The 270,080-nt window shown below is 53.9% G+C and overlaps 73 protein-coding genes and 4 non-coding genes across 77 annotated transcripts; 38 read left to right on the top strand and 39 right to left on the bottom strand.

Moving 5' to 3' along the window:
• Window positions 1–2,453: 2,453 nt before the first annotated feature.
• Window positions 2,454–3,188, top strand: LRP88_10104 (uncharacterized protein; the record flags this gene model as incomplete). Its single annotated transcript, XM_083246572.1, has 3 exons — window positions 2,454–2,807; window positions 2,855–3,089; window positions 3,139–3,188. 3 exons carry the CDS (start codon window positions 2,454–2,456, stop codon window positions 3,186–3,188), a joined length of 639 nt encoding a protein of 212 aa, XP_083097685.1.
• A 1,476-nt stretch (window positions 3,189–4,664) lies between these two features.
• On the bottom strand, window positions 4,665–8,017 carry LRP88_10103 (mismatch repair protein MSH3; the record flags this gene model as incomplete). The annotated part of the gene is made up of 2 exons (XM_083246571.1): window positions 4,665–7,213; window positions 7,264–8,017. 2 exons carry the CDS (start codon window positions 8,015–8,017, stop codon window positions 4,665–4,667), a joined length of 3,303 nt encoding a protein of 1,100 aa, XP_083097684.1.
• Window positions 8,018–10,142: 2,125 nt separating this feature from the next.
• Window positions 10,143–13,957, top strand: LRP88_10102 (uncharacterized protein; the record flags this gene model as incomplete). Its single annotated transcript, XM_083246570.1, has 3 exons — window positions 10,143–12,679; window positions 12,727–13,415; window positions 13,470–13,957. The coding sequence occupies 3 exons, from the start codon at window positions 10,143–10,145 to the stop codon at window positions 13,955–13,957; spliced, it is 3,714 nt and encodes a 1,237-aa protein (XP_083097683.1).
• A 303-nt stretch (window positions 13,958–14,260) lies between these two features.
• Window positions 14,261–15,185, bottom strand: LRP88_10101 (phosphomannomutase SEC53; the record flags this gene model as incomplete). The annotated part of the gene is made up of 3 exons (XM_083246569.1): window positions 14,261–14,513; window positions 14,572–15,029; window positions 15,084–15,185. 3 exons carry the CDS (start codon window positions 15,183–15,185, stop codon window positions 14,261–14,263), a joined length of 813 nt encoding a protein of 270 aa, XP_083097682.1.
• Window positions 15,186–16,644: 1,459 nt separating this feature from the next.
• On the bottom strand, window positions 16,645–19,770 carry LRP88_10100 (Sodium/calcium exchanger protein-domain-containing protein; the record flags this gene model as incomplete). The annotated part of the gene is made up of 2 exons (XM_083246568.1): window positions 16,645–16,972; window positions 17,024–19,770. 2 exons carry the CDS (start codon window positions 19,768–19,770, stop codon window positions 16,645–16,647), a joined length of 3,075 nt encoding a protein of 1,024 aa, XP_083097681.1.
• A 1,216-nt stretch (window positions 19,771–20,986) lies between these two features.
• On the top strand, window positions 20,987–23,444 carry LRP88_10099 (condensin subunit BRN1; the record flags this gene model as incomplete). The annotated part of the gene is made up of 4 exons (XM_083246567.1): window positions 20,987–21,081; window positions 21,135–21,726; window positions 21,777–23,355; window positions 23,407–23,444. 4 exons carry the CDS (start codon window positions 20,987–20,989, stop codon window positions 23,442–23,444), a joined length of 2,304 nt encoding a protein of 767 aa, XP_083097680.1.
• A 1,806-nt stretch (window positions 23,445–25,250) lies between these two features.
• Window positions 25,251–26,963, bottom strand: LRP88_10098 (uncharacterized protein; the record flags this gene model as incomplete). Its single annotated transcript, XM_083246566.1, has 4 exons — window positions 25,251–26,035; window positions 26,114–26,313; window positions 26,414–26,449; window positions 26,845–26,963. The coding sequence occupies 4 exons, from the start codon at window positions 26,961–26,963 to the stop codon at window positions 25,251–25,253; spliced, it is 1,140 nt and encodes a 379-aa protein (XP_083097679.1).
• Window positions 26,964–35,795: 8,832 nt separating this feature from the next.
• LRP88_10097 (uncharacterized protein) lies at window positions 35,796–36,187 on the top strand (the record flags this gene model as incomplete). Its single annotated transcript, XM_083246565.1, has 2 exons — window positions 35,796–35,819; window positions 35,969–36,187. The coding sequence occupies 2 exons, from the start codon at window positions 35,796–35,798 to the stop codon at window positions 36,185–36,187; spliced, it is 243 nt and encodes an 80-aa protein (XP_083097678.1).
• Window positions 36,188–37,335: 1,148 nt separating this feature from the next.
• LRP88_10096 (uncharacterized protein) lies at window positions 37,336–41,508 on the bottom strand (the record flags this gene model as incomplete). The annotated part of the gene is made up of 5 exons (XM_083246564.1): window positions 37,336–37,776; window positions 37,844–39,333; window positions 39,384–39,657; window positions 39,711–40,537; window positions 40,677–41,508. The coding sequence occupies 5 exons, from the start codon at window positions 41,506–41,508 to the stop codon at window positions 37,336–37,338; spliced, it is 3,864 nt and encodes a 1,287-aa protein (XP_083097677.1).
• A 5,706-nt stretch (window positions 41,509–47,214) lies between these two features.
• Window positions 47,215–51,421, bottom strand: LRP88_10095 (C2 domain-containing protein; the record flags this gene model as incomplete). Its single annotated transcript, XM_083246563.1, has 3 exons — window positions 47,215–48,153; window positions 48,205–48,786; window positions 48,845–51,421. 3 exons carry the CDS (start codon window positions 51,419–51,421, stop codon window positions 47,215–47,217), a joined length of 4,098 nt encoding a protein of 1,365 aa, XP_083097676.1.
• A 3,928-nt stretch (window positions 51,422–55,349) lies between these two features.
• LRP88_10094 (ADP-ribosylation factor GTPase-activating family protein) lies at window positions 55,350–58,956 on the top strand (the record flags this gene model as incomplete). The annotated part of the gene is made up of 4 exons (XM_083246562.1): window positions 55,350–55,413; window positions 55,515–56,098; window positions 56,152–57,608; window positions 57,657–58,956. 4 exons carry the CDS (start codon window positions 55,350–55,352, stop codon window positions 58,954–58,956), a joined length of 3,405 nt encoding a protein of 1,134 aa, XP_083097675.1.
• A 1,650-nt stretch (window positions 58,957–60,606) lies between these two features.
• Window positions 60,607–62,937, top strand: LRP88_10093 (kinase-like domain-containing protein; the record flags this gene model as incomplete). The annotated part of the gene is made up of 5 exons (XM_083246561.1): window positions 60,607–60,657; window positions 60,812–61,376; window positions 61,430–62,022; window positions 62,073–62,442; window positions 62,495–62,937. The coding sequence occupies 5 exons, from the start codon at window positions 60,607–60,609 to the stop codon at window positions 62,935–62,937; spliced, it is 2,022 nt and encodes a 673-aa protein (XP_083097674.1).
• A 671-nt stretch (window positions 62,938–63,608) lies between these two features.
• LRP88_10092 (uncharacterized protein) lies at window positions 63,609–65,072 on the top strand (the record flags this gene model as incomplete). Its single annotated transcript, XM_083246560.1, has 2 exons — window positions 63,609–64,174; window positions 64,280–65,072. 2 exons carry the CDS (start codon window positions 63,609–63,611, stop codon window positions 65,070–65,072), a joined length of 1,359 nt encoding a protein of 452 aa, XP_083097673.1.
• Window positions 65,073–65,747: 675 nt separating this feature from the next.
• Window positions 65,748–66,431, bottom strand: LRP88_10091 (bifunctional uridylate/adenylate kinase; the record flags this gene model as incomplete). The annotated part of the gene is made up of 1 exon (XM_083246559.1): window positions 65,748–66,431. The coding sequence occupies one exon, from the start codon at window positions 66,429–66,431 to the stop codon at window positions 65,748–65,750; it is 684 nt and encodes a 227-aa protein (XP_083097672.1).
• A 1,568-nt stretch (window positions 66,432–67,999) lies between these two features.
• LRP88_10090 (uncharacterized protein) lies at window positions 68,000–69,189 on the top strand (the record flags this gene model as incomplete). Its single annotated transcript, XM_083246558.1, has 2 exons — window positions 68,000–68,114; window positions 68,165–69,189. 2 exons carry the CDS (start codon window positions 68,000–68,002, stop codon window positions 69,187–69,189), a joined length of 1,140 nt encoding a protein of 379 aa, XP_083097671.1.
• A 711-nt stretch (window positions 69,190–69,900) lies between these two features.
• LRP88_10089 (uncharacterized protein) lies at window positions 69,901–71,777 on the top strand (the record flags this gene model as incomplete). Its single annotated transcript, XM_083246557.1, has 2 exons — window positions 69,901–71,239; window positions 71,293–71,777. The coding sequence occupies 2 exons, from the start codon at window positions 69,901–69,903 to the stop codon at window positions 71,775–71,777; spliced, it is 1,824 nt and encodes a 607-aa protein (XP_083097670.1).
• A 1,380-nt stretch (window positions 71,778–73,157) lies between these two features.
• Window positions 73,158–76,079, top strand: LRP88_10088 (uncharacterized protein; the record flags this gene model as incomplete). Its single annotated transcript, XM_083246556.1, has 3 exons — window positions 73,158–73,878; window positions 73,936–74,667; window positions 74,749–76,079. 3 exons carry the CDS (start codon window positions 73,158–73,160, stop codon window positions 76,077–76,079), a joined length of 2,784 nt encoding a protein of 927 aa, XP_083097669.1.
• Window positions 76,080–76,492: 413 nt separating this feature from the next.
• LRP88_10087 (uncharacterized protein) lies at window positions 76,493–77,539 on the bottom strand (the record flags this gene model as incomplete). The annotated part of the gene is made up of 2 exons (XM_083246555.1): window positions 76,493–77,109; window positions 77,203–77,539. 2 exons carry the CDS (start codon window positions 77,537–77,539, stop codon window positions 76,493–76,495), a joined length of 954 nt encoding a protein of 317 aa, XP_083097668.1.
• Window positions 77,540–77,805: 266 nt separating this feature from the next.
• On the bottom strand, window positions 77,806–77,887 carry LRP88_10086. Its single transcript has one exon. It is a non-coding gene; the product is annotated as a tRNA-Gly (tRNA).
• A 181-nt stretch (window positions 77,888–78,068) lies between these two features.
• On the top strand, window positions 78,069–80,850 carry LRP88_10085 (nucleolar 14 family protein; the record flags this gene model as incomplete). The annotated part of the gene is made up of 2 exons (XM_083246554.1): window positions 78,069–78,365; window positions 78,421–80,850. The coding sequence occupies 2 exons, from the start codon at window positions 78,069–78,071 to the stop codon at window positions 80,848–80,850; spliced, it is 2,727 nt and encodes a 908-aa protein (XP_083097667.1).
• A 670-nt stretch (window positions 80,851–81,520) lies between these two features.
• On the top strand, window positions 81,521–82,528 carry LRP88_10084 (uncharacterized protein; the record flags this gene model as incomplete). The annotated part of the gene is made up of 1 exon (XM_083246553.1): window positions 81,521–82,528. One exon carries the CDS (start codon window positions 81,521–81,523, stop codon window positions 82,526–82,528), a length of 1,008 nt encoding a protein of 335 aa, XP_083097666.1.
• An 882-nt stretch (window positions 82,529–83,410) lies between these two features.
• Window positions 83,411–84,134, bottom strand: LRP88_10083 (uncharacterized protein; the record flags this gene model as incomplete). The annotated part of the gene is made up of 3 exons (XM_083246552.1): window positions 83,411–83,630; window positions 83,686–83,927; window positions 83,976–84,134. 3 exons carry the CDS (start codon window positions 84,132–84,134, stop codon window positions 83,411–83,413), a joined length of 621 nt encoding a protein of 206 aa, XP_083097665.1.
• A 1,490-nt stretch (window positions 84,135–85,624) lies between these two features.
• On the top strand, window positions 85,625–87,273 carry LRP88_10082 (major facilitator superfamily domain-containing protein; the record flags this gene model as incomplete). The annotated part of the gene is made up of 4 exons (XM_083246551.1): window positions 85,625–85,891; window positions 85,939–86,151; window positions 86,204–87,062; window positions 87,113–87,273. 4 exons carry the CDS (start codon window positions 85,625–85,627, stop codon window positions 87,271–87,273), a joined length of 1,500 nt encoding a protein of 499 aa, XP_083097664.1.
• Window positions 87,274–87,556: 283 nt separating this feature from the next.
• Window positions 87,557–88,886, bottom strand: LRP88_10081 (J domain-containing protein; the record flags this gene model as incomplete). Its single annotated transcript, XM_083246550.1, has 3 exons — window positions 87,557–87,844; window positions 87,892–88,763; window positions 88,814–88,886. 3 exons carry the CDS (start codon window positions 88,884–88,886, stop codon window positions 87,557–87,559), a joined length of 1,233 nt encoding a protein of 410 aa, XP_083097663.1.
• Window positions 88,887–89,878: 992 nt separating this feature from the next.
• On the bottom strand, window positions 89,879–92,326 carry LRP88_10080 (uncharacterized protein; the record flags this gene model as incomplete). The annotated part of the gene is made up of 1 exon (XM_083246549.1): window positions 89,879–92,326. One exon carries the CDS (start codon window positions 92,324–92,326, stop codon window positions 89,879–89,881), a length of 2,448 nt encoding a protein of 815 aa, XP_083097662.1.
• A 4,728-nt stretch (window positions 92,327–97,054) lies between these two features.
• LRP88_10079 (ABC-2 type transporter-domain-containing protein) lies at window positions 97,055–101,726 on the top strand (the record flags this gene model as incomplete). The annotated part of the gene is made up of 2 exons (XM_083246548.1): window positions 97,055–101,510; window positions 101,560–101,726. 2 exons carry the CDS (start codon window positions 97,055–97,057, stop codon window positions 101,724–101,726), a joined length of 4,623 nt encoding a protein of 1,540 aa, XP_083097661.1.
• Window positions 101,727–103,708: 1,982 nt separating this feature from the next.
• LRP88_10077 (uncharacterized protein) lies at window positions 103,709–104,429 on the top strand (the record flags this gene model as incomplete). Its single annotated transcript, XM_083246547.1, has 2 exons — window positions 103,709–103,961; window positions 104,026–104,429. 2 exons carry the CDS (start codon window positions 103,709–103,711, stop codon window positions 104,427–104,429), a joined length of 657 nt encoding a protein of 218 aa, XP_083097660.1.
• An 887-nt stretch (window positions 104,430–105,316) lies between these two features.
• LRP88_10076 (uncharacterized protein) lies at window positions 105,317–108,130 on the bottom strand (the record flags this gene model as incomplete). Its single annotated transcript, XM_083246546.1, has 2 exons — window positions 105,317–105,574; window positions 105,662–108,130. 2 exons carry the CDS (start codon window positions 108,128–108,130, stop codon window positions 105,317–105,319), a joined length of 2,727 nt encoding a protein of 908 aa, XP_083097659.1.
• Window positions 108,131–113,747: 5,617 nt separating this feature from the next.
• LRP88_10075 (CGR1 family protein) lies at window positions 113,748–114,219 on the top strand (the record flags this gene model as incomplete). Its single annotated transcript, XM_083246545.1, has 3 exons — window positions 113,748–113,820; window positions 113,876–114,021; window positions 114,079–114,219. 3 exons carry the CDS (start codon window positions 113,748–113,750, stop codon window positions 114,217–114,219), a joined length of 360 nt encoding a protein of 119 aa, XP_083097658.1.
• Window positions 114,220–115,194: 975 nt separating this feature from the next.
• LRP88_10074 (uncharacterized protein) lies at window positions 115,195–116,818 on the top strand (the record flags this gene model as incomplete). The annotated part of the gene is made up of 4 exons (XM_083246544.1): window positions 115,195–115,634; window positions 115,692–116,169; window positions 116,445–116,671; window positions 116,785–116,818. The coding sequence occupies 4 exons, from the start codon at window positions 115,195–115,197 to the stop codon at window positions 116,816–116,818; spliced, it is 1,179 nt and encodes a 392-aa protein (XP_083097657.1).
• Window positions 116,819–118,603: 1,785 nt separating this feature from the next.
• On the top strand, window positions 118,604–121,762 carry LRP88_10073 (PX domain-containing protein; the record flags this gene model as incomplete). Its single annotated transcript, XM_083246543.1, has 7 exons — window positions 118,604–118,754; window positions 118,804–119,033; window positions 119,089–119,677; window positions 119,726–119,865; window positions 119,915–120,159; window positions 120,218–121,061; window positions 121,115–121,762. The coding sequence occupies 7 exons, from the start codon at window positions 118,604–118,606 to the stop codon at window positions 121,760–121,762; spliced, it is 2,847 nt and encodes a 948-aa protein (XP_083097656.1).
• An 867-nt stretch (window positions 121,763–122,629) lies between these two features.
• On the top strand, window positions 122,630–124,935 carry LRP88_10072 (FAD binding domain-containing protein; the record flags this gene model as incomplete). The annotated part of the gene is made up of 6 exons (XM_083246542.1): window positions 122,630–122,662; window positions 122,799–122,853; window positions 122,915–122,988; window positions 123,060–123,388; window positions 123,439–124,662; window positions 124,716–124,935. 6 exons carry the CDS (start codon window positions 122,630–122,632, stop codon window positions 124,933–124,935), a joined length of 1,935 nt encoding a protein of 644 aa, XP_083097655.1.
• Window positions 124,936–126,593: 1,658 nt separating this feature from the next.
• LRP88_10071 lies at window positions 126,594–126,665 on the top strand. Its single transcript has one exon. It is a non-coding gene; the product is annotated as a tRNA-Met (tRNA).
• Window positions 126,666–127,898: 1,233 nt separating this feature from the next.
• Window positions 127,899–127,970, bottom strand: LRP88_10070. Its single transcript has one exon. It is a non-coding gene; the product is annotated as a tRNA-Met (tRNA).
• Window positions 127,971–128,595: 625 nt separating this feature from the next.
• On the top strand, window positions 128,596–130,856 carry LRP88_10069 (Hsp70 family protein; the record flags this gene model as incomplete). Its single annotated transcript, XM_083246541.1, has 8 exons — window positions 128,596–128,654; window positions 128,705–129,278; window positions 129,329–129,373; window positions 129,424–129,490; window positions 129,542–129,666; window positions 129,839–129,910; window positions 129,960–130,292; window positions 130,365–130,856. 8 exons carry the CDS (start codon window positions 128,596–128,598, stop codon window positions 130,854–130,856), a joined length of 1,767 nt encoding a protein of 588 aa, XP_083097654.1.
• Window positions 130,857–135,738: 4,882 nt separating this feature from the next.
• On the top strand, window positions 135,739–136,803 carry LRP88_10068 (uncharacterized protein; the record flags this gene model as incomplete). Its single annotated transcript, XM_083246540.1, has 3 exons — window positions 135,739–135,985; window positions 136,083–136,244; window positions 136,457–136,803. The coding sequence occupies 3 exons, from the start codon at window positions 135,739–135,741 to the stop codon at window positions 136,801–136,803; spliced, it is 756 nt and encodes a 251-aa protein (XP_083097653.1).
• Window positions 136,804–143,022: 6,219 nt separating this feature from the next.
• On the bottom strand, window positions 143,023–145,289 carry LRP88_10067 (uncharacterized protein; the record flags this gene model as incomplete). The annotated part of the gene is made up of 3 exons (XM_083246539.1): window positions 143,023–143,650; window positions 144,424–144,693; window positions 144,745–145,289. The coding sequence occupies 3 exons, from the start codon at window positions 145,287–145,289 to the stop codon at window positions 143,023–143,025; spliced, it is 1,443 nt and encodes a 480-aa protein (XP_083097652.1).
• A 562-nt stretch (window positions 145,290–145,851) lies between these two features.
• Window positions 145,852–146,589, bottom strand: LRP88_10066 (uncharacterized protein; the record flags this gene model as incomplete). Its single annotated transcript, XM_083246538.1, has 1 exon — window positions 145,852–146,589. One exon carries the CDS (start codon window positions 146,587–146,589, stop codon window positions 145,852–145,854), a length of 738 nt encoding a protein of 245 aa, XP_083097651.1.
• Window positions 146,590–149,728: 3,139 nt separating this feature from the next.
• LRP88_10065 (uncharacterized protein) lies at window positions 149,729–152,206 on the top strand (the record flags this gene model as incomplete). The annotated part of the gene is made up of 2 exons (XM_083246537.1): window positions 149,729–150,195; window positions 150,250–152,206. 2 exons carry the CDS (start codon window positions 149,729–149,731, stop codon window positions 152,204–152,206), a joined length of 2,424 nt encoding a protein of 807 aa, XP_083097650.1.
• Window positions 152,207–152,709: 503 nt separating this feature from the next.
• On the bottom strand, window positions 152,710–154,203 carry LRP88_10064 (bZIP transcription factor; the record flags this gene model as incomplete). The annotated part of the gene is made up of 3 exons (XM_083246536.1): window positions 152,710–153,060; window positions 153,112–154,052; window positions 154,104–154,203. 3 exons carry the CDS (start codon window positions 154,201–154,203, stop codon window positions 152,710–152,712), a joined length of 1,392 nt encoding a protein of 463 aa, XP_083097649.1.
• Window positions 154,204–158,701: 4,498 nt separating this feature from the next.
• LRP88_10063 lies at window positions 158,702–158,773 on the bottom strand. Its single transcript has one exon. It is a non-coding gene; the product is annotated as a tRNA-Met (tRNA).
• Window positions 158,774–161,709: 2,936 nt separating this feature from the next.
• Window positions 161,710–163,124, top strand: LRP88_10062 (type I HSP40 co-chaperone YDJ1; the record flags this gene model as incomplete). The annotated part of the gene is made up of 4 exons (XM_083246535.1): window positions 161,710–161,745; window positions 161,802–161,871; window positions 161,923–162,750; window positions 162,802–163,124. The coding sequence occupies 4 exons, from the start codon at window positions 161,710–161,712 to the stop codon at window positions 163,122–163,124; spliced, it is 1,257 nt and encodes a 418-aa protein (XP_083097648.1).
• A 506-nt stretch (window positions 163,125–163,630) lies between these two features.
• LRP88_10061 (uncharacterized protein) lies at window positions 163,631–165,353 on the bottom strand (the record flags this gene model as incomplete). The annotated part of the gene is made up of 3 exons (XM_083246534.1): window positions 163,631–164,027; window positions 164,131–164,775; window positions 164,827–165,353. The coding sequence occupies 3 exons, from the start codon at window positions 165,351–165,353 to the stop codon at window positions 163,631–163,633; spliced, it is 1,569 nt and encodes a 522-aa protein (XP_083097647.1).
• Window positions 165,354–165,672: 319 nt separating this feature from the next.
• On the top strand, window positions 165,673–166,720 carry LRP88_10060 (60S ribosomal protein uL10; the record flags this gene model as incomplete). The annotated part of the gene is made up of 3 exons (XM_083246533.1): window positions 165,673–165,843; window positions 165,906–166,660; window positions 166,714–166,720. The coding sequence occupies 3 exons, from the start codon at window positions 165,673–165,675 to the stop codon at window positions 166,718–166,720; spliced, it is 933 nt and encodes a 310-aa protein (XP_083097646.1).
• A 491-nt stretch (window positions 166,721–167,211) lies between these two features.
• LRP88_10059 (mismatch repair ATPase MSH1) lies at window positions 167,212–170,494 on the bottom strand (the record flags this gene model as incomplete). The annotated part of the gene is made up of 3 exons (XM_083246532.1): window positions 167,212–169,821; window positions 169,901–170,114; window positions 170,166–170,494. 3 exons carry the CDS (start codon window positions 170,492–170,494, stop codon window positions 167,212–167,214), a joined length of 3,153 nt encoding a protein of 1,050 aa, XP_083097645.1.
• A 3,221-nt stretch (window positions 170,495–173,715) lies between these two features.
• Window positions 173,716–174,729, top strand: LRP88_10058 (uncharacterized protein; the record flags this gene model as incomplete). Its single annotated transcript, XM_083246531.1, has 1 exon — window positions 173,716–174,729. The coding sequence occupies one exon, from the start codon at window positions 173,716–173,718 to the stop codon at window positions 174,727–174,729; it is 1,014 nt and encodes a 337-aa protein (XP_083097644.1).
• A 2,299-nt stretch (window positions 174,730–177,028) lies between these two features.
• On the top strand, window positions 177,029–180,376 carry LRP88_10057 (alpha-mannosidase; the record flags this gene model as incomplete). The annotated part of the gene is made up of 3 exons (XM_083246530.1): window positions 177,029–177,177; window positions 177,236–178,983; window positions 179,034–180,376. The coding sequence occupies 3 exons, from the start codon at window positions 177,029–177,031 to the stop codon at window positions 180,374–180,376; spliced, it is 3,240 nt and encodes a 1,079-aa protein (XP_083097643.1).
• A 463-nt stretch (window positions 180,377–180,839) lies between these two features.
• On the bottom strand, window positions 180,840–182,156 carry LRP88_10056 (kinase-like domain-containing protein; the record flags this gene model as incomplete). Its single annotated transcript, XM_083246529.1, has 3 exons — window positions 180,840–181,375; window positions 181,428–181,980; window positions 182,037–182,156. The coding sequence occupies 3 exons, from the start codon at window positions 182,154–182,156 to the stop codon at window positions 180,840–180,842; spliced, it is 1,209 nt and encodes a 402-aa protein (XP_083097642.1).
• A 1,347-nt stretch (window positions 182,157–183,503) lies between these two features.
• On the bottom strand, window positions 183,504–188,430 carry LRP88_10055 (DNA-binding E3 ubiquitin-protein ligase SNT2 domain-containing protein; the record flags this gene model as incomplete). The annotated part of the gene is made up of 6 exons (XM_083246528.1): window positions 183,504–183,627; window positions 183,743–184,904; window positions 184,960–185,359; window positions 185,409–187,236; window positions 187,300–187,783; window positions 187,854–188,430. The coding sequence occupies 6 exons, from the start codon at window positions 188,428–188,430 to the stop codon at window positions 183,504–183,506; spliced, it is 4,575 nt and encodes a 1,524-aa protein (XP_083097641.1).
• Window positions 188,431–193,365: 4,935 nt separating this feature from the next.
• Window positions 193,366–196,214, top strand: LRP88_10054 (P-loop containing nucleoside triphosphate hydrolase protein; the record flags this gene model as incomplete). Its single annotated transcript, XM_083246527.1, has 9 exons — window positions 193,366–193,629; window positions 193,688–193,870; window positions 193,922–194,402; window positions 195,025–195,373; window positions 195,429–195,656; window positions 195,705–195,809; window positions 195,858–195,942; window positions 196,016–196,121; window positions 196,180–196,214. The coding sequence occupies 9 exons, from the start codon at window positions 193,366–193,368 to the stop codon at window positions 196,212–196,214; spliced, it is 1,836 nt and encodes a 611-aa protein (XP_083097640.1).
• A 999-nt stretch (window positions 196,215–197,213) lies between these two features.
• LRP88_10053 (BTB/POZ domain-containing protein) lies at window positions 197,214–198,606 on the top strand (the record flags this gene model as incomplete). Its single annotated transcript, XM_083246526.1, has 3 exons — window positions 197,214–197,453; window positions 197,511–197,691; window positions 197,750–198,606. The coding sequence occupies 3 exons, from the start codon at window positions 197,214–197,216 to the stop codon at window positions 198,604–198,606; spliced, it is 1,278 nt and encodes a 425-aa protein (XP_083097639.1).
• Window positions 198,607–198,838: 232 nt separating this feature from the next.
• LRP88_10052 (Alpha/Beta hydrolase protein) lies at window positions 198,839–200,269 on the bottom strand (the record flags this gene model as incomplete). Its single annotated transcript, XM_083246525.1, has 1 exon — window positions 198,839–200,269. The coding sequence occupies one exon, from the start codon at window positions 200,267–200,269 to the stop codon at window positions 198,839–198,841; it is 1,431 nt and encodes a 476-aa protein (XP_083097638.1).
• Window positions 200,270–201,553: 1,284 nt separating this feature from the next.
• LRP88_10051 (uncharacterized protein) lies at window positions 201,554–203,416 on the top strand (the record flags this gene model as incomplete). The annotated part of the gene is made up of 2 exons (XM_083246524.1): window positions 201,554–201,676; window positions 202,091–203,416. The coding sequence occupies 2 exons, from the start codon at window positions 201,554–201,556 to the stop codon at window positions 203,414–203,416; spliced, it is 1,449 nt and encodes a 482-aa protein (XP_083097637.1).
• A 476-nt stretch (window positions 203,417–203,892) lies between these two features.
• LRP88_10050 (TVP38/TMEM64 family protein) lies at window positions 203,893–205,090 on the bottom strand (the record flags this gene model as incomplete). Its single annotated transcript, XM_083246523.1, has 2 exons — window positions 203,893–204,279; window positions 204,332–205,090. 2 exons carry the CDS (start codon window positions 205,088–205,090, stop codon window positions 203,893–203,895), a joined length of 1,146 nt encoding a protein of 381 aa, XP_083097636.1.
• Window positions 205,091–205,598: 508 nt separating this feature from the next.
• LRP88_10049 (uncharacterized protein) lies at window positions 205,599–207,908 on the bottom strand (the record flags this gene model as incomplete). The annotated part of the gene is made up of 3 exons (XM_083246522.1): window positions 205,599–206,151; window positions 206,211–206,912; window positions 206,965–207,908. 3 exons carry the CDS (start codon window positions 207,906–207,908, stop codon window positions 205,599–205,601), a joined length of 2,199 nt encoding a protein of 732 aa, XP_083097635.1.
• A 1,993-nt stretch (window positions 207,909–209,901) lies between these two features.
• On the bottom strand, window positions 209,902–211,505 carry LRP88_10048 ([Histone H3]-lysine-36 demethylase; the record flags this gene model as incomplete). The annotated part of the gene is made up of 2 exons (XM_083246521.1): window positions 209,902–211,084; window positions 211,195–211,505. 2 exons carry the CDS (start codon window positions 211,503–211,505, stop codon window positions 209,902–209,904), a joined length of 1,494 nt encoding a protein of 497 aa, XP_083097634.1.
• A 1,129-nt stretch (window positions 211,506–212,634) lies between these two features.
• Window positions 212,635–214,199, top strand: LRP88_10047 (P-loop containing nucleoside triphosphate hydrolase protein; the record flags this gene model as incomplete). The annotated part of the gene is made up of 4 exons (XM_083246520.1): window positions 212,635–212,671; window positions 212,926–213,003; window positions 213,066–213,490; window positions 213,546–214,199. The coding sequence occupies 4 exons, from the start codon at window positions 212,635–212,637 to the stop codon at window positions 214,197–214,199; spliced, it is 1,194 nt and encodes a 397-aa protein (XP_083097633.1).
• Window positions 214,200–215,341: 1,142 nt separating this feature from the next.
• Window positions 215,342–217,010, bottom strand: LRP88_10046 (MARVEL domain-containing protein; the record flags this gene model as incomplete). Its single annotated transcript, XM_083246519.1, has 3 exons — window positions 215,342–216,118; window positions 216,172–216,477; window positions 216,531–217,010. The coding sequence occupies 3 exons, from the start codon at window positions 217,008–217,010 to the stop codon at window positions 215,342–215,344; spliced, it is 1,563 nt and encodes a 520-aa protein (XP_083097632.1).
• A 2,619-nt stretch (window positions 217,011–219,629) lies between these two features.
• On the top strand, window positions 219,630–221,256 carry LRP88_10045 (translation initiation factor eIF2 subunit gamma; the record flags this gene model as incomplete). The annotated part of the gene is made up of 4 exons (XM_083246518.1): window positions 219,630–220,018; window positions 220,077–220,136; window positions 220,188–221,174; window positions 221,226–221,256. The coding sequence occupies 4 exons, from the start codon at window positions 219,630–219,632 to the stop codon at window positions 221,254–221,256; spliced, it is 1,467 nt and encodes a 488-aa protein (XP_083097631.1).
• Window positions 221,257–221,625: 369 nt separating this feature from the next.
• LRP88_10044 (DUF5102 domain-containing protein) lies at window positions 221,626–223,261 on the bottom strand (the record flags this gene model as incomplete). Its single annotated transcript, XM_083246517.1, has 4 exons — window positions 221,626–222,321; window positions 222,372–222,626; window positions 222,783–223,141; window positions 223,192–223,261. The coding sequence occupies 4 exons, from the start codon at window positions 223,259–223,261 to the stop codon at window positions 221,626–221,628; spliced, it is 1,380 nt and encodes a 459-aa protein (XP_083097630.1).
• Window positions 223,262–224,353: 1,092 nt separating this feature from the next.
• On the top strand, window positions 224,354–226,579 carry LRP88_10043 (Nsp1-like C-terminal region-domain-containing protein; the record flags this gene model as incomplete). The annotated part of the gene is made up of 2 exons (XM_083246516.1): window positions 224,354–226,333; window positions 226,391–226,579. The coding sequence occupies 2 exons, from the start codon at window positions 224,354–224,356 to the stop codon at window positions 226,577–226,579; spliced, it is 2,169 nt and encodes a 722-aa protein (XP_083097629.1).
• A 429-nt stretch (window positions 226,580–227,008) lies between these two features.
• Window positions 227,009–227,454, bottom strand: LRP88_10042 (mitochondrial ATPase inhibitor, IATP-domain-containing protein; the record flags this gene model as incomplete). The annotated part of the gene is made up of 3 exons (XM_083246515.1): window positions 227,009–227,048; window positions 227,115–227,246; window positions 227,336–227,454. 3 exons carry the CDS (start codon window positions 227,452–227,454, stop codon window positions 227,009–227,011), a joined length of 291 nt encoding a protein of 96 aa, XP_083097628.1.
• Window positions 227,455–230,850: 3,396 nt separating this feature from the next.
• On the top strand, window positions 230,851–231,937 carry LRP88_10041 (14-3-3 domain-containing protein; the record flags this gene model as incomplete). Its single annotated transcript, XM_083246514.1, has 5 exons — window positions 230,851–230,911; window positions 231,000–231,306; window positions 231,378–231,619; window positions 231,674–231,744; window positions 231,806–231,937. The coding sequence occupies 5 exons, from the start codon at window positions 230,851–230,853 to the stop codon at window positions 231,935–231,937; spliced, it is 813 nt and encodes a 270-aa protein (XP_083097627.1).
• A 188-nt stretch (window positions 231,938–232,125) lies between these two features.
• On the bottom strand, window positions 232,126–233,947 carry LRP88_10040 (mitochondrial 54S ribosomal protein mL59; the record flags this gene model as incomplete). The annotated part of the gene is made up of 4 exons (XM_083246513.1): window positions 232,126–232,299; window positions 232,497–232,944; window positions 233,401–233,514; window positions 233,568–233,947. The coding sequence occupies 4 exons, from the start codon at window positions 233,945–233,947 to the stop codon at window positions 232,126–232,128; spliced, it is 1,116 nt and encodes a 371-aa protein (XP_083097626.1).
• Window positions 233,948–234,279: 332 nt separating this feature from the next.
• LRP88_10039 (mRNA splicing protein PRP28) lies at window positions 234,280–236,424 on the top strand (the record flags this gene model as incomplete). Its single annotated transcript, XM_083246512.1, has 1 exon — window positions 234,280–236,424. The coding sequence occupies one exon, from the start codon at window positions 234,280–234,282 to the stop codon at window positions 236,422–236,424; it is 2,145 nt and encodes a 714-aa protein (XP_083097625.1).
• A 180-nt stretch (window positions 236,425–236,604) lies between these two features.
• Window positions 236,605–240,145, bottom strand: LRP88_10038 (valine--tRNA ligase; the record flags this gene model as incomplete). The annotated part of the gene is made up of 6 exons (XM_083246511.1): window positions 236,605–237,011; window positions 237,063–238,088; window positions 238,141–239,157; window positions 239,206–239,838; window positions 239,897–240,052; window positions 240,115–240,145. The coding sequence occupies 6 exons, from the start codon at window positions 240,143–240,145 to the stop codon at window positions 236,605–236,607; spliced, it is 3,270 nt and encodes a 1,089-aa protein (XP_083097624.1).
• Window positions 240,146–240,381: 236 nt separating this feature from the next.
• LRP88_10037 (uncharacterized protein) lies at window positions 240,382–242,172 on the top strand (the record flags this gene model as incomplete). The annotated part of the gene is made up of 3 exons (XM_083246510.1): window positions 240,382–240,408; window positions 240,818–241,706; window positions 241,757–242,172. 3 exons carry the CDS (start codon window positions 240,382–240,384, stop codon window positions 242,170–242,172), a joined length of 1,332 nt encoding a protein of 443 aa, XP_083097623.1.
• Window positions 242,173–242,303: 131 nt separating this feature from the next.
• LRP88_10036 (6-phosphogluconate dehydrogenase) lies at window positions 242,304–243,354 on the bottom strand (the record flags this gene model as incomplete). The annotated part of the gene is made up of 2 exons (XM_083246509.1): window positions 242,304–243,177; window positions 243,230–243,354. The coding sequence occupies 2 exons, from the start codon at window positions 243,352–243,354 to the stop codon at window positions 242,304–242,306; spliced, it is 999 nt and encodes a 332-aa protein (XP_083097622.1).
• A 1,642-nt stretch (window positions 243,355–244,996) lies between these two features.
• On the bottom strand, window positions 244,997–246,531 carry LRP88_10035 (RNA-binding protein; the record flags this gene model as incomplete). Its single annotated transcript, XM_083246508.1, has 6 exons — window positions 244,997–245,499; window positions 245,556–245,703; window positions 245,759–245,825; window positions 245,875–245,942; window positions 246,158–246,247; window positions 246,310–246,531. 6 exons carry the CDS (start codon window positions 246,529–246,531, stop codon window positions 244,997–244,999), a joined length of 1,098 nt encoding a protein of 365 aa, XP_083097621.1.
• Window positions 246,532–247,415: 884 nt separating this feature from the next.
• LRP88_10034 (mannosyltransferase complex subunit MNN9) lies at window positions 247,416–248,593 on the top strand (the record flags this gene model as incomplete). The annotated part of the gene is made up of 2 exons (XM_083246507.1): window positions 247,416–248,522; window positions 248,573–248,593. 2 exons carry the CDS (start codon window positions 247,416–247,418, stop codon window positions 248,591–248,593), a joined length of 1,128 nt encoding a protein of 375 aa, XP_083097620.1.
• Window positions 248,594–249,344: 751 nt separating this feature from the next.
• Window positions 249,345–249,908, bottom strand: LRP88_10033 (ubiquitin-conjugating enzyme/RWD-like protein; the record flags this gene model as incomplete). Its single annotated transcript, XM_083246506.1, has 2 exons — window positions 249,345–249,670; window positions 249,722–249,908. The coding sequence occupies 2 exons, from the start codon at window positions 249,906–249,908 to the stop codon at window positions 249,345–249,347; spliced, it is 513 nt and encodes a 170-aa protein (XP_083097619.1).
• Window positions 249,909–250,483: 575 nt separating this feature from the next.
• LRP88_10032 (uncharacterized protein) lies at window positions 250,484–251,533 on the bottom strand (the record flags this gene model as incomplete). Its single annotated transcript, XM_083246505.1, has 1 exon — window positions 250,484–251,533. One exon carries the CDS (start codon window positions 251,531–251,533, stop codon window positions 250,484–250,486), a length of 1,050 nt encoding a protein of 349 aa, XP_083097618.1.
• Window positions 251,534–251,763: 230 nt separating this feature from the next.
• On the bottom strand, window positions 251,764–252,294 carry LRP88_10031 (PRA1 family protein-domain-containing protein; the record flags this gene model as incomplete). Its single annotated transcript, XM_083246504.1, has 1 exon — window positions 251,764–252,294. The coding sequence occupies one exon, from the start codon at window positions 252,292–252,294 to the stop codon at window positions 251,764–251,766; it is 531 nt and encodes a 176-aa protein (XP_083097617.1).
• A 2,416-nt stretch (window positions 252,295–254,710) lies between these two features.
• On the bottom strand, window positions 254,711–256,864 carry LRP88_10030 (ELMO/CED-12 family-domain-containing protein; the record flags this gene model as incomplete). The annotated part of the gene is made up of 1 exon (XM_083246503.1): window positions 254,711–256,864. One exon carries the CDS (start codon window positions 256,862–256,864, stop codon window positions 254,711–254,713), a length of 2,154 nt encoding a protein of 717 aa, XP_083097616.1.
• Window positions 256,865–257,506: 642 nt separating this feature from the next.
• LRP88_10029 (zinc finger CCCH domain-containing RNA-binding protein) lies at window positions 257,507–258,258 on the top strand (the record flags this gene model as incomplete). Its single annotated transcript, XM_083246502.1, has 3 exons — window positions 257,507–257,572; window positions 257,636–257,870; window positions 257,930–258,258. 3 exons carry the CDS (start codon window positions 257,507–257,509, stop codon window positions 258,256–258,258), a joined length of 630 nt encoding a protein of 209 aa, XP_083097615.1.
• A 381-nt stretch (window positions 258,259–258,639) lies between these two features.
• Window positions 258,640–260,596, bottom strand: LRP88_10028 (OSBP family protein; the record flags this gene model as incomplete). The annotated part of the gene is made up of 8 exons (XM_083246501.1): window positions 258,640–259,006; window positions 259,058–259,090; window positions 259,143–259,363; window positions 259,415–259,664; window positions 259,775–260,053; window positions 260,107–260,217; window positions 260,273–260,393; window positions 260,485–260,596. 8 exons carry the CDS (start codon window positions 260,594–260,596, stop codon window positions 258,640–258,642), a joined length of 1,494 nt encoding a protein of 497 aa, XP_083097614.1.
• Window positions 260,597–263,215: 2,619 nt separating this feature from the next.
• On the bottom strand, window positions 263,216–266,717 carry LRP88_10027 (uncharacterized protein; the record flags this gene model as incomplete). Its single annotated transcript, XM_083246500.1, has 2 exons — window positions 263,216–263,289; window positions 263,342–266,717. 2 exons carry the CDS (start codon window positions 266,715–266,717, stop codon window positions 263,216–263,218), a joined length of 3,450 nt encoding a protein of 1,149 aa, XP_083097613.1.
• Window positions 266,718–270,080: the final 3,363 nt, after the last annotated feature.

Genomic DNA, 270,080 nt, shown 5'->3' with positions numbered 1-270,080 from the left:
TCTCTTGAAAGAGCAGGTTGCATTATCGAACCAAGATAGTTCCTAATTACAGCAATCAAACCTATTATGTCTAATTGTCACTTGTGTGATCTCTTCCCGCCCTTCTTGCGCAGTCCTTGACTCTCCCAGGCCTCGACACGATGCATCCTTTGAACCCCGTCGTCTTCCACGCCAATCCGTCGCTCAGTTCATTGCCACATACTCGAGCTTGTTCTACTTCCTTTCTTCTGTATCCAATCGCTAAGGGGGGCTAAAACAACTGTTCTCAAAGCCCCGACGTTCACAGAACACGAAAAGTGTTGAGGCTGGGTGTCACCGCCATCAATATCTCCAGGTCGAACGAGCGATCAAACTCATCATATCGTCACCCTCATCAAGGTCGACAACAATCAACTGTAAGACACGAGCAAGATTCAACTACACTGCACATTTTCTTTCATCGCACCTCTATTTTCTCCAAAGCCAGCCCGTCTTCTCTTGCATCGCTCGGAACCACGAGATGAGTGGTAGAGGCTTCCATCCTAAGGCTTAGGGTGCCGTCGGGCACTTGCCGGAACACACTCGCTCATGGACGCGCTCCTTCCTCCTCGACCCAAATCTGGTGACCCCTCCTTCTTCTCTCCCACATTCGCTCCATTTCTTCCAGACTTCTGGTCCTTCTCCTTCCATCTTTTCCCATCGCGGACTGTTCACCTGCCATCGACAGTATTGTCATCGGCAGGGCGGCACAGCCCTGTTCCCAAGCGCCTTCCTCGCTCTGTCCACCCCGTGGGGAAGCTGTCGTCCTTCGATATAGCCTCAACTGGCCGACATCGCCGCTGTCGCTGGCACGCTTTCCGACAACGAGGAGTCTACGATCTCGGCCACCCATCAAGCCCATGTCCCCGGTAGCCAGTTCCCACCAAGAGTGAGTGTTTCCTTGATAATGCCTTTCAGCAGTACGCCTTGTGACGCGTGCACGAGATGCTGTCGAGGTCGCTCCCCTAACACCTTGTTCACACGGTGCAAGGGAGTTGGACTGGACACTTCATCCTAACACCCAACCACCATCGTCGAAGCAAACTGATCAAGTTCACAGCGTGGATTCGTTCTCAGTCTAGGTTCGCAATACGTATTTTCGATTGCCAGATTTCCTGGAACCCTGGTCTTGAAGACTTGCTGGCGTGGTGAGTGCCCAAACATTGACGGCTTCGAATGCTCGTGACAGTCGACGAGCCTAGTCAAAACAAGGTACAGACAAGACCAACAAGCAACTGGACGTTTAATCGAAGCTTGCAACCGTTTTCAAGGCCGACAATCCCCTTATATGGTCACTCCTGGTCATGAGCACGGAGCCACTTTGTTTGTCCTGATCAAGCCTGGCTCTCGAGAATCTTGACAAACACCGAAACTCCCGGGTTCTCATGTAAGCCAACGCAACTGCCAAGCTTCGACTGTACTTGGATGCCCGCAACAGCCGAAGATATTCGGAAAGAACAGTAACCTTGCGGTAGCATCGTGACTTCCTTCGTACCTGGTCTCCAAGGAGCTGCCTTCTTCCCTCGACAAGTCCTCCCTGATACTTGCTCGGCATCTCTCCCTCTTTGTCTCCTCCCATGAGCATCGCCAAGCAGTTGGTCTTGCATCCTAACACCGGCTACCAACATAGCGAGGTCTCCCACAAACGGACGCAATCATGGCTCGAGGAAGGAAGCCCACGAAGAAGGCTACCGCGGTAAGTACATCCTCCAAAGGCTCCCATTGACCTCCCATCTGGATCAACTCTGGTCCCTTCTCAAGTTTCATCCCAATTCTTCATCTCCACTTGCACAAGACTTGCTCTTTTTGCTATTCTACGTCTCGGCCTCTACCCAGCACACTCGTTCCCCCAGGTACCAGCCCTTTCCTGTTTTCTCTTTGGGCGAAGCAGAAGGACGCCTCGCATCCGAATTTTGTACGATCTTGACACCTCACTTGACCTCTGTCACATCCAGACAATCGTGCCTTCGATCGACGGGAAAGGCCATTACTGATCATGCGTTATTCCAGGACATGACTCCCGCGATGCCGACAGGCCATAGTGCAACCAACTCTGCCAATCGTCAAATCCCACTCCTCTGCAGCGTCTGCCCGGATGTTCCTCGATTCTCTGACGTGTCCCACTTGCTCACACACATCGCGTCCAAAGGCCATCTCCACCATGAGACACAAACGAAGCTCAAAGCTCATCAAGACATTGCTGCCTCTGTTGCCCTTCGACGTTACGAGGAGTAGTACTCCCAGAATGGTATCGAGGCACTTCTGGTTCAGAGAATGAAGGCAAAGCAAGCGAAGGAGGACGCACGCAACAAACGGAACCGAGCAAATGTACCCGTACCTACACCTACGGCAAAGGTGGCTACCCGTTCTTCGCCGTGGCACTTGATACTGATACCAGCTAGCAAACTAAGCGAAAGCTGAAGCAAGAGACCACAATGGACCCCGAGGTCAAAATCGAGCAAGAAGCCCTGACGGCCGATTTCCCGCTATTCCCCGGTTTCTTCGACCACGACCAGGACGCTGAAGGCCAAGAAGAGTTTGCTACCGTGGCTGATTCCCTATCCTTGAAGGGTCAGGTGTGGCCAGGAATGGGCAAGATGGATCTTGCCAATGACGAGATGAGACGCACTCGCAATCAGCGTAAGCCCAAATCTGTCATTGACAAGATGAAAAGGGCTTCTGAGGGCATCGTGCCAAATCAAGTCATCATGACGCCTGACTTCAAGGTAGAGAGAGTGAAGGATGTTTACGACGATAGCTCATCCCCTATCCCGGGTCAAGAGGAATCGGTACGCCCGTGCCCTCCAGATTTTTGTATTCGTACTGACCTTCTCAGACTCCGCCACGCAAAGTTCCAAAGCCAAGGCGCAAGAAGGCCACGCCTCTTACTGAGGTTTCGGCCAACGTCCCTAAACAGCGGCGAAACACTGCCCGCGGTCTGAAGTCTAACACGGGAAAGAGGGCTGAAGTCAAGCCAACGATTGAAGGCCAGGACGATTCTGGCACAGCAACTTCGCCATTCCACTTTCGACATGGTCACGATGTTTTTCGTGATGACGATGGGCACCTAGGTACGTCCTGAACACAGCAATTCTTGCGAGATTCTGACTGTCGAGACAGGGCCGCTTGGTGGCCAGCCCCTTTCCTCTACTCTCAATGATAGAAGGTAAGTCTGCATTTTATCTTCCAAAAATGCATTTTAATATTTCAGTAGGTTTGATCTACGTGATCGACATGGAATGCGCTCAATGAGCACGACTCCCTCCAACCTTGTCTCTCCGACTCCTCTCGCGAGAGACCTCCCACGGCACTTTACCTCCAGGGATGGAACCACTTCGCTTCGGCCAGAGTCGTTCCCACCGGGTATGCTTTTACTTGGCCAGCTTCCATTCTTGTTTTGGAAGTCGCCGTTCTTGAATCCAAACTAACCTTTCTCAGGCTCCTTCGGCCACATTGAAGCTACGTATGCGATGAAAGATGCAACCATCTACAATGCCTCGCCAAGACTTCCTTTCACCGTTCCTGCTCACAACCAGTTCCACGGAATTAACCAGGACCATTTTCGTTTCTCGTCAAACAACATGTTCCATATGAAACAAGAGGATTACGCTGGATCTATGGCCGGAGACTCAACTCAGGGGACTAACGACAGTCCCTTTACCAGCATTTCTGGCGCCAACCCCCTTTTTTCTCAAGATCGTTTGTTCTTGAACTCATACAATCAGGGATTTCCAAGTACATCGTTCTCCACGCTATCGTTCTCCCCAATCAACCGGCCTAGAGAGCGCTCACAGTCTGCTCGCGACGTCAAACCAGCCACACATCTTTGCGAAGTAATGGACGGAAATGACCTATGCGACGTGAAGACCCCAGGTCTCGATGGAGGCTGGCATTTGCACCCTTCCAATCATGAGCTGGATTTTCCAGATGGTTTGGCTTCAGAGGAGCCGCAAATCTAGTCTTTCAGGCCTTGATCAGACCAAGTCAGACATGATCGACCAGGGAGAGCCATGGAAGCACTAGCATATAACCGACTAACCGGCAAGGTACGGAGCAGAGGTTTCTTCGAAGCATAGCCTCCCCGTGTGGTGCAACTTGGCACCGGACAACTTGAATGCCTTACTTGTCATTGAGGAGGTGAGTTATCTGCTCTTTTCCCAACGGCTTAGTGGCTAATCTTGGTACGCAACTAGAACTCTTACACTGCGATGTGCATGCATTTGACGGCCCCAATGCACCCAATTTTTACACAATTACGATCTTGACAGGCATACCTCTCGCGTTTGCCAGCCTGGAAGATACTATACGCGGACAAAGAACAATGGGACTTTCGTTTGACTTCGGGACGAGGCAAAAAGGCGTTACACTCACAAGGTTTTGGGGCGCCATGAGATATCTTAGCAGGACATGGGTTAAACAGCAGTATGATGGGCAAGGCAAACAACTATGGGTACTTTGGAGTTTGGGAGTACTGGAGGATTATTTTACATTGGAGCTATGGGGAGGAAACGAGGCGCAAGCATGTGGAATATCATGGGAGGGAGCAACTACCTAAGTTAGTTAGACATATTGGGGTGCATTTCAATATCGAATGAAGAATGATTCCAAGGCTCCAAGAGTAGTATTGATTGATTACTTTGATTACATTACAATTGTTCAATGTTCGATATAAGATGATCGAGCTGGTCTGGTCCATTATCCATCACATCGGACAGGGTGCGGCAGATACCCTTTAGGCGTCGCATTCTCATTTCTTGTTCCATTTGACTCGACTTGAGGGAGGCAACCTCAATAACCTTTTTCGGGATGCGAGCAAGTCTTGCGACGTTCAAGCCATAGGAGCGGTGGGCGACACCCTCACCAACCTCATACAAGAAGGTGACCTCCTCCTCACCATCGGCTCCCTTCTCCGCTTTGAACTTCATGTGAACGTTTTTGACGCCGTCGAGGCCCTCTGCGACCCGTGCTAGATTCTGATAGTGGGTAATAAATAGTGTCAGGCAGCGTGTTTCTGTGACGACATGTTGGAGAACAGCTTGGGCGATGGCAGCGCCGTCGTGTGTGCTAGTACCGCGACCCAGCTCGTCGAGGATGACCAAACTTCGGGGACCGGCGGAGCGGAGAATACGGGCCGTCTCGGAGACCTCGACCATGAAGGTGGACTCGCCGGCGAAGAGATTATCGCGGGCACCTGTACGGGTGTGGATGGCATCACAGAGGGTGAGGGAGAGGGCGTCGGCAGGCACAAATGAGCCAACCTGTGCGAGAAGGACAATGAGGGCAAGGGCTCGGACAAAGGAGGACTTGCCGCCCATGTTGGGTCCGGTGATGAGATGGGCAAGAGGTGATGGGTGTGCGAGTTTGGTGGAAAAGGGGATGTAGCCACCCTCAAGTGTGTGCTCGGCGATGGCGTGGCGGCCGTTGGTGATGGAGATGGTAGGGTCAGAGGAGGAGGGGAGGAATGATGGGCGAGAGTAGCCGGGCTGAGCGGCCACCTTGGAGAGGGAGAGAAGACAGTCGAGGGTTGCCAGTGCGGAGACGGCATCACGGAGAGGCTGGTAGTCTGCGGAAATGGCAGCGAGGAGATCCTTGAAGGCCTTGTCGCAGGCAGCGGCTAGGGCTTCGCGATGCTGGTCACGCTCGGTGATGAGGCGAAGGACCTCAGGGGTATGGAAACGTGATAGCTTCTTGGTACCCGAGATCTTGCTCCATGACGCCGGTACATTTCTAATGTCTGTGTTGGGGACCTCAATGAGATACTCGATGCCGGAGACGGTAACGTATTCGACCGTCTTCTTCTTGATCTTCTCAGCAGCGACAGCACGGTGGCCGTCAAGCTCGTGCTCGACGTGGGCGATTCCTAGTTGGTGGTCTTGCATGTCCTCGGTCTGATACTCATCGCGAAAGAAGCCATACTTGTCATCTTTTCGAGCAGCGCCGAGATTGATCTGCTCTAGGTAGGAAATGACGGTGTCGAGGATCTGGGGGAGAGCGCAAATAGCATCGTTGAGGAGGGGAGACGTAAAGGGGGCGTCGGAAGGAGACTTGACGGTCGAGTAGTGACTTGCGACCTTTTGGAGGGCCTGGAGGACAGAGACGAGTTCAGGACGGGTACATTTGCCGTAGTAGATACGGATGAGACTTCGCTCGAGATCCGTTTTGGCATTGGCCAAGAGAGCTTCTAGTTGGGCAACGGGTGCAGTAGACTGCTTCTCAAGAAGCTCCTCCACGGCGGCGAGACGCCCTTCGAGAAGTTGCTGATCAAGCAAGGGCCGGCCTACCCACTTTCGAAGAAGTCGGTGACCAGGGCGAGTGATGGTCTTGTCCAATGCCCAGAATAGACTGCCCTTTTCAGAGTGGTCTGTTGAGTTTCGATACACCTCGAGGCTTTCGAGCGTGGTGCCATTGATGAGCATGTGAGAACGTGTGCTGAAGCTCTGAAAGTACTTGGTGAGGTCAAAGATGTGCTCCAGGCCATACTCCTGAAGATGATTGATCATGGCCGAGAGGCAGATAGTAACGGGCTCGGGTAATTTCAGGACCTTGTCGAGAAGGGCGGCGGCAGTCTCATCTTGGGTGTTTTCCTTCAGCTTATCGGCGTAGAACTGGGTGACATGCGAGTATGCTTCAGCGGCCATGGTCTTACCCCTGGGAACGCGCTCGACCCGGCTTCGGTCACCAAAGACGTTGGTGCTACTGCCCGACAAGTGCTGGACGAGTTTATCCGTGCCCTTGGTCAAGTCACCCACAATGAGAAACTCGCAAGGGGAGATGTGCAAGAGTCGAGTCTCAATCTCGCTCCGCATGAAACCATCTTCAAAGTTGTCGTAGATGATGTCTCCTGTGGCTGGCTGCACAGCAAGAATGCCGACATCAACCTTCTCGTCAGTGCCCCATCCCTTGGCCTTGTTCTCGGTGATGCAGAGTAGGTAGCCGCCCGAAGGAGCACCAGAGCCACTGCCTTGATCGAGCTCGCCATTCTCATCGATGTATGTGCCCTTGGTGTAGAGGTTGGTGAGCTTCCGGATGAAAGGCGTATTACGGTTGTCTCCAGCCTTCTTCAGTGCGGCAGTCTCGATCTGACGGACCACTCCAACCTTGTGGCCTGCAGCGACTAGGCGCTTTGCGTGGACGGGAAGACGATGCACTGGGATGCTGGCTGAAGCAAAGCGATCCAGATGTGCCTCTGACGGGTCTGTAATTGTTAGTATGCATGAATACAAGGGGTCGTTTAGGATAGCTTACGCTCATCATATCGCATCTTTCCAGGTATGCAGACTATGCTCAGCTCCTTGGCCGCGATGCGAGCGTCTTCGCCAAAGAACCGGAACTTGTAGCCAACCTCGACAATGAGGATTGTGTCCAGATGCTTCCTCTTGATGTCGAGGAACTGAATCTCCATGGGAGTCAGCTTCCCAGTCTTTGAGCCCTTCTTCTTGGTTTTTGTTTTTGGCGCCGCAGCCTCGTCCTCGTCTCCTTCGCCATCTGCATCTTCATCATCGCCGGCTGGCGCGTCATCCTGGACACGGCGTCGCCAGGCCATGGCATCCGGGTGCCCGAGTTTCTTGACGAACTTTTTGTGTAGCTCATGTTGCCGTCGCTTCTCTTGCACGTCCTCGTCTTCCTCGGCGTTCTCTTGGGCCTCCTGAGTATTCCGTGCACTCGAATCGTCGTATCGATATCGTTCCGTGCGTGCCCTGGAGGGTGATGATTGGTTGGCCTTTGTTTTGGACAAGAATGTACTTGATTCTGCATCCTCTGCATCATCTGCTCGAGACTTCTTGAGGGCCTTCTCGGGTTGTTCGTTCTCCTTTCCTGTGTCTTCTAGCGGTCGTTTTCGTGATGGCGAGCCGGCATCTTTGCTCGAAGGTGATTGAGCCTTGGCTCGTGCCTCGCTCTCCTTCTGGAAGACGGCAGCTAGGCCATTGACGGTCTTGGGGGTGAAGAAGGAAGTGAGAGACTGTTGCTTCTTTGCAGCTGGCTTTGTGGTGGGAGCCATGTTGAAGACCAATTTTCGTGGTCGTTGTGAGTGTCTTTGATATGGGGAAGCTGTTCACAGGAGTTGTCCCTGAAGCAGCGGATGGTGACGTTGGAGAAGCGCGTTCAGGCTGCTCGAGACGCGTTGAGTGGTTACGCGACCCACTTTTCTCGAGTCTGCTAGAATTTGAATCCATGGTTGTTTGCTTTTGTGAGACCAAGAGAACAAGGGCATTGTTTTTACGAGGAAATGAAAGGGATGGATTGGATCCTAGTTAGTTGAGATCTGAACGAGTCTGCATTTCAAAGTAAAATTTCCAGATTTTCCTACGTATTGTTGCAAGTCAGACTCTACACGTTGGTGCTATCATGTAAGCTTCCGTCATTAACAGAGCTCCCATAACCTACTAAATATTTCGAGGAGGGACGGATGAAAGCTGAAATGATCTACGAAATAGCAAATCAAAGCTTTTTGGGTCTTCTCCTCTTTATCAGTTGCATGCTCCAAGCTTTCTACAAGGGTTGGGCAAGGGAAACGTCCACACCCCGGACAATCTTGTAACTGAACGTCAGGGCCGGGCCATTATGCGGCCATAACTAATTATCCGAATGCCCTCTTGACATGTGCGGAACCAACAGTCTTCAAGAGCCGTTGGTTGTTTTTGCTTGTTTCACTCTTGTTATCTGGTGGGAGCTTCGCACCTGTGCTCATCAGGCTGGTTTAAGTCGTGATTGGACGCATGTGAAGCCATTGCGCCCATGACAAAATCCGTACGGATACACATGTACACATCGACTCATTCCCGTCTCAAAGAAACCGTGACTCCTCTCTGCGCTCGCAAGCCAGCTGTCTTGAGCTGCCAGGTGGGCAAATGCGAGCGCTGGTACTGGATCCCTCCTGTTCTTGGCTCGAGGAGCTCAGCGCTTGCATCGAGGCTATGCTGGTGCCCATGATGGGTCAGAAGCCTCTCATGATGCACGGGTCTACCCCAAGTGATCCACACTCACCGTCGTCTGGCCCCCAAACCCTGGCACTTCCCGAGACCCCGTTCTCTGGCCTGCTCTAGATCAAGCTCCCGGGCGCTTACAGGATTGGCAAATGTCTTGACGGGGCCAATCAGCGGCAGTTGTTCCTCATGGTGCCCGCTGAAACAGAAGTCGGGTCCCATTTCGGGATGGATTCTTTTGCCGTGGTGACGAAGTATTGCTGTGCATGATCAAAGCTGGTTTCCTCTGTGCCCCTGGATGAGAACTTTTTTGTTGATAAGTTTTGCGCAAGTTCGCGTGGTCTTGGCTAGCATATCCGGCGGCTAAACGCTTGGTATCGTGTCATGCAGTTGAACAGGTTGGACTGTAAAGTAGCGAGAGTATCATTCAACTGTCCTAATTCCATCGAGAAAGTTGTTAGCGAGATATTGGCCTTGATCCTTGTCCTCACGTACTCACTCGCTCTTTATCAACTTTCAAGTATTGGGCCTCCATCTTTGCCACACCACTACGCTACAGACAAGCTCCCTCCCAGCTACTAACGTCACCCGCGCCCAAGCATCCCCGCCTCTCCCGCCGTACCTACCGGGGCCGTCTATCATATTTGTATGGCCAAAGCAGGGCACGGCGCTTGACCAGACAGACCCTCTCTTCCTCTCTCGTGTCCCCCTTCTCCTCGTCCACGTAATTTTTGTCTCCTTTATTGCTCCTTCTGTCTGCTTGCTTCATCCATCTGTCGGACTCATCGCGCTTCTGAAACCAATACATAAAGCTCTTGTTCCTGGCGCGACCGTTTCTGCGACCCGCTGGAGCTTGCCGGGGACCGCCCACGTCACTTGGCACCTGTCGCACCTACCTACTACGTACCTTCAGGCCTCACGCAACGCAACCCCGCCCAACCACCAAGACTCATCGCGACTCTGCGATTTGAAGGATTCGCCCTCACTCGAGCGAGTTTCGTCCAACGGAGATCCCTAGCGCTTCGTCATCTTTTATTCTTGGATACTCGACCTTGCGAAACGCTCGCCTCATACAGCCCTAGTGCGGCGTCTCGTGGTCCCCTCCCCTTACCGAACAACCCCGCGATACCTACCTGGGCACATACCCAGAAACCGCCTCACATTATCCTGCCGCCCGCCCCGGCGCTCCTCTAGGTCAAGATGGAGCGAAGTCGCGGTGTCCCGGACGAGGAGATGTTCCTCAACAAACCTGCTCCCGACGACTGCGACAGCCCGACCATCGAGCCACTGCGTATCTTCAAACCCCAGAGCCCCCAGCCCGCCAAGGACAGCAGGTCCTCCTCCTCCACCTTCAGATACCCAGCGCCTCCGTCGTCCACGTCTCCCATCTCCAAGCACTCTTTCCCTCTTCCTCCAGGTGCCTCGAGCTCTGCTGCCCCCCTGCCCTTCCCGGACGACGACGACATCCGTAAACCAACTCCGGCAAAGCCCTTTGGTTCCGCCTATAATGATACCAGCCCTCGTCTAGAGACAAGTCCCCAGGGAAAGAAGCCTGGTCTTGCCGAGCGAAGAGGTGCCGCCCCGAAGCCCATTTCTTCTCCAACAAGCCCCGATGCCGACCAGGATCTCTTTCAGCGTCCCATAGCAGATCATCACCGTCCGGGTTCCTCCAACGCCAACTATCCGAGCTACCAAAAGACATACTACCCACCACCCGGCGCCGCTGAGGCCCCCCAGCCCCCGGCGAAGACTGCCGTTGAGCAAATAAAGATGGATGGCTCCGGAGTCAATCGGTTTGCTTCAACCGCCTCGACCTCAACCACCCGGGCTAGCCGGGGTTCCCCTCCTCCCCCCGAAACCCCGGTCGAGGAGCCCGGTCACGTACCGGCCGATGCTATCGAGGCCCGGTATGCCGCCGCCGGTATTTCCGGCACGGCGACACTCAACAGCCTCGGCGCCCCCAGCGCTGCCGCCACCCAGCGACTTGCCCAATATGGAAACCAACCTCCGCCTCAACGGCCGTGGACGCCGACAGAGTCGCCGGATCAGGCGCCATCCGGACCTCCGACTGTTTACCAGGGCATGAATGCCATTTCAAGTCCTCCCCCGACTAAAGTGTCGTTCAGTCCTCCTCCCCAGCCGCAACAGCAGCAGCAATACATGCCTCCACCGCAACCCCAGCAGCAGCCTCAGCAACCCCAGCAACCCCAGCAACCCCAGCAACCCCAGCAACCCCATGGTCAGGAACAAGTTAGTGTATTGGAGCAGGACTTCGAACGCATGAGCACAAATTCGCCGCCTCCTGCATACTCGAGCTTGAACACTGGCTCTGGCTCTTCCTATCCAAGTGAGAAACAGCGCCCTCAACAACAGCAACAGCCGCAGGCACAACAGCCACAGCCACAGCCACAGCAGCAGCAGCAGCAGCAGCAGCAACACCCTGCACTCGCATCAGGCTCAACTCCTGCCCAGCAGCCGACTCCCAGCGCATCGACACCACCCAAGAAGGCAGCGGCCGTGGCAGCAGCCGCAGCGACAGCGGCGACCGCAACTGCTGCTGCTGGCCTTGCCTCGCCCGCTCTCCAACATCCTGGCCACCCAGCATTTGCCAATGACCCTCACCCCGAGCAGAATGGACAAGGCTCGCAGCAAGCAACCGCTGCTGCTCAGCCCTTTGAGGCTCAAAATCCGGCTTCGCCTCCTCCCTTGCCTGAGGGATGGATAGCACATCTCGACCAGAACTCCGGCCAGTACTATTACATCCATCTCGCAACCCAAGCGACCCAGTGGGAATTCCCCAAGGGACCAAACCCCATGACACATGAGCAGGCCCCTCTGTCTCCCACGGCCTCCACGTATGGAAACCCGCTGGGATCACCTGGCATGTTTGGCAAGCAGAATATGGCCTCGCCCATGTTCCCACCCCACACTCCAGGCTATGCCGAGAGTATCATGAGCGTGGCCGCTTCAGCTACTCCCACAGCTGCTGGATTCACAGGACCCCCACCCAGCGCTGGCGTTGACATGTATAGAATTCAGCCTACCAATGGCGTCTACTTTGGCCCGTACCTTCGATATGTCAACATGGATATTGAAAAGGGCCTGTGGCTTGGAAGCATTCTTGTCGTGACGGATGCTCCTCAGCCCCCGACAATCCACCTCCACTTGAGTATGGATCTATCACCCAATCCCAGACAGCTTCAGCCTCGTCCCATTTTCACGCACCAGAGGTGGAAGTTTTATAAGTATGATATTGAGCTCCCCATGTCTGAAACTGGTACCGAACGATGGACATACGCTGTCACGTCCCATCTGGGCTGCACCCGCTACGAGTTTGTTGTCGCTGGACGTCAAGAAACGAGCTGGCGTTTCATCGCACACTCTGGTAATGATTTCGCCTCCGGAACATCACAGAACGAGCGTGCCAAGCTTGGCGGAGTCGGATTCATGTGGAAGGATGTCCTCCAGAAGAATGTCGAATGCGGTGGCTTCCACGTCCAGCTGGGCCTGGGAGACCAGATTTACGGTGATCGACTTTGGAAAGAAGTGCCTCTTCTCAAGCAATGGCTTGCCATGAGCGGCCGCGAGAACAAGAAGAATGTCCAATGGACAGCCCGCCACGAGGAAGACGTTTCTCATGCCTACTTCCACTACTATACCAGCCACTTTGATCAGCCATATCTGCGGGAAGCGTTTGCGCAGATCCCTCACATCCTACAGATTGACGATCATGACATGTAAGTTTATTGCTTGTTTCTTTAGAGACTGTTACTGACTAGTATAGTTTCGACGGATATGGTTCCTACCCTGATTATATGCAGTCGTCGCCCATGTTCAAGAACATTGGCCGAATTGCAACGGAAATGTATCTACTCTTCCAGCACCACACTACGGTCGAAATGCTGCGAAACGTTAGCACAGATCATGACATCTTCACGGTTACCGGAACGGGTTGGCACTTTGTCAAGTTCCTTGGACCGGCCGTGGTGGTTGTTGGCCCTGATTGTCGATCAGAGCGTACTCAGGCCCAGGTAATGGCTGGCCCGACTTATCAAGGCATCTTCCCCAAGGTCGCCACGCTACCTCCTAGTGTACAGCACTGTATCTGGATGGTTTCTGTGCCACTTGTGTATCCTCGCCTGGATACGGTGGAGAGTCTTGCCAACACTATGGCTGTGGGTAAGAAGGCGGTCAACACAACGTACAACATTCTGGGCAAGGTGACAAGCTCAGTGGCTGGCGTGGTCGGTGGCAAAGAGGTTGTTGCCCAGGGCTTCTCGCAGGTCAAGAAGGCCGTTGGCAAGACGGGTCTCATGGGCAACGTTCTGAACCAGTTTGGCGAGCTTGATATCCAAGAGGTGCTCAAGGATATGTGGACGCATGACACCAAGGATCTCGAGAGGACCTACTTTATCCGAACACTCCAGGGCATCGCACAGCAGAAGGGAATCCGGATGACCTTCCTTTCTGGAGGTATGTTGACAATCCTTTGATACACACTGAACATCCAAGCTAACATGATTATAGATGTCAACGCCTCAGGAGCGGGACTGGTCCATGATCCCACTCACCCTGGTGACCACAAGACCATGTACCAGATCATCTCGTCGCCAATCGTGGCGGCGCCACAGAGCAACTATGTCCTCAAGATGCTGCACAACCAGAAGACGCTGTACGTGCCACAGAATGGCAAGAAGTCGACGCACGAGGTGTCGGACACCAAGGAGGACATGATGGAGATCTTCCACACTGATGCCAGCGGTGCCGCGCGGGAGCTCAAGAAGCTCATGGGCCGCCGAAACTACGTCGCTGTCGTGTCCTATGACCAAGACGCCCTGGCGGCGCAGAGCCAGGCAGCCTTTAGCCCCAACCCAAGCCTCAACGGCTCACAACACGGTCAGGGCCTGTCCAAGGTCAGCCTGGCTGTCGATTTCGTGGTGCAGGGTGACGGGGCCTTTACAGCGCCGACCAAGTATGGTCCCGTCATCATCCCTCATTTGGAGTATGGACGATGAGGGAGCTAGAAGAGTTGGATGCTGATCTCGAGGAGGATGGAGTTGGTGACAGGTTTCGGCCATTTGATGTTGCACATGTAGCGGCTTATATGACTTGACGAAGACTTGTTTATACATTTGGATATACCTTGATGTTGAATACCTACTTATGGACATGACAATATCTTTTATCACATGGCAATTGATAAATATTAACAGTCAGTTGTTGAATATGTGCGCAAATTTTGTATTTTCTTGGTCTCATGTCTATTGTACGTGTATGTGTGCTTTTGCTGCTTCTTCTTCCAACGCCAGCATATGTATCTAGAGATCAAAGAGCTCCTTGAGGATGCGGATGGTATCCTCAGGGCCGGTGACGGAGTGTCCGACGGTGCGGGAGTCGGTGTAGATCTCGTAGTCGTTGCCGCCCTCGAAGGTCTTGTCGCCGAAGAAGTGGATGGTGTTGTAGGTGATGCCATCGGGCTTCTTGGCCTCGTTCTCGAGGTGCCTGAGGCAGTAGGTCTTGTCCCAGCCAGTGGGGAAGACGTCGAAGGAGATCTGGCCTCCAATGGAGAAGCTGTGCGGTATGGGTTAGCCATTGGGGGTCTTGTCATGATGGGTTGAGTTTAGCATACGTGAGACCGAGATGACCGAAGCGCTCCTTCAGAGCCTCGACAAACTTCTGGCGGACCTTGGCGTCCTTGTCAAACTTCTCAAAGTCGTTGCGCTCCTGGGTGCTGGCGTTACGGCCGATGGGGCTGATGTTGATCATGCCGTTACGGAACTCGATAAAGGTACCGCGCTTGACGGGGAGGTCGAGGTCGGCGATGTAGTGGAGACAGAAGTTGGCGAGCTCCTTGTACTGGTCCTCGCCGATCCACTTGATGAAGGTGTTGGACTCGAGGGGCTCGCCGAGCTTGTAGGCAGTGAGGCCGTTCTCGGAGAAGCAAAAGTCGAAGAGGGCGGTGACGGGCTGGCCAGCGGGCTTGCCCAGCTGCTCCTGCTGCTTGGCAAAGTCGGAGCCGCCGACGTAGCCGATGGAGCACTTGGCGCGGAGGTCCTCGAGGATCTGGAGGACCTCGGGGGAGGCGTCCTTTTGCGACTGTTAGCGACGAAGGAGGGCGGTGGAGGGACAAGCAGGATGTACCAGGCGGGCGGGGGTGAGGGTGCCGTCGACGTCGAAGAGGCAGATGGTGTCCTTGAGAGGACGCTCCGCGAGGGGAGTGTAGGAAGGAGGAGGGTTGGCCATTGTGAGATTTGTGAGGGCGATTGATGAAGGAACAAGGAAGAAGAAAAAAAATGGCACAGAATACCCAAAGTAGCTGGGTCAATGGTGTTGAGGAGGGGGAAGGGGTCTGAGGGGCAGCTGCGATGCAAGTGTGCGGGGCAACGATGGAAGCTACTGTAATGTACCTTCTCTGAACGGGCAAGAGCTTGACCACGTCCAGACGTCTTATACTTGACTCTGTGCAGCCTCTAACTTGGACCAAACATCAACATCAACAAGCGTAATCTGGCATCTTGAAGCCCATGACGAATTCATCTTGTTTCAACACTGGTCACGCGGGGCATCGATCACCTCGAAACGATGGATTACGCGACAGATCCCTCTCACAAGACCACGTTGGCCCATTTACAGATATTAATCGCCCAAGCCACTCCAGGGGTTGCTTGACCGGACGACGGTAGAGAGTCATGTCGTGGAGGCGCAGTTGTTGAAGCGAGATGAGATTGACAAGATCTTGACTAGGAACGCGCCATTCGAAGCCATGAGGACAGCATGTCATGAAGAGGATGGTTCTTTGCTGCCGTTCAGCTCGTCCCCTCCCTGACAGTCTTGTCTTGTTCAAGCTCAGCGGTTGAGTGCATAGGTGCCTGGCCAACCTTGCCTCTATCTCTACTCTCCGAAACAAACCTCCACTCAAGGCTAATGCGCTATCAACAAGAAGCTTGAAGCCATCATGAGCCGCTGCAATTCGACCATCTTAATTTGTCTGCCCCCACTGCGATCTCCCGCAAGCGAAATCTCGGCCGCCTTTTTTAAAGTGGGGTCCCCACCGACACTATCGGTGGACCGCTCCTCCGACCTCCGAACCGTTCGCAGACGACAAGTGGGTCCCTCACCGCCGAAGCCCCTCGGTCAGCTCTCGGTGAGCGGCGCATCAGAAAATAAGCTCGCCAGCTGCCCGCCAGCTGCAGCACCCGCACCACGGGGGGAAGTATTATCATTGAATTCAATTCCCAATCTTCCCAACGAGAGCAATGACGGAACTGGCAAGCGTCACGTCCCCGAGTTCTCGCAGAACTTAGTAGCGAGTGCTCTGGTTCGACCCCCGCCCTGACTAACATTCTACGAAGCATGCTACTTGACTAACTTTACAGCGTAGTTTGCTGTATAAAATCTGCCATTTATCCTCTGCCACTTATCTTCTACCATTTATCATCTGTCATATATCTTCTGCCATCTCTATAATTTTGCTAGTCAGACCTTCTTGATCTTTGCAACCCTCGTGTCTCGCCCCCTTATTCTTTTCAGACCCTGCCTCACCAACCAAGCTGGATCATAATATGGTACCGGGTGCACTTTTCCTCGAAATTTCCAACGTCAATTGAAGCAAATGTATTCGTCGATTGCTCGAAAAGGCTCAACTACAGAATGTCGTCTATCATGATGCTCTCAAGGCCATGTTGCTAGGGCCTATGCACAGTTACATCTCTCCCCACACACCAGTCAATTCAACAACCACATTCACAATTGTGCTCACTGCCCAGAGCGCGATCAGTCCCCATCCAATCTTTCGACTTAGAATCCACTTGTTCATCGGCACCACAATCAGCAGGCCCACAAGCATCACCAGGAGTGTGATGGCCGAGATCATAAGAGTCCCGCCGACCTGGATGCGATAAGGCTTGTATTTGATGGGATGACTGGGGTCGAGGCGGTGCTTCTTGTTTGCCTTTTGAATCATCATCATGGCGCCGCCGATGCCGATACCCAGCAGAATGTTCAGCATGGGGCCTCCAAAACAGGCAGACCTACGAAGTCATTGTCAGTTGTGCACGTCAAGAGACCGGAACAATACTTACAAAGCCATGACGGGGTATCCAAGCCTCGCTACCGTGATGTCGGCGACTAGATCTCCAACACTGTTTCCAGCAGCAAAAATTGTAAGTCCCAACAGAGCTTCCGAGATGTTGAGGATGACCCCAACTGTTTTCAGGACTCCCACAACTTCGCCGGCAATGGTCGATATCCAGGCTATACTGATGATAAATCCCATGAAGCATAGCATATAATGATACTTCGGGCGTCTCTCCTCTGTCGTAAAGAGGACAAGAATACCCAGGAGGACAAGCGAGGCGAGGAGCGAGTACATCACCATTCGGACCAAAACCTTGTGAGGGTTGTCCCAGTCCTCCAGCATGTTAGCCCAGAGGACGAAGACAGCGAATTGGGGTCCAGTGAAGAGCTGGAGCGCCACAAGCCATCGGTTCCAACCCGTGCAATCATTCTTGACACTGCTGGAGGACGGGAAATCGGATGCTGGCTTTGTGACAATGGCCGGAGGACCCAGTGAGAAATGCGGATCGCCTACAGCTTCTCCCTCTTCGGCGTGGGTGAACGGAGTGGTAGCGGAAGAGGCGATGTAGCTGTTCCCACGGCTGTGGAGGGTATGCCTACGGTAACGCTCCCACTCCGACTCTGGCTCTATCGCCGCGTGCTCGATGGACACGGGCGGAGCCATATGCCCAATGCTTGGGTTATGGTCATGGTGGTGAACGCTGTGGTCAAGGAGCGTGTCCAGGATGGACAAGTCGTCATCTGTCGTCTCAGAGTCGACCACAGGCAGAGTCGTGACCAGAAGGAAGATGCTGGGCACAGAAATGGCGCTGACGAACTTGTCCCAAGCCGTCTTCTCACTCCATCCCTGCAACGTGGGAAATAAAGTTGCCAAGAGGATATGCGGAGGTGGCAGCACAGCATATGGCCACCATCTCACAGGACGACTCGGCGATACCGCCGTCCGCTGCAGATCTGCAAACGGTGTTTCACGGCTTACCGCAGCTGAAGGCGTAGTGCCGGGTGAGATACCTCCTGGTGAGACGGCTCCTGGTGACAAGAACTCGCTGGGCTCAGCTTGATAGTTGGGTGTGAGCAAAGCGGGTGAGTCCGTATACATGGGGAAAGGGCTGTTTGGTGAAGACCTATCACTGTAGCTGCTGCGACGACTGGGAATCTGCAACTCGAGCTGAGGAGCGAGCAATTTGTTCTGGTGATCCTCAGCTGGAGCATCATCAGTAGTCCCGCTGGGGCCGACAGGGGGAGGAGCCAAGTTGCCTCCGACGGTGTAAGACGGACTCGGGCTTGGTGATCGCGTTCCGCTGGTGTTCGACGGAGGGACAGATAGGTTGCCGTCGCCTGAATCTCGGCTACCAGGCATTAGCAAATCATGATGGATTGAAGGCCCAACTGGCTGGTCTCCTGAGGAGAGGGCTCTGTTTCTCCTCAGTTCATGGTCGGCGCGCGCGGTAGCGAGCAGACCATCAGAGCGGGAGTCCGGCATGGTCGTCGTAGTCACCCTCCGTCTGTGGTGGACATGATGATCAGAGGAGCTTCTCTCTGGGATGGGCGCCATCTGCAGGTTGCCCTCGCGCTGCAGCTGGGCGAGGGCCGACCGGAACTCGAGCGCACCAACCAGACTCGGCCTGATAGGAGTCAAAGTATGTCTCCTGCCAGGTCTAGTCCGAAGGACTCGCATGCTGCTGGCGACCTCGGCGGCGACCATTCGGTCATGGTCCTCACTCGACGTGTCACTCGACGACTCTGGCTCCTGGCCCTCGATCTCAATCCTGGGTCCAGTCTCAAGAACTGAAATATCAAGCGGAGTAGAATTCGAGGTGCCTGGGCCGGACCCAACCTCATCAGGATCGTCCCGGTACGGCTCGCCAGCCAATTCATCTCCAGAGTGGCCAATGGGCCCGTAGACGTGGCTGCGCGCCTCCCCCTCTCTGCGCTGCCTCCGCTTCCGCCTGGTTGAGTACCAATGCCAAGTAACAACAGTGATCACGTAGATGGTATAGTAGCCGATCATGAGCCAGCACTCCCACAAGTGCAGATGGCCGTCGGCCAGAAAGATGGTGGTAAAGACAACCGCAAGAATAAAGAAGCAAATGTCGCGAGCGTACGTCTTACGGTCGACACGAAACTCCCTGACAAGAGCCATAGAGCCTGCGACAACACCAGTGATGAAGCTGGCGGCGCCAATAAGCTCGCCAACGGCCATGCTGGCGCTGTTGGAGCCCATGGCAGCAAATGTGCTAAAGACATCTGGGGAGCCATTTCCAAAAGCGAGGAAAGTGACACCAGCCAGACTCTCGCTCAGGCCAAGAATTGTTGCAATTGTGCTTAGATTGACGCTGAAGAAGTCGCTCGCAGCTATGCCGATGGTGGTGAAGAGGAGGCCCAGCCATATCACGAGCAAGCTGAATGCGATAGGTTGGATATCGGCGAAGGCGCAGTAGTAGAGGTCGAGGTAATGGATGAGGCCGGCATCGTCGTCGGCGCAATACTGCCTGACAAAGGCGCACTTATCCTGAGCTTCGTGGACGTCATTGCATTCGGGGGCTTCGAGCGAGGAGGAGCTGCGCTTGAAGAGCAGAGTTTCGGCGGGGGTCGTGTCGCTGCGGGAGGCGTAACGCGCGGTGGTCGTGTGCGATAGGAAGGAGTATGCCGTGAGTAGCGATAGGATCAGGATCGTAACGTAAAAAGGGCGAGACTGCAGGCGGCTGCCTCTGAGGAATCGGTTCGAGCTCGGGTTGCGGCCCTTGGCCATTCCGCTGGGGCGGATGGGCCCACGAGGGGTTGTCATTGTCATGCTGTAACTGCTGTCGACATGTTATACCGCGATAGCTGCCGAGGCCATCCTCACTCGTTGACCGAGGAAGGGGAAAGGGAGAAAGAAGCTCGGGAGTTCAAAGAGAAGTGCGTGTTAGTGAGGGAGATGGATGGAGGCGGGTCATATGGGGACGGGAGACTAGGAAGGGAAGATGCTGTAGATTAGGTAGGTAGCGAAACCAAAGTATCATGGCATATTACGTCCTGTCCACGTCGTGCCTGCCTCGGGCTCGGATCGGATTCGAGGAGTGTCCCATAGAGTTAGTTACAGCACAGTCTCTTCCCCCCGGCGATATCCCACGCCCAAAAGCGGGCAGAATCCAAGCTCGCAGAGACTTGGCGTCCCCGTGTGACGGGTCCATTTCGCCTTATTCCGTGACGACAACCTTAGGTACCCCGAGGGAGGCCGCCGGCAGCGTCCAATAGAAGGCCGCGCGGCGGAGATTAGCCGGCTCTCGCCACAGTGTGGCCCAGCCCTCCAAGAGTCTTGGAGAGGAACCGCTGGCTTTGGCACGGCCTGGTCTCGCCCACTTTAGAGTTGGCAGTGACAGACTGGCACAGTGGCACTCGCTCACAAGATCAGCAGCCACTCTTGATCAATAGAGATCCGGCTACAAATCATGCGCGACGCCGATGCGACCTGGCTCAAACACAATATCCAACGTGCTTGGCTTTGGCGCTGCCACGTGCTGATTGGGGGCACTTTGTTTTTATGCAGACATGGGGCAGGGGTACAGCACGTAGTACTCAACGCGCCTTCCTGCCTTGGCAGCTCTCCGTTATTCTCCGTTTCGGACGGAAGGTGCGTGATGATGTGAGGGGAATTCAATTCCTCCACCGCTTGTTCACCGAAAAGGCACCGAAGGGTTGTACCTACCACCCCGCTCGAGGTACCTGGCCGTGTACTTGCCGTGGCTGTGGCTGTGGCAGTTGAAGAATCTCAGCCACACTTTGTGCCTGGTTTCCAAGGCCTACATCCCGTCCCTCCACCACCTAGTTGGCCCAAACCTTACCCCACGAACCCATACAGTAGACGCCGCATTTATTTTGTTTACTTTGGCAAGGGGGGTCCCGCAACACCACGACGACGACGCGCCAGGCCTCGTTGAATCCAGCCTTCTTGCCCTCACAATCCGCGCAAAAGACTCCAAAAAATGCCTCGCGTTGCTCAGGTTCCCCGGACGGGGAGTGCCAGATCCAATACTGGCTCCAGCGTTGCCTCACCTTTCAAGACGGCGTCGCCCATCAAGTAAGCCCTCACCGAACATCCCATAGCAACCGTGATACTGACGCATCTCGCAGGATCCCTCTCAACGACGATGTCCACGAAAAGGGCCAACGCATGAGCTCCAGGCGAGCACTTCAAGAAAGACAGTTCAACGAGATCAAAAAGGCTGCAACCCCTCGCAAGGTCAGCCTCCGCCGCGACGACATGGAGAACTCGCCAGGAGCCGATCCCCGCACTCCCCACGGCAGCCGGAGCATCAACATTGACGATGATGAGGGCTTTGTAGTAGGCGGAACTGCGGTCACGCCTATGAAGCGTGTCCCGATTCTCGCCAACTTTGAGGAGTGGATGAAGATGGCGACCGACAACAAGATCAATGCTACAAACTCGTGGAACTTTGCCCTCATCGACTACTTTCACGACATGTCGCTCTTGAAAGAGGGCGACGGCGTCAACTTTCAAAAGGCCAGTTGCACCCTCGATGGGTGTGTCAAGATCTACACAAACCGAGTTGACAGTGTCGCAACCGAGACGGGCAAGCTGCTGAGCGGTCTTGCCGATAGCAACAATGCCAAGAAGAAGGACCGGGATGGCGAGGAGGGTGAGGAGAGCGACGAGGAAGAGCTGGACGAGAATGGCAACGTGAAGAAGAAGCCCAAGAAGAAGGTAATGGGGAGATCCTTGCGCTCTCTCTGGCTTATACTGACGTTTCATAGACACAACGATCATCCGAAGCTACCTTGGCCCCCTCTTTCAACTCATTACAGCTCAAGAAATTTGAGCTAGAATTTGCTGTTGACCCCCTATTCAAGAAGGCGTCTGCCGATTTTGACGAGGGTGGTGCCAAGGGACTTCTGCTAAACCATCTCATGATTGACTCACAAGGACGTATCGTTTTCGACAGCAGCGACGACTCTGGAGACGCCAACACCCTGGGGAAGAAGACGAAGTCTGAGGAATTCGGCGACGAGGAAGATGAGGAGGCCGAGCAACAAGAGGAGGAACCTATCGAGGAAGAAGAGGAGGAAGCTGATGTCGAGATCGATGTGGGGGCTCTGGGAGCCAAGTTTATTCCCGACTTGCAACGGCTCGACGAGCTCGACGTGTGCCCTTCTCTCAAGACTTTTGATCTCGGGGATCCCTCCGGATCTATGGATATCCCCTTCCTGAAGGCACCCGAAGACTGGAGGCAAGATCAAGACAAGGAGAAGACGCCAGGCGCTCTTGGTGATATCTCCGGACTGGTCATCGACGGAGATGCCCCTGCAGGCTTTGATGACGACGACCTCGGACTAGGCTCCTTCGATGTGGTGGGCGAGGTCGCTTTCGGTGAGGGTGGTGAAGCTTGGGCCCGAGAAGCCGCCTTGGAACCGCAGATGCGAGTGTACGACGCTGGTCTCGGCGAAGAAGGCGGTGACGGGGAAGGGTTCGACAACAATGGAGAGTATGTGGTCTCAATGACCAGTGCGCAGAAGGCGGATAAGATGCACGAAGACATCCTTGGATTCTTTGACCAGGCATTGCAGAAGAACTGGTCGAGTGCCGAGCACTGGAGAATCCGGAAAATTAAGGATGTCAACAAGCCTACGGGCGAGACCAAGAAGCGCAAGGAAAAGGAGCCCTTCGAGATTGACTTTGCGGCACCTATCGACACTCATGCGTGGGATGTCCTATACACACAGGCTGCCAGCAACTCGACTATCAGCATGCCCAAGAAGGACTGGAAGTCCAAGTCACGCAACCTCCTTCCTGACGACAAGCACTTCAACTCCAAGTCCCTCCTGAACTTGTTCTTGAAGCCCAAGGCTCGAATGGGCAGACGACGGACTGGATTTGGCGCTCGGGCCGGTGGCTTCGGCAACACTGCCCAGGACAACCAGCCCGAAGGAGAGATGGACGAGGCGTTCTGGGCTAAGCAAAAGGCGCCTATGCAGAACTCGGACGACACAGCGCTTCCGCAGGGTGATTATGACGCCAATTTCTTCCAAGATGACGGCATGCCATTCCCCGGTGGTGACCTGGACGACGACGATGATCTCGAGTTTTCAGATGCACGGGAGCATTTCTCACCAGGGGTTGATGGTCAGCCTGGCCTGACAGAGGGCGGTGGTCTCACAGCTCTCCTCAGCGGCGATACGGTGACGAATACTGGAGCATTCGGAACAACGCTGGTCACTCAAACAAGGAGGGTGCGGCCAGAGTACGTCCAATACGCAAGAGTGGCCAAGAAGGTGGACGTCCGAAGGCTCAAGGAGGAGATCTGGAAGGGCATGGATATGGAAGCTCTCGAGGTAAGTTTGCGGGTGCAACTAATAACTTGGACACCAGACTAATGCTTGACTGTAGAAACCTGTCGAGACCCCTGCCGAGGCAAATCAGGATGAGCCACTCAAGTTTACTTCTGTCATGAACAACCTGCAGTCGGTGTATCCCAAGCCGGTGATGGACGACATCTCGACATCATACTGCTTCATCTGCCTGCTGCACTTGGCCAACGAGAAGGGTCTGGTGATTGAGAAGACGGCCGACCTATCAGAGTTGGAGATCCGCAAGGACTGGACGGCAGAGATTGTGGAAGAGTAATTAAACAGAGGAAGGAGGGGGTAATTGTACTTGCGGTTGCGCAGCGTCTTTGTTTGTTGTACATGAAGTCATGGCAGGCAGCGTGCGAGTGGTGTTGGGCATTGGAAGTCGTGTGATGATTGATATCCAGGCGTTGGGGAGAAGGTCGACGGATGGAATGGTGCAACAACATCCGATGAGAGGATACGATGCAACGACACGGGCATGAATGAGATGGGAATGGATGAAATTAGATGGTTTATGTTTTGCACTTTGACAGCCTGAGTATTTGACTCTTGTGAAGTTGAGTTCTGTATCGTCAGCCTGTCAGACTCACAAACTTGGAATCCCCTCATGTTGGTTCTCGTCTTGGATGGCACGACAATACGACGGCATAATCAGATGGTATGGTACAGTGGCACCCCCAAGCAAGCCATTCGCCCCCCATCCAAGCTTCAATGACTTGACGTCGTATGGATGGATGGAGAGAGGAGAGAGCAGGACCCTCTTTCTCTCTCTCTATCTCCCCCCACGATGAACGTGAATGGATGGGAAGGACCCTTGCCCCTCCCTCCTTTCCCCAAAAAGGCGCCAAAATAAAAAAAAAACGTGGCTGCGCCATGACGTCCTGACGGATTGACAACTGGACCCTTATGACGAAGTGGGAAGGAAGGAACGAAAGCCTCACTCCCCTCTTGTTTCATGTCACTGCAAAAGGTCCCTCGCCTCAATGTGCTGCCCGGTGGTCTGATGCTTTCTCACAACCTTGGCCGACCACACAGACACAAGCGCAGATCTCTCGCCTTCTGTCAGATTCGTTTCGTTTATTGTTGCCTCTTCATTTCTTGTTTGTGTCCTTCTTCTAGTCCCTTCTTTTACCACTACAAAAAAAAAACAGGATTTCTCTCTCACACACACATTCACAAATACGCAGACATGACAGTATATATAATGTCGTCGTTACCCAAACCCAGCCAACCTTGCTCAAAATATGCCACCTTCCATCCATACTGCACTGTACTGTACGACTGACAGTCCAGATATCCTTTTTGATCCCTTTGCTTTGGGATCCATACCAGAGCCCGAAACGCCGAAGCCCACGCACGACTGCACGTACAATCGAGTCCGCAAATACCCATCCATACCAACCAGCCACCCATTACATACATATGCGTACCGTACCGTACCGCACCACCACCCGCCAATGCCATCTCATTCAGTAGGTTACATGATAATCCGTGGGTATCCAAGAAGAAAAAACACACAAAGCTATCTCTCTCTCTGGGGGTGAGAAACCTATTCCCACGCGGGAACCTGCCTGCCATTGTGGACTGGACCGTCGATCCATCCGTCACGTCGCAAGCACTCGTCCTCAAGTCTTATCTTCGGTCGTCTCGTTCATGTCGTTCAACCAGCTCGCCCGCTCTCAGGAGAACGCTCATCCCATCAAGTCGAGGTCTGATGGAGTGTTCCTGGATGGGGGCCGCCAGGTCGGGAGCTGGTGTCATCAACACGTCGGCATCCCCTATTGGTTCTGCCCTGCCAAGCAGCCCAGTGGGTGGCAGAGGACGGAAGCCTTGTGAGCCGAATTAGCTTGACCTCCTGACGAAGTCTACACATCGCGAGGATCAAGTACCATATCCCCTAGGCACGGCCCCATGCCCGAAAGGCGGCCGTGTTAGGTCTGTCGGGCTTGGACTGACTGCGCCAGTGCCAGAACCAGGCGAGCCCCGTTCAAAGACTGCGGCTGTAGTCACGGCCGGAGTCGGCATCGTTTGGTGGTGCGAAAGGAGAGCGTGTATCGGTAGCGGTCCCTCGCCGGGCGTCCGCGCAAAGCTGTTTGCTGGACTGATCGATCCAACGCTGCTGTTGGAGGACGGTTCGTGTCGGAGCAACGGTGCTCTCACCGGCGCTGAAGGAAGCACATTCGGAACCTCCGGTACCGATCTAGGGTGGTTGGCGGCGACGAAGCCCGACGAGTACGGGTTACCCTCCGATCCAGTGGCAGCCGGCATGGCTTTCCTACCATCATCGAGCATGTTGGACAATGATGGTAGGTGTTGATGGGATGGGCCACCTTCTCGCCACGAGGACTGACGCTGAGGAGGCTGACGGTGCGAATCTCGTGGGCTACCGCTGTCGTAGTGAAGGATTCGCGGTGATGACATGGTGTCGTCGTTCGAATTTGCTTGCGACGGTAATGTCGGTGTCGTTGACGAGTGTTGCGATTCGGCCACTGATGCGATCGAATTCAACCTCTCCCTTCGGGATGGAGGCGGCTCGCTCCCCTGAAGCCTCTCGCTGCCACTTCCACTTGCACTCGACGTGTTGCCTCCGGGCGTCATTGTGCTACTGCTGCTTCCATGCCGTAACCGGACAGAGTCCAGCTTGGGACGTTTTGACGCATCGTTGACTATACCCGGGACAACAAGTCAGCTTCATGAACTATATCTCAACAGTATCTGCATCTAGTGCTGCTCTGGCTACAAACCTTGAGTTCGCTTGGCTTGCTTCTCTTTGAACTCTTGGAGGTATTGCATGTACTTCCTGTAGTCGGCTGTCTTCTTGTACTCCATCAAGTCTCGATGGTACTTTTCTTTGTCGGCATTGGCCTGGCTCTCGTACGATTCCTTCTCAACCGCTTCAAGGTTCTGCCAGTTCTCTCCCACAAGCTTAGCGATTTCTGTGAAGCTGAGGTTTTGGCTCCTCAGGTCTTCTCTCATTTCTATACACAACCCTCTTGTCAGCACTCTGCCATTACAGACAAGTGTCTGGCTCAGTGGTAACTTACTATTGGAGAACAGCACATATGCAGAGGGGGGCCTCTCTGGGGCATTTTCATCAGGCTGATTACTCGTTAGCAGAGAACTCGACGAATGAATCCTTGTACCAGTTTACCTTCGGATGTCGTCGATACTTTCGCTTCGCAACCCCCTGCCCCTCCTGGTGGCTTTCCGGCCGAGGAGGTTCTGGTGGGACGCCTTCAGGCTTGACTTCTTCGCTTGTTGGTCTTACTGGTGTTACCAATGATGCCGTCGGGGAGATGCCTCGAGCGTTGGCAATCCTTCGCTGGAGTTTCTATCGCACAGCCCGTATTAGCAACCCGGCCCAAGTGGGCAGCAACGGCAAACATACCCTTCGATGGCCGAGTTTGACACCCAAGGCATCGCTAAATCAACCCTATCAGCGCGAGTCCCGAGTTCGAGTCCGGGTTGAACTCACAGGTCTGACTCCTGGATGTCAAGGATAATGTCCCACTCATCAAACCCCTGCTCGACAAATGTGTCAAGATACTGGGTCAAGCCCAACTCGCCAAAGATCTTTTCAAGATCGGAAGACATGCAGCTAAGCTGGAAAGTTCCGGGGAACCTCCCTCCAAAGACAACCGGTTTTCTTGCTTTGATTGGTGCCAGGATGACGACTTAACATCTATCCGGATGTGGATGAATGGGATAAAGAGGTGGCCTGCAAGCCAGGACGAGTTTTGCTGACAGCTGAACTGACGCTCCGGTGGTGGGACGTTCACGTTCGCTCAACAGCTGCGGCACGGCACCTGTGAGTGGCTGAGATGGCAGGAGATGTCGGATAAGTAAGTGGAGAGTTTGTGTCTCAGTTGTGTCGGTGGATGGGCTAGCTGAATCTTGGTGAGTGTCCTTTCAGGGCTGCTGACAAGGCGATGTCAGTGTTGGGTTGAAATGGGTCGTGCAGTTGCAAGTCGACAAGGTGGATCCTGAGACGCGGGGTCAAGCCAGAGTTATGGTGGACTGATGGTGTCGTTCCTGGTTGAGCGAGTCGGAAAGAAGTTGTTGTCGGAGACAGAGATTGCTATATGGCTCTGGGATATGTAAGAATGATATGCCTTGTTGGACAGAGAGATCTGGGGAAGGGTATGTGTGTTTGGCGCCTCTGGGGGCAATGATCAACGTTGTGAAAGGTAGGTTGGGGATGTGGTACAGGAGACCTTGGAGAAGTGCGAGAGAAGGCTGTCATGAGCTCAGGGATCTAGAAGCATATGACATGCTAATTGGTCTGCAAGAGAGGTAGTGGGAAGGGGAAGAGGAGAGAGATGGAGGGGAATGACGAGGAGAACAGGAGTCACCTACAGCACAAGCGAGAGAAATGGAGTGACGCAGAAGGTGAGAAGAGGTAAGTGAGGAACTACTACAGGCGTAGTATGACGATCCCTGGAGCCGGGGAGAGTTGGGACAGATGACGGGCGTGTGTTAATGGCAGAGCAATTGACATGCCACCACAACCAGCTAACTGAGTTGAAAGAGGCCAGGCAAGCGTCGACGGGAGAGCGGGAGGCGGAGGACAACCGAGCAGAGGTAGGGATGATTTGAGCTTGCGAGTGAGGGAGTGAGTGGATGGATGGATGGATGGATGGCGGACAGATACTGGCACCCCCAGAGTTTGCAGAGGCAGGATCGGATATCTCGATTGCCCCAAACCAAGGTTGGGCCGTCCGTGGTGGGTTAGCAGAAGAGGGCTGCGTCCAACGGCGATGAGAGGATGAAGATGGCCAACGGTCTGTCAGTCTGCTACAGGCGCAAGCAGGCAATCCCTTCCAAGGGTGAGTGATTGTTCGAGGGTCCCGGAGGGCAGGGTTGGCAGGTGATCTCGGGACTGGATCTTATGAAGCGACTGATGAGGTGACGGGTCAAGGAGTCAAGCCCGGTGCCGGGTACTGCTGCAAGTCGCAAGTCGGGTTAAGTAAGTATCGATGTTCTGGACCTTTGGATGACTCCCGTTGGCGTGTGCGTTGCGCGCACGAAACCAGCCTGGCAAGGCAGGGAAGGATATAAGAATGGGATCACAAGAGAAGGGAAGGGGGTTGCCGTGAGGAAGAACAAGGCAGGGGGCGTGAGAGTTAGTTACTCAACACAGACAAATCCGCTGTGGAGAGGAGTTTATCAGAACGAGCGATGAGAGGGCGACTCAGGGCATCGTGGGATCCCAATGCTGTAGATGGGGTGCAAAGACAGGGTCCAGGGGGGGGATACGGGGCAGTCTCTGAGGTGCCGCAGCCACCGGCAAAACAAAAGAGATAGTTCAATGGGAAAGAGAAAGAAAGACAGGGTTTTGGAAGCGAGGATAGAATCGCAAGAGCGGAAGTGAAGTGAGCATGAGAAGAGGCGTGCGTGTGGAGGAGAAAGTGGTCACAAAACATCAGATTCCTACATTCATCGCACTCCGTTCGGGGGGTGCACCGGCGCGGTGCGTCTGTCTGTCTTCTCACCAGAGGCCCAGAGGCTCGCCAGGAACTAGAGAGGGCGTGGTCTAGCCCAGCCAGCCAGCCAGCTCGCAAGGGGGGGCGTGAGACTATACCGCCGTGGTAGAGGTACAAACAACCATCCGCTGCCAGGACACACAGCCTTGGCGTCCGCCTCTGGTCTCACTGGCTTGGCTTCATTCGCTGCCTCTTGTTTTAAAGCTCCATGATGTCGAGCCTCGATGTTCGAGAAGGATGATTGATGCAAGGGCCGGCATTTGTTGGAGCAGCCAGCTTGATCCTCAAACAAGGTCGCCGCCATTGCATTGGCACGGACCGGACATTGCTGGGCTGAGCAACCGCACGCAGCATGCACCGCGCTCCATACAGTACAGTAGTTGAAGTTCAAATGGGTCGAAAAACAAGAAGCGTGGACCCGGGCCCTGTCGTCGGCTACGTATACGATAGGGCGGCACCTGGACGACATCGAGATGCCCCGTCTTGGTCCAATGCATGCATCCGTGGACCATATCTGGGGCCATGGGCGAATATTGAGGTCGCTTCAACGCAACGCAACGCTACCGTACCGGCGCCCGTGACCAGAAACTCCAACAGAAGCTATGGGTGCCTGGGATCAGCGAGTCAGGCGAGCGAGATTGCAAAGAAGCATCGCGGGAATCTCGAGAATCCACCATCGCGCGATTGCTGTTGCTGTTGATGGTGGTGGTGTTTGGCCCGCGTCGCACAGAGCTTGTAGCCCGTCATGATGCTCTGCTGGCCAAGGCCAGGGCCAAACTGTCATGAGCTATGGCGCATCGTGCATCCTCCATGAGGAGAAACGGGCAACTGAGTATGGCGATCAACCGTCAATTGATTGATTTGCCCCAACGCGGCAAGATCCCAAGGACCGGTTGGATGCGTCACCGTCACCCTTCCACACCCATCCAGTCCACAGACGCGCGAGCCTCATCGACTTGGTTGCTCCCTTGGTGGTTGGCCCAGAGGACGAAGGAGCATGTCCGCAGCGCAGTAGCTCCCCGACTGCAACGGGAAAGATCTCGATCCCAATCCGTGAAACCGTTGGAGTATGGATTCTGGATGGGGTGAGAGAGTCACGCTGCTGGACCAAGTCTCGCCATCATGTCGCTGCCCTCGCGGCATTACGGCCAGAGGTTCGAAACTCGCCGAGACGGTGCGTAGCGATGCCCGGAGAAGCGTGACGGCCGTCAGGGCCAAAGGCGAGCTTGTTCTTGATAGGGGATCGCTCGTCGGCAAGCAGATGGTCGTGGGTTAACTAAACTGGAGCTCGACTTGAGTTTGAAAGGCCGGAGCAAATACAGTGCCCGGGGGGGTGTGGAGCAGTGTTATGAGTGACGCACGCCCTGTCCGCTGTGGGTTGTTCCTGATCGTCATCGGGCCATGGCCGTTGTCGAAATCGAAGTTTGGCTCATGGATCGCACCACGCCAGAACTTTCCCGACAGCATCATCGGGTGCGACTTTTCAAATCGTCCATGCCACGGCGCCAACACACACGATCTGCTTTGTCTAAATTCCCCAATTCCCCCTTTCATGGGCCACATGGCACGACCACCGACGTCTTTGCAAATCCCATCCTCACTGCAACGGGCCGCTCTCTTTCGTCATGTCGCGCCGACAGGCGACGCTGCCACAATGCGAGGGTGTACTGTAGTGTAAGCCTCCCCCAGTCGAATGACGCATCCCGAAGGCAAAATCCAAGGCATCATGTGCTGGTTCCCGTTCACTCATGATGGGGCGGCTGTCGATGGTCAAGATGGCAAGAATGCACGACCCGATATCCCGTAGTCCCTTTTCATCCTGTCTCTCCGGTCTCTAGCTCCTCCGAGGGAGGGCCCTTCGTTTCTTTGTCAAAGTCGGTGATTGCAAAAGGCCCTGGTGAGGGTGAGCTTGCATGGCCCAGAGCCATGAGCAGTGGGTGGGCGAGACATGCTGGATGCCAGCTGTTGGTCAGTAGAGCGCGGGTATGAATCGCAATGGCGCCGGTATTCATGAATGCGATGCTGGGCAAAGCCAGATGAAATCGCCCATGAGCATGATGGGAATTTGATCATAGGCCTAGAATCTCGATCCCTCCCAGCCCTATGATTGGCGGGCGAGGACGGCTGGAGGGGCCGGCTCCCCGTATAGGTGCGGCGCCTCCCCTTTTGCATCGTCTGGTCCCGGGGCCTTGTTTTGTGTCTTGGGTTTTTCTGCCTCTTGCTCGTGCTTGTGCGCGCCATGGCATGGTTGCGCAGCGGGAGACGCCAGCGGCGCCCACGGCGGCCCACGATCCAATAGCCTGCTTAGCTGACCCGTTCCATGACTTGAACTCGGACAGACGAGCCTCGCGTCTGGCAAATCGGCGCAGCAAGGTAATCGGCCTTGAGGCTGGTGCTGAGCTTGAGGCTGAGTTAGCCCAGCGCTGTATGTAGATGCCCACAATGGTCGCCGCCTCCTGGATGGGCGTCGGAGGGCTTCCAAGTAGTCAGGCCCGAAGCGTTTCGGCCATCTCAGGCTGACCGCCAGTATTAGGATGGTGGTTAGAGAGTCATGGCTATTTCCTCCGCGTCCGTCTCCCCGAAGTTGAAGGAGCCATGGGCGCCGTCGCGGTCGCCGTCGAGTGATTGATTCAATGGGCGGATGATGATCGAGGTTGTCGAGTCTAGAACTCAGAAGGCGCCGAGGCTTCACGGCAAAGAAGTGGACTGGTGGGAACTGGGGGAAGGAGTGGAGGGCGTGTGGTTAGGTTCTCAAAAGGCAGGACCTGGAGGCACATGTACCAGTACCCTGCATATGGAAGGGGCCTGGCGGACGCCGCTTTCCCAAGCTACGGTATTCCCGGGGTTTACCGTCTTTACTGGCTGGTCGAGCATTTGCTTTTTTGGGCATGGTGGAAGCTGCCACCAGAGGAAAAGGCTTTGCTGATTGGGTAGGCATTTTGAAGATTGATGAACAAAGTTGAGAGAAACATCCAAGAAGCATAGTTAGGTATTTACTTTGAATTGTAGAATCTGGGGTTGATCGTGTTGTGATGGTAATTCCATGTGACTATTTTTCTGCAATTATTGCTTCTGCCGCTAACATTCCAGAACACCTCTGGCCTGTCAAGATGAGTTAATTTACCTTCAGCACAAACCCTTGGTTGTAATCGGCACAAAATTTACCAGGAGCAGTTTAACCCGAGTTCATGTGCACATAAAAAGAAATCTCCGTAGCCCTGCTTTCCTATCCCCACGACAAACAGCCGTCCGATGCAGGGCGGCCGTAGGGGTACTGTACCACGGAGCTGAGCTCGCTATGAGAAAGGCGCTTGGTGCCACAAAATTCACCTGTGTGCGTTTCTCGCTTTACGATGCGGAACTCGACCCGTTTCCGAATAGTCTAGGTCATTTAGACAAATCTGCGCGTCTGTGTTCCAGACCCTGAGTTGGTGCAGATTGACAGACCCCTGGGACTGACAGATACGACATTGACTAAGGCACTGGACCCTCCACCGGTCTGGCGGAACAGACAGATACACGGCTGGGCGTACAGTACTGTAGGTCCTTTGAAGAATGGGAATTTGATCCTTGAGTGATCGAGATTCAATGCTACTTGCTACGAAGTACATGCCTTTTCCGGTGAGCAGGTGGCAAACTCGGCTGCAGGTTTGAATCGTTGCCGTGAGCTCCTAAAAGGAGATTGGCTGATATCTGGGGGAGACACAGGTTTTACCAACAAACAGCGTGATCTCCCATGTTCAGCTCAATGCTATTTCAGGTTAGGGCCCGGCAGAGTGGGCGCGCTTTGATCAGATGCTTTTTCATTCAGTTCACGTTCAGCTGGATAGGATAGGTAATCGTTAATATGGCATTTCGTCCCTATATTCCGAATTTGCCCACTTTGTGTTGTGACATATCATGGATGGTAGTTCGAGGTAAGAGTGGCCTCACCGCCAACCCTGGCACTTTCCCAGCCGGTACTTGCTTGCCTGGCGCAACAATGGGTTGAACTTAATGACCTGTCACGCTTTCCCAGCAATTGAAGAAAGCCAACTTGATCATCTCACCTTTTCACATTCGACAAACCCCTCCCTTGCCAAAGAGCGCAAACACCCCGATCGATGCCTGTCTGCTCCTGCGCATTCTGTCAGGGTCTTTGTCGTTGTCGCCGTGCCCCGCATCGTTCGAGATCTGATAGTCCAGGCCATGTGGCGCGCCTAGACCGATCGATGTGATACCCTCGCTCGACCCAGGCCCAGAATCTGAGATGCACCGAGGAGTCGGAGCCTTAGACGCCCCCAAAACCTGAGACCAAGGAGCAAGCCACGCGGCTTGGTGTCGACTTTGCTTTCGGACACTTTTCATGTTGTCGTCGGTGACATCTCTTGTTGTTGTCGACGAGTCAAACAGGGTCTTGTTGTCGGAGCTTCAGACAAGCCACCCAACTCAGTTCAAGAATACAGTACCTACTGCACACCCACAGTCGACATTACAGAGTTTCAAGGGGGTCTTCCTCATCGAGTGGCACGTGTGAAAGACGGCGGCAACAAACGCAATAGCGGATGAAACGCTCAACGGCAACTCAACTCAAGAGGGAGCAACGGCTGCCCTTGACATATTGGCATTGGCCCCCCCGATGTCTTTCGGACGGATATAGGCGACTAGCGGATGGATAGAGGGTTACACCCACGTGGACTCTCAAGCCAGGCCTTTCTCTCTCTGGCAACACCCTCGCATCAAGACTCAAAACAGCTTTGTTCAGGCTCGCATTGGATGTCTAACAGAATAGGCACAGTACTGTAGACAGACACCCACCCCCTCCCGGCCCGCCTCAGTGCCATCAACTCGGGATCTAGACCCAATCTACCATGTCCCCCACCATCGGTTTTCATCCACTTTCCCATCTGTGCATCCACCACCCTTCACATCACATCGCATCGCATCGACACTAGGGGTTACGGCGTCTGCCACCACAGCAGCATGCGCCTTCAGTAGCAAGACAAGTCGACGGCTAGGACACATCCCACGCAGCCACAGCCACGTTCCAGGTACCTGGGCACCAAGCCCGCGCGCTTCAGTCGACCCAAGGGAAGGGAAAGGAGGCCCGCTCCCACGGCAGCTAGGTAGGCACGCTGGTTAACCTCCGAGGACCCCAGGCCCCCAGTACCAGGCCCAGTGCCCACCTAGTCACCTTGGCTGCTGCTGCACCGAACCGCGGGCAGGCAGTGGCCTCTCCCCGTGAGCCTGCGTGAGGTGAGCTGAACCTGGAGCAGGACCTGGAGCCGGTGCCCCCCGCTCGACGCCGCAACGCAACAAAATCTCTCTCCGTTCTCTTACAAACCCCCCGTACGAACCGCAGCACGCACGCACGCACGCACGGCGCAGGACCCAGGGTCATATCGTATCGCACCGTGCCGTACCGTACCGTATCGCATCGCATCTCCTCTCTCCCATAAACCTCGCTCCGGTATACGTGCGGCATATCTCTCATCAGCCCCTGCCTGCCTGCCAGCCTGACCCTGACCCTGACGAGCCCTGCATCTTTGAGACTGTTGAACAAACATGGCCCCATCAGATCAGTCAGCCGCCAACAACCAAGCCTCCAAGGCATCGGGGGATGCCGACCTTGCCCAGGTCAGTCCGTACTGAGTCACCTCAGATTTCCTTCGTTTGGGTCGATCGATCATCGGCTTGCTCTTGTGATATTATGCGTTTTATCATTATCCTTGCCCTGCAACCAACGCATCCGTCCATCCATCCATTACGCATTCCATTCCAGTGTATCACCCGTCGCATCTCGCCATTCCCTCATGGGCTGTTTATCGGTATCTGGTGAACACGGCACCAAGATACAGGCAGACAATGGCGGCATTGGAATAGGCTTTCATCCATGATTTGACTTGACTCGAGTTGACTTGGGCTACTCTCGATATTCTCTCTATTCTCATCCTCATTCTCATTGCCATTCCCCATTCCCCTTCTATTCCCTCCCCTCCCTCCCCTTCCCCATCTTGATAGTCCAGACCCAGTCCAGCCCGGCCCAGCCGTGCGTCCATGATGGATGGCGCTCAACCAAGCCATCGGTCGAGACCTGGCTTGGCTGCCACGAGCGACTCCTCCTGATTTGCATCCTGCAGAATGCAGTCTTTCTGCATCTCGCCCTCCTGCCCCTGGACCCTGATTGATTATCTGGCTTTGCAACGCCTCGCCCACACCCCATCCCCGTCCCCATCCATACGGTACACCATTACCCCAGCTAGCCCTACCAAAGCGCCTCGTTCCCGCTCAACTGACAGCCTCGTTGTTCTAGGCCTACCGGGATCTCGCTAGGTAACTACACTCGCTCCTTGTCTTGATGCTTGCATCTCGACCTCACCTCGCCCTCACCCTCACCCTCAGCACTCCACGCCCCTCCACCGCCTTGTTCTTCCCTCAATCAGTCTCATCGAGTCCCTTTTGGTCGGTCTGTACTATACCGTATTCACATCACCATCCATAACAATTCACCCACCTCCATGAAGGGACTTTTTCCTCCACCCTGGCTCTTCTCAGACCGGACAGTTTCCCCACACCCACTTTAGTCCCTTGACCAGATGCCATTGCTTGTCCTCCTCGGTTATGTCTTGAAGACATCAACACGTCGGCAACGCCGACACTGGGTTTCGCCAAGGCGTGCGGCATGTTTCGGCGCATTGAAGCATCTGCATCTTCAGGAACCTCGCTCATTGCATTGACTCAACAAGACTTAGCGGGAGATCGACCTTGCCGTCAGTCCTCGGAGCCAACTCAGTCTCTGTCTTGCATCCCCAGTTGCTCAAGTGAGCCTACTGCCACCGCCAGGACCTCAATTCTGCATCTCATGCTTTACCCAAGACGCTCCGACTGTCTCACTACCCACCCTCGGAGATATACTGATGCCTCGCTGAAATCAATGACATTGCCTTTGCCCTTGCTTTTCCCAATGGCTCCGAGTCCGCGGCTGCCCGTGCCTCTTTGCCCCCTCATTCCTTGTCTGCCCTCGTCGATTCCCCCTCTCTTTCACCTTGGTTGTATCTCTTCTGCATTAGTTCAGGGACGGCCCCGGAGATTTGTCGCTAACATGGTTTTCTCTTCCCCCATCTCAGGGGTGAACAGACTGCCACCGCCCTTGAGGCGAACCTTTCCAATCTCGAGAGCAAGCTTGATGCCATCCTCGCCGCCCTCGAGGCCAGAGCCGACCCACAGGCGCCCACCTCCGCCACAGCTGCTGAGGCCGAAGGCCCTGTCGAGACTTCTGACCAAGCAGACCGCCATGCGGAGGCAAAAGAGGGTGCTGACAAGGACAAGCACAAGGGCAAGGAGGATACGGCGTGAGGGGGAGGGGGCTGGTGCTCCTACAGTAGCTCCGAGTACATGTGAATAACTCTTAACAATGGCCGCCTCTTCGCTGTCTCAACCCTAACGTCAACGTAACATCGTGCGAGTTCGTCCTCCCTACCGTCAAAAGGGCGGAATGGGGAGCGTGAACCATGGCTGGGGCTGGAGCATCATGGCACGATTGGTCATGGTTGTTGGTCACAAGACAAACACAGCATTTCAACATGGAGGTTTAGCAGAGATAGGCAAGTCCCCTTGATTCTCAAGGAACTGTCTTTATCCACACCTTGAGAATAACTACTCTCTTCAGACAAGTCAAGTCGTCCTCGTGCACTCTAAACAGGCCCTTTCCCTTGCTTCCACATCGTGATCCCATATATTCCTCATACAGCAGAAAACCCCGCGACTGTTGAACCCATCAAGAAGAACAAAAAAAGCAAAGAGCAGCCCAAAAGGAGAAACCTCGTCTCCCACCGCCACCTTTCCCAGAACGTCATTTCTAACTGCGTTGTCAACTTGGGATCGGTTCTCAAGCCGTAGTCACCGCCCAATCCAAGTTTGATATGTGCGCCGTTGGAGCAATCAATCGTTCCGCTTCATCATTGGATAGTCGACCGGGTTTGTTGTTGCAAAAATGCATAATAAACGCAGTTGTCCCATGAACCGAAAACGCCGAATCGAAGAATAGAATACAATCAAGAATGAACCTCACCCTGCCATGGCCTAAAAGCCCCGTGGTATAAAAAAAGGCACGCGAGAGACACAACTTATCGAAGCATCCAGGGGTGTCGGATTGGTCCAGGACGGCGTTGGAAAGCCGCCTGCCGACTCCAATGTGCTGATGTGGCATGGCATCATGATCGAGAATCGGGCCGATCGCAGCGAGCCAAATCGCTTCGTATAAGGAAACCTCGATGAGCTTCATCGGACGGCGGCCATGTCCGCGATAGGATCCAAAAATAGGTCCAGTCATATCGTCCAAGAAGCATCAGCAGTGGTGAGCGTTTCGAAACGCTCGACGTGCGCAGAGAGAGAGAGACGCGGGCGGGCGTCTTCATCATTGCTGTTGTTATCGTCGTCGTGCTGCATCGCCTAGTTGCTGAGCGATCTCATGTAGATCTGAGAAGCGCGAGCACAAGCCCCGGTTAGTTGGACAGGCTCCTCATGTCAGAGAAATCGAGACGTGCTCTTGCCATAGGATCTTCGTCCGGTGACAGCAGGGCCGGGCTCTCCTTGCCGTTTCCCGACAGAGGCTCTCGACTCGTAAAGGAGCGGCCCTCCAAAGCCGGGCGCAGGAGGCCTTGTCCTCCCTCCTTGTGTTTGGACGACTTGGCCTCAGCGTGGAGGGCCAGCTCGCGCTCGCGGTTCTTCTCGAGGAGCGGACCACCGAGGGTGGCACACTTGAGGATCGTCTGGATGAGGTGGTTCTGCTGTAGGGGCTTGGACAGATACTCGTCCATCTGCGCCTGGATGCACTTTTCTCGGTCACCCATCATAGCGTGGGCCGTCAGAGCGATGATGGGTGTACGGTGTGTTCCTATGCCGCGCTCGTACTCTCGAATCTTTCCTGTGGCCTCGAAGCCTCCCTGTTCCCCATGTGTTAGCTGAACCGTGATTCTTGGTGAAAGTCATCAACAAGCATATTCTTCTTACCATGATGGGCATTTGCACGTCCATAAGGATAACGTCAAACTTCTTCCTCTTGACAGCCTCCACGGCCTCCCAACCGTTGCCCACAACCGTCACCACGTGGTGGTACTTTTCGAGGATCTTGACAGCTAACCTTTGGTTGACCGTGTTGTCCTCAGCGAGCAGGATCTCGAACGACTTGGTATTATCAGCCAGCGAGGGGGTCGCTCGGTTCTCAAGGGCAGGGATCATGCCGTTTCCTAGATCAATGAGTTTGCAAGGGGTCGTCATATACGACGTAATTCCCAGATCCAAGCACGACTTGAGGCTGACGTGAACAATGGGTGCGAGGAGGACAATAGGGAGGTACTTGAAGTCATCCACCGCTCTCAACCTCCGGGCAGTGTCGATCGAATCGACGAGAATGGCGTCGTAGGGGAGTGAGCCGCTAGCTTGAAGGCGTGTCAGGGCGGGGCTCTTCTCGGACTCGACGACGACGGGGTGAAGGCCAATCTTCTCCAGCATGCCCTTGATAGAGGCACCGTCCTTCGACTGAGCCTTGTCGACAAAGAGAACCTGATGTCCTCGGTAAGGGCGAATCTGCTGCTCGATCATAGCAGCGTCGTCGTGGGCGAGCTTGACCAGACATGTAAAGTGGAACTCGCTGCCCTTGCCCTGCTCGCTGATAACCCAAAGATCACCGCCCATGAGATTCACGAGCCGCTTCGAGATGGATAGACCCAGACCAGTTCCTCCAAACTTGCGCGTCATGGACCCATCGGCCTGCTGGAAGGTGTCGAAGATCAGGTCCAGCTTGTCCTTTGCTATTCCAATACCCGTGTCCTCAACGATAAACTCAACCGCATACTCACCAGGTCGTACATTCCTCTGCTCTACGCGTTCCTTGATCGTCAGGCTGACCTCGCCATGCTCAGTGAACTTGATGGCGTTGCCAACAAGGTTCAGAATAATTTGCCTGAGACGGAAAGAATCGCCAATAACGTAGTCCGGCACGGAGCTGTCGACCTTGTAGGTGAGGTCCAAGAACTTCTCGTTTGCCTTGACGGCGAGAGTCTTGAGGGCGTTGAAGACGGTTCCCCGCAGAGTGTAGGGGATCTCTTCAATCACCATTCTCCGAGCCTCAATCTTGGAAAGATCCAAGATGTCGTCAATGATCGTCAGGAGGCTATTGGCAAGATTATTGACAATATTAAGCATCTCCCTCTGATATTGAGTCAGGTCGGTGTCTAATGTCAGTTGAGTCATTCCAATGATGCCGTTCATGGGTGTTCGGATCTCGTGGGACATGTTGGCCAGGAACTCGGACTTGGTCTTGTTGGCAAGTTCGGCAGCCTCTCTGGCCTGGGTGTTTCTCTGGATAGAGTCTCGCAGATTTGAAATCATCTGATTGATCTTTCGCTTGAGCTCGTCCATCTCGCCCGAGGCTTCGACGTCGACGAGCTTGGTAAAGTCCCCATCGGTGGCCAGGTTAGTAATATCCGAGAAGGCACGCACTTGCGTTGTCTGCATCTGTCAGCTGCTGTCATCGCTTGTAGGTTGAGACCGCTTACCAGATTGCTAGCCATGGTGTTGACGTCTGTTGTAATCTCCTTCCATCGGCCGTCCAGTCCGGCCACATCGGCTTGAGCACCCATCTTGCCATCAACACCCACATCCTTGGCGACTCGTTGCACTTCGTAGCAGAAGCTAGACAGACGGTCAACCATGTTGTTGATGGTCTCTTTCAGCACTTGTATCTCTCCATTTGCTTCGACCTTGATCTTCTGGCTCATGTCGCCATTTGCAATGGCTTGCGTGACTGTTGAGATGCTTCTGACCTGGGGGGTTGTTAGTAACATGGCCATCGTTAGTTGCGAATGCGGGACCTTACCTGGACTGTGAGATTCGAGGCCATCGTGTTGACGTTTTCTGTGAGATCCTTCCACTTGCCCTCGACATTGGCTACCTGAGCCTGTCCGCCCAGCGTTCCATCTGTGCCGACTTCTCGGGCGACCTTGCTCACTTCGACGGCAAATGTACCCAAGCGGTCCACCATCTGGTTGATGGTGTTCTTGAGCTCCGCAATCTCGCCCTTGACCTCGACCCCAATCTTCTTTGTCAGATCACCCTTGGCGACGGCAGTGGTAACCTTGGCAATTTCTCGCACTTGAGTCGTCAGGTTCATGGCCATGCCGTTGACGTTCTCTGTGAGATCCCTCCAGGTGCCTTCGACGTCGTGCACAGTAGCCTGACCTCCCAAACGACCCTCAGTACCGACTTCTCTGGCGATCTTTGTAACCTCGCGGGCAAACTGCTGGAGCTGATCGACCATAGAGTTGATTGTAGACTTGAGATCAAAGATTTCTCCCCTGCAGTCGGCCTGGACCTTTTGGGTCAAGTCTCCCTTGGCGACAGCGGTCGTGACCTTGATAATGTCGCGGACTTGGGTCGTCAAGTTGTTGGCCATGGCGTTGACATTGACGGTGAGATCGTTCCACATGCCCTGCACTCCCCCTACGTCGGCTTGTCCACCCAGCATACCTTCGGTTCCGACATCTCTTGCTACGCGCGTGACTTCAGATGCAAAGGTCCGTAGTTGGTCGACCATGGTGTTGATGGTCTGTTGAAGCTGCAATATCTCTCCCCGTGCAGGTCTCTCGATCTTCTTTGTCAGGTCACCGTGGGCTACAGCTGTTGTAACAGAGGCAATCTCTCGCACTAGAAACATGCTGTCAGTCTCATACCCTGCTCAGAACAGAGGGAATACCCACCTTGATCGGTCAAGTTCTGGGCCATTACGTTCACTAGGAGTCGCTGTTAGCAGTTACAAGACGAGGCGAGACCGTTGGGATTATACCATTGTCCGTCAATTCCTTCCATGTTCCATCAACGCCACCGATGCGGGCTTGTCCACCCAGCAGACCCTCAGTACCGACCTCACGAGCGACCCGTGAGACTTCGCTGGCAAATGTTTGCAGTTGGTCCATCATGGCGTTAATAGTGCGCTTGAATGTCGTGATTTCAGGGTCCATCTCAACCGTGTTCATGCGGACCTTCATGGTCAGGTCGCCGCGGGCGACGGCGGTGACGATCTCGCCGATTTCCCTCAAGGCCTTTTGGAAGGCCTCGTTGGCCTTTTGATGCTTCCAGAGCTCCCGCTCCAGAGTGGCAATGCGCTCCTGCTCGAGGACCTCGAGGGCTCGCTCTTGTAGCTGCTTCTGCTCCAAGAGCTGGGCGTTGACGCCAGCCAGCTCCTCTCGCTGGCTATCGAGCAACTTGGACTGGTCGTCGACATGTTCTCGAAGTCCTTCGAGGGCTTCTTTGGTCAGCTGGTAATATGGCAGATGCGGAGAGTGCAAGCTACCTTGGGCGTGAATGACTTTGGACTTGGGGCGGGTCGTCAGCGCAACGTTGCTGTTGCTGGTGTCTTCGCCGCCAAAGAGAGTGTCAATGGCCTCGTTGGGCGTCTCGGGGAACGTGGACGTGGCCGAGGCCTGGCTCTCGAGCTTGCCCACGCGCAGGGCGAGGTTCTGGAGTTCTATCTCAAGCTTTCGCTTGGCGGGTGTGTCGCGGCCTGGTAGCTGGACCTGGGACGCTACGCCCACGGGTATCGAATTGGGCAGTCGGGAATCTGGGGCAATCGATGCCACGATCTCGGCGGCGGCGGCGAGGGCCGCATCGTCAATCATGTTGGCGGGGGCAGAGACTGCTGAACCGCAGTCAGGCGATCAGGCAGGTTTTCGCGCTTTCGGGCTCCAACAGGTCGAGAGATGGGGTGTGGGATAATCGGGTCGAAATGGTTGAAATGACGACAAACTCTATGTGCAGAGTCGATGAAAAAAAAAGAGAGTCGAGCGGTCGATTGAAGGAAAGTTGGAGGCGGGTGCCAGAAGAGGCGATACGACGACCAGATCAACGACACAGTAATAGCCGACCGCACAGCATCCTCGAGTGTAGAGCGAAGAGGTTTGGGTTCACGGCGCGATACACTGGGCAACGGCGAGGCGAGCGATACCGGGATAAATCAGAGCAACTGTATAGAATCGTCTTTGTGGTGGTGTGTGGCCTCAACTAGACGTAGCGAGGGAGAGAGGGAGGTTTCTCTGGGGAATAAATCAGGCGTGCCCTGCGGTCGTCGAGAAGCCGGATGGCGATGCTGCGACGGGCAGTGTGAGTGAGGGTAGAACCTTTGAGTTGACTGAAGCGGGTGTAGGATGGGTGAGAATGATTGATTGATGGGGACAAGGGCAAAGGGTGGTCCCAGCACCAGCAAGCAAGCACAGAGAGCCCGGTCTACCTACCCAAGGGGGAGGGGCTTGTCCCTAGGATACCTATTACAAAGTAGCGCGTCCGCGGGGGTAGCATGTACCTCCGGGACGGATCCTGGGTCCCTCGGCCGCTACAATGAAAAGGAGGGCGACAAAAGAGATAAAGGCGGAGCAGGGCAATCGTGCTAGCATCCAACCCGGCCTAGCCTGGTTACTTGTTCTGGGTGGTGACCTTCTGTCTGTCTTTTTTTCCCTCTGGTAGCTGGTCCACGGGCGTGTCGTATTCCGTGCTCACCATGTGGGAGGATAGCTGGGGCAGAGGGTCTCTTCCAGGGTGGTATCGTCCGGGTTGTAAGTATAATTCGAGCACCGGCATGATGGGACGAGATAGGGCATTAGAAGCACAGCCGGTAGCGAAAAGAGTGAGGCATCACAGCAGCCTGTGAGGGGAGGGAGGGTCTTGGGACTACACTACGGAGCCTTTGGTCTTGGCTGCTCCTATCAATTAAAGATGCTTGCTCTCTCACAGGGAACATGACGGTATTCATTGGATCTCGGCCCTCCCTGCCCGTAGTCAGATGCTCTGCATAGGTAGGGTTGGTCGGGTTATATACTGCGTATATGCGAGTATGAACGATTCGACTCGTTTGCATATTCGACGCTGATTCCTCTTGCCTCCCCCTCTTCCTTGTTCACTTGAACAATGAGGGTGTAAACCCTCTATTTCCGATCCAAGTCTCTCCCTACCACCCCCCAAAGTACAATTGCTCGTCTCTCAGCCAAGCAAATGGTACTCTGCAAATCAGGGCTGCGTCGCAACCTGGGATCAGCATCACTCCTTCAGCCGGGGGTCCCCTTCTGGGGAAGAAGAGAGGGCATGGACAGCCAGTCACAGCGTCCCCCCGCCCTCTCAACTGGGGTCTAGCGCCTGTGCGAACGGATCGATCGACATTGTCATTGACCGTTAACGTCGAATTTTGGGTACGGGCATTTTGCTGCTGCGTGCTCTGAGCGTGTCAGGTGTCTTGGGGAAGAAGGAAAGGAAAAAAGTTCCATTGGGCATGATCCACTGCCTGAGCGCCTCACCCTCTGGAATGTTTCCTTCATCATCGTCTAGGCATTTCAGTAGCCGCTGAACGGGGCAGGGAGAGGGGGCGTTCTGTGCCGCAACCGTTTTCTTTGCTTTTTCCCTCGGCCTCCACTCTCTTTTTATTGTCGCTCCTCGCAAAGTCGGTCAATGAATGGCTGCAGCTGGTGACTGGTTGGTTGCAATCCGGAGGTTGGCGCATTTTCTCTGGTGGCGTCCATCCACCTTTTCTCAACCGCGACACTTGCCTTCCATGGGCTTGGCAACAAGAACGAGGGCCCTGTTCCTGTTCTGTCCGGGGTTTGTTTCAATGAATGGATGCGGGTTTCATTGAATTTTGGTCTATTGAAGTTTCTCGCCCTATCGCGCCTAGAAGTGAGAGTTTCGAAACAGGCGCCCTTGTTTCTTTCTCTTTTTTCCCCTCATCTCTTCTCAGTCGTCTCTTCTTGTCAGCTTGTGCAGGACAGAGTCTAACGCTCTTGAGAACCAAGACGGTTGATGTGGGGAAGTTCCATGCCGCTCGCACGGTGGCGATACTTAAGCGAGGGAGAGAGAGCTCCTCAACTCTTGCTTGTGTCTTTGAGGGCATGAAGTTCTTGACTTTTCAGCTTCCCTCTGCTTGCTGCTTCATTTATTGCTCGAGTCGCGAGTCGTACGTGGTCCCAGGCCTAAGGCCGGAGGTGGATCCATCGGCCCTCGTGTTGAAATTGTAGCATGACAGAATTCCTGTCCTAGCACCAACGATCCGGGTGCCACCCTTTGTCGTTGGTGTTTGAACGGCTCTCGAGCTGTCAAGACGCGGCCTCGTCTCGGCTCGGATGGAGCACCCTAGTCGTAAAGCCAGTCAAAGGCGGCGGGCTATTTCCGTATTGCATCCCATCCCATCCCCCATCGTCTGCCTGCCTGTCGGAATCCTCGATCCCCATCAACTTGCTCGATGAGCTCGGCCCCAGGAGCGCGTATCAGCACGGTGCGCTTGTCTACCCGCGCCACTTTCGACGTTGACCATCCATTGACGGGCCCCCGCAGTACGGGCAACTCTGAGTCTGGCCTGGGCCACGAGGGACAGTGGCATCCGTCGTGGGATGGTGTTTGTGCGAGGGGGGGAGGGGCGCACACGGGAAGTTGCGGCGGGCGGTAGCGCGGGTGGTGCAGCATTGTGATGGACGTGTCTGGCGTTTCAGGGCTGTCGTTCGCTCGTCAATGCCCTCCCCTCCATCGAGGGAGAGGCGGCCTCGCCTGGGCTGGGAGATTTGAAGAGGAGACGTCCCAAATCTCGGCGCTTTGGGGCTTGAGCTGTTCGACGGGCGGGCTTATGCTGGTCGCCCGTCCACTAGAACCCACCCACACCCATCACAGCCCATGAAATGCATCCCTGAGTCCCTACTCGCTCGCGTTGAGAAAAAGATCAGACGGGCATGACATCGTGGGCAGCGGTGACGCGGGTTCGGGTTCAGGGGTCACGGAGAGTGGGTCCAATTCGAATACGCCACCTACGTCATTCGGGGCACCACAGCCGATCGGCCTCTGATTCGCCGACATGTCAGGTTCCCGAACTCGAGCGAATCAGCCTCAACCTTGGCGGACCTCGACGCTCGTTGCCGCTCCAGCCAAAAAGCTCCTTTAGATCGCGTTGAATCTTGGCACCTTCGCACGGTGTACCGGCAGATCTTTTGCTGGCAGTTTTCTCGTGTAGACGCTGGAAAACACTGTGCCAAAGCCGTCGTTGTATGTGTGGGGGGGAAGGGGACGGGACTCACACGGCACCAAGGGATGGATGGCTGCTCGCCCACGTGAGAACTGTTGGAAGCACATGTGCAACTCGGCTCTAGCTTGTTCTTGTTATCTGACAGGCCGTGTTACAACGGGCAGCAGAGAGAAAAGAACAAGGCGGAGAGGGGGAAAAAAAAGACATGCATCCTCTGTCACATGTACAGAGCACAACGGACCTATGGCAACGCTCAGAACCCAGATGCCAAGTCTCGCCTCGAGGCCTCACATCACATCTCACACCTCCGTCGACATCGGACGAAGAACCGCCTCCTCCTTTTCCGTTGCAGAGCCGAAGACCGTTGTTAACGCCATCCGTTTCAGGCGCCCGGATGGGGGTTGTCCGGACAAGCAAGGCCTCTTTCAAAAGCTCCGGGGGGGTTAAGATGGCAGGATGAAAATCACACCCCGAATGTAGTTGATGATGAACGGACCCTGAGGAAGATCTCACGCTTTTTTTCGTTCCTCCCCCTGTGTTTCCCGCCATCATGATGTTGCGGCATATCCCATGGCCGCCTCCTTTTGACGGCACTGGCATTCCTCGCGACCTTCTTCGCGATATTGCCATGATGATAATCAGGGTCGAAGCGGTGGCAAAATAGACTTGGGCACGATACTATCTTTGGGAGTTCTCCGGTCTCAGGCTGCCCGATTCAGGCGCGGGCGGCTGATCACAGACCACATCTCTTCGAAAACACCACGGACTTCAATCGTCTGGTATTACGTCGATGTCCCCATCAACGACCAACAGGCTTGCACCAAGTTCCAGATCATCACCCACAAATCCACATGTGTTAATCTCATCATCCTCCTGATCATCGACTGCTGCCTTGCTCGACAGCCGATCCCTCACAAAAAAAAAATGAGGGATTGACCCCCCAACTTGACCGAATCTCTGTCTCTGTCTCTGTCTGCCCCTCATGAAATCTTCTGGGCGGCTCCGCCTTGAAGCGGGCCCTGTTGGACCCTGATTTTTCGAATAGCGTCCCTCCTATCAAGGCCTTAAGCCTGTTTCGGACTCGACGGGACCATGCTCCACTCCACTCGACCCTCAGGAAGGCAATTCTCGTGTTCTGCCAGATGTAACCCGTTCGTCGGTCAGAGCGAGAACAATGGGCCAGCGGCAGAGCCAGCGTCTCGGTAAATAGGAGAAGGAAGAGCATGGCCTCAAAGTTTATCATGGTCGTTGGCGTTGATCTTGTCCAGTTCAAGGGGCTGCTCCCCTGTCTCACCATGAATGCATTGAAGCATTGACAATCGCGCCGCTTGCGTATCTTGTGCGAGCGTGTAAAGTAGTCTCCCTCCCTACAGTTCGGTTGCCTGCCGAGAGCCACTCCTTGCTCGGCCGAGTCGCACACACACAGATGTACATCCATATGCAGAGGAGACCTGGGAGAGCCTCCTCTCCTGCTGATGCCGTGCTTCAGGGAGAGAGCCAGAGGCACTCGATTTCGGCCGTGACCCGGTAATTTGCCTAGTCGCACGATATCTTCCGTGCAATGGCAATCACTTGCATGGCCTGGGATCAACGGCAGGCATGATTGCTAGGTCCTGTTGCAGCAAATATTAGCCTGAATTCATATCAGTCCGCGATATTGAGTCCTCGTATAGGTACAGGGTAGGCAACCTGAATGGAAATAACATCAACACCAACAACCTTCTTGATGATCTTATAGAGCCAGGCACCCTATATCATTCGGTATAGTACGACACTTATACGTATGACGACAGCGGCGATCTGCCTTAAGCGTCGTTTCAATATCATGGCTGGGGCTGGATCCTTGTTTAATTCAATTGTGTAGCATCAGCCCCTAAGATGAAGACAGGCCAGCCAGTCTTGCTAACCTAGGTCCAAGGACAAGTCAAGCATGTTCGTCTGGGATGTCAATACAATTACGAACGTGGTGATAAGTATGAAGTATCGCGAGGGACCAGTAAACAACATCCATCACACGGAAACATCCACTAAGCATCAGAACTTCATGACCATTCTGTTCATTAACTATCTGACCCCCTACCCTATCCGCCTCCCAAAACATCCCGGTTGTTCGTGTGTCCAAGTAATACGCTACAATCGCACTCGCTGCCTTCACTTCACGAATGAGGGTATCAGGTGCCTTTCCATCCAGCCAGGTATCAAGAAAACACTGCCCAAAAAACCCAACAAATCTTGCCCACTTGCTCCCTTCTGACTGCACCAAACAGCCAATACCGTCCGTCATATTGCCAACCGTCTAGATATCCTCCTCTTCCACACAACACCTAGCCCTTCATCGCCGTGGTAGGTTGTTCCGCCCAAAGTTGCCCGAGAACGCGGGTCCTCCACCAGCATTCCATCCCTGTGTCACGCTATTCTTGACGATAAGAGCTGCTGCTGCCGTAGCCGCCTGTCGCTCCTTCTGGCGATGCCGTTCCTTGAGATAGTGCGCCGCCTCAGGTCTCATGCGGAGGATGCGCAGGATCATATCGTCGCTTGGGTCTGCCTGTGCCTCTCGACGCTTCGCCTCCTTAGCCTTGCGCATGGTGCCCAGGTTACGGCTCATCATGATACTCTTTCCACGTCGGATCGTTCCCATGCTGGCAAAGGCACTGGCACTGCCCAGCGACGCTCCGAGCGCCGCTGGGGCAGAAAGCCGGTTCTGTTGCTGGTTCTGCTGCTGGAGGGCCTGCTGTGCCCGCTGCGCCGTTGCGGCCGCCATCCGCTCCGACTCTCGGATCAAACTGTTAGTGTCCTCGAAGTAGAAGAAGTTCAGCGACGCCAACTCGTGCCACTTAGGCGACTTGAGCGTCTCCGCTGGGACACCCAGCTGCTCTCCTGAATCGTCCTTGGCATTGAAAAAGGCAAAGAGTAGATCTAGCCACCGGTACACAATGTCCAGCTCCTTTCGTGTAAGGGGCCGTTGTTGCGAAGGCTTTTCTGATAGGGGTGGCACCAAAAGATGCTCAATCACCATCAGAACCTCCTTCCAGAGTCGTGCCATGACGGCATCCATCGTGGCCTTAGTCAATGTCTGCTTCATGATGGCAAAGTTCTCATCGAAGTAGGCAAACAGAGGATTCAGCACTGCATCAATCTGGGCTGGGGTCGCCGTGGGCGCGGCTGATGCCCGCTTCTTCCAGAGGCTCGTTACCGATGCACCAATGCCACCGGTTCCCAGCAGATGTCTTAGAGTCTCGAGAGACAATGTGCTGTTGATCTGAGAGGTGAGCTGTAAATTGTTAGCACTCTGTCCTCTGTAATGATTCGGGCGATACCATACCTTATCCGTAACCTTTCGGACCATGTCTCTCTCAGTGCGCTTGAGATGTCTAAAGGCCTTTCCAAAGTGGAACTGAATGTCATCACGCTCACCCTCCATACTGACTCTGATCAGCAATCGACCCTGGAGGTCCAGAGGTAGCCAAAACTCCCGAGGCAAGTAGTCGCCAAAGTGGAGGGGATCCAATTTGAGTGACGTTCGTCCCACGTAGTCATGATCGCCAAATGTATCGTAATCCCAGATCGTTGCAATCATATTGACCGAGCCCTGAACTGTGATGTCAAAGGTTTCATCCCAGCGTGGGTTCAGGTTCTTCTGAATGATCCTTGTCTTGTGCAGTCGCTTTTGATACTCGTCACCAAACACCACGTAAGGATCACTGAACCCGTTGGGATCACAGGCCTTGAGGTCCTCGGCCTCAACCACCTTGATCGTAAAAGTGTACTTGTTGGGCCTGCGTGTCTTCTTCTTGGGCCCGTCGATGCTCTCTAGCAGAGCGGCGCAAGCGTCGGGGTCCATAGCCCTCTCCAGCTTATCCAACTCTTGCATAGCATACTCGATGTTGTTGAGCTTGACAAAGGACTAGGCAAGGGTTAATATCCGTATGGTTAGGACTATGGTTCGTGAGTGTGGTGCTTACCTCCGAGTAAAACTGGAAGGGCTCAACCCTTTCCTTGTTGTTCCAAGCATCCTTTGCATACTTCATCCACTTCTCCTGAGTGGTCTGAGTCTGCGCGGCCAACTCCTCGGCTGATGGGCGATCCATCTCCTTTGCAAATCGCTGGTCCACAATCTCACAGTACTTTCCAATACCAATCGAGAATGCCCTCGAGAGAGCCGTCATGAATCTGGCATGGTGTTCCCGGTTGTCCCAGTTGAGCTGGAAGATGGTCTCAAGTGTCTGATTGAAAAACATGAACATATCAATGATGGACACACTGTGCCGTTCCGAGTCTCGGGGGATGTCATCTGGGTTCTCAGTGCGGACCTGGAACTGATCCTGCTTGATGGCCTGTTCGACGTATTCTTCCATCCTGCCTTCGGCAGCGTTGATCCAGCGCCACACAAAGTCAACCAAGAGGTTCTCGATGTTGAATGCAAAGGGTCGGCTAGGGAGATTTTCAGAGTGAATCTGGCGGATCGCAACAAGCTCCCTGTATAGGTCGAATCCGTCTTGGATATCGTGCTCGGTGCCAGTCTCTTCGCCCATTCCCAGAATGGACTCAAGGATCGCCTTCGCGTCCTCCTCAAAGCGCGGGAATATCTCCTCAACCAGGATGGTGAAGGGATTTACACCCATGATTTCGGGATTCTTCTTGTATCGCTTCTTGATTCTTTCGCAATGCTTGATGACTGTCTTGCCAAGTTTCACCACGTTGCCAAACACCCAGTCATTTCTGTCCGCTGAGATCTCCTTTTCCATATTCTGACGGTACAGTTCCTTGGCTTGTTCGTGGAGGCTTTGAGTCAGATGTGCCGCAAATTCAGACGCAGCTTCAGCTCTTGGAGAGAAGCAGGGGTCGTTGAAGATGTGGTTGCTTAGAATATACTGGATGACTCCAATATCGGGGGCCTTGGTTGCGTAACACTGATCCATCTGATCATACAGCTCACGCAATAACGTCTCGTGAAGGTTATGGAGAGTGTGCTGGTAGACGGCAAAGTCATGGACTGTCCAACGACTCGGATCGATTTCAGTGAGGGGAGTACTGTAGTGTGACATATGGGGAGGCTTCTTGGGTTCTGGGAGTGGTGTCTTGACAAAGTCTAGAACAGCGTCCAACTCGTCGGGGAGAAGTTCCCGATCCATAAAGTTGCGTGACGCAACCTCGAGCAATGTGATGAGTCTGGAGAATTGGGGCACTCTCCATCTCACACAGAGCTCGGTTAGGAGGTCCATGGACTGCTTTGACAGGGGTTGATATTCAAGATCAGGGTCGTTGTTGATCTGGTCAAAGGTCATGGCATGCTGAAGGATATACTTGAAGAAGGCTCTAGGATCCGGCGGAGTGAATGTGTAGATGTTGCCCTCCACTGCTCGGATGCCGGAATCACCAAGGTTTAGGGAAGCAAGGTTAAGAGACGGATCAAAGGCCATGGAACCGTCGTTTGATTGAGAAAGGGCACGGCTGAGGTCTGCATAGGCTCGATCGTCATAAGTAGACTGAGGCCTACTGGACAAGCCTTGGTCCAAGGCACCAGCCGACGTCTTTGCCAGCTCTGGCTTGGCAGTCAGGATATCGAGCATCATCTGCGAGAGATGGGTGGCTTCGGACTTTTGCCACTCCAAGAAAGCGTCTTCCACATCAAAGTCCTGGCTCCTCAGAGCACCAGGCATGTTCGCGCTGAGCCTAGCCTGGTAGGACTTTAGGTCTTTGAGGGCAGCCTCCTCTGTCCATGACTGCTTGTTTTCATTGATCTCGGCTTGCGCTTCAGAGAGACTCATCCCAAAGATCCTGGCCACTTGCTGAACAAGGGGCATGTCCTTGACGTCGTAACTCAGGGGCACGATAACTTCGATGGTTGTGCCAGCGCCATCGGATCCACTACCGACCAGGTTCTGGTCATTTGTGAGCAGCTTCTTCTCGAGTGAATTGAGCTTGGACAAGAGTTCGGGCTTATCGCTGCCGTGATCATGAAGAATAGCGCTAAGAAGACGAACAAAGAGGGCGAGGTGTCGATCAGGCAGGAGTTTCCATGAGTCGTCGTCTGGAGCAGCACCCTTCTGCGCCGCCTTCGTGGCAGCAGAGTAGAACATGAGAATGAGGGGCTCCACCTTCCTCTCCTTGTCAATGGTTCTCTTGAAGTTGTCCTCGGAAAAGGTGATGTAAGCTTCAGCAAACGTCCGTTTGATAGCAGCGTCATTGAAACCGGGGACACGCTCCTGGCCCTTGACTACGTTGGTCACCCGGCTGAGCACCTTGTACGAAAAGTTGTGCGGCAGCTTCATGCTGGACGAAGAGCCTGATGTGAATTCCTGCACCAGCATACCGACACTGGTATGGGTTCTGACAGGTTGCTTCGGGGCGGGGACATATTGTTTTCGCTTGGTCTTGGGTTGCAAGAGGTAATGTAGGTAGGCAGAGCGCAAGGCGAAGCTGCGAGCATCGTCATGTTCAACGACGATGGGCTGGACTCTGGATGTCGCGCGGGCTCTGCCGATATCCCTACTGCTGCCCATGCGGCGGCTGGGATTGTACGAGTGTCGAGATGACATGGCGGCGGCGGCGGCGGTCGAGGGCTGACGGCGACGTGGACGGTGAGGATTTGAAAGAACGACGGGGTTGCTCAGGACGCGAGATGATGCCCAGGGTGGTCTATATCTACGCGCCCCAGCTCATGGCAAGCGGCGGCGGTTCGAGAGTAAGATGGCGCCAGCAAACGTCGATGCTGATGGAGGAGAAAGTGGGAGGGGGACGGAGCCTGGTCTGAGCGAGCCAAGGGAGACAAGTAGCGAGGGGTCTTGGATGCTGATGTAGAGAGAGTAACAGATATGCGGTGAGTTTGCGAATGGAATGACAAGGTGCGATTGTGATACAAAGACCTTTGAGCCGGTCGCGAGATGAATTTTTTTTTTTTGACTCTGGAACTTTGGTTAGAAGTCCGCTGATGGGAGATTGACGGTGTGAAGTGATGGAGGAAGTAGGAGTCGCCCCGTCGCCTCCTTCAGTCAATCTGATTGATCCGTGCGATAAGCAGTAGCAAGGTAGGTACCAATACGAAGGGGGGGAAGAAAGCGGTAAAGACAGCCAAGCCAGCTCAGCAAGTTGAAAGGAGTGATTAGCTGAAGAGATGTGATAGCGGCGCACTGCAATTTTGGTGTGACGGGCAGACAATGACGATCGCTCTCGAGATGGAAGCAGCTGAAGGCCTGCTCAAGTCGTGAAAGATACTACGGCGCATACAGCATTAACACCAGGTTGTCCTGCGAATGTGGGCAGCCGCTGGATGCTACAGCGCCCAAACAAAGCCCAAACCCCAAAGCTCAGCCCAAATGATGGAACGCAACGTCATCCATCCAAGTTGGATCCATGGGCTGAGAGCCTGACACGCGCCAGGGATATCCAATGGCTCCGTCCCCTGGGCAGGACCCTGAGGAGCGCTAACTTTGCGCTACTGCCCGCCCGAGCTCGGGCGCTTGCTTTCTGTCTTTTGCTCGGGCTCCTGAAGGTCGGGTCGGAGGCTGCGCCACTCAAACGCCGTATCCGCCACACCAATCTCATGATGGATTCATGGTGGCTGAGACGTCTTGACAATGGGAGACATGGGTTCGGTGAATAGCGAAGGCAACAGAGGATGAGATATTAATAACAAGGGAACTAGGAAACGTCATCTCTCTTTCAGGTACCGTACTATTGGTATCATACTGGCTGCAACCATTCTCATTGTCATTTGTAGATCTGGACCTGATAAGACTCCTTTCATTCCACTATGCATTCACTTGTCATACAAGGCATTCTAATCAAGTCAAAGAATGAATCTGTATTCGTCATTAGAACAATCAAGATATGTGTGCGTGTAGAAGAAAAGTGCAATAATTAGTTGAACCCCTAGGATGAAAGACGACATACCACTGTCGTTCTGTTAGTCTCATGGCCGTTATTGGTGTCTCGACCGGCCGAGATCTAGACCAGCCTCGACCCTCATCGGAAATATGCCAGAATCTCGTATAAGCTGCATAACTACGTACCCAGTGTACAGATATAGCATTGTGCGACTGCAAGAATATGCAGGACGACTGAGCCACAGCTTGTCAGTAAGATGGCAGACGCGTACGAGCCACCTTCTTTTGCAAACAAAGACATTCATGGCAGGGCATCATGTGTTTCTGTCCTCGTGTTCTCAGCACTCAGGACCGGATTGACAGCTCACGAGGACGCTGAAGTCGCTGCACTCCACATTTGGAAGCCACCTGTTCGCATGCATCTTGGTTGTAATTCGCCACAAACCATGTGCTCTATCACCTCGAGGCTGCTGAAGCAAACAACTTGGTTGTGCCTTGATTGACATGACTGGCTATCACCACCTGACTTGGGATGGATGACGAGCAGCCTCTCGACGATTGGGTAACAATCTGGAGCTGGAGGTTAAAGGACTCTAACCCCGCCCAAAGAGGAGCCACGGCCATGGATCCTGGACGTCGAATGCCTGAAAGGATCAGCAGCAGCAGTTCCTTGTCTGGAGAATCAAGGATCGGGCCAGGGTTCTGGAGTCGGGTGCCCTTGAAATGACTGTGTGACAGTGTGACCGGGGAGCGAGGTCACTGGGGTTGAGCGGGAAAAGGGTCATGTCAAGCGCAAGCGTGGTTAGCACTCGCACTCTTGGCACTGTACGACTGTCAGAGCGCCAAGCCACCTACCGAGTTTGGGCTGAGACCGCCGTTGGCGCATTTAGCTACAGGCGCCGCTGCCCCAGCCGAAGCGCCCACCAGGAGCACCGTTACGTTTCAAACCTGCTGGCACAAATGATTGATTGCGCGGGAGGATAGGACTGGACGGGACAGGCTGGGCAGCTCGATATCTCCAATTTTAGAAGCTCCACGGGTACCTGCACTTGCTACTGGCGCTGGCTTGTGTTCAATGTCACTGACGCTGTGCCTTTGTCGGACCGCTGATCCAACAACAGACAAGGAACCTAGCCGACTTGATCCAAACAATGGATGGCCCCTCCGAGGATCAACTTCTGTTTGAGAGACCCGGGCTTGTTCTGTTTCGCAAGGGTCTCGGGCCGGATAAAGGCCAGTACCCTGTTTTCCTCGGTGCTAGACTCCGTACTCAGCATCCGTAAACTGAACCTGAACCTGAAAGTAGAAGCCGGGGTTAGGTAGTCTCTTCATAGAGGGTGGTTCATAATAGAGGGTGGGTGGATTGTCACAAAGAAATGCCCATGACACCACCAACAGACGAGATCAGACCTCTATATGTGTGATACATATTGATGACCGAGATCATGAAGTGTACCAAAAGTGGAAAAAGGGTAGACAAGAACGCCAAGTTTGTTGATCGCTGCGAACTGGCTTTCCAATTCTGCAGCCATTCTCCATAGAAGCACCTTGTGTGGATTGGATGAATGTCTCATGTACGACCGGCGCCGCATCCCCGACAAGCAGCAAGCAACCAACTTACATACATACGTACATGCAAAGACCCTGCCGAGCCAAAGTAAAACACCGACGACTAATTTGCCTGTTGGGGCCAGAGGACGAACATCCCCGGTCTTTGCTTTATCAGTCTGGCCGAGGGCTGCTGCTAAATACAAACTTCCATTCTGTAGGATTCGACGCCTGCATTCTCTTCTTCTTTCTTCCTCCCCCGACTGAAGTGATTCTACGCCTTAGTTATCCACTGCAAGACAGGGCGAAAGAACCATCCTCTCTCTTGCTTCACTCTTGTTCCCCTCCTCCTCTTTTCATCCGCCTCCCCCCGCCAACCAACCATCGGCCGCTCGCCCGCAGCTTCTCCGTCGTCTCTCTGCCCGCCTTAACCTTGACATCCGTCTTTCGTCGCCGCCTGAAGAACATCCCCCAGTCGCTTTCTTCATCTATCCCAGTAATCGCCGGCATTACGACACCCACAGGCAGCAGTACTATTATCAGAGCGCCATTTTATGACTGCCTGTCCCGCCGCGCACTCGACGCCTCGATACTTACGTCGCCCCTCGAGCTTCGCGCATCCGCTAAATACAAAGACGACACGCCCATTCCCGAGGCGGTCGCGAACGTCCAGCCCGTCTGCGCCCGCGCCCGCGCCCTGAGCCACAACCAGCCAGCGAGTCTGCATCCTGCGACTCCGACATCATTTCTACAGCTAGTCGAGGTGCGAGTGGGCCACTCCGGTTGGCTCAGCGCCAGATGACGGTCCCCCTTGTCCCGCCCTGAGCCCCGCGCTACCACGATTCGTACTGGCACTATCCTGTCCTTGCTGGCTGCTGGCCTGCTGCTACTGCTGCGACTGCTGCTGCTCGCTCGCTGTCACGGTGTCACGGTGTCGCCTGTCGCCTGTTTCGCCGTTGTGCGCCCCCCCGGTGTGCGTGCGTTCGTCGCTCCATCTTAAAAAGATCCCGACAGCTCCAGTTGTTGGGTCCGGCCGCGACTGTTTCCGTCCCCCGTCTCTCGCCGCTCGCCGCCCTCTCATCGCGACTCAACAATGGGTATCGTCAGCAGCAAGCCCGACGACGGGGCTGCTCTCTACCTGAGAGATCAGAACCGATGTACGTTGATTTGTCCTTCCCCGCGTTTTCTCGCTGCGATCCCGCTTCCGCTCCGAGTCCTTGTGGCTTGTTCCTCCAAACTGACCGACTTCGTCTCCTAGTGAACATATCTTCCTTGGTCGTTACAAGCCCACGGAAGCGAACCTCTGTTAACATTGTCCCCAATGCATATCCAACTACCAAGATAACCGCCCAGAGAACGCTCGGCGACACATCTCCCATAGAATTTGTTCAGGTTGGTTTGCGCCGCTTCCCCCCAGCTTCCCCTCCTCCCATCAGTCTTCGACCTTTGTTAGCAGCTCCTGACCCGCCCCAGGATCCCGACCCCTCAAACCCGAGCGGTGCACCGAGTTTTCTAATTAAGCTGAGCAACGATGACGAGCTCATATTCTCCTTCACATTTGTCATGCGCCAGTCGCAGGGCCAACCTGACGCAAATCCCGGCCCCATCGATACCAGCATTTCCGGCCTCACCTATGTCAACGCCTCCAACCCCAGAGAAGTCGAGAACCTAGTGACTCGAGAGTTCCATGCCGACCCGAATCTACATAAGAATGCCAACGTGGCCTTGGTTGGTGACTATTCAACCGGTGGAAGCCCGTCAGTGACATTCGAGTGGACATGGAAGTGGAAGCCACCGAAGCCCACAGAGGACCGAGGTGGCGGATGGAGGAACTCGTGCAGCGTACTGTTTTCCTTTCTGTTACTTGACGAGTGCATACTGACTTGAAGATGTAGTTTGTTGAGTACGATTCTCGGGCCCATCGGCTGCACACATTGGCGAGCTTCTCCTATTTTGTTGCAGGTATTAACTTCCTGACCCAACAGTTATGCCTCTCGCCCGCTCACACTATTCCAGGCACAGGCGCATCCTTGAGCCATCCGAACTCGCCCTCCCCTCCTTTCCTGCTAGCATCCCCGCCCAAGATTCGAGTTGCCTCGTCCCAATCAGTAGACTCCCGCATGACCGTTCCAGATATCCTCGACGAACCCGTCTCGCCCTTGATGCCTACCGCCGAGGTACCACCTACACCCTCGTTCAGGGAAGCAAAGGAGCCTGTCAAGGTGGACGTACCTTGTCCCAAGCCTGGAGACGAAGTCATGGTCAGCGACGACGGACCAGTCTTTCGGGCTACCCTCAAGGCTCTGGAGCAAAAGACGGGCAACATGAGGACCCAGATGAAGAAGGTTCTGAAGAAGGCCGAACACGCACACGCATGTCAAATCGAAGCCAACGACGCCTTCCTCGCCTTCGTTGACTCGCTCCGAGATGCTGCGTCAACCAACGCCAACGCCGTCCAACCCGCTCTGGAGCACTACTTTGACAAGATTGCGCGAGAAATTCTCAGCTTTGAGCGCCAAAACACCTATAACCTCCAAAAGATCATCATCGACCCTGTAGCGAAGCTATACCAGGTCGACATCAAGCAGGCCGAGTCGAAGAAACGAGACTTTGAAGAGGAGAGCAAAGATTACTATGCATACGTATCCCGCTACTTGGGGCAACGTCAGGACTCGGTCAAGGCTAAGAAGCTTGCGGAGGCCGATTCCAAGTACCAGAATAAGCGACGCAACTTTGAGCTCAAGCGGTTCGACTATTCCAGCTTCATGCAGGACCTCCACGGAGGTCGAAAGGAACAGGAAGTTTTGTCTCACCTTACGAAATTCGCCGACTCCCAAACAAGGGGATTCCTCGCGACAGCCAAGAAAATCGAAACCCTCCTGCCACAACTTGAGGCGCTATCGAACGAGGTTCAGGAAGCTGACAAGGAATATCAATATCAGCGACGTGAGCGCGAAGAGAAGAGGCGCCTGCTTGAGAAGACTAATACCCCCTATAAAGAGCCTGAGCAGAGCAGCACCATTAGCAGCATCCCTATCGCCACTGCCACTAACGGAAGTGCTGGTAACACCTCGGATTCCGACCTGGGCCGCGCAGATAGCACTGGATCACAGCTTAATTCTGGAGCCGCGAGCGCTCCTTCAGCCGTGGAACTATCTAGGTCCCCAGGTAGCGCACAGCCGATGGTAGGAAGCCCCGTCGCGCCGTCCAAGTTCAAGGGGATCCGCGATCTTGAGGAGCGGGATAGCTCACAATCGGCTGTCACCCACCGCAAGGAAGGACTCTTATGGGCGCTCAACAGGCCTGGAGGACATGTTGACCCTCGAAACTTGAATAAACAGGGCTGGCACAAGTGAGTTTCCCAATCATGACGCAGTAGATATTTGCTGACCCTTTACAGGTTCTGGATCGTTCTGGATCAGGGAAAGCTGTCTGAATATAGCAACTGGAAACAGAGGCTGGATCTCCACATGGATCCCATCGATCTTCGAATGGCCTCAGTTCGAGAAGCTCGGAATGCTGAGCGACGGTTCTGTTTCGAGGTGATCACCCCGAACTTCAAGCGAGTGTACCAGGCTACGTCGGAAGAAGACATGAACAGTTGGATCTTGGCTATCAACAACGCTCTTCAGAGTGCCATGGAGGGCCGAAGCTACCAGGGCAAGCCAACTTCATCGAACGGCGACTCCATCAAGAGAGACATTGGCTCTGTCCTCACAGGCAAGACACAGTCGCTGAGCCACGGCAACCATCACAGCTCCTCCAGCAGCGGCATACCCAGTCGTAGGATCACAGTGGGTGCACGGCCCAGCGCAGTCAGAACCCCAAGCTCCGGCTACGACGAGTATCCCGATAGGCTTCTGCAGATGGTTCGGGACAATGATCAAGGCAACATGTGGTGCGCCGACTGTGGTTCCGGATCCAAGGTGGAGTGGGTGTCGATCAACCTGGGTATCATCCTGTGCATCGAGTGCAGTGGCATTCACCGTTCTCTCGGTACCCACGTCAGCAAGGTACGATCTCTGACGTTGGACGTCAAGTCTTTTACGGTCGATATTGTCGAGCTCCTCTTGCTCATCGGGAACCGTGTGTCGAACATGATTTGGGAGGCCAAGCTTGATCAATCACAGAAGCCAACAGCACAGGCGAGCCGTGAGCAGCGTCTTCGGTTCATCACATCCAAATATGTGGATCGGGCGTTTGTAGAGCCCATCTCACCGACGCTATCACGATATGCGACCGCGGATGAGACTCTGCTGGCCGCTATTAAGAAAAACGAGATCCAGCAGGTGCTGTACGCCTTGGCACTTAAGGCGAACCCAAACACTGTCGACAAGATGAGGGGCACTCACGCTGTATGGCTTGCTCTGGCTGCGGCAGACCCGGCAGCTCCATCTCCTACCCCTGTGTCGGCAGCCGATGACGGCAAGTCTGTGCCGTTCCCAGTAGCGGAGCTGCTGGTCCAGAACGGGGCCGAAATCCCTTCGGCGATGCCGGCGTTCCCTCTGGGGCGCTTTGCGCAGCTCTACGTAGAGCAGAAGCGTGGGCGTGGGGTAACTGGGAGCTCTGGCGATGCAGTCCCCTCACTCCCTGGAACAATGAGTCCAGCCGAGAAACTTCAGCGTGAGAGAGAAGCTCGACTTCAAAAGCGCGTGAGCACAGGAGGCAGGCTGGCCAGATCTCCCATCCCCGAGAAATAGGAACCCGGCTGCTAGGAACGATTGGCAGGCTTGGGTTTCTGCTACTATCTGTATGACCTCTCACGGCCACGGAGCCGGGAGAGTAAATGATTCTGCATTTTTCATTCTTCGTTTTTTTCTTGGAGGCGATTGGGTTGACGACGACTTCGCTTTGATAATGACGGACGGCAGGCACTTTTGATAAGAGAAAGATGGGTGTCATGGAGTTTACAGGCGTTGACGATCGCTTTCTCTGGACCATGACGGTTGGGAAATGCGACATGAACACAACAGGCGAACTGCAGAGAACAAGGGAGAAGAGGAGATGGATATGGGCACGTTTTGGAGGGGAGGAGGTGTAGAATGGATGGTGGTGGGAGTAGAGCTTTCTTGTTAGAGTGCCAAGTTGTTGGATAGGCACGTCTTGTTGATTATTATACGCCGAGAAGCACACCTAGGCATGGATATTGAATAATGGTAATGCCGAGTTGAGGATGTGGCATATTTGTTTCTGTCCTGTGGTGAATCCTTTGGTGAACTTTAGGCGTTTCGAGGGTTGAAGTTGGAGATAATCCGGATTCCAGTCCCTTGACTGGTTGGTACTCGAGTCATGACGCGCGTGACAAGAGGACATGGGAGTGGGTTAGAAAACGGGCGTCAGGGGAGCATGCGGAACGTCTCATTCAGGCCGACAGCGTGACTCGCCGAGGCTGGCGGATGACGACATGGGGAAAGGCCCATGGGATAAGAACAGGGCTCTAGTGTATGATCATCTGGTGTTTAAGCATGGCCTGGCATCTCGATGGTTGATTGTAAGGTCATCTATGAAGTTGAAGAAGCTGTCCAATGCGATGAGTACAGGAGGATCCACATGTAGGGCACTCGCAGCCCCCTTGTCATGAGTGACAGGAGAGACAGCATCATGTCGGCCTCCTGAACTGGCCTTGTCTGGCTCACAACTCTTGAGCAGCTCTAGTTACAGGCAGCTGGAGCGAATGGTTCCACTGAAACGAGGCGAGATCCATACCACAGCCCACGGATGGATGCTGGGCGGGGGCTTATGAACACATCCGCCATCCCTTACAGACCTGGTGCTGTGCAGGCTGGGTCAGGTACTTGATCGAGCTCCCCGATGCTGTCATGGACGGGCATTGCTACCTGTGACCACTTCGGCTGCGCAGACCTGGTGCTCAAATATATGATGCTCGAATCCCTCTCTACAACTCGCAAGAACCGGTAGTCATTCTTTTAATTATTACAAGCCCCCCTTCTTCGAGGCTGTGACTCGCTCGGTAGGTCAACGTGCAAGGGCTAAGTACATGGGGGCCGTACCCAGGTACTTCTAAAGTGGCTTGGAACCAACAAGTACCATCGCCAGGCAGTTGTCGCACCCCAGGTACTTTGGACTCTAGCTCTAGGCTGCCTCCTCCACCATCCGTCAGAAGAACAACCACAAGTCTCTAGGGCCCGTTCGTTCACGGCACATCCCCTTCCCTTCTTTCGCTTCATACATTTGCTTCTTTTCTTTCCCCTTCTTCCTCCCAGGCATCACTTTCTTCCCCTTCCCCACCAGATCAGCGTCCCTGTTCCTGGCCGTCATCTCAGCTCACCCCCATCGTGATCAATTTCACCTGGCTCGTCTCCAGCTTCATCCACAGCTCCCTTTCAGCCATGGCTGACATGGCTCCGCGAAACGAAAAGAGCCAATTGAAGCGCCCGCGCGTCAGTTTTTCCTCTCCTCTACTCCTCTTGCCCTCGTTTTCCTGCGTTTGCGCTGCCGCTCGCCAGGCATCGTCCGTCTCCGAAGACTCCGTTGCGCGCGCAACGGCTGTCGCGCTCTCCTTATCTTGCCACTCGTGCTGACATCGCTATTCAGGGCTCGCTACCAGAGGACGAAACCGAGACCAAGAAGCCTCGCAGAGCCGAACATCTGACCCCCGGCGCGCCAGACAAGACTCCCGTCGCCAATAAGCAGCATCTCCCTTCACCCGTCACACACGTCACCGAAGACTCTGGCGACCTCGTCAAGGAGGCCACCATCACTCCTCCGGGGCAGCGCCAGCAGGAAATCACCCCAAAGAAGACCGAAGACGCCTTCTCCCAAGCCCAGGCGCTGTCCTCGCCGCCCCAGGACACCCAGCCGCTCAGCCAGTTTGTCGACCGTCACCCTGCCATCTCTGACGACATTGAGGATGAGGTTCGCGAAGGTGTCTGGGGATACTTGGTTCCCCTCGACCCTAAATATGGCGACAAGCCCATTGTCTTAAAGAAGCGAAGTGCGTGTCCCTTGCCAGAGACAGTTGCCGATGGTGTCAAGAAAGAGGATGTGCCCAAGACCAACGGTAAAGCAGTCGCGTTGAAGGAGGAAGAAACCTACGAGAAGAAGAAGACCAAGGGCGTTCCTTCCGGTGGCTATTTGATAGGCCGCCATCCCGAGTGTGGTCAGTAACCTATCCGTCTTGTGTCACCCGGGCACCGCAGTTAACCTGAGCAGACATTGTCGTCAATGACGGAATCGTTTCGAACCGACACTGCCTGATCTTCACCGAGAACAAGGGCAACGACACCGTTGCGATCGTCGAAGACCTCTCGAGCAATGGAACCTACGTCAATGAAGCCATTGTCGGCCGAAATCAGCGTCGCGAGCTGGAGGAGCAAGATGAGATTGCCGTCCACGGCAAGGCGCGTTTCGTGTTCCGCTACCCCCAGGCCCGCCAGACAAGCGACTTCTTGCAGCAGTATACGCTTCTGGAGAAGCTTGGCAAGGGTCACTTTGCCGAAGTCTATCTTTGTGTTGAAAAGTCGACCGGTCAGCGATATGCTGTCAAGATCTTCACCAAGCACCCTGGCATGGAGGATCGCTCAAAGACCGAGGGTCTGCAGCAGGAAATTGGCGTGCTGATGGGTGTCAGCCATCCCAACGTCCTCTGCCTCAAGGACACGTTCAACGAGCGCGACCGTGTCTACCTGGTGCTTGAGCTTGCGCCAGAGGGAGAGCTTTTCAACTACATCGTTATGAAGCAGAAACTCAGCGAAGACGAATCAAGGAAACTATTCTTGCAGCTGTTCCAGGGCATCAAGTATTTGGTAAGTATCCTGCCGATGTCTAGATCGAGTTGAGAACTCACCATGTTTAGCACGAGCGCAACATTGTGCATCGGGATATCAAGCCCGAAAACATTCTCCTAGTTGACAAGAACCTCCATGTCAAGCTCGCCGACTTTGGATTGGCCAAGATTATTGGAGAAGAGTCATTTACTACTACGCTCTGCGGAACTCCTAGTTACGTTGCTCCTGAGATTCTGGCCGACTCGAAGCAACGCAAGTACACAAAGGCCGTCGACATTTGGTCCCTGGGAGTCGTGCTCTATATCTGTCTTTGTGGTTTCCCGCCTTTCTCAGACGAGCTCTACTCGCGCGATTTCCCCTTTACTCTGTCCCAGCAGATCAAGAGTGGACGATTCGACTATCCTTCGCCCTACTGGGATTCTGTTGGCGACCCAGCCCGTAAGAATTTCTGCCTTCTGGACACAACTGTTTACTGACAATGGATGCCTAGTTGACCTAATTGACTCAATGCTGATTGTTGACCCCGAGAAGAGGTTTACAATTGATCAATGTCTCTCACACCCCTGGCTCACCCAGAACGCCCCCAGTGTCAATGACAGCACCGGCGGCCTAGTGGGCGGCCTTGCAGGCCTTGAGGTCAACCGACGAGTGCCGGCTAGAGAGCGAACCCTCCTATCATCGATCAACTCGGTGCAGGTTACGGCCCAGCTCGAGGTGGGCAAGAACAAGAATCCTGTCAAGGTGTTTTCCAAGAACAAGGGCCGTGTTACCAATGTTCACAAGGAGGCGGGGCCCGCTTCTCAACGAGCACCCCAAGAGTTCATGGAGCTGGGAGGTAAGGGCGATCAAGAACTCTTCGGAGATGAAGATTCGAGCATTTACCCAATAGGTGATAATGCCAGCAAGGTCAAGGCGGGCAAGGCCAAGCGATAAGGCGGCAATAGTTTGTACAACCTGGATTTTAGGGTATGGGCGAGTCTGTAACTGGTGTTGGGTTTCTGTGCGATTGGATGTATTGGATGGTTTTCGATATTGATTTTGTTTGTGGTTCTATAGAAGACGGGGCTGGCCACACATTGGGGGTTTGCACGGGGTTTCATATTTGGATTTTCATTTACGGCTGGGAGTCATCTGATTGAGGGCTTATCACTCAGTATGATGGCAGAAGGATTCAGCTTGGATACATGGATGGGCGACCAACTATCGGTCGAGCCCATGATAACTTACACTACCTAACAAAAGTCTGGAGTTTGCTTTGCGTGGGTGTGGTTGAAAGTCCTTGTCGGCCCGTCCATTTGTCCGGGCCAGCGCCCTCGCTTAGCGCCCACACATGGCAGAAAAAATGGCGGGGTCCAGTGGGTGAAGTCAAGCCCCACCAGAGAGGGCTACAATCCATCGCCGCTGGGACAAGAATCCTCACATTATTCCGCTCGTCGACCTTGCAACGCCTGCCCGCCCGACGCTCGAGATCGCCCTCCGACCGCGCAGCCTTGCCTTGACGTTGCCCTCGTTCGCATCTTTCGAAGCCGAAGCTGGACGAGTCGATCCCACGTCAGAAACCTATACTCAAGTCACCCCGCGAGGCAGTCAACACCCGAGCCAATATGGCCGCCCCCAAGACTGCCGGCCAGCCCACTCTGGTCTTTGTCGATGGAGCCTTCGAGGACCTCGCCGCCGAGATGGCTGACTACCTCAAGGCTGAGGATGCCAAGCAGCTCCTGAGCAACGAGAAGGCCCCCTCCACCGAGGATGTCGTCGCCAAGCTCGTCTCGGCCTCTGCCGCCCTCAACACTGTCCCTGAGAAGGAGTACACTGCCGCCTCCAACCTCATGATCCACCTGGTGCTGCAGTCCGCCGAACCCAAGAAGCACTTGCCCACCCTCTGCACTACCTTCGCCAAGTCCCTCATCAACTCTCCCGTCCACGGCGTCGGCCTGTCGCTCAACGCCCTGACCACCGTCTTCAACCTGCTCGACCCCAACGACCCCGTCCGCGCCCGCGTCTTTATGGAGATCCTCAAGTTCCTGCGATCGCACGGCATGTACGAGGGCCTGCGGACGTACCTCGACAAACTGCCCGAGTGGCTCGCCGCCTGGGGCACCGATGTCGACTTTCAGCGCAAGATCTATGAGGAGGTTGCCGAGGTGGCCCTGGAGGCCGGTGAGGAGACGTGAGTTGTCCCTGAAATGCGCGGCCAATCTTTGTCTCGGGATATGGAAACCCGGCGTGGCAGGTTGAGTCGTGTTGTTGAAGCGGCTTTCTAACAATTGTGCAGGCAAGGATACGAGTACATCCTCAAGGCTCTGCGGACATTCGAAGGCGACGAAAAGGACGGCGTCTCCTCCGAGGATGCCCAGCGATTATCCCTCCGCGCCGTCAAGATGGCCCTCCTCTCCAGCACCCACTTCCTCTTCCAAGACCTGCGGGGCATCCCCAGCGTGCAGGCTCTCAGCGACTCCCACCCCGTTTACTCGCAACTCCTCGACATCTTTGCTGAGCAGGACCTTGAGGACTACAACGACTTCAACGACGAGCATGAGGGTTGGGTTGAGAAGGAGAAGCTGGATCACGAGAAGCTCCACCGCAAGATGCGCCTCCTGACCTTTGCCAGCCTGGCGGCCGCCACCCCCAGCCGCGAGATCGAGTACTCCAAGATCACAAGGGCCCTTCAGATCCCCTCAGAGGAGATTGAGATGTGGGCTATCGACGTGATCCGCGCCGGCCTCGTCGAGGGCAAGCTCTCTCAGCAGCGCCAGCACTTCCTCGTCCACAAGGTGACGTACCGCGTCTTTGGCCAGAAGCAGTACCAGGAGCTGGCCACCCGCGTTGACCACTGGCGGTCGACGCTGCAGAACGTCCTCAGCGTCCTGCGCCAGGAGCAGGCCAACGCCAAGGCCCAGAAGGAGCGCGAGATCCAGGACCTCGAGCGCAAGGTCGCCAACGCTGGCCTGGGCGGTAACCAGGAGGGTGGCAACCGCCGCCGTCAGGGTCAGCAGAGGGAGCAGCGGGAGCCCCGGGAGCCCCGCGAGCAGCAGCAGCCTCGCGAGCGAACGGAAAATGACGACTAGAGATAGGAAATGATGAATGGAACACGAAACAAAATCGGGACAAACAGAGTGGAAGGGAGGAAGGGGGGGTTTCAAAAAGGGGAAGGGGTTTTCCTAGGGAATGGGGGTATTTTTGACATACCTGCTTTGCGTTAATATCGTTGGGCAACATGAGAAATCCAGCGAACGAAGGGTTGCGAATGGCGTAGCCGGTTTCATGAGCATATTGGTCTTTCTATTCCCAGCATTGAGCGGGAGAATGATGTCTCGGTACTCTTCCAATATAGAATCAAAAGTGAACGCCAGTCGACCAGACGATGTGCCTTGACGTGACGAATGGCATCTTGATTTCACTCGTCTTTGATACATCTTGTAGCATAGGTATTTCATTTCAGTTTCTTCTCATGAGCCCACTTCACCCCCTATTTCCCGGCGGCGTGGTCATTCGAGCGTTGATTATACAAAAAGGTAATAGGGATACAAATAGGGCCAGCGGGTTAAGACAACCAAGATAAGAGAAGAGCCAACAGCTGGCGACGACGCGATCCTAAATGTCCCACCTCCCTTTCCAGGTCTATAGGTCAAGTAATTTTAAAAAACCCCTCTACGGTCCAAAACACCCCAGACGTTGCTCCCCCCATGCGAGACGGCGCTCTCCTCGTGCATGTGAAAGTGCGGTTTATGCAAGTTTATTTCTCAAAAGCTGGGACCCAACCGCTGGGTGAGGACCTTTTGAGTGGTGGCAAAGACCTCGTTGGGTGTGGGAGTGGCGTCCAGCTTGACCACCTTGCCCTCCTTCTCAAAGTGGTCGACGACGGGCATGCTGGTCTCGATAAAGGTGCGGAATCGCTTGCGGATGCTCTCGGCGTTGTCGTCTGATCGGCCGCTGGTCTTACCGCGCTCAAGCAGGCGCTTCTCCATGACATCCTCGGGGCAGTCAAAGAAGAGAACAAGCTTGGCGGGGCAGACAGTCTCCTCGAACTTGACAGCCTGGTCCATCTTGCGGGGGAAGCCATCGATCAGGAAACGGCCCTTCTTGTCGCCCGACTTTTGGATGACCTCGGTCATGGCGTTCTCGAGAAGCGCAATAGTGACCTCCATAGGGACGATAAGGCCGTTCTTGATGTAGTCCTTGATCAGCTCTCCGAACTGGGAGCCGGGGCGCTGCTGCTCGGCGCGGAGGAGATCGCCGGCGGAAAGATGAGTGAAGCCGTGCTCCTCGACAAGCTTCGAGCACTGAGTTCCCTTGCCGGCGCCAGGACCGCCGAGGACAAAGATGACAGTTACATCCTCAGGCTTGAAAGTGGGAGTAGACTTTGCGGGCTCGGCAAGCTGTCCAGCGGGGGCCGCGGGGGCTTCGAGTTGAGGTTGCGTAGGCATGTCTGCAGAAGGATGGCAGTTAGTTTGTGAAGATTAGGAGGAGAGTTCGGGAGGAAGTTCTAAGGGTCGAAGAAGGCGGTGGGCATGAATCTGGTCGCAAAGCAACAGTGAAACGTAATGCAGGCCGAGAAGCTCGTCCTCGGGCTGCATGGACCGATGTCTCGGACGGGGCGACGACCCCTCGTACCAGGAGCAGACCCATACCCAGTCCTTGTTGATAACTGAATAGATGAAGGAGAAGCACGGGTGCGTGCTGGTTGCAAGTAGCTCACCTTTACGGCGGTTGACAAGACCCACGTAGCCGAGAGAGCCTACAGCGATGACGACAAGAAAAGGCCAGAACTTGACAGCGTCGTTGCGCTTCGGTGGCTGAGATGAGTATTGACGGCCGCGTTGAGCTGTACGAAAACCGCGCGGGATAGCCAGGGACGGGCGAGTCGGCAGGGACAGGGAGGATGAAGCTCGAGGGGACAGGCGAGAAGCGACGAATCGCCCCGAGAGGAGGGGCATGCGTGCAGCCATTGGGTGACGTCGATGCGCTTGGGCGCCTTTTTTTTCTCTGTGCGGAAAAGGTGAGAGAAGCAAAGAACAGGGAGTCGAGCTGAGCTGAGCTGGCGACTACCGGAGGGCGGTGACGGGCGCAAACGGAGGAGCAATTAGGGCAATTGAAGCCGACCAAAGAGATGAAAAGGAGACGGGGACGAGAAACGAACAAGAAGAGAAGAAAAAAGGAGTGAAGAGGGTCAAGATTGGATTTGAGAAGGAGGAAGAAGAAGAGGAGGAAAAGTTGACAGCAGGGAGGTTAATGGAGATTAATTATTTTTGGCTAGAATTCGCTACCCAGGTAGGGGAAGGTGCCACCGAGGAGCCACGTTCCCGTTGTTTCTACGGGACGGTACAGCTTCAGCTTCATCAATCAATGGAAGGATCGGGTCGGATATTAGACGGTCACGAGTCCGATAGGTTCTGGCAGGAGACGCGTAGTCATGTGACTTGACGTTTGTGATTGAAGTGTTATAGTATCCAAACAGAACGCAACATTGGTAAATAATACGAATCCAAGAGATTGCCTTCTTCAACGTCCCCAAGGCATAAAAGAACCATCCAGTGGCTACCCGGTTTTGTGCCACGAGGGACCCTGCAAGATCAGATCCATGACGAGATTAACAGCTCGGGTCAATGCCCGTGTGCTACGCCATTTGCGGTCGAGTTCAACCGATTAACGAACAGATCAGGGCAGAGAGTTTGCTGTTGATACAGTACCTGCCCGGGTTGGGGTACACGTCCAGGTACACCTTGGCAGGTACCAGGTCCTCACCGAAACAGTTGTGGCTGGGTTCCCGCTTGACAGCCACATTCGTTTCATCCCAGCCTCCCCTTTCGAGGCTTGACCTCCCTAGCAACGGAGCGTCAACGCCAACGCCAACCCCGCAGCCCCTCTGTATCTACCGGCGCGGCGGCAGCTCCCGCTCATCGTCTTTTGACATCAGCATTAATCGACTTGACCATTTTACTCAGATCTGAATCCATTGCGAGCCTCTCTGTGATTTCGCCGACACTCGAAAACTATGGCCTCGACGCCTCGGGGCAAGAATCGTTTCCAGTCAACTCAACAGCCGGAGACGCCCAAATCTGTCAAGAAACGCCTCCACAAAGGCCGTTTCAGTGACGGACATTGGTGGTGTAAGTTGAATTGCCACTCCTCAAAAACATTTGGTTAACGTTTCCAACAGGCAACTGCGAGCCTCGAAACAAGGCCAGTCTTCGTGAGACGAAAAAGTCTGGTCCAAACGAGGGGCGCTTCTACTGGAAATGTGACGACTGCGGCTTCTTTCTCTGGTGGGATGAGGCCAAGACTCGCGAGACCGGTCTCAAGTCTTCTGAGAAGAGTGAATCTTCACGAACCAAGGCACCGACACTGACACAGCAGTCACTTGTATCATATGGCTATCAAGTCACTCCTAGTCGACATGCGAGTAACATGGATTTCGATGACAGCACAGAGTCCGGCGAGGAATCTGAGCAAGACCCCCCAATGCCCAAGTCAGCCAAAACCGCGGAGGCGGGTCCATCAAGAGCAGCTACCCTTCCAGAAACGCCTAGTCGGGGACCTACTAAGAGAAAGCGAGATATATTTGAAGAGGATGAAGACGAGGACGAATTCAGTGACCTCGGCTCGGATGAGGAGAGACAGATGGTCGCCATTGCGGACAAGAGCGCCGAGAAGGCTGCTGCCCAGAGACGATACGAAACTCCGACCAACATGCGCTCTGCCGATGCCATTTCTGGCCTGCCCACTCCAGTGTCCCGTACACTCTTCCCGGGCACCGATTCCAAACGTCAGAAGCAGGTCTCTTTCGAAGATACACCCTCTCGACCCTCGGTGGCCCTCTCATCCGCCACCATTTCAGCTGGCACAACCCCGTCGAGGACCCTGGCTGGGCTGCAGGCAGGCCCTTCCAGCAGTCCTCCCGACAACAGCTACGACGTGACAGACGAGATCATGGGTCTCCTGCAGGGCCAGAAGGTTGACCCTGGGGTCTTGCGGACTATAAAACACACCTTGACTACGGCAGCCCGCCGTACAAAGGGCACCATTCTTGGTCGTGATTCTGCACGGGCGACCCTCAAGATCCGGGATGAAAAGATTGCCAGTCTGCAAGAGCGCATCACGGTACTGGAGAACCGAGAGCGCATGCACCGCAACCAGATGACGAACATCAAGGCAAACTTGATGAAGATGTATGATGACAACTGATTTGGGAATGATCCGGTTATGATTTGGTCTTGTTTTGGTACTAGCGATGGAGGTTTACGGAATGGAACTTTGGACGAAGGAATGAATTCGAGGATAGGAGTGAATCCCCTAGATATAGTAGTTATAGTATAGATACCAGTTAGTTATACCCTCTTGAGCAAGTAAATGCAATGCAGATATAGTTCTACTGTCTGTTATGTTAATAGCTGTCTATTAGTGTGAAGAGGTATGATGTCCTTTCATCTTTGACAATCAGGATACCCGTCTACGATTCTAAAGCGAGATGACTCAATAGTCATTTATATTGTATGGAAGTACGCTTTGAATTGCAATCGATAGACTGCTTCTTCCCTTGGAGAATGAATCGCTGCACCATTGTCACCCCCTGAAAGGTCTCCTCAGTGACCAACACCGATATCGCATCGTTTGCCTGTTTGCATCCGACATTGTATAGCGTCATTGTGAATAGCAGTCAATTTCCATCAATATCAGTGCGTTGCTGTAAAATAACTTGCATCACCTGCAGGTGTCTGCCAGTGCCGGCTTGTGCTGTGCCGGCTTGTGCTAGGCCGGCAACCCTCTTCACCCTGCTCAACCCGTCTCACTTGTTCTCTCTTCCTTTCTCTCTCAACTACTTCTCCCCTCAATCTCCCATTCTTCTGCTCTCATCATACATCTATTTCAAGCGGTCGCTCGCAACGCTCTATCGACATGGCGTCTCCCCCTCGGCGCCCACGAAAGCAACGCGCCGCTGCGCCGACCAAGTTTACCAACCCATGCTCCGACGATGATTTCTATCCGGAGCCTTCCAAGAGAGTCTCAGCCCCCAAGGTCTCCTCCGCCTCCAAGGCTAAAGCAACCTCAGCCAACTTGACCCGTTCCAGCTCCAGCGATGATGTCCCTCTCATGGCTCGCAAGAAAGCCAGAGCCGCCAAGTGTGCTGCAGCGCGCCGAGCCGCAAAGAGAGACAAAGACGCAGGATACGAGAGCTCCGGCTCAAACTCATCCATTCCTGCAGTCGTTTCCGAGAAAGCCGCCAAGTCGTCAGAGCAAGTTTCTCCAGTCAGCAAGCGAGGTGCGCCCAGGGAGCACACCGATTCTCCTGCAAAGAAACCCCGAATCGTTTTCAAGAATAAGAACAGATCTTCCGATGGAGCGTCGTCCTCGTCCCCAACTTCTCCTACCGAGCCAGCGGCTCCATCCAACTTGGCGACTCAGTCAGTGGAAACGACTCCTGCAACCTCGCTAGCTCCCTCGCAGCCACCGATCAACGGAGAGACAGAAGCCACTTCGTTGACGACAATCCCCCATGAAGCAACAACTCTTCGCCCAGCGGGTCACCACATAGCAGCTCTCTACCCAGCAGCTCTCCATCCAGCCAGAACTGCCAGTCTCCAGCAATTTAGCGAGTTTCTCGTTCACATACGCGATGATGCCGATGCGGCCCAGAGGAGTATGCAGGGCGTCTTGGATGCTCAGGCTATGCAAGAAAAGATCACCGCCCTCGAGGCCCAGTTGGCAGCACTCAGCGCTCAAGGTACTCGGGGCGCTGAAGGTACTCAAGGTGCTGGTGGTGACCTTGCCGAGTGCCAGAAGGCCCTCGATGCCAGCCGAGCCAGAGAAAAGGAGCTCTCTGCTTCTTTCGAAACCCTCAAGGCTGAGAACCAGGAACAGAAGGATTTTATCCACGACCTGAGGCTCGACGTTAGCGCACTGGACGCTGAACTGAAGAAGGGCTCCGACTTCCCTTATGAAAAGATCTCAGACGATAAGATTGAGGATGAGTGGCTTCAACTTGCCCATGAGATTCAGAACTTCACCCTCCAAGTCCTCACCAGGGATCCAACCCGTGCCACAGCTCCTCCAGGAGCTAACACAGCCCAAGTCAACGCGCTCAGAGCCAAGCGCAAGCAAGACCCGGAACTGGTCAATTTTCACTTCCAGAAGCACATTTGGGACCGTATCAACAGCGAGGTGTTCCAGGCGGGATCCAACATTTGGGGTGGTCGCGGCGGGCAATCTTTCAATCGCCTCTGCATCGATGTCGCAGGTAAGATCGTCCACCAACCCCCTTTCTCTTCGTTCTGCTGTTTACAACTCTAGGGGGCGATGCCGAGGAGATGAAGAACTTCAGCCCGTTGAAGGCGCAGACAGCCAGTGTTCTAAGCTCTACTCGCGATGGCGTAAACAATGCTCAGGCAGCTAAGCTTGTGAACGGCCTCAAGGCCGACCTACACGTCTTCACGGACCTCGAGATGACCAAGCACGCCGAGAAGGCCAAGGGTGTGGAGCGCCGCTTGAAGAAAATCATTGATCGAGCTATGCATCTCAACATGTTGTTCATGGCGTCGAGAGCCTTCTTCCTTCCGATGGGTGTGCAGGACCAATACGAGGATGATAATGTCGACATCCGATACACCAGAGGAAACATGGAGAACACTCAGCTTGAGCTCCAGGTCTCGCCCCAGATCGTCAAGTATGGGGAAGCAGATGGGTACAACTTTGAGAGTTGCATCATCGTCTGCAAGGCCATCGTCACCATGTGCGAGGTGAAGCCGCGAGGTGGTGGGAAGCGCAGCCGGGAGTAAAGGAGCAGCAAGGATCTTGTTCTCTAAAGAGAGTCAGTAGGACATGATAAGAATAAACAAAAGTACTCTGGATTGTTAGATTATTTTATGATGTTCTCCAAATCTATTCATTATGCTTGAGAGGAGTTAGGTAGCACTCTTGATGTTTTGGCGTTTTGTTCCTTTCTTGTCGGCGTAGCTATGAACAGGCATGCTCTCTGTTGAGGTCGCCGAATGCCATGCGGAGAATTCCCTGCAGGATCTCAGGTCCTGTTGGAGCTGGTTCTCCAACTCCAAGATCGATCAAGGAGACAAGCTGCGTTTGACAGCCTACCTTGCCTCTCTTGCACATAACCCAGCCTCTGCAACCCAGCAGCGATATTGGGGCTCCCTCACAGGCTAGCACAGCATTGAGCAAGACTCGAAACGAACGAGGAGGTGCAACTCCCCAATGTCAAATCAACCCCTGAACTGTGTGACAATCAGCAAAGCCCTCCAACATTCGTTTTTAGTGCTGGATGAGATATTCAGGTTAAGTCTATAAATAGAAAAGGGCAATGCCCTTGCAACATGTTTCTGAACAAAGAATGGAACATCGTGTTCATGTTATTACCATGGCCTTAATACGGTGGGTGAACCCATTCCACCCGCCATCCCACACTACCTTCTTGGCTGGAATATATTGGAATAATTGGTACTTACACATCAATATTGATCTAGTAGTTAGTTGTCGAGGGTTTCCTTTCCGAACTTTTCATCCGGCCAATAGTTCCTGTCGAGGGTCAGCATAGGGTAGCTTGTGATGATAGACACCAACGGGGATTCGCACAACCGGACTCAATCCCAGAATATACCTGCAGAAGGGTGCCATATTTCATTCAACAGGAATTTAGGATTTAGTTGGTATAAATGGTAAAAGACAGCTCTGCATTGTGTGAATCGTCGCCCACCGCGAACTTGACATATCACCGTAGGTACCAATAGGAACGAGCACATACCAGTGTATCTGAGTCTACTCCATGCGATTTGACACTGCAGTGATGTTCTGGGTCCAAACATAGGCCAACATGGTGTGTTAGACAAAGAAAGTTGCCATTGACAATTAAACCCACACAGGCCGTGTTCAGCAGCGTGTGTTCATGGTTGTTCCGTATGTGAAGCACCGCTTCCCCCAATAAACTGCAGTCATGTCGTCGAACAAAACCTCGTCATGCTTCGTCTAGCGGCAGTTCCTTGATTCACCTATTGCCATCAAGGGTCGCTACCATGTTCCTTTATTCCCGTGGCAAACATATATACTTCGACACCGCTACGCCGAATGAGTGACTGATTTCAGATGAACATAGCAACTAGCTCGTCACTGGCACCTGGAGTACAGCTTCGACACCGATATCACTCATCATGTCGTCAGAGCTGCTAACCCGCATCGAGCTACCCTTCCTCCTGGCGCTCCGTTACAAGGAGGATCCCGGCCAGCACGACTCAGGCTACGTGCGGCCTCAAGGAAGTCCTGTTCCCTACCCCGCCAACAACTATCAGAGAAGCGCTGCTGGTTTCACGGATCCTCAAGTGAGAGAAGATTGTGGCTTGTGGGCCGCTCTATTTCTTGAGAAGCTTCTGGCTCATTATTGGGAGTTTCCTAGAGCTGAGATGTGGACGTTTAGCTATGAAAAGAATCTCCAGGAGACTCAGTGCGATGAGTATCGCTGGATCGGGATGAAGGTCACGTCTCCTTACCTTGAGCCTACTTGCGACCAATACAGACAACTTGAGGCGGTCCTCAAGCTCCTCAACGAGAAGTTAATCACCTTTACTAGCGCTGAAACAAGACTAAAACTCACATTCACGCCTCGACAAGGAGCCTTTAACCTCGAACGACTGAAGGAAATCGCATCCATGTTATGGGTGACAGACCCTCTCCTGAGTACGCTTCACCCCCCTCACTGCGGACCAAGCTCACTGCCCTCTCTGGGCTTTCAGTTCACAAACCTTGTCAGGGAGCATCATCCCATTGACCTCAAGACGGAATTGGGTTTGGGTGTTCTTATCGATGATCCTTGGACTGATCGCCTCTCCTGGCACCGCCGACAGCTCAGGGTCATGGCCCATCCTGGAGAGTTGTGTGAAGGGAGGTATAGACCAGGACTCGACAAGATTCACAAAGCTAAATCTATCCCAGACCTACTCCATCTCTTGAAGTTGGCTGTTAAAAAGAGAGGCAATAAGCACAAGTTCCAGGCGGCATACAACTTTCAGAACGCCTCCGATCCGACGCACCCACGTATTGAGCTGAATCAACATTGCGGAACTCTCCACGGTCCAGCCATCGTGGATTGGGTCGCCATTTGCAAGTTTATTCTCGAACCTCCTCGACCAGTGCACGACTCATCTCTCATCGCAGCGTCAAGAATCTTGAGACAGCGTGTCGAACAAGGCTTCACCGTTTTCGATTGTCTGCGCTCAGATGGTATAGGAAAGATGAGGTATTACACGCCAAGGAAAGAATTTCAAGTCCCAGACTTGATCTACTGGCCGGTTCGTACAAGACCCGTCCTCAAATATGATCCGGAGCCTGGGCTGGGGAGATCTTACAGGTCGCTGGACGATGCTGAGATGGAGGCTCAGAACTGGGCCAAGTTCACCAAAGGCGTCAAGGGCACCAGTAACAGCACCTACTCCTTTGGCGTGGAGCTGGAAATGTTGCTCCCTACGTCGGAACATCCAACCAAGGACCTAAAACCATCTCTTTACACTTATCAGTATATCGACGACCCCCCTGACCAGCTATTCTTTGACATCGGAGAAAAGCTTCGTTTAGCACAAGAAGAAGGCTCGGTCAAAGGGGCATCCCGTCGGGACTCGCAACCATGGACCCCGACGTTTCCAGAAACTGAGCCAACCTCGACCACAAGTAAGGATGATTTGAATTTAGACATGGCCATAAGGAATTTCGATTCCTGGCTGCTTGATCAATTGCTGACTGATCCAGAAGTGAGTTCATTAGATACTTCAATGATGGACGTCGGCTCAGTTCCTGCATCGAGCCTTCTTGATTCTGACCCGATGGACGTTGACGCATCCTCCGAAGAAGACACTACCCCTGAGAACGACCCCCATCCTCAAGACCCCAGGGAGATTGCCCACGGGCGCTGCTTTTCTCGCCGAGCCCATCAGATAGCGGGTATCATCTCTTCGTTCGGCCATCCGGCGTACTTCATCTGCAACCACAGCAACGGCACCGGCCGCCCCTGGAAGCGCGAGCTCGGAAAACACGGTCTCTTCCACGTGGGCGACCTAAAACTCAACTACCACGCGTGGTCCCTCGAGCAAGACGGCTCACTCAGTGAGTCCTTGGCCTGGGACGGATACTGGAAGCTGACCGGCCTTGAACTCATCAGCCCAGTCTGCCAGGACGTGCCCGAGGACTGGGAGAGGATCCTTGATGTCGTGGGCGGCGTTGCAACAAAAGTCAGGGTGATTGAAGCTGTCACCTGCGGACTACATGTCCATGTTGGCAAGGGTCAGCAGATCTTCCCTATACATCTCCTTCGAAAGATGTTCTGCCTCATGTGCTGTGTGGAGAATATTGTCTTCAGCCTCTGCCACCCCTTTAGGAGGCACCTGACATACTCAGCTGCCTTGATGATGAATGCAGAAGAGATAAGACGGGATTCCCAGAACAGAGCTCCACACCCGGACCTCAAGAAGTATTTCCCCGACGAGATTGAGGAGGATCCTCTCCTCTGGGTCGTCTTGAAAGAGATGTGGATAGTACGTGACCTGGACCAGCTCAAGCGGTACTGCCGCAAGGTCTCGCTGTCCATATCAACTTGTCAGGCCCTCAACGCGAAGGGCCAGCCCCAAGAGCAGCACGAAGAGGAAGTTTACGCCAAGGGCACCGTCGAGTTCCGTCACCTAGAAGGAACCATGAACCCTGACTTGGTGTTGCGATGGGGTCAGCTCGCTGTCGCCCTCTTCCAGTTTGCCGACCTCGCAAAGCCGGATGACTGGCAAAAGCTGATCCGCACCGCGTTCAAGTGCAAGGACTCGAGGGACTTTAACCTTGACCTTCTTGACGACTTTCTCCAGCAGCTTGGCCTGGGGGAGGACTTTCCCTTCTGGGAGCACAGAATTCGTTGGTTCAGTGACATAAAGATACCGGGGGGGAGTAATCTGGTCCTAGCCTTTTACGGTCAGCCTCCCCTTAACGCCAAGTTTGAACGTGCAGTCTCCAACGAAGGCATGGAGGCTCTACGAAAGAATATTTGCCAAAGAGACAGGACACCGCCGTATCTGGCCCAAGAGCAAGGGGATATTAGCTGATACTTACTTCAAGGAGTTGGAGAAGGGGAAGTAGACAGGCAGGGATGGACTACATATAGCACCATTAAGAATAATGAATTATGGGTAGCGCTGAACGCGAATGACTTCTTAGCAATAGACCTAACTTTAGTCATGTCTGGACCCCGATACTGTTCCGTGAAGCCTGTCTCGAGGCTGCAAAATGTTGGTATAGCACCGATCAGAACGTATCTGCTATGTTGCCGTAGGTATGATTGACCTGGGCGTGAGTAGGAGTAGCAGTGGTGACCTCTTCTGCCCGCTGTCTGAAAGGCTGTGCTTCTATGCGCTGCCTTCATAACGACAACCTCGGCGCTGCGCTGGGCCTTTGGCTGACAATTTTTGATGCCACAACCGACCTGGTAGATGTTCTTCTTGCCGATTCCTCGCTCTTACTAGGTCGGAGAACCGTGATCCCGCTCGATTATGTCCTCTCTGCCCAGTGGTCGAGTTCCGTCGTTGAGCACCATCGCCTCTCGATGTTGTCGTCGAAGTCGCTGCTCCTCGGCCGAATGCTCCCGGGTGCGAGGAATCTGCTGCTCGGCGAGAGCGCCGTCCGCAGCCTCCTCCTGGATATCCATGGTGGCCTCTGGGGTCTTACGAAAGATGGTCCGCATGCTCTCCTTCCAGTCCACCAACCCTGCCTTTTCCAACGCCTTACGTCCACGCCTCTCATCCTTGATTCTATCCACGATCTCGACGATCCGATTGCTCTTGAGGTCCATGTAGTTCTTGAAGTTCCGGCGTCTCTCCTCAGGGTCAGTCCCCCATTCCTGCTTTGCTAGCCATTTCTCGACGAACCGCGCCTTAATCAGATCGCGAGAACCATACTTGTTGGTCAGCTCAAGGATGAACATGAGACAAAACCTCTCGGCCATATCGCGAAGGTAGTACTCGTCCCAGTGGCTATCAGTGAGATCTGGTCGCTCGACATCGTCCAAGCTAAGCTCGAGAGACCTCACAAGGGCAGAATAGCCTTTGGGATTGTTCAACTTGGATAGCCCATCCAGACCTAAGGTGGTTAGTTGTCTCCCCGAAAAGTGTCAAGTCTTCATACCAAGTGTTTGCCCTGTAAGTAGGGCCAGCGCCCGAAGACACTTCATACGCTCATCGTAGTCTGGCCGCGTGATGCCAAAAAGCAAGGAATGTGTTGTTTCGCGGTCGTTGATAGCCCGATCGCAAAGAATCTTGATGGCTATATCCCTGATTGAATAGTTTGGATGGTCTAGAAGCTTCTCAAGGGTCTCGAGTTCTAGAGAATCCTCTGTGTCCTGCGTGATGTATTGGGTCTTTGGCTGTGCTGGAGGGATCTCGTTTTCGTCGCGGATGTATGTAAGTGTGGTGAATATGGTACTAACGAGACCAAAAGTGGCAAGACCCAGGCTCACAAGAACTACCCGCTCATCGCGGGCGAAGGCGAGTAGGCTGCTTGCCCAGCCCATGTTGATTAGATCTGCTTGTTGAGTTCATGTTCATTAAAGTTGGCGATAGCGATAGGCGAGAGCTCCTGACGTCAGGGCATTCTGCCATAGGATACCGCTTTTAGCTCCTGCATAAGGTACCTGGGGACTGTGGACGGCTCCACTTTTGGCACGTCCCCCAGATGATGGGTGAGAGTTTGACGAGAACACAACGAAATTGTCTTGACGAGCAAAAAGAAAACGGCAATCGCATTCAAGAGAGACACGAGGAAAAAGGCAAAAAGAGATGCGTAATCTGGGAATCGAACCCAGGGCTCCCCGACGTTACTCGAATGGCAACGGAGAATTTTACCACTAAACCAATTACGCCTTGATGTCACGTGAAAGAACACACCTGAAATTTTGATCAGATCCTTTCCAGAGGTGGCAGGGTCTCATGCTTATAGAAGCCGCCCCACAATAATTTGCTGATAACGATAACGCTTTTTCCATTGGAAAAAATCTTGGAGACTCGGTCGTAGCGCAAGTTGCAATTAGCATCGCATTCGCCATGGCCGGCTCCCAGCTCAAGCGCCTCAAGGCGTCGCTCCGAGAGCAAGGAATTGTCGGCCCTCAGCAGTCGAAGAAGCAGAAGCGCCGTGTTGCTCAAGATGAGCGGTCCCGTAACGAAAAGCGACTGCAGAGAGGGGTTGTGTTGGAAGGCATTCGCGAGCAATTCAACCCTTTCGACCTGAAGCATGCGAAAGGACCCAAGTTTGAGGTCACCACCAACCGGCCGAAGGCGCCTGGTATTGCAGGCAGTATCAAAGGCCGTCCTGGTCAGGCCAAGGCGGCCAGCGAGGAGAGAGTGAGTTGCCAGACACTGTCGCATTGGGTGACAATCCAACTAACGGAACCCAAAGCGCCGAGAAACGCTCCTAGTCGAGATGCAACGACGCAACAAGGTTGGAGGTATCCTCGATCGTCGATTCGGTGAAAACGACCCGACCATGGCACCCGAAGAGAAGATGTTGGAACGATTCGCCCGAGAGAAACAGAGAAGCCACAAGAAGAGCTCCATGTTTGACCTGGAGGATGACGAGCCCGAAGAGGGTCTAACACATATGGGAAAATCTCTTTCTTTTGAGGATATGCGGCCTGTGGACGACTTCCAAGAAGACGATCTCGACGAGGATTATGACAGCGACGGCTCAGTACGAGAGAGACAGCGACTGAAGCGCCTTCGCGACATGGCAGCGACTGGCAGCGACGGAGAGGACGGCGAAAACGATGAGCCCGAGCGGAAAAAGACTAAGAAGGAGGTTATGGAAGAGGTCATTGCAAAGTCCAAGCTGCACAAGTATGAGCGACAAGCGGCCAAGGATCAAGACGACGATCTGCGAGCAGAACTCGACAAGGAGCTACCGAACCTCCATGCGCTCTTGTCTCAAGGTCGACAGGGAACCAAGGCTCAGGCTGCAGTCTCGACAATCGCTGGCGTTGATCGCGATGCTTTCGAAAAGAACTTTGATCTCCAAGTGAAGAAACTCGCCCAGGATAAGAGGGCCCAGCCTGCGGATCGAACCAAGACAGACGAGGAAAAGGCTGAGGAGGAGTCCAAGAGGCTTAAGGAGCTTGAAGATAAGCGCCAGAGACGCATGAGAGGAGAAGAGGTCTCGGATAGTGAAGATGATGAGGCAGATGACAAGCGCAAGAAGAATCAGCAAGATGAGATGGACTTGGACGAGGATGACGAGGATTTCGGCCTTGGAGGCGGTATCAGGGCCCGACCAACTGCGACGGAACTGGGATTCGATGATGAGGATGACTTTATCATCGATGATGATCTTGTCGCCAGCGGATCGGACCTGGAACTTGTCGACAGTGATGAGGACTCGGATATGGAGGGCTCTGACGAAGAGGCTGACGAGGAGGAAGATGACGAGTTCACCAAGGGCCTGCTTAACGAAGAAGAGCGCCGAAACCCCGTTTTTGAGGCCGACTCGACGACAAAAGCCTCGGCAATCCAAAAGGGCGACGAACAAGGTCTACCGTACACCTTTGAGTGTCCCCAGTCTTGCGATGAGTTCCGAGTGATTATCGCTCCCTACCCAGCAAAGACATTCCCTACCATTGTTCAAAGAATCCGCGCCCTCTACCACCCGAAGCTCAGCAGCAAGAACAAGGAGAAGCTGGCCAACTTCTCCACAGCTCTGGTCGACTATGTCGCTCTGCCTTGGGATCCTGCGACCTCTCCTCCCTTCGCCGTGCTTGAGAGCATTGTGCGACATATTCACTCTCTTGCCAAGATGTTCCCCGTCGAGATCAGCCAGCAGTTCCGACAAAACATTGAGGAGATGGGTCAGTCACGGCCTCTGGCCTTGGGCCCCGGAGATCTGATCCTGCTTACTGCTGTTGGCTCCATCTTCCCCACGTCCGATCACTTCCATCAGGTTGTCACACCTGCCATGTTGACGATTGGGCGGTATCTTGGTCAACGAGTCCCTCAAAATCTGTCTCATTATGCTATCGGCACATATCTCTCTATTCTTGCCGTCAGCTACCAGAAGCTATCGAAGCGATATGTGCCCGAGGTGATTAACTTCTCTCTGAACACACTCTCTGCCCTGGCTCCCGTTGCTGCTTCAAAGCAGCTTGGAAACTTCCCTCTTCACACTGTCCCCGCTGGTATCCGCACTGAAGGTGCTGGCAAAACGGTCGTGAGGACGCTCAACTTTTCGGACTGCGTTGATGAGGAGACTGGTGGTAAGGAGGCGGCGGCTCGCAAGGTCGCTATCCTTGACACCACCGCCCAGCTCTTGGAAGCGGCTGCGGATACGTGGACTGGAAAGAGCGCGTTCCTTGAGACCTTTGGTCAGGTTGCTGCTGTGCTGAAGCATCTGAACAGCAAGGGTTGCCGTTCTCGACTCCCCCTCGCCCTCGCTGAGAGAGTTGAGAAGCTCCAGGCCAAGTTTGAGAGGATGCTCAAGGTTGCCCAGCTATCACGCCGCAACCTGGAACTCCACCACCACCGACCTCTAGCCATCAAGACGTACGTGCCCAAGTTCGAGGAGACATTCGACCCGGACAAGCACTACGACCCCGACCGAGAGAGGGCGGAGCTAGCCAAGCTCAAGGCGGAGCACAAGAAGGAGCGCAAGGGAGCGATGCGGGAGCTGCGCAAGGACGCCAACTTCATGGCTCGGGAGAAGCTGCGGATCAAGAAGGCCAAGGACGAGGCGTACGAGAAGAAGTACAAGAGGCTCGTGGCCGAGATCCAGAGCGAGGAGGGACGAGAGGCGAACGCGTACGAGAGGGAGAAGTCGGCTCGAAAGAGGGCCAAGAACAGGTAGAGGAGCACTTTGGCATAGGATACCAATATTACATATTTTCGTCTGTCATACTGGTTTGGCTTTGGGAACTTATTATAGGGCAAAAAGTTATGTGCAAGGTTGCTGGATAGAATTGAGCATGAAGTTTAGTCTAGACTTCCCTAATTTATGATATGCTTTAGACTAAAGAACGTCATAAATTAGGAAAGAGTTCAATGATCTTTTGAGCATACTATGAGTGTAATTTGTTCATGTCTTACAGTGCCTTCACCCTTGACCAACCTTCCGTCGTCCCTGACATTCGTCCAATGACTTCACCTGTGATAGCCACACTATGCGCCGCTTGACCGAAGTGCCAATATGGAGTATCTTAACTTAGATGTAGCAAGAAAACGAAGTCCAAAACTCGGGTAAAGTATTTGATTAAATTAGCCCTCATCAAAGCACAGAAACAGCTCACGCTGTGTCCCTCGTTGAGGCCGTCCTCCTAGTAGTTGAGTAGAGACTCTTATTGGCACTGTATCTCAGCGCTCCGACCACTGAGTTTTAGTGGAGACCACGCTGTGAGAAAGAACAATCCATCAACACCATCAAACTCACCAGCCATCTCGTTTTTTACCATTACACGCTCAATCGACAGTCTATCAATCAAGTCAGTTCTTACCAGACACAATTCGCTTATCATTTCAGCATGAGCTCCCATCAAAACGGTGCAAATGCACCAGACGAGGAAGAGGATGATTACATGAACATGACATTCGAGGATCCCGCGCCAATCAAAGAAACATCTCTGCAACGTACACAACGTCTCAAGCGTGAATCACGCGCTCGAGGGCTTGTCAAATCAAAAGCCCAGATCGCAGAGGAGGAGGAAGCCGCACGAGAAAAGGCCTTGTCAACGTCGATGCTCGATGACGCAAAGGCCAAAAAGAGCAAGGGTCTTGCCATGATGGCCAAGATGGGTTTCACGGGCGGCGGTCTGGGAAAGAAGGCAGATGATGGCAACGCACCGGGCCGGACAGAACCGATCAAGGTCAGCGTCAAGGAGGACAGGGGAGGTATTGGACTGGAAAATGAAAAGAAGAGGAGACTTCGAGAGGCTGCGGAGGAGAGGGATATCAAGATGGCCAAGATGGACCCCGATGAGTATCGAGAGCGGGTTAGGAAGGAGCGCGAGGATGCGAGACTCGAAAAGCAGTTCTTTGCGGCGCAACGCACAGCAGAACGGATGGACGATGAGAAGGCAGATCCTCAAGGCCAACATGCAGTCGACGCATCAACAGATGAGACCGATGATTCTCAAAAGAAGCCAGCGCCGATATCATCTCGACCTCTCAAATCAGTCCCCGTGCTATACCGCGGTCTAGTTCGACACCGAGAAGAAGCAGAGCGTGATCGACGGATGCGGTACGACCTTGAGCAGTCGCTATCACGGCTGCCAACATACGAGGATGACCAAGAAGACGAAGACGACAAGAAGGCACTGGGGAAGGGACACACGGTTTACGCTACGGCTGAGGATCTTGACGAGGAGGATGAAGAGCTGGATAACTTTAATGCATTGGAGATTGGTGAGCGACTTACGAAGTTGCTGGAATATTTAAGGGAGAAACATCAGTATTGCTTTTGGTGCAAGATGGCATATCCAGATTCGGAGATGGAAGGTTGTCCGGGCTTGACAGAGGAAGACCATGACTAGACTGGGACAGCAATGAACGATCAGAGTGCGGGTGCTGTACCAGAGAATTCTTTGTTTCGCACCTAGATGTACATTTAATTTCTATTATGCTTCCTTCATGGATAACAAAGGCCATGACAGCACCATGCTGCTGTTATATCAAAAATATTGAACAGGGAGACTTTGCAGATGATGTTTTGTAACACTGAGCGATCATTCTAACCCATAAGCATTATATCGGAGCAAGATATGTAGTCTCGCCTGCGGAGGATGCATTCTCCATCTACACCCGGTTGTAAGAAGGGGCTTAGAAAGCACACGATAGCTGTTGTATCACTGTGCCTTGCTCATCGATCCTATCAGCACCATGTGTATCCATGTCGTTCCAGTTGCCCACTGCTTAAAGTGCAATACGAAACTGGAGCCCTGGGGCAAGATTCGTCCTTGCTCCAGGGCAATAGAAGAAGACCAACGCCGGTACCATATTTCCTGTGAATTTACGGAGCCTCAAGTGAATGGGCCAAGGAACCTCATGTGCCATGCCTGTCTGGAAGGCTGTGGCGGAGTGAACGATTTTAACAAGAACCAGAGGCAAGGTGGAAGAACTGAACAGGACAGGTGGTAAATAAATCGCGACCCAGAGCAGCCAGGGGACGCCTTCAATAGAAACAAGGGCTCCTCTTGTGGCATTAGTAGATGGGTATCAGGAAAAAGGTATGATCTTTTCAAGACCATTTAGTTGTCTGCGTTGAGTATGTGGCTTTGACAATACATAGTGATTTCGGTATGCGTTTGTCGAACTATTCACCACCTTCCAGCATATTTGATCGAGAGTGCACGGTAGGAAATGGAAAAGAAAGAAAGTCTATTGTCATAAGTCATAAAATGGTCGCTAATCGGATGCTACCCGCTCGATGGTCGTGGTGCGTCGGCCAAAAGGCCCTCTTCCTCGTCTCTCAGGACCACGATTTCTCTCCGACCAGGTCCAGACTTTGGTGGTGGTACTGTCCAAGTTGAAGCCGGAAGAGGATCATCGACAGAGGGAGTGCTGCTGATCTGGAACTCGTTGGTCGAGGTCTTCCACTCTTGATGGGCGATGACGAACAGTAGCGAATGAACGAACCTATAGCGGCACTTGTTAGTAGCCATTTCCTAGAACATCAAGCCTCAAAACTCACACTTCAGCAATGCCAAAGCAGAACAAAGCCCGCGTTGCAAGGTGAGGCTCGTCTGTGGTCTGGTCCAGGGTCGGTACAGCATGATCGGTGGTGCCAAGATATCCAATCAATGACGACGCAATCACAAACGCCAAGCACAAGACTAGGTCAAACTTCATGCGGGTAATGGGCTCGTGACCAAGGCGGCTGCGCGTGCAGAGGTAGATTGCGTCCACGAAACTCCACGCAAACGCCATACATGTCTAAAACGGTCAACTTGAGTCGGTGAAAGTAGAAGCGGAAACACGTACAAGGGGTCCGAAGAGGATGATGGTTGTCGCATCGGAAGAGGAGCCGGCGATGAGTGTGAGAACCGCGATTAGGAGGACGGCGTCGAAGGAGATGGAGAGGAGACGGAGGTTGAGTTTTGCTGCCCACAAGGGGCCTGAAGAGAATCGTTCGGAAGTCATGGGAGAATTTGTTTGATGGAAATTTGTTTGTTCGAAATCGGGCTGTGAGTGTGGTTGCACAAGATGATGGTTATCTTGGGGCCGGCGGTGAGTACTTGGCAAAAGATGCCCAGACATGGCCCAGCTAGTGTAGTCTAACCAGTAACTAAATAGTCAAGAGAGTAAAAGAAGAGACGCACAAAATACGTACAGAAGAAGAAGAGGTCACCCGCACATACTTATGTGGTCGTGACGGCATCGGGCTTACACGGTTCCCCCCCAAAAAACCGGTATCGAGGGGATATTCCCCGTAGGATCAACCAGCAAAATCCTCAGGCGGATGGATCCCTGCATGGCGCAGCATCACACCTCGCACTTTCGCACCCAAGCCCCAGCGAGATTAGAGGTGTACAGATGGAGCATCAGCCTCCGTGGGAGCTTGGACTGCCCTATTCGGTTCATATCCTGCGCCCCCAGATGCCGTGTCAGGTTTCAAGGGGCACGCCCACTTGCCGGCTGTCGTTACGCGCATAGGATGAGGTGGTTTATTTTTGCCGACAAGGCTGATGGAAGGAATCTGTTGGTCGGGTACTTGCGTCAAAGAGAAGATGACGGCTTACAGCCCTTGTCCTGTCCGATTGTCATTGACCTCTATTCCCGCGTGATTCCTCGTTTCATGTTTGCCACTCAGCTGGTTTCAGTGCTCTCTGTTGTATTGCTTCTCATAGAGTGTTTTCGATAACTCTTTTCGGAGCGGAGCGGGCCTCCGTGAGAAACGGATGTCCGGGCCGGACTATCACGTTGGGGAAATTAAAAGATGCCAACTCCGTACGGGAGTGCAGGACTGAAATTAGGTAAACTATTGATAGGTCTCCGGCCGAGGTTCTTTAAGCTTTTATTTCACATGGTCATAGGCTTTGTCTTGGCTCTGATAGGCTTCATAGCCGCTTCCTCGCCATAGCTGCCTACCTAGGCAGGTAGATGCAGTGAAGAGAAGAAATCACATTTATGTCTTGAAGGATACAAACGCAATCAAGACAAATCAAGATCCCAGGGTTATGGGCAACGGGTCTGTGCCAATGACAGGCAACCTGGCGAGTCTCATACAGAATGGTTTCACTTGTCATGCCATTCGTCCTTAGTCCCAGTCTTAGCTATTAACCCACAGAAACTATCCTCCTCCATCACCAATAATAAACACAAGTCAATTCTTTTCTATATCCCACCGGAGATCGGACTTGGCAAAGATCGATGTCGCAATCCTTAGCCATTAAGCTTGTTTGCTTGCTAATCAAAACGAAGGCTGCTAATCCCGAAAGGCGAACGGGAATACCCACTTATGAGGCTCTTGATCGATGACCCTGACTCTGTTGGTCCATTCACCGATTTTTTTTCTCTCTCTTGCAAAACATTTGGATATCCATGTCGCTTCTTTTGATTGATGCCTTTTATGCCAACCCAAAGTTTATATATATCTTGTTGCTCGCGCTGGACGCGAATAGTTGCCGCCAATGACGTCTTCCACCCGTTCGGCCGAGAAGCCAACCACTTCGGACCTCGAAATCGCCCAAGGGAATGACTTTGATGCTGTGGCATCCCCTGAAACCAAGGCTGGAGCTACTGAAAGCGCTGTGGAGTCAAGTGACGAGGCAGACACGATAGTCCAGTCAAAGTACGACTCGAGCTGGATTCGTAGAGTGACGACACCAAAGAATTGCCGATGGGATGATAAATCTCCGCCTGCGCTGACCATGGCGCTTTGCTTGCTATATGCCATGGTGCGTCCATTTGTTAAAACTTATTTCAATAGCTCTAACTTGCCAAGTCTGCTGCTTTTACCGTGGCCAATCTCTACTACAACCAGCCTATTCTCAACAAGATAGCTACCGAGTTTAAAGTCACTTATGAGGAATCGTCTCAAGTTGCAACTCTGCTGCAGTCGGGTTATGCTGCGGGACTTGTATTTGTCTTACCGCTGGGTGACATCCTCGAGAGACGTCCTTTCATTATCTCACTCATCATTGTTACCGCGACTCTTGTAAGTTGCCCTCACAACCCATATAACTTTAGTCCCTCACTTACAGACTTAGTGGATAGGTCTCTGCGTGACCAACGACTTTACAGTCTTTCGCGCCCTGTCTTTCATATGCGGTGTTACCACAGTCACACCTCAATTGATGATCCCCCTCGTGGGAGACTTTGCTCCTCCGCGTCGGAAGGCATCTCTCCTGGCCATTGTCGTTTCTGGACTCATGCTTGGTCTCTTAATGGCCAGGTTCCTGTCTGGAGTTGTCTCCAACTACACGAGTTGGCGCAACATTTACTGGTTCTCTTGCGGTGCCCAGTATCTCCTCGCCTCAGTGCTCTTCTTGTTCATGCCTGATTATCCTTCTACTAACCCAGACGGTCTCAACTATTTCCGCGCCCTCTGGTCGATTCCTTATATGATGGCTACAGAACCGGTTCTTATCCAGTCCTGCCTCATCGCCTTTACCCTCTCGACCATCTTTACTTCGTTCTGGACAACACTTACCTTCTTGCTGGCGTCTCCCCCTTACGACTACTCATCGCTGCAGATTGGTCTCTTTTCTCTGACTGCGATCGCAACCATCATTTCAATCCCGCTGATTGGAAGGCTCATTGATCGTTTTGTGCCCCTGCTGTCAACAATCGCCGGTCAGATCCTCGCGCTGATTGGCACTCTTGTTGGCACATTCATCAGCAAGTCCACAGTGGCAGGCCCCATCATCCAGGCCATCGGCATCGATATTGGTATGCAGACAGCTCAGGTAGCAAACCGCGCCGCCATCTTCAACATCAACCCCAGAGCGCGCAACCGAGTAAACACTGCGTACATGGCTTTGGCGTTTGTCGGTCAGTTGACGGGTACGGCTGTTGGAAACAAGCTGTATGCCGATGGAGGTTGGAAACGAAGTGGCGCCTGTAGCAGTAAGTCGAGACCCATGAACTCTTTAACGGCATTTGCTCATTCAGTTCAGTTGCCTTTGTAGGAGCTTCAATTATCATTTCCCTAGCGAGGGGCCCTAGAGAGACGGGTTGGGTTGGATGGACAGGAGGATGGCATCCACGAAGAGATGATATACCACCTCCCGCTCCACGAGATGAGGAGACTAGTCAACCAGGACCTACAAAGGAATAGGTCAGTAACGACCTATTTGACATAGAATTACATCAATACTAGCGTGCTTCTATACTCATCAGTCATTTAGCACAAGACTCTACACGATCAGTGCCTCTTGGACCATAATTCGTTGATACATAGCAACACATGACGCACAATCTTGGCACACAATACTTGAGCATCCAATCATAGATTTTTCATGATTTGATCCGACTTTGCCTTCTTTTTAAATACTACGTGCCGCCTGGTCCTTCTCCCCTTACTCCGTCGTATCATTGTCTAGGCAGCTCTCGGCCATCCTTTACCTCTTCTTGCCCTTTCGCTTGTTGGCCTTGCCCTGCTGAACACCGGAAGCCTTGCCCTTGCTAAGCGAATCGGTGCTCTTGTCGAGGAGCTCAAAGTCCTCGCCGGCAGAGTCGGTGCTGGGTGTTCGCTGGGGAACATCAGAGTCGTCCTCGTCGGCGGGGATCTCGATCTCGAGCTCGGGGGTCTTTTTGGACAGGAAGCGGCCGGCGGTGATGTTGAAGAACCAGATGGGAACACGGACGACGGCGGTGTCGCTGAAGGTGGGCTTGGCGAGCTCGTTGGGCTATGCGGTGTTAGCTTGGTTACATCCAATGGCCAAAGACAACTTACATCAAGGAGGAACTCGTTAACCTGGCCTTCCTCGTCTTCCTCCTCGAGGTACACATCTCCAAGAGAGTCAACCACGAGGATCTTGCCATTCTCAGCCACAACCCTTCGGCGAGCACCAGTAGGACCAGCAGCATCAGGGGTAGCAGTTCCAGAGGCAGGCTGGGGAGCCCGACGGGTCTTCTTCACAGCGGCGCGACCTCCCTCGCGCTTGGCAGCCTTCTCCTGCATACGGCGCTCTCGTCGGTTCTGAGGAATAGGAGGAGGGGTATCCTCATCGTCGGAGGGAACGGGGGCGGGAGCGGGAGCAGGAGCAGCGTCGACGCCGGGGATGTTGAGGCCGCCACCCCAGGCCGTGTCACGGGCAAACTTGATGTAGCGCTCAACAAACTCCTTCTGGCGCTTCCAGCTCATGTACAGGGTCAGGTAGTGAATACCACCTCCAACAACAAGGAACAGGCCAATCATGACGGTACCCAGGCCGGGTCTGTAGCGGTTGTAGTAGTAGTCGGTACCCTTCCACAGAGGAAAGCCATTGGCGAGGAAATGATCATATCGGTCGCGCTCGGGTCCGCGCAGGATGTTGGCGATCAGAGACAGACGGGCCTGAGCCTCACCAGCCTTCTTAACGGCGGTCTTGATCTCAGCAGGAGTGGGCGGCTTAACGGTAGCACCAGTCTTCTTGTCCTTGCCGGCCTTGGCGCGCATCTGCTGCTTGACCTTGTCGGGGTGCAGAGAGCGCGTCTTCTTGCGGTAGGCCTTTGTGATGTCGTCGAGCGAGGCCGAAGAGGAGATGCCGAGGATGTCGTAAAAGGTCGCGGCGGGATCGGGCTCGAAGCGAGAGATTTCATCGCGAATGCGAAAGATTTCGCGATCTGCCGGATATTAGAGTCGCTAATGCAAAGGGTCTAGGTGTTTAACATACCCTCCTTGCTCCAAGCAGCAGCCAAGGGGCTGAACAGGGCGAGAAGCCCAACAGACAAGTACGAGATCTTCATCTTTGCCCGACAATGTAGGAGGGAAACCTAAGAGGAGAGACCAGAGAAAAAAAAAAAGGGTTCCAAAGTTAGAACAAGGCCAGCTGTCCAGAAGTACAAGGCGTCAAGCCTCAACTTATGTCTAGCTGGGGGGGTAAAAGAAGCCCAATGCACCAAGAAAAGCAAGGCGCCGCAAACGCAAAAGTTTGCACGGGCGGAAATGATTGAAGCGCAAGAGTTTGGGTACTCAAAAAAGGCTGACTGAGGTTTTCGTTGAATGTCGTGGCCTTTAAAGGGTCGACAATAGAGACAGAGAATGGCCGAGACCCCTTGCGTTTTGCAGGGAATATTTTAGCCTGACAGGGGGAGGGGGACGGGACTAATTGAGATGCATGTGTTTGTTGGTGGAGGAAAAAAGTAGACGTCAGAATCATAAAAGTCACGGGTTTATTGACTTCGATGTCTAAACAAAGTCTAATATGATTCAAAATATCGCTATCAGAAAATCCAAGGTCTTGTGTAATTTTTCCCATTTGTAATTAGCATAATATTCAAAACCTTTGAGCATCTATAGACAGGTACCTGTATTCATACTGTCTGCTTCTTTCTGTCCACCCCTCGACGGGCAGAGTCCAGCCACAAGAGATCGTCTCAAGCCACGTTTCCAAATATCGCGATAGATTCGGGCTAGGAGTCGATAGTCTATTCTAACCCGTCGTGAGTCCAGCCGGGCTTCTCCTTTTCGAAGCCTTCGTCAGGTATCGTTGGCAACATGCTCTCGAACTCGGCTCAAGAAATGCTCATGAGAGATGTGTTTTTGACGAGGTTTAACCTGGGTTTACTCTATTTGTTGACTTTATTAACTTGTTGAATCATGACCTCGTTCTGCTATAGCTAGAGTTCATTCTGCCCCTATTCCTCCGCCTCAATCCCCATTGCACTATATCACAACCCAGCCCAGAACCGCTTTCAACTTCTCAATTGAACATATCTCACAAAAATCAATACTCAACTCAATCAGTCGAAACCGCATCATCCAAATCTACACACACATTCTCACCCTTCTGCAAGTATCGCCTAAAAAACTTGCGCTGCCGAGCAAGTCCATACGAGCTCCCCCCACATCCATGTTCACCCCCAGGAATCAACACCAACTCGTAATTCTTTCCAGCCTTGTTCAATGCCTTGACAAGCTGAAACGTCGAGGACGGATCCACGTTGTCATCGAGTTCTCCGACAATCAACATCAGCGCCCCCCGTAACTTGGCCGCGTGCGTCACGTTGGACGACTCTGCGTACGCCTCGCCGACGGGGTAGCCCATCCACATCTCGTTCCACCACAACTTGTCCATGCGGTTGTCGTGACATCCAGAGTCAGCTGCCGCGGCTTTGTAGAAGTCGCTGTGGTGCAGGAGAGCTGCGGCCGCGCTCTGCCCGCCGGCTGATCCTCCCATGATACCCACGCGGGAGAGGTCCAGCCACGGGCGAGTTTCTGCCGCGGCTTTGAGCCATGCAATGTGGTCTGGGAGGCCTGAGTCGTGAACATTCTTGTAGCAGACGTCGTGGAAGGCTTTGTTGCGGTGACTTGTCCCCATGCCGTCAACTTGCACCACGACGTAACCCTGGTCTGCCCATTTCCGCTGTCTGGCGAGAGTTGAAAAGGCCTTTGGGACATGGAAGTCGTGTGGTCCAGCGTATATGTCATCAAGAACGGGGTATTTCTTGTTGCTTTCAAAATCGGCAGGGCGAATAATGATTCCGTATATCATGGTTTCGCCATCTCGACCAGGGGCTACAAATCTCTCAGGCGGAACCCAACCGTCCTTCTCCAATTCTTCCATGGACGCCTTGCTGAGTTCCAGTAGCATCTCGCCAGAAGCTCCGTCACGTAGGACTGTCGTCGGCACCAAGTCAACCCTCGACCAAGTGTCTATCAAGAAGCGCTTGTCCTGAGACCAAGTCCAGGAATGGGTCCCGTCTCCTTCTGTTAGGATCTTGAAGTCAAGCCCGTCAAAGTTGACGCAGCAGAGATGTTTGTGATACGGGTCCTGTTCAGGTTGGAGTCCATAGCCCTGGAACCATACACGACGCTCACCTTCCTTGATAAATTGGACATCGCCAACTGTCCAAGCTCCCTTTGTGATCTGGTTGCTGACGGCACCTTGGGCGAGATCAACCAGATAGAGGTGGTTGCATCCATCGCGCTCACTCGACCACACAAGCTCGTCTGATTCCTTGAGGAGTTTGACACACAGCTTTGTGTAGTCGATGAAGGTGCTGCTCTGTTCTTCAACAAGATTCCTTACTTGCCCATCGATCCCAATACCGATCACCCTGAGATGTTGATGACCACGCTCATTGAAGAGGAAGCGGTACTCGTGGCCACTCTTGCTCCATCCCAGATCCCGTATTTTATAGGGGTTCCTGAACAGCGCGTTGTCTGTTGGGATCTCACGATGACTCTCCAGGTCAAAGAGGCGAGGTCTGTCGATTCTCACCCTGTCCCCTGGCTTCAGATATTGAACAGTTTGTAGCTTCGGCTCGATCTGGTCGTCTGGAGATGATTCCACGAGGTGCATCTTGTGGTCTTGCTCGGGGGTGTATTGCCACGCAACCGCATACCGGTTGTTGGGTGACAGGTGTAACTGGTCCTCGTCGTAAGGATGTTCCTCACTACCATATTTAGACAACTGTTTGTCCTGACCGTCCTTCTTTCTAAACCAAACGTTGGAATTCTTGACGTAAAGTTGAGGTTCAGTCGTCGAAGCAGTTGATTCTCCCTCCTCCTCGGAATCGTCGTCGTGGCTTAGCGAAGAAGCTTCCTCGTTCAAATCGACAAGATTTTTGACAACGACGACATCGTTACGCTGATCCGGTGCTGCGTAGATGGCCCGAAACCTCTCATCCAACGCATCTACGAATCGCCAGACATGGCCGACGTAGGTTTCTTGACGCACTGTCTCACCGTTATGGATGGTGTGGTACCATATCGGTTCGCCATGCCAGTCGATCCAGAATGCTTTGATGGTTGTTCCGGTGCGGTTGACAAAGTCGACAGTTATATCAGCGTCGCCGTTGGAAGAGGGGATCTCTTTCTGTAGGAACTGATTCGACTCATCTGAGGAGAGCTCGCCCTCCCATTGTCTCAGGTCGTTTCCAGGCCTATACTCCCATTTCTTATCGGCAAAGCGGAACCTGACAGATGAAGTTTCGGGGATGTACTCGATCCAGGTGAATGGAAGAGCATCCTCATCCAGCTTCTCGCCCGTCTTTTCTTCCAGAGCCTCGGCCAGCTGTTTGTGGTCAAAGGCCATGTCACGACGCCTCGCGACGGCGTCAACCAGGACAAAGTGAAACTTGCCAGGCTCGGAGAAGTGTCGATACCAGAATTTGGTTCCGCCTGGGAGCCATTCAGGCTTCACCGTGGTGGCCTCGATCCACCTCTGCGCTATTTTGTCCATGGCTCCAAGTGTTTGGCGATTTTGAGAGGAAAGAGATGTTTAACCAAGTTGAAAGGTAGTGAGACATGGACTTAAATTCGTGAGGGGATTGCAATGCTGTCTGCCTAGCATGTAAGCGGCCACTCTGGCGTTTGGGATGCATGAGTGCCTGATCTTCGTGCCACATAAGCGGTGATTGAGAGCCATTGGCTTGAGTAAATAATAGGATGTTTCCTTCCAATAAAGGGGATGGGAAATTTTGGTTCACATAACAACGGGGGAGAAATCATCGAAGATGAGGGTTGGCGGCGATGATAGCGACACACGGAAAGGACAGGACAATAATACAATTCCAAGTAACATAGACATTTCAAGAATAATAAATCATACTCTTTATCTGTCTTTCTAGTCGAAGGGTTTATTAGGGAAATATCATCGCGAAATGTAAAAAGGACAGTTCAGGGTAGTCACCTTCTGGAGTGTTACAAACAAGCAAAATAAAGAGAATAACTCAAAGACATATATGGCTAGGCAGAATCTTTTACAGAGAAAATCGCCTTGGAGAAATAGTCTCATTGATTGACTCGTCACAGAGTAATGCTCTACTTATGCGAGCCTGTTTGTTTCTATTTGTTCTGTATCTCGTGAAACGACAAAAGCTTGATTACCCTGGTTTCAGAGGTCAACTCTAGGATATCTCAATTAATGGTAATTTAGCACTATTTAATCATTTGGGCAGTTAAATAGGATGATTAAAACCTTCCCGTGCAATTTTGCGCTTCATATCTCATCTCTAGAGCCAAATCCGAACCAAAGACGAGGCGGATATTTTGTCATTTTGTACCCCGACTCCGACACGCGCCAGATCTCTTTGAGTGCGCGAAGGCTCCCAACGCGTACCGGACCCACTTTTTCTCACGTAATGACGAGGGTACGGGCGGGGTACGGGAAGGTCTCTCAGAAAGGAATTACAGCCAAAACACCATAGAAATCATTTTGAAGAGACCTATGACTTCTCAATCAATTCCCGGCGAGGCACTTAACGCCTCTGATTCAAGTAGCTATATCACAGAGGAAAATAGCCGCCGCGAGCAGCCCAACGATATCACGTGCCGGCCGGTCTTCAGCCCGGCCACAACCTGCGGGGCTTACTTCCTTCCAATGGAGATGCCTTCACGCGACTTTGAGGTCAAGCCACTGCCCCATACGCCCCTACAGCTCTTCCAGCTCTTCCTACCTTATTCCTTAGTTAAAAGATGGGTCCAATATACCAATAGCTGGGTTGCAAGCCTGCTCCGAGACCGTCAGTTACGCCCGGCAGCCCGGCTTAGAGGCTGGCATGACACCTCCGTCGCCGAGGTATACGTATGGCTTGCTATCCTGATTTACATAGGAATTCACAAGGAACCAAGGCTCCGCGCCCATTGGGAGACTTCTCATCGGGGGCATCAAGGCCCTGGCCACTCGATTATTCGATATATGACGTTCGACAGGTTCCAGCTTCTTCAACGGCACCTACGAGTCTTCAACCCGTTCAACCTCGCCGATACAGGCCTTCCGAAGGTCTTCAAGGCCGTGGATGACTGGTCTGAGCACCTACAAGCGGCGTCTCTCGAGCTATGGAGCCCGGGCACGAATATCGCTGTGGATGAGTGTATGACCCGCTTCACAGGGAGGTCATACGAGACAACGAAGGTCCCAAATAAACCCACGCCCCTCGGCTTTAAGACCTGGGTTGTGGCCCAGAAGGGCTTCTTCCTACGGTGGATTTGGCACCAGCCGAAGAAGAGATACGGACCTGTTGGTCTCCCCAAGAAGCCGCGCCGGCAGCCAAGGAAGAAGAGTCAGTTTTCTCGTCAACTACGCATTCAGAGACGAAAGGACCTATATACGCCTCTCAATCCGACTCAAAGCGTGGTCGTTGCCCTAGTCAATAAGCTGCCAAAAGCCAGATATCACGTCTTCATCGATAACCTCTTCTCATCGGCGAATCTCTTCACACATCTTCGACGGCTAGGTCACGGGGCCACAGGCACAGCCCGCCGCAACTGTGGTATCTTCAAGCCCTTCGTACAGCTCAAAGTCGATGACACTGCCGGCCGTAACCTTCTTCGGTTTGGCGAGCTTCGAATGGCCCCAGCAGTTGATCACAAGGCAAGGAATTCAGACAGATTTAGCTGTATTTCCCTTACTAATTTGTCCCTTGGCTTGGCAGGTCAACCAAATCGCGTGGAAGGATAACGCCCTCGTGCTCTTCCTGACTTCTGTATTCAAGGGCGATGAACGCGTCAACCGGAAGAGGAAGAGGCCAAATACAATGGAAGCCCGGGCACGGCCGATACAGCGTTTTTTTGGTAAGGAAGCTGTGAAGCAATTCGAGATTCCTTCTATTGCTGCTACTTACAACGACGAAATGAATCATGTGGACCGAGGAGACCAACTGAGGGCATCGCTAGGCTATGATCACCGCGTTCGTCGGGGCCCTTGGCAGGCTCTAGCCTGGACCTTCTTATTTGACATTGCCCTCATCAACAGCTATCTTCTTCAACTTCACGGCAGCCCAAGTTGGAAGAGATACAAGTCGCAAGAGGCGTGGCGAGGCTGCCTTGTAGATGCCCTCATCGCGACCTTCAGTCCCGATTTTCATGGAAGGAAGAGATACAGGGCCGGCAACGAAGACCTCAATCACCCGGGCCATAAGCTCAGCTATCGAGGCCGCACCAAGCGCTCTGCCTGTCACGCCTGTCAGGGCCATCGCTGTGGTGTTGTGAGGTCACAAGCAAAAGAGAAGGCGTTGGGGGAGATTGACGGGAACAGGGGGAAAAGGAAGGTGCCCAAATCAAGGTACGGCTGTGAGCTTTGCAATGTTGCACTATGTAACTCATCGTACTGCTTTGACTTATATCACCATAGAATTTAGGTGGGAAAAGAAGTACCTCTCGTAAGCTCCATTTTGATTGGATCAAACCCCTGTCCGGTACGCGTTGGGAGCCTTCGCGCACTCAAAGAGATAGAACTGTAAGCTTACCCGGAGATACCGACAGGACTTCTCTACCAATGAGGCAAAGGGATCGGCACGGAGGCCGAGAAGACCGCAAAAGCGGAAACGGCGGGCGTTATGTAGAATCTCATCTTGTTAGAAATCTTACATGGTGTTCAAACATGCACGCAAGCGAGTTGATTGCGTCAAACCCCAAAGTTCCTGACCGAGCTCCCCGGCGGCGATCGTATCAACGGCGTACACCCTGCCACATGGGATTGCTGTATAATCTCCGACAAGGGATACGAGGGAAGTACGGATACGCGGCGGCGCCTTGTTGACATTTGACAGTCAGCGCCGCCACGCACAGCGCTTGATTAGCTGCCGTCTTGCGCCTTTGGCGGCTTCGCTAGATTCGAACCCTTGACGGTTTCAGCTGCAGGGCATCGGGCTTGGTTTGTTTAGGCTGCAACTTGAGGGCATCAAGGGAGACAAGCTATTGAACTGTTGGTTGTTATGACTACTATTCTGCCAGTTATGCTTGGAGAACATTCATTAAATGGAATGCTCAGTTCTTCATTCACGACCACCTCCCCATTCATCGTCGTAAGCTTTAATTATCACCGAGTACCAGACTCCGTCGGACGAGCCAAGTCTTGACCGATGAATCACACGGCAAGTTAATAATCACACCTCAACAAAGGGTCCGAGGCCATCAACGTTATGCAAGATAAGCTCTCGACCCAACATGGGCTAGCTCTTGGCATTATCACGAGCAGTAGCATTTCGTCATGCCTGTTGCCCTCCATCTGTCTGGGCCTTTGTAGCTTGGTCCGTCTCATCGGCCGAACGTATTGGTCGACGAATCCCAAGATGAAGAAGAATTCCATGCCCCAGGACAAAAGAGGATACAGGTCTCTGCACGGCGGCAGGCCGCTGATAAACCATCCCACCGTGAATCAGCTTTCACCGTTGAGAGCTTCCCCTGCTTACAGACCCGGCTTCACGCAGATCTCTTTACTGCTTTGGGTTGGACTGGCACTAGTAGTTGTGCCGTGCTTACCAATACGACGTCGTCCCAACAGTACAGGAGCAACACACAAATCTTTTGTCTCTGTGAAAGATTCACGCTCACCGTCGCGGCTCTGCGGCTCTGGACCCTCAAGGTGAGACCCAGACGCCCTACGCTTACCCTGCCCTGTCCTAAGTCCGCAGATTATGTCCGGAGCGAAAAGATCTTCATCTTCGGCCTGATTCCGTTGGATGTGCTCCAAGTGGGCCAGACTCAGATATCCCGAGTCAGGATCTCCATCTTGCTCTCAACGCCACGTTTATGACTGGTCCGGAGCCTTCTCGGAAACAAGAACCTAACTCCAGGGCAAGCGTGTTAGTCCCTTTCTGGCTCAAGACTCATCATGATGCATAGTGGGTGTTGATTTTGACAGCAACACTACGAGACGTGCCCCTAGTGCGCCATCTCGCCTGCAAGCCCCCAGGCAATCTTGCATCATTGATTAAAAATGTGCACATTAGTGATACGCCCAGAGGCCAATACGCAACGGGATGGCTATAAATCCACTGCAGCCGGGTCAATGGACTCGATTCAGAGACAAGGTTCACGGCCTTACTGGCTTATCTCCAGAGGTCTTTGCATCCTGGACTCGAGCAGCATATCTATAACAGTCGAGGCGGCGCCTCAATAATACACCTGCATTCACGTCTCGTGTAAAGAGCACAACCCATACAAGCCAACCTCTATAGCCGTCAACATGTTGGGCAACACTGTGGACGGCGATGCTCTTCGCCGGACAGAATCGTCCATGCAACAACAACACCCTCCCCAAGATGAGCATCGAGCAGGCAGTGATGCCTCCTCATCAGACGTCGCCCCCGAAGGAAAATGGGGTGAACGCAACCAGGACGACGTCCACGAGCAGGAAGCCATGCACGAGTTTGAGTCTCTTCGACACAACCTCATGAGCCTGCACAAGACGAGAACTGGCGAATCACACGTCAGCAAGGCACACACGACAAAGAGCAGAACAAGCCATGCCGCTTCTCGCATTCAGTCAAGACGACAGCAGCAGGCTGAGGACGACGACTCAGTAACCGACGTTGAAGCTGGTCCCAATGACGATGGTGGGTTCGAGCTTGGAGAGTTTATGCGCGAGGGACACTTTGAGAAGCGCAGCGAAGAGGGCTCCCTCAAGCGTGTCGGAGTCGTCTACGAGAACCTCACCGTCAAGGGCATCGGGAGCACCACCTCGTTTGTTCGCACCGTCCCCGATGCCATTCTCGGCACCTTTGGTCCCGATCTCTACCGTCTGGTTTCCCAGTTCATTCCTGCCTTTCGATTTGGCCAGCCTCCCACTCGGACATTGATCAACGACTTTACCGGCTGTGTTCGAGATGGCGAGATGATGCTCGTTCTGGGCCGCCCCGGTGCTGGATGCAGTACCTTTTTGAAAGCCATCAGCAACAACCGCGAGTCATTTGCGGCTGTTGAAGGAGACGTCTCCTACAGTGGTATCCCTGCGGATGAGCAGAAGAAGCTGTATCGAGGAGAGGTCAACTACAATGGCGAGGACGACATCCACTTTGCTACTCTCAGCGTGTGGAAGACTCTGGCCTTTGCCCTCATGAACAAGACCAAGAGGAAGGAAAAGGCAGACATCCCCGTCATTGTCGACGCCCTCATGAAGATGTTTGGAATCAGCCACACCAAGAACACTGTTGTTGGCGATGATTTCACCCGTGGTGTCTCTGGTGGTGAGCGGAAGCGAGTCTCTATCGCAGAGACTCTGGCCTCCAAGTCGACGGTCATGGCTTGGGATAACTCGACTCGAGGTCTCGACGCTTCGACTGCCCTCGATTACGCTCGATCCCTTCGAATCATGACCGACATTAGCAACCGAACGACTCTGGTTACTCTCTATCAAGCCGGTGAAGGCATCTACGAGCTCATGGACAAGGTCTTGGTCATCGACCAGGGACGGCAGATCTTCTCGGGTCCTGCCAAAAAGGCCAAGCAGTACTTTATCGATCTCGGCTTCGAGTGCCCCGAGCGCCAGACCACGGCCGATTTCTTGACCGCCGTCACGGACCCCACCGAGCGCCGCTTCCGGCCCGGCTTCGAGCACCGAGCCCCCCGGACCCCTGAGGAGCTCGAGTCAGCTTTCCGAAACTCGCCCAACTACCAGGAGCTCCTGGCCGACGTCGCTGCGTACAAGGAGTCCCTTCATCAGTCTGACTATCAGGATGCCAAGAGGTTCCAGGGTGCTGTGCAGGAGGCCAAGTCCAAGCACGTTTCGGACAAGTCGCCTTACACCATCTCTTTCATCCGACAGGTTATTGCTTGCACTCAGCGAGAGGCTTGGCTTCTCTTCGGCGATACGACTACTCTCTGGACCAAGCTTTTCATTATCATCTCCAACGGTCTGATCGTGGGTTCTCTGTTTTACGGACAGCCCACCACCACTGCAGGTGCCTTCAGTCGCGGCGGTACTCTCTTCTTCTCGATCCTCTTCCTCGGTTGGCTCCAGTTGTCTGAACTCATGAAGGCCGTATCCGGACGCTCGGTAGTTGCCCGTCACCATGACTACGCCTTCTACCGTCCATCCGCCGTCTCTCTCGCCCGAGTTGTCCTTGACTTCCCTGTCATCTTTGTCCAGGTCTGCATCTTTGGCATCATCATGTACTTCATGACGGGCCTCGACGTGGACGCTTCCAAGTTCTGGATTTATCTGCTCTTTGTGTACACCACCACCATCATGGTCACGGCCCTGTATCGCATGTTTGCGAGCTTGTCGCCCGAGATCAACACTGCTGTGCGGTTCTCTGGTATCTCGCTCAACCTGCTCATCATCTACACCGGATACGTCATCCCTAAGACTCAGCTACTGAAGGATTACATCTGGTTTGGCTGGATATACTGGATCAACCCTCTCAGCTACAGTTTCGAGGCTGTCATGGCCAACGAGCTGTCGGACCGTCTCATGGACTGTGCCCCTGAGCAGCTTGTCCCCCAGGGACCTGGAGTTCAGTCAAGGTACCAAGGATGTGCCATCAGCGGAGCTGGAGTCAATGAGCGACAGGTGACTGGCAGTGACTATTTGGAGATCACGTACAACTACACTCGCGGGCACCTGTGGCGCAACTTTGGTGTTGTCATTGCCTTTGCCGTCCTCTACATCCTCATCACCGTCATCGCCACTGAGATGGTTAGCTTTGCTGCTGGAGGTGGTGGTGCCCTGATCTTCAAGAAGAGTCGCAAGGCGAAGGACCAGGCCGTCAAGGCCGCTGCCCCTGCTGATGCTGAGAAGGCTATGGAGGCTGGTGGTTCGTCTTCTACCGTCTTGGCTGATTCCAATGCCGCCGATGCCTCGGATGAGCCCCTGGAGCAAATCACTGACAGCGAGTCCATATTTACCTGGCGCGACATTGAATACAGTGTCCCCTACATGGGAGGAGAGAGGAAGCTGCTTAACAAGGTCAGCGGATACGCCAAGCCAGGTGTCATGGTTGCTCTCATGGGTGCTTCAGGCGCCGGAAAGACGACTCTTCTCAACACTCTCTCGCAGCGTCAGACGGTCGGTGTCGTCACTGGAGAGATGTTTGTCGATGGCCGACCTCTGACCGCAGATTTCCAGAGGAATACCGGTTTCTGCCTTCAGGGTGATATTCACGACACTACTCAAACTGTCCGAGAGGCCATTGAGTTCTCCGCCATCCTGCGCCAGAGCGCCTCCGTCCCCCGTGCTGAGAAGATTGCCTATGTGGATAAGATCATCGATCTCCTCGAGCTCAATGACCTTGAGGATGCCATCATCATGTCTCTTGGTGTTGAGCAGCGAAAGCGATTGACCATTGGTGTCGAGCTTGCAGCCAAGCCATCCCTCCTTCTGTTCCTCGACGAGCCTACCTCTGGTCTTGACTCGCAGTCTGCCTACTCCATCGTCCGCTTCCTCAAGAAGCTCAGCCGCGCTGGCCAGGCCATCATCTGCACCATTCACCAGCCTAGCTCCGTCCTCATCCAGCAGTTTGACATGGTCCTCGCCCTGAACCCCGGTGGCAATACCTTCTACTTTGGTCCCATGGGAGAGAACGGCCAGGACATCATCAACTACTTCGCTGAGCGTGGAGCTGTCTGCCCTCCAAACAAGAACATTGCCGAGTTCATCCTCGAGACTGCTGCCCGGCCTCACAAGCGACCTGATGGCACCAAGGTCGATTGGAACCAGGAATGGGCCCAGAGCGTTGAAGCTGAGCGGGTTCTTGAAGAAATTGATGGTTTGAAGCGGGTTAGAAGCTCTGCTACTGAAGGAAGACAGTCCAGCGACGGAGAGCACGCCGAGTTTGCTGCTTCAACTTGGCTTCAGTCAGTCGAGTTGACCAAGCGCATGTTCAAGCAGCACTGGCGTGACCCCTCCTACATCTATGGCAAGTTCTTTGTCGCCGTCATTGTCGGTATTTTCAACGGTTTCACTTTCTGGAAGCTCGGCTACACGCTGCAGGACATGCAGAACCGCATGTTTACCTGCTTCCTAATCGTCACCGTGCCCCCAACCATCGTCAACGGCGTGGTGCCCAAGTTCTTCACCAACATGGCTCTGTGGCAGGCCCGAGAGTATCCCTCTCGAATCTACGGATGGGTCGCTTTCTGCACTGCCAACATTGTTGCTGATATCCCTGCTGCCGTCATCTCGGCTGTGCTATACTGGGTGCTTTGGTACTGGCCCACTGGACTTCCCACTGAGAGCTCCGTCTCTGGATACACCTTCCTGATGACGCTCCTCATGTTCTTCTTTATGACCAGCTGGGGTCAATGGATCTGTGCATTCGCCCCCAGCTTCACTGTCATCTCCAACGTCTTGCCCTTCTTCTTCGTCATGTTCAGTTTGTTCAACGGAGTCGTCCGCCCCTACTCGATGCTTCCCGTGTTCTGGAGGTACTGGATGTACTACGTAAACCCTTCGACTTACTGGATCGGCGGCATGCTTGCAGCCACTCTCGATGGTGCTCCCGTTAGGTGTGCCCCTGAGGAGACAGCCAAGTTTGATGCTCCCCCGAACCAGACATGTCAAGACTACGCAGGGGCTTTTGCCAAGTCTGCTGGAGGTTATCTCCTTAACCCCGATGATACTAGCGGCTGCCAGTACTGTCCCTACAGCTCTGGCAACCAGTATCTTGAGTCGCTCAACATTGATGCGAGCGACAAGTGGAGAGGTATGTTACTTGACCCAATCTAATTCGATAGTACTAATTTCATAACTAGACTTTGGCATCTTCCTTGCGTTCTGCATCTCCAACTGGATGCTGGTGTACTTCTTCATCTACACCGTTCGCGTCCGCGGCTGGGGCTTTGGCCTCGGCTATGTGTTTGGTGGACTGGGCAAGCTGGTGGATCTGATCAAGAAGCCATTCCAGAAGAAGAAGGAGTAGAGATTTGAAAGAATGATAATAGCGGATAAGTATTGGGATAAAAGTTAATAGAGATTAGAATGGGTATAGATGGAGTTGATATCAGACTTGGCATCATAAATGGATAATAAGATTGGCCATGACAAGGCAATACTTGATATATACAAGGAGTATTCCAACTGAATGATACCATGTGCGTATTGGACAATTAAGAGGACTGAGTAGCGACATTGTCCAACTGTGAGTAAGGCCGGAGACAGATGCCGTTATTACGGGGCCGACACGCCGGGCCGGCTGTCCTCGGCACCGGATTGCCCCACACCACTCCGGCTTCCGGCTTGTCTGAACAACAGTCGGCGTGACGGCCAAGTAATACGGCATGATGGGCTCAAGAATTTAGATAGACACTCAGCTTGTTACAACTTGGTATCAAATCAAAGAACCGTGGAGCAAGTCAATGAATCCCCAATGGGCAGTAGCAGCTAAGGGCGCGAAACCCTCACCAAGCTATCCACCACAGTGGGTATCTCATATCAACCACGCACGAGAGTGGATTTCGAGGCTGGCAGAGCTCGTTTCCCTTTCCTTCATTAGAGGCATTTCCAAAGCGAGAATCCACCCAAGAAAGCAGCTTGGCGCAGTGGAAGCGCGGTATGTACACACAGATTCACTCATTTCTGATCATCCACTAACTTACAAACAGCCGGGCTCATAACCCGGAGGTGTAAGCAACTTCGAATCCTCGAACATGTTATTTAGAGACTGACATTCAGAAAGCGCTGGATCGACACCAGCAGCTGCTAAATATATTTTTTGCATGTATTATTGCATTTTAGGTACTCTCTTTTTGTTCCATTAAGCGAGTTGTGGTGCTTGTACTTCAAGGACCTCGACTGACAGACATCTGGCTGGGACGTCTCCCTGTGTGCATAGCCTTGTATAATATTGATGATGAACTGCCGCTCGCCATGCTACCAAGCGGTTGTCGGAAGCTAGGTGTGGTATATGGATGCTATTGGAAGTATTGAGGCTGGTCTACGACAAGCATTATGCACATTTGAAGCATGTACTCAAGCTGTTCTGTGAGCGGGAATAGCTATGCCACCAAAGAAGTCTTTCGTGGGACACTGAGTGAAATTAGTGGGATTCAAGGTTGGGGCATTTGGTGAAAATAAGCTTCGAGATGGAATAGTATTTAGCTTTAAGATAGAAATATTAACAAGACTATAAAAATGTAACCCTCTTGGTCCCAGATCTCATTGTTTGATGCTCCGATCAGGCTTGTCGAACTGGCTCGATTGCAGGCAATCCATGTCCGAATACCTAATGTGAAGTGCTACAGGCAAGGGTTGCGTTCGAGCTGGATGAGCCCTCGCTTGTTGCCCACAACGTCGTATTAAAGTCGACATCGGGCGAGAAACTCTTGCTGGCGAGTTTCCACCTGGATATTTTACTCTACAATACCATCGACAATCGCATATCAAGAGAAACTCCAAGACCAAGACTCTGAAGATCAGCTAACCTCCCTAAATACGTTAGCCCCAGGGTCCCCGCACGTTAGCCCCTACAAAGTGCGTGCGTCTCGTTTCAGGGACTCCGACGGAAGGACCTCACCTAATCTGCTCAGCCCAGCCAAGGCCCAGCCAAGGCCCAGCCACTCGAATTTACGGTGAGCCCAGCCCACTTTCTCACCCGCTCCCGTCTCCTCCATCTCAGCTCTGACTTGCATCTGCAAAGTGTGGTTTGCATATCCGCCGCGCCCATCCTTCCTTCAACCTCCAACTTTTGCCTCCAGCTGGATCGCCGACGCAAGGGAAATACTCGACTCCCTTGCGCGACATCAATTGACGCATTTGGTTCCTTGTCTCACTTTTGCCCGCTTCCCCGCGCGCGCACTCGCCAGACAGAAACCCTCCCCGGGTCCCCTCGAGATACCCTCGCCTCTCTGAAATCTCACCACTTTTTCCTCTACCGCGCAAACAGCGAAAGCAAACTCGGGCGCAATGGGCTTCCTCGATTGGAATGACGGCGCCTCCGTCCTCTCTACTCGCTCCTCTCACCGTCGCCATCGCTCCTCTCGGTCCCACAAGAAGCGCCGCTCCCGCTCGCGATCCCGATCTAGCTCCCCCGACCGTGGCCGCTCCTTTGCGGGCTCCATCTTTGGGGGCGACCGCTATGGCAAGCACAATTCTTCACGCGCCTCCTTCTTTGGCCTCGGCGGTGGCAACCACAGCCGCTCCAGCTTCTTTGGAAACAGTAAGTCTCAGCCCCCTCAGCAGACCACTTCGCCCCCAGATGTTGACCCTTGTGCTCCCTCCAGGTCGTTCGTCCTACTACAAGCGCTCTCCTCGCCAGGGCTTCATCCAAAAGACTTACAAGCAGCTGAAGCGCCTCCTCCGCGACCTCGTCCACTGGGCCAAGCGCCACCCCTGGAAGGTCTTCTTCCTCGTCATCATGCCCCTCATCACCGGGGGCGCACTGACAGCCCTCCTCGCTCGCTTCGGCCTGCGCATCCCCCCGGCTATCGAGCGCATGCTCGGCGTCGCCTCCAAGGCTGCCACCGGGGACTCGTCTGGCCTTGTTGGCGAGGCTGTCCGCATGGCTAGTGGCTTTGGTGGAAACACCTCTGTCCGTATGGAGCGCGATACCCGATCCTTCAGCGGCGGACGAGGCGACGACAGCTGGGGTAGTGGCCTGGCCGATATGGCCAAGAAGTGGATGTAGCGTGCGTGATTAGGGCTGGACATGGATCAAGACAGGACATGTGAGATATTATGGGCGTTTAAGGCTGGGCTTGTTTTGTTGTTGCTTTCTTGATCCCTTTTAAACTCTTGATCAAACAGATGCATTGGAGCAGTATACATATATACATACACACATACTTGGATAAAATTCATGATTTATGACCGTCACTAAGACAATTGTTCGGGCAACATCGTGAGATGTATGATATCTCAAGCCAAGCTAACTCGGTAAACCTTCATACGGGGCTCATACGGGACTCTTGATGGCTTCACGAGACAAAGCCGAACACTCACTCACAAATTTGTACCAACATGCATGATTGCAGCACTATATTCATTACTAGTTCTGTGCGTCACCAACCCTGTCTCGTCCTCCTTCGCCAAATACCTAGATCATCCCATTCTCCAACTGGCATAACCAGTCGCTCGGAGATGCCATCCAAATCCTTCCTTCGTAGTCTCTTGTGTCTAGCGACCTTCAGTGTCAGCTGCCTGTCAAACCCGACTCAACCAGCGGCCCGTTGGCCCGGGAGCCAGGTATGCTTATGCAGGTACCAATGCTAATCATGCAATCATTAACCGCCTGCGCCCCTTTCCGTCCTTTTAAACTAAAAGTCTTAAATGATGTGCCGATCCGAGTCCTTGAGTATAAGTCTGTTGTTGGAATCCTCGTTCGATCGGACTTGACGCTTCAGCTCGCTTGTCCCCAGGCCTTGACTTGGCTTGAGTCGAGCTAATTGACCTAGCTAGGGAGCAAGTTTGTGAAGCGCGAATGTCAAACATATTGTACACATGCCCATATAAGAAGTATGGACATAGTAATAAAGTGCCAGTAATGCCGGCCAGAATCCATTATCAAGCCTGCCATTACTGCTTGGATGAGCCCTCTTTGGCCGTGGGTTTCCAGAATTGCATCATTCGGCTGAGTCGCTTCGTTCGGCTGCTCTTGGATTTCTTGTGCGTCGACTCATTGTCAAGTGTCACTTCCATCGAGAGTTTGCTGCGTTCACCATGAGAGCTGCTAATCAGACGGCTCAGACTGGCGAGGCTGGATCGACGGCGGCCAAAGGCGGCAGATGACACCGAGACAGGGCGTGGCTCACGAAGAATCGGCTGAGACATACGCTGACTAGGGAGGAACATGCTCTCCCGTGTCATCGTTGAGTTGCTCGAGGTAAGTGATGGAATGTCGTAGTCCACAGAAATTCGCACCTCGGGGCCAGGCTCGCCCATGAGCAACAAGGATTGGAAATTGTTCTCATCTGCAACTGATGAAGGAGCAGTCGAGATGCGTTGCACTTCAACCGACATGGGCGACCTGGGGGACGGGAATGAGGACGAATGGCTCATGGCATATGGGCTGTTGGGGACATTGGTCGGTGTAGGGAGGTGGATGGGGCCAATATCGACAGGAGCAAGATCGTTGTTACCCGAGGCCCTTCTAAGCGAAGCGGGAGCTGAGTCCGCATTATCATTCCGCTCGGGAAACGCGAAGGGTGACCGGAAGATGACACTTGGCAGCTCCTCCTCAACAATGACGCTGTCGTGTAGAGATGACTTGGAGCGCTCGGCACGGACTGAGCCAGCCGTGATCTGATCCTTGTCGCTCAAGCTAGAGCTAGTCCGCCTCATGCTCTGTGCTGAACTGTGAGTTGAAAGCTTATCTTGAACATCGAGCAATGGGTCCTTAGTGACGCCAGCCGGGGGAGTTGCGTCACTGTCTGACTCAAACTCCTCTTCAGAGGATTCATCTGGTGTCTTCGACTCGTCGTTTCCAGTTTCATCTTCTTCGTCTTCCTCAAAGACATCGGCCATCGTCGAGCTGCTGTTGTAGCGGTGCATACCAGCCCTACCAGGGTCAAAAGGAGGCAGATCGGGAGCAGATTCCGCACGTCGGTGGTAGTGCATGCCTGGACCAGTGAATCCCTTCATACCCTGAGCACTATGAAGTCTTCGCTTGTTGGTGGTGTTGCCAGCGGCTCGCTGCGCCGCCTCCCATTCTGGGTTCAACGGCAGTGGTGTATTAAATGGTCCAAGAGCTGCGTCAAGATCAATCATGGGATACGTTGTTTCGTCTGAGGGCCTGGGCAGATCATTTTCCGCTGGAAGGTTGGGAGACTCGGTGACAGTGAAGGATGGAATAGATGGCGTAAGCAATTCGGGCTCCCCATACATCTCACCATCGTCATCGTCTCGTGAAACACTCGAGGCTGGTGGTGTAGGAGGGCGAACTTCATCCGACTTGGAACGCTTGGTGTGGCTCTTGGGCTTGCGGGGTAGAATTGCACCAGCCCAGCCCTTGACCTTCTTCTTCTTTTTCTTGCCCTTCTTGCTCTTCTTCTGTTTGGCAGGTGCCGTGTCAAGACTTTCGCCAGCAGCATCGGAGCCGTGTTCGGATCCAGAAGCTGCCTTTGGCAAGGAATCCGATGAGCTGGAACTGTGTGGCCGTGTCTTGGTGGGAGAAGAGCCTGTGGTTGAGGCGAAAAACGACCACCGCTTGGCAACCTTGGTCGGGCTGGGTTCAGGTTCTCCAGCCCTGGACGCTTCGGCGAGGTGAAGCAGTGTCGGGATCGAGTTCCGGCGCTTTGGTGAAGATGTGGTGTTAGAAATATCCTGGGTGCGTTCGAGAATAGCGCCGGCGGTGCTCGGTCTCGAATCTGTAAGCTCACGTGTTGATGTTCGAGAGAGTGGCACCGGGCTATCTCTACCACTCGGGGACGCGGCAGAGACGATTGAAGAAATGCTCCCCGAAACTGAATGTCCAGGTCGCGCTGTTACCGTGCTGGACGTTTCATTAGAGACCAGGGATAGCGGCCTTGGGATAAACTCCAGTGTATCCGAGAATCCAACTCGCGCTTTCGGTACTGCCTTGCTCTGCTTCGGACTTCCTTCGGGGGAACAGTTTACCGAGGCAGGTTGTTTGGCGTCATCCGGTTGCTCCGTTGGGGTAGCCTGGGGTTCGAGCTGGATCGGTTCATCGAGCTGGGCGGAAACACTGTTCTCGGGCTGATTGTAGCCAGTTGGGCTAGTTGGTGCACTGCTTCCTCGACCAGAGGCATCGAACACGGGTGGTTGTAGAATGGGCAAATCGTTAGTCGAGATAGCACCCGAGATACCCCTTCGGTGTCCTCTTCTCGGGGGTTGGAAAGTAGGCGTCATAAACCCACTCTCTGACTTGGTTGGGCTTGTGCTCATGACAGCGATGGAGTTGCCCTCACGAAGGCGGCCACCAACAAACTCACTGCCGCCTCTTCGATGACCATGGCCACCAGGTCGTTGTGGTGATGCAATATTCCGAGGAGACAAGGGAGGAGTCAAAAGGCAGGGTGTCTGGGGATCTGGAGGGAGAAGAGCACCTGGGTTGAAGCTGAAGTCTGGTAACGCAGATCGATTCTGCCTCTCCGCATTTTCAGCGGAGAACCCAAAGCTGAAGTTAGGTGTCTCGATAGCAGACATGGGCCGGCGACCTGTGGCTCGCGAGAAGGAGGATGGTGCCGAGGCGGGAGGCTGAGCCGGGAAGACGAATGGTGGATTTGGTGGAGGATCAGCACGAGACTGGTGGTCAAGTGACGGAGACGCAGCCAGAGGATCCATCGGGAGAGCAAATCGATCCGCGGGGTTGTCGAAAGCTGGGCCGGCGGATGGCCGGGTTAACCGTTCGGGGCCGAAGGTGGTTGCCATCTTCTCCTCAGCCGCGCAGCGGCAATCGAAGTGATGGGCAACTGGGTGTGAATTAAGGGTTCATAGGACAAGCAAGGCGACCGTTCCGGAACCGTGAGGCTCGCTTGATTCTCTCGCTCGAACAGTCGTGACCGGGCGTGGGGATGGATTGACTCGTCGAAGAACAGTCGCGGTCTGAGACGTCACAACAATCAGTTGACCAGTCTTGGGAATTGCAAGTCGACGGCACGGGAAACGCTAAAGGGCATCGACTTGGGGGCAATGCTGTGATCGAGACTGGAAACAAGCGAACAGGCTGGGGTGACGGACCAGGCGGAAATGGCAAAAAAGGCTTCGGTGTCGTCGAGCTGGATGGCTGAAATTCGAAAAGACGAAGGCAACTCGACAGACAAGGTTGTTTAAACTAATGAAAAGGAGTGGACGGACAAGACCAGCGCAACTCTGAAGACAAGAGAGCGACTGGAATCGCACCAGAAGATGTCGGGAGGAGGAAGGGGGAGGAGGTTTGGCGCTCGCAAAGCGGCGTTGTTGATGAGATGCAGCCGAAGGAAGGGTTGAAGAAGAGAAGACGGGGAGGGCAAGGCGGTTTCGAGATGGAGAGATGGAGGGAAAAGGCAAATGGAAGGCCTGCTGGGGTTGGAGGGTGTTCAGCCACACAGCGCCCACTGCGAGCAAGGGGTCCACTCGTGATTTAGGTACACGGGAGCATGTACCGCTGCAACCAACACGAGAGCGGACGAAGCGCCGGAAATGGCCAAGGGGGACCTGGTCCTCTGGTACCGCTGCCCATCCAAGTCCATTCCCCCCAAAAGGACCCCCATGGACCCCCCCGGCTCGCTATAGTCCAGGTACCTGGCCAGGTACCCTCTTAGCGGCTTGCCCGCCCTGGACAGCACAGGTACCAAGGGGCGCCACCTCGGGGAACTCCAGCATCCGCCCAGGCCGTAAACGCGATGGACGATGGATGGATGCCATGGATGCCATGCCATAGCTGCTTGATAGAGGATGGGCGAATTGACGGGAGGGACAAGGGGCGCCTGATGGAGGAAACAAGGGAGCCCAAAGAGGCACAACAAGAGGTTCCAGGGAGGAGAGAATCACACAAGGCCGCGTCCTCCAGGGCCAAAACCTCGACATTCTCACCCCCTTCGCTCCTTCCCATCATCCAGGGGCCTCCACCTTTTCCTTGGTCTCTCCTTCTTGACTCCGCTCCACTTGACGGCCTGTCCATCCCATCCATTCAAGGCCCGCACTGTGCAACTCTTCAGCAAATTGCCAGCAGGTGTTCGTTCATGTTATTGAATCGTGCTCCAATAACGAGATGCCATCTCATCCCATCCGTCCAAAACCTTCGATTGATTGATTAAATTCCTGGCAAACCTGCTGGGTACCTGGATCCAAAAGCATATCAAGCAATTAACTGACCCGACAAACAGCGCACACGACGCCAAGCAGGTCCCTCTGGATGCTCCTCGCTCTATCTTACTGAAACAGGGCAGCACCACGGCCATGGATTGATTGATCTTCATCACCAGGCCAGGTCACACAGTTTGATATTCACTCACCCCCGTTCATGACGGCCACCATCTCATGGCAGCCAGCACAGATATACCCCCATAGGTACCACCGTAACCGTCAAGATTGCCCTTATTACACACGCATAGCCATTGGCACATGATACTGGGTTCCCACTCTGCACTGTGACGGCTTCCATGGCCACCAAACCCTGGTCATCCCTGGTCGTCTACTCGTCTCGGCGCGACGAACGCTCTTGAGGTGCTGCTTTGTTGGGCACTTGAGGGCGCTGCGATTCGCCCGCTGTTTCCTTCAGGGCCACTCGACCCCCCGGCCCATGTCACGCTCAGCGCGCCGTGTACCTGCACCTGAGGAGCGCTTGTGCATGCATGCAGCAGCGCAACGCAAAGCACGGCAGACGGACGAACGTGCAAGCGAGCAGTCAGTCACGGCTGATTTATATCCTAATAATACCTGCATCGTGCAAGCGCTGCGTCTGGCCGCTGGGGCAACCGCCCTGTTTGCTGTCCTGTCTCGTTTGAGGGCATTCGTCCCAACTGAATGACACTTGACGCGCTCGTGACAGCACTCAGCCGGTCCTGTTACCGGGATAAGATGGCCTGCCTTGTACGGGCAAGAGAGCGGGGGAGGCGAAGAGCAGAGTGGAGGCCTGGAGAGCAACGGTTGCAGCCGGCGGCACGATGTCTTGCTTGACGGCCGCTACGACTCAACGGCCTCGGGCGGTCAACGACAGATTCATGAGGTTCAGTTGATGCCTTTTACCGACTCTTGTCTGAGCTGACCAAACGATTCCTCGCGTCGTCGATCCCTCCAAACTCTCTTGCACAAGCGCACACCCGTCTCCGTACCTTAATCCCGAAAGTCGGAAACCAATCAGACCAAGATAGAGACCTTTAACTGCTGTAGCTGCCGCCACCAACGGACGGGTTGTTCATCGTGATGAAGGGACGGGAAGGAAAAGGCCTCACCACGAACGGTATCAGACTGTCACCGACACCACCAACTAGCTCGATAGTTTCCGCGAATTATCGTGTACTAGTCATCATGACTGCCACATCAACTGGCCAACAAAGCTCTTGGATCGGTTCAGATCGAGGGTCGTGTCCTCACCTCCCTCCCTCTCAGCAATTCAGCTCCTCCGCGAGACATGGCTTGCATGATGACTCGGGGCTAGAACCACACGAAGACGGCGATGCGCCACAGGAGTCAGAAGACAACACGCATTTGTGCATAGTGCCGTTTTTGCTTTTGCGGGTTTTCTCCGTCTTCTTTTCCCGTTGCTTTTCCCTCTTGGCCCCGATCCACCCAGATCTTGTCCAGGATGGGCTGGCCTCGTCTTGGGTGTCCCACCTGGCCTGTCAACTCGAGATTACGAGGCCGAGAACACGACCAAGCACCGCCCGTTAGCAAAAAGTGATCACCAAAACAGAGCCAGGCGATCCGACCAAGCCCTCCCGTATTACGTACCCGTCCGGGCTAGCTTGAGCAGTCGCAATGACCGGCCTTTTCCTCGCTGCAATAACAACATGGTGATTTTACCTATCGACGAATGAGCCGGCTTCGCTGCCATGCTTACGGAGGTTACATGCTGATGGCGCATCGTGGGAGTTATTCTTGACCATGTACCGTTTGCCTCTACAATGGTTCCTCTCGATCAAGATCCCTGGCCCGTTATGCTCCGTTCTAACGACCCGTTGCTCTTACTGTGTCAGGAACAGACAGCCTCCATTCCCTGTTTGGCACACCCCAGTACCTGGAACTCCATTCAGGCCTTGGAAGATGCTGATGCTGCAGATGACGGATGCAATTGAGGCTTGGTTTTCCTTAATCTGGGCATGCAAGGCAACATTTGAAAAAACAGATTGCCCTGTTCGGCGAGGGCGGGTAGCTCACCAAGGCAACGACCATCGACGTCCTAATCATGTCGTGTTGACTGTTGTACAGATTGCTTTTGACAGGCAGGACAGATCCATTGTTGGACGCTTGACATGCCGCTCAGATGACGATGAGATACAGTGCCTCACCCACGACGCCAGAAATACATGGCACACGCGGGTCTCACCCAGCCCTTCTTCTCGTTTATCATCGTTAGCGCTACGACTTCTCACAAAAACGAATGCGACTGACACGTATCGATCGCCCGCCCTCGGATGTGCCCTGGTCTGTCCCAGTGACCCGAGAAAGAAAGAGGGCCAGATGAGCAGATCTAACGCCCGACGACACCCGCAAAATGGTGCACAGACGGGCTGAGAGTCCCTTGGCGCATCGGTTACTTGACCTAATCCAGTTGATGATGCTTCGTGTACCAGTCTCTCTCCAGAGAGGCATTTGGCATTTCCAACAACCGAGGCAGAACACAAGCGCAGGCCACTGTTCAAGAACCGCCTGAGTTTGGTTGTCGTGGCGATAACCCGCTGGGAAACCATCCTCTGCCCTGAGCGCAACGCAAGATGTGCCTGAACTCTCCGAACTGCATGCATTTCGTACCTGCAACACCAGGATGGGTGAGACCCAGCCCTTGTCGGTCCTCTTCTTCATCCCTCATGTCTCATCCCTCGCAGTCAGGCTCTGGGGCGTTTGCCAAGGACCATAGTCTCCTGCGTGGTCCGCTCCACCGGCCAAGCCTCTTCAGGGATCCATTTTCTCCCTCATTCAAGTTCCCGGTTCGTTGTCTCGCCCAGCTCCACCGCTGAGCGAGCGGCCAATTTCAGCCAGAGGCCGTGAAAGAGGCTTACGAAATCTCACCTTTTTTCAGCCTGCGATCGCTCAGCTCGTCCGTGAATAACCTCCCACCGGCGCCTCGACATTTCAGCAATGGGTGCTCCCTCCTTGCATGCACGAGCATGCCTTGGTAATTTCGCCAAGTTGTGGCAGGTGAGGACTCGTACTGCTGACGACTGCTCTTGGACACGATTTCCCTATTCTTATTATCGGTAATAAGCCAATTTGCCCAGCTAATTACGATTTCCCTCCATTCCGCTGCAAGATCCATCTTCCTGCATTCCCGTGAAGGAGGCCTCGGTCCTTTAGACTTTGCGCCCAGAAATCCCGTCCTCCGTGGTCAGCGGCGAGTTGGCCTTATCGTCATTATTGTGGGCAGTTGACTTAAGCGTGATCCGGTCAAGCTTGGTTGTTCATCCCCTGTCCAGAGGGCGAACCCTTCAGGGGCCCTCCTCGCTCGATACGATGTCGTGCCGAACGAGTTGTCTGGTCAATTGGCTGCCCATTGATCTGACGTATGCAGTGCCATCCTTCCATCTGCAACCAGACTATTAGGATGCGCAAGTTCTCGGGCAGGGATGGGGGCTCGTTTTAAACTCCTGGCTTGGCCGCATCTGGCTCCCTTCATGAGAGCATGATTCGGACATCACTGGTATACCCCTATTCCATAAAATAACAACACATGCACTGTGAATGTACGGTTGGGCTATTTCTGTACCAAATAATGGCCTAGTCAGCGTTTCAGTCCTCGGCTTCCATCCCACCAAATGTAGATGTCTGCAAGCCCAGGAGTCTTGGAGGCCCCGTGAGGCTTACAGTTCGCAGCTAAAGCTGTGAGACTCGGGGCCAATAGGGTGTAGTTCTCCAAGGATGTCACCTCTCCCTGAGCTGGCAACCATTACCCAGTGGCAGGGACGGGAGCGTGTGTTATTGGAAGAGAGGTCAGCTACAGAAATGCGGACCGAGTTGCCGCACCGTACTCCGTGCCGTAGGGCAATACGGGCACCACGAACTATTGAATGGGGCTGAAGATGATGAGATTTTTTGGGCTCTCTGTCCTCGGGAATTAGCTCTGCCTGGAAGGGGACGATGGCCTCCAGATCGTGAAACATAGGCGTGACGCGACTCAATAAAGATCGCCCCTTATCCACCCCTTAACTCAAAGTGTGGGGAGTTCGAGGACCCTGGATTTCAAGCCACACCTGATGTGGGGAAGCGGAGTCCCAGCCACATGTTTTCTCACCGCCTTCAGCTGGGCCCCGCCACAACTTTTTTTTGACCGGCAGAAAATTTGGTGAAGTTGGCGACGATTGTAGATCTCTAGAACGACATCTCTGTATCACTTTTGTCAACTGCCATTATGTCCGATACAGCCAGCCCAGTGCCAGAGCCTGCGCCTCAGGCTGAGAAGCCTCTAGGAATGCGCAAGAATGGTATGGGTATTTCCGAACCTGTCTCGTCATCACCAAGCTGACATTCCGATCGCAGGCAAGCAATGGCATGCTCCAAAGAAGGCCTTCCGGCCCACAGCCGGCCTCAAGTCTTATGAGAAACGGTCGCAAGAGCGCGCTCTGTTGGCGCAGATAAAGGCGAAGGAAAAGGAGATGAAGGATGAGAAGGAGCAGTTACGACAGGTAAGCAAGAGTCGCTTCTTTACGAAGCTGTGACAATGGTCTAATGCCGGACATTAGGAAAGGATCCAAGCTATCAAGGCCAAGCGAGAAAAGAAGGAGGAAAAGGAGCGATACGAGAAGATGGCCGAGAAGATGCACCGAAAACGAGTCGAGCGATTGAAGCGCAAGGAGAAGCGAAACAAGCTGATCAACTCGTGATTAGGTGGCTCACGGTGGCATGGACAGGCAAAATCTCTTTGACAAACGTTATGATTCACGATGCGACATACCTCACTTGGAGCGGTTTTAGAGAATCGGATGCGGCGCAATATACGGATGGTTGAAGACGTGGCCATTGTTGAGTGGAAGCTCAGCCTTGGGTGTTACGCAATATCGGGGACTCGGGACTGAGGGCTGTGTATGTCGCTGATAGTTCCACTTAAAGGCATATAATCGATATTTCAATGCGATTGAAGCACATCTGGGTGTGAGGTGTCGGACGTCAACCTGGCTTGAGAACAGCTCACAATCGTCGGCAGGGCTTCGGCTATCCCCTGCGTGCATGGATAGGAGTTGCGTAACGAAGAATGGCAGATGGCAGGAGGCTGCCTGTTCCTGGAACTATCCTCAGCCATCAAATCATGTTTGTCTCGTAATATTATCCTATGTCTTCAATACCCTACTTGAGTGGGCTGTGGAGGAAACGATATCAGGCTGGGGCAACAAAGCGATACCGATCTTGTTAAGCTCATTCATTATCTGGACAGGGTTCGGCAAATTAGTTTATCTTCTATGAAATACCGTAGATATGATACTATAACCCTTGATTTAGCCTCTGTGAATTAGCCGGAGTCCCTGGGCTATCTTGGTCAATGAAAAGGCCTGTCGTCTGCCCTCCGGTGACATGTGAAACTTACTGCCTACGGATGGGAGCATGGGCCCACTCAGCCACAGACAGGGCACGTCACGTCCTTAAGTTACTGTGCCCAGTCCACTCGGCGCTGGCCTGATGCATCCCGCAACAAACCTAGAAAGCTGCTGACCATCGGAGCTTGAGCCAGCCAGTCAGCGGGAATCTCTGCTGCCCTCTTTGGGCATCCCACCCCTTGCGTCGCAGGGTCCAGGCGGATAGAGTTTTCGACGAGAAGGGACAGACGCAGACAGGGAGTGCGAAACCGGGAAACCGCTCACGCCATGGCCACCGCCGGTGCCTTCACGGGTCCCCGGGACTCGACAAACTCAGTCTCGAGCATCCGCTCAGGCAGCCGTCACCAGCTCAAGCGATCCATCACCGAGCTCACTTCGCCCGTCAAGCTGAGCCGGCGCAAGGAGAAGGAACGCGAGCGCGACCGAGACCGCTATCATGACGACCGCGCCCCGCAGTCGCACTACATATCCATATCCCATCCCGTGTCGGTGAGCCCGTATTACCAAGGTCGGGCATCGGTTGAGATCATGCCTCGGTCGGAGGGCGTCACGCCCATGATGAGCCCTGACCAGAGTCGGCGGCCAAGCGTCATGCTGGCCAGGGAGGAGGAGAATAGGAATGGCAACGCGGCTGTTCCCGTGGAACCCAAATTGAATAAGGAGGAGAAGCTCAAGGAGGATCAGGCAAAGTCATCCTCGCAGGTCGAGTAAGTTGCTCCAGTATCATGGTCTATCACAGCACGATGCTAATACAGACTGCTCAGGGGCCTGAAGCAATCACTCGTCGAACTCGGTACGTTCTCGACATCGACGGCCCGACGACTCGACGAGACCTACTACGCCGTTCTCGAAAAGATGACTACGCTCCAATCCACCGTGTCAGTCCTTAAGGAGCTGGCAGAGGAGTCCCAGAGTATCCATAACAACTTTGAGAAGGACGCGCGCGAGATCGAAAACGACATCACGGCACAGATTGCGTCGATGGGGCAATTTAAAGAACATCAGGACAATATCGAATCCCTCCAGGCTCGAATCCAAGATGGCCGTGCCAGAATCCGGGCCTTGAGTGATCGGGTTGATATTGTCCGTGAACGAGTTGAGCTCTGGGAGCGTCTCGATAAGGAGTCCCAGGACAAGACGCGACTGAGGCTGAGGGCCATCATGATCTGCATGTCTGTCATCATGCTGACAATGCTTGTTCTATTCTTTGGCGCCCAATACTTGTCGCCAAGCGGGGACATTGTGAGCAATGAGAGCTCAGAAACGCCCCATATTGCTGAATCCATCGTCGAGTCCCGGAAGGAGGCAGGTCATACAGTACTACCGCCCACCACGCATGAGGGAGACGAAGCATATCTGCGGAGGAGGCATGAGGATGGAGGAGAAATACTGCATGCATTCGATGAACTGTGATGCCATTTGTTCTTGGCATATTTTGAGGCGCTCTTGACAAGCTTGCTTTACTGCTGTACGATTCATGATACCCATATTGGCGCGCAATACTACGTAGCATACAGATTGAGGACTTGGCGCGTATCTCTTGGCTGGAAGATGTCACAGTATTGGTATCAGCCAAGGCCGTTGTTACAACCATGCAGCCGGATCAGAAGCCCTATTTACCGTACAATCCATCAACTAGACGAGCTGAGCCATCCAGTGCCGTCACATCTCGGAGCTGCCGTCTGACCAAGTCCCTTTCCCCACCGCCGAGCCGGTATCCCGGCGGCCTTCTCCGCGCTGTCTTGTCTTGTCTTGTCTTGGGATTGGAACCTTTGCCGCAGCCGCCGCCAAGCATCCAAACTCATTTTGGTAAAATCCTCGCGTGCATGGCCTTGGAGTACGTAACAGTGGGACAAGCCACTTTGGAAACAAGGCCGAGCGGCTACTCTGACAGGAATCAAGCATGTTGCTTGTTTTGTCAGAGGCATTGCTAGGTTGGGGGATGCAGGGTTACCCTACCCTGCATCTATTTGTTTTCGGCAGAGAGCCGAAACGGAGGGAGACTTGTGGAAATTGATCAATAACTGTATGGGGACTAATAGGGAGTTTGGCACGTCTGCTTGCATTGGACTGCATCACCTGCTATTAACTAATGTCTGATGTTTACTTGTTCGTCTCATTTTCTCTACCAGCATCTAGCTTGCCGACGGAATGTAAGGGTCAACGAGTCTTAGCACAACAAACACACAATAATGGGGAATCATCCCATAAATAGATATCCACAAGCACCAGAAACTACCGGATGTGCTGCGCCAGACTGGTGTCGTGCCGTTTATCCCGAACGTTGGTACGCGGATGGTCACCGTTGACCCAACCCAGGGGATTGGGAATCGCCACCTGCTCCGTCATGTAGATACCCTCGTCGCGAGAAGCAAGTGTTTGTTTGCTGGGAAGTTGGTTCATGTCTCATGTCTCAGCAATCTTGACGGGTGTCACCAAACTGATGAACCCTGTTGTGGGATCTGAGACGTCCAGTGTAATTCCGCGGATATTGTGCCTGAGGGGTTCAAGACAGATCGTTGAATTCCAATTGAAGTGATAGGGTCTTCCTTTTGAACATGCAAATTGTGAATTAGACCTCATCTACTTTGTTCTCCCCGTTCACAGTCAGCCTTGCTGTGAGTTAGGCCGAGATGAGCAGAGTTTGGGCGCCATTTTGAAGCCACGATTGGCCTGCTCGTAATACCGTATTGTCGAGGAGCAAACAGTAAGAGTAACTCTCCAAGACGGTTGTGAATGGGGCAGAGGTCACCCAGTAATCTCTGTTAGCGCGACCCTTGTCAGGAACAGCCACGATGCACAACTCCAAGAGTGGATGCCATCGTGGCTAACATTGGCCAAGGTCACCTCACAATCTAGCAGACATTTTGATCTTCGGCCCGTTAAATCCGAATCAGCAACGGGCAGATATGACAAGTCGTCGCTTGCCCAACAAGCCGTCATTACATGCCTCTCAGAACGGAGAATCAGCACGTAGAAAAGATAGCAGAAGCTCAACCGGAGAAAATCTGGAGGAAACACGGACTTTGCCATGCTTGTGGTACGGCAAAAAGATTCCGATAAAACAGGGCTGTGAGAGTCTGGGCGAGTGGCTTGGGACTTGGCGGCACACGTCATGCCCCTCACTTTGGCGCTTTGCACGCGCAAGTGCCCAGGACGAGCTGGTGACCTTGTAAAAGACGCCCAGTGCAAGAATATATAAGAAAAAAACAGGGCGTCAACACTTGGAAGAGACTCATATTCCTCTTCTTCTTGATAGTGAGCGACATACGTGACCAATAGGGGTGACGCGGCTTTGAAAAGGTTGCAGTGCATCAGCAGCAGGAAAGACTGACGTAGTTGCTGCCCAGAAGCACAGAGCTCCTCCTTCTGCTCGAGTCAACCAACGCCCAGTACCAGACTTGACCACGACGAGCCTGGAGCTGACAGCAGCCAGCCCCGCCAAACCCAAGTATCGTCCTGGGCTTTCCGCGTACCGACGGATAATCAACTTGACCTACCAGGGCCCATCTTGGCAATATCTCTCTTCTGAAACCCGCCCAGAATCCGACTTGACCAAGTCATTGGCATCTTCCCCTCCTCCACCGACTCCTCCCCGACGGCGTCATCTCCCCTCCTCATCCTCACGAACCGAGTCCCCTAAAGCTTCAGTCGAATACCTGCCTTGTTACGAGCCATGGCTGCTGAGGCCGGAGACAAGCCCGCGGCCGTCGATGGCGCTGCCCCCGAGGCGACACCAAATTCCACCGTCGAACTGCCCGCCCGAACGACGAAACGAGATGCTACGCCGCCGCCAGGCCAGTCGCTCACCGGAAAGCAGGAGCACTGTGAGTCGCGACGCGTTCGACATACTTGACAGGCGCTGATACATGACAGACCTCAAGCGAGAGCTCATCTCTGAGCAGGTAAAATGGGAGATTAACGAGCTCAACTCCACGACGGCCCTCCAGCGCTTCGGCGCGCCCTTCCGCTCCGACCACGGCGAGGTCTCCCCCCAAGAATCTGAGCTGCCTATTCTGCGATACATCTTTGTCCATCATGTCCGCGACTTTCCCTTCCTAGACAAGGCGCGCGAGAAGGAATTCTGGCAAGACAAGCTCCAGGTGGTGAGTAACGAGTATTCGGCAGCATTGAAATTAGCGCTTACAACCCTGTGTACAGTTCCTCGAGTCCTTTGCAGGCAAGTCAATCTCATCCTCTGAGGATCGCCTGGAGGAGACGAAACGCCGAAAGCTCGCCATTAAAGCTAGAAAACTTGTTGAGTTGATGATGGTCTCCGGAATCGGAACATCATCTGGTTTTGAAGAGCGCATTCGATTTTCGGAGATTGAGATCGTGGATAGCAATGCTATCGAGACTGGGGTGATGCACACCCTGCCTGAGGGGAACTACATCAACGGCTGGGATGTCAACGTTGCCGGTGTGCGCGTCACTCAAGTTAAGCATACGATTCGAAAGCATAAGCACGCCGAGTTCATCCTGAGGGTAAAAAAGAAGGGAGAGTTGGAATACTACGTTGGCCGGAGGTACAGCGACTTTGCAAAGCTTCATAGGCGACTGCGCAATGAGCTTCCTGGTCGAGTACTGCCGGATATGCCTAAGAAGAATAAGTCCGACACGACAACGACCGCCTTGACATCTGTATTCAGCAATGGAAACGACTCAGATGCTTCCTCCATCTCTTCAGTATCAACCCGGGTAACTGGTCTTGCCCTCGCTCCCGACGGCTCATCATCAATGCTGTCACCCGGTAAGGCGATCATTCATCTCTGTGATATTCATACTGACACACGTCAAGGTCATCGCAGGGCCGGTTCAGCGGCTTCTTTCCGATCAAGCCGCTCAAGGGGACTTAATTCGCCCAAAATTCCTTCACCGCGAGCATCTACTGAGGGAGGAAGACTAAGTCCAGGTGTTGTTCCAAGCCCCGACAAAGAGGTACGCTTCATCCTGGGATCACTTGATATCATCAACTAACTTGGTACAGACTGCTGTCGTTCTCTGGCGCGAGAACCAGCGTATCTCACTCCGGGCCTTAATTCGATCTCTCCTACACAACCCCCAGGTCGCCAATACAAACGCCATGCAGGAGTTCTTGACTGGTGAACCCATCACCCCGACAGATGAAGACGTAGAGGACATTATCCGGAGAAAGGCTGTCGACGAGAAGCGCATGGAAGAACAGAAGCAATTCTACGAGATTGCCCGGAAACGAGCTGCTGAGCTTGATGAGTACATGGAACAGTGAGTATCTCTGGTTGTAGAATGATGCATCGACTAACACGTTTAGGTTCCGCCGAGACATTGTCGAACGCAATGGACTCACAATGCTCTTCAAGGAGATCAAGGAAAAGGAAACAATCCCTGACCTCAGCATTCAGTATCGAAAGTTTGCCGAGTGGCTTCGTATTGAGATTGCCGCCGTCATCTATCACCTTTTCCTTGCCGAGGACAACTCTCCTGAGCTTTTCGCACAAGCGAAGCGTATTCACTCTCTCATCCCGTACTCACTCATGAAGAACGTGATTCGAATCGCCAACCCAGCTGCCGTCATGTCGGGCGTTCTCGACATCTTCCTGGCTCAGCCCTTTGGCACACGGTCGTTGATGCAGAGAATCTTCTCTCTGACTCTGAACGATGGTATCAGGAGCTTCCAGAAATCGATCGATATTCTGAGTACTAAGATCGGTGACCCAGTCTTCTCAGACAAGCTGTACAAGTACACGCATTCAGAAGAGCACATCAAGTTGGCTATTCGCGAGGAGGCCGAGGCGGATGATGTGGACCTGATTGTGGCAATCTTGAGGTCAGACCTCATCGAGCCAGGGCTGACAGGAGAGCAAATCCAGAGGCTCTACAATGCCTACGTCGCATTCAACAATGCTGTCGAAAACATTGATGAAGAGTTGCGCCAGGGAGCCGAGCTGTTTTCATACCTGAAGCAGTACCTGAAGCTCTGCACTCGACAGCGGGACAAGGAGATGATGCTTCAGTTGATTGAAGAGCCTGTGACATTGCAGCTTTTCCGGGATCTCTTTACGATCTTCTACGAACCTCTTGTGCGAGTCTACAAGTCGGCAAACGTCTACAACAGTGTCACAGACTTTGCTGTATTTATCGATGACATGATTCAGGTAAGATACAGAATGAGGCGTGAGCCGGAAAACCGTGGCTAACTTGTTTCCAGGTTGTCGACAAGTGCAGAGAGCAAGACGCTTCTGCCGATCCCAACCAAACTGTTCAAGCATTCATCGATCTTTGTCAAAGGCATGAGCATAACTTTTACAAGTTTGTTCATGAAGTTCACACACATGACAATGGCCTCTTTACCCAGCTCATGGGCTGGATCGAGGGCATCCTTGAGTTCCTGCGAAAGGGTCCAAAGAACGGAACTCTCAACGTCAACGCATTATTCGAGGGCGGTGTTAGTACGGGACTGCTAGACAAGACCAAGGCAATCGAGGAGATCAATGCACTCATCGCATGGCAAGAAGCACGAAAGAAGTGGCACAATGACAAGACGCGGCAGAAGATGGCGGCAGAAGGACATGTGGGAAGTGACATGATGCCCACTGGAATGGCCTTTAACTCATCAGACTTTGGGCTTGATAGCGACGACCTTGAAGACATGGCATACGACGATGGGTCTGATTCGGAGCTAGAAGCGGAGCAAGAGGATGAGATGGACCCCATCGAAGCTGAGAGACGACGCAGAGCCAAGCGACAGGATCGCTTACGGCGAAGTGCAGGAGAGCCAGTGAAACCTCCAGTTGGCGAGGTTCACAAGCTGACGGAGAATTTCCTGGTCATGCTGCGGGACGTTTTGGCGGATTAGCTTTCAAGATATCCATTTTGCTTGTTTTCACGGTTGATCGAGTTTCGATCAGGGTAAGGAGTTGCGTTGATTATTACAACAAGAAAGTTGGTTGAAGACGGAGGAATAGAGTATACTGAACAAGATTATGAGCATCATACAATTGGCCTCCATGAATGAGACTCTGATCGGACGTGAGGATGACCTGGGAGAGCCGGACTTTGAAGACCGGCGGGTTCTCCTAGCTTCTCGGCTTTGTATCCGGGCCGGTCGTGATAGTGGATCCGACAGCACATGCCGAGCTATAGGAGCGCCGGGAACGGCGGGGGGGAGGAGCCGAAGGGAAAATGCTTCCGGTTCGGCACGTGATGAGCTGTAAGTTCTCGTCGTCATGGATTCTCGACAGCGAATTCTCCCGAACCCTGGGGCGAGGAAGCGAGGTTGGAGGCAGAGAATGGTAGAGGAGAGCCCGATTTATAGAAATAACAATGACTGACAGCCAATTGGCAGTGTGACCTGCACCTCGGCCCAGGATTCGACTTTCACTTGCAGCAGCGTCAAGATGTCCGGGGAATTTGTCGCTGTAACTGCAGCGACTACAGTGGCTGACTGACCTGTGACCTGTGGGCGAGTGGCCTGTGTGCTGATAATAAGCTAACGCTGATTGGCCGGATCAACCGAGGAGCCGAGAGAATCCGTCCCGGTAGAGCCTCGCGGCGTGCGCCCAAAAAACGTCAAGGGAAATGTCGATTGGCTAAACATCATCCCTCCCAAAAGTTCAAACCTGCCTTTGCTCGCTCGTCCGCCACCCGAGCCCTTCGATAACCCTTCGATTCTCTCGCGGATGCAGCTTGGTGATACCGACTTGGATTGATCATGGCTTCTTCTATGGCAATGAGGAGATTGGCCGCTGGCCCTGCTGTGAGTAGCTGCCCGCGAACCCCCCCGGTCCGTCCTGCGCCTGTCGTGATGGCATCATCATGGTAGCGGTTTGTCCGTTACTTGTCGCGAGGAGCTCTCCGGGGCCTCATTGTGCTTTGCTAACCATTGAGAACAGTTCTCGCGGGCCGCGAGGTTCCCTTCCAGAGCTTTCTCTACTACCCGACCAGTTGGTATGACATCTTGACCGAATCTCCCTGATTGCCGCCACATGCTGACCTGGATCTTCTACAGCTCGAGTCATCGCCAATGGTCCTCTCCGTGCTAAGGAGGCCTCTCCTTTTGTGAGCACCAAGTACGCCGTCATCGTATGTCTCCCTCCCGCCTGCCCGCGCGGCCAGGAATCGTTAGAATCTCGCCAATTGACACTTTTCCCCAGGACCACGAGTACGATGCCCTCGTCGTTGGTGCCGGTGGTGCCGGTCTGCGAGCCGCCTTCGGTCTTGCTGAGGCCGGTTTCAACACTGCCTGTATCTCCAAGCTGTTCCCGACCCGAAGCCACACTGTCGCTGCTCAGGGTGGTATTAACGCCGCCCTCGGTAACATGCACGAGGACGACTGGCGATGGCACATGTACGATACCGTCAAGGGTTCCGACTGGCTGGGTGACCAGGACGCTATTCACTACATGACGCGCGAGGCTCCCGCTTCCATTATCGAGCTTGAGAACTACGGCTGCCCCTTCTCGCGAACCGAGGAAGGCAAGATGTGAGAATTGCCTCCAAAACTACACATTTTCAGCTGCTAACGCCTCACAGCTACCAGCGAGCTTTCGGTGGTCAGTCCAAGGAGTACGGCAAGGGTGGCCAGGCCTACCGATGCTGTGCTGCCGCTGACCGAACCGGCCACGCCCTCCTCCACACCCTCTACGGCCAGTCCCTCCGCCACAAGACCAACTACTTCATCGAGTACTTCGCCCTCGACCTGATCATGCAGGACGGTGAGTGCCGCGGTGTCCTCGCCTACAACCAGGAGGACGGCACTCTGCACCGATTCCTCGCCAACCACACTGTCCTCGCCACCGGTGGTTACGGCCGAGCCTACTTCAGCTGCACTTCCGCCCACACTTGCACTGGTGACGGTATGGCCATGGTCGCCCGTGCCGGTCTCCCCAACCAGGATCTCGAGTTCGTCCAGTTCCACCCTACCGGTATCTACGGCGCCGGCTGCCTGATCACTGAGGGTGCTCGTGGTGAGGGTGGTTTCCTCCTCAACTCCGAGGGTGAGCGATTCATGGAGCGATATGCCCCCACTGCCCGCGATCTTGCTTCTCGTGACGTCGTCTCCCGATCCATGACCATGGAGATCCGTGACGGCCGTGGTGTCGGTGCTGAGAAGGACCACATCTTCCTCCAGCTGAGCCATCTGCCCGCCGAGATTCTTGCTGAGCGTCTGCCCGGTATCTCTGAGACTGCCGGTATTTTCGCCGGTGTCGATGTCCGCAAGCAGCCCATTCCCGTTCTTCCCACCGTCCACTACAACATGGGTGGTATCCCTACCCGATACACCGGTGAGGTCCTCACCGTCGATGAGCAGGGCGAGGACAAGGTTGTCCCTGGCCTGTACGCTTGCGGTGAGGCTGCTTGCGTGTCTGTCCACGGTGCTAACCGTCTGGGTGCCAACTCCCTGCTGGATCTTGTCGTCTTTGGCCGTGCCGTTTCCCACACCATCCGTGACAAGTTCAACCCCGGCGATGCCCTGAAGCCCACTGCTGCTGATGCCGGTGCCGAGCACATCGAGGTCCTCGACAAGGTCCGAACCGCCGACGGCTCCAAGAGCACCGCTGAGATCCGTCTTGCTATGCAGAAGGCCATGCAGACTGAGGTCAGCGTGTTCCGAACCCAGGAGAGCTTGGACGAGGGTGTCCGCAAGATGAAGGAGATTGATGCCCTGTACGCCGATGTTGGCATGAAGGACCGCAGCATGATCTGGAACTCTGATCTCGTCGAGACTCTTGAGCTCCGAAACCTCCTGACTTGCGCGTAGGTTAACATGATACCCCTTCCAGTAGTGACTTGCTAACACAGTGTCATAGTATGCAAACCGCCACCTCCGCCGCCAACCGAAAGGAGTCTCGTGGTGCCCACGCCCGCGAGGATTACCCCGACCGAGACGACAAGAACTGGATGAAGCACACCCTCTCCTTCCAGAAGGAGCCCCACGGCGAGGTCGAGCTCAAATACCGCAAGGTCATCTCCACCACCCTGGACGAGGCCGAGTGCAAGCCCGTGCCGCCCTTCAAGCGTGTATACTAAGTGGGTGCGGTCTGGAACGTCGAGGAGTTATTTAGATTGTTGGGAAACTTGACATGATTCTACGCAAGGCAGCGTCTCCTTTGTGGCAAGATGTGCAATATATATCCGTTAGGGGAGTGGCATCAAGAAGGGAAGAGAAAGCGAGAGGTTGGTCCCCGGGGGTCACGACGGAGGCCCTTGAAGAGGAGGGGGCGTGTATTTGTCGGTTTTTTGTAGCCCAGGTTAAAAGAATTGAAAAAAGAGCAGTTTTTTTGTCCTATCTTTGGTTTCTGTGTCAACTGGTGTTGGTGAAGAGGGCAGTTGGATCTGCTCGGCTGTCTGCGGCTGAGCCTCCTTGGTGACGATGACCATGTCGTTCTTGTTGTCGACACAATCTTGTCACTTGCTGGGGAAGAGTGAGGAGTAGTAATGGCATCGGCGTCAGATGGGATTCTGGAAAAAGACATGGGTGTTTATGGACCAGTCTAAGGAATAGTTGACGCGCCCCTTATGATAGCCAGGCACCTCTCCTTGGCCAATTTTCAATAAGGATGGTAAAAAAGATATGATATGGTTTTAGATTGGTTTAAAAAAGGATTCGCTAAGGCTTAATGAATTATCTGGTATCGTTGTGTTAAGATCCAAAGTGCAACCGTGAAGTGTGAGTTCAGAATATGACAGCACTACCAACGGCGCAGCTGCCACAACGGCCTCCATGCATGGCAATTTCAAACCCGATACTTGTTTCAATATCAGAAGAAGGTGCTCGAATGCAAAGCTTATCTAATAGTTTGGATTTCTCTCTCCCATATGAAGTTTGATTCTGTGCCTGAACATTAACAATCAGTAATTGCCCATCTCTCACAAGTTACCCTATACTTTTAATGATCTCACAGTAAACATTTTTCAACGACAGGTACTCACGTTGATAAAAATAGAGCGCCTGCTTCCCGCCATGTCAAAAATGTATTTATAAACCACCGAGCCAACGGAAGGTACTGATGAGTCTTAGGTAGGTCGACGTTACAGCACATGCCTCGCAAGGCGCGTATCGTGGTTGTGGCTAAAGTCAATCTGGACCCACCCTGGTTATCGGGTGGGGCCCCGCATCTTGCCCGATCTCCCACTCTCTTGAGACAATGGTGATTCTGGGTGCAGGGCATGATACAATCAAAGACTTCGCAGAGCTCGAAGCAAGGGTTTATAGGGGTAAATAAAAATGGAATTCCGGCTGCTCCGGATCATGTAGAATGCGGAAGGGTGCTAGCCCCCACCGCATCGGGGGGGGATGGCACACCAGGCCGTCGGAGCTTAATCCTGCCATTTTGATCTGGTAATTTCTCAATCAAAAGATGACTCTAATGAGATTGAAAGATATGATGATATAGAAGAGAGATCTGGCTATCTATTGATATTATTCTTGTATTTTATTTCTATGTATTAATGATCTGTGTCGTTGCTGTAAAGTGAGCACTGCTCTACGATGAGGTGCCCCCAAGCGGGGGACATAAAACATGAGACTCAGGGAGGTGAGGGCACAGCCAATTCAGTCTCGTGTATTTTGTCCCCCGCTAGCCCCCGAGAAGCTGCCCAGGAAGGTCTGCAATCAGAAACTAACGCACAGGCCTGGGGCCTTTGCCCTATGAGTTTACTTTTCGGAGGCGGATATCACCGAAGAAAGCAGTTTGGCGCAGCGGAAGCGCGCCGGGCTCATAACCCGGAGGTCTCAGGATCGAAACCTGAAACTGCTACGGTTCTTTTTTTGCCATTTGTGACATCTTTTTGGTGTTTTAATCATGTCCTTTCGTTGTTTTTCCATGTACTATGGCCTGGGTACCTTTTTTCGTATTTGGGGCTGAGTTACTACCTCTGATATGGCTCCCTTGCCCAAAAGACTGTAAGAAAAGGTCATATATTGTTTCTCGTGCCGTTGGCAAAAAAGAAACTGCCATTTCTAACCAACCCTACGGCTGGAGGCTCTGGAACAATACTCTCCCTTTCGCACCCTCAGCTCTGGGCTTGGGGTTGATATTCATAGCTGAAAGCAGCTTCTTACCCGGATTAGCTGCCTGGGGTTGGGTGTTGCCAGATGCAAGTTGCATTGCTCTGTAAGTGTCGACTCCCTTTCTTTGGAGCAAACACACCTGTGTCTCTACAGCTCTTTTGCTTTCAGCCACGATGAGGTGACCACACCTGTGGCCAGTACCGTCAACTATTGATAGCACATGTGTCAGTTCAATCCTTACTCCAAGTGGTAAAAGCCATATCACAATCTAACGACCATGATGCCTGTCCAATGTGAGGTCTGCCCAAGTCCCCAAAGCAGCACCTGAAAGCGCACGTGACGAGTCAAAAATAGCGATTGGGCAGGGCTTGGGGCGAGCCGTTGGAGATTTGTGGGGCCATCCACGAGCCGCCAGTGCCACGTGACATCCACAATCGTCAATTCCAAGGGGCTGACGTCGAGTCTTATGCAGTTATCCTCCTCCCCCTATGTCGAGTCTCTTTGGCTCCTTATTAGATACAATCGATTGTGATGTATTGAATATGTGTGCGATTTAAATTCTTCACCCGCGCATACTTGCAAGGGCTCTATACAATGGGCCCCTGAAAATCTTTGAACTAGTACTACTGGTTCTAGAGTATCGTTCAAAGCCTTATCCAAGTCCGTTGCTAGAGTTCTCTTTAGAGGGTCTCTCGGAATCTTCTTCGGAGAATTTGATGGGTGGTGTTGTGGGCGCTCTCAGCGGCGTCCCCAACAGCGTCTTCTGCAACGGCTCACACAGCACCTTTAACTCGGAACCAGGCATGAATTGACTGGCTGAACTCTATCTTCTGATTGGCCAGTACCTAAAAATATGGTCCACATAAGGGTAGGAGGAAAACTGCGCCGGAACTTGATCCAGGATTATCAACACTCTGGAATCGCCTCAAATGACAAAAAGAAAAGCCCCGAGATGCTCAGAAATGGCAAAAAAAGACCGTAGCAGTTTCAGGTTTCGATCCTGAGACCTCCGGGTTATGAGCCCGGCGCGCTTCCGCTGCGCCAAACTGCTTTCTTCGGTTGAGAGGCGCTTTGTTTTTCTCGTACTTGAATGTGGGCTCTGTTCAGGGGTCGCTTGGGACAAATCCGGTCCCATAAACCTCATGTCATAATGCTCCGGCTCAAGTTCATCCCACCAGCTGTTACGCAGTGATAGAGCTCCTTTGAAACTGTACAGTGGGTAAATATTATTATATGCATATTGGGACTACAATGAAATGCTGAAAAGGGTATACTGAGACACTGAAATCTACAGAAGATGGGTAGACCCATTTTGTAGTCTCCCCCTGACGAACAGGTGATGGACGAAATATTGTACCAATATTGAAACGACCTTTAGGGCTTTATTTTTCTTTGAGGTCTTCAAGTGAAGGCCCAGACGTATGAGTATTGTGAATAAGCAATCGGGGGTTAAATGCAATGCAAACATTTCTCTGCCCTAACAAACACCCACCATAGGCCAACAGGGTCACCAGCGCGTTTTCGCCCTCACGGCCCCTCTCGATTCTTGGGTGCGCAAATGGGAGAACCTCCTCTTTTTCGTCGCCCTAAATCTTGGTCTTTCCTCCCTCCACATCACTCCCTCCCGTCACAGCATTCCTCCAAGCCAACGCACGGCGGCACTGCCACACGACAAGATGGTCTCGGCGGGTGACGAAGCCCCGATCTTGATCATCGGGATCGATTTCGGCACAACGTAAGCATCTTCACCTGAGACTGCGCTTCGAGATTGCTCACCTGCCTTAGCTACTCGGGAGTCGCCTACTCGCGCCGCAAGAACACCCCCAAGCTCATCACCAACTGGAAGAACCTGCGCAACTTCAACCAGGACAAGGAAAAGGTCCCGTCCACAGTCTTCTACAACCAAATGACTGCGGGTGAATTTTCCTGGGGGCATGCCGTTCCCATCGGAGAAGACGTGCTGCGATGGCTCAAGCTCTTGCTCGTCGACGAGAATGACCTGCCTCCCAAGATCCGCGATTCCCCTCACGTCGCAACCGCCCGGGCCCTGATCAGGCAACTCAAAAAGACTCCGGTTGAAGTCATCGGAGACCATCTGGGCGAGCTGTGGAAACACAGCCGCGAGAACATCATGAGAGCCGTGGGCCAGCGCGTGTTCAAGATAGCTCGCCTCCACTTCGTCGTGACCCTGTCCGCCATTTGGCCCCATTATGCTCGAACTCGCATGGAAGAAGCACTAGTACGAGCTGGAATTCGAGAGCCGAGGCCTGCGGGGGAGACCATAGTCGACTTCATCTCTGAGCCTGAGGCGGCCGCTCTGGCGTGCCTCGAGGGTAGCTCTGATGAGATCGACCTAAAGGTATGACTCCTCCTCCTATTTCATTTTCGCTCAAAGCTTACTGTTGGTAGCCAGGTCAACATCTGATTGTCTGTGATGCCGGCGGAGGCACTGCCGTGAGTTCAGACCCTTTTCAAACAACGCATATCTGACGCAGCTCACCCAGGACATCATCACTTATACGATCCTCAAGATGGACCCATTGACAGTCCGAGAGAGCGTCAGGGGCGATGGTAACATCCCTAAACACTGGAGTGTGGAGATAGACTGACATTCATTGTTAGGTGACCTCTGCGGCGCCATGTTCCTCGACGAGAGCCTCATCCCACCCGATATCAAGGTCAAGATGGGGGATAGCGAGCTCCGGAAGATCATGAATGATGAGTGGGAGCACGGCATCAAGTCTGCCGTCTGTAAGACTAGTACGAGCTAGGATATCGCTCTGCCTTACACGGGGACTGTCGACAACAACTATCACCCTCCCAAGATCACTATCAAGGCGTGAGTTTTACCCCATTTGATATGACTATTAGCTGACATAACCAAGCTCCACGGTTCGTGACAAGGTGTATCGGCCATAGATTGCCCAGATCGAGAAGCTCGTCGAGGAACAGATCAAGCAAGTCAAAGAAAAGTATCGCCGCAAGCCCAAGGTACTTATAATATGTCTTACTTTTATTATCTCTCTGACTGTTACTTTAGTATCTTATCCTTGTGGGTGGCTTTGGAAAGTCCAAGTTCCTGTACGAATGTCTCCAAGAGAAACTCGGGAAGAAGATCGAGATTCTGCAGGACAGTAACGGTGATCCTTGGACCGCAGTCGTTCGCGGTGCCGTTTACCATGGGCTTGTCCGCAGCAAGATGTCCGATAACCTCTCCGTCGCCATCGAGTCACGCATCTCCCGCTACAGCTACGGAACTTTGGTCAATGCGATGCCCTTTGATGCAACCATGCATGAGCAAGAAGATCGGTTCTACTGCTCTGGAAACCAAGCCTGGCTGGCCGGTAACCAGACCATGTGGTTTGTTGACATTGTTCGTGTAACCCCTTCACCCTGTTCGTATACCTCGGAGCAGTGACTCACGGCTAACACCTTCGCTTTGTAGAACGAAACCGCCTCGGCCCATAAGCCACACAAGTTCACGTGCTGGCAGGAGTTGAGCAGCCCAGACGATGAAGTCGTCGTTGACATCATCTTCTCTGACGCAGAGACGCCCCCTAAGCGCCAAGATGGGACCGTCAAACCACTACGCGTCGTCAAAGTTCCCCAGATCCCCGACTGGGGCAAGCTTCCTCGCTGGAAGAATTCAAACGGAGAGGAGTTCCGGCACTTTGAGTATGAGTTGCGCATGGTCAGTGATGGCACGTCCCTCAACCTCTCCATCTATCACAACAAGCGCAAAATTGCCACCGAAAGCGCGAGTTTCGAATCGAGCGGCTGTGCCTCTGTTGGTGCTGCTTCTGCTTCTGGTGCTGGTGGAAGTGCATCGAAGCCTCCAAGAGCGTCGAACAGGCAGATGGGCCGCCGACCTGACCCTGACTACAACGAGGAGAGCGGGAGTGAGGAAGAAGATGATGATTTTGAGATGGAGGATTGAAGGGGCCATGATGTAGTTGGTGAAGCCCATGCTGTCGACTTCGATTCCACACAGAGATAGCTCGTAGCTTACACAAATACGCTCAGAAGCAGAGACTTTTGGTCCGTCACTTTCATGGGCATTACCCTGTGACGGAGAAGAATTGGGCACGAGGCTTCTGAGTGGAGGGCAGGCGTCTAGGACCGCATCTTGGCGGTGAGTTGTCCCATCACCGGGCTCGAATGGATATTGCAAACTAGCTCTTCGTATTTATGTCTGCTCTATCCTTCTAATTCATATTTTAAATAGATGCGGTCAAGATAGGCCTTCTACCTATTCCTGTCTACGCCGCATTGGCGGTAACGGCTGATCCAGGCGGCCGTATTCTAGGCGCACTCTGATGCCCGATGCCCGGATCGAAGGGTTCCATTGACCTGTGCAAGGACTCAATGGCCATGAACGTCGTTGCTCTATGAATTGTTGATCATGGTGGTACGAGAACCGGGAAACTTAATGAGGGTGGCGCAAGCGGTCTCTGGCTCTAACGAACATGGGCGATGATGCTTTCAAGAGGCCTGGGGTAGTAGAGACAGAATATGTAGAGGAAAACATGGAGAAGGGCCATAGCAGAAGGTCTTGCTTCTCACGGCTCGCTTTCTTTCTAGCTATTCGCGATATACTCGATCTCGATGCCTTCGTCCTTTGTGTTTCTCCTCTGAGCACTAACGGCGAGCTTATTTAGCCGCTTTTTGCTCGACATTTTTTAGAATTAAGCCTTTCTCCTTCCTTTCGCTGCCTTTGCTTTTCCTCCTTGTTATGGCCCGTTATCTTTGATGCTACTAAAGACCCATTAGAGCTGGTTGTCCTTGGACTTGTGCAACTAGGTGCCGTGAAAATGGTATAAATGGCCATATAGCCTAGACACTGAGTAGCTTTTGAGGAGGAAAAGAGTTGAGTGAGTGACGTGCTTTGCCTGGGGGCGGCGGTCCTCGGGTGGGATCAAATTCAACCTAGGATGGACCTGCTCCTTCTGACTATCACTCGACTCGAAGTGAGTAGATATGGTAGGCATGACAGCCCTCTCTATCAGCCGTGATGAGGACTGTGGAGGGGCTATGGTGGAGTGTCATATTGACACAAGGGCGTCAAGTCTTTCGGCTTCTTTCGGAGTGAAGGGATCATGTAGTATCTCACTGGTCGTGTCGCCTGACAATAGGTAGGGAAACTGGTGAGTTGGCAACTTTGTACTGTTGAGGAGCATCGTCAGGCGCTTGCGGTCGCCTGTGTTGTCATGGTCGACCCTCGGCTCGCTGTCGTCTTTGCTAAGAAGTTTGACGTGCCATTTGAAAGGATCTTCTCCAAGGCTCTCCGCGGCCAGTTCTTATGGGCGATCAAATCGGCCGAAGATGAGGATGGCTGGGTCTTTTCAGTTTGACCTTGGATGATACCCGTCCCTCAGCATATCGCAAAAGGTTGCTTTACTTTGATTTGCAAGCCAGAGAGACGCTTGGACGAAGCCGACGAGGCACTCACGGCAATACTTATGGGAGCAGACGAACGAGAACAGCCAAATGGTGGAAAACGGTCAGTGCAGGCGGTAGATTCTCTTGTTTCCGGCTGTTTCTGGGATGAAGTTGAGCTAGAAGATTCAGCGTGGTCCGGTACGAAATGGTTCATTGACCTGAAGTTATCAGCGAGCGCATTATGGCCTGCGAAGTATCGTCACTATGAATCAACATCACAGGCAGTCTTATATTGCGCAAGTTGTCCAGATTGTCCGTAGCCTGGCGACTACTCGCGAGTATGATAATACGAGGGTCCATGTCAGAGGCAAAGCTGAGATCAGTTTAATATGACATGACAGCAAATGCAACTGAGGACAACGCGACCAAAACCAACAAGTCCCTTCGCAAAGAAACCATCCTATCCGACGCTGTAGAACTACTCGGCATACCGAGAAGTAGTACTTGTGCTTTAATCATTCATTCAACACATATCCATCCCTTCCTTCATATCCACTTTCCCACAAAGTCCTTCATCTACTGTGTAACTTGTCTACCCTTTCTCAAGAAGACAGGCCAGGAGGCCAAGTGTGTTGAGATTCCAGCAAGATCCAGGGTCTCGGTGCAGTCTGCACAAACTGGTGGGTTGTCTATCATTGATTAGCATGTTTTGTGCATGTCATCATCTCAAGGTTTCTTACCGGCAGCGAGGAGAAATGTCATGGGAAGGAGAAGAGAAGAGTGGAGGGGAGGAGTAGAGTCAATTCCGAAACGGCACCTCAGGTCTGTGCTAGGCAACCCGCCTCTCTAAAAGAGGTCCAATCGAGGTATGTGGTGTAAGGGAGATTTGGAGCGATGAGGCGATCAACAGAGGTGAGGCTTCGTCATGTTCCAAAGTGCTAAACGATAACACATGGGAGAGGTGGGGAGGCGTAATCTTGGCTTTTATAAAGGTCATCCGGGACCTATGGGAGAGGAGGCGGAGGTGAGAGGCAAGGAGTAAGGTCTCGTCGATGACCTAGGCGTAGGAGAGACACATGATGGTGGTTCCGCTGTTTGTAGAGTTAATCAAGCGCATCTAAAGAGAGAGAGACAGAGACCTCAGGCCTTACCTTAGAGAATCAGCCGAGATGTGAGAGGGGTACGCGAGTTTGACACATGATGGCGGTTCCGCTGTTGAGAGGGTCAGTCAAGTGAATCTGAAGAAGAGGAAATCTCGGGTCTTACCTTGGAGAATCGGTCAAGATGTGCGAGTGTTGGGATTGCGCTGAAGCCCAAGGTGGTTTCCGCGGCTGTGGGGAAGTAGGGATTACTTGAAAACAGCAACATTCGGTCTATGCCCAGGTCTGTTACCAGCCAACCTGTCTCTTGCGAGGTCATTCAAAGACCTGTGGGAGAGAGCGACACATCATGGAGATTCCGCTGCGAGGGGTCAGTTGAGGAGATCTAAAGAGAGAGTGAAGGCAGATCAGGTCTTACCTTAGGGACTCGGCCAAGATGTGTGTGAGGGTGCAGCGACAGCAGTCAGGTCTGTGCTAGCAACCTTGGCTTTTTTTGAGGTCACCCAGGACCTATGAGGGAGATGGGCGAGGGGGAAGGAGAGAAAGAGAGAAGAAAAAGGAGATGGCGGGCGCCCAAGGGCGCCGCCGTGGATGTGAGATTGTGTGCGTGAGGAGAGAGAGAAGAAGCGGAGGAGAGAAGATGGTGTGGTGGTGATGATGAAGATGTGCCTTAGGCAACCGCGCACAAAAACAAAAACAAAAACAAAAAAAAAAGAATTAGGGCAAGCGAGCGCGACCAAACAGTGCAACAGAATGAGGCCAACAGGGTAAAAAAAAGAGTGCGTGGTTGTCGGTCGTTGGCGGCTGTTCGTCAGTGCCAAAAAAAAGGGGGGGGGGGGGGGGCTGCCTGAGCACCATCTCACCTCCCAATCTGCTCACGGTGGCTTCAGGAGAGCCCAGATTGCAAGGCAGTGGAGCAGAAAGCGAGCGAGCCGTTTCTAACTGTCTATTGTTACGTACTACAATAGGAAAAAAACCTCTCCAACAGTGACGATGAATCACCTACCCCCTCACCCCTTTATTCATGGGTTCTCCAAGGTGAACGGCGACCCCATCAACATGCCTTAACTGGCTCCCTCTTGGAAGAAATAACTGAAAATTGCCCTTCACCATACTTATTTCTCTTCATTTAATGTTGGTTGCCCGCGCGCTTGATGGCATCAAACGTGATTGCGTCAGTCGTATCCCAGTTTGGTCAATCGACATCTTGACTCACGAGGAAACAGATCCAAACTCCGCACTGAGCTCTGAATGCCCAGAAGGAACCGCGACAAACAATCTTCCGCATGCCTATAAAGCACACCCGTGCCCGGCTCGTCATCGCCCTGGCCCGCACCAACCTCGTCCCTCCCCTGAGGACTCACTAATAAGCCTGCAACTGTAGGCGGTGATGGTCACAATACATACAACAAGTTCAACACTCTTGGACCCAGAACTCTATAGCTGGGTGCTTTCCCACAGTAAATGAAAAGGCCGGCGACCCCGGTATCAAGCACTGTTGGAAGAAGCCAGCTACTTCAGCCTTGCCCTCGACCCCGAGAACGCCCAAGAGAAACGACAGATGTCATCGCAGAGCCGCTGAAGGTCCTTTACCTTCTCAAAAACAATGCCGCCGTTGAAGAATTTACCTCCCGGCTGCTGGATACCTATGCCGACCTTGGTATCGCCGGCGTGATGCGTCTCTACCCGATGCAATGTGAAGTCGAGGCAGGCTTAAAGAAGACGAACTCCCCAGAGCAGCAAGATCGCCCAGCATTGTTTGATCGAGAAGGTGCTGAAGAGGCTCTCTTTCATGCCAATGGCGCGGGTATCGAATCGAAATTCCTAGCAGCATATGCTCTGACTTCCATTGCTCTCGGTATCGACGATGCCTCTGTTGCCTACCTACCGACATGCCAAGCGTCGCAACATCAGTGCCTTCGGTTGGAACACTGTTAGAGAACGAGCCTCCCTTTGCACCGAGTCACTTGTCGCCAACTCATGGAAGTGCTCCCCTCCAACAAAGCCCCGGGACCCTTCGTTACGAAACGGCCCTGGGCCCGGGGATGTCGCTTACACCTATATACAAGAATTTCCTCCTTTTCTTCAACGCACCGTTATCGTCTTTCGCAACTTATATAAACCTGACATCATTGTGGTCGATGAGGCAGCAACCATACGTGAGATCACAGCACTCATCCGCAGAATAAGCTGGTTGATGATGCTACGCATCGTGCCGAGATGGCCTGCCCTGACAAGGTCGTTGTCAGAGTTCTCCCATGGAAGGTGGAGATGATCAACTTGAGAATTCTGCGGAGGTATTGAAGGCTCTTTACCTTCTCAACAACAACGCTCTTTGGCATGGCGAACGCACCTGGTGTGATGCGTCTCTACCCAATGGATGGTGAAGTCAAGGCTGGGTTGAAGAAGGCAACCTCCAACGAACAAGAACACGCAAAGGAATTTGACCGCCAAACCGCCGAAGATGGCCTCCGCTATGCCGATGACCTGGGTATCAACGCGCATTTCATGGCAGTATATGCTCTGACTACCATTGCTATCGATGATGCCTCTATTGCCTACCGACATGCCAAGCGCCGCAACATAGGTGCCTTTGGTTCGAGCATTAGCAGAGAATGGGCATGCAAGAAGTATGCCCCTTGCCGTTTGACAGGTAGTTACGGATCACTGAAGTATCCCTTCAGCAATGTCCCAGGAGACTTCATTCAGAAGCCCCAAAGCCTACCAGCACCTGCTGCGATTTAAAGGCACAAAACCCGTCGACCTTCTAGCTGCTATTCCTGCTCTTGGCAATGTCGTTGGTGGTTCTGGTCCCAAGGTTCTGGCTGAACGCTTCAAGAACATGCGTAAGCCGATGAAAGGTGCCTTTTCCGAGATGTCGCGGCCCCTAGCTGGCGTTCATTTTGTCCCTGGTGTCGCAGGCTCTGGAAAATCGTTCATGATGGAGATGTCTATTCGTTTCTCGCAGTTTGGATCTTGTGATGCCAACACCCAGCCTGCAAACGCTTAGGCAGAGACGACAGAGCCATTGGCTGTTTTTTGCTTCACTCTCTTGCAGTCGAGCCCTTCAAGAAGAACACAGACCAGTACCCTGCCCTCAATGAGCTGGTCGAGAAAGCCATCGCTGGCGAAGAACTTGACGACTCGGATAGGTCTTACATGAAGTCTTGCCCCAAGGACGTGTACGCAGATTTCCTCAGGACCTTCGACGGTACAGTCGTCACCATGGTCCACTCTGACTACCCTCCTCTGGAGGGTGAGGACAGCCATCAGGAACCCCCTACTCAGAGAGGCATCGATGAAAGCCAGGAAGCCAACAGCTCTGCTCAGATGGATGTCGATGGGGGCCAGGCAGGTCACCGTGGTGCTGATGGGGATATACCACTCGACTCTGCTCTGTATTAGGAGATCAACGCAGAGGATAAGGTCGATGATGCTGGCAAGCCGGTCCTTTCAACTCCTGGCCCAACATCTGAATGATTTTGAGAATGATATCGGCGTTCTCTAAAGGCAATGAGGTGGGAGGAGTTTCATTTTGATGGTGGGAATAGGAATCTGACTCTGACTGGGATGGGGGCAACATGGGTATGGCGTAAAGGGCTCAGCTTGCAACACTGGGCGTAGCGAACCGCGCCGCCTGCATGACAGCCCTTCCCCCGACTTTTGTAGGTTTATGATGAGATATTATGTAGTTCTTCCTCAAACTTTGTTTTAAGTTATGATATGATTAAGGATGAGATTAGGATGACTTTTAATAGGTCTTTTCCTAAATTAATATAAACATTGTACGGAATGTCTTGAGGGATTGCCAAAGGCGCGCGGCGTTCGTGGACTGCTCCCTGGTGTGATATCGCCCTTGAAGCTCGCGTCGACGATGAACTTGGTTCCGCCAGGGGCCTGGGTTGTCGAAGCGTACCACCGGTAGAACCAGACCTGGTCAGGGAAAGTTTTCGCAAACTCATGCCAGGCATCGGGTAGGTACTGCTCATCCTTATCGCGGACGCCTAGGAGGGCTCCGGTGAATTGCGCGATAGGAGGTGCAAGGTCGAAGTTCGACTTCTCTATAGCGTCCTTGCATGCCCGACCAAGCGAACGATGCTGACAATCATTGGCTGAAAAGTGTTTGAGGTAATGATCTGGATCGTTCTGTTTGGGCTTGGAGCTTGGCCCCGCGGCGTCACTCGCCTGGGACTTCTTAGGCGGCATCTACTGACAATTAGTAACATAGCATTCATTCTAAAATGCTTCATGGGACTGACCTTGGATGGAGTTTAGGGGGGTAGACGCTGAGGAATCAAATCTGAAATCTAGCACTTGAGTAACTCCAAGTGACACTGAGGGGCGCGGGACTAGGTGAATATTAAGCGTTAGAAGAACCGCGAAAACTGAGTAATTAATCGAGAAACTTATCTGTAACCCGAAACTAAAGCCACGATAGATTCTGCTTGAGCGTTGTGGTGTTTCTAGAAGAGTTTGAGCGGCGTGGTAGAGTAGAGAAGGTGTTGTAGGAGGAGTGTGGGGTATTAGGATCCACCAGCGTTGATGATCTTTTGACTTGAGAGGGCCGCAATGGTTGTATATTTAGTAAAATCTTCTAAATATAGGAGTAAATACATAGGAACTAAGATAAGAAACCTAAGGCAGAGAAAGTAAGATAAAAAGAGGTTAATTCTCTGTCTCTGATCCTAGGGGTAGGCATTAGAGCATAGGATAGTAAGGCACCCCTGTTGCGACGACCCTCGAGAGGGCTAATCTGAATAATTTGGTTACACTACTAAGCTGTTGGAGATCAAGAACTTGGCTTTTCACAAGCGATGGAATTTCCACCCGGAGACTACTCGTCAGATCGTGTCCACAGTGCTTTCCCGTTTGCACGCTGCTGAGAAAATGTCCCTTTGCGAGTGGTTTTACCCTGAAGACTCCTTTCAGAAGCATTGGTGGAAGCTTCTCGGCGAAATGCGAACTCTTTGCCCGCCTTACGCCAAATATCTCACCGAGGTCCGCACCGATTACTCTGACCTGGCATACAACAATCTGGGTGTCTTGCGGGACGATGACCGCCCCGCCAAGCCCGTACCCATGGTGACTGTCTCCTACAACGACGTGCATCGTACGGTTACCTTGATCGCCGATGCTGCCGGAGAGCAGCAGATGGTTGATGATCAGGCCACTCGATTGAGAGTGATTCCCATCGATTCAACTTGCACACAATTTCTCTTCCCTCGCACGTCTTATCCGTCATCCGGGGAGTAGTATCGTCACGCCAGTCAAGAAATAAACAAGACGCCAGAACATCAAGAGGGTTAATTACCTAGGTAGTTCCTCTCAAGTATCATAGTTAGCTAAAGATATATTATAACAAAGGTAAAGCTTTAGAGCTTCTTTGCTTATTCTTACTAAACTTTGTTTATTATCTTTAGGGGAGGATAAGCTAAAGTGTTTTTCTGTGTCCGCCGTACGTGTGACATTTGCTGATTTGCGCATGAGGGTGGATTGCATTTGACTCAAGCATGGTGACATTTGATTGTCAGGCGGATAACTGTTGGGTGAAACCCTCTGGAACCAACGAAGCCAGTAGTCTAAAGAGCTCCTGAGAAGTAATGTCTTCGAGAGAAAATCACAGTAGGTGCTGGTGTGGTTAGTGAAGGTGTGCGATTGTGGGGTTGCCGTTGACCAGCCAATCATCTTACATGGACGCTCCGTTCGTATGAGCAACTCTTGTATAGAGGCCGTGAGAATTCTCCCATGGAAGGCGGAGATGAACCACTTGAGACGTATAGACAATCACACAGGTCGAAGGAAAACAGGGATCCATTACCATGCACATTGCCCCTCGGTTTAAACGACGTCTCTAGCACCCCCAAGGGCAATGCAAACAAGCGGTCCCGCAACACGTATATAGAGGATTATTACCTAAACTTATAGTTAGATCTTTTATAAATATTTTATAATTTTTAGTATATCTTATGTTAGTTTTATTTAACCTTTTGATTAGTAATACCTGTCGGCATTGATCCTCTGTCCTCCTGCTTTGGCAGGTTTTCTTTCACCATCCGTTCGTCCACGGGTTACCGATATCGGCGACTCGACGGCACCAACGCTGATCGCATCGGCCGCATCACCGTTTGCTCAATCGACATGAGCGAACAGATCCAACCCGCGGCGCCGTCATCCGCACGACCATAAAACGCACCCGCGCCTTCTGGCTAGAGAAGACTCTTCGAGCCGAAGTCCTCGCTGTCAACCCACTGATCCAATCGAGACCTCTTGAGGCCCTCAGCAAGAAGCCCAGCCGCCTTTCAGTATGGGGCTCTGCTGAAGGGGATGCTTCAGTGAGTTTAAACTTCAGCCTTGAGGGTTTTCTGGGATTCGACACGTTGACACGTTCGTGAGCGTCCCGATGGAGGCTCCATTCTTGACCAGCACTTTGAGAGTCCGTTGGTGCTGAGTGGACTGAGCCTTGCAGAGGGCCATGGCCAGTACAGTGGCTGGTTGTCCATCATTCTTGCCGAGGCCAGTGAGGTCAGATTGAAGGATTGCACTGGCCTGCGTAATGACCCAATCGCGATGGGCCGAGTTGGTATGGGAATTGTTGATTGCGGTGGGGAGAGAACCGGGGAGGGGAACTCGACGACGGTAGCGCACGCGGAATCTGGCAGCCCAGTGTGGATGTTCTTACTAACATGGGCGATGATGCTGTCAAGAGGCTTGGGCCAGTGTTCACGATTGACTGGAGCATACATGGACCAGTTATAGAAGAGCGCAGTCGCTACAGTCGCAGATTTGCCAAAGGCACGCTGGTTGATAAGGAGAGCTGAGCGGGAAGCACCTGACTCGACAGCACGAGTAAGCATCGATACAGATAAAGTGAGTTGTTTCTGGTGTCGCGTCTTTGAATCGTATGAGATACTGAAAGGCGACTATGCTTCTTGCTGAGGGCCCACGAGGTCTCGAGTGAACCAGTGAGTTGATAGCGAGGACTTCGACTCGAAGAGTCTTATCAGACCCAATACGCTTGATTCATACCTTCTGAGCATCGTTAGGGTGGAGGATCAGAGGGAAGTAAACTGCGGCAGGTTCGTTCTCTGTTGGTACTCGGTAGGCACGGACATGGGCCCACATACGTGTGATACTTGGCGTCGATGTAAACAGATGGGAAGTTAACTCGATGAGCTGAGGCGAAGGAGAGATCGCTCTTGTGTCTTGTGGGGGAGACGGATGATGAATGCGTTGAGCTCTTGGGGTTGGAGGTGTTCGATGGCGTGCCACTGCGGATTTTCATCCCAGTTGGCGGCGGTGATATTGTACAGAAGGTACTGGTAGTCTGTCGCGGACTGAACTGCAAAATTCGAGCTGCATTGTCCGAGGGTAAGACTCTTGGCGTTGGGCGGTGGTGTTGCAGGAACGAGAGATGATCTGGTTCTCATCACCTCAAGGGCGTGTGCTTTTGAAGAGAGATGTGTTCTGGCGTGGCTGAGTGGGAGATGACTGGCTGAGGAGTGGATTCACACAATTGAACGTGTTCCGGACAGGACGGATTGCCCATTTAGAAGAGGATTTAAAGAAAATGGGTAAAAAATTAAATGAAATTAAGATAAAAAGAGATCATACTTTAAAAGTTTTACGTATATTCTTTGATACATTGATGATATTTTATTAGAATCCTTAGAGGAGCTTTGTCTCATGAGCCTTCGTTCTGGCGTTCTGTACGCGGCGTGACTGTTGGCTCTCGCACAACCAGCTGCCAGCTCACGTGATATTCTAACGGAGCGGTAGGCCGCCCCACAACCCGGCTGCGATCTTCTCTCACTCCCTAACCTCCCCCACCTCTTCCATTCTCACCACCTCTTCCATTCTCACCACCTCTCCCATGTGTCATCGTTTGGCAATTTGAACCAGGTTGCTTAGCATAGACCTGCGTCTAGCGTGCTGGAGGAAGACAAAATCTGCTGTTGTCAGAATTCTCAACTGGGAAAAAAAATGGGCTCTTTCCCAAGCACTCATGCGTGCTTTGGTATGTCAGCTCTGCCGCGCTCTACTTCTCTCACTTGACCTAACCACTTCGATAATAGATCCGGATATGTCTCGATAGCCCCGATTTGACGATGGCTGAAGCCAAAGGCAACGTAAGTTATCGCAGCTGCAATCTAACCCGAATCAACATGCTGACCAGTCACCAGGGCGATAAGCACCATGATGCTATCCAGACTTGATTCGACCATCTCAATGGATCATTGCGCAAGTCACGTCAACTGGCCTTGGCAAGAACGATGGGAAACCGGCTAGTGTGCTGATCATGTCCCTTTACAAAGCGCAGGCGACTCAGTACCAACGGGCTATCCAACTCGTGGTTGATTGTGAACTCTTCCCTCCGGATCGCGTTAAGGCCAAGACTCTCGATGACGCGCAAGGTGCTGAAGCTGGATTTTGTCTTTGTCGACTACACAGCCGCTTCTCATCCTGGGTTCACCACTGAGTTGTTCCGTAGCACCCTTGCTATAACCCGTGCTCGAGGATTCACCATTCTGGTTTTGAACCATGGTCCCTTTGTCGGCTGGGAGACTCGAGATACAACACGCAAACGTGCCAACGAGATCTTCCACCTCTATGACTTTTTTGCATCCAACAAGCTTGTGGTTCGAGTGCCATGCTGTTTGTATTGTCAGACACATGGTCATGACACCGCTACATACCTGCCCAGTCGAGAAACCGTCATCAGGGGAATGCGTCCGCAAGAATTGCGCCAACAAGAACGGTCACACTGCCGACACTTGCCCCACGCGTTCTTTGCCGAAACTGATCTGCGACGGGACATGGTGGGAACGAGTGCTCTCTCGATCTGATCTGCGCCCGATGTGGACTCGAGGGACATTTCTTCTTCAAGTGTACCACCGTCGGTATTCCTTGCAGACTGTGCAACTCCAAAGATCACACTCAGTGGAAATGCGCAAGCCTCCACCCTGAGGAAGCCGAGGCATCGGAGGAGCAGGCTAAGGGAACCCAGCAACCTTCCCACTTCCGCAGCGAGGTTGGACACGAGGTCAAGAATTGTCCCAAGAAGAGAGCTGTCAAGTGTTTCGAGTGTGGTCAGTCTGGACACAAGAAAGGAGATTGCCCTGACTGCCTCTGCAAGAATTGTGGAGAGAAAGGACGTAGCGATGGTGAATGCCCGGTGGAAGTTTGCGCTCGCTGTTATTGATATCGTTTCTGGTACACTCTGCGAAGCCCAGGATCACACCCGGTGGGCATACAAAAGTTAAGTCCGGCACACGTTTTCTTACGATGATTGCATGGTTAGAATACTCAATTATACTATCTAATCGATCTCTAAAATTGGCCTAGAATTATGATGTGAAATACTGAGTTTATGTTAATTCTTTATCTTTATACTGTTAAATTATGATGCATATTAACAAGACTTTGTAGAGTTTATCGAACGATCATCACATACAAAGAAGACTTTATTGCTATTATCTTCATACGCTTGCCTTGGTCCACTCATGAACCGAATCGGGGCAAACTCTGAAATTTGCGCGACCCGATGTCAGATTGAGAGGAGCATAACCATCATCGCGATCGAGCTTCATGCGTCGAACCTGTCCAATGGGATCAATCAACTCTTTTTCATTGGTCTTCCCAGGCGTGTGGTGATCTGCAATGACCTCGGGTACTGTACGTCTGCAACTCGAATTCGCCGTAGCGGATGGTGTTGGTGGCGACTGGGAAACAATCCAACGTTCTTGGGAAAGCTTCACTAACCATAGTGACAAGACGCAGACGTAGGCGATGACCCCAAGTACTTTGCAACCACTGAAAGCTCGAGACATCTGTTGTGAGACCATCCAACCCGACTGACAGGAGTTCCGCGTTCATGTTGTCTGCTGATACGTTGAGAATGGATACCATCTCATTGCCAACGCTTCGGGTCACTTCCAGCAGCCACTTGCTTGCAACACGAGCCCGGAGAATGGCGACGATCAGCGAAGTTGAGGTCGGATTAAGGTTGGACCAAGCTTTGGCTGCGGCACCAGCACGAACATACATGCCCTCGAGACCGTATGTGGGCGGAGCGGAGCTAGCACGGGTGAAGGCGATGGCGATCCTCTGATAGTCATCGGCTTGTTGAGTGATGAACCCGGTCTGGAGTCTGTTGTCATTTATCGTGATCCAACTGACCCATGGCCGATTCGTCACACGGCCATTGCTACCGCCTGCACCTTCCACTTCCTTCTCAGCGAGGCCTTCGAGGTGTCTGTGGTGTTTGTTCCATTTCCCATGGGGGGCCTAAACGTCTGGCCTCAATCGATGGCATTCTCGGCCAGAATTGTGCTTGGCAGCGCAGTGGCGGGCGACACACACATTGCGTATGACGGGTACAAAGGGACGCATCTTCGAGACTTTGTGTGTTCTAGGAGGCGCAATGATAGCTGGGGTCCATGGCAGTGAGCCCAGCCCAGCAGGAGGGGCTGCCCCGCGGTAAAGGCAGGCCCACTTTTATCGCGCACTTCCCCGCCAACACTTGAGCAACGTGGAAGGAAGAGGGACTCATCGCGGAGAGATACTTGGAGGAGGCTGACGAGACACTCACGATAGTACTCATGGGAGCACGGCAAGTGAGAAAGGGCAGAAGGTGGGAAGCGGTCGGGGCATTCAACCTTTGTATTCAGCCGCATATTAATTCATACCATCGACAGTTGAAATTGAAGTTGCAAAGACGTCTTAACTATCTTCTAACATCCTCCAGTATTCACGCCCCACGATGTAAAAACATTTCCCATACTCCGACGCTCAAATTAGCTGCCCGCGAACGCCCCCATACTCGGACCCGACGGTGAAGAAAGATGCTCAGCTATTGTTATAGGTTAGCTCAAAGGTTGCAATATACAGGCAAAGTAGGAAAAAAATAGAGTGAGATTGACAATCAAGTGATGACATCCCAAGATAGTCAGCGTGTACTCACATAATTATATCCCGTTAGAACTCCATAATCGCATATGATCGGTCCATATCGACTAAGATGTAGACGGCTGTGGCTGTGGCTGTACCAGAGGAAGATCAACGCCACTGTCAGTCAGTGAGTCGGGACAGACGCGGAAGCTAGATCGGTGCTTGGTCCATTGCAAAAACCGTTCACCAGCGACAATGTGATCCAGCAGTGCAACCAGACCTTTGGCGGCAGGGCTACCTTGAGCGCTGTTGCTCTGGACGGCAGTGGCGACATCGTCGAGATGGAATTGGCCATATCGGATGCCGTTGTCCAACTTGGGGAAGGCGCTCTCGAAATCTGGGAACAAACTCGGAACCACGAATATCAGCTGAATGTCGATGTTTGGGAATTGCTTCTACAAGAAGAGGAGATCGTGTACATCGGCAGTGAAGCCGTCGATGCCAACAACAAGAAGCTGGACAACAGTATCCGGCACTTGATTGGCAGCCTCGAGGAGACGGAGACCCTCAGTGAAACTAGCATCGACTAGTGACACGCGGCTGGACACGTTTGATCTCGCGTTAACAACGAGGAGTGAGGGCTGTGGATACAGCTTCATCCGCGCACGAGCCGCGACAGTGGCTCGTTGTCTCATGCCATCAAGACCGTAGTTCGGCGGATTGCTGCTGCTTCGAACGATGCTGAGGGCGATCCGAGTCCACCCAGCCATGACTGAGACCACAGAGCGCTGGAAGACCTTCTCAAACAAAACGCACCATTTCGGTCCCTCCTTTTCCTCGATCGTCTTGTCATGCTTGGGCCTTTCGTTTTCCAGGTGGCAATAACCCCTTTTCCAAAGACCATTCTTGGACCACACTTGGGGGTACATTGCATGGAGAACCTTGTTGGAAAGTTGACCGTAGAGTCGAACGAGGGTCTTATCGGATGGGGCCTCATCGCTCATCAAAGGGTCTGTTCCGTCCGGTAGGGGTCAGGTCATTGAGTGTTAGGTCTTCTATGTAGCAGCAGCGTCCGGAATCCGATCCCGTTGGCATGACACTATTCGCGGGCGGACTCTAGGATACTTTCGGGAGTGCACCGGAAGAGGTCTGCTGAGGAGTGCCCGTCGTGGTGGTATTCTTACCAGCAACTGGAATAGACATCAAAGTTTGTCTCTGGAAGTCTTCTTCCAAAGACTATTCTTGGACGACGCTTTGGGTTACATTGCATGCAGAACCTTCATATGGATCAAGGAAAAAACGAGACACTAATATCAGCATATTAGTATATCCTCTTCTAAAGACAGTAAATAAAGTATAAGAAGAATTAATAAAAAAGGTCTAAGATCTTACCTATTTTATGTATTTTTCTTCATTCTCCTCGAGAGGAGTTAGGTAACTGTCTGGCGTTCTGGTGTTTCGTTTATTTCTTGACCAGTGTGCGAGGTCGAGTGTCAAAGCTGGGGAGAAGCTTGTTGTTGACGTAGGTGGTCCATCGCTTATGATGAAGGGGAGAATCGCGGCTGTCTAGGCTACGAGAGCCGTCGTCTCTGTCGCTTGCGTTCTGCCAAACTGTGATAAGAGGACGCGCTCAAGCCATTTCGCTCTGTCAGGTTGATCGCTTTCACTGGAGTTGGGGACAACTTCGTTGAGCTCATCTTGTGACATCTGACGACCGAAGAAATAGTCAGCTTCCTTGTTGACGTAGCTGAGGCGGTGACGTTCTGCGAGGCTTTCCGTAATTACACCAGCCAGGCGATGACCATGTTCCTTCAGCAAATTCTTCGACGTTGGAATTTTGACGTTGCTTATGAAGGTCTTGCAACGTTCGCCGTTCTGGGGGGGGCTGACATCTTGTCCTGCAGGATCGACCAAGCAAAGGAAAGATCGATCGTGTGCCACGTGAGGAAGGGAGATGAAAAAGGCAGAGAGCTTTTGTGAGTTGAACTTGTAGATGACCATCCATTCCAGGTATTCATCGTAGTAAGCTCCAGCGACGTTGTACAGAAGATACTGGTCGTCTGTCGCAAATTGTAAAACTCGAGCTGCCACTTCAGTGTCTGGGAAACCATCCTCTCCGGGAGCGGGAAGTTGTTCGATGGTAAGGGTCTTGACGTCGGGCGCATGAGTGAAAAAGCGAGCAAGGGGATCCAACTTGGCATCCAACTCGGTTTGGGCTCGGATTCTGTTCGACGTTGCGTTGACATCTTCGAACACTCCCGATGGAAAGTAGAGTTCGATGCGTTGTTCAGAGTCTGTGCTCATGGTCTCTCGAAGAGATTTCAGCTGGGTGTGCAGGTGCAGACCATCTTGCCCCATCACGAGCAGCTTGCTGAAAGAGCCAGGGTGAATTGCAAGTTGAGCAGCAGTGCACTTGATAGTCACGCGGATGACTGTGTCGGGTGCCCCCTAGGTCCCGCTCCGGAAACATTTAAGGACGGACTTGGCTTCGTTCTCCTCTTAGACTTCGATCTTAGTCAAGTGCTTAGACCAGATAGTGATGCTACCGACTCGTTCGTCACCAAACCCCTCGAATCGGCGAGCGGATAACTTGATATGGGTGGATCCGAAGTCGTCTGGGCTTCCGAAGAATTCGAAGCAACCTGGTGACTGGTCAGCATATTAATTCAGGTCAGGTTATAGCTGCGATAACCCACGTTACACTTAGATTCAGCTATCGTCAGGTTCTGTGTGGTCAGATGAGTGCAATCCGGTTCGTGGTCGTGCGAGGTGTGAGGTGCGAGTTGTGAGGTGTGAGTTGTGAGGTGGGATGCGTGCGATATGCGATGCGATATGCGATACGATATGCGATACGCGATATGCGATGTATGGGGCGTCGTTCCTCTTCATGTTCGTGTCTAAGAATAGCAATAAACATATCATAAGAATTCTTTAAATATTGCCTGCCCTTTGAATATATTCTGTATGCCCTAGGACACGCGAACCGAATGATATTATTCTCTACACTTCCAGGTTTGGCCACCAGGGACTACCAGAACTGTGTCCATATCACACACATCAACAACTACGCAATTTCTAGTCCCAGATACTTCCACATTTTCTCAGCCTGGCGTCAACCCCAAGGTCTCTGTTGGCGTCCATGTGAGCCATGAGTTACTTCTCCACTCAGGTTGAGAGGGATGAGTTTGGAGGGCTGGAGGACCTGAAGGGTGGGCAAGGGCTATTGCAATAAATTGGCATACTAGCCCTCATCAACCTGGACATGCTAATTGAATGTGTCAAGCCTTGCAGCTATTTACAAAACATGGTTCAGCTGGATTGTCAATATCTAACCAAGCAAGCGATCAACTTGTATTGGCTGGGCCTGGGAACATTACTGGAGCCAAGGACGAATCGCCAATGCGTCGCTAATCATCCAGTCTTTGGGCCTTCAGCAGGGAGACTTTCCCCCTCGTAGTTAGGCGAATCGCATGGCCAAAGTTCAATTGAGCATGCCATTGGGTCCGAAACCGTTGGGTTCGTCCTGAGACTAAATGAGGGCGGTTAAGACAGCAAGCCATCATAAGTGCTGGCTCTCTATTGAAGGGTCGAGAAGTGGAAAAGAGAGATTCTGCATGGGGCCATGTGTCTTACGACCAACGGCGTGTCTGAAGAGCTGGTTCGACCGTCCGATGGTCCGAACCCGGGGCGGCTATTCTTGTCAATTGAATTGGCACCTTGTCAAAGCTCATGACGAAACGGCCGGAACTGTCCATGACAACCCGCGCGCGGTCATCATAGTAAAAGCCAATGCCACAAGATGGGGGCGCCGTCCAGGGGTGGCTAGCTGACAGGGACGAATGGGACGCTTACGGCGGGTGGTTTCGGCGGCGATTGCAGATGGCATCGTGGGTTGGCGTCTGCCATTGGCGGTGAGCTAGAGGCCAGAGGTGACGGGTGATGCAGCGAGATGCAGGCAAAGCGGGACGGTTACAGACGATGCCATGGCGACAGAGCGGAGGGGATTGTTTGCATGTAAACAACATGGAGCTTGCAGATGCGCATCATGACAACGCAGTTGCAGTGCAGGAGAGGGTCGGGCCATGGATAAAGGGAGGGGCTCGTCTTGTCTGATGGTTTGGTTTGGCTGGGCTTGTACATTTCTGTTGCAACGGCAACTTTAAGTAGGTACTCAGGCTGACAGCAAAGGCGTTGTCTAGACTGCATCCGTCAATCAACTCTCATTCTTTCCTGTCTCTCTTGGTCTCTCTTTCCAGCTGCATCTGCTCTCTTCTTTTCTTTGTCCATCTCATCATCTGATCCCGCCTCGCAGCGTTATCCCGGGCATCGCAGCATCTTCACTTCAGGTTTCTAGCAGACCCTGGCTCTACTTCCCCGGGTTATCTTCAAACCTCCAGCTCCGTCGATCCCCTGAAGTCGGTCGTCCAAGACACCCCCTGCATCGTCTCGTGGAGAAGGAAGGGACCGGCCGTGCAGAGGCGGTGGCAGCCAAACCAACCTGATCAAGGTACTAAAACAGGAGGAGGATCCCGACGCTGTCGGGAAGAGGGAAAAGGTGACGCCTTTGCCGGGACAAACGACAAAGAAGGAGAAGTAAGAAAAGGGCGCTGGCTGCCCCTTGTTTGCGGTTGGTCTCTTTTGGCTCTTCTCTCTCCTTTGAGGAACAAACTCCATCCTTTCTCTCCTTCCGCATTTTGGCTTTCGCCACGTTCGCTCTTGTCATTTCTCCCGTCTGATCGGCATCTGCATCACCACTGCAACTGCAATTCATCCGCCGTCGCATCAACAACTGCGGCAGCAACGACAACAATCAATAGCTTCGCCTCTCCACTTGCTCTGTCAGCCGACCTTCTACTCTCTCTTCTTTCTCTCTCGTGCATATTATCTATCTCACTTGGATCAAGACTACTTGATCCCCTCTGCCCTCTTCTCTTCACCTTCTTTCTTCTTCTCCCTCTCCGTCATCTCGCTGCTTCCCCACCATCTCGCCATTCTTGCCTCTTCTCCCCACCCACTGCGTCACGGCCATTCACATCGCCAGGAACAAGCTGTCAATTTCATTTCTGGCCCGGATTTCCGCTAGCCTCATTCGCCCATCCATCACCATCAATCAGCCTTTGAGTCACTCGTCTCGTCGGGTGCCAATAAGGCCGTGCTCGAGTTGCTAAATCGACGGGACGGGAGCTAATCACAGCCAGCATCAGTGCTCTGGCCCGTCACTCAGGGCCCTTCGCCAGCCCACCAAACAGCGCCATAGCACCCACACAGCGCCAGGCACCGCCGAGGCCACTCCTTGGTTGCTCCCACGACACAAAGTTGCCCCCCTATTTTCCGGATCCGGCGTGGGGTGTAAACAAATCCAGACACGCCCTCTGCAAATCAATCAATCTCCAGCGAAATAAGGGCCCCCAGCCGGGCCTGCCTCGCCTCGCCTGAGCCCAAGATGCCTTCTGCCACTTCAACAACAACATCCGCCGCTCCTCCTAGATCACACACACCACAGCTGAGACCCAAGTCATCGTCGCGAGGCCTCAGGAGACCAAATAGCGCCGTCTCGACCCCGAATCTCAAGTCCGCATACGCTTCTCATTCGCGTCTCGCTCCGCCGCTGCCTCGCAAGGCCTCGCTCGCACAGCTCAACGCAGGCTCTCTTGCCAGCATCCCCGATGTCACTGAGAGTTACGCCGTCGATTCCGTCCTGAGTGACTCGTCCCAGAATATGATTCCCACAACACCAGGCCGTTCCCAGGCCGCCAATGTCGCTCTCGGCGACACGGTCGATGTTCCTGGTGGCTTGCAGGGTACCGTCCGTTTTGTTGGTCCTGTTCAGGGCAAAAGGGGCATCTTTGCCGGCGTCGAACTGCTTCCAGACTTTGCCAGTCGAGGGAAGAACGATGGCGATGTCGATGGGTAAGATGACATGATGACCTGTGTTCTTTCTGGACTTGCGACTGATCATGACAGGATCTCATACTTCACCACCACCATCCCCGGTGCTGGCATCTTCCTCCCCGTAGCCAAAGCCGTGCGCCGCGAGTCGATTCCATCCTTCCCTATGACTCCGAGCACCAGCAACTACGGTGGCCTAAGGGCTGGAAACCAGAATTCTGTCAACTACACTCCTCCGACCCCCGGCCTGCCCAAGTTTAGCGCTTCAGTCGGTCCCGGTGCACGAGCTCCCAGTCCCCAGCTGAAGCGAGCGCCAAGGACCTCTCTCCCCCGTCCCGACTCCCCTGTTCGCCGAATGCAGATGACGCCTGGACCACGACCATCTATGACCACCCCGGCCAAGACGCCATCAAGATATGGTAGCCCGACAAACGCGCGCTTCGCCCAGAGTGTGCGCGGCACCTCTGGAGACCCAAGCAAGAGGACATCCAAGCTGGATCGCAAGCCTAGTATCGGACCCCGGAGCGTTTCTGCCCTGGGCTCCATCTCTGGACTTGATGATGATCCCACCCCCATGGGAGTCAAGCGGACGGGGACCAATGGCAGCATGGGATCCGTTTCGTCGTTCAGCATGAAGATTCGTCCTGCATCTCGCGCCAATAACGCGAATGAAGAGGAGATTGAGCGCCTAAGATCTCAGCTCGAGGACCGGGATCGACAGCTCAGGGAACAGTCTTCTACTCTGGCTGACATGGAGGGTAGCTTGGTCGAACTGCAGGGGCTTATGGAGCAGGCAGAAGTATCACTGGCGCCTCAGCGGAATAGCTGGGATAACAAGGACACGGCGCAGCTTCGCCAGTTGCTGCGGGAGAAGAACGACAAGATCGCGATGCTCACGGCAGAGTTCGACGCCCATCGAGCAGACTTCCGGAGTACCATCGACACCCTGGAGTTGGCCAGTACCGAGACAGAACGCGTGTATGAAAAGAGGATAGAGGAGTTGATGGGCGAGCTTCGTGAACTCGAGTCAAGGAACCTGGATGTTGACTCGGTAGCCACGCAACTCAAGCAGCTGGAAGAACTTGTCCAAGAACTTGAGGAAGGTTTAGAGGACGCTCGTCGCGGAGAGGCAGAGGCTCGAGGTGAAGTCGAGTTCCTCCGGGGAGAGGTTGAAAGAACAAGAACGGAACTTCGGCGTGAGCGTGAAAAGGCTACGACGCCCAACAATGCCAGTGCGAACGGCGACACAGTATCCTCCAAGGAGCTGGAGCAGAAAGATGACGAGATCAGGGGTCTCAAGGCTATCATCCACTCTCTCAGCCGAGACTCGGTCCCCGGAGAAGACAGGACACCTGTTCCAAGACCCGGCTCGATGATTGCGGGAGACGCCGTCGAGAACAAGATTGCGCGCGATAACCTCGAGCGACAAGTGGCTGAGCTGCAGTCGATCCTTGACAAGAAGAGCAGCCGGGAGGACGAGCTTGAGAAGGAGCTCGAGTCATTCCGACAGGCGGCCGGAGCCACCAAGGCTGCCAACAGATCCTCGCTGAGGGATTCTCGCGACACGGTCGTCCTGACCCAGGCCATGGAGAACCGCCCAGTCGAGCCTACTCACAAGCGGGCCAGCACCCTCGACACGATGCCCGAGAGCGATGTCTACTCCAACGCCACCGAGACTAGCACCCTCTGGTGCGAGATTTGCGAGACTAACGGCCACGACATCCTGACATGCACCAACATGTTCGGCCCCGATGGCGCCAAGACCAACGGCGATGTCAAGATCAAGGACTCTCACCGCGACGAGCTGAAGCCTCACACTCCCACTGGCGACGATGCCCCGGCTCCTCTGTCGCCCTTCAAGACCAAGAACCCCGGTCCTCCTTCGCCCGCCGTCAGGATCCTGCCCAACCCCATGGAGTCTGGCCCCGTCGCCGGCAAGGAAAGCGGTATCATGGACCCCGAGAAGTGGTGTGCTCTGTGTGAGCGCGACGGCCACGACAGCGTCGACTGCCCCTTTGAGGATGCCTTTTAAGAGCTCACAAAGATGAACATGAACTTCATGACACGGCCTTTACAGAGGCCAGGAGGACGATTTAAACTATGCTGGCGGGCGTGATGAAAACCGCTCAAGGCGTATGCATTTTTCATTCATTGTTTCCATGTCGTTTGCCGGGCTTTGCCGGTAGACGGCTTTTGCTATCGGGCATTCGTTTGGCTAGGCATTCTTAGTGATACCATACCCTTACTTGTTTTTTTAACACTTTACTTTTCATTCATCCAGCCTTGTATAGCACGTTTTTGTAATACTACCTATGTGACATGATAACCTTGGCATCTTTGTACATCTAATTGTGATGGCATGGTTCGTGAGTAGTTTAGTTCCCTTCCCACAGAGACGGAGCGTGCCGAGTCCATCTCTAGAGTATGTTGATATGTAATTACATAATATGAGTTTTAGAATAAGAGAGTGTTTAGAGTCAGATAAAGTCTCTGCTAGTCGTTTTAGATAGACGTTCAATGTAGTCTATACACTCGCTACCACCTCAAGTCTCCTCCACACGCTCCGTTGTCCATCATACTCATGGCCTGCGCCGTTTGGATCCTCTCTCCACGTACACTATGCCACCAACGCGCGCTCTTCCACATTTCGTCATCCCAGCCGCCCGTCAGCTGGCGGTACTTGATGAGGAACCAGATGCTGGGCTCCCAGCTCCGCGCGTCCCAAGGCACCCCGGCATTCATGCCCAAGGGGTTGCGTCTAGAGCCCCAGCATGTGAAGCCGCCAGCTAGAAGATCATGGCAGAGGATGTCTTCATCGATTAAGGGCGGGTCATGGAGGAGTGCCTTGATGATGTTGTCTCGGAAGGATCTGAAGGGGATGACATCCTATAGCTGTCAGTACGTAGTGATCATGTAACGGACGGCAAGACATACAACATAGGGGTGATGCCCAAAGGTGAGTTGTAAGTCAGTCGGCCGAAGATCCGGCGTCACGTTGCGGAACCTTGGCCTCACGAGGGGAAGCTGTGACGGCGCATGCCCCTCATCCGCCGTGACAGAAAAGATGCTACACCCTTCTTCACATAGAATCTCTTCGATGCCACCCATACCGAGGGCGTAGCAGTTGGCATATATCGCGCCAAAGAGACCCGCCTCGACGATGTACTGCGCCGGTAGCGGGGTTGGACCTGCGTTGGCGGCGTTGTATAAGGCCTTTGTGAACTTGTTGAGGGACTCCATCTGGGCGCGGGTCGGTGGCCACATGCGAGGAGGCTTAGAGGACGTGTCCTGGGTTTCTTGTTGGAGATGGCGGAGCAGGGAGCGTTTCTGACTGAGGGTGAGTGTTTCCACGCCGTTAAGGATATTTTTCAAGGCTTTGTCGTCTGGGGTGGTTGATGCGAGGGATTCGGGTTGTCCTTCTTGGTCGGTAGACTCTGGACTGTCTTCAGATATCTCTTGCACGATACCCGTGTTTACATAGTCTCCTGAGAACTGTACCAGTTGTTGTGGTCTGAAGCTGTTGGTTGCCCAGAGGTTCACTCCCATAGGCGCAAAGGGGTCGTCCGCGGGGGTGAACGGGAAAGGTAGTGAGTTTGGGAACGGCTGAGCAAAGGGGACATTCGATGCGGGGATAGCCGATGCAGTGAGATCCCCCCAGGTGTCGTTTGGAAATAGTGACTCGGTGAAAGCATCTTGATCGACAGTGGACGTATCTATCGACGCGATAGGGTCAACTACTGTGGCACCAGAGGTCGTCTGAGGAAGGGCGGCATCATTGGAACCGCCCTGACCCGTCGCCTCAGCTATATTAACCAACTCAGAGACACTTGGCTCCAGGATCTGATTTAATAGCGCGAGTTTCTGCTTCCGCTTCTCCCCTGTCGTGATGGCGTCAGCACGTCCTGGGTGTTCTTAGAGGTGTGGCCTACGGTAGTTCCGGCTCGCGATGCGGTTCTGCTCCCGACGCGCCTCCGAGTTGCGCTTAGCGGGCGCCTTGCCCTTCTTTACCTGCGCCGACTTATTGTTCATGATGACGCCCGTTTACAATGGTTGAACCGAAATGGTCATGACCAGGTTGTATTGCTTGCTAGGGTGTGGTTCAAATGCGTCTTCGTCGGTCGGAATTTCGTTATTCCCGATGATATCAAGCTTCACCTCACCCCTTGGAGATATTTCGATCCAGGCATGAGACTGCAACTCCAACACCATACTCCTTGGCGGATTGTGGCATTATTCCCAAACTCGCAACATGGCTTTCCCTCACAAACAGTTGCCGACATGTCGGGGGGCCCTAACGGTGTACCCCTCCGTAATATGATCATCTGTACCATAGTTGACATGATATCAGACTCGCGATAAGATGAAGACCTTCTTGGGTATGAAAGCGACTTAAAGACTGGATAGCATCCATAACAAATCGTTTGGTGGCAAGGCCTCGTCCCTAAGCAAAAAAGGAATTATGCTTAAGATAAGTGTATAATCCGCGGATACGACTTTGTCCAGGTGATCAGCGTGCATAGATCGAGCCCGTAACTTATTGCTCTACCTGACGTATGTGCCTGTTGGTTCCTTTCCCTGCCTTGATTGAACTCTTACATCCCACCGCCCGTGAGTGGTACCACCATTGCCTCTGTCCTGAGGAGCACCCCAAGACTCCTCGACATCATTTACCACCTTCGTCCTCAGCTTCTTCCTGAGGTTGCGTGCAGTAACCGCCACGAGACTGCGCGTGCAAAAGTTTTGCGAACTTCTTCTGTTCCTTGGAACTCTTGACCGTACGTGGTCCATGGTCCTTGTTGAATCGGAACTTTTGGATAGTCTCTCAGGGCTTGGGTGCATTATCTCTGTTGGGGCAGTGGTCCTGGTTGTCCTTCCACCACGCCGCAATGGCGGTAACGGTTGATTTGCGCGGCTACGGAACGTCTTAGTAGTGAATCTAGGATGAGAGGCAACTGTGTAGTTAACGAAGACAAAGTCGGCCTTATCGCCTTGGGCGTTATTGAGTCTTTGCCTTGACACGTTTGATTTGAATCTCTTGGGCGTTTTTGTTGTTGGGGGTGTAATTATGTTGGCGATTGCAGCTACTGCCTGGGAACGCTCCAATACTCCGACCCGACGTTGAAGCAGCTATCGTTGTAGGTTATCTCAAAGGCTTCAATACACAGAGAGAGTAGGAAGAGAAGTCTAGACTTCTGTCAAACATTGCGATTAACGATGAAGTAATAACATTTCAAGATAGTCAACGTGTGCTCACATTAATTTCATCCCGTTAGAACTCTAGGATCGCATATGGTTAGCCTATATCGTCTAAGATATAGACGGCTATAACTATAGCTATACCAGAGGAAGATTAACGCTACTATTAGTTAATGAGTTAGGATAGACGCGGAAGTTAGATTAATGCTTAATCTATTATACAAATTATTCACTAGCGATATTGCGACCTTTTAACTAATTAATGTGATCTAGGCCATTCCACGTCCACGCGCATGTGACGAACGGTCTTGGTCATCTTCGGAGGAAGATGCGCGGGTGAAGAGAAATCAGACTCAGCAAGCTTTTTATCGAATTTGTCAGACCAGGTACAGTGAAGAAGCTCAGACAAATACATTGCATTGAAGGCCAATAGAGGAGCTAAGGCGGCTTCATCTGTAGACTGTGACGCTGAATATAGTATTGAGGGGAATAGTGACATTGAGGAAAATGTCATAATTAGCACCATGTCGAACCAGAATATGTAGATGCATAGACAGCTGGGAGTGTTCACCAGCGGTGATCTGGAGTCAAACGTGAAGATGGTGCCCGTGACCAGGACCCAGGCGCCTAGGTCAAGACGAAAACGAGACAAGAGTATAAATATATATAGCTTATCCCCTTCTAAAGATAGTTAATAAAGCATAAGAAGAAGAGATGAAAAAGGTCTAAAATCTTACCTTTATTCTAACATAGCTTTAATATTTTTACCATATTTTATATAAAATTCTTTATTCTCCTTTAGAGGAGTTAGGTAACTCTCTCTGACGTTTTGGCGCCTCGTTTATATCTTGACCGGCGTCCAGGTCGATGCGTGGGAGTGTGTTCGCGTTAAAGCCGGGGAGAAGCTCGCCACTGGTATCTATAAAAACGTGGGACCAGCCAGTCGTCTGTCGCTTCATGCGAAACGAAAGAGTAGCTCGATCTTGGTCTTGGCCTTGATCTTGGGCGAGGCTCAGGCGAGGCAGGTCGTGATTCAATTAGGGATTCTCGGGGGAGGGGGGCAAAGGGATGTCTCCCACGGGCGTAGGCTCCTCAGGCTCAGAAGGTTCGAAACGGGAGGACAGAAGAGGTAGATCCTTGGGCTCGAGAGAGTTGGCGCGAGAGGGTGGCAGAGGAACGGCCTCCCCGTTCCATTATCTCCGCCGTCTCTGCAGTGATATTTGCTGGCTCTGTCTCTAAAGTGTAAGCCCCAAATTGGAGAAGACAATCATCTCCATTATGAAGGATGTACCAGAGTCTGCAACACCAATGATCACATCCAAAAAATTATCAAGATCTGCCTCATGGCGAATGAGGAACTGCAGGTGCATGGCTGGTTCTGTGTATTGGCCTGCGGTAATCTGAAGGCGAACGTGTAGACCGCGGCCAGGACCCAAACCGATACGTGCAACGGTGCCTGGGTCGAATCCAGTGAGAAGCTTGTTGTTGACGTCCAGCAAACATGGAACCAGCCATTCGTAATGTGTCTAATTCCAAACGAGATATTGTCCTTTCGGTCGCGAAGTTCGCCAAGCTCGTCGCGAACAAGACCTTTTCCTTTGCCATCTAAGATCCAATGATCAGGTTCGGGAGAGGCATCGCGAGAAAGCGGAAGAGGTGTGTTCTCCGGCGCGGGCTCGAGGATCAAGGTTAGGGGGGAAGAGAAGACGAGCATCGTCTAGAGAACAGTAGAGGAGGAAGATCCGTAGGGGAGTCAGGGTGAGAGGGAGCGATCAAATCAAGCGAGAGAGAGTTATCGAAAGAGATGAATATGTCGTCTGAGTCGGGATCAGGAGAGTCGGGGTAAGAGAGTGCGATCAAATCAAGCTCGGGAGAGGCCTCGCAAGAGAACGGAAGACGCATGTCCTTCAGGGCGGTAGGTTCGTCGCCATGGTGAATCGACTTGCCACGATGCAGAGCGAGAAAAGTGAAGGCTGTTCGGAAGGGAAAGGGGAAAGATAGAAGGTGAGCGGCGGCGGAGAGCTTTGCGGTTGTGTGCGAAAAGAGAGAAATCGGTGAGGTGTTGAGGAGATGAATTGTGCTCCGCGTGGTAGTTTCGCGAGGCGAGAAGAGTTGTGCGTTGATAATGAGGTGACGCGTCGACGCACAACCGGCAAGGAACAATAGAAAACGAGACAGAAAAAACAGAACGTCAGAGATGTGGGTAGAATTGTGCAGTATCGTAAAAAGAAAATAAATAAAAAAAACAAGCTGGGTAGGCATATGCAAACTGTTTGACAGCTGGCAGCAGTAGCATAAGAAAGGAGGGTGAAGGATTTTGTGGGAAAGCGGATACGGAGGGATAGATAAATATGTATTGAATGATTGCGCAAAAGCGCAAATATTACTTCTAGGTATGCCGAGTAGTCCCATAGCATCGGATAGGATGGTTCCTTTATGGAGGAACAGGATGGGTTTTGGTCAGGTTTACTTTAGTTGCAGCACATAGCGGACGAACAGGCTACACGCATAATGAACACTGTCTTCATCAATATTGCATTCTGACACTGGATTCAGAAGCTTCAGGCTTTGACGTCTACGATCTTAAAGCCGACAGCTCGGGTAACCGTGTAGCCATCAATGAAGACTGGGTGAACTGCCAGCCAAGGTCCAAGGCTCGTTCATGCGGAAACGGCCTATCACATTTACTTCACGTCGACTTCCTAGATATTTCCCTGGAGCATAAAATTAGACCTGGGAAGCCCTGATGCTAAGAAGTTGACGCTCTCTCTCCCCGTTCGAGCTGTGGGATCAGGCGCTAGATGCTCGTCTCTCACGCCTTTCACAATTCCTACGGCCAACGAGCTGTTCTACAGCACAACCATTGGATGCGGCCGATCTAGTTGATGCAACAAGCCAACACACCTTATTAGTTTGACTCGATGAGGGCGTTGCACCCACCGACAGGAAGCTCAGGATGGACATGAGCTCAAACGGGTTGAGTCTGTTGGATCACAGGCCACAATACACGGGCGAAAGTCACGCGGAGAGCTTGGGCACAGCGATGAAACCTGGCTAGTCTTGATATGTAACTGCAGTCCCTTGGGACACTCGGATGGGAGAGATCATGTACTCAACAGACAGGTAGAAATAATGAGGGAAGGCGCTCCCGCCTGCCATGTGGAAAGCCGTTGCGCATACCTAAAGTTAGGTGGCCCCGCCCACTATTTTTGGTGAAGGGCGGGATGACTCAGCACAAAACACCAAGGCCGGACATCGCGAAGCCAAAAATCCGGGATGGGATGGGGCAAAAAGAAAAACTCCCCAAAAATCGAAAAACGTCACAAAAAGCTAGCACTTCACCGTTTCGATCGGTGGTCCTCCGGGTTATGAGCCCGGCGCGCTTCCGCTGCGCCAAAGTGCTTTGTTCTTCGTTGAAGAGCGGTTGTTTAACCAGGTATATGATCTGTGGGTTTTGGTCCACTTGGGCGCCACCCCAGCGCCTGAGTGGCTGATTCAGGGCCGCAGGCAAGAGCCAATGACTCACGTTTGAGTTCGGCTAGAAAAAAACTGGCTGGGAGGCCTTGGTTTCACCCCAGGCGGAGTGTGTGAACGACCCTCAGGCTGTTGGAGCGACCTTTGCATGAGGGACTATAGTATCGCTCCAACATTTGCCCATTTTTCTCCTGGATGGTTGACATTGGTGTCTTCCTTGCTATGTCTTCCCACTGAGACTCATATTGCGGGATTGCATGAGCTGCATCCGAGTTCCTTTCAGCTGAACCTCTTGTACGCTCTCCCTACCCTAGGCAATCACCATTACCACGCGGCAGTTCAACATATTCTCGCATTCTTTCTCTCTATACAACAATACACGTTTGGTGGGGACAAGGGAAAATGAAGGCGGCCTTTTCAAATTTTCTAGACAACGCCATGTCATGCTGATGGACCAATATGCCCACACTCGCTCTTGTGGCGCAACTCGGGGGCACTGAGGCTATTCGCATGTCAACCAAAGCCTGCACAGTGAGCAAACAGTTTACCTGGTCTTTCATGAGACGAAGCATCCAAGCATGATCAGGCCCGTCGGCCACATGTTCGACATATAAGTTCATTGCCCCCCTTCGCCGAGCTTTAGGACCTCGCATTGGTTAATTGCCCAACTGACCATGCGACCGATGCCACCGAGGCCGAAGTTTAGTGTAAGCTATGTGTTTCCCCCTTTCCTTTTTTTTTTTTTTTTCCCACTTCCCTCTGAGTTCGCGGAGACAGACCGCATCTACTATGATGCACTGAACCAAGTCAACAACGACCTGGAGATTCTGGTCCTCAATCCTTGGCTGTCATGATGTTGTCAATTCTGTCTCTTTCCTTATCATTGCCAAGCTCGACGTAAACTTGGGAGTTTGGGCCTGCCATTGTCATAGGTTTTGCAGATACGCAGCGTCAACTTAGTTGGGAAGCAGACCACCATGACACCCAGCGTTTCATAGAAAGGACAGGCCTGTGTATTTATCACTGTCATCTCCATCGATCATATTCAATGCTCATCTGCGATCTTTGATCTTCCGGGGTCTCGACTAGTTCCGGCTCGGTTCCGGCCAGTTCCTACGGCAGGGTGATCAGGGCTGAGGATCGGAAGTGGCCCCACCGTTACCCCGAGTCGTAACCCGGGCCAATAGCGTGGATGGCTTTTTGATGCTCACCAGGCAAAAGACCATTATCATCAAGGCAATTCTGCCGTCTTTCAAGCTGCATGTCCAAAAGTACAGTACAGGGCCCTCTGCCTGAAAAAGAGGTCAAGGCAACCTCCAGAAGGTTCGGGGCGGGGCCGCCGGTTTGTTTGTGTCACTGTTTGCCTGGCTCATGACCAGGCTTTGGGTAACGATACTTTCAGGGACTTGAGACGAGTACGAAGGGTCCATGCATGGGTGTTGAAGGTGAGGGGGCTTGGAGAAGGATATGGTTTTCAACCACAAGATGTTCGCCATGTCACAGGTGATGTCAAAAGTTCAGCTGGCCATGATACGGGCAAGGCGGCAGAAAAACCTTTTACACCCCAAGTCTAGACACAAAGAACCTCAAAAATGCATCATGTCTTTCAGCTAAAGAGTCAGGTACCTTTTGGCAGACCAGGGGACGTACCTGTAGGCACATCGGGGGCGAAAAGTGAACGAATCAGTGAAACATGGTTGCTCCGGGGCCGGGGGGCCTCGTAGGTTGGGCGCCTTCTGGCCCAAAGAGAAGAGACGCCGGCGCGCGTGTGGCTTCTAAGAGAGGGTGCGGGGCCATTTAATCGGACCCTGCGGCTGGAGAGAAAAAAATGGAAGAACTTCTGGCCACTGCCGCAGTCTTTCTTGGGGCCGCGGGATGGGGAATCGGGGCGTTTTGGCAGGGGACCATGTTAGTGAGGTACCTGCACAGCCTTGTCATGACGCCTGTGGGAGCCTGGGTTAGGTTCTTTGGCTGGGGGGAGTGTGTGGTGTAAGCGCCTGCTTACGGGAGCTGAGATGAAAGCTGAGGAGTGAGGAAGATGCTGGAAAAGGGGGCAATGGAGGAGAATAGGCAGAGTAATAGATTGATACAGATTACGAACAAGAAAGAGGCTGAATACTTGCACTCCTCGTAGCATAAACTCGCCTTTGATAGCCCAACTCCTCCGAGGCCCGCCAGTGTGGTACGCCTAACCAAGTCCCTCGTACCAAGGCCTAGGTCGTGCATTATCAGCACCGCCACAGAATCGACATTCTTCCACACAATTCCATGAGGTGCACGCTTCGCCGGCTGGCGACCCTTCCTTGCGCCTGCTCGCTCGCTCACTCGCTGCAGCCTCCCTTTCTTCTCAAAAGCCGTCCCTCATCAATCCCCAGCGCCTGACCTCGACATCGACGTCGTTGCTCAACATCTCCTCTCTTCTTGTCGCGCGACTCTTTTTTCTTCTTGCCTTGTATTCATCAAAGGCTGAGCGCTTCATCTGATCGATCGAACGCCTCCATCGTCGTCGTCGAATCGCCCTCGCCCTCCACTTCCCCGATTTTCGTCCACTCAGGAAAAGAGAGCGAACCCGTGCAACTTCTCTTGCTGCCCCGCCGTCGGAGACTCGAGATAAACCCTTTTTTCTGGGAACAAGGTACGAACATATAATACCTGCGTTGCATCGCAAAGGCGTGTTCGGTCTCTGCGCTTTGATGCAATTTTCTTCTTTTGGCAACTTTGCGTTTGCCGCGCGCGCAAACTCGGGAGCCTCTTTGTCTGCTTTGTTTGGAGCTTTACTAATACTTAACCCCCCAGCCCTTCCCTCTCGTTGCCGACAACAACTTGAAATCCTTCCACAACACAACAAAACACAACACCGCCAACATGGTCAAGGAAACCAAGTTCTACGATACCCTGGGGGTAAGCATCTGCCTTGCAGTCAGCCATTCTGGCCTCGCGCTAAACTATTCTACTAGGTTTCCCCAACTGCTACTGAGCAGGAGCTCAAGAAGGCCTACAAGACCGGTGCCTTGAAATACCACCCTGGTACGTCCCTTGAAACTAGCCCTTGCGTCACCAGCACCTAACATTTCACAGACAAGAATGCGCACAACCCCGCTGCAGAGGAAAAGTTCAAGGAAATCTCCCACGCCTACGAAATTCTCTCCGATTCACAGAAGCGCCAGATCTATGATCAATATGGCGAGGCCGGCCTCGAGGGTGGTGCCGGCGGTGGTGGCATGGCCGCCGAGGACCTGTTTGCCCAGTTCTTCGGCGGAGGCGGCTTTGGAGGAGGTCTTGGCGGCATGTTTGGAGGCGGCGGCATGAACCGTGGCCCTCCCAAGGCCCGAACCATCCACCACACTCACAAGGTCTCCCTCGAGGACATCTACCGCGGCAAGATCTCCAAGCTGGCTCTTCAAAGGTCCATCATCTGCCCCAAGTGCGAGGGTCTTGGTGGCAAGGAGGGCGCTGTCAAGCGCTGCCCTGGCTGTGATGGCCACGGCATGAAGACCATGATGCGCCAGATGGGTCCTATGATCCAGCGATTCCAGACTGTCTGCCCCGACTGCAACGGAGAGGGTGAGATCATTAAGGAGAAGGACCGATGCAAACAGTGCAACGGAAAGAAGACTACCGTCGACCGCAAGGTCCTCCACGTCCACGTCGACAAGGGTGTTAGAAGCGGCACCAAGGTCGAGTTCCGAGGTGAGGGTGACCAAGCGCCTGGTGTCCAGGCTGGCGATGTCGTTTTCGAGATTGAGCAGAAGCCTCACGCCCGCTTCACCCGTCGGGAAGACGACCTGCTCTATGTTTGCGACATCGAGCTCATCACTGCCCTTGCCGGTGGTACCATCTACGTCGAGCACCTCGACGACCGGTGGCTCGCCATTGATATTCTCCCTGGTGAGGCAATTGCTCAAGGTTCGTACCCGATTCACGTGCCCCAAACATGTTCCAAGCTAACCGTTCCAGATGCTGTCAAGATGGTTCGCGGCCAGGGGATGCCTTCTCCCAGGCACCACGACTTCGGCAACATGTATATCCGATTTAACGTCAAGTTCCCCGAGAAGAACTGGACCGAGGACCCCGAGGTCTTCGAGTCCCTCCGAAAGGTTCTTCCCCCGCCCTCTGTCCAGAACATTCCTCCTCCCGATGCCATGTCGGAGCCTGCCAGCCTCGAGGATCTCGACAACCAAGCTCAGACCAGAGTCTTTGGTAACTCAGACGGCATGATGGATGATGATGACGAGGATGGCCACCCTGGTGGTGAGCGCGTGCAGTGCGCCTCGCAGTAAGCCAACTGTGACTGAGCCAGCATTCCACTCGAGTGCAGCAAAAACTCTCGACGCCATAGCGGCGTCGGCTGCCAAATCGTCGTCCCTCAATCAGGAACACAAAACATCACCTGCGTGGGACGACAACGCAGCTGAGGAAGGGCGTTGACGAGCCGATCAGCGTCGCCTAATCATTCAATGATACCATAACGAGCGGAGGATATAGTCTGTGCAGTGATGGTGTTCACGCGAGGCTACCGGGGAGGGGTGAGCCGAGGAGGAGCTGAGTGGACTTTGCCACGCACTTTAAGGATCGTGTTTCGGGGTCGTGGGAGCATTTGATCTGACTGGGAGGCGTTTTGAGGTCATAGACGATTAAATGAATTTGGTAGTTGCAGACGTAGACCACGAACATGATGATTTTGATTTACAGTTCTTTCAGAGTCTCAACAATGTGTGAAGCTTTTCAAGTTGAATTATAACGTTATCCATTGAACATGTTATTTTATTTTAGTTTTGTGATGCCATTACTCGGCAGCCTCTGCATCTGCCATCACCTTTGTCCCCTGCGCTTCACCCTGCTCTTCCTCCTGCTCTGACTGTTTTCTTAGATTCTCCGTATTATACAGCAAGCTCTTAACCACCTTTTCCTCAACATCGAGCTCCGCGGCTTCGACATCTTCATCGCTCACAAGAGCCGTTGTGCTTGTGGCGAGCTTCTCATCAGTCATGGTCAGAGAGTAGATGGCCAGACCCTTTGCCTTGGTGGGATCGCTGGGATCGAGCGCGGCGATGATTTTGGGCGACTCATCGCCGCTGGCGGGCTTGACGGCGAGGTCGAGGGGGTTGCCGGGGACTTGGATGACTGCAGGGTGGTTGAGGGTGTTTTCCTGGGTAAGCTGCCATGAGAAGATTGCCGGGATGCTACTACAGTCAGTATATATCAGAAACAGAACATGAGAAAACTTACCCCTCGCAAATGGCCAAGATGTAAACAAGGTCAGTTCCCTCATGTGGGAATACCAACGTGTGGAGGCTCGAGAGGGCCACCTTGGTCAAATCCGGCAAAATCTCCTGAGCCAAAGACAAGATGCTCTTCCGTGACAGAAGCTTGCCAGCCTTCCAGTCCCACACAAACAAGTCCTCATCACCACCGCCCGACACGAGAACATCCCCTCGAGGGACAGGAACCGTCATTGAGCTGATAAACTCCTTGTGGCCGAAGCAGAACCCCTCAATGACGTATGCCTGAGGAATGTATCTTGATAGTCTGATGTGCTCATCGCGGTCACCGGTGATGATGTATCGTCGGCCTTCGCTCTCGGCGATGGCAAGCGAGGTCAACATGGAAACGTGTCCAAGCAGGAGAGTGATTTCGAAGCTGGGAACTTCAGCCTTGGACTCGGATTCGGCCTTGGTCCGAGTGGCAAGCTCCATCTGACGCTGCTGGTTGTTAAGAGCACGCAGGTTGCGCTTGGAGTGAACGGTGGTGGCATTGGCAGAGGGCTTGTACGCGGGCTTGGCCGGCCCAGGAGTCGAGGGCTGAGAGGTGGCGGCTTGAGATTCGGGGTCATAGAGGAGAGGGAGAGCGTAGACGTCGCCAAACTTGTCGGCGCAGATGATCTGGGAGTCTGGCCCAATGGCTACATCACTCGGACGCTTGGGCATAGTTCTAACAAGTGTCAACTCATGAATGTTACATATCTTCCCGATTTCAACATACCGCTTGCTCAATTGAGTGAGATTACCCTTTCCGTCATTCTCAAAAACCCAGATGGCCTTGTCGTGTCCTGTGATGGCCAGAACATGAGATCCGTCGCTTGTGCTCGTCAAGTGAGTGATGACAGGGCGGTCCGGAACTCGTGAGATGTTGTGCTCCTTGTTTCGTGGCTGATTTCTGTTTTTGCTCTTCTTTCCTCCCTTCTTCTTCCCTGAAGCCTGCTTATCGGGATCCTCGGTTTGCTCGGTCTCCTTGACTGCTTCATCCTTTGGCTCTTCAACCTTTTGTCGCTTAGCCGGTGGCTCATCGTCGGCTTCTCCTTCGGCAGCGACAGGCTCCTGATCCACAGGCTTCTCACTTGAGGCCTCATCTGAGATGGCCTTGACAGCAGCATCTATTTTGTCGACATCGGGATGCTTCCATGTCGATAGGTGAGCACCATCATCCAGGCTGAATGAGTGAATCTTTCCTCCCCGCGCGGCAAATAGAACACTGCCACTGAGATGGACAACATTGTACGGGATCTTCATCTTGAGCCAGACAAAGAGTGAGGCCGTATCAGACAAGTTGGCCGTTCAATCGCTGAGCGAGAACTCAAGTCAAGAAGCTCTTGATCTCGACGCCCCATGTGAAAAAAAGATACATGCACAATGTACCTCAACCTGCATCCAGCCCCACAATCGCCCAAAGAGGACTAGCCCCACCAAGCCCTAGCGACCACCCGCACACATTTTCTCGCGCGCCGCCAAAATCCGATTTTCTGCTTCATCACAACTTCCAACCACCAAAAAACCAACCACGATACCCCAAACTTGCCCTTAAACAACCTGCCTTCATAACTAAGAAGATATGGGGGGCAAGACGAACAAGGCCGGCTACTTCGACAAGCTCAAGGGCTTGCTCGAGGAATATGCCTCCATCTTCATCGTTGAGATTGACAATGTCAGCTCTCAGCAGATGCACGAGATCCGACTGGCTCTCCGGAACAAGGGTGTTGTCCTGATGGGCAAGAACACCATGGTACGGCACCGCGCGACGTGAATTGAATTTTTGGGATGGTCATGCTAATGCTTCATTGACAGGTCCGCCGAGCCCTGAAGACCTTCGTCACCGACTCCCCCGAGTACGAGCGTCTCCTCCCCCACGTCAAGGGCAACGTTGGTTTCGTCTTCACCAACGGTGACCTCAAGGAGGTCCGAGACATCATCCTCTCCAACAAGGTCGCCGCCCCTGCCCGTGCTGGTGCCATCGCCCCCATCGATGTCTGGGTCCCCGCTGGCAACACTGGTATGGAACCTGGCAAGACCTCCTTCTTCCAGGCCCTCGGTGTCCCCACCAAGATTGCCCGTGGTACCATTGAAATCACCACCGATCTCAAGCTCGTCGAGGCTCAGTCTAAGGTCGGCCCCTCCGAGGCCACCCTCCTCAACATGCTCAACATCTCCCCCTTCACCTACGGTATGGGCATCTCCCAGGTCTACGACCAGGGCCAGACCTTCCCTCCCAGCGTTCTCGACATTGGTGAGGAGCAGCTCCTCAAGACTCTGGCTTCTGCCATCACCACCATTGCCACCATCTCGCTGGCTCTGAACTTCCCCACCCTGCCCTCGGTCATGCACTCCCTCGTCAACAGCTACAAGAAGGTTCTCGCTGTTGCCGTCTCCACTGAGTACAGCTGGCCCGAGATTGAGCAGCTCAAGGACCGCATCGCCAACCCTGACGCCTACGCCTCTGCCGCCCCCGTTGCCGCTGCCGACTCTGGTGCTGCCGCTGCCGAGGAGAAGAAGGAGGAGTCTGAGGAGGAGGAGGAGGAGGATGAGGGCTTCGGTGGTCTCTTGTACGTGCCCCCCAGAAATCACAACCGAAGCACGATTGCTAACAATTTCGCAGTGACTAAATGTAGCCACATCATGATGATGTACGGCCGGAATTCAGGACTTTGGTTGGGATTACGACTCATGGATCTTAAAAATGGGGTACATAGATCGTCTGCTGGTCAATTGAACCTGTCGGGACGGTTACGAAACAAATATGAAAGTCCGCCCTCATGATGTGACAATCTAGGATCTCGGATATGAAACATGCACCACGTTACCGATGGAGTGGTTTTGCCCAAAAGGTTAGTCAACAGCCCCACGCGTTTCCTTCACTTATACCCCCCTCCCGGATGATTATACAAATGATCAAGAGCTTTTTAACCCTGACATCTCGTGATGACACACATCAACACCTTATGACGGACGTTTCCAAAATCATATGTTTTGACAACTGCTTTTGAGGGGTATCATAGCTAACAGTCAAGCATTACAGGTCTCCGCGTTTTTACCTTTGCCCTTCATCTTACATGGTGTGATGCCCGTATCATTTCCCTATTTAAATACCCTCCAATCATCCCGTCCCGGCCTGTCCCGTATGCTGCCTTACCCCAGCCGGCTCTGTGGGATGATCTAGTATTCTCCGAGCCGTATCTATCGCCCGGCCCGGGAGACCTGCCAGTCTCGCGACCTTGAGCGCGTGGCTCTGGCGGTTAATGCCTCTCCGTAGCTTGTGATTGTAGACAAACCCTCCCTGTCCGTCCTCGTCCACGTCGGTGCAGTACGTCTGCACGGTGCCCCCGTCCGGGGAGCACAAGCCCTCGGCCGCGGCCAGGTCAGCAACGCCGTGAAAGTGTGTAGCAAAGAGGGTCCGGCATTGGTTGATGGTTGCCAGGTGATGCAGGCACGCATAGGAGACAGCCGTACCATCCTCCGGCGTCGTGCCTCGGCCGATCTCATCCATGACGACGAACGATCGTGGTGTGGCCTGCTTGAGGATGTGAGCCGTCTCTAGCATCTCAACCATGAAGGTGCTCTGGTCTCGGTAGAGGTTGTCCGCCGAGCCCACGCGGCTGAAGATAGCGTCTACAACCCCTATCTCGGCGTATGACGCCGGGACATAGCAACCGATCTGCGCCAGGATGGTGATGAGTGCGTTCTGGCGGAGAAAGGTGCTCTTGCCAGCCATGTTTGGTCCCGTGATGAGCCAGACACGCCCGTCCTTGGACGACCCTACAAGACAGTCGTTCCGAACAAAGTTCCGGCCCTGCTCAAAGAGACCGCCCTCGACGGTGGGGTGTCGACCTCCGACGATGGTGTGACTAGTCGTGTTGTTGAGGGACGGTCGCACGAGATGCTGCTCGCTCGCGAGCTTGGCGAATGCCGTGGCTATGTCGAGCTCATCGAGGACGGCGGCGTTGCGGCGAAGCTTGACGAGATTGCGGACGACGTGCTCACGCAGTGAGTAGAAGACGGCCTGCTCCTCGGCGCGGATCTGCATGCGCACCTGGTCGAGCCGTTGGCCAAGATGTGTCCATTCGGTGAGGTGAAAGGATCGTGTAGAGCGGCTGGACGAGAGGGGTCGCACGTCAACGAGATTGCGGGCATCTTTGCCCTTGATATGGGCGATGTGCCCGAGGCCAGGAGTCCACTTGAGGGACAGGCTAGGGGCACCGAGGCGTTCGCGGAGTGTCTCATTGAGCGTAACCTTTTCCTGGCGCAAGGCTGTTAGTTCAGAATGGAGCCGCTTCAAGGTAGGGCTGGCAGCGGGCTTCATTATCCAGTTATCGTCGTCTTCAGCATAATACTCCCGGACGCTCGTGGGCCGCTTCCGCTTACTCTTGGGGAGCGCGGCAGCATCGTCCTGTGAACCTTCGCTGTTAACGATGTCCTCAGCCAGAGCAATCATCTGGCTGGCCTCAGAATCTTGTGCCTCATGCTGCTGGACCACACCCTCCTCGTCAATCGCCTCCTTGATGCGGCGAGCAAGCTTCAGGGGCTGGGGGAGACTAATCCGGGCAGTCAAGGAAGCAAAGCAGTCGGGGTTGGAATCGCTCGAGAGGGTGCCGGCACGGTCTAGGAGCGCAACAATGTCCCTGGTAGCATGGATGGTGTTGGCCAAGCCCAAGAGGTCATCGGCGTCACCGCGGCCAAGTGTGAATTTTTGGACCAGGCGCTGAGAGTCATAACTCCTACGCAGCAAAAGGACTACAGAGTCACGGAGGTCCTCGTCGGCGATGAAGCGAGCGACGAGGTCCTGTCTACCAGTGATGACATCGAGCGAGGTCGATGGCGCGCTGAGCCACTCGTTGAGCAGGCGGGCACCGCTTTTGGTGACGGTGCGGCGTATGGCATGGAGTAGACTACCCCGGAAAGCGCCATCGCGGATAGTCTGTCTTATCTCAAGGGCCCGAAGACTGTTTCTGTCGATGGCCATGGTGTGCATATTCTCCTGCCTAAGCGGGGGCTGCAATTTCATGCTCATGCCCTGCAGACGATCCTTGACATAGCTGAGGAGGGCACCCGCAGCGCACACCTCCGCGGGGGAAAAGGCAGCGGCCTCAGACTCAGATAGGGCAGACTCGAGCATGGGCGCCCAGCCGTCGGGGCTGAGCAGGCAGTCATCAGGCCGGGGCGCATAGGTGATAATGTGACGATCCTCAGCGAGGAGAGCAAAGATGCCGTGGTCCGTATCAGACTGCAATTGCTGGTCGAGCACGAGCTCGCGCGGGCAGAGTCGGGAAAGGATCGCCGGCAAGGATGCAAGATTGGTTTGCTGAGTGCAAAAGTGGCCGGTCGAGAGATCGAGCCATGCCAGGCCGAGTGGCACGGCGTCGTCGCACGGCTGGGCGTCCCCAACGTCCGGGCCAACACCTGACGGGAGGGGGTGGGCTGATGCCGCAGCGGATGCGGATTCATGGCCCGGGAGTCCGTCCATCTGACTCGGCACTCGGCCGATATCGATCGCTAGAACATAGTTGCTCGCGTACGGGTCCATAAAGTTTTCATCGATGAGGGTGCCTGGAGTGATGATACGGGCGACTCTGCGGTCGTGCATCAGCCCGCCAGACTTGACCTTGTCTGTGGGAGAGTTTGGGAACTCTTCGGCGATGGCGACATGACGGTTGAGATCTTGGACGAGAATTTTGAGGAATCGATCCAGCTGGAAGAAGGGGAACCCGGCCTGCAAGACAGATGATGATGATGAGATATGGTGCCAGGGGGTCAAGTATCGATGAGATGGATGGTAGCAATGAACTCACCATGGGCACAGGGCCGGCATTGGTCTTCTTTGAGGCAACCTTGAGATTGAGCAAGGGTCCATACTCGTCTGCATGCTCAAAGTACAGCTCATAGAAGCCGCCTACACGAGTTAACAGGACGCAGTTATCGAAGCGGTCCATGTTCTGGCGCGCCTGGAGCACCACGGTAGGGTACGCCGGGGGGTCCTGGGGGAGCGACGGGAGCGGCAGCGGGCTGACAGCATCCTGGGGCTCGGTGGGTGACGTTGACGACGCTGGCGGAGGCGACATGGGCTGAATGAGACCCTGAGGCAAATCGGACAGCCTTATGGTGGTGGTCTTCTTGCCCCTGACCTGGAGGGCAAGATGGGGAGATGGTGGAGGTAGTAATGGGCGGATGGAGAGGCCATGGCAGGCTTGAAGGAGGGGAGTAAGAGGCGATAGCTCAAGGAGGCGATGATAGCTATGGTGATGATGACGACGATAACGACCATGGTCAGCACGAGCACGGGCATTAGCAGCAACAGCTATAGTAGTGACAGCAGCTCGACTAGCAGCGGCAGCAGCAGCAGCAGTAGCACGATCTGAAGCAACGGCGGCCGCCAGCAGGGGCATCGAATCAAGAGTAGCAGAAACAGAAACATGGGCAGAAACGGGTTTAGAGGCAGATGACGATGCCAGGGGCCGCAGATGGCGGATACCGGATCCCGGGGACACCATGCGGCCGGAACATGGAGATGAGATGGGCTGTTGTCTTGTGTTTTGCGAGGGTAAGGGGAGAATAATCGAAAGACGGCTTGGTGCGCTGTTGATGGTGTCGTGGTGTAGTGTTCCTGTCTCGGATAGAGGGGCTCGGGGAATATCCACCACCAAATGCAGTTACCCTCTGCTCGGAGTTTTGAGGCGACACAGATACGATGGACAAGAGATCTGGCGTTGGTTAGGCAAACAGAGACAAGCCTCCACTGGCTGTCAAGAGGAGGAACCTGAAAAGTGGGTGTATGATGTGCCGATATGGTGACACTGGGCAAGATGTGGTGAGGATCGGAGGATGGATCACGCAGGCTCACGCAGCCCTCACGCAAGGCCAATGTATGGAGATCAAGACCAGTCTGTGCGAAAAAGCACTCGAGACGAAACAAGAGGCAAAGAATTGATGGATTGATCAAGTTGTGTGTGGTGTCTGGCGGTAGGGATTGGGCCGTTGATGGCCCGGCACGGCGCGACTGGCGCCGAAACGTGGAACGAAAAAGCAAACCAAAAAGTGGTTCCCGATATAGAAACCAAGGAAAATCCGGGTTACAACGCGTGGTGCCGAGGGGGTGTCCGAACGAGTTTGGAACCAAGACGGCAGATTCTGTCGCATAGTCGTGCTTTTTTTGTGGTTTGTGTGTGGGGAAGATGGAGGAGATGGATGGGAGTCGAGTCACAGACGGGAGGTCTCAGAAGGAGCACGGGAATGCATCACAAGCAGGAGCACAACTCGGGCAGGTGCAAGCAACATGAGCACAACACAACACAACACATGTACAAGCACAAGCACAGCGTTGACAACAATGACAGCTGTCAAGATTATTTTAGACTGATAACATCATTAAAGGAGAAGAAAAAAAAAAGAAGTAAAAAGAAATACACCAAAAAATTACAATAACAAAGAAATTAGAAATCAACAACCACTACAACTCCCAAAAGTCAGTCGGTCCTAGATCAAACAGATCATCATTCAACGCGCCAGAGCCTGTGGGCGAACAGCACATGGAGCGGGAGGATGGGCCCATGGAGGCGCCGCCAACGAGAGGAATCCGGGTCTTCGCGAACAACGTGTGAGAACGACCCAGTTAAGACACAAAATCTAGCGTCCCTCGAACGACACTGAAAACCTTGGTCCATGCGACTCCCCCGGGCGCAGTGAGATTTGATGAATGGGTGGAATGGATGGGATGGGCGGCTGCTCCGGCATCTCTACAGGGCTCTCTGCCACTGTAAGCAGTCAACAGTCCGCCAGACGGCAGCTGGCAACGGTACAAGCAAAGGGACGGGATGGAACCCAGTGGAGGCCTGCTCTGCCCGGCCCAGTGGTGCCATCGCTACCGAAAGATTCCCGTCCATTCCTGTGGGAGACTGCCCAGAGTCCAACGAGATTGGAAGGGAGGCACCGTGAGCCCTGGAGATTGGGGGCGGTCATGGAAAAAGCAGGGAAATACAGTGCGAGCTGTCAAGTCAGGTGCACTGGGGTCCCCGACCGTCTCTGTGTGTCCATCTGTCGAAACGCGGCTCTAGGCGAAAAAAAGAAAAATGTACAGGACCAAGATACGCGCCCGGTCGCCTTCCAAATCTTCCATGCGTCGTGGTCCCATGCCAGCGTCATCATCATCCTCTCTCAGCACCAGATGGCCTCGAAACCTCCCCTTCCCCTCCCCAGACCTGCGAGCACCCCAGCTCCCGCTGGCGTCCCGTGTCTTGACCGGTGTGCGGGCGCCCGGGCGGTAAGGCGGAGAGAGCCTAGAGGCCAGCCCAAGTGTGAATCAGGGCCCCATCTTGAGAGCTCTATCTGGCGACGGGCAGGGCTCCAGGCAGGATAGATGACGGGAACCCATCGTCCAAGGCGGCCCAACGTAGCAGTCGGCAAACTCCCCTTACCGCCTGGGGATCCATTTCTGGGTAGAAGGATGGACTAGAAGGGCAAGGCGAGCAGTGAAGCGGCCAACAAGAGACCAGGGAAAACCAGATTTCTTGTGGTAGCCATCGTTTCCACAAGAAGCAGTCATGCCAGGCAGGGGAGACGAGGGCCGGATCGGAGCAACAAAGGGAGAAGCGACGGGACCATGTACGACTATAGCAGAGAACAACACGACCAGAGCTCGATCGATGCATCACGGCATAGCCCAGGACAACACATGAGAAGGCACGGGAAGTCAGATCCAACGCTCAACTCCAGACCCCACGAGCCAGGGAACCCCCTTGGGACGGGTCGGCGAGACTCTGCCACCTACGCAACTCGCGACGCCCGGGCCTCTGTTGGCCAGCTCAACGCCGTGAGTGAAAGCTAAGCTCCGAGTTGTCCTCACGGCCTCATCATCTGGTGGTGCTCTGGTCGATGGCCATCGTGCTCATTCCTCATCCCATGAATCGCGTACAAACGGGCTAGCATGGGACGGCATACCTCCAGATTGGGCGTGACCGCACCCCGGCGCCGCCAATGAGCACCTGCCGACCAGCTGCTGAGGTGCTGCTGGCATAAGCATATCTGACGGCACTCAATGCCACCCAGTGCCACTCGCCCAGGCCGCGGGGTCGGCGTGGGCCGATTCTCGAGAGCCTCAGCCCATTCTGGGCCCGCTGCCACACGACGTCGCCAGACCCCCTGCGCAAACCCTCGGCCGGATCTGTCGATTTTGACCACCCGCTCGACTCGGAGTAATCCTAGCTATATATCCCCTTTGTGCGCGATGCTGTCCCAGGAGGTGCCTACTTTTGCGCTCTTGTTGATGCTTACACACAATATTCTCAGCAATTCCACTTCCTGAAGCCCCCTGGCAAGCTATCAATCGACATCCCCACAGTCACCACTTACACGCCCTCGGTCCCGATATCGCCAACGACCACTCATCCGACCGACACAGCCCAGAAATAACGCGAGATAAAACATCCCAGATCGGGTCGACAAGAGACGAGAAAAAGAGGAACGAGACCCTTGCCAAGCACAAACCCATAATCAACACCAAACACCCCCAGTCGGCACACGGTCCGTCACCCGGAAGAGTGCCCTGAGAACAACATCCCAGAGATCGTCCTACATATATATACTCGATCTCCAGTCCTAGCCCAGGCGCCCTATGGCGGCTATGATGTCGTCTGTCAACCCCTTCACACCGGTGACCCCCCCACCGGAAAGCCACGCCTTTCCTAAACCTCCTATCCAAAGGCCCTACCAGAACAATCTCAAGCGCAAAGCATCGATGCAAGAACCCTTCAGCGGCCTAGCCGGCCTCAACGGCCCCTCGATGATGGCTCCTCCTCCCGCCCCGACTTCACAGCCCAAGATGTCCTCATCACCCAACCGCAGCACCGGCGGAAGCCCCGGCCCTAGCGACCCAAAGGCCTCTCCTCCTCCCAACGTTGCCGGTGCAAACCTCGATCCCAAGTACCTCGCCATGGTCTCTCGCATTGCCGCCTACTACCAGCAGAGGTGTCAAGCAGTGGCCAACTACCAACAACAACGATGCCAGGCATGGGCCAATATGCATCGGCAAAGGTGCCAAGATATGATGCAGGCCTCCATGCTCGTGGTCGCTTGGTACGTTAGGGATCGTATCCAGCGCAGGCGACGACGGGAGAAGCGCCGCTTCCGATCAGGCTTGAGGCGCAGGACGAACCAGAACAAGATCGCCCGCACAGAAGTTGTCCGCCGCTGGGTCAAGCAGATCCCTGAGGAGCCAGAGTCACCCAACAACCCCATCACAGTCGAGCTCGCCGACCGGGCCGAGGCTGAGTTCTCCATGGACCGTGACCCTCAGCCCGACAAGGACGCCAAGCTGTTTGAGATGGCCGACAACCTCATCAAGAGCCAATATAAGAAGATTGAGGTGCCCATCATGGGCGTGCTCAACTTTGACGACAGTGACAACGACAGTGAGAGTGATCTGGATGAGCCCGAGCAGTTTGACGAGATGGAAGAAGATGAAGAGGGAGAAGGGGAAGATGAATACTACGAAGTAGAGGATGATGATCTGTACGATGATGAGGACGACATGGAATTCACAGGAGACGGCGGATCCGAGGTGGTTCACCACGGCACAGGCACTGGCTCTGGCAGCCGAAACAACGACCTGAGCGAATCCTCAGGATGAACTACCTTTCAATCCCAAAGGCTTGAAACATTATAGCCCTCTCTTCAGGGCGAGGTGGGATACCTCTTTAATGACGACGACAAGGCATCAAAACATCGGCAACAAACTCCAACCATGATGGACACATTCGGGCATTGGTTTCGGAACGGCGCAAATCTGCAGGCGGGTGATGGTCCAGACACGAACTTACTGGAGTCAAGAGCATCTCACTTTTTTTTACATGGCATACATACATCGATGATACCTTTTTCTGGCACGGGATATTTTGGGTCTGCTGTTGCTGTTGTTTTCCTTGGGCAGGATTGCTCACCTGGCACATTGTGGCTCAGCCAGGCGAGCAAACGTACGTACTACATCAAACCTCTACACTGTAAATGAAAGATATTTTCATCTGCATACGCGCCAGACTACTTTTGGACATGAGGGATATTAGATTCCGTTGACCGTTTCGTTTCATGTATAAAAAGAATTGCCTGTTGTGGAAAGATGAGTGACAACGTTAGTGAGAGTGAGAGTGACGGCTCAGGGACCAGGGCCGCAGGCTGCACAACCGCGGCTGAGTAGTTTCAGATGGACTGGCGGTGGCACATCTAAGCGATCGAATGGCTCTACAAGAGGAGATGGGAATTTCGCTTGAAACGGGAGGACGGCGTTTGTGCGTACTGTACGAAGCGACCGGGAGAGGAACATGTCATGACGGGGCGGGCATCGTTCGATGGTTAGGGCTGCCTGTGGGTGCCTCTCTTTTACCCAGGCCTCTCCCGAATGGCTGGCCGAGAAGACGGGAGTGAGAGGAGAGAGGAAGGAGATGACAACGTTAGATAAGCCCGGTCTGGCTGTGTCGAGGGTCCATTGATGGGGGGTGAAAGGAGGGGGGAGACTGTGACTGGACCTGGCTCCTCCTCTGAGTTTTCTCATGCTGCAGGGCAGGTCAGATCTGAAGCATCTCTGTAAGATGGCCGTTGAGAAAGTGACTTTCTTCGGGTATGAACGGAGGAGGATATGATGAGGCTGGGACTGACGCTGAGATGGACCTGGTATGGCTGCTGCAGGAGAGCTGAGGGAGGCTGTCTGACTAACAAGAACCTCGGTCGAGTCTCCTACGTTCCTTCTAAATCTCTCATACAAGCGATCTCATTAACAACGTAACTCAACCTAAGCCAGGTGTATCCCACGGTGAGGCTTATGTCTTGCGCAGGGACAGAGTTTCCAGGCGGGACGGAAACCGCCAAGTGGATAACACAGAGTTCCAGAAGGAGCAAGAGAAGTAGATTCTAACCTTGATTTAACTCTGGGCAGGTCTCGTGAGATCTGATTTCAATTCTTCTCTCTTCACTATCCTTGAATGCTACCTTTTTTGTCACCGTCATCCCGTCCTCGTCGTCTACCTTGGGCTAGACCCCAAGTACTATGATACGCCTTCGGTCCTACATCAGCATCCCTTTACTGTCCTGACTCTGATTTCTATATACACCTCTTCAACGGCATCGATATCCCATCACGATTCAACATGAGGTATGTTCGTCTTCCATCACAGTCCACGTCTGCATCAAACGACACACCCGCCCCGCACGCTACGACGCTTTCCCCAACCCTTTGGTGCTCCAGAGTTCATGGTCCAAAAGTTAGCGGGCCCGCTCCCCCAGGACAGGCATTGTCATAGCGCTCGAGCTCCAGCAAGTGCCTGGACCCCCTGTACTGAAGGCGGCAATGGGTGTGCCAACTGGGGCGGTGTTCTGTTCTGGGCGATTTCCCCCGCTTCTCAGCTTGGCGTGTGAGGGCAGCTCGTCAGAATAAAGCGTGCGTTGTGTGAGGATGTATTGGTGGCTGTGTGTCTAACCTTTATGTCTGGTGTGGCTATTGGTGGCACAGTTAAGCTGCCGCGTGTGGAAGGAAGCTTGGGAGCTCACTTGACCACTAACTGTAGCTGCGAGACGGGAGCTTAACTGAGCTTCTCGCGTCTCACATCCTTCAATCGCGCATCAACAACAACATTGAGTTCATCAATTCAACCATATAAACATTGCTTCTTCCTCTCCGATCGCACTCAATCTTCCCTCGCAAGCGCTCATTCCAGTCCCTCACTTAGCTTGACGTCATCATCGTCAAGCGTCGCTCACCACAGCTCGATAGTACCAACGAGACCCCCTCCGATCATCCGCTCTCCGTCCCGGCGGCCTGTCCTCGACATTCTCCTTCGCCCGAAAGCCAGCAGCAGCATCAGCTCTCGGCAAGGCTTCGCCGCATCTCGAATCGATCTGCTCCTCCTGCTCCAGGTCATCCGCTCGACTTCGATACTATGGGTGGAGGCGGCGAGCTCAAGGGCTATGGCTCTTCTTACCCCGTCTTCGCCGAGCGGCCCGTCGGCGTGCCAAAGACGAGCATTCTCAAGGGCCGCATTGAACCGTTCTATAAGTCAGGACAGTACTATAAGGTGAACCTGCAGGCGTATGTCATATCCATCCTATTCTGGCGCATGGCGGACGAACTAACTCTGGTCATGCAGGAACATGTACAATGCCAGGTACTCGGGTAAGCCTCACGTTCAACTCTCCGTCTGGGATGCACCAGATCTCTCTCGCCCAACCTTTGATGAGGCTGTGCGACACGAATTCAGAGAGACTCACACTGGTACCTCGTTTGGCCCATCATGGTCCACCCATTGGTTCAAGGTGGTGCTGCGCATCCCTGACGACATCAAGGACGAGGAGCTCATTGAGCTTCACTGGGATGCCGGCAACGAGGGCACCATTTGGACCGAGGATGGCGTCCCCATCCAGGGCCTCACTGGTAGCGGAGAGCGCATCGAATGGATCATCCCCGACTCGTTCCGCGACGGCGAGGAGCACACCATCTACATTGAGATGGCTTGCAACGGCATGTTTGGAAATGCTCCTAACGGTACCACCACCATTGCACCGCCGGATCCCAACAGGCGATTCAATCTCTCCAAGGCCGACATTGTCGCCATCAACGTTCCGGCTCGCAAGCTCCATATAGATATGTGGGAACTTGGCGATGCTGCTCGGGAGCTCCCCGAGAACTCGGCTGAACAGAACCATGCCCTCTCGGTCGCTATGAAGATCATCAACACCTTTGAGGTGAACAACCAGGAGTCTATCCTCAAGTGTCGCGAGATTGCCCGAGAGATCCTTGGTCCTGATGTCGACTCTCACAAGGTATACGAGGTGGGCAAGGAGCCCGTCGTCTTTGGAATTGGCCACTGCCACATCGACAGCTGCTGGCTCTGGCCTTGGGCCGAGACGAGGCGCAAGGTTGTCCGCTCCTGGACGAACCAGTGCGATCTCATGGATCGTTACCCAGAGGCTACCTTTGCCTGCTCACAGGCGCAGCAGTACAAGTGGCTCAAGCAAGATTATCCTGCAGCGTATGAACGAGTCAAGCGCAAGGTCAAGGAGGGCCAGTTCAACCCCATCGGCGGCAGCTGGGTTGAGCACGACACCAACATGCCCAGCGGCGAATCACTTGTTCGTCAGTTTTTCTACGGTCAGCGATTCTTCCAGGCCGAGTTTGGTTCCCGATGCCGAACCTTCTGGCTGCCCGACACATTCGGATACTCGAGCCAGCTCCCTCAACTGTGCCGCTTGGCCGGCATGGATCGCTTCATGACCCAGAAGCTGAGCTGGAACAATATCAATAACTTTCCTCACACTACGTTCATGTGGGTGAGTCCCGATGGAAGTCAGGTCATTTGCCATATGCCCCCTTCCGAGACTTATACCGCAAATGCCGACTTTGGTGATTTGAAGAGAAGCATCGCCAACCACAAGACCATGCGCGTCGATAGCTCATCTCTGCTTGTCTTTGGCAAGGGTGACGGTGGCGGTGGCCCTACCTGGCAGCATTTCGAGAAGCTCCGACGATGTGCTGGCATCAGCAACACTGTTGGTGGCATTCCCAAGCTCAAGCTTGGTGCGACAGTTGATGACTTCTTTGATCGCCTCAACCACAAGGCCAGTGAGTTCCCTACCTGGTACGGCGAGCTGTACTTTGAGCTTCATCGCGGCACCTACACGACCCAGGCGAACAACAAGTTTTACAACCGCAAGGCCGAGGTCCTGCTGCGAGATCTTGAGCAACTAGCCACGATTGCGTCGCTTAAGAACAAGTCGTACAAGTACCCAACAAAGGATCTGGATGACATGTGGGAGTCAGTTCTGCTCTGCCAGTTCCACGACTGTCTTCCAGGAAGCAGCATTGAGATGTGCTACGACGACTCTGATAAGGTAAGCAGTTATGTCTGGTTAAAAGGGATCTCTACTAACTTTTCTAGGTCTATGCAGAAGTCTTCGAGACTGGCAAGCGTCTACTGAAGGAATTGTATGACTCTCTTGCCGTATCTGAGGGCGTCGCCAGCTCTCTTCGCGAGTCGGTGGCCATCAACACTCTTCCTTGGCACCGAAAGGAACTTGTCGAGATCTCCAAGTCTGAGGTGGGTATTGCATGCGGTGATGGTCAGTTGCTGGCTCTCCGCACGTTTAAGACACAGGAGGACATGCCAGCTGTCACTGTCATGGAGAAATCGCCAGATATCTTTGTCTTGCAAAACAACCAGCTTCGCGTTGTTGTCGAGGATGGTGTCATCACATCCCTTCACGACCTTGTCAATGACCGCGAGGTCATCGAGAAGGGCGGCAAGGCCAACAAGTTTGTCATCTTTGACGATATTCCACTCTATTGGCAGGCATGGGATGTAGAGGTTTACCACCTCGACGCTCGCCGACAGGTTGAATACGGCAAGACCAAGATCTTTGAGCACAAACCTCATCGCGTCACCCTGGTCACCGATATCAAGATCAGCAAGGACAGCTCTATCAAGTCTTATATCACCCTCTCGGCGGCCCTTGATGGACAGCCCTCTCAGGTTGACTGCTCAGCCGAGGTCGACTGGCATGAGGATTCCAAGTTCCTCAAGGTCGAATTCCCTGTCGACATTGTCAACACCGTAGCCTCGTACGAGACAGCCTTTAGCATCACCAAGAGGCCAACTCACTACAACACAAGCTGGGACATGGCCAAGTTTGAGGTGTGCTGCCACAAGTTTGCTGATCTCTCCGAGAGCAACTATGGTGTGTCGATCCTCAACGACAGCAAGTACGGGTTCGCGACGGCTGGCAAGACGATGCGTCTGTCACTCCTCCGTTCCCCCAAGGCCCCGGATGCCAATGCCGATATGGGACAACATTCCATCAGATGGGCCATTTTCCCACACAAGGGCAGTCTATCGTCGGCCACCGTCAAGGCTGCGTACGCTCTGAACAACCCCCTGAAGCCTCTTTCAGCCTCGCAGGCTACCATCAAGAGCATCTCTGGTGCACCCATCAAACTGGTGAACACTGATGAATCTGATTCACTTGTTCTGGACACCATCAAGCGAGGACATGACGACGCAGATGTCAGCCGCGACGAGGGTCTGCACTTCGGCCGAGGCCGGAGCATCATTTGCCGTGTATACGAGTCTCTGGGTGGACGCAGTCGCGGCATCATTCAGACGTCGTTTGACGTCAAGCGGGTCACCAAGACCAATATCCTGGAAGATGAGTTGGAAGAGATCCATCACTCCGACGGCAAGATACCCATTGAGTTGCGGCCATTCGAGGTTGCAACCTACAAGCTCGAGTTGTAGGATGACGATGAGTTTGAGTGCAATTGCCCGCCCTCGAGCATTCCCGTGTTTTTCGGTATTTGATAGTTGTTTTGAATGAAGTTAGTTAAGTTAGCTGCGGTTTACTGCTGAGTTGGGGGTTATGCTGGAGGTGCTAGGAGTCTTAGATCGAGTATCAAGACAGATTGACAAGGATACAATGCCGAGACGGTCTAGGATGGATACAGAGGACAGAGAACAGAGCAAAACTTGTTTGAGCAGCAATAAATGCATCTATGATTCCAATTCCCTAAACGCCATTTCCTTGATAATCACCTAGCAGGTAAGCAAATATGGTGGCCGAGCTAAGAATAGACAAGACTCGATCAAATCGACAAGGCCAATCACTCAACAGGGAGAGAAGTATCCTATCCTACAGTCTCCCCATCGCCGACTCCTCCTCCTCCAGCCATTAGATCCCGAATGAAAAGAGACACAAAGTTGTTTAATGAGAATCATCGGGGAGCTCCTCAATGACAGTCTGCACCATATCAATGAGCTCGTTGATATCAGGCCTCTCAGCAGGCTCGACACGCAAGCACTTCCTCACCACCTCACGGATGGGCTCACTGATCTCGATGGCGGGTGCTTGCGGTTGCTGCTGCTGCTGCTGGGGTCGCATGCTGTTATTGCGCTTAACACCGGCGGGACCCTCATCAGGGAAACGCCAGTCACCACCAAGGACGCACAGGGAGAGCGTGCCGCCAGTCTCGTCGGAGCGCATCTCGAAGGGGGACTTGCCAACGAGGCAGGCGTAGAGGGTGCAGCCGAGAGACCAGATGTCGACCTTGGTGTCGATGACGGTGCCCGTCTGAACGTCAAAGAGCTCCGGAGCGCGGTAGGGCATGGTCGAGTGCTCGGCAGCTGTGTCTTGGATCTGGAGGGCGAGTGACTGTGATGTTACGGGGATCGGGGATGGCGCCACGGAGCCGAGATCCATGAGGATGGGGGTTGAGCCGGCATCGTCGATCATGATGTTTCCTTCAAGGTGGGTTAGCATAGGCGACAGTTTTGATTTGTCTGTGGCACGTACCTGGCTTGATATCACGGTGGGCATAGTGCTGAATTGACCTGCCACCGCTTACTTGGTTCTCACCCTCAAGCAGACCTCTCTCCTGCTCGCCCTCCTCTTCTTCCTCAGTCCGCTTGCCCCTCGTGTTATTCCTCTCATCCCGGTGCAGCTGATCCTCCTCGTGACCCATGTCCATGCGCTCGACGGCGGGCCTGTAGTCGTGCATGGCGCGCAGGGCCTTGCAGACGCCGAGGAAGAGCAGCATGAGGCGGCGCTCAGGGAAGCGATCGTGGTTGACGAGGTTGGCGTTAATCATGTCCTGGAGGTTGCCGCGCTTGTAGTACGGCAGCAGGACGTAGACGGTCTTTGTCGTCTCATCTGCGCCGCGTTCCGTAGCAACCGAGTGGTCGACGGCTGAGATGATGGTCGGGACATGTGAGAACAGGCGATAGGCGTCCACCTCGCGCATGGCCTGCTGCACCGATTCGGCGCCAAAGGGACATCGGATCTTCTTGAGGGCAAAGAGCTCGTGGGTCGACGTGTCTTCGACGAGGTAAACGTATGAGAAACCGCCCTATAAAGAGTCAGCGCTGATGCAGAGAATGCGCAGAGCGTCTAGCTAGTGCTCACCTCTCCCAAGAGCCTTAGGATCTTAAAGCTTCGGTTGTTGATCTTGAGGTTGGGGTTTCCGGGGAAGCAGTTGAGACAGTTCCCGAAGGAATAGAAGAGGTCGAGGAGGACTTGCGCCATGGTGGATGGCTGCGCAGTGTAGATATCCGAGCTTGTGAGTGTTGCAATAAATTATCGCCTCTGCCCTTTAGAGTGCGTTCGACGGGTTGAGGCTCCCGAGGTCGAAGGAATGGAGGCGGAATCGGTCAATCGGGAGGGTATGGATCGCCAGGAACAGCCGCAAGATAGCTATCGTGTCGCAATTGAGTGGGCTATCAACAGAATAGGTACAGGTAACGTCGGGAAGAATTCGTCGCTGCGCCTATGATAAATCAAAGAAGGGAACCCGCGTCGGCGAGATGACGACGGAAAGAGACTAGTGTTGGACAAGCAAAGCAGAAAGGCAAGATGGACAGCCAAAGTGGTCGAGTTGGATGTTGTTTCGGCTGACGTTGGAGGTTGGATGGAAAGCTGATGCAGGCCTGGACAGGTCCAGAAGCTAAGCCACTGAAGGAGGCCAGCTCAGCCCCAAATACTTAGGCGGAGCGCCACGATTAACTCGCCCCGGGAATGGGAATCACAGGGCAGGCGGCAGGTACCAGCTGCCAGGCGCACCTACCCAGCTAACGTTAGCGAGCGGGCTGGCATGGGAAGTTCCAAGCACTCCGCCCGCTGCCCTGCCCTGCGAGTAAGAGCACCTCACCCACGGTACGTACCGTCCCCCCCAGGGAGTGCCGCGGGACGGTGCCTTCCCTTCCCTCTCCCGACCACGCGGGCATCCACCCACATGAACGGAAACGGGTCTTTATTGGCTTATCTCGGAGATCCACATATCTCCGGAGAAAGTGGGGCTACTGTATCTTCCCCTTTTCGTTTTTCGTCTGTTACTGAAGCTCAAGCTCACTCCTCACTCACTCACGATCTTATAACCTCAGTATATGCACAAGACCACACTCAAAAGTGTCTTAAAACATTTCATTGTGTCGTCTATAAGCTAACTCCCTCCCGCAAGTGCTTTTCACGGTCTCTTACACAGTCATAAAAGAACAGGTTTCCCTTCCTCCCCTCTTATATATATCCTCCCAGTTCTCCATAGTTTCCTTGTCCAACTCGCCATCGCGCCCAGCTTGCAATTGAATACCACCCAAAAAAAAATAACGTCCACAACACTGATTCCCTGGGTAAATATTTATACGCCTCGTAAGTAATGCATGTCTACGCGAGGGTTTACAAAAAGAAAGAGTAAAAGAAGAAAAAAGCGCAGACGACTCCTTGCTTCGTAAAAGATAACTGCCGTTGTTGAAAGCAAAAAAACTCCTGTTCATGCCAGATAGCCCCATGCAGGGCTTCTGAGCCATCATGGCTTAAACCTTCTGGATCCACCTCACGATAGTAGGTTTCGCAATGAAGGACTAGCACTTGCTCCATTCATCGGTCGGCTTTCCGGTTGCCGCTGGCTGATTGAACCTGCCGATCCTGGAGGCTCGTGTGGTGGAGGAAGCCCACTTCGAGAACCGGGCGGGCTCGCATGAGGTGCTGAGAATGGTGTTCTCTGCGGATGTAAGCCATGAGCAAATCCGTCATTCCTCGGTGGCGGAGGCGGGGGCGCTCCATTGCTCATGTTTGGCGGCGGTAGATGTGCCGGGGGACCGTGGTGTCCATGGGACTGGTACGGGTGCACATATCGCGATGGCGGCGCCGGTCCGTTGAGTCTTCGAGGAGACGGGGGAAGTCCATTGACATAGGGCGGTGACCCGTGGTGGTTTACGGGCAGCGGTGCAGGAGGCGGAGGACCCGACATCGGTGGGGGTCGCAGAGACGAGAGGTGCGGCGGGTTGTGAAGGGGGGGAGGTCCTCCATTGAGATGCCGAGGAGGCGATCCGTGCTGGCTTCCAGGTCGGGCTCCCCAGTCGTTAAATGAGGTTCTCGGCGGCGGTGGAGCCGGGTATCCGTGGGGAGCTGGTGGTGGTCGGGCCCCAAGAGCATGGTCTGCGACATGAGCTGGAGCCTGCATTGGAGGAGGCGCTGTCTGAGGGGGGACATGAGACGGCCAGGCGTAAGTAGCAGGGTGTGGTTCTCGGTGGCTGGGCATGGCCTGTGGCGGGCTGTGTAGAGGGTTGACGGCCGCTGGCACACTGGGCTCTCGCGCTGGAGCTGGAGCTGGCGCTGGCGCTGGCGGAAGTGCCATCTCCACCATTGGAGGAGATCGCCGCGGCGCGTGTGGCTTCGCGGTCCGCTGGGCCTTGCGGCACTTGTGACACTGGAATCGCCTCTGTTCCACAAACTTCTGGGCCTCACTTCCAAGAGTGCCATAGTGCCCGTTGGTGAGCTCGCGCTCTTGAGAATTGTCAATTGGCCACCACTTGGGGCTGACATCGATGCCGCAGGTGATGCAGACCTTCTCTCCCGGCTGCTTGGCGTCCGAGGCGGCGTCCTCAGTCTCCCCACTGCGCTGCTGGCTCCATCCGCCTGCAGGAATATTCGTCGTTGACGACCGCCGTAGCCCAGGTTGAGTCGTTGTTCCCGTCATTTTGGCTGCAGTCGTCATCAGATTGGCCTTGCGGACGGTACCCGTCAATGTGAGATCAGCCTGTTTAAAGTTTTGGACGTAGAGCTGCAAGGCATTGAGGCCCGAGTCGTTGACAATATCATGCATGCGATGAACTGTCGTCTTCGCTGGAGCATGGTCCTTGCACCAAACGGTCGCCGACATTGTGCCGCTCTCTCCGCCGATTGTCACAGTCGTGACTTGGTCCCGACGGGAACTCTTCACGGGAGTAATGTCGAAGCCGAGAACGTGTCCCTGCTGCCGTGCGCATTCAACATGCACTAACATGTCTGATTAGCATGGATGCCATCTGCTTGCTGCACGTAGAGTACTTACTTGGTATACGGCATTGATGGCACGAGACGCAGGCGCCGTCCTTTTTGTTACAAACCTGGCATACCTCGTCGTACTTGCTCCTGGGGATCGAGGGAATGCCTTCTGAGGGCTCCAGAGCCTTGGCATTGCCAAATTTGACTTCTGGTGTCCAGACTGCGCAGGTTGCGTGAACCCAATTGTTGTCAGCGGTTCGTTTGAGAGGCTCGCGAGGATTGACTGGTCGATTCATCTCCTCCTGCTTCTTGCGGTAGAACTCGGCTGCCTTTCGGGCTTTCTGGACATCCTGGCGTTCCCTCTCGCGATCCTTTTCCGACATCTTCTTCTTGTGGTGTGTGAGCTTTGGTTGTTCCACAAAGTCGTACTCAGTGTAGTCAACAGGACACAGGACACACTTGTAGTGCTGCATATCACGTTAGCACCCATACGCGAATGAGCCCGGTATCACTTACTGTCGAAACCTGGGGGTTCTTGTCGTTGGCACACATATCGCAGGTCCATTTCTCAGGGTTGCGGTTATCCATGATGCCATAGCAATTGCGGTGCACCGTCAGGCGACACTCGCGACAAGACAAGCGTTGGTCGCCTTGTGGCTCCATCTGACCGCATACAGCACAAGGTAGCACTCTGGGTTTGGGCATCTCGGGCGCCGCCGCCCTTTCCACGCTCTTGTCCTTCTTCTTGGATGTGGTAGAGCCCGCCACGCTGGCCGCGTCCGAGTGATTGTTGTCGGCATCCTTGTCTGAGGGGGCAGTCTTGAGCTTCTTGCGCGGCGGTTCTTGTCCATTGGTCGTCGAAGTAGTTGTTGAGGGAGTCGGCGCTCGTTCAGGTGTCATCATGCCCAGGTCTTTGGCAGCCTGCAGCTCCTTGAGCAGCTCTTCATCCTGCTTGCGCTTCCAGGCACGACCACCAGACTGGGCCACCTTCTTGGCCACCTCTTCCATGTCCTCCCATCGAATGGCATATCTGCGCCAAAGCTCCGCACATCGGCGGCATAGAGCCACAACGCGCTCGCCACCCTTGTCCTTGTTCGCGTTCTTCGAGCCGTTCTCATTAACGAGTCCGGGAATCGGGTTTGGTGCACGTCGCCAGCTGCGCGAGTTCGTCGTTGAGCAGAACTGACATACGAAGCCACGCTTCTTCTGGTTTGCCTTCTCCGCATCGAAAGCCGAGTCGTCGTCATTGTCTGCAACATCGTCGGCGAGCTTACTAGCAGCAGCCTCGGCCCGTTTGGCCTCCTTCTTGCCCTTTCGACCCGACATGTTGGCCAAAACCTGTTTACCACGCTCGGATTTCTTCCAGGTATAGTAGAATCGGGTGACCATGCCAAAAGGCATGGTTTTGACATGCCTCTTGACAAGGTACAGCTCAGATCCGTACTTGACGACTGCCTCCTCGAACTTCTTCAATTCTGTTGGGGTCAATTCAGGTTCCTTGAATGCCGCCTTTTCTGTCTCGGGGACGAGTTTGATTGCACGTTTTGTGTCGAAATCAGTGCGGAACAGCGTGTTTGCGGCAACGTCCTCGAGGTTGGTTGATCGTTCCGGTAGTCCGAGTCCCTTGGCCATCGCCTTGGCCTTCTCCATATACTTGTTAATTTCGTCGCTGGAAATGACATCTTCCGAAGGGGGCATCCAAAGTCGCTTTGACGTGCACTTGGGATCATCCTCGTCGTGATCCTCGCCTCGGACGGTATAGCCAGGAGGCATGTCTTGAATCCACTTCGGTCGCTTTCCGCGCCAGGCCTTGTCAGCTTCTAGGGCGGCCTGTGCCTCCTTCGACTTGGTATCCTTCTTGCCATTTTTCTTGGTCTCGGGCGGCTTGACATATTCCACAGGCTTTCCCGGCCATGGCAGAACATTGGCCTGGTGGCGTGGGCCAATTCGTGTGCTTGCGCGAGGGTAGATTCTGTCGTCGTAATCGAGGGCATCCTCGGGTTTGCAGTGCATACCCAAGTATCTATAAGGCCAAAGGCTTGCCTGGTAGATCTGTTCGGCAGTTCCCTCGTGAGGTCCATGGTTGCCCTCGTCGGGGCTGGTGCGGCCTGTGTCGACTCCCTGCATCTCCTCATCCTCCTCATCCAAGAAGTCGTCATCTTCGCCGTCAAAGCTGGGGTCATTGACATTAGGAGTGTTGCGAGCCTCCAGCTTCCTCTCCTGCGCGCGACTGCACGCAGCACAAGACCAGGCAAATCCTCTCGAGGGTTTCTTGAGCAGGGGCGGCTTGACACAATTCATATGATACGTGTTTTGACACACGGCGCAGTCAACCGAATCGTTGCTAGAGGCATGAGGTCAGCCACGGGACGTGGGTGGGACGTGGGGCAGGGGGGGAGGTACGTACCTGGCGCAATAGCCGGTGCATCTCCTGCAGAGCTTAACGGCGCTAGTGAGCTCCTTGCCACGCCCCTGCTCAACTAGCACGTATTTCCAGCGCTCGTCGAGCACCTTTTTCACGTTGGCAGGGACGTTGACAATCGAGCGCGTGGGGATCAGGTCGTAGTTCTTCTGGATGTACCGATCATACAGCTTGTCGTACCAGAAGCTGTCGGGCGTCTTGCGGTAGGCGTCCAGGCTGGGGATCTCAGCCTTGTGGCGAATCTGACACTTGCCGCGGAGCGCAGTCAACGGGCTGATGTCTGAGTGCATCGTCGCAAACACATAGCGCGTGTCCGGGGCCTTTCGCCCAATGTCCTTTGGCCGGTAGTACCAGTTGATGCGGATTGCGTCCACGGGCTTGCTCGTGTCATTCTGCGCGTGAAGAAACTCCATGATGCGGCCCAGGTAATATGGTTCTCCTGGTGGCTCGCAGACAAGGTACACATGATCTGCATCACCGGGTTAGCCACGCTCTGTCCGATTTTACGGTGGACCTCGGAGGGGGGGAAAGCATGTTACCATTTGCTTCCAGCACCGTGCCATCGTCGGCCACCATCCGCCCGTTGACGGGTCGTGCCTTGCAGTCGTCAAAAGTCAACATGTTGGTTTCGGGCCACGAAATGCCCGTGGTCGGTCCAGAGGCCGTCGTCGCCTTCTTGGACGATCCATTAGCGGAGGCGCCTTGGCTGGTGGACCCTGCCGGCTGGTTTGCGGCCTTGCGCTTTCGTGTAGGCTGCGAAGGTCCCGTTGAGTGAGTGGAGGTGGACGCATTGCTTGAAGCGACCGGCTGCTGCTCCTTGGAGGCATTCGCAGGTTGCCCGGCTTTGGCCTCGTCCGTGCCAGCCTTACGTGAATTGGCACCGCCACGGGGCGGCGCATCACCGTTCGCGGCGGCACTGGCCTGTCGCGATGACTTTTTGGAGTCGTGATCCTTCTTGTCGTGATAGTAGTCGTAGACATCAGTGTCGATGTCCTTGTCCTCAGCGTAGTTGGGGCGCGAGGTGCCCGTCCTGTTACGAGAGCGAGTCCCGTAGGGTGACGCTGTGTCTGTGCCAGCGTCCTTGGCCGCACCATCAGAACCTGATTGAGTGGTCATCGGGTCGGCCACGGAGTGAGCTTCAGGGTCTGAAGCTTTGGAGTCCTGGGTGATGAGTTAGAGAATGGGTCCAATCGCGACCGCGCTGGCACGGCTCGCCGCTTGAGTGAGAGAGAGCGAGGTGTGAGAGTCGAGGCGAGTAAAAAAAAAATGATGGGTAAGAGTGTATCAAGTGAATGGACCCCAAAGGTAAAGAGAGGAGCTCACATTTTGTTGTGCCATGACCTCCAGCAGAAAATCACTTGCGCAACAATGAGATGAAGTGAATCGCGTATGAAGGCATGCCCGGAGGTGATGGGTTGGCGGAGGAGGGTGCGAGGATAGAAAGGGCGCGAGAGAGATGCCGAGATTCGCCTCTAGGCGAGGGGAAGTATAAAGAGACCACAGAGACAAGTCCCGAGTATAAAGAATAGAGATGGAGGCTCAACCAAAGTAAGAATTGCCCACCGTGATGGAGTGGAAGCAAGGTTGAAAGAGGAAGAGATGATTCCCAGGCGCCGGGAGCAGAAACGTTTGGCACTCCAAGAGCCCTGGCCAGCCCGTCGATGCATGGATCCTGGCCCACACTCTACTAAAGGAGCACGGGGGCGGTGTTAGCATGAACCCTCGAGGTAGCGCCAGGTAGCCGCTATCACGGCTGATGCGGCCTGTTTGCCTCTCCCACCAAGCCTGTCACCCCAACACGGTGGCTTGCGCCCCCGGCACGATGTTCGTGACCAGATGTCTACATGGTACCCTAGTGCTACCTCAGTCTCCACGGGGCCATCTGGGACTCGCAGCACGACGGGATCTCAACCCAACTCTGAGCGTGTCCACGGGTCCACGGGTCCTCCCACAAGAGCAGACCATGCCGGGGAGAGGACCACTACAGAGCCGGTCACCACCAGACCGGGCCTGCCTCCATGGACGATACGGCCGGTTTGTTTTTTGGTGGGAAGATTCCGTGGCCGACCAAGATCTCGCGATGCCGGCCGAGGTCGTCGCAGCGCAGCCAAGCATGGGCCATACCTAGACAACAACAATCTCGACTCGCCAAAACCCCAATGGATGGGTGTAAGGCGATCTCGAGCATGTCCGTCGACAAGGGGAACGGGACACGTACGAAATATGGCCGGGCTGTCCTCTCGTCTCGTCTCGCTTGCTTGCTTGCCCTCCGCTCCTAATCAAGTGCGTTTTGCCCCATCGTCTCTCTGGCCGCCGATGCTCAAAGACGAACGTGCTTCTTTCTGGGGGCAACCTAGCGGTGCCTGCTTAGGCTGGTCAGCCATGGATATAAGCCCTCCCTCTCGACTCGACAACCTTTCGGCTCCGCCATCCATGATAGTTCCCCCCATGCCCGTGCCATGCCGTGTTCGTCATGCGCCGTTTAACCCAGATCGACGTCCATGATGGCTTCTACGCGCCATGCTTCTCTGGTTTGTATCGCTGCTGCAGTCAATCACTCGCGCTGGTCGGCAAGAGATTTCGCCCAGAGGAGTAGGCATGAAACCTGTCAAAAATGCGAGCTTAGACAAGGAGCATGGGGCAGCGCCAAGTCATCCGTCGCCATCTCGCACACCCTTGCACGCCCTCCCTCGACTCAATCATTGTCAACGGAGTCGTCGCTATCAAGCCCCGTACCTCCATTGTGTGCTTGTGCTCCTGCTTCAGGGCGACAGGGAGCCGGGGGTCTTCCATAGGTCCCATCACCTAGGTATGTTTCCCGACAAGCGATAGCGGTTGCGCCCTCTCACTCTGGTCGTTTTGCCAGGAGGCGGGACTGAGATGACGTTAATATACAACGCCCACGTCCTTTCTTTCCTGCCTCTCCCCCATTCTCTCTCTCCATCCATTCTCTTCCCAAGACCCTTGTCGTCATCCTGGCATTTTTCCCCCTACCAACTAACACAGAGTCACAGGCAATGACGAGCAAAGGCACACCACCCCCCAGAGGCCATGGTCGCAGATCATCTCATCATGCCTCAATTCCGGTACCTTGAATGCACGGCACGCGGTGAAAGGAGCCTTTCCAACATCCCGTACTCACCAAACAGGTCAGAAATGTCGCTCTCTATCTGCATCATTATCTCGACACACATCAACAATCATCAATATTGTCGAGTTTTTTAAGCTGCAAGCAAGGAAGGGCTGGCATTATAGACAGCGAACCATTACCGACGGCATGGGGCCAATCTGTTAGGGTCCGCCTACCGTAGCACTAGGCGTTTCCCCTCAAGCATCCGTGGACCCAGGCTAGATCCAGACTCGAGAGCCGGCCAATTTCGCGCCAGAAAAACGGATGTGCGGTGATGATGTTGAGATCCTCGTGGAAGCTGACGGAGGCAGTCGGTAATAGGGCTAAGGATTGAGCTGGCGTAGTAAAGAGCCAGCTCCACCGGCGTGGCCGGGGCTCCGGTTGGATGGGTGCCCGAGGCCCTGGCTTCCACTTCCATTGCCTGCAGTCAGTTTGAGTGTGAGTGTGAGTGAGTGGTGACCAGCCATCCATGGCCGGTACGTATCCAATCCATCCATCCACTGCATCGATGGAGTCCACCTCATCTTGGGGGACTTCTTTAGAAGCCACTAAGACATGCTGCCCGCCCTAGCAGATAGACGCAGCACTTGTCCGCCTTGACTTGACTGAGAGCCCGTCAATCCATCCCTATCAGGTCCTCGTCCGTCCTGTTCTTCTCCCACGCTGGCGCCCTTCCCTCTCTGGAAAAGTCTGGCGTGGCCCCAGGGTGGATGGATGGAGGGTGGCATGCAACTGGGCTTGAAGCCGCCCCCGCCCCTCCCCCCTGTTCGGACAGGCTTTTTCTGGACCACAACCATTTCGTACCATGGCCCGCCTGGGAATGTCTCAACTCCCTCGCTGTCGCAATCTAACAGACGTTGGCAGAGGCGACCGCAAAGATCAGCTAGGCCTTGTTGACACGAACGTTTCATTTGTCCTGTCGAATCCGCCCTCTGTAGCACATGCCAGCCATTTTAGCCGGCCGCCCGAGCCAGGGCCTGAGCTTGCTCGCCAGAGAACAGCCGAGATACTTGGATGAGGCTCTTGAATGCCTTCCCTTCCCCGGGGGGAGGGACAGCGCGTATGGTAAGTAGGTTGTTCGACCACTGACCCAGTATGGGTGGCCCAAGTTCGTGAGATTGGGTCAATTGCATTTAAATCACACAACCATTATACCACTCGGGCATGGATCATGGTCAGGACAAGCGACGGCGGGCATGTCTCGGGGATGGTGGATGGCCCAGCGATCAGCCGATCCGATGGTAGAGTAGGCGCCCAGACGCGTGCATCTAGCATCTCGCTGCTGCCAACTCTACTGTACAGCACGATTTCATCAACAACAACAACAAGAGGGGAGCGGGAGCCCTTTGGCTTGGGCCAGGGCTGCAGAGAATGCTGCACTACGCTGTGGTCTGCATGGTGTTGTCGTCGAATCAAGATTCAATGGATCGAAATGGCACCCCCAAAACCCCGCCCCTCAAAAAACGTGAAGGGTCGTGGGGCTAGGAGGGAGGTATGGAAGCCAGCAGGTACTTGATTCTAGCGCAGCTGATGGGCGAGACGACGTTTCGATTCGGCAAAGCATGAGTATCTCGGTCCAATCTCGAGTGCAAGGTATATGCTGCATTAAAATCTCAGAGGAATGAATTTTGGCAATTTTTTTTTGGTCGTGAGACAGAAGCCCATTCCCTTGGTCGTCTAAAAGTGACTTAAGCACGACGTTGTAAAGACAAGCATGACGCCGCATGGCTGGGACGCCGCCCGCGAGGTACCAAGGAACAAGGTACTGCGTCAGCAAACCACAACTAAAGGACAACGGGGAAGCGTGTCGCTTTGTGGACGATTTCGAGATTTGCACAATATTCCCGCAGCTCAGTGAACAAGTCGGCGAGCCCTACAGCCTGACCAAGAGTCTTCAGCGAGGTCTCACCGACCTAACAAATACGCAATGAATGTGAGGGCGCTACCGACGAGGAACACGACCGAAGAGACAGGTTTATGCTGGGCGGTCGGAGAGAACCGCACAGGGTTCATTCCCGGCAGCAGGCCAATCACGGCGCCATATCTTGCCGCGGGGCACCACTCAGCCAGAGCCCTGCAAATCGGCTGCAGCTTGTCGTGTGGTGTCAGGAACGCCCCGCGTTTGAGTGGCTCTTGCCTTCAAGCGCACCTGCCCAGGCCGCAAACCTGTCCTCCCTTGACCACCTGTCGCCCACGTGACATCGCGTTTCTGCCTGTCTTTCCTGACACGCCTGGACGCGCGTGTCACGTCACCTTTTCAAGGAGGATCTTTCTTTGATGTCGGAGTAGCTGGAGATGTTTGTGGCCGTTGTCCATTCCTTTTTCTTGATTTCTTGTTTTCGTTTGCTTTTGTTGTCCTTGGCTCGTCTTGTTGCTCACGATGAAAAGTATACGAGGGTTGATGCACACAACCAGTGTTGAAGCTGCCCATGATCGAAAGACAACCTTCGCTACCACATCAGTTGTCGGACACAAGAGAAGTCTATCCAACACCGGAGATGATCACAAGCCTCGACCATCCGCATCTCAGACCACTGTCCAATTCCAGCGAGCCATCAGTCTACCCAGTGCTCCTCCCAGAATCTCTCCTAGTCGCATTGTGAACCTCGACGAGCGAGTGGGACCCTCTGAGTATTCTCAACGGAGATCGATAGCTGCGACTCCTACAGCCTCTCACGACCCCGAGTTGGCTCTGAACCACCCGACATATGGTCTACCGCGGCATTTGGTGGACAACTTTGCTTCTCTTGGCATCAAGCAAATATACCCATGGCAAAAATCTTGTCTCAAGGGACCTGGGCTCTTGACAGGAGAGAAAAATCTCGTCTATTGTGCCCCCACCGGTGGTGGCAAGTCGTTGGTTGCTGATGGTGAGTTGAATGCTGGAAATGAGGGGCGGAAACTAAATGGTGACAGTACTTATGCTCAAGAGGATATTGGAAGAAAAGGGCACAAAGGCACTTCTTGTTCTGCCCTATGTGGCTCTTGTTCAAGAGAAAGTTCGATGGCTTCGAAGCGTGGTGCAGGGATTGCGCCTTGCGACCGAAACAGTCATCGACGACGATAAGCGCATCTGGCGTCGACGAGCAGACGAAGGTACGGTCCGTGTCGTTGGTTTCTTTGGGGGTGGAAAAGTCCGAGCAACATGGGCAGATTTTGACATTGGCGTCTGTACCCTGGAAAAGGTCGGTCACCCCCAGACCTGCGCATCCCGGTGCTTGGAAATGGTTAACAATGAACTAGGCGAATGCGCTTGTAAACACCGCAATTGATGATTGCTCCGTCACCAAGCTCCGAGCAGTTGTGCTTGACGAGTTGCACATGGTTGATGATGAGCACAGAGGATATCTTCTGGAGCTCGTGGCTTCCAAGTTGCTGAGTCTCGAGCAGCCTATCCAAATCATCGGCATGAGCGCCACGCTTCCGGTACGTAACTACATCTCCGACCAAGGCAGCTTCATTAACACTTCCCGACAGAATATGGACTTGATGGCTCAGTGGTTGGACGGACATTGCTATGAAACTCGCTACCGACCTGTTCCTATCGAGGAGCATCTAGTATATGACGGAAATGTCTATCCCGCGGGTTCTACCAGTAGTCTCATAAGGACCGCGGCACAGCTAAATAATCGGCCCACCCAAACACAGTCACTCACCAAACCTATCAGGCGGGTTGAGCCATCGACGCACAAGGAACTTCGGGATCCGGTTCTCAATGCAGTCGTCACGCTCGCTTGTGAGACTGCAACTTCTGGCTTTGGTGCCCTCGTGTTTGCTGGCAGCCGTGGCATGTGCGAGTCGGATGCTCGATGGATCAGTCGTGCGATGCCTCCTCCAAATGAGCTCCGTCCCGAAGTCGTCGATAGGAGAATGGATCTGTTGGGCGAGCTTCGAGGTTTAAATACCGGCATTGACCCAGTACTGGAGGAGACGGTGCTATATGGAGTCGCATTTCATCGTATGTCATGGATCTGTTTTCACTCATAAGCTTTGTTTGCTAACATCAGCAGACGTGAGAACCCCAAATAACAAAGGGAGTCAAAGCGTTTCTGACAAAACAGGCCGGTCTAACAACTGAAGAGAGAGATCTCATTGCAGCGGGATATGATGATGGGGTTCTTCTCGTCTGTGTCGCCACTTGCAGCCTTGCGGCTGGGATCAATCTGTTAGTTTCCCTCCCTGGCTCCAATGATTCACTAACGGTTCCAGGCCTGCAAGAAGAGTCATTCTTCACAACTGCCGGATGGGGCGCGAGTTTGTTGGGCCGTCCATGCTCAGGCAGATGCGCGGGCGTGCTGGAAGGCAAGGCAAGGCGCCTATCGGGGAGACATATTTGTGTTGTCGAGAAAACGACCTTGAGCAGGTTATAGAGCTCATGAATGCCGAGCTGCCCCCAGTCACGAGCTGCCTCAACACTGAAAACCGTCGCATCCAGCGGTAAGCCCTGCTCGGATATCCGTGCGCCCATTCACTGACAGAAGGCAGCGCACTGTTAGAGGTCGTCTCCATCCGCCTAGCAACGAGCCATGAATCCATCCATGACTATTTCTCTAAATCACTACTGAGCCATACTCATTCAGCCAAATTTGTCAACGAGTGCATCACCTCAAGCTTGGAAGAGATAGAGCGAATGGGGTTCGTGGAGCGTGATCCTTTCTCGATGCTCACTGCAACACAACTTGGCAAAGCTATTGTGGCATCAGCAATTGACCCCGATGACGGCGTCTTCGTTCACCAAGAGCTCAGCCGAGCGCTTCAGGCGTTTGTCATGGATGGGGAGATGCATGTGCTCTACACATTTACGCCAGTTCAGGAATTTGGCATCACGGTAAACTGGCAGGTATTTCGAAATGAGATGGAGCGTCTCGACGAAAGTGGTTTGCGGGTACTGCGACTCTTGGGGATCAAGCCCACCACGATCCTTAGATTGTGAGTCGAATTACATGGTTCCCATACAGCTTCACATACTAACCATAGCGACAAGGGCTCAAGGTGCTACCCTCCGAGAAATTACTCCAGAGGAGAAACAACTAGCTCGTGTCCATCGCCGTTTCTACCTTGCTCTCCAGCTGCGAGACCTCTGCAATGAGGTACCGATACACCTGGTGGCACGCAAATACGACGTGCCTCGCGGGACTGTCCAGAACCTTTCGCAGACGTGTCAAGGCTTCGCTGCGGGGATGATCAAGTTTTGCGAGCAAATGGGATGGGGGTAGGTGTCTCGCAAACTGAATCAAGCTGCACAACTGACCAAGCCCAGTGTCATGGCCGCAGCCCTGGACCACTTCTCAGACAGACTTATTGCTGGCGCAAGAGCTGACCTGTTGGCACTAGCCAAGATCCCATTTATCAAGAGTCGTACAGCGTAAGTGGGCCTCCCCCTTGGGAAGAAGCTGACGTTAACGAGGCACAGTCGTGTATTTTGGGAGAATGGATTTCGAACTGTCGCTACGATCGCCAACGCAGATCCAGCGGAATTGCTCCCCGTGTTAATGCAGGTGAGGAAATCAAATCCAGCTTGGACCGATGATCCAATGCTCAGACTTCTAACCTTGACTTTGAACCTGGCAGGCCCAGCCAAACAAGATTCGACTAAAGGGGACAGACAACGACAGGTATGAAGAAAAACTAATGGTCAAGGCAAAGGTGATATCAGATGCCGCCAACAAGATCTGGAGTAAGTGGCTATTCTGCCTGCTTGGCTCTGCAGTAATACTAACTGTTGCACTTTGAAGGGCTCCAGATGCAGGCTGAACTAGAGGAAGAGTAGGCTCCTCTCGGTGGGTCGGTCTCTTGGTCTACCTAAGGCATGATGGCGATCCTATTGCCTTCCCGCAGCATGTCGATTCTTCCTTTGTTCGCATGAACGAATCAAGATACACTCGATGATGAGATGAATAAACTTTACCAAAGCCCAGGCAACCAATTGTGGGACTTGTTGATTGCGCCGGTCGCGGGTAGAGTCACAGCGAAGGAAGCCAGGCCTCAGGCAAATGGGTCGTTTGGATGCAGGGTGTGATGGCATGCAGCACAGTGGATGGCTGGGCTGGCAGCTCGGGCGGCGGAATGAGGCGCGGGCCTCAGATGTGCGTGAAGGCTCACGTCACCGAGCATGGATGGAACATCCGACACCGAAAGGGAACCGTTGTACGCGAGACGGAGACAGAGACGCGATCTTCGGTATTGCAAGTCCCTCGGGACCCAGGCGTGGCCACCTACAGTACAATACCCACGGTATCCAAGATGATTGCTGTCCAGTACATGGATCCTTGGCGAGTGTCAGGACGGGCACACGATGCGGTCAGTAGCCAGGCGGCCACGCCCGGGCTGGCTGCATATTGCCTTTGCGGATCTACCAATGCGGTATGCGCATAAATTGTCTGGTCGCCTTGTACGGGTGCACAAGGTTGAAGGCGTCGGCGCCATACTTGTTCTGCGCAAAACGGCAGATAGAGGTTGGGGGCTGCGCCTCGCCATTGGCAAGTCGCCAAGCACCCACATGTTTGACATGTCGTTGGTTGGTGTGCTCACGGCGCGTGTGTGTGGTTGTGCTGGTGCGCCTTGGTGCGTGTGTGAGCAGTGAAGGCCTGCCTACCTACAGGCAGATACTGCTACTGTACTATTTCTGCTCGGCCAGCGTTCCGGCCGGTTCTTACTTGTAAAGCCTTCTTTCCGCGCTCGCGGTCCCTCACGCGCTCACCTGGATCTAGACTGGACCGGATATACCTCCACTTGATTCGATTCATCTTCGTGGAATCGAATCGCCAGGATGGCCCGAGCCACTGAAGCCGGTGGCACGACCGTGACAGTCCATACCCTGGCCGAAGCCATGAGTGCGCCTTCGGGCCCGCCCAATGTCGTCGTGCTCGAGAGAGACTACCAAGAAGATAATGACAAGAAGCTCCCCAGTGCATCCGAAGATCTCTGGATCAGCTCCGTGGATGGGCGGTATTCGTCCCCGCCTGTACCAGTTCGGGTCGGGCCCTTGAATAATATCCAGACATTCTACGTGTGTCCATGATCCAGCAGCAGATGTGACAGAGGAGGCGAGCTAATAAGTCCACAGATTCACAAAGATATCCTCACCCGGGCTGAGTGGTTTCGGAAGGCTCTTTGCGGCGAATTCAGGGAAGCTGAGGACCAAGTCATTGACCTGCCCGAAGAGGACCCTGCGATATTTCACTTCCTAGTCGCTTTCCTATACGAGGGTCGCTTCGAACCTATCCGGCCAGCAGCGAGTGCCCTAGGTGAGTAAGACAGATTCGCTGTTCATTGTCTGGTGTGGATAAGCTGACGCTATCTCAGAACCAAGGATCGACAAGGGAAAAGGCGTCGAAGTAGCCCCAGAACCAGCAGAGGCCTCAGACTCAGGTTCGTCTGACAACTCATCTGGCTCGGAACGGAGTTCAGGTAGCCCAGGGCCGGGGTGGAGATATCGTCGCCGACGGCGTGTGCAGCTTAGACAAGCCGCCGCGGACCGGAGCCAGGAGAAGCAACCTGGTGTTCATCGACCTGGGTGCGGTTGTCCTCGATGCCTCGCCAGACGGGATTTCGCCATGTGCTGGCACTGTGGTGCTCGCCGGTTCCCTGGTGAAAATGGAGGGCATAGAGTTCAAGCTCCTGGGCGGCATCCGCCGCCAGTGCCCTACCGACCAGTCCAGGCCGGCCCGCCGCCTTTGCAAGATCATCCCGTGCGTATCCAGGGCGAGGACTTGCGGACATGGCTGCTGGCTTACGAGCTCAACCTTGACGTCTACATATGCGCCAACCGCTTCCTCATGGATGACTTTCGCAAGGCCGTGATGCGCTCGTGTGTCGATATGCTAGAGACGGCAGGGGCAGATGCCGCACAGACCGAGGTTCTGCAATTGACAAAAAAGCTATACAACGGCGTACCCGAGATCGATCCCTTGCTCAAGATGGTGCTGGCACGAGTGGGATTCCTCCAGCCCCTGCTGTGGAAACGAGCGCCAGAGGAAACAAGCGAGTTTCTGGTTAGCAACCCAGAGCTAGCTGCTGCGATACTGAGGGAAACAGTTATGAGGCACGATGCTATCTCAGGGGTGGCGGTCTTTCCCTCGATGGAACATGCAGGGGAAATGGGGAGTACAGCATATGAGAATGAAAGGCAGCATCTGGAGAGGACGATACCCTACTATTAGCATAACAGGATGGAGGGCAAATAGCAGCAGGATTTATGAGAGGAACTTGGCATCGTTACGGCATGGGTGGTGTTCGGCTCAGGTATCAAGAGGAGGGAAGACTGTGCCCGGCAGTCAGCAGCACTGCTGTTTTGTCTGGACCCGTGGGATTTTGTATCTATCAGGTCGCTACATGGATGCATATTATGATGACTCCCCTCCCTTTGTACGTCAGCAGCAGCATATTCCATCTCTAGTCGAGGACGTCGTCCCTCAGGCTAAACAGTTGTTGCAGGACCTCCTCTGCCTTGGCTCTCAGGGCAGAGTGGTACATGACGTTTGTCTCGAACGTCTTGGCCTTGACCAGCTTGGCCACGTCTCGAGCGAAATCGTAGTCGACGTACATATCCTCGACATAGGATGCGGCATAGACGGGGACCTTGTTCTGGCGGAGTTTCTCCTGGTCGTATAGCGCAGGCCAGTCGTCACGGTTCGCCAACAGCTCGGCCTCCTCGCGCAGGGCTTGCAGCTCCGGGTATGTCTCAAAGAAGAATGGGAAGATCATCTCGCCCGAAAAGTACAGCGGGCCGGTTGTCGAGGCAGAAGAGAAGTCTGGGTCAAGCCAGGGGAACGATTCAAGGGTCTTGCCGACACGGTGAGCCGACCAGCGAGAAGCCGAGCCGGGACCGTCGCAATAGATGGCCTCGTGGATGATGGCGTAGATGATGTTGGTGTCGAAGGGATTCCAGCCCTCTAGTGGCACCAGGGATGCCCTTGTAAAGAATCCGAACTGATCAAGAGAGGACTTGAGGTGCAAAATAGCCGAATGGACGTTGTCAAAGCCCCCATGGCCGCCAAAGGCAAGACCCATTGTCAAGAGGCGAGGAACAGTGAGTGAGCCACCAGAGGGTAGAGGAACGCCTCCATCTTTACTCTCGATGTACTTGGCGATCTGACGAACGGCTTCGACATCCTCGGGGAATTTAGCATAATACTGCTGATTACGCTCCACCACTCGTCGGAACGTCGCCTTGTAGACCTCATCAGGGCTCTTGCCAACAGGAGCAAGACCACCAGTGAGGAAGACCTCCCTGAGACCCTCTGGATGCATGGAGAGGTAAGACAGTGCGACGAAGCCTCCGTACGACTGTCCAAAGATGGACCAGGGCTGCTTCGGCGCCGACCATGAGGCGGTCAGACACTTGCGGACGGCCTCACAATCACGGACTGTGTTGTCCTGACGCATGAGGCCGAGATACCGCGCCCGGCCCTCGAGACCGCCTGGCACGAGGTTGAGCATATCGGCACTCACCGGAGTGCTCAACCCGACGCCACGGTGGTCGAGCAAGAGGACCTGATACCCCTTTGCGAGGGCGGGGCGGGTGAGAGGATGGTCCTGAGGCTCTCGGTTGCCAAAGCCAGGTCCCCCCTCGAGGTAGACCATGTAAGGCTTTGGTGCATCACCAGCAGTAGTGTCGTCATCGTCATCCTCGGGTGGGAAGATGGGAGCCTCGTGCTTGCGAACACGGCGGGCAAAGAGCGTGATGGAGGGTCCCTCAAGGTCTGTGTAGTCGAGGGGCACCTGGAAGAACAACTCGGTGACGCTCAACTGGCCGGGAAGGACATGGGAGGTGCTGCTGATGAGCTTGGCCGGGGGAATGGTGAGGACGTCGGGGCCAGGCATGATGGGCGGTGTAATTGAGACGGCTGTTGTTAGTTGGGTGACGCCGAGATGGCTGATGGTGGGGTTTGGCGGATGAGACTTGCTATCTGGAGCTGCTGTAGTGGGTGCAGGAGGTTGGACACGGTGAGACCTCTGCAACTGAGCCCTGATTAAGGCTTCTTTTGTACGAGTCTGGGCCAGCTACAGCTAATTGACTGCCAATGTGATGTGCTGGCAGTGCGCAGTGTTTATCTACAATCTGCAGGTGGTATGTCGCTGTTTACTGCTGTATCAGCGCTGTTTGTGCCCACTCTGGGGAGCGACCTGCAGCATCACTTGCAGGTTGACCATCGAGAGGTAGCCATTTCTGGGTAACCAACGGGCGAAAGAGCATTTGACGACACGATAGGAACATGTTATTCCCTATCAACAACCTGGTTAGATCTGAAAAAGTCGAGTTGCTGCCATATGGTGGGCATGTACAGGGTAGTGAGGTCACAATGACCACTACAAGGGTTCAGATGACAGCCTCCAGGTCGAAGCGTCACTACTTATTCGGAAATCTGACATGAGATGAAAGCAAAGGCAGGCATAACAATCACAATAAGGTAACATACTGTACTGACACCTGCTTTGCTCGAGAAGGTCACGTTTCCTGACAAGTGACTGACTGAGTGTCCCTCGGCTCGGGGTATTAAGCGCCCACTTCCACCTCCACAATCCGACCAGCATTGGAGATTCGGCCCAGGATGGCTCCGAGACACGGAGATGGATCTGATAATCGCGTGTTTTCTGCGCCGGTACATACGTAGGTGTATGCACGCAGTCTCAGACATTTCTCCTTCCTGTCAGGTGCCAGTCACATGAACAATGCATGAACACACGACCGGGAAACAGGGTCGCATCTACTTTTAAGCCGCATCTTTTCTCTCTGCCGATTCAACGACGGGAGATCTGACTTGAGATCCGAGTCGATTCGGAGCTAAAAAAATCCCCTTTTAAACCAGCCCCCCCTCCTTCCTTCCTTCCTCACCCCGGGCATCAAAAAATTGGCAAGAGGTCGCCGTCCAGTGCTACCTTCCTTTCCATTTTAGGTCCCCACAGCAACAACCAAGCCAATCACCGGCAACCTTCCCCACTCCGCCCTGGCACTTGCTCGCCTGCTTCTTCGGTGCCTTTTTTCAAGCCTGGCAAATCTCTTTCCCTTTTCCTCCCCTTCAAAAACTTGGCTTTTTTTTCTCTTCTTCTTTTTTTAATACTCCTCTTTTTCCTTCTTCTCCTCCTCATCCATCGCGGCCAAAGGGCATGGAGTATCTTCACCTCGCGCACACGCTGGCAGATGCTTTCAACGCCCTCGCCGATGAGGTTCAGACACTGACGGATCGCAAGACTGTCCTGGAGCACAAGCTGCGCTTCGCCCATGAACAGGTGAGTCCGACTTTTTAGCGGCTCCTCCACTCTCCTGGGGGGGAGCTCTACACGCATACACACGCACGCACGCGCTGGGGTAGCCGCCTCGGTTGATTTCAAAGCAAAATCCTCTGCCCATCATGCGCATGCCTACCCAAGCCGCTCTATGCGCACGCAATCCGGCTTTTCCCTGTCGTCCTTCCCTGCCCAGTCCGAACAGCTTCTGGAGATCGCTCGGCGATACCGGAGCTGTCGGCACCCCCAGTCAGCATGATGAGATATCATTAGCTCTAGATCAAGAGCAGCTCCCAGCTGCCGAGATTGACATCTTTTACCAACTCTGACCTGACATCCCCTCCTTCTTTTCTACAACGCACTTCATCTCATCTTTCAATGTCCTCGTTGCTGACTCGAGACCGCAAAAAGTTCCAGTACCTGGCAGACAAATATGCCCCGGCGGCGCCAGAAATAGCCGATACCCTGGCTAAGCTCCAGATCCCTCCGTATAATCCACTTGATAATTCGTTGCCTGTACCGCTACCGCGGTCATACAACCCCGGCTCTCAACATCAGATTGCCCTCGTCATCCGCGACGGACGTCGAGTTGCAAACCAGCTCGCCTCGCTGGGCGACGCGAGTAAGACCACGGGCTCTAGCAGAGAGGCCTCGTCTCAGGCCTCGGACGTCGCTACCTCGATGTCGACGGCGTTAGAACAAGACTTCACGGTCCAGGGAAAGAAGGGCCATCTCCAATGCCCGTTTTCCAAGCCGGCCACGGCGAGCGGCTCTGGGGACCAAGATGAGGGCGTGCAAGACACCACGCCGCACCATTCTATGGACCCCATCTGCGCAACCATGTACGCAGAGTCCACGTCTCAACAAGCCCGTACCAATGGCTCGTCGACGGGCAAATGCCCCATCCGCTACATGGACAAACACTCGCCAGCCGAGATTGCCCACTATGTTGAGACGCACAAGCATGAACTCCCTCGCAGCCATGAAATTTGCCTCCGCCGATACCAGCGTGACGAAGATCAGATCAAGAAAATAGACTCTAAATATGGCGACATCGTGAGCATGATTGAGGGACTGGGCCAACTTCATCAACCCATGCTACCCGAGGCGGAGGATGACCCGACGAGACCGAGTGATGTGGCACAACCTTCAAATGAAAGAGTCGAGAATTGGGCCCAGGCCGTCAGCGTGAACTCGGATCCGAATGATGCTCGAGAACCGATCCAGGAGGACGGCGACCGACAGGGCCACTTCGACCGACCGTTCAGGGAAGTGCGCGTAGGAGAGTCTCCGAGCCGGCCATGGGGAATATCAGTTCCGCCCTACGATCCCTCTACACAAGATGACAACCATCCGCTCTCTCCGCCGCCGGCACCCGTCCGCATGCCGAGTCCGATCCCTAGTGTAAGGAGCGCTCGAACACCGACAAAGAATACGCCTGGGAAATGCCCATTTGACCACACAAAATTTGCCGCGCTAGGTGGAATGCCCCCATCCATCAAGCATGACCCACCAGTCTCCGTTACACTCGAAAATGCCGAACCATCACGATCTTTTTCGCCCATCAAGGAGACGGCGCCTCCTCCAGAACCCACAACACCACCACAACCTGCCTTTATCAACCCCGACATGACCAAGGGGACGAGCAATTTGCCTCAGATGATTTTTACGGGGCCTGTGTTTATTGGATACCCAATGGACCAGGCTATACAATTCATGAACCAGTATCGGGGGACCCAGTGAACCACCTACCTGTTAATACCTCTGTTTTTCTATTTGCGATTTTGCGTCTTGACGAGAATGCATGAGCGATGGCGTTTTGGGAAACATTTTTGAGAAATTCGAGAGTCTTGCTCAAGGGATGGGAGCGTTGATATTTGCAGTTGTCTGCAGCTTGAAGAGAGCAGCACCTTATTACACATTGACGAAATGATATCCAAATTGATTTACCGCAACAGAACGTGGGCGAACAAGGCCCTTGGTTGATTTTCTCTGCTCGTATCTCGTCCACTTCTATCAAGTTTATTTGTTCGAGTGCTCATCCAGTCATGCATGCATGGCTCCTTGGTGTAACATAACAAACATCCATGTCCAGAACGCCATCTAACCCATGAATATTGACGCCCGTCTTCCCTTGAATAATTCCCATCATTACTTCCCCTCTATCTGGCCAGTCCATTCATTGTCCTGTCTCCCAAGTAGATATGCCATCTTCAGGCCTAATCCCTTCTCTTACTCGACTCCTCATCGTCGTCGTCATCGTGGTACCCATTCTCCAAGCCATCCCTCTCCCACAGCGAAATGTCATCGTCAGACATGAGCACAGCCGCGTCCTCGGGGTCCATCAGAGGAGAGTTGTCCGAATCCAGGTACCCAGCCTCACCCTCCTCGGTGGTGGCCAGGGCAGTGGGGTCCAGGCCCTCCTCGCGGGCGAGCTGGGCGGCCCGGGCCATGGTGCGACGGTAGATGACGAGGCCGACGACGAGACCCACGGTGGCGCCAATCAACATGCTCAGGTAGTTGATGGCCTTGTCGCCGGCCGTCATCGTGTCGCCCTTTTCGGCAAGGAGGGCGATACGGCTGCCGATGAAGACGTGGACGAGTAGCTTGGGGCTATAGAGGTTAGTAAGACGTTCTTTTTGTGTGTAGAGTAGCAACATACCTTGACAATGCAGTCGAGAGGGTAAAGCTCAGCGGGGTGATGCTGGGAATGGTGGCCAAGAAGCCATTGCTCAAGCTAAACGGCAGCGGGCAGAAGCGGATGGCCGTGAGGTACCAGATGCCCTCCTGGCGCAGCACCTGACCTAGGGCGATGAAGCGATGGTCCCGGCCGACCATGCGGTCAACGTAGCCGCTGAGGATGGTTCTGCTGGCCAGGAAGGCACACAGAGCGCCGAGGGTACAGCCAGAGGCCACGATAGGCCACCCCCACGGGAACCCGTAGACGAAGCCTGCAATGGTGCTCGCAGTCGAGTAGCCCATGACGGGCGGGAACGACGTGACAAAGACGAGCAGGAAGGCCAGTATCCAACCGCCAGGGAGAGCGCGCCACTTCTCGGCGACAGGGTCGAGCCACTTGAAAAAGGCGTGCGAGAAGATGATGGCCAAGACGCCCAGGACAGCGATTACGACGGCGCCGAGAGCGGCGAGGAGCCGCTGCAGGGGCGACATGCGGAGGTAGATCTTGAGGGTCTGCTCGCCGAGGAGGTTCACCGACGCCCAGATGCGTCGCGCAAAGCCCGGGCTGGCTCCGGCGACGCTACTCCTCCTCCGACGCATGAGCGGGTTCGAGAGGCGACGAGTGTGCGAGGTTGAATCGGAGGTGGCCCAGGGAGGGCGATTCGGCGAGGGTGACGGGGTGCTGCGGTCCGGCGAGAGGGCCAGGGCCTGGGCGGTGGAATGATAGTCGGCGGGCATTCTTTCTTTCTTCTCTTTCTCCTACAAAGAGGAGAAGTTGGGTTTTAGTATGTAAAGTTGAGGTGTTTGCGCGCGCGGGGGCTATGCAGCCATGTCTTTGACGGTAGTATGGGAGATGAGATCCGGAACGCGCGGAAATGGGATGTTCAAGGGAGGAGTCTTGGGTGGCGCGATTGAAGGTTTTGAGGGGGAATAGAGTCGTAGGTGAGTAGAAGAGTTGATCGATAGTGTTAGCAGCGATGATTGACAGGTGTACAGCACTCGATGAAGCCAAAGTGATGTATGCGCATCGCGGGACGTGGTTGAAGCTGAAGCTGTTGTTCGTTTTAGATGACGTTGCTAGTGTCAGCATTTCGGCCCCACTCTCCACGGCTTGTCCAGACTAGGTAGGTGTAGGTATTCAGGTTAAAACACATCGCATCCATCACAGAGCATAGTATAATAGGTGTTGTAGAACATCGTCTTATTTTACTGCTTTACTTCTTTCTTTCTATCCTGCCTCGCGTCGTCATCGACGTCCGCTGGGCCCCTTGGGCGGGTCGCGCACCAGAAGCCTGACCTTGCCGTCGCCAATCTCGACGCCCTGGCTCAGGATATCCACCTCTTCCTTGTCATCTGAGCCGTCGCCCTCCTTGGAAAGTGACTTGTCCCAGCTGCGAGCGTCGATGCCCAGGATCCCTCCCATGTTGTTGCGGTCTCCAGGCACCGAGAACTCCCGGTACGCGTACCTCCACTCGTTGAGAAAGTTGCGAATAGCCCTGCCCACCTTGTCCTTGCCATTCTTGCTGTGGTGTCCAGATCCAGTGATGGCGTAGATGGGCCGGGATTCCCTGCCGTTCTCCATGAGAACCTTCTCCAGGTACTCAACCGCCTCCTCGGGATGCAGACCGTGAAGGTCCACATAGAGCTCCAGTCCGCTCGTGTTGCCCTTGTTGCGCTCTTCATACAGCTCTCGAGCAGCCTCACGATGCGCCTTTCGCATGAGATCGTTCTCGCTCTGTCCACGAAGGCTCAGTGCCTTGGCAGCTCTGGCGTCATTGCGGTTCCAAGCTTGTGCGGCGCTGTCGCGTCTAGTTAGCACATATGTCTTCAACATGATTTAGAGTATCGAATCACAAACCTTTGCAGGAACTTGTTGCGAAGGCCGCCGTGCTTGATAGCCTCCTGGCGAGCCTTCAGATACGCCTTATTGGCCCGTTCGCCCGTCTCCAGCCAGGGGATGTGCTTGGGGTTGGGGATTGCCTGGGCTGCGGCACTATTCTCTCCGTTTCGCGTTGACGAGGCGTTGCCGTTCCGTCCCATTCCTCTCTTAGACTCAGGCCGGGGGGATCCCGGACTGGGGGAGGGCGACATCTTGACAATATCAGCCAGCGAGCTCAGCGTCATGTTCTCCTTGTGCCCGTGACCATGGCCGCCACGCTTCCCGTGGTGCTTTTTGCCTTGCTTGATAGAAGCAGACCCCAGTGAGGGGAAAGCGTCATTGTCGTCAAGGGCGGGGGCAGAGGCATCCGACTCTCTAGTCTGATGCCGACTGCCAGGACGAGACCGTGCCCGGGGGCTGGAAGTGCCATGCAGATGCTTCAATCCAGGCGGAGGCGTAATGCCGACAGCGGGGAAGTTGTTGCCTCCAGCAAACCCACTAAGGTGATCAGGAGTTCCGGGGCGGAGCGATGGGAACGAGTTGAGATCCTGTAGCTGCAAGTTCCCTTGCTTTGACGGCGGGGTGTTGGCCCCATCGAGGGCAAGCTTGTTCATCAGCTTTGCAGGATCATGCGAGAAGATACAGGTCTCTCCCGCCAGGCAATTACCCATAACCCAGTATCTGCAAGGGGGGTTAGAACTGATAACACATAGTTCACGGCACAAAGACTTACTTGCAGAGATGGTTGCTGAGGTCATGGCTGAAGCGACAATCTGCACGCAGACATTGACCTGTCGACATGTAGAACTTGCAGATGACCCCAGACTTTTGTTGGCCAAGAGGAGTGGTTGGACGGCCTTCGACCGACTTTCCGATTAATACGTTCTTGGGTTCCTCCAATGGGACTCCGCCAGACTGAGCATTCTCTTGGGCCTGGCTCTCCATGAAGGAAACGATGGTGGCGCTGAGATCATAGCCGTGGAGTGCTAGAGCAGCCTCAATCTCGTCGTCTGTCTTGGCCTGTCCGAGAATGGAGCGCAACATGTCATATGGAGACATGTCGGCTGATTGCGCCGACATGGACGAGAATTCCGGTGCGGCAGCGTTGAGCCCGCTGGAGACGACACTTGATGTGCCGACAGACGAAGTCACGCTGACTGCGTCATCGTTGACAAGCCACTCAACGTTTTCGGCCTGATAGTCTCCCAGAATCTCAGTTGCGGGGGTTGGATCACTGGCAAACTCGTATGCGTTTAGGTTGGGGCTATGGGGGATCACAGGAGTCGCGAGGGCCAGGCGAGGCGAGGCGCGCGGTGATGAGAAGGGCGAGGCTGTCGAGGACTTGGCCCTGCCAAAGGTGGAGGGGACGAAGCCCGGAGGAGCAAGCGGGCTCACGGCGAGTCTTGGGGATCCAGAAAGAGGAGTGGGCGAACCGCGCCAGGAGGCCGGAGAAGGACGTCGCAAGATGGTCTGTCTTATTGGAGGCGGCGACGTGGAGGTCCCTCCTCCGTCGCGATAGCGCCATAGAGCGTCTAATATGGCGTTGTCGAGCGAGACGCCAGTAAGGGACGTCTCCTTGCGGAAGAGCTCCTCAAGCCTGTCTGTCTTGTCCTCATCCTCCAGTGTCACATCCTGCAGGATGGGCAGGCACATCTCGTAGTGCTCGTCCGAGACCATGGTTGCGGCGCGCTTCCCCTGAGCGTAGGCCAAGTGAAGTGTAATACGGGGGAGAGGGGGTTGCAGCTATAGCTCTAGTCGGAACGGGTCTCGCGAGATGGCGCAACGGGACGAGCAGTGATTTGGAGCTAAGGCGGCAGCTGAAGCGGTCGAATATGGTTTTCAGGCGGGATGGTTTCGCGTTGGAGCAAGCAAGAACAAAGAAAGGGAGAGAGGCTGTCACGGTCTATGGTCAGCCTAGCTGGACGGGCAGATGATGCGTGGCCGCCCCGGGGGACGCGGCAACGCGGAGAAGCAGAAGGGACAGATAGTGGAGGGAGATGGGACAAAGGAGGTCCGATGGAGGGCTCTGCCGAGGCGGGAGGGCACTTACAGATTAAAAATAAGAGACAAGAAAGAAACGAGAATGAAAAGAAGGAGAATCGCAGATGAGACACAACGAAGTGAAAGCAAAAGAAGCGCACGCGCAACAAGAAGTTATAACAACGGGAAAAGGAGGAGGAGATGAGTTTAGATGGACGACGCCCAGATGGTAAATGGTCGCCCGGGGGGTGGGGGGAGGCGGCCCCAGCTGCACCTTCTCATGGACCTGTCCGTACTGAAGGCACTGAGCTGTAGGGGGCACGAATCAATTACAGAGGATGAGCAGGGGCGCTAGTAGCGGGAGGATCCCACTGGACTTGTCTCGCCGGTTGGAGCTGGAGGCACGGAGCGGATGGAACAAGGGGCTGGGTCTGCTTCAGTTGGCGTTTCGAGACTGTAGGTCCTGAGCTCGCTCGGTGGCGGCCATCCTTCTATTTCTATTCCATGACCACGATGACAGCTTTCATTGCTCACAGACATGTCTTCCCAATACCTTCTTCGCGAGGCGGAATCAGGGACATCCATCCATTGTCAAGGCGCACGTGTCTCCAGAGCTTGGTGGTACCGCGTACTAGTCTAAATGAGCAACCCTCGACGGCAGCCCATGTCATATCGCCCGCCCCCCGATCCAATGCGATGGATGTCTTGGTTCAGGTCTTGTTTAAGCAAGGCGGGAACTATCCCAGGCCGCAAGCTGAAAAAAGAGTCGTCATTGACCCAGGTACGAGCCTGAAAACCGCACGCAGCTCGCAGTTAATCACGGCCAACTTCATCCAGGAGACGGCTAAGCAAACTCAAGCCTCCTAATTACGGAACATCAAGGGTCCAACTCTAGCGGGGGGAGCCTATTCAAACCAACTCAGCACACGGGCCATCGGGTACGGTCTATTTAGAGCCCTCTCTCCCTGGTGCCCCTGGCTCTTGTCCCTGGCCAGAAGAGCAAGCGAAGGAGAAAGCAAGCAATGCGAGTTTCAATTCGGCCGCTCATCATAGAACCAGTACCGAGTGGACAGCATGGCCTGTACGGACTCTGTCTCCCTCACGAGCTACCGTGGGTGATTCCTAGTCGCTGGGCGTTGAGGCAATCAGCTGCTTCAGCTTGAACGAGCTCCCTCTGTTGGTTCCTATTGGATGAAGATGACCCTCCTCTCCACCAACATCCAATTGGCGCAGACATGCTCGACTAGATAGGTGTTAATCTTCCAAATCCACACTTGCTAAAGGAGTTGGTGATTCAGGTCTCTTGTTTCCACAGAGATACACTGTCGAGGCTTCTTTGGACGGGCAACAGTTGAGTTGCCTTTCTTTCAACCCAAATTAAAGCCACCAGTTTCCCCTCCTTTTCAAGTTTCGCCTCGAAACAACTCGGTGTGTCTATCCGATCAATCATGTCATAGTCCCGTTTGACCTCGACTGATAGTGGGTTTCTACAGCCTCATGATCCCTGAGATGCTTTCAACATCTCGCAACAGCCACTGTGATTATGTCCAGCGTTTGATAATGTCTTGTCTTATCTAATCTCATGCTGTGCATATTTACTCGTCTATGTTGATCTAGTCTCGTGTTGCCCTTGTTCGGGTCATCTATCAAGAACCCGCATACAACTGCCGTCTCACGTCAAGGTGTCGTTTCAGGGTATCTCGTCATCGTCATCTCCTCCAAAACCAAAGCTGAAGCCGCCTCCGCCCCCTTGCTGCTCATCTTCGGTTCCACCAACTGCAGCATCCCACTTGCGTTTCTTGCCGCTCTTTCTATCGGCCAGGTCCAACGCCCTCTCCAGGACATCTGGGTAGCTGGTCTTCATTCGCTCTGTGAAGAGCCCAAAGGGATCTTTAACGTCGTCATCGAAACCACTGACCTGGTCGGCCTTGTCCCTCAGGAACGAGATGACCTCTGACACCAGGTTCAAGCTCGGCGACTGAGGCACAAAGTTTTGGGTTAGGGCAATGCCATTCTCGAGGTTGACCACCAAGTGCCACCATCCACTTGGCACATGCAGGATTTCGCCTGTCCCGCAGATGCCCTCGATGCACTCGGGGAGCTGCCGTGCCTCTTCGTGGAAGGTGAGAAGCCATTCGGCGATGCTGAGGGGGCTCGTCACCTCGCTGCTGTCCTGGGACACGTAGACTCCGGGAACCTCAGTCGTGGGAGGGAACATGATCCAGTACTTGGCTCCCTGGATCACAGCGTTCCAGGCACTCGTCGCGTTGGGGTCCTTGTGAAAGGTCGAACCGCTCCTCTCAGGTCCAATGATCAGCCAACGATGAGCAGGCCGTTCATCACCGAGAACCTCGAACAGATCAGGACCGAAACAGTCTGGTCTCCAGTATGCAGCATCTGGCTTATCACGGCCCACCGTGATGCCCATCTTTTCCGCGAACTTGCGATCAAACAAGTACAGAGGGCTCTCGTCCTTATTGTTCTTCATATAGTTGCAATAGGTTGCGAACGGCCAGTCGACGGCCTCGGCGCGAAACTCGACCTGGGCATACTTTTCGAGCAGCGAATCGATAGTCCATCCCGAACACACTGGCCATTCCTGGATGCATTTCGTAAGGATGAACGGCTGCTCAGTCCATTTCTCGGCATACTGCTCGTACGTCAAGTTGTCAAACCGACGAATTTGGTTTGCCTTGGGAATGTTGGAGGAGAACAGAGAGAGAGCGACATGGCTGCAAGCAAATGGTCGATGTAGGACATCTGAGAAGACGTTGCTGCAGTCGATCTTGATCTCCTGGCCACCTGGGAACCCGAGAACTGTTGACCTCCACGATTCTTGCCATTGAATGTCTTTGCTGTCTTTGGGTGGTGACCTATGTCCGGCTTAGCCGTTGCTCAGATAGATACCTCAGGCCTAAGATGAAAAACATGACACGGGAGCATCCTTGTCATGAGTCAGAAAGCTAGAGTCAAAAGTACTCACTGCAGGAAAAGAGGCTTCCATAACTCGTCTGAGTGGCAAAAGGCGTAGAAAAACTTGCATGTGTGGCCAAGTTTCAAGAGGGCTGAGGCGTCAAAATGCTCCAAGACCAGCATGATAACCTCGTCTGGGAGGAAGCCCCACGCACCGACTGAGCGTCGAGCATTGCGACCCGTGAAGAGATACTGGTTGCCCAGGGGCTTGAGTCCTAGAGGATGCAGAGGAATTGAGTCAGAGTGAGATTGTGACTCGGAAGAGTCATTGGTCCTGTCACAGAGGGCGCTGTGGCCATTCTGAGCAACGGCCGAGGGCATGATGGGTGGTGATTTGGTGTTGGCAATGGACCAAAATTGCCGGCCACGAGAAACAGCTCGCAAGGTTCAGAGGATGAAATGACGAACAAGATTGGAAAAAAACGAGCAGCCGAGAATACAGGGGGCCTAACAAGGCTGGCAAGCGGAGCGATGAACCGGAGGTAGGTAGGTATGATACGATTTACAACAAAGCGCAGCGATGTACCAGATGCAGCAGATTTTAGTGCGTAGGGTGAAGGAGAGGGAGGAGGGAAAATCGGCTGAGGATTGACAGGCAGGCCCGAGGAACAGCCACAGGCGGTAACGAGAGAAGAGACAGACGTGACAGTGACAGTGACAGTACAGTACGTGTGCAGGCCCTGGGTTGCAATCCTCTTGATGGATGATTCACAGTTGAAGCATGGGTTCCCCTCCAGTTACTGGAAGTGTGGTCTTAGGCGAGTTTGCAGGGCTGTCACATTGCCCCCCCAGTTCCAAAACTGAGGCTCACTTGAAGGAATGGATGGTCTGACAATGAGAGCAACAATGACCAAACAATCCAGTCACCACCATCAAACGGGGGGTCATCGTAGGTGGCGGGAGGTGATCCGTGGGTGGAGGGGCTTGTGGTTTTTTTTTTTCTTTCCCTCGAGGGCGGGGCAAAGTGGGATGCAGCGCGGCCTTCCATTGCAAGAAAAAAAAAAAAAAACTCCCCAAGAGAGAAAAAAAAAACTGACTCCGACCCAGCGCTCAGCAGGCACCCAATGTACCCTAATCGGATGACCCACTTATAATCGCTGCCCCTCCAATGATTGGCTGTCCGTTCTTGAGGTAAGCGGGTGGGAAGCAGAGGAAAAAAGGACCACCTCCACGACCGCCCCTCATCGACTTTTTTTTCTCTTCTCCTTCCCTTCATACTCCATCAAAGGAAAAACAACCACGATTTACTACACTTCCTAGATTCTCGTCGGTTCTCGTCATCTTTGCGAGAGCCTTGAATCTAGTCGATACCAACTTTCTATTCACTTCAGGCGCAGTCTTCTCCAGAAGAAGTTCTGCCCTCTTTTCCCCTCCTCCGTCACCCCGCGATTTTCACCACCTCTAGATCGAGCCGTGCTTGATCTAGAATCCACGCGCCTCAACCGCAAACATGGCTACCGATAAGGGACTCGAGGACGTCCCCGAGGGTGAGTTTTTGCTTCCTCCTGCCTTCGTCTGAGCCCTCTCCCGAGGCCGTTCTGCCGCTTGCCCGCTCGACACAATATCGCGTGGTGGTGCTCTCTCTGCGCTGGCCGCTTTGGTGGGCCGCAGCCCAACATCGCATTGTGCGCCAGATCATTGGTGCCGTCGGGCCATCGCATATCCTCGCATTCTTCATTCCATCCATCCATCAATCCAACCTGCAGCAACGACAGCCATGCTAACATTACTCGTCTCACAGGACAGATCGAGTCCAACTACGATGAGACCGTCGACTCTTTCGATGACATGAACCTCAAGTCTGAGCTCCTCCGAGGTGGTAAGTGCTTCATCCACATCCCACTCGCCTTATTCCCGCACGCCGCTCACACTCCCCCGCAGTCTACGCCTATGGTTTCGAGCGTCCCTCTGCTATCCAGCAGCGTGCGATCATGCCCGTCATCAAGGGCCACGATGTCATCGCTCAGGCCCAGTCCGGTACTGGAAAGACTGCCACTTTCTCCATTTCCGTTCTCCAGAAGATCGACACCAACGTCAAGGCTTGCCAGGCCCTGATCCTTGCCCCCACTCGCGAGCTGGCCCAGCAGATTCAGAAGGTCGTGGTCGCTATTGGCGACTTCATGAACATTGAGTGCCACGCCTGCATTGGTGGCACCAGCGTCCGTGAGGACATGAAGGCCCTCCAGGATGGTCCTCAGGTCGTTGTCGGTACCCCCGGCCGTGTCCACGACATGATCCAGCGTCGGTTCCTCAAGACCGACTCCATGAAGATGTTCGTCCTCGACGAGGCCGATGAGATGCTTTCTGTAAGAAAACTCTGCTTCCCCCCACCCAATTCCACGCGCTAACCTTATTCTTCAGCGCGGTTTCACCGAGCAGATCTACGACATCTTCCAGCTCCTTCCCCAGTCCACCCAGGTTGTCCTCCTGTCCGCCACCATGCCCCAGGACGTCCTTGAGGTCACCACCAAGTTCATGCGCGACCCCGTCCGTATCCTGGTCAAGAAGGACGAGCTTACCCTGGAGGGTATCAAGCAGTTCTACATTGCCGTCGAGAAGGAGGAGTGGAAGCTCGACACCCTCTCGGATCTGTACGAGACTGTCACCATTACCCAGGCCGTCATCTTCTGCAACACCCGCAGAAAGGTCGACTGGCTCACCGACAAGCTCACTGCCCGTGACTTCACTGTCTCTGCCATGCACGGTGACATGGACCAGGGTCAGCGTGATCTGATCATGAAGGAGTTCCGATCCGGCTCCTCCCGTGTCCTGATCGCCACCGATCTTCTGGCCCGTGGTATCGACGTCCAGCAGGTTTCCCTGGTCATCAACTACGATCTCCCCGCCAACCGTGAGAACTACATCCACCGAATTGGTCGTGGTGGTCGTTTCGGCCGAAAGGGTGTTGCCATCAACTTTGTCACCGCCGAGGATGTCCGCATGATGCGTGAGATTGAGCAGTTCTACAGCACCCAGATCGAGGAGATGCCCATGAACGTTGCCGACCTCATCTAAGACGGGACAACGAAAAAAAAATCCAAAAAAGCACAGTCTTCCATATCCGTTTTTTTCAGGCTGCCTAGCCTGCTTCACTCACGACCAGACGACGCAGGGCAGCCTGACTTCTTTGGGAGGGTTTCATACGGAGAAATCTTTGCGGCAGTTGTTGATTAGATCTCGTTTCTAGAGTACCGCCCGGGGCGGCACTTGGTTGCCGTCGGTCCGGGGGTGGCCTACGGGGAGACTGAACTGGCTGCATGACAAAAAGGCTCGAGGGTCCATTGCGCCTTAATACCTGGAGGCGCGGCGGGGCTACCAAAAGTAATGCAATGGTTGTTGACCCTGCTTTTTGTCTCTGTATTTAGGTGTCATTATCATGATGAATGCTTTCTCTTTTCTTTAACTTTTGGTCTACAAATGTGAATGTGACTTGTTCATTGTGCGTGCCCAAGTGATAGTCGTATATACCCAATCACCTACCACGTGCTGCCGTCTGCTTGCTTGCTTGGTTCACGTATTGGACCCATCTAATATCACCTGATGGGTCCTCATAAACGTGTTGGGTAGTACGGAGTCTTCTGCTCAAACACAGCTTGACTCTCCTTAAACCGAATGTCACTTGAGCCTGGCAGCCTCTGACTGAGAATGAAAGTGTCTATCACTGAAAAGAATACCCTCAACTTTATTCACACTCTCACGAAATTATGACAATGCATGTAGCTCAATCCTGATTGAACCTATCCTGTTTCGCCCCAAAGGGCTCCTGTCATACAAAACGAAAGTACCGTATGTAACTCGTTGTCCTGTCTGTCATCTCGTCTCACATATTCGTTCCCCGTCCCGTTCGTCGATCTTTTGCAGCAACCCGAATCCCAATCGTACAGGTGTCACCAGAATACACCCACGGTCTGTCTGCCTTTGCTATATACGGAACCCTCGTTCTTCATCTCTCTCTGGTGGATTAGAAAATAACATAGGAAAAATTTAAAGAAATGCATCAGAGTCAAAAAGTAACTTGACCCAGCCCTGCCAGAACGCCGTGTGTGGTATCGCCGCATGAAATATATGAACAAGCCGTTGCCGGACAGAAGTGACCAATCCTTGCTTAACAGGTAGCAAGAGGTCAAGCAAAGAACACCCCCCTTTTCTATGTTTGTCTACTGCGCATGACCAAAGGTGGTTTGCGTGGGGGGTGGGCTCCTGAGGGCCTGGTCACCATAGACTTGTCCACCGTAGGCACCGGGGATGGGGACAGCCTCGTAGGTGGGCTCATTCGTAGCTGCAGGACCGTGCTCCGAGACGTGCACAGTGGGAGCGGCCGGAGGCGCAGGTGCAGGCATGGGGGCAGGAGTGAAGCCGCCCTGGTTCATCTTGGGAGTAGCAGATGGAGCCTTGGTGGGAGGAGCCTGGAGCTTGAAGCCGGTCTCTTGGGGAGCGAACTGAGACTTGGGCTCAGCAAACTGCGTGCCGGGCGTGAAGGGGTTCTCGTGGACCTCGTGGACGGTGGGGAAGCTCTGGTAGGCGGCGGGAGGGTGGCGGGGAGACATGGCGTAGGAGCTGAGGGCGGGAGACTTGGGGGCGAAGCCGGGAGTGTTGGGAGCCGACTGGCTGCGGAGCTGGGCGAGGTAGAGGTCGGATCGGGCGCGGTCTCGCATGTCCATAGACTTGAACAGACGTCGCTTGGTGTAGTAGCGGTAGAAGACGATGCTGTAGAGGAGAATGCAGAGAACTTCAATGACCACCTCGATGATGATGCAGATCATGGCCCAGTTCTGGAGACGACAGATGAGTGCATAGTCAACCTTGTCGCCAAAGACTTCAGAACGAGTGTTTTGCACGCAGGACCAACCCCACATATCCTTGTTGTTGGAGTTGTTCTTTGCGTTCTGGAACAGGATGGCCGTGACAACCCAGAGGACCAAAGCCAGGATGAACTATGTACTGTCAGTTTGTGATACTCAACTCAACTCATGGAGCGAAAACTTACCCAACCGATAGCGAACAGGGTGTAATAGGTTCCAACCTTCTCGGCCCGTTTGTGACCACCTCGGCAGTAGGAAGCGAAGACGATGAGACAAGCAGCGAGGGAGACACAGGCCATAGCAAGGACAAGCTTCTGAGGCCAGGCATTGGTGTTCTTGGCCCAGGACGGCATCCGGCTCTGGTCAGGCAGGGCCTTGGTGGCGTTGAAGATGGAGAAGGTTGCCGAGAGCATGCAGAGAATGATGAGAGAGCAGCTGAAGTTGACACCGCGAAGGGCAAACTTGGCCATACGAACACGGGCCTTGATTTTCTGTTGGCATGTAAGTGAGTGATTCCATAAATTTCCCAGTGCAGGAGACATACCACATCGCGAGCCTGCTCCTTTTCGGTTGCCAGTTCCTGCTTCTCGAGGATGTCGGCCTCACGAAAGGTCGGGCTGAGAGGGTTTCGGAGACCGGCTGGTGTTCCGGGCACCTTCATGGCGCTCTTGAGGGGCGTCTTGGGAGTCATTGGGACGGGGATGGATTCTCGGTGGCTGTTGTTGCCGATGTAACCAAAACCGACGTCGGCGGGCTGAGGCTGGGGAGCGTGAGATTTCTCGGGGTCGGCAAAGGGCGATCGAGAGTCGACTGGCGAGTGAACCGAGGTGGCCTCGGCGAAGCGGGGAGTTCGAGGCTTGAGGGAACCGTCTGAGGAGGACGACTCGGAGGTACCGGGTCGAGCAGGAGTGAGGTTTAGTGCGGCAGGCCGCCTTTTCTCATCTACATGGCTACGTGTAAGTAAAGGACCCTCTTCGACGCCATACGAAGGGCTCGGTGAAAGTGACGGACCTGGTCCAGCCATTGTTGTGTAGGGCAGTAAAGTCAAGGGCAAGAGGCGCAAACGTGTAAGTGATGGTTGAAGATGTTGTTGAGTGGGTATAAGAGCTTCGACGCAGTCCAAGCCACTACACCCTGAAAGGAACAGACAGACGACAATTGCAGCAAAAACAGGGAGACCAGCTATCGAAGAAGAAGAGAGAGGTCCGGCGAGGCGGACTCGGGTGGGAAGCGACCAGTTTTGAGGTCGACAGCAATAGAGGGATCAGGCACGCTCATTCGACGGCACCAAGACGCCAACGATGGGACAATACATGAGGGAGGGGCGTGCTGGAGATGGACCTTGGGAAATGGTCTTACCGGAATGGTTGGGCGGATAGAGAAGCAGACCTCTGATAGGCAGAGGCGAGCCGCCGGCGAGTGATTCGTCTTGTAAATAGACGCCCACGCAGCTGGGAAGATGTGAAGCTGAGGCGTCGATAACCTGGTCGGTGCTTTGAGACACAGATAGATTGTCAAGGATTGATGGTTCGTGTCGCCTCGAGAACAGCTGACGTCTGTGATACGGATGCTGGAACCAGTCCAAGAAGCTTCTATCGCACAGAAGACGGCCACCGAGCGGAGGAGGATGAGGGATTCACAAGAGGGAATTGGGAGAGCTGCCGTGTTATGTGAGAGCGTTCGGGCAGCAGAGCAGGGTCTTGCGTACTCGCATACTACAGACAGACTTCTGCGCCGCCAGCTGGACAGCTCTTCCAGCAAACAGCACCCACGTTGGTTAGCATTGCCCCCGGGCCCCGTCGCTGCATGACCCGGAGCGATCCATCTCGCCTGTCGCCCACGGCCCTTGACCCATGGCCCGAGCCATGTCACTGGGCGATGGGATTGTCCCCCGGCGGCTAGAGCATGTTGGAGTTGAGAGCGTGGATCGTGGAGAGATGGCGTCCCTGAAGTGCCATTGGTCGGGCCTGAGAGCCGCTCTTAAACCCCCTGGCGGCCCATCTGCCGGCTTGATAGGCTGCATTCCTGCAAGCGCTTCACGTCTTCACCAAACACCACCAATCAGCTGTCCCAGGGCAGTGATGGACTCCCAGCCACCTGCAGGCATCGGCGGCAACAAACGACTTCTGTTTCGACGTCGTCGAGGTCCATGCCTCTTTGGCCCACCATGGATGCTCCTCTGCCGTTGTGTGTGCCTTTCGAGTTTTTCTTCCACCCTCTCTTGTGCGGTCCCTTGCGGTGTGGTGGTGCGCGCATTGTCTTGCAGACGCCCTGCACAGCGAGGCGACTCTTCCCGAACGTCGTCCCTCTTGGCAGTCAAAATGCCTGACTCTTGAGCCCCAGCGCATTGGTTGATGGGGACTGTTGGTTGGGGGAGCCGTCACATTCTATTTTTGACCTGCAAGTCAGGTCAAGTCGCGTGGTGCAATTCATCATGGTGTTTCTTGTCCATGCTGAGATGGGTGTGATAATGTAGCACTCGGGAACATGGTGGTTCTCTTTTCCATGTCGGACAGACAGACAGACGTTCAACCACCCACGTCCGTTTCTGGCATCCATGCCCATCTCAAGCAGTGTAGTCGTCAGCCTCTTCCGGAGCCCGGGGGCCGATAAAGACGGCCGCTGTTGCTGCGGACATATGCTCCGTGATGCATGCCAGAGCACAAAAGACGATCCACACGACCCATGATGAGTCTTTTTTTCCATCCTCTTCCTTGACGTGGAGGCTGGTGAACAACCCATGTCGTCTCTCCCCCTCACCTTGGCGTTGTTGGCAAGAAGCGCCACTTAAAACCTGCATCAATGTCACCGCACGGATTTCGGTTTCTGTTTCGTTTCTGTTTCCCTCGTTGTTTCCAGCACGTGACTAGTTAAGCAACTAATCCAATGTCTGTGATTGATTGAGGAGGTCCAGGAACCAGCGCCTCAGTCAGTCATCGTATTTTGTCTAGCAAGTCAGCAGTCTCTAGCATATATTCCATCCATCTTGCCTTGATGGGCACAAGTTGGTTCAGATATGGTGCAAAATAGATTTTCTGTCGCCACAAAGTATATCAACGGCAGGACTTGTGTTAGAGACGTCTATTATCAGGTGCAAGACTGATGAGCCTTGTAGACAACTGACAATAGAACGACGACAGATGAATTGTGCATATCAAAAGACCTGAATCAAATATGGATTGGATCGATCTGAATTGGGATTTGATGCGTCTTTTCAGGCCAATACTCAATGGGATTAGGCCGTCGTCGGCCTCTCCAAAGTTGGTGATGAATGTTGCAGACGCTTGATTATCTAAACCCACAACCTAAACTTGAAGCTGTGGTGGGAGCACCTCCCGACAATCTCCCGAGGAGGGGCATCGAATCCTTATCGCCTTATCTGGCCCCAACAGGCTTAGCGTAAGAGTCATAGCCATCTCGACAGACTGCACACGAGGAATTTTGCCATCATCAAGGCGAAATACGCAAATTCTTGGCTCTCGACGACCTCAACGACGAGAACCGCTCACGATCCCCTCGAAACTTCGAGTGTAATTTTCTCCAGACTCAGGCGACCATTTATCACCCCGGAAATCGCCCTCACTGCTGCTCCACGACCGAAAACCACCCCCAAAACCCGGCCGATTGCCCCGCCTCCACCACCATGTCTGCCAACGGCGACCCCAAGTACGACGACATTGAGTCCGAGTCCGACTCTGGCGAGTCTGTCGGCCACAACGAGGCCGGCGATGAGAAGCCCCTCAAGCCTGCTCTCAAGAAGTCCAACCCAGCCATCGCCGAGCCCGCTGCTCAAAGACCGGAGCTGCCCCCGCAAACCGACCCCAAAGACCTCGACGTCGCCAGCCTCACTCCTCTGACGCCCGAGATTATTGCCCGACAAGCCACCATCAACATTGGCACCATCGGCCACGTCGCTCACGGAAAGTCCACCGTCGTCAAGGCCATCTCCGGCGTCCAGACCGTTCGTTTCAAGAACGAGCTGATCCGAAACATTACCATCAAGTTGGGTTATGCCAACGCCAAGATCTACAAGTGCGATAACCCCCAGTGCCCTCGGCCAGGATGCTACCGAAGTTACAAGAGTGAGAAGGAGGTCGACCCTCCCTGCGAGAGAGAGGGCTGCTCTGGTACCTACCGGCTATTGCGACACGTCTCGTAAGTTGAGTCATGAATGCGATAGGACTGTAACTGACGATACAAGCTTCGTCGACTGCCCCGGTCACGATATTCTGATGAGCACCATGTTGTCAGGTGCCGCCGTCATGGACGCTGCTCTGCTCCTTATTGCAGGCAACGAATCCTGCCCTCAGCCCCAGACCTCGGAGCACTTGGCTGCTATTGAGATCATGAAGCTCGACAAGATCATCATTCTCCAGAACAAGGTCGACTTGATGCGAGAAGAGGCCGCCCAGCAGCACTACCAGTCCATCCTCAAGTTCATCCGAGGCACCGTTGCTGGAAAGTCGCCCGTCATCCCCATCTCTGCCCAGCTCAAGTTCAACATTGATGCCGTCAACGAGGCCATCGTCAACACCATCCCCGTTCCTCCCCGTGACTTCAGCATGGATCCTCACATGATCGTTATTCGATCGTTCGACGTCAACAAGCCCGGTGCTGAGATCGATGACCTCAAGGGTGGTGTTGCTGGTGGTTCTATCCTTCACGGTGTTGTCAAGCTGGGTGACGAGATTGAGATCCGACCCGGTATTGTGTCCCGAGATGACAGCGGTGCCCTCAAGTGTACCCCCATCTTCAGCCGAGTCGTCTCGCTCAACTCCGAGGCCAACGACCTCAAGTACGCCGTTCCCGGTGGTCTCATCGGTGTCGGTACCCGAATCGACCCTACCCTCTGCCGAGCCGATCGTCTCGTTGGTTTCGTCCTGGGTCTCAAGGGCCGTCTCCCCGATATCTACAGCGAGATCGAGATCAACTTCTACCTGCTCCGCCGCCTGCTCGGTGTGCGAACCGCCGACGGCAAGCAGGCCAAGGTTGCCAAGCTGGCCAAGAACGAGATGATCATGGTCAACATTGGTTCCACCTCAACTGGAGCCAAGGTCATCGCTATCAAGAACGATGCCGCTAAGCTGGTCCTGACCAGCCCTGCCTGCAGCAACATTGGCGAGAAGGTTGCTCTGTCCCGACGTATCGAGAAGCACTGGCGTCTCATTGGATGGGCTACCATTGCTGCGTAAGTTGTTCTGATTCCACCTCTCTAACACTATAGCTAACTCTACTACAGCGGTGTGACACTCGAGCCCAGCACTTCGTAAGCAATTCATGTAGACAAACGAACGGTTTCTCACGATTCTTCTACTACGCAAAGTTCCGGACCCGAGGGCGCCCAAACAGAGGCAAAACCCTCGACGGCATTTTGAGTAGACGGCTGGCGCTGGAATGAGGCCTGGTGTTTATAGTGGTCGTTTTCAGGGACGGGGAGGAGAAGGGGAGGAAGCATTCCCCGGACGGAGAAGCTCTGGGGACCGGTGACGGTAGCGGGTTGAGCCATGTAGTTACGTTGTAAGTGCATCAAAGAGGGTCACGTCAACCTCACGGGGGAAAGACAAAAGTTTTTAAGGCCTGAAGGTCAGGAAGAATTGAACGAGGTTTTTGGCCAAACCCCAAAAAGATATTACAAGAGTCTATTTCCGTACCTTGCGCGCGTGCTTGACCAGGTTTTCTATCACCCCCTCGAAGGCTTCCCTATCGCCAATCTTTTCGTCCGTCCGCTTCTGCCAGTATTCTAGTGCCTCCTTTGCCGCTCCCTCTAAGCCTTGTAGCTTGGCAATGTGGGCTTTGAGTTCCTGGTCGGTCATGCCGTTCAACGCCTCGTCTGTCGTCATGCACAGGTGCCGGGCAGCCACGAGATCCAGCTCCGGTTGCGGGGGAGGGCCCCTGCGCTTCTTCGAGGCCGAGGGCTTCCCTTGGGTATCGACCGATGTAGACGAATTGTTCCCTTCGCCCTGCCGTAGCCGAGACACTGATCGGGACTCGCTAGAGTTGCGTGGGGAGGCGGTACGAACGTTAAGTGATGGAAGGACAAGCTTCTTTTGCTTTGAGGCCGGTAGAATCTCGTCAAGGTCCACGGGGACACCGAGTGATACGAGGAAGAGACGCCGTGTGCGGGAGCGGATCCAGTCAGGAGGGGCGAGAGGTGGAGGAGCGACGAGTTGAGACCAGAGAGATGCGGAGCGAGGTGTGAAGAAGACAGACGAGTCTTTAGACAGAGGGGGGAAAGCGGGAAGATCAAGTTCCTCGGGTGGGAACAAGGCTGCGAGGTAGGGTTCCAAGGTTGCTATAACTCCTTCGGGGTCAAGTCCGTCAAAGTCGGGTATAGGCTACATGAATTGTTAATAATTTGAACAAGTATAATGTCGAGAAAACTCACGAATGGTAACGTAGGTTGTTGTGGGAGAGTTGCTTGTGAAGGAGCAGGCGCCGGAGCTTCTGCTTGCTGGAAACCGTCCTCGAAATCATCGAAGTCGTCATCTTCGTTGCCCTCCTCAAAGTCGTCGAAATCGTCTCCGAAATCGTCTTCATCACCATCTTCCTCCTCATCCTCCTCTTCAGCTTCATCGCTGTCACCAGCTGGTACAGGCGCGGCTACAGTGATGGGCTTCTCGGACGGCTCTTCCTCTTTTGACTGCGAGGCCGGGGAATCGGGGGATTCAGGTGACGGGTTGTCTACGCGAAAACGAAACTCAGTGGTCAACAGATGTTCTTGTGCTCTTTAGGACTTGGCTATTCCCATACCAGCAGCGCTTTCGCCAGTTATGCTCTCGCCCTGAATCTCCCTGACCTGACCATCGGAATCCACGACGATATCTGGGGAAGCGTCTGCTCTGCGCCTCTCCTCGTATTGGATCGAGTGCGAGCGGCTCCTTGGCCCTGGGGCCTCCTCTACAATGGTTGTGGGAGCGTTGATTTCAGGGGTCAAGGAGGCGTCCCGAGATGGTGTTTCTTCGGGGGCAATCGCGATCTCGTCGGGTTGGGCATCTTGTTCCCGCAGGGCGTATGCTGGAGTTCCGGGGACTTCGCCGTATGATGGCTGGTCATCGACTCTCTCGACCCGGGTCTTGGGGACGGGCGAGTTGAGCTTCGAGCTCGCGGCATCGGATTGAGCGTCCGTGAACTGGTCTTCGGACTCAGACTCCTCGGCTACCAACATGTCAGCAGTGTGCGAGAGTGTTCAAGGCTGGGAAACGTACCCAGCTCGCGGGCACCTGGGTCCTCGCTGGGAGCCACCTTGGGAGGTTCGAGTTTCTCGGCGTCTGTCATGATGACCGGAAATAGACGAGAATACTACTTGGAGCTGCAGAGCCTCGAGGTAGCGAGCTCTAGGGCATGTGATATGATGGTCGTGCGTGGGGTTAGGGGAGCCCGACCTGGGCGGTGGGCTTGGTTCGCGATCGGCAGGTCCGTGAGGGGGGATAACTTGAAATGGGAGAATCCACAGGCTCCCCAGTTAGAAGAACGATTCCTGGGCCGTGTACAGATAAGAAGGTCCGGCCAAATATACTTGGTATGATCAAGAAAGGAGGTCGACCGCATCTGCGAGTTCTGGAAGCTTGCCCACTCCAACGCATAGGTACATCACGTGGGGCTACTTACAGTGCGCGCCTCGTCCATTCGCAAGCCTGGTCTATTCCTTGCCGAGCACACCGTTCTTTGCGTGGACGTTTAAAATGATCATACGGGCTTGTTCTTATGTGTATGCATATGAATTTGCTTCTTCTTCTTCTTCACCGCCTTGTGTAAATGATGGCTCTATTAAAGCTTGGGTATACCTCAAAGAAGACCGTTGCCATCATTGGCGGAATGGGCCCTTCCAGCATCAATATCGAGATAACAAACACACAAGGAATGCCGTAAGCTCGTACTCGCGATCCACACTCTGCGTGAAAATATATTTCACGTGTCTCATCGAGCAGCTCACATGGAACCATCACGCAAGATTCACGACTCTATCCTTCTCATCAAGATCGCATTGGATGTACTACAAGTACCTAACCTGTAGGCTCGCCGGGGGCACCGTTTAAAACGGTCCCTGCATCAAAGAGCTACCTAAGACGATGGCTAGAAACAGACTAGCTCAGGCACCTCCTTAGACAACTGTGAGTGGTGAGGTTCGGGCGCGTCCCCACAAAAAAAGCTCCCATGTGCTGTAAGGTCCGTCTTCAATCACCCCGTTGCCATCGACGACAAGAACCTCTCCCATCTCAACTTTTCGCACTGACATCCCAGGTCTCTTTGTTGGTCATCAGGAACCTCGTCTTCAAGGCGCCGAGCATCACGTGAACGCATCAGAGATACTGCGATCGACAATTCCCCCGACGCGAGGAAGCTGATCCTCAACCTCCAACCGCCATCATGTCGTTCAGCTTTGGAGGCACAGGCGGCTCTTCGGGCGCGCCAAACAACAACACGACGTCCACCGCGCCGGCTTCGGGTGGTTTATTCGGAGCTGCGGCGGGAACACCCAAGTTTTCCTTTGGAGGTGCCACTGCTGGTAGCAGCACTACACCCGCAGGCAACCCAGGCGGTTTGTTTGGTCAACAAACTGGCGCCTCGGCGCAAAAGCCTGCTGGAGGTCTATTTGGAGGCTCCGCGACCAACAACGCTTCTACCACACCGGCCTCGACTGGAACTGGGCTCTTCGGCGGCGGTGCCTCTACGACTCCTTCATCGGGCGGTCTTTTTGGAGGAGGAGGTGCTTCCTCTACCACTCCTGCGACAACTGCTACGACTGGAGGACTGTTTGGTGGAGGTGCCACCACCTCAACTACGCCTGCGAGCGGAGGGCTATTTGGAAACAATGGAAACGCTGCCAACAAGCCTGCGGGTAACCTATTTGGTGGTGCCAACACTACTACTCCTGCCAGTGGTGGTGGTCTGTTTGGTGGACAGAACAATGCCACCCAGGCACAAATCGCAGCCACCACCTCAGCTGCCCCGGCGTCTGGACTGTTTGCGAGCGCTGGTAACTCTTTGTTCGGAAACAAGGCGGCCTCTACCGCGCCGACTGCGACCCCCGCGAAGCCAACCTTTGCTCTGCCATCGACGACACCAGCCGGAGCACCACCTGCGGACTCTTCGAAGCCTGGCGGATCCAACCTTTTCGGAAACGCAGGTGCTCAGACATCTACCACACCCTCTCTCTTTGGAGCGAAGCCGGCGAACACCTCGGCTCCCGCTCAGCCCATCACAACCACAACAGCCTCGTCCGGTCTCTTTGGAGGCGCGCAGTCCGGCGCCAGTGCCCCTTCTGGAGGGCTCTTCGGCGGCGGTGCCCCAGCCTCTACTACCGCTCCGTCATCAGGTGGACTTTTCGGTGGCGCAAAGACCGAGACAGCTGCACCAGCCGCTTCCCAAGCAGCCGGTTCGACACCTTCTACTACCTCAACCCTGTTCGGTGCTAAGCCCGCGGCTCCTGCGGCAGCTACTCAGAGCTCGACACCTGCTGGCGGACTCTTTGGAGGTGCGGCAACAACATCTGCTGCTGCTACCACTTCGACTCCTGCGACTGCTGGAGGTTTGTTCGGCGCCAAGCCTGCTGCAACCACAGCGGCAACTGCAACTACGGCGGCTCCAGCAACGGCTTCGAGCGCGGGTGGTCTCTTTGGTGGCGCCCCGAAGCCTTCTACCGAGTCGGCGGCGCCCAAGCCTGCGGGCGGCTTGTTTGGAACACCGGCCACCACCCAGGCTCAGACATCTGCAACTACAGCTGCTCCTGCAACTGCGGCAACGACAACCGCAGCGCCAGCAAGCAGCTTGTTTGGAGCCAAGGCGGCCACGACTACAGACACCAGCAAGGACGCAGCGAAGCCTGCCGCTCAAAACGGAACCAGTGCTCTAGGTGCCTCCACCACTGGCCCTACCTCACAGATGGCCCGGCTCAAGAACAAGACCATGGAGGACATTGTGACGCGATGGGCCTCGGATCTGTCCAAGTACCAGAAGGAGTTCAAGGAGCAGGCTACCACTGTGTCCACCTGGGACAGAAGCCTCGTAGACAACGGCGAGAAGATCCAGAAGTTGTACCTGGATACTTTTGAGGCGGAGCGCAGAAGCCATGAGATTGAGCGACAGCTTGCGGCTGTGGAGAACCAGCAGGATGAGCTCGAGGCTTGGCTTGATCGTTACGAGTCGGAGGTCCAGGACATGTTTGCCAAGCAGCTTGGTCCCGGCGAGCAGTTGGCAGGTCCTGACCAGGAGCGGGAGCGCACATACAAGCTCGCGGAGAAGCTGATGCAACAATTGGATGAGAAGTCGAGGGACCTCACTAAGATGGTCAAGGAAATCAATGACATTTCGGGCACACTTAACAAGGGTGCTAAGCCCGAGGACCCTGTAAGTTTCATACCCCCATGGTCAAGGGTGAGCAAAGTTACTAACCAAGCGACACAGCTGAGCCAGATCGTCCGGGTTCTCAACGGCCATCTCACACAGCTGCAGTGGATCGATGCTAATGCCTCGGCCCTCCAGTCCAAGGTGACGGCAGCCCAAAAGTCGAGCAGCAACCTTGGAAGCCACTACGGCAGCTCGGACAATGATGCGGCGGAGAGCTTCTACCGTTCGTACATGGGGCGACGATAAGCGGGAGGTGGACGAGTGTAATTCATTGGGAATGGAGTTTGGGCAAGGACTCTATGTAATTCTGTAGTAGCAAGATGGAAGACCAAGTCACACAGACAGACAGACATGGTTGGAGAGCAATCAAGACGAGATGAGATGTGGGAGGTACACATGAGATGCGATGCGATGCGATGCGGAAACCTGTAGAGTGCGCGGATGCGTGAATGTTTCTTGTACACTAGTTTAGACTGTGGAAAAAGGGAACATCTGGATGATGTGTCATTTCATATCATATCCATCCCATCGAGTCGACGATCGTGTGAATGTGTTTGGTTGGTTGGTGTCCGTTGTCTTGACGAGCTGAAATAAAATCTCTCGCAATTGAGTGGCTTCCCCGCGCAAAGCTTTGCCCGACCTTTCCGGTACCGAAGATGTGAAAAATTGAGAGGTTTAGTTCTGCTCGCCGCCCTGCTCCTTGGTGATCTCGTCGCTGTTGACGGACAAGTCAGTAAAGGGGTCGCCTGGCGCATCAATTGGGTGGTTGGAGGGGACGTACATGTGCTTGGAGAGGCGCTCGAGGTGCTGCTGCTGCTCCTGGAGCTTCTTCTTGAGCTCAATGAGCTTCTCCTTCTCGCGCTGGCGGATGGCGTAGTCCTCGTTGGCCTTCTCTCGTCGCTGGAAGGCGTCACTGTGGAACAGAGGTTAGGATCAATTGATGTCTTGGTGATGTGAATTGATGCAAATCCATCCGCGGCCGGAGGGAGGAAGGGAACTTACCCAGGACCGCCAGTCTTGGGAGGAGCACCGGTAGCACCCTCGGTCATGACGCGGGGGGTGGTCGAGAAGCATCGAACGGGCCGGAAGGTGGCCGTCTGGCGGAAAGTTGTTCGGAGCATGGTTGTTGATATGTCTTGTGAAAGACCAGGTTGAAGGGTGAAGGTAGAGGCGTTTTGTGTGTGTAGCGATGACGTGGGGAAAGGTTGGAGAAGTGGTTGCGAAGAGCCGAGAGCAATTGGTCGGATGATCTGATGAGCAGCGAGCTGTCTGGGTTCGGGCCAGGCTTCGGGCCATAGGGCGGTACATCTACAGCATAGAAATTCGCAGCGGTTTCACAGGTACCCTGCTAAGACGGTCGCACGGCTGGCGGTAAATCCCGGCCCCGTCCGCTTGGGAGCTCGGATCTGGGAGCCTGTCAGCGCGGACGAGTGAGCCTACGGGATTGAAGAATTCGAGCAGCCAGGGTCAGGATCGCTTCTAGGGTTCCCTGTAAGGCTGCAGTGAACGGACGTTTTGTTTGTCTATTCTGTAAAGTTTTTCTAATTCCCGTCGTGATCCTAAAGAAAGAAAATGGTCAAGAAGACCCCCAAAGTCAAGACTTCATGATCCAACAGAGGCACCCATCGCTAACAGAACGAACGCCTCCTCTCAGGTGACGGGGCGGGTGGCGTGGAGTTGTACCGCGTATGGAGTAGGCGATGGAGCTGCGGTGCGGAGGGAAATAAAACTGACAGGCTAGATAGCCGGCTCGGAAGCAGAGGCAGACAGGCAGGAAGGCAGAGATCACCAGATATTTGCTGCAAAAGGCCTCGGATGGCACACAATATCTCACCTTGCCCAGGACTTCAGTGATCAGGTGGACACCCATTGACCATTGCTGGTTGACCTCGGGTCTTGATTGGGTAACACACGTCTAAGAGGGTACTTGAGAGACGTAGTCTATTAATTGCACCAAGAGAAGAGAAGATGACGGGATTCTTGATAAAATGATTAAAAATTCTCAAAAAGAGGCCCTCAAGCTCTTGCCAAACCAAGATATTTTTATCAAAATTCTCCCCTTTGTTGAGCTACAAGCGGCCCAGTTGTTGGTGTTTCTGGAACCATGGGCATGTTTCTTCCCAGCTGAAGTGGTGGCAACGACGTCAGCGGGCCCTGCAAAACAGACCAACGCCATGCGGCGCAGCTCGGGCAGACGGCTGGCTGCAATGTTATCGAGCCCCCATGATGGACACGTCTTGTCTGATGGAGAGACGTTTGATGAAGGTTATGCTGTCTTGTAAGTGAGTTTTTTTTGTAGGTTCCGCCTTTATGCATTCCAAATAATCCAAGCCATCCATGGCCAAAGTATGCTCCGCAAATGCATACAGCCCGCCTTGATGAGACTGTGAATAAGAAAACAAGGTTGCGCCGCAGACCAGCTGACCTATTGTAAAGATCGAGGCAAGGCGAGACGAGGCATCACGTTCTTTGTCGTTGTAGGCAGATTTGGGCATGATGAGTCAATCGCCACGGCCCAACCAACGTTGGTTGCGTTTGAAGTGGCACAGGCAGCGAGGAGAGCAGAGCGCCTCATGCTTGGTCGCCGTTTCAGCCCGTATCAGGGTGGACAGAATACGAATTGCATGGAGACGGTTGGTGATTAAAAAGGCGTGCAAGATACTTTCAGTTTTTAGTGAAGGGTGTGCAGATGATAAACGTCGCCTTCATCGCTGGTCGGATATTTTGGACTCTGTTGCCTGTCCCACGAGCCTCGTGTCGGCACTTGTGTGGCTGCTTGCCGCTCTGGCACGCCAAGGGGAGGATGAAGGGGGGTCACCAGCACACTGGATTCTGGGAGACGAATTTGGGCGCATGATGACGATGACGGTGATGACGATTTTGGGGGCCCCTCCATCCATCGTTTCGCTGCTGTTCCCTGTGCTTCGTTTCTTCACTCCTGGGAATTCCAGCCGCTCGTTGCTCAGCCGTTGACGTGTCGTTCCGCAACATGACGGCTCATATCGGGTCTAGTCAGGTCAAGCATTCGAGGGAGGAAGGGAGGGGTTCTGGTCTATTGCTGACGAGGCTGCAGGGACTGACTGATAAGGGCACTATGCTTTCCAGGGCGGATTGTTGTTGATCGTAATTGGACCTTGGTTATGTTGGTTGAGTAGGTACTGTGCTGCCGTTAGAAGTGAAGCTGGGCAACTTGCAACTCCTTGATAGCCAGGTAGGATCTGCAAAGGTAGTCTGCCAATTGGGCATCTTATCCAGCACGTGAGGCTGTCAATAGGAACTCATTCCACGCCTTGCCATGGGGGAGCTGAGGCACTCTCGTCAAGGCTGAGGTGGAGGATCCAGGCGATGACAACAATGCCTTATTGCATCCCATCCACTAACAGGCCGTGCCCACTGTGACGGCGAAGGGGTGCCCTGGAACTTCAGTGGGACTCGAGTCGACACCTGGTGGGCAGTGCTTGCCAGTTCCTCGAGGGTAGGTACGTACCGTGGCCAGGGCAGTGGGCACCTCACTGATTGCCTGTGCTTAGCACTGCCAGAAGCCAGAGGAAGGGGGCAATGGAGCTCCAGGGCAGTGAGTCTTTGATGCCTCCACGTTTTCGCTCACTCCCACCCGTCGTCAACCAAAACTTGCCCAATCCCCCAACAACCCCCGAAGCCCGACTTGGACTTGGATCCTCTACCTAACTTACCTACCTACCTACCATCCGCCGTCCCGCAAAACCACTTCTTTTTTTTCACCTTCTCCCCCCCGTGCAGTCACCTTCTACTTGATTGAGCTCTCCAGCTTTACCTTTGATAATTCTCCCCTTTTCCTTCACGTCACTCCTACAGATTCCCGACTTTAGGTATGTTTGCGACCTCGTCCTGACCCCTTTCCTCTCCCCTGGGCAGCAGCGCCTGTCCTGCCGCTGCATCTGTACCTGTTTGTTTGTGTTGTGCCCTTTTGCCCCCCCCTCTGTCGTCATTGCCCCCCCTCCCTCAGCGAAAGGAGAACACGCACCCATCAAATGCCCCTTGGAGTCCTCGACGCCTTCAACCACCGCGAACAACGGAGCCTCATCTCCATCGTCAACGATATTCTCCGACAAGGCGTACGGTTACATGCTCAGACGCTGCATCGCTTGTCCTGTCCCCTGCTGCCGCGCCTGTCCAGGAGCAGCTGTTTGAAACCCCCCCCCCGCCACTGACGGGCCAAGCAAGAGCGGGGAGCCTCACCGAGTCGTTCGTCGCTCGCTCGCTCTAGCCACGCACTAACAGGCGGCGCGCAACTGCTTCTCCCTCTTCAATCGCCCATAAACTCCATCGACCCGTCGCCCCTCGTCACTTCGCTCCGTCATCTTTCATCGCCGCCTCGACTCATTCGCAAATCCGCGCTGGTTCGATTCTTTCTTCGCTTCCTTTGCGCTTGCCCTTTTTTTACTTACCCACCTACCGCACCGCTTTGTTTACCTCTCGTCTGACAGCACCCCCTTTACTAACTCGCTTTGGAACCACAGTCGTCAAACACCGCCAAAATGGGTCACGAAGATGCTGTCTACCTGGCCAAGCTTGCTGAGCAGGCTGAGCGCTACGAGGGTATGTGTTGCATGTCGAAGAAATCAATCGACCTTGCCTGCCTTTTTATCGATCGCGCGCTGACACTGGGCGCGCGCGCCTTTCGCAGAGATGGTCGAGAACATGAAGATTGTCGCCTCCGAGGACCGCGATCTCACTGTTGAGGAGCGAAACCTTCTGTCCGTCGCCTACAAGAACGTCATTGGCGCTCGCCGTGCTTCTTGGCGCATAGTCACCTCCATCGAGCAGAAGGAGGAGTCTAAGGGCAACTCTTCTCAGGTCACCCTTATCAAGGAGTACCGACAGAAGATCGAGGCCGAGCTTGCCAAGATCTGCGACGACATCCTCGAGGTCCTTGACCAGCACCTCATTCCCTCTGCCAAGTCCGGCGAGTCCAAGGTCTTCTACCACAAGATGTAGGCGCATCCACGATGGCCACCACCGGCCGCTTGACCGCAACCCGTCATGTGCTGATCCAGCCCTACAGGAAGGGTGACTACCACCGTTACCTCGCCGAGTTCGCCATCGGTGACCGCCGCAAGGACTCTGCCGACAAGTCCCTCGAGGCCTACAAGGCTGCTACTGAGGTCGCTCAGACCGAGCTGCCCCCTACCCACCCCATCCGCCTTGGTCTCGCCCTCAACTTCTCCGTCTTCTACTACGAGATCCTCAACGCTCCCGACCAGGCTTGCCACCTTGCCAAGCAGGCATTCGACGATGCCATTGCTGGTATGTCTTGGTGCCTACTGTTATCTTGATCTGCCGCTGACTCTTATCGTACAGAGCTTGATACCCTGAGCGAGGAGAGCTACAAGGACTCCACGCTTATTATGCAGCTCCTCCGCGACAACCTTGTACGTTTCCCGCAATACCTGGCTCTCGATGACGACGGTGATGGCTAACATGTTGAAACAGACCCTCTGGACCTCTTCTGAGGCCGAGACCTCTGCTGCTGGTCAGGCTGAGGCTCCCAAGGAGGAGGCTGCCGCACCTGCCGCTGACGCCCCCGCCCCCGCCGCCCAGGCTGAGGAGCCCAAGGCCGAGTAGAGTGACAAAGTATGATTGGTCTATGCAGGTGTCAGGTGGGCTGGTGTCTACGGAGTGGACGGAAGACCTCGTTTTTGATCAAGAGCTTCGGCATCGTTTCGGTACACAGACAAGCACCATGGAGGGGCTGACTTTTTCCACCAACGGGCTGGCAGGGGTCTTAAGGAGAGCACTTGGACGTTCTGCTTTTAGACTTTTAATGCGTTGACCGTCTGGACAATAAAAATACTAAAATTACTTTCAATACACGATGATACATGATTGGTGACAATGGGATTGGATATTGAGCCTCGAGGCATGTTGCATTCGGCAGGGGTCTCATGAACCATGGCTCCGGTCATGGGTTGTAGCTGCAAGGTAGGCTGTTACAGTTTCAGTCATGACAATGCACAAACAACATGGGTGTTTCTCTTGTGGGATGTTTTAGGTGTCAACTCTTTTTGGTGATATCATTTGAAGGCGGCGTCTCATCATCTTCAACATCCATGACAGCAAAGTGAACTCTCAGCCACAGGCTACAGTCCAGACATGCAACCACCAACTCCCCTTCGTCACTGACTTCCTCCAGATCCGCCTCTCGAAATACATAGCTCCTCTCGTTTCCACAGCGGCAGGGACGATACCAGCATTCGTCATCCTCGTCAAAGGCGAGGTCATCCAAGTCGACGTTTTCTACGCCTGTCTGAAAGGCTGCGTCTCGACTTGCAGCACCAGCAGGGCGAGATACACGTAGGGCAGCGTCGTATGCAGCCCGGGATGAAGGGCTGGAGAGGACGTTGAGAGCAGTGGTGATTTGGTCAACAGTGAAGAAGTCGGAAGGATTTGAGGCGGCGACCTTGTCGGGATGGTTGCGGAGGAGGGCGCGGTGGTAGGCGCGCTTTATGAGGGGCGTGGGGTCTTGTTGGGTGTCGAGGAGGGTGGCTGTCAGGTTGAGGACTTGATAGTGCGTCGCCGTGCCGGAGGCGGCGGAAAAGTCTGTAGAAGATGCCATGGAGGTTGGTCTTGGGCTATGAGAGAAACATTTGGATATGAGGAAGTGGAGATGGCGGATTGTGTGAGTCTTGAATCTGAAAATCTTGGGATTTAGACATCTTGATATCACGTGACGGGGATATGTCCAACAAGATATTGAAAGGAAACAAGCCATTGGCTTTCGTGAATGCTTGGTAGCATTGTAATTTGCGATGGAGTCATTCTGGGCTGCCGTAGGAAGTGTTTCGTCTGGTAGTTATCGAGTGTCACTCTGGAAAGGTGGAACAGCAGCATGGCTTGTTCCAAGACACAGCACAAATCACAAAGGAAAAGTCGGCTTCTGTTGATGCGTAAAGTCGTTGCTTGAGACTGTTGCAGAGATTCTTGTACATAATAATACACGGGTACATGTACAGGTACGCCAAAGCAGGTCATTCCATCTCTCATCGTCTCCTCTATTTGGGGAACTTTGTCCAGCCATATTTGCCCACCTGTCATGACAGTTAGCATGATGAACGGAGATGATGTGAGTACCATAACTTGCCCTCTTCCAGCGCTTGATGAGGCTGGGCATCTCCAACATGGCCTTTCTCCTCTGCTCCATCCTGGGTCACAGTTAGCAATTGTCCACTGCGGCATTGGCAATTGGGCCTCGTACTTGGCAATCATGTGTCGTTCGTGGATGTGACCCTTGACCTTCTGTCCCACACCAGTACCCTTCACCCTCAGACCGTGCTCGACCCGGTGAGCAAGACGGTACTCGGTGCCCTTGCGAGTGTCGGGAAGCAGGTCCTCGACGCCGTGCTCGCGGGCCATCTTGACCAGCTCGGCCTGGCGGCGCTGCGAGTAGACGGGGTCTTGCCACTTGCCCGTCACGGGGTGCTTGTAGAAGCGGAAGGGGTCCGGCCGGGACTCTTGGGAGGGCGTCTTGGGGCTCCCCTCGGGGACGATGGCGGCGGGGGGGTATCGGGCGAAGAAGCGCTGCAGGGGCGTTGGCAGCGACTTTGCCAGCTGGATGAGCTGCGACGGGGATGCCATTGTGCTAGGGGCCGGTCAATCGCATGTCCCGCGGGGGAGAGGAAGGGGTCGATTCGAGATGGAGTCGTTGACTTTGAGGGCCTCTCCAATTGATCGATCATGTCGAGGCTGACGTCCCAAGTTTTCGAGTGGGGGCCCACTTTTGACAGGCAGGTCATGATTGGTTGATGAGTTGCAGCCTCCAATGCTTAATTCCACAGCCTCGTCAACTCTAGCAACATCCATTTCAATCAGCCATCAGTCATCACTTACAGTGGCGGGCGGATGCCTGCTTTGATTCTAATTCTCTCTCTTTCTTCTATTCATCTTCAACACACACACACACAGAAACCATGCCTCTCGATATCGAAGAGATCCTACGAAAGAAAAAGGCAGCAGACGCCGCCGCCGCCAAGCCTAGGTTCATCCCCAAGGCCCAACGAGAGCGACTGGCAGCTGAAAAGGCCAAAAAGGAAGAGGAAGACAAGAAGCGCAAGGCCGCAGAGGAGGCTCAACGACGACGCGAGGATGAACAGAAATGGGCCGCCCGATCAAACGGCTCATCATCGACGCCCAGCGAAGCGACGAATGGCTCCTCCTCGCGGGTGCCCACGGGGCCCAAGGCCATGAACCAGGAGAATGGTCGTGGAAGGGGGCGCGAAGGGAAGAAGGGGGATAAGGCGAACGTGGACAAGCGCTCAGCAGAGGACATCGAGGCGTCTCTTTTACGATCACGATATCTCGGCCCCGAAGTAAATCAACAGTCCAACTTTTCGGCAAAGAAGAAGCGAATGCGCACGACGGAGAGAAAGTTCAACTTTGAATGGGACGCCGACGAAGACACATCACGCGACAACGATCCCTTATACACGCGACAGAGCGCCAACCACAATGGATCCTTTGCCGGCGTCGGTGGCGAGTTTGACGAAGAGGCTGAAGAGCGAGCTCGCAAGCGCGCGAGGATGATCGAGCAGAGAGACCCGGAGAACGGAAAGGAGCGAGCCAAAGGATTCATGGAGGACTTCTTCCGAGCTCGCGACAAGGCCCGGCAGCGTGCGGATCGTACAGGCCTGGGCAAGCGGTGGTCAGAGAAGTCGCTGGATGAGATGCGCGAGCGCGACTGGCGCATCTTCAAGGAGGACTTTGGTATTGCGACAAAAGGCGGCATGATCCCTAATCCCATGCGCAACTGGCGTGAGTCGAATCTGCCACCTCGACTGCTCAGCGTCGTCGACCAGGTCGGCTATAAGGAGCCTACACCCATTCAGAGAGCTGCCATCCCCATCGCTCTCCAGGCTCGCGACCTCATCGGTGTGGCCGTTACCGGTTCCGGAAAGACGGCGGCCTTCCTTCTGCCGCTGCTGGTGTACATCTCCGACCTACCACCCCTGGAGGATCATAACAAGAACGATGGCCCATACGCCCTTATCCTCGCCCCTACTCGAGAACTGGTGCAGCAGATTGAGACTGAAGCCAAGAAGTTCGCCGACCCCCTCGGCTTCCGCTGTGTGAGCATCGTCGGTGGTCACTCCCTCGAAGAACAAGCATACGCCCTCCGTAACGGCGCCGAGATTATCGTCGCCACACCCGGTCGTCTGGTGGACTGCATTGAGCGGCGACTCCTGGTGCTCGGCCAGTGCTGCTACGTCATCATGGATGAGGCCGACCGCATGATCGATCTGGGCTTTGAGGAGTCGGTCAATAAGATCCTCGACGCCCTGCCCGTGTCGAACGAGAAGCCCGACACGGACGACGCAGAGAACGCGCAGCTTATGAAGCGCTACCTCGGCGGCAATGACCGCTACCGCCAGACCATGATGTACACGGCCACCATGCCTCCGCTCGTCGAGAAGATTGCAAAGAAGTACCTCCGCCGCCCGGCTGTCGTTACCATCGGCAACGCCGGTGAGGCTGTTGACACGGTTGAGCAGCGCGTCGAGTTCGTCTCGGGCGAAGACCGCCGCAAGAAGCGCCTACAGGAGATCCTGTCTTCCGAAGCCTTTGCACCCCCCATTATCGTCTTTGTCAATATCAAGCGCAACTGCGATGCCGTCGCGCGAGACATCAAGGCCATGGGGTGGTCTGCCGTTACACTGCACGGTTCCAAGACTCAGGAGCAGCGAGAGGCCGCCCTGGCTTCGGTGCGTGCTGGACACACACAGGTACTCGTCGCCACCGATCTTGCTGGTCGTGGTATCGATGTTCCCGATGTTTCTCTCGTTGTCAACTTCAACATGGCCACCAACATCGAGAGCTACACCCATCGTATCGGTCGTACGGGTCGTGCCGGCAAGAGTGGTGTTGCCATCACCTTCTTGGGCAACGAGGATGCGGATACCATGTACGATCTGAAGCAGATCCTCAGCAAGAGCTCTATTTCAAAGGTGCCAGAAGAGTTGAGGAGACACGAGGCTGCGCAGTCGAGACCGGTACGCGGTGGAGGTGGTGTGGCAAGGAGAGAAAAGGAGGAAGCGCCTGGGAAAGGAGGGTGGCAGTAATAATAGGATGCCGCTTTTGCATGGATAGATTCAATGGGAACATAATGAAATCATCACTCTATAGTGTTACAGTGAACTAATACCGTCTACTCTTTAACGTAACATTCATTTCCATTTCTCTTTTACTCTTTTTCCTACATGTCATCCGACAGCAGGTCTAGTATAGTAGTCTTGTCTAGTCTACTCGAGCTTCAGCTGCTCAAACTGCTTGATGGTCTCCTCGAAGCTGGTGAGCTCCTGCTTGGCGTCGGCCAGCCTCTTCTGGTCCGTCTCACGGATGGCGTCCGAGGCCTTCTCAAGGTATCCAGGGTCGTTGAGGATCTTCTCCTGCTTCTGGATGCTGCTTCGGGCCTTGTCCAGCTTCTTCTGCGCCTTGGCGATCTCGGCGTCGATATCGACGCGGCCCTTGACGTGCAGGAAGACAGCCGCCTCCGTCGACACGGGGTAGGCGACGCAGCCGGCCGGCCGAGTGGCATCGGGCGACAGAATCTCGACGCCCTTGATACCCTTGCCGCTGAGGGTCTTGATGGAGGCGACCTGCTCCTTGACAGTGGCCAGGGAGGTGTCGTTGTAGGCCTGGATGATGACTATAAACGAGTCAGCACCTTGATTATGATAGTTAAAGATTGATTACTTACCCTCGACGTCGTCCTTGAGGGCATACTCGGCCATCAATGATCGAGTGGCCTTGACACAGCCCAGAACAAGCTCGTAAGCACGCTCAGACTCAGGGTCGTCAAGCTCCTCAGTGTAGGTGGGGTACTTAGCAACCATGATAGACTTGGTCTCGTCCTCGGGTCTCCGGGGCATTCGCTGCCACATCTCCTCAGTGATGAAGGGCATGAAGGGGTGGATCATGGTCAGGGCAGCCTCGAGAGCCGTGTACAGGGTCTGGATGGCCGAGTTGCGCTCCTCCTCGGTGCCATCTCGGATGATGGACTTGGAGTTCTCGATGTAGACATCGCAAAGCTCGTTGTACCAGTAGCGGTAGACAATGAGCGTCGACTTGGAGAACTCGCGGTCCTCAAGAGCCCGGTTGATATCCTTGGCAGCGGTGTTCATCTTGTGGAGGATCCATCGCTCGGCGAGAGTCTTGCCGCGAGCAATACCCGACTTGGAGGGAGTGAAGTCCTGAGGGAGACTTCCAAGGACGTACTTGGTCGCCTGGAAGATCTTGTTACAGAACTTTCGGTATCCGTGAATGATCTTGACGTCCAGGTTGATATCTCCACCACCAGTGGTAGCGTTGATCATGGTGAAGCGCAGAGCATCGGCACCACACTGGGGGATACCGTCAGGGAAGGCAGTCTTCTGGTACTTGGTGGCCTTGGCGACCTCGCTGGGGTGCAGATTACCCTGAAGGAGCTTCTCGTGGAGGTAGTCCAGCTTGACACCGGCAATGACGTCCAGGGGGTCAACGACGTTACCCAGACTCTTGCTCATCTTTCTACCCTCGGAATCTCGGACCAGACTGTGGCAGTAGACCTCCTTGAAGGGAATATCGCCCGTCATCTTGAGTCCGAGCATGATCATTCTGGCAATCCAGAAGAAGAGAATATCCCAACCAGTCTCCAGGACGGATGTGGGGTACAGGGTCTCGAGGTCATGGGTCTTGTTAGGCCAGCCCAGGGTGCTGAAGGGCCAGAGGCCAGAAGAGAACCAGGCTGTTTATGCGGTTAGCTGTCAATATCCAAAACTGTTTTCAGGTCAACTCACTGTCGAGAACGTCCTCATCACGCTGAAGAGTAAACGTCTTGCCGGGCAGGGCAGCCTTGGCCTTCTCCTCGGCCTCCTGCTCAGTCCGGCCAGCGAACCAGAGCTTCTCCTCGGGGATATCTCCAGCGCCTCCCTCGATATTGGCAAAGTACACAGGGCACTGATGACCCCACCAGAGCTGTCGGCTGATACACCAGTCGTTGATGTCCTCGAGCCATCGGTAGTAGCTCTTCTCAGCAGTCTCAGGGCGGATCTTGATGCGGCCGTCTCGGACAGCAGCGAGAGCAGGCTCGGCCAACTCCTTCATGCGAACCCACCACTGAGGCTTCATGAGAGGCTCAATGACGTCCTTGGACTTTTCGCATAGAGGGACCTTCATGGCATTGTCTTTCTTGTCGACATACAAACCCTTGGCCTTCAGGTCATCCTGAATGGTGTAACGGACGTCGAATCGCTTCTGGCCCTTGTAGGGGCCGGCGTTCTCGTTCATGAGACCATCATCGGTCAAGATGTTGATAAACTCGAGGTTGTGCTTCTGGCCGAGGGTGAAATCGTTGGGGTCGTGGGCAGGGGTAAGCTTGACGGCACCAGTTCCGAACTCCATGTCGACATACTCGTCGGCGATGATAGGGAGCTTGCGGCCCTCGATAAAGGGGTGGATGGCGGTCTTGCCGATAAGGTGCTTGTACCTCTCGTCCTTGGGGTGAACAGCGATACCAGTATCACCCAGCATGGTCTCGATACGGGTAGTGGCGACCTCAACGAGCTCGTCGGATCCCTCAATGGGGTACTTGAAGTGGACAATGACACCAAACTCGACCTTCTTGTCGTAGCCAGGGACATCGAGGAGTGTTCGGCCAGTCAGCTCCTTGTTGACGACCTCGAGGTTGGATAGGGCAGTGTTGAGCTTTGTGCACCAGTTGACAAGTCGGTTCGCACGGTAAATGGTGCCCTCCTCGTGAAGCTGGACCCAAGTCTCGGTAACAGCCGCGGATAGGTTAGCGTCCATAGTGAAAGCTATCGCATGTTAGTATCTCCTATAGACATATTTGGTATCGAACCTACCCTCTCGGCTCCAGTCGAAAGAACTTCCCAGGCTGGTCAGGGCCTTGTTGATGCGCTTGTGGTACTCATCCTTCCACTGCCAGACAGTGTCGACAAACTTGGCTCGGCCAAGATCGTGTCGGGTCTTGCCCTCCTTTCTCCAGAGCATGTTCTCGACGACGCTCTGAGTCGAGATACCAGCGTGATCGCAGCCAGGCAGCCAGAGAGTGGTCTTGCCCTGCATTCGGTTCCATCGAACCATGAGATCCTGAAGAGAGTCACCAAGGGCGTGACCCATGTGCAGGGCGCCAGTGACGTTAGGGGGAGGGTGGACAATGACGAAGCTGCCCTCGTCCTTGACCTTGCCATCAGGCTTGAACTCGGGCTTGAAGAAGCCCTCCTTCTCCCACCAGCTGTACCATGCCGACTCGACTGCAATGGGGTTGTATGCCTTGAAATGGGGGTCCTCGAACGATCGGATTCGCTTCTTCTCACCCTCGGGGGTGTCCTCGACGTATTCGGGGAGGGGCTCCTCCTCGACCTTCTTCTCCTTGGGCTTCTTCTCCTTGGCTGGCTTGGGGGCGCTCGCGGCGGCCTTTGCCTTCTTGGCCTCGAACTTGGCCTGCTTCTCGGCCTTCTTGCGCTCCTTCTCCACTGCGCCATCATGTTAGACCATCTGGGGTCGAAATCGGCTCGGGGAGGCTACACATACACTCCTTGGCAGTCTTCACCTTGGCACCGCCCTCGGCACCGGCATCAGCGCCGGAGGCATGAACGGGGGCAGCAGACTCGGTGATACTCTTCTTCTCCTCGGCAGGGACGGCTGGAGGGGTATTGGTAGCGTCTTCAAGGCCCTCGCTGGCGCCGACTATACGATTCCAATGTTAGTCACACCTTAAACATGCCCCCATTCACAATTTTCATCCTTACTAGGGTTTCCACGGCCGCTGTTTGTCGCCATGGTGACTCGCGTGGTCGTCAAGGGTCGTCTTGGGGAAGCAGATCGCACGCGAAGTGCTTGAACCGCGAGTCGTCTAAACGTCGTGCCGGAGATGACTGGGTGAAGCCCGTTGTTTTGGGGCTTCAGACACTGTCGCACACCGGGAATTGACTTAAATAGAGAGAAAAGAGCAGAAGTGACTCAGAGTCGAGCCTCGTTGCTACGATTCAAGACGGTTTGGTTTGTAAATTTGAGTCATGGGCATCCAGGACGAATATCGGAAGGTGGGTTGTACCCCGCGTAGTGTGGCGTCTGTGGCGGTGCACATGTGGCTGGAGCTCTGGTGCTGGTGGTCATGTTTTCCACCCACGTCTTGCTTGACATTGAACGACTGTATTCCAACGCTGTGTTTCTCGGGATCTTGTCTGTCGATTTGATTGTTTTGAAACCTGCTGAAACTGGCGCTTGGAACTCTGTTTTCCCCTGTTCCTTCACAGTCTATGCCTTAATGGCCTTCAGGCTAGCTTTGAGAGCTCACGCGAGCCGGACATTGTGTAGTATCACAGCCAGCTCTAGAAGGGCATATTCAACAGGCAATGGCTCAAATTATTTCACAGTAAACTTGGGCTCTAAACAAAAGGTGTCACTGCTCTGAACAAAGTATCTATTTGCAATGAGCTAACTTCACCCTAGGACCTCGCTGCCTTGCTACAAAGCGTGAAGCCACAAATCAAGCTGCCCAACCCTAGCCATCATGATGCAGCAGTTATTCTGGCCACGCCAGAGTATGCTCGATGGTTGGAGGAGGATGGCTTCATGGAAGAATTTGTAGAGCTTCTCTCGGGCTCTGAAAAGATGGAGCAGTTCCACGTTCTTGGTGCCGTCGTCGACCATGTTGCTCCGCCTGTTCCGGCGAACAAGCCCATCCAGGGCTTGTCCATCCTCCGCGGCTCTGTCGGCTCTATCCTCCCGGAACTCTGGAGTGAAGCTCCTCCAAAGGCAAGGGAGGATGCGAACAAGGTTGCGGCTTTGACGTTCGACCTCGGCAACCCCCATCTCACTGTCCCCTTGACCAATACCACTTTCCAGAACCACAAGACGTCGACTCTTATTGCAAGCCGATACGACCTCTCTCAAGAATCTCCGAAGCTCCTGGAGAAGACGGAAAAGCACTGGCAGCAGGTGACTCTTCCCCTCAGAGAGCAGCTGCCTTCGATCAAGGACCTCGGCATCTGGGCCCCCCTGGTACCCCTGACTCAACCACGTGTGGTGACAGAAAGCTTTGGCAACATTGTAAGGAGAGTCAATGTAGATGACGAATCAGTTCCTGCCTCGAATGAGCTCGAGCCAGCAGTCGACGAATTGCACAGCCGGAAGTCCAACTTGGTCCAGTCGCCCATGGGCATCTGGGCTGTCATCACGCCCCCTACGTTTGCTCAAGTGGGAAGCAATGTCTCCCACCCTGCCGACCCAGATCCGGAGGCGACGTTTGGTGAGAATCTCAACATTACAGACTTGGTAGCCTCGACATCTAGTCATCTACATGGGCTATACGGGCAAGGGGGCCGACTATATCAGATCTGTAAGTCCTTTCTACTTGAGCAACTCCAAACCAAGTGCTAACATGAGCAGTGAGTGGCGGTGGTGGTTGGGGTGCAAAGAAGGGCCTGCTGTCACTTGATCCTCAAAGGACTCACTTTGCGTTATCTGAAGAGGAGGAAATGCAGAGATTCATCCAGGCCATGGACGGTGGCAACTTTGTCCCCGTGGGCTCCAAGATCCAGTTCTTCGTGTCGACCGAGACCTCGGCGATGGAAGCATCTGGTACTCCTGCCCCTGGCGTAGTATTCGGCACGGCCAGCAGAGTCCACGACTCGACAGGCGCCGAGTCCGAGACGGTCGTCTTGGATAATCATTTTGGCGCGCTTTCAAACGACGGAATCTTTGTCACCTCGTCGGATGCTGCCGCCGAGACGACGCCGGGCTACAACAATGACTGGAAGCTCAACGTGCCAAACTCTCGGATCTTTGTTGCCGACCAAGAGTAGGATCTAGATGGCTGGTTCGTGGTGTTTCTGGCTTGGTGCGCGTGCACGTGTATACTTGAGATGTGTAATTACTCCCCCTTCTAATATCTAGACGCTGGTGCCAACTCTACCCTGATGAATACATACCCCATCTACTCTTGACTTGATCTTCTTTTCTTTTGCAATCCCTCTGCCGCTGCCGCTGCAACATCCTCCAGCGTCGTCCCCCTCTTTCTCTTCCCGACCTTCTCGCTGCCAAGCACCTCATCCTCCGCAATGTCTTTGTAGACACCAGCGGCGCCCTGGAACAACTCCTTTCCCCATCCTCCCTCCTCAGTCATGGTGTGGGAAATCTCTTCCATCTCTCTGACCCAGCGGTATGCCTTGGGTGGCATGTTTGGCACGGCCTTGTCGGCGAGGGCGAGGTGCGTGGGAAGGCCCTTGGCCATCTCATCTCGCAAAACATTAGCGACACCAAGGCTATGGGCGGTTGTGAATGACTGAGTAGCTATCGCTATGAAGCCTTTTGACATGGCTGCGAAGCACATCTTGAGTCCGCTCGCGGCGCCGATGTTGGGGGAGATGGAGTTCATGTTTAGCACTGAAGCAAGAGTATCGCCGTAAGGCAGGGCTGAGAGAGATTCTGGCCCGGAAATTGGAAGTCTTGGGCGTATCCAGTCGGAATGGTTGCTGTCGCTGGAAGATTTAGATCCGCCATCGGTGGAAGATGTCCGTTTTGGAGGACCTCCTAGGATGCATCCATCGATGAAGCGGATGGGTACCTCGGATTTCTTAAGAAGTGATCCGATGACTTTTGTACTTGATGGCGAAACTGCATTCAAGTCGATAAAGTATAGTTCCTCTCTTCTCTTGGACTGTGAGAGCGCATCCACGATGCGTCCTGCTGTAGCCTCGGCATCTCGTGGGGGCACGACAGAGAGTATTACTGAGCACTCTTCAACCAGGTCAACATCGGTCTCGAGCAGTTCCACATTGACTTCTCGGGCGCGATCAATGGTATCTTGACTGTGGGTTTTGTAAGTTCCCTGTTTCTCGCTGAGTGGTAGATATATCCTACCTTCTACCCGAGCAATTTGTCGCAACAGCAAAGTTGTGAGCAACGAGCAGGTTGGCGATGCCAGCACCCATGTCGCCAATGGACAGCAGTCCAATTGTGGCAACGGGACCGTCTTTGCTTGACATGCTGTTATGACAATTCACGCTGGCGTATGAATATTAATTTCAGATTGACACGGAAAGTTTAATCCGATGTCGTTTAGTTGATGATGTCGGTCTCAGGGAAACGTGATCACCAGGTTCATGCAAGGTCCAAGTTTATTGTTAAGAGATGTTCACGAGCGGGGAATTAGCCGCATACACCCTCAAGTATCAGTTTCACATTGCTCTCGGTCTTATCAGGATATGGCGCAATAAGTTGCTGAAATGTGTTGATCAGAAGCAACTCATGCTGGTAACAACATCTGTGGATAGTACTTGTAACGCACCAGAAACACCATCTCGATGCGCCGAGGTCTACATCAAAGATAAGTACTCTTGGCTTCTGGCGCAAATCAGGTTATCGCGACGGCTTAGTCAACACACGTCTTCATCAACCACCAAGCGAATCGAAAGCCATGGCCAGCCATCCATTCTGGTGGTGAGCGACGTCACCCGCCCAGGATCCGTCCCTGTTTGCCCGTCGCGGGGAAACGTCCATCGGCCGATTCGCCTCTAACGGCATGACATGATGACGAACACTTGACAGGCCCGTCCTGCCGTTTATAGAGCCGAGTTAGCGAGCAGCTAGAAACACAGTAGAACCTGATTCTCGTCTTGAATACAAACTTCGTCTTTAAACCATCACTACACCACACCAGCAGACCCATGTAAGAAGGGCCATCTATTATACATCATGGCACCCTGTCGCCAACAACAAACAACACCAGCAACCTCCTCACAGAGCAACCCACAAGAGCCAGCAAATGACACCAAGTCACAACGCTCAAAACAGAAACGGGCTGAGCCAATATCTTCTCTCGCCCCACGGAGACCGGACGAGATTGAGGAGGCGGAATCAGTAGTACCAGCACCCAAACCGAAACCCACGAGAGTTGAATCATCGGACGAAGAGGACCAAGAAGGGGACGACGATGACGTGGAAAGCGTCTATTTATCAGACGACGAAAGAAGTGACGATCAGGATACGTCGTCTGAAGAAGACTCGGATGATTCCGACGACAGCGTGGAATCATTACCACCCCGACAGTTGACAAGACGTTCAACTGGACGCGCCGTAAAACATCCATCACCCTCCTCGCCATTCACAATTGTCCAGACTCGATCTGAGACCACACATTGGATAACCACACAGCAACCCCAAGGAAACAACAGAGCCGTAACTCGCGGCACCAGAACCCTTCAACAGCAAACCACTATGCACGGCCAAAATCTCAATACCCAACAACAAAGACGGTCGAGCGGGAATAGCCTCAGGCTCAACATGAGCATCGATGTCAACATGTCTTTCAGTGGCCTTGTTACGGGCCGTAATCTGTCATTCGCTGGGGTATGTAAGCCGCCGTTCATATCAAAGGAACAACCTGACTCACAGATCTAGGGACAACTGTCCTACGGTTGGAGTCGCCGCAACACACAGGGAAGTTGAGGTGAAGCTCCAATCCATTTGCAATGAGCCATACGAGCTGTGGCAATATGTTAAAGTCCATCGTTGAGAAACGGTGAGAATAGGTGGAGATTTCGGCTTGTGATGCGCTAAACAGTCTGGTCATGTATATAGTCGAGTCGAGATCAGACGACAGACGTCGTCAACAATATGACGAGTCGGTTACTCAATCATGTCGATATCGTCAACCGCAGCAGCTGGAGCTTGAGCCTGAGCCTGGGCAGGGGCTGCCTCGGTTCCGTTGGATGGCTCCGTGGTTTGCGCGTTGCCTCCGCCAAAGTAGTCCGCCATTTCCGCATCCAGCTCCTCCTGCGTCTTCTTTGTGCGAGGGTTACCTCGTCCACCACGACCTCCCTCCTGATCCCTGCCACCGTCTCTGCCACCGTCTCTGCCACCACCGTCTCTACGAGCTCCGGGACGACGACCACCCTGGCCGCGCCGCCGGGGCATTGGGCTCCTCCGGTCACCTCCTTGTCCAGGAACATATCTATCAATTCCCTTGCGAGCTGCTTCGTCCTCGTCATATCGGCGGTGTGGTGAATGAGATCGCGCCCTGTCTCCTGGAGCTGAAATGCGCTCTGCCAAGGGGCGACTGGGCATGACAGCTGTATCGAAGGGGTTTCTAGCAGGGCCACTGGGAAGAAGTGTCAATCGAATAGGTTGTCCTATATGTTTTCGTTAGAAATGTCAGAGAGCTTGAATAGCAAGTATTCCCGCGTACCGTTGGCATTGGCGCCGTCAAACTGTCGAACCGCCTCTTGAGCGTCTTCTTTCAGCTCGTAGGTCACGTAGGCCGTTCCCTCAGATCGTCCGGCGCGGTCATATCGCAATTGAAGTCGAACGACAGGGCCAATTCTGCGGAAGAGCTCCTGCAACCATAGTGAGCAACTATTATCTGATCGCATGGTGAATGGATGCGCGTACATCGAGGTCATCCTCGGTGAGGTCATAGTGGATATTATCGACTCGCAGTTTTGAGCCTTTGGACTCCCTAAAGGTTCGACTGTTAGGAATAACCTCGTTCGTGTCGATCGTCTGACTTACTGGTCAGGAGACTCGCGGCGCCGACGTGGAGCGGGTCCTCTGCGGCTGTCTGCAAAAGGTGAGACTGGGGAATCGTCAAGAAAGGTTCTGAGTAGTATTACTGTTCTCTTCGTATCGGTCATGGACCCATTCACTATCTCCAATTAGCAACCGGACGGGGCAAGAGGTGTGAGGGCGGCTACCTGTCGAGGTTTCGCGATTCGTCTCGGAAGGACTGTATGTGGGAGGGATGCTCTGGTCAGCAATAGATTTCTCAGAGTGGAAAGCCGTTCAATCGACAAAAGCTCCGAGCACCGAAGGATGAGTTGCGAGGAGGGTTGTAGAGGTCGAGGAGGCATCACTGGAGGATGAGAGGGAGGATAGATCAACCTGGATAGGCATGGTCAGTAAAGCGCGGCGGAGAAGGCGAAACCGCGGGGGCAGGAACAAACCGACCTTTCTGACGCCGTCGCGAGGGTAATCTTGGCGCGGCTCACGCCGGCGACCCTGGCCGCGTTGGTTGCGAGGCCGATTGCTGCGCTGGTAGTGGCGATGTTAGCTGTGGTCGACAGCGCAGCGCGACGCAGGAACTGCGGTGGGCGGCAGAACCAAGTGCAGCGACTTACAGTTTCGGCGATGATCTCGTCAAGGCCACGGTCCATCTTATCAGCCATGTTGTAAGGATTTCTGGGGAGACTTGTGAGTTTCAAAGAGCCTCTCGTGGTGTAGAAAAAAAAAGTTGGTGAGAAGGAGAGAAGAAGGAGGAGCGCAAGGCGACTTCTCATGGAGACGGGACGGACGCGGCTGGCAGGCGCCCGGTGCCCGGCCAAGCTGGCTGCTGCCACTACAGAGCGCCGAGTCCAAGGTACGTACCAGCCACAGCCACGCCTTGACGGTTATGAGCGGCGTGCAGGTGTGGGGGCAGCATATGTTATTCTTTGTTTGTAGATTACTTGTCGTAAATTACAGTACATAGATACCTCAAATATCAAATTTTAACTATAAAGCCATGCGTAATCAGCTCTGAAGCGATTGACATGGACACTGCAATACCTAAAGTACACACAGTAAAAGTCATGGCAGCGCAAGGACACGCCGATGCCCAAGCCACATCTTAGGCGGGCGATTAATTATCCGCTCATGTCCCAACTCCCGCTAGGCCTATTATGGGACTACCCCAAATCTGGAACTCTAAGCTGTCCTGTCGTATCCCTTTGGCTGGCTCTCGCTCGTGTGGCAGGCCGGCGCCCTAGTAGACCAGAAACCACCTTTTCGTATTCCTGATATTACCCCTTCTTCGGGCTGACCGTCGTGATCTTTCCCTCTTTTTTTCTTCCTTTCTCATTCCTCCCTTGTCAAGGATCATCGTTTCTCGGCGCGGATATTTGTTGGTTCCTTCTCCGCCGTCCTCTCCCCGTCGCGGCGCACCTCGAACTAAACCTCCAACTTGATGCCCTCGTCCAGCTCGCGATAGCCGGTGCTGTCGCACGCTCAACCCAACACTGTCTCCCTCTTCACCTCTCTAAGCGCAAAGCAACCCAGACGAAAGACGGCACTCATGGCTCGCCCCATGGGGTCAGTCCGCCTCAAGAAGGGGAATCCTTCGACCCTCGCCCTCGGTGTCATCCTCTGCATCTTCATCATCGTATTCCTCGTCTCGCCCTCGGGCAAGTCCGTCACAGCCAAGCGATTCGAGTCGGTAACCGCAGAGCATCATCTGTCGCCTCCTACGTCGCCGTACCGAAAGTCAAAATCGCGATCTGGCGTCCCATTCAAGCCACCACCCGTCGCGCATTACAACCTTAACAATGTCACCATTACCACTTCGCCCATCGAGAACCGAGAGAATGTCCTGATTCTCACCCCCATGGCCCGCTTCTACCCCGAGTACTGGGAGAACCTGTTGAGGCTGAGCTACCCCCACGAGCTCATCACTCTGGGCTTCATCCTCCCCAAGACCAAGGAGGGCAACCAGGCCACAACTGACCTGCAGGAGTTCGTGCACAAGACCCAGAAGCACGGCCGCGAAAAGGACAAGTTCAAGAGCATCATTATCCTACGACAAGACTTTGAGCCCGCCATTGTCTCTCAGGATGAGAGCGAGCGACATAAGCTGGCGAACCAAAAAGCCCGTCGCGAGGTCATGGCCAAAGCCCGCAACTCTCTGCTCTTCACCACTCTTGGGCCGGATACTTCTTGGGTTCTGTGGCTGGATTCTGACATTGTCGAGACACCGACCTCGCTCATTCAGGATCTGGCTGCTTTTGACAAGCCATTGATTGTCCCCAACTGCTTCCAGCGATACTACGATGAGGAGCACAAGCAAATGGCTGAGCGACCATACGACTTCAACAGCTGGCAAGACAGCGAGACTGCGCTTGCCCTCGCCGCCAAGATGGGTCCTGATGAGATTCTCCTCGAGGGATACGCCGAGATGGCGACTTACCGCATGCTGATGGCGTACTTGGCGACTGATGGAGGAGATCCCAAGATGGTGATTCCTCTCGATGGAGTTGGAGGCACCGCTCTCCTGGTCAAGGCGGACGTCCACCGTGACGGCGCCATGTTCCCTCCTTTCCCCTTTTACCACCTCATCGAGACTGAGGGATTCGCCAAGATGGCGAAGCGATTAGGCTGGCAACCATACGGTCTCCCCAACTATAAGGTAAGCATCCAGTATCCGCCAAGTGAATCCCGTATCTAACAAGATGGCAGGTTTACCACTATAATGAGTAATTTCGTCGCAGCAAGGCCACATTGGGAATCATGAACCAATTCCTTGAGCAAACTTCTTTTCTTCACGACTTGTCATGCCAGAAGACGACGAGCCATGCTGCACCAGACCGGACGAGTGGCTCTCCCATTCGCTCTACTGTAGCCATCCATTGCTGGGCAATTCATGTTTCAAATCGGGCGGGTTCAGGCCACGGCGTTTTTTTTTATAGTGTATCCTTTGAAAACGAGGGAGGATGACAAAAAGTGAGGCTCGAATTCCAGAAGCAGAAGTGAGAAGAGGAGGTGAGAGAGATGCATTAGCTGGCATCTCTTGTACTCGAATTGTTTCTACGCATTTTGTAAAACACAGATCACGGGGCGGAGTGAAAGCAATAGTGGAATGATGGGATCGGTTGGGGATAGACGGGCATCTATGCGAGTGATTTTTTGACTGTTGTTACCATCTTAGAAGAGTTTTTGGCCACGAATCGATGGCAGACCTTGATTTGACGGATATTTGACCATTGTTACTGTCTGTCATCTGAGGGGAGTTGTGTGTGTGTTTGGTAGCTGAAAGATTGTTCATCATGCCCGCTGTCGCTCAACCATCCCATCCATTCATTGTAAGAAATCCAAAAGAAATATCTGAATATCCCAATCTTGTACATCCAAGTCATGATATGAATGCCCTTGTTCCTAAACTCCATATTAAAACTCACACCCATCGAAGAGTATATCCCAACAATAACTTCCTTATTCATACAGATGCCCCCTAGGGCCCATCATATCTTCCATCCGAGTCTTTGCACCAAAACTCGACCAACTTTCGCGTGCCCAGCTCATCCCCGCCGCGCAGGAGGGCCGCAACGTCAACGTTGAGAGGGCTATCCGTCTCGGGGCAGCCGAGCAGCATGCGCACGGCGCGCACGCACTCGAGGACACTGTAGGCGGGCGTCCAGGCGTCCTTGAGCAGGTCGAGGCAGATCTCGCCGTTCTGCAGGGCGATGTTGGGGTGCACGATGGTCGTGACGAACGTCATCTTGGGGGGCGCGAGGGGGTATGTCGTAGGGATCGAGATGCTGAGAAGCCAGCGACCCTCTGCCAAAGAGTTAGCTGATGTATTTCCGCAAAGGGGAGAAGATTTCTAACCATCGTAGCCATGTCCAATACCCCGTCCGTTGATGACAGCCTCCCACTCCATCAGGTTGTCCTCGCTGACGGGACCCAGGCGCTCGATGCCCGTCTCATCCTTTTGTTCAGTGCTCCATGTATCCAGTTCCTTTATTAGTCGCCGGCTGGCGCTCCTTGAAACGGATGGTCCTGCAGGTGTCGACATGACTGAATGCGAGGCTATGCGATGACGGTATCGGTGCTCGGCGTAGTATCTGACGGATGGAATAGATGCAGAGCTTTGGAAAGGATTCACTGGCTCGGCTGGTAATGGATCAAGGGATGAATGCGCTCCTTAACTATGGAGATGAACACGGCCTGGACTGGGGTCGTGGACTGTTCGTCGGCACTAGAGCTTGGATGCTGGAAGCTCGGTTTGTTGCCCAGCTCGACAGGGATAAAGGCGGGTGATGATGCCGAGGCCGGATGACCTACGTAGCTGCTACGTACACGTCTATCGAGGGGACGCACCCCCGTGGCTGTGCTTCTGTGGCTCAGCAGAAGTGGCGCTTCCTCATGACAACTTTCACTCCCGCGTCTATCATGTGAAAGTCAGAGTCCAAGATGCCCATGGTCACTCATCAGACAAGACAATTAATCACGATTCATGCCAGTAATTCTTCGTCACTTTTCATTTGAATATCTAAAACTCCAATTTTGGGGACTGATTACAATTTGATTTAGAGTAGATAGTCTATCAATGTTGGGTAGACTTGAGCTCTCTCGACAGGGGTATCCTTTTCACTTCTTTCGCCGTCCACCACCACCACCTCCACTTCGGACTGGCTTTTTCTTGGATGAAGTCGAGGCACGAGGTGGATTCCTCCTTACTGGATGGGCCTCAGGCTCGGCCTCTGCTTCAGGTGAGGGCTCGAGCGTAACGGCAGAACCTCGTCCTCGAGGGACGTCCCTGATCTGAGCCCCGTTTCCGACATCGTCGCTGGAGCTTTGTTCCTCTCGGTGTCCTCGCTCAGAGTCGTCCTCGCTACCCTCGCTTTCTTCTTCGCTTGAACCATCGCCAAGACCTGATTGAGAGCCCGACTGACCCCAGGCCATAGACCCGGCACCTCGCTGAGGATAGCCTGTTTGTGGAGCTCCCGAGAAGGGTCTCCGAGACGAAGCCATGGGGTTTGCCTGTTGAGAAGCCGCAGTCTGGTACTGGAAGACATCAAGGGCAGCCCGACTTGAAGTAGGAGACATTCCTGGTACCGGGATATCTCCATAAGGGGGGGCGGCCGCGTCTGAAGGGTGACGGCTGCTTCGTTCATCCCGCGCCCGACTGGCCGCCCTCTGAGACGAGGTAGTAGTGCCTGAGCGTCGTCGGCCAGATGTTGATGGGGGCGGGAAATAGCCCATGGGAGGGTAGCCTTGGTGATCTTGGTCGCCGTGGTTGCTGTTAGTCGACGACGAATGCCGAGTCCGTGATTCTTGCCGAGACTTCTTCTTGCGCGAGCCTGGATCGAGCTCAGTCAAAGGCACCGCGACCCGTTGATCTCTGCGCTTCTTGCTCCGCTTCTTTTTCTCGGCCTCCGCCATGCGCTGGCGATGGCGCTCCAGAGCCGCAATCTCATCCTTGTTGAGACTGACATCTGTTCTCCCCTTGGCCTTGGCACGATCGATGCGGCGCATCGCCGACTGCACCAATGCCTCCTCCCGATCCCTGACGGCCAACTGTGCCAAGTACTCCTCAAACTCCTCATCCTCGCTGCTCGACGAGCCATCCTCCGAGTCATCCTCCTCCGAGTCCACATAATTACCCCTGCGAACCACCCCGCGTTCTCGATCGCCCATGTCTACACCCGTGAATCGAAGAGCGTCGCTGGCAAAACCAGCCGCAGTCCCCGAAGAAATCCCAACGCCTTGTGTATTCGTTTCATTATCCTCATCTGAACCCAACTCCTCCACACGAGCGTCTCCCTCTCGGCGCCCGTGCGACGCAGCGTCCCCGTCTTGTCTCCTCCGCCTGCGCCGCGATGGTCTTCCCCATTGGGGCGCAAATTCGGGAGCTCGCGGCCGACCACCTAGACCGCCTCCCCGGAAAAAGCCTCATCGATGGGCTTGTCCATAAATGCGGCGTGGCCAATGATGGTCACGCCAGATGCGCCAACCAGCCAGAGCATGGTCGAGAAGGGCGAAGCCCACAGACCAAGAGGCACGGCGATGACGACGAGTCCAGTGTAGAGCTGAGACGTGCTGGCACGGAAGGTACCAATCTCAAGATCATTACCGTCGAGGCGGCCAATGATCCACATGCCGGCGACGACAAAGATGATGTCGAAGAGCAGGACCCAGTTGGTAAGCAGAGCATAGATGCTGAGCATGACAAAGATGACAGCATAGTTGCTCGAGAAGTGGCTCAGGTTATAGTTGACGCGCGACTGCATCTCGGCAAAGTTGGCGGGCTTCGAGACTCGCTTGACGTCGAGGAACTCGGACAGAGGTCGCAGGTTGGAGAAGCGACCACTGAGAGGACCAGAGCGAAGGCCCTGGAAGCGCTCACCGAAGTTGATGCGGGACGTGATGACGTCCAGCGGGATCTGAATGCGAGCCATGGCGATTGATTTTTTGTGATGTAGAGTCGTAGATAGGAAAGTGTTGGCTGTTGAGCTGGCAAGTGCTTGGTGTTGCACGAAAGGTGAATACTTTATGGCCTTGGAGAATAGGCAACGAAATTATCGATCAGGCACGATGACGAGGTCGGTTGCGCGTTCAAGAATAAAGAATGGAGACGCTTAGCGAGCTGGATGAAGCGAGTTAGCAAACAAGCAAAGACGCAGTGAAAGAGGCGATGCTGAGAATCAGGCAGCCAGAGAAATAAAGGACAAGCTGGCCCCTGGGGAGGGAGGAAAGGGAGACGAGGCGCAAGTATATGCCAGCCAGCTACAACGCTGACGGCAGGAACAAAAGGGGCTAAATGTGTCCAACTTACCAAGACGTGAGTTTGCGAATAGACAGACAACAACAGAGTTTGTTGGTTGATAGAAGAGAGTCAAGTTCCAGAGCACTCAATGGAATGTTGCTTGTTGAAGTAGGGGGGTGAATCTGTCGGCGAGTACAGATTTCAGATAAGATTGGGCTTTTTTTGGGTTTTTTTTACTCGGCTCGTAATTTGCTAGGGACGCGTCTCCTGTCAGCTTCAGGGGGCCATTACAGGGGGTGCTCAGTGATTCAACTGCCAGCTGGAGCCCGGGAAAGCCACTGGATGTGTGATCTCCACAGGGGGGGAGGGAGTACGTACCGACTTCGTGATGTCGACGACGGGAATTGGTATGGATCAGGCTTGGTACCCAGATGATGATGATGAAGGAGACCCAGCGGAGAGGGTGAGGAAGAAACGAGATTGCCACTCAATGCCCGACTGAGTACGTGTAATCCTCAGCCGGGGCGGGCTGGCAGCCCGGGGAGCCTGTAACAGAGCCTCTCTCCCTAACAGAGAGAGAGGAGAAGAAGGAGCCTCTTCTATCGTCGTATGTAGTCTTCCCCTCTCAACCCAAACAGATGAGGTTCAAGGGGAGGGTTGCCATTGACTGACAATGGAGAAGGAAGAAGGAAGGGGAAAAAGAGGGAAGCAAGAGAATTGGAGCTCTCCGCCTTTTCTTTTAAAACATTGAGAAGAACCTGATGGAAGAGAGAGGCCCAACCACTTTGCACACCGACCCAATTCCGACGGAATGGATGGAGAAACTTTTTTTTCTCCTCTCTAGGACCTTCTCTGTGTAAACTTGTTTGCACTGTAGCGTAGCTTGTAACTCTGAGGCCAGCAAAGAGCCATCCCCGCGACGCTTATGCACGCGACACCAGTTGGAGCGAGCCAAGTGGAAGACGGGGAGCGTCACCGCTTTTGACGGATACCACCAAACCACATGTTGATCAGGGCATGGCTGAGGGGGAACGTGATGTTTTTCTGGTCAGTAAATTCGAGGACATGTTTCTTTGCAAAAGAATTACATCCATAGCAATATCAAAAATACAATCCCTTCAGCCCGGGATAGCATCATCTTCACTTCTCGTCTCTCTCCGCCGTTTCATCGTCACACACGATCCGCGATCCAAGATCCACTTCTCGCAAGCTCCATCGGAGAGCTTCCTAAGCTGCCCAACCCACAAACACGTTGATCTCTGATCGAAAGATTACCCACTCCCCAACCCCCAGTAGACAACTGAGCCCATCTTTGGGACCTTCTGTCCTTGGCACCGTGAGACAAAAGAGCGGGAAGAGGAACACATCTCGACGGATAGAGAAACTCGACATGGTAGAGACAACACAAAAACTGCATCTTGCATCGGTGGTCTCACATGCTTGAGCCCCATTACAGAACGAACTGGGCCAAGATCCCGCACCCCCGGACCACTTGGCCGGGCAGTTCTGAGATGCGAGAGCCGAACCATCCACTACGGATGAGCCACATATAGAACCTCGGAGAAGCATGATGGATCCATTGGAGGACGGGACTTGTTGCTGACCGCCGCCAGCTGTCCGTGTGTGAGGCAAAAGCAACGCTCGGCCGCAGATTGCTAGACCCATCTTCACCGCGAAAACATATGCCCCAATAGCAGTTCCTGTGGCCCAAAAGTCTGGCCAAAGGTTATCTCAGCCTCAAGTTTGCTGCCTGAGGAAGGGATACGTTGGGAATGAGCAATGTGAAACAACAAGGCATTCATAGGCACTCAATTGTTAATTAATACATTTCATTGGTTGTGCTTTTGGCCGTTTCTTTCGACGTGACAGTAAAATCTCCAGTGTCAACTGGCAGAGTCAAAAAGAATCCAAGTCTATCATGGCCATCCTTGATGAGCCGCCTCTTTATTAGCCCTCCCTCTCTCATCCAATCCGTCCCATCCACCAGCTAAACAAATGCTCGCTATGCCTTTGGTCAAAGCTGCGCAACGAAAAATGGGGTATATGTGAATCACCAAAGCCACCAGAAGAAACAAAAAAAGACCAACACCCACAGTACACATCACATCTCACACCTCGAAAAAGTAATCCTCGTCCAGCCCCTCCCGGCTTGGAATCACTCCGGCTCCGGGCACCGGGCCCTCGAACGCCGAGTCCATCCTCACGTTCAGCAGCCGGATCTTGAGTCCGTACTCGCTCACCAAGTTGACCAGCTTGTTCGTCTCTGCCGTGATGGGTGCTTGGTTCAACAGCATCAGCAGTCCATCCAGCCACTCTGACGCCAGGCTGTGGCTCAGCGGCCATAGCGTAAAGATCGGCTGCTCTTTAGCCTCAGCCCCTCTTGCTGCGTCCGCCGGGTTGACGAAGCTGTAGATGGTGATCTTGGTCGTCGTCTTGGGGACTGCCCCCGAGTTCTTGCCCGCCACTTCACTCGTCGTGCTCTTGGCGTCTTCGTTTGCCGATACGTTAGAAACGACTGAGCTGATAGTGCTGAGATCAACCCGTTCTGTGAGAGCATCCAGATTAGGGTCCTGCACCGTCTGCTGCTCAAAGTCGGCGTAATGCAGATATCGCCGGTTGTGGGACAGTTTCGCATATCGCCACGGCGTAGGTGTAAATAGTCGGTGCTTTGCTGTCCCGTTGATGTCTCGCTTGGGTGTCGGCTTCGAGAACCATGACCCCTGGAGGAGGCATCGAATCCTCTGCTCCTTGACAAACTGCAGCGCCTCCTGCTTGAGTTCCTCCCTCACCTGCTGTAGATGTTGACCCCATGTGGCCTCAAACGACATCTCGAGTAGCTCCATCTGCTGATCTCGTAGTCGCGATATGTCATATTCTTGCATCTCTTCCTCCATCTCCATCACATCCTTGGTCCTCGTGGCTCCCCCGACAACCTGATCGACTAGGATCCGTACCAGCTCGGCAACCTTGTCGATATCCTCTTGCTCCGCGCCCGTGACTTTCCATACTCGGAAAAAGGCATGCAAACCAGCAGTGTGTAGCCGAGACCACTGAAGCAACAGGGGCCTAAACAGCCTATCGTGATCCTTGGCCTCCAACAACTGATACCCCCTGACGTCGTCCAGATCCGTCTTGTCGATATCGAAGTGGTCGTACAGTATCATGGTGACCGCAAAGCTTGCCCTGGCAACGGGACAACGTTCGGATGCAGGCTTCCCTGCCTGTTCCAGCAATAGCTTCTGAAATCCATCCTCGTTCTTGCGCACATAGTCCGTCAGATCCATCATACCCAAAAACCCCGTCATGTCAAACTCTTGCGCAGGGCTCTCCGTCTCAAACCCCAGCCTCCTCCACTTTTCCGGGTTGTGTCGCCTGCTTCCCTTCCTCGTCGACGCCTCGTGTAAGTCGTGCGCCGGGAAATGCCCGTTTACGGGGACACGCTCCGGCGCACTCGCCAGGTGCAGCCCCTTGAGAGCTCGTCGGTGCTCTGGCCGCTCCAGGTCAACGTCGACTTCGCGCCACTTCCTCAGTAGGACCTTGGTTAGCGACTGGAACTCCAGCATAGGGTGCGCCAGATCCTGAAGCGCCGAGCTCTGCATCAGCTTGTACACCGCCTTGATTAGACCCAGGTCCTGCAGCCGCTTGATAAACTTGGCCCACTCCTCCCCGGAACCCGCATTGGCCTTGCCGCCACTCATGGTGCTGTCACTCGACACGGCGTCTCGGATGAGTGCGTTGATCAGCATCAGAGCGTTGGCACACAGGGCATGATCTGCGCTCTGCAGCTGCTGTATCACCAGCTCAAAGAACTGCGGGTACACGGCGACGGCGGGCTTCAGCGCGCGGAAGCCAAAGGTTCCTGGTGTTCGGTTCGCGGCAGCGGTTCGGCTGGTGGACTGGGAATGGCTGACGAGGGCGACGAGGATGGACATGGCACCCCTCAGGATGTTGACGAGCGGGTTCGTGACGATGAGTTCGACAACGCGCTCGACCAGGTCGCTGGCTGTCGGTCCCTCAAAGATATCCCACCCCATGTCCACCTCGAGCAAGCGTGTCAAGCTCTGGAGCGAGTATGCGAGCGTGTTGCCGCCAGCTGTCATGATGAGCCGGCGGAGGACGACCAGGCCGCCAGAGGATATAAAGACGTCGGCGAATGCGGGATCGTTGATGGAATTCTGCAACTTAAACACGGCCATCTTTCGTGAGGCGTCCTCATCGCTGGCCAGGCGCGCCAGCAGCGCGGGGATATCTGCTTGATCCATGGTCGTCGAGTATAGCACGGGTGCGAAGAGGACGAGGCTGAAAGCGACCGAGGAGGGTAGAGCAGGTTGGAATGGCCTATGGTGTCGTGATCATGGCCCGGCCGTCTCGAAGGAAAGGGGGTATCTCTCGCCCGCAAGGTCGAATTCGTGCTTGTACGAGTCGATTGTTGTCGATTCGGGGAGCACTACGTACTTAGGAGACGTCTTTTTGAGAGCGCCTGGCCTCAGCGTCCCCTACAGCACCTCAAGGTCCCTGTCGGATTTAATGAACCAATTGCCAAGAAGGGACTGGGGAAGCTCTTAGCCTTCAGGGGAGGCGCCTCGAGTTGCGGGCTTGTTTCAGGGAGACGCAATGGGATTGGGCAGCGCAATTCCGGGTTCTCGCAACTTCCCAGACCCTCATGGAGAAGCTCATTTAGCGTGTCGGGCCGCCAAGAAGGCGTCTGTGGCAGTGGTGGCTTGGTCAGCCACAGAACCTCCTAGAGCCATACACGTGACCCAGCCTCACAACGGTCTGTGGCGCATATTTCGTAAGGCTAGATGCCAATGCTCGACATCCATTCCCAAATCTTCCCAAGCTTTCCAATTCATCACCATCAACACCTCTTCGTCCTTGGCTCTTCCTCTACAGTATTCGCAATCATGGCTAACTTCCTCGCCTCCATTTTCGGCACAGAGCTTGACAAGGTCAACTGCTCATTCTACTTTGTAAGTCTCCCAGTCTTTTACGCGTCTGGTCTTTGGCAGTTACTGACTTGCGCACCTGTTCAGAAAATCGGCGCGTGCCGTCACGGTGACCGCTGCTCTCGAAAGCACGTCAAGCCGTCGTACAGCCAGACGATTCTTATGCCCAACCTTTACCAGAACCCGGCATACGACCCCAAGAACCGAATGAACCAGTCTCAGCTCCAGAACCACTTTGACGCCTTCTACGAGGACATCTGGTGCGAGCTTTGCAAGTACGGCGAGCTTGAGGAGCTCGTTGTCTGCGACAACAACAATGATCGTATGTTTCTTCATTTCCATACCTATCCTATCTCCAAATGCTAACATATGAACCAACAGACCTCATCGGCAATGTCTACGCCCGTTTCAAGTACGAGGAATCCGCCCAAAAGGCCTGCGACGAGCTTAATAGCCGCTGGTATGCCGCGCGACCCATTTACTGCGAGCTCAGCCCCGTTACCGATTTCCGCGAGGCCTGCTGTCGCCTTAACTCAGGCGAAGGTTGCGTTCGTGGCGGCTTCTGCAACTTTATCCACCGCAAGAACCCTAGCGAGGAGCTGGATCGCGACCTGCAGCTGAGCACAAAGAAGTGGCTCAAGCAGCGCGGTCGCGACGAGAAGAGTGTGAGCCGCTCCCCGACGCCTGAGCCTACGAGGCGACGATACTAGATGGTGGCGATGGGCACCACATCCGGAGTGATGGTGATAAGGAAACGAAACATGGAAAGGGTGGTACGGTCACGGCGTTATGGGACTGGGGTTTGATCATAGTAATTTCCCTACAAGGGTTCATGGATGTTTGCGAGTCCACGCATATTTTTGCTGTCACCTTTTTTAGCGAGGGCTGGTGTTGAAGCCTTGCTACTCATTGTAAACCCACTGATGATGAGATATGTACAATGGTATCCCTGTATAACTAATCCTGTTTCGCGCCGATGTTGATAATAGCCTGCCCCTGCCTCCGTCCTAATCCAATTCTTTCAAAAACAAAGCCAGTTGTCGCCGTCGTCTTGCCGCATCTAAGAGATAATCGAAATTCGTCCCCTTGTTTTATTGCCGTGTCGTGGATGGTAGTTCCTTCTTTAGGTCGTTGGTGAAGTCGATCAGGGGTCCGTCAGCCGGCTTGCCAGTCGAAGTCAGCAACGTCTGAATCTCGGACTGTTTCGTCACGGGCTCAGCGGGAGCCGGTTTCGCAGGTACTGGCGCAGCGGCGGGTGCAGGCGTATCGTCAAAATCAATCAAGTTGTCGTCGATGTGGTTCTCAACCGGCTTGGTCTCGTGCGTCTTGATGGGCTTCGCAGAAGGGCTGTGAGGTGGGATCATGTGCCGCTGGTCTGGCTTCTGGCCTTTGACAATCGGGTAAATGGCCATAATCTGCTCGGCTTGCTTGTCTGGGCTCAGGGTATGGTCACTGGGACTTGTCAGTCATCGTTGGCACTCTCCATATCATCAGCACTTACATAGTTGCGTTGATGACCCATTCCAGGTCTTCTTCGCCCTCCTCTAGGCCTCCAGGGCCACCATGAACCCTTCTGAATAATCGCGGGTGCCACTCAACGTTTTCCTGTGCTCGATGAGCAGCCTCCTCGCGTTGCCGGTCCTCGATCTTAGTCTTTTCATCCGTAGCAACCTCGTGGTTTCGCTCCTTGACAGCCTTGGCTGTCTTTTCCCAAAGTCGCTGTGACTCTCGCTCTTCTTGCTCCGCAATCGGTCGTACGGTTGGTGGTGAGGGCTTTGATCGGGTAGCGTTGAAGAACATTTCTCGGTGGCCAGTCTGCGAGTGTTAGTCAATCAAATCCTACCCAAACACGATGCCCTCACTCACCGTCGTATCCTTGATGTACATCTCTTCGCTCCACAGTCCAGACAGCTCAAACAAGACTTCGCCAGTGCTCTCTTTCTTGATTACACCTCCAATCGCGTTGTATGTGCCACCAACCCAGCCCTTTGTCTTGAAATCAACATCGGCAACCAGGTCAAGCTCAGGACATCGGACAAAGCTGTGGTCTCCGAGTTCGTATTTCATCTTGCCGAACAGGATTCCTCGAGCATACATGTTGGGTTGAGTCAGGATACTAAAATGGTTGTTAGAGATATTCACACAAGTTTCTGCCGCCAACGCAGAATGGTAATGTTTGTAGGCGACCAAGCAACTCTCCAACTGTCAAGGCGCAGGTTGACCTACTATTGCTCTCCCCTTGACGGATCCTTGCCGCGGTTGAGTAGGCTCAAGAACGCAATTCCTTCCATCAAACTGGCAGCAGAGTTTCCGAGGAACCGACTTCGGGGTTTGAGGGTGCCATCAATTCGAATGTGATGCTCAGGGGCCATGTAGAAATAGCTCGACTTGGGAGGATGGTGCGAGGTTTGTTCCGAGATGTAGTATGCGCGCTTGTTGCCCTCAAAGTCCCAGTAGCAGGTGAAGATTTCGCCAAGGATCGGGTTTAGAGGCTTCTTGACGCCGCTACAAGCCGTCAGCAGCTAGCGAGTCAATTCTGGGGATGGGAGAAAACTCACGGGGGACGAATATGCCATCCGCTGAGGTAAAACTTGACTACAGATACGAAACGCTCGACAGGATCATCTATGGTTGGAATATGGAGTAGCATTTCGGGGTGGCACATGAAGCTGCAGCCAAGACGTTAATGGGCGAGTTTAAAAGCTTGGAAAATGGGGAAATCACTTTGTGATGCGCTCGAGCATGCTGCGGGGTTCGAGAATGAAGGTAGGAAGGACGACACGACTCAGATCGGCTCCAGGCCGTAGTTGCGAGATGATGTGCGAGAGGACTTTTTGGATTAATGCTCGTTAGTCCAGGGTCACGGACGGGCACAACTGCGCAGCATCACAGACAGAGCTGAGCCAGCGTGGTCTAGGAACCTAGGAATCGCTCACCATTGCCCTGATCAGGCTCCACGACGAGGGTATCATCGTCAGCGTCGGGACCGCGAGGGTCTTCGTTCGAGGAGCGGGTGCCTGCGGGTTGCGAGAACCAGTTGGTCAACATGGCGACTCTTGACGAAAAAGTTGGAGGAGAGGGGCAGCAGAATTGGGAGGGGCAGAGAATCGAGGTGAAGCGGAGGACTCGGAGGTGGCGGGGTGGGGATGTGGGATGGATGAGCGGCGCGCTTCCGGGGAACGGAGGGGCGGTTCTTATTTAGAGCTTGGAGCTCTGACGCCGTCAGCTGGATGGGGATGGAGCTCAGCTCTGCAGAGGAGCGAGGTCTCGCCCGTATTCCGTTCCCGGGCTGTGAAGCCTGCTTTGAAGCTTGTGCGCCCGCCCGCAAGCATGATGAACTGTTCAGAGCGGACAGGCAGACTCACTGCTACTGCCAGTCCTTCGACGACCAGGCACCGAAACGAGGCCCATGACCATGGCTCCAGGCTGCCACCTGTACGCCTACGTAAGGTAAGGTAGAGTAGAGATTGTTTGATTGCCGGTGGGGTACTATCGGCGAGGAAACAGGCGGCGACGATGAGCGACGACGACGAGATACGCGTTCACGTTGTTGTAAACGTCTTTGCTTCTGACGCAACAGACGCACGCGGGAGGGCGGCCCGTGGGTACAGCTCGAGCTTTGTTGGGTGCGGTGGGGGGACGTTTTGATGGATGGACGGATCGAAATGTCGTTGGGGGCAGCAGTTCGCTGCGAAATAACCTATGCTGTAGCGTAAATACTATGGCTGGGATGCAGGTTGCGAGCGACAGTGGGCAGAGAATTGAACGGCGCAAATGTCGAAAATGGAGGATGAAGTTGAAGAGGAAGATAAGAGGTGAAAAGACGCATCCAGGGAACCTTAGTTTTTGGATGTTGGATGACGGAGCGGATGGCCCGGTAAATCAATCTGCTACTACGTCGGTGACGACACTGCAGTCATGGCCCCGGACAAGGGAAGGTGCAGTAGGTGTAGGTGTAGGTGTAGGTATAGGTGTACTGTAGGTACCACTGATCCACGCCGTCAGGTTTCCTTCCAAGGCAAAGACGCCCGCGGGAAGAGGTCATGAAGGCAACAGTGAAGTAATGGCGCCGATACCTCCTTTCTACGTAGTAGTACCTCCCTCCCTCCCGCTGTACTCAGGTCTGGTACAGTGAAAAGGTGGCGGCTGTAGGTCCATGTGAGCTTGGACAGCTACAGACAAAAGCCAATCAGCACCAAGTCAGTGGTCCCCCGCGTTGTCAAAAAAGGCTGTCTCTTTTGTTCTCGCCTGTGACGTGGGAGGTTAGGTTGTGTCCCGTCGGAATCTTCAGATCCTTGCCCTGTCAGGTCAGAGCCGCAAACAGCCAGCGCGACAAGGTTGGTTTCTCCCCTTTCACCGCAAATGGAGAAGGGTTGGAATCTCGGTTGTCAGGCCAGAATTTAACGCGTATTCGAATAAATTTCGCTTTTGCCATGTCCTCGCTGCGCTGCGCTGGGGCCTTTGGGGTTGAATACGCGGACCGCCAGGTTCCATTCATGGGTCGGGTGTCATGAGCTAAGGCACTGAGGCCAGCCATCTTGGCTACGTCAGAAGCCCGAGCACCTGGGAACCGTTCTCAAGCTGACTTCAGAGTCGAAGCTGGTTCATCCGTTGTCCGCATTCAATAGTGCCTATCTAGCTGACCATTCTTTCCTTCACTCACTCTTCAAGACGCTTGTTCAGAACCATCGTCTCACCGCTTGCTCTCTTACCCACTCTCTTGCACGACCAAAGCGCTCATGGTCTTCTGCCATCTCAATCAGTGTCACTGCGATGTAAGAATGAGCATGACCTTGTCATGATCCTTCTCCTCCATCCATTATCCAAAACGGGCAAGCGCCGGCCCCACACGGAGCACACAGTTGAGTCTCGGCCCGGCCCCCCTCCCCGAGCGCCTCCCGGTCTGGCTCGACCGACCCTCATCCACTCACTAGGACCCGTGGTCTGGGCTCGCTATCAAGCTCTCACCACGTAAAGAAACCGAGGCACCTCGCTAATCTGCAGCTTCGCTATTGTTGGGCTTGCCGTTGTTTTAGTCGTTCGACTGCTCTTGGTATTATTCTGTCTGCTTGATATCCTGCTTCGATAGCGACAGCTCGACAGTTGCGTCTATCCACCATTCAATTCATCCCAGCGTAATTGAATGGTTCATCTAGTTGCAGGGCCGGTCTACAGTTTGGCCCCTCGCCCACTTCTGCCTCGCTAGAGATTCAAACTTGTGATATCTCCGCTCCAAAAGGTACCTCGCTGCTTGCTTCAGCTGACATTTTCTGGGGCCGGCCGTTCCGCCTCAACTGAGAGGTATCATGTGTGTCTGAGCTCCATTTATCAAGCCAGCCTCCTCCGTTTCTCTCAACGCCGCGGCTGATATATGTGTCCTGAATTCCGTTCCAACTCCTTCTGTACGGCATAGTCATCCACTTGAGTCTCCAAAAGCGCCAATTTTCTTCCGCTGACTGGTCTCATCTTCTTTGCTTTTTCTGCCAGACCCGCTCGCTCCTCGGCCTTGGAGCAACCCCGGACCTCCGATAGTGTGCTTCGGGCAGACCTTACAAACCGATACACCGCCCCTTCGTCTTGGGCGTTGGATCCCCAGGGATATCTCCTACACAATTCCATAGCTCCAACTCATTGTCACATGTCTGGTCTCATTTCTTCGACACTCATTCATTTCAGTCGTGAAGACATTTTTGAAGAACCCTTAACTGGCGCTGGTAGGCACTGGGCCAATGCGTCTCGGTCTATATCAATCGTCAGCCGCTGTGTTTGCCTATCATCATGTGGTCCACTTACCGGACTCCTTCTCAAACAGGATGGAGATATCATCGTGCTCGCCCGGTAGATCCGGGAGGTCAAGGCAGACAAAAGCCATCTCATCGTAGTCGCCATCCTTGTCTGCCGGCAGACGTGGCAGGGGGAACTTGGCGTCGACAAACTTGATACCCGATTTGCTGCTTCGCTGGACGCTCTCGTAGACATCCGTGCCTTTAAGAACAAAGTTCATGCAGTGTCCATGGTGGAAGTCCTCAAAGAAAGCCAAAAGCTGTAGCTGCTTGTCCTCCTGCTGAATGACTTGGATTCGAGTGTATCCAGCCTCCCACTTCTTATGAATCGGCACCACCATTCGGCGCCTTGAGATGGCAAAGGTCACTGCCAGCGCATCAAAGATAACCTCGAAGCCAGTCATGGCAAATTGGAAATCATGCAGGTCCTTCAAGTTATTAAACTCAAACGTTCGGATAGTTTGGTTGTGCCGCAATAGCTGGAGCCCATCCGCCATGTTCCTAGGGAGCTCCTTGGGCACCTGCGCCTCCGAGACCGACATGGTCATGTCCTTCTGCGGCTGCCGGAGAACCCGGAGCAGCTTGGCATTGGTCACTTCCAGCCTCACGCGCAGCTCACCTGGAGCTACGTTGATGCGGTCGGCGACGTTGCCGTTCTGATAATCGAGCACCACCTTAAGCCGGTCTGCCAGGACAGTTGGTGGTACATCTCCGCCATACTCGTCGTTAACAACTCTGACGGCCTTCCAGGGCATCCGACTAAATGGTGCCAGGCCCAGGGGGTCACGAAGAGTTTGGGCGACATTGAAACTCTTGATTCCCATATCGGCATATATCTTCTCGTCGTGATCCAGGAATGTCCCTGTAAGCAACGAATGGAACTTGATCCTCGCCTTCTCGTCGCTAAACACTAGGACCATGCGGCCCTTGGATTTGCCATTCTCGTATTTGACAGTCAGGGAGGGGGCATCCCCGTCGCCACGGAAGAAACCGAACTGAATAGGCTGGGCTGGAGAATAAGAATGCTGTACTCCGCTCAGTGTCCTCGTCCTTGGCCCCGACACCACCGCAACCCGGAACCCGAGATGCCATGTGCGAGGACCTGCAGGGCCATTCTCCTTATATAGCTTCTCAAATAGAGCCACATCACAGTGAGGGACTGGCTCCTTAGGGAATTGGCGAAAGTTGGGATCGGCATCCATGACTTGGAATGATCGCAAAGTCGACCTGAACACCATGTTCTCATCACTCCGGGGGAAGAGCGAGTTCTGGACCTTGGTTCCAAAGTCGTACATGTTGTATAGTATCCTGAAGTCCTGCTGAACCAGCTGGATGGCTAATTGGAAGCCACGGCGTAGTCGGACGTCAACTGTGCAAGTGTCGCTTCGCCAGCGTATATCGTCCCACACTGGACCGACATTCTTACTCTCCTGAATAGCGAGCTGCATGTGGCCGTTCTGGCTAGCCAATACGAACACAAGTCCGGTAGATTTTTGTGGTCGAACCATGGAAAGCAGACACGGGAAATACAGCCTCTGAGCATCATGGCCCTGCTCCATGAGATATACGTCGGCCTGTACTCTTCCATAGTTGAAGTTTTCGGTAGTGTCTCCGATGGGGAAGGCATCCAAGAGGCGGAGGTTGGACATTGGGCTGGTCATGGCTGTGAGGCCAGAACCCCAATTGCCTGAAAGGAGGGCAATCATATCCTGACTCAGGGGTGGATACTCGACCCAGATGGACTTGTCGATAGTTTGGGGTAGGAAAGCATCCTCAGGGGGCAAGAATCCGTTTCGCTTCATCGACATGGACAGCTTCTTAAGCGACGAAACCAAGTTCTTGCTAACCTCGTCAATCTCAGAATCCGGTTCCAAGCCCTGTGACTGTGAGATTTCGGGGACAATCTGCTCCGAAAGCCAGAATGCCTTGGCCAAATTCGCATAAGCCTGCTGGCGGTCCCGGTCATTTTGCATCTGGCCTTGCGGGGAGTTTGGTCGTTCTCGAATTGCCACCTCCAAGCCCATACGGCCTTTCAAGAACCACCACAGGGCGCCCCTGGCGCATTCTGTAAGAGAGCAGGTAGATAAAGGCTTGACAGATTCAGCGTGAAGACGGAAAAGCTCGAAAAGATGCTTCGTTCGAGATATGAAGGTTTCAAGTGCTTGCTCTGCCGCTGCAGAATTTCCATCGCCAACCCTGATAGACAGTGATCTAGACGCTATTTGAGGAGGCGCACGCTGAGAGGCGATACTTGGCTCCCTGGACAAGTTCTGCGGCTCTGGTGTTGGAGCTGCCGCAGGGGCGGAAGCAGGAGCAGAGATAGGAGGAGCAGCTGGAACCATAGTTGGCGGGGGAGAATATCCAGTCGTCGAGCTGGAATGGACTGAAGCTGCGGGACTGTATGAAATATTGGGCTTCGAGATCTGAGCTTCGGGTGACGGTGGTCCTCGTCTGCGCGCTGTATCAGGAGAAGCGGAAAGGGGCTCAGCAGAATGAGGGTCGTCCCAATTGTGAGAAGACGCAGATGTAGCGCTGGCCACACGAGCAGCTTCGGCGAACACTCTGCCTTCAGCTTCGCGCATCTGCGCAGAATGAATCTCGATAAATGATCTCCTGTTCTCATCGTGTCTCGCGGCCGCACCTAGGAACCTAGCGGGAGATCTCTTCCCGGGGAGGAGCGTGTGGTGCTGAGCTGATATAGGAGAGATCAGCTCCTCAGACTTGGAATCAGGATCAGGGCCAACATTGGGCTCATCGTCGTCAGACTCGGGCTCGTAGATGGAAGAAAAGCCTGTCTGAGTTCGCAGCAGTGGCTTCGGCCTGAAGTCGTCCACCGCGGGAGCACTTCTGGGTGTACCTGCATCTGAAGGTGGTGGAGGAGGTCGCCCTGGGGGAGATGCTGGCTTGCGAGGTTGTGGAGGTGGCGGTGGTCGGGCCTTCTTGCGCTTCGAGATCTCTATAGTTGGCGCCTCGGTTTCGTCGCCTCCTTCACCAATAACCTCTGGCACCGAATCGTCAAACCTAACAATAAGGCCCTTTCTGTTTGGTCGTGGGCTTCGTTTCGGGGTATTGGTATCGGGGCGCCCTGGTACGAGGGGGCGATTCTGTTGAGCTGCGTGGTTGACAGCTAGAGCTTGAGGGTAGCGTGAGATTGATGTGGTGTCGAGCTTCGCTAGCTTGGGTAGCGATGACGGCGGGGGAGGCGGGGGCGGATGGGTGATTGTAAGATTATCGGAGGAGCTATGGAGGAAGGCATCGACGTTGGCGGCGGACTGCTGCTCGGTAGCTTTGCGATCCTTTCCACCCTTAAAGAGCTTGCCCATGAGACGGTCTCTCCTTGAGGAGCGACCGTCAGGAGCCTGGACAGCGGACACTTCGTTCTCCATGAGGAATACAGTCGTGGGTAATGATCGGGAGAGACCTATGGCAACGTCATTGACTCTAGGAGGAGAGGTCGGGCGTTGATCGCGCCGAGCTGGCTGTTGCAGTCGAGCCGAGAGGTGTGATGTTTGTTTGAAGGAACAAAGACTTCGTTTATTGATCGCCGCCCGTTCTCGTAACGGTTCCAGCAACGGCAGAGGCAGGGGAGTCGTCCAATGAGGCTTGTTCTGGCGACACGAGAATCAACTGGCGGACATGTGGGGAGCGCAACGGGCGGTTGGAGGTGGCGCTCTTTGAGCGGACAGAGCGGCAGCTTCCAGCAGCTCTAGCGGTGTCGGCGTACGAGGTAACGGGTGCCGTCTGACAGCAGTGAGAGGCTCTGGGTCGATCTTGGTTGGCGCCGTAGCCTACGGGTGGTTTGCGAGTGAGGGAGTGTGGTCGTAGAGGTGATAGCGGTGGTGGTGAGAGTAGCTGTGCGGCGGCGGTGGGCTCTGATAAGAGGTCGTGTGCGGAGCTGGGGTGAGGTTGCTCGCTCGGTCGTCGTCGATGGCGGCGCGGGGAAGAGTGAAAGAGGTGAGGTGTCGTGTGGATGGTGTCGTGGCTCCGTTGCAGGCCTCCAGATCGAGAAGTAGTAAAGGTATCTGCAACAGAAACAGAGTCGGCCAAAGCAGAATACAGCAGGCTTCTTGGACTCTTTCTGTCTCTTAGAACCCAAAGCGGACCACGGCTGGGCACAGAACAGCACACAGCACGCCTAGGCAATTCCCCTTTGCTTTGTCGCCAGGGCACCGGGCTCCAGTTGCAAGCAGGGGCGAGCACCAGCAGGGACGGACAGGGACAGGGGATGGATAGGCCGGTCGGGAGCCCGCCAAGGGTCTCTCTGGTCTCTGTTTGACGGACAGTGACCTGGGCCCAAGGTCGGTACGTGGGTAAGTGTCTTATGCAAGACCGGAGGAGCGATAAATGGATGGATGTGGATGGCGAGAGCTGCCGCTGTACCGTCTGACAGGGCGGGCAGGCACAGGATAGGTGTGAGGTCAGCGAGGGAGGGGGATGGATCGAAAGAGGGATGTTGAAAGAGACGGGAGGGCGAGAGACTGTGTGCGTGTGCGTGTGTCGAGATCCAGGGGAGTTTCAGAGTCACAGGGATCAACATGGAAAGTGCCCTCTATGTAGGTAGAACACAGGAAGGTAGTCCCCAGTAACAAAAGACCTGACCTGAGCGAGCGAGCATCAACAACCACGGTCTGACCAGACTGGGAATCCCGTTGGGAGCGAGCACCGTCGCCTCGAATGCGCTATGGAGAGGTACATACACGTCAATGGGGTGGTAGCACAGCACAGGACCTGATTCTGGGTCAGGGGAGAGAATTAATTAATCGCAGATCCTACCTGCGTCCAACACCCAAACAAATATCCAAAGGCAATTCTTGCTGACAGAGATATCCATGGATGGCTCCTCAGGCGCCCATCCTTGGTGACGGACGAGGATGGAGATTGTGAGGGCACAGAGCAAGACCCTTAATTGTCGTCTGGCCTCCACTACCGGCCTCCACACACCCAATCTCTGTGTGTCGTCCGCTCTTCGTGCCCGTGTTAGTGTCATGATCAACTGCCTGTTGCGCAAGCTGCTGTGCAGAGGGAGGCCGATATGGACTGGATCTGCTTCATGGCTCCCTAGCGTCACCCGTATCGATCCATCCATACGAGTCGAGCCCGGGACGGTGTGGATGGGCGGGCAGGGCAGCTTTGTTCACGGGCGCCGTCCCCCGTGTTAGTTGGTTAGTGGCTTGTGAGTACCGGGCTGAAACGTCGCCGCAAAGTATCACTGTCTGGGCTTGATGAGCCCAAACGGCTGGGGGGGCGCTCTATTACCCAGACTGGAGCTCGATGGAGGCCACGTCCAGTTGTAAGCCCGATAAGATGCCCAATAAGCCCGCCCACCTGCCGAACAAGTATGTACTCGAGGTCGACAATCCCTGCGACCAAAATGTTGCCCTCGAGTCTCATTCATGGATGACGGGCGGTTTGTGCAGGAACTTGAGTGCTTCTCTCACTGGTCAGGCTCTCGAGGATGCTCTGAGGTCCCTTGAACTGGTCTCACCATGTCGGACCCCCTGGTCGCGTCCTCCCTCCTCCATCCATCTCCCTGAATCCCTAGCGGGCGCCTGGAACGTGGGGCAGAGGGTCCCTCCCCTCCCCCAAGCCCAAGCCCACCTCAAGGATGGATCCATCCATGGATCCATGGGTGCCATGCCCCTCGTGCTGTCGGGTCTGTCTGTTCCTCTGGCCCCTCTGGTGCTTCAGTGCCCTTTGGCCTTGTTTTAGCGCCTCGGTGGTGACGTTGGTCGCCCCGCCCTGTATACGTGGGCCGCAGTCCGAGGGGAATTCATCATTTGGTCAGGGCCGCCTCTGGCAGTCCGAGACAGAGACAGGCGGCTCGGACCCAGGGCAAGCAAGACAAGATTGGGCGCTGCCGCGGGAATGGAAGCCAAGCAGAGGGCGTCTATTGCACGAGGGCAGGTCACCTCAGGCTCAGATGGATGGAAAGCATGATTGATGATGCGGCCCTGCACTCATCATCGTCCATCCATGCCTGTGCGTCGGCTCGTCTTTGCTCTGTAATGAAGCGCCTTTTTGTGTCTACTGCTGCCAAAAATACACGGTGGCATGCCTCTTGTTTGTAATCGCCGAGGAGACAGACTCGCATTCATTTCCTTTGACTTCGTATGACCTGTCTATCTGTCTGTCTGTCTGTCCGTCCGTCTGTCTGACCTCGCATCCCTCTGTCGGACTGGACTTGTTCTATGCAAGCGACAAACGGTGAACGAACGGGTCCGGCCCATCTCCTCCGACCGACCTGGTCGACTCTGTAGGCCTCGGCTGGAGGCGCTTCTCGTATCGTCATCTCCCATTGTCGATTCGCGCGCAATTGACCCCAGGGTCTCGCTTTTTTAAGTCTCGTATTGATCTTTTGTGCCCACAGTGCTTATGCCCAGGCTCGTGCTGAGCACCGTGCAAGCCCTGGCCCGCTGCGGCGTCGTCTTTTTTGGTTCTTGTGATGACAAAGGGAGGCATGTCGCAAAGAAGGGGACGCTACGAGGCGGGAATTCCCTTCTCCATTCCATGGCATGCAAGTCGACGTGCAGTCTTACTAAGAGCTAAAATTGTCGAGCGCTCAAGGTTAGTTGTGGCACATGGCCGAGATCCATGACAGCCTGGGCATCTCGTCAATAGTCTGCGGCTGAATGAAGCATCTCGTGCAGCTCCAGTCTTGTTGGTGGCTGCGCGTTGGGACGGAGAGGGAGAGGTGCTGGTGGCATCGCGACATGCATGCGGATTGAGCTCAGGCAGGGCTGATGGTTGTC

This window comes from Fusarium phalaenopsidis, assembly GCF_050370095.1.
Source record: "Fusarium phalaenopsidis strain FUZ10S chromosome Unknown contig_32304, whole genome shotgun sequence".
NCBI classification, from domain to species: Eukaryota; Fungi; Ascomycota; class Sordariomycetes; order Hypocreales; family Nectriaceae; genus Fusarium; species Fusarium phalaenopsidis.
This window is presented reverse-complemented; position numbering and strand designations above follow the sequence as displayed.